Raw genomic sequence first — 243,793 nt, forward strand, 5'->3', positions numbered from 1 at the left:
TATATCATGCAATAGACTCGTTTACAAATTCTGATGGGTAAGAATTAGTTTTATTGCTATTTTCTTTCGAACGAGCTCACTTGGCATAATTAATTTGTAACTTACTGCAAATTACTTTTTATTATCTAGAAATTGTAAGATTAATTTCTTATTTAGTATTCTTTCTGTAAATTATTCTCATGAATTCGGACAGGAATTCAGGAATTTGCTTAAATTGTTTTTTCCATCCCTTCTTGGCCTCAGCTTCGATTTTTGGTTACGAACCTTTTGTAAAATGTGGTTGCATTTATCGAATGCCTTCTGGTTCGTTGGTTGAAACCTTCAAAAAGGCATATTATTACATGGTCGAGATGTTTTTATGGGGGAATTTCTTTCTAACTTTAGCTCAGACGATTCCAAATATCAGCAAATTTGCCCCTTGTATTGGATTTTATTATCTTTTTGGAAGTGACGTCATTTTTAATAAAATTACCTTAGCTCTTCTTAGTTTTGGTATAGCGCTTACTTTCAGTTGGATGCAAAGAAAGAAAATTTGCTCGTTCTTAAATGTACGCATTTTCAATGAATCAGAGAGAATAAAGATGCAACGATTCTTTCGCAATATTTGGATCACAGGCTTGATTCTTGCTTATGATTTTAATGTTGGATTTCAGTTCTTGAACTTGTTCATTTTCTATCCATTCTATGATAAAATTTGGCATTTCAAACACGAAAGATTATTCTGTAGTTTAAACTACGGTATCTGGATTTTCTTTATGAGTGGTATGTTATTTCACGGCTCTGTAATTGTTTTCTGCCTGTGTTATATGATACGGAAAGGATTCCTGAAGATTTCCGAACATCTTCGAGCGCTGAAATTCGATTGTTACAATTTACAAAATGAGTTAGAAACGATTATCATTCAACATGACCGTTTATGGTTATATTTGAGCAATGCTAACGAATCAGTAGATTATCTAGTGCTTATATTATATGCACTATTATTGTTAGAAACGAGCCTCATGTATGTCTCCATGTTGTCTTCGAATAATTTTCTGGAAGTAAAATTCATGAACTTTATCGGTTCATGCATGTATTCTGTCGGATGCATTATAGTCAGCTTCTTCATGGCGTCAGTTATATCGGCAGTAAGTACACGTTTATTAAATATTTTTTTGTTTTATAATTTAATAAAAACCAAAGCAATTTTCTGTGTAGATGCAGAATTCGTTTCAAGATATTAGAAAATTTTCTGCTTCGAATTTGGATGTAAAATACAAATTAAAAGTATGAATAATTTCCAATGTGATTGTTTATTTTATAAAACTAGGAATTGAAAATTCGATTTTCTATTGAACAGGTTGTAAACTTCATGAAAAGATTTGGAAAAGATTCTTTAACTATTTCTGTTTTGGGTTTCTTTTGCATCACAAAAAAGTTTCCTATTAAGGTAAATTTTTGCATCACACTAAAGACTAGCGCTATCAAATAATTTGTTTAAATTTTAAATGAATTAATGCCTGGGTTGTCAAAAATGCTGAGTTTAAAACTACTGCTGTAAACATTCAATAATCTTTCCAACCACCAATAAAACATTTTTTTTTATGTACTTGTAGATGGCGAGTTGTGTTCATTCCGTATTTGAAGGATTGCTGAATATTAGAAATGTCCGAAATTCAGAAGGAAAATGTAACAAAGCGTTCGGAAGCGATAATATCTTTAATAAATCGATTATTTTTAATGTTTTTCCGGGATTATTTACAAGAGGAAATTTAAATGACTATTTATCAAGTTAATAGCCATTAAATTCATTATAAAAACAATTAAAGAGAAAGACAATCAGGTTATTGATAATGAGCATTAAGAAACATGCACAAAACTACCTGAGAAAATATTTTGAAGTACTAGCTCGTTTCGGTTAATGTTACCTATGGTTCCAAAATGGCTGCTCGTCTCCGATTTCAGCAAATAAAAGAAAGGAAACAGTGGGAACGCACGTTCTAACCTAACCTAACCTATTTTAATAATTTTGTTGGTAATAATTATGGTAATTTATTAGAATAGGTTAGGTTAGGACGTGCGTTCCCACTGTTTCCTTTCTTTTATTTGCTGAAATCGGAGACGAGCAGCCATTTTGATACCATAGGTAACATTAACCCTAATTTCTTTAAAATTTAAGTTTTTCATTGGATTCATTTGCATAAAATACGAGTATTTTAAAGTAGTACAACATATGGCTAACAAGAAACGTTATAGGAATATGTAGGAGAAATACGTACAAAATGACAGGCAACATAATTCGAATTTGGCTGTCTCAAGCGCGCAACTGACCACGACACCGCGTTATCCGAGAGGATTTTACTAACCTGTCAAAACGTGAACGCACTCCTCTCATTCGCCCGGGTGTCATGGCCGACGACAAGCATTGATACGTTACGAGATTTTTCCTTGCAACAAGTTTTTTGTATAGATGGTAAGATTTTCACTATTTTATCTATTTGTGTAGCATTTATTTCAACCCTCAAGAAGTTGTTGTAGCACTTAAATAACTTTTTTCCATTAAAAATATCATCTTTGTATTTATTTTATAATTTTGTTTTTTTATACCGTTATATGGACAAAATGACATAGGCTACATAGGCAACGGACATAACGACATAGGTATGTCATTTAGTCCATAAGAGCTCAGTCAAGGAACTTACTTCTTAACGTCTTATTAATTATACAAAATGGCTTCCAAAAAATTTTTCATTATTATTTAAAAGAAACCATCTGTTTTATTTGAAAAAAAAGGTTTTTTTAATTTTTTCAATACGTCGAACTTGGTTCCTAAATTGCTTTTTTCTCTTTGGATAGCCAACTTTACAGGGGTCCCCTGCGATTCGGTTTCTCTGTATCATTCTTGTATGCTGCTACTAAAGAACATCCATCGTCCTCTACTCTTGTTGTGTCTATTAAGGAGATTTCTCCAGTCCCAAAAGAACGTTTTATAAGTGGTCAAGGAAAACGTAAGCCAAAGACTCGACAAACCAGTTTAGTTTTAACTTCTACTCCTAATATGAAGGCGATTAAATCAAAAAATGAGCTCAAAGCTCCGCCAGAGAAAAAGAGACGAAACGTTACTAAAACGTTACTTGAAGAAGACACTAAAGAAGAAAATTTTCCTGAAAACTCTCAAGATGATGAAGAGGATTGTCCATGCATACAGTATATTGCAATGATCTTTTTTCCCGATCTAAGCCTGGAGAAGACTGGTTACGGTGCTTAAATTGCCTGCGTTGGGCTCACGCTTCTTGCGCTGACGTTTCTGAAGGAACCAAGCGTTTCATTTGAACCAAAGATGATTGGTGTAGAATATGACAGTGCTGTGATTTACCAATAAAGAGTTATGAACCTAAAATAAAACCATATGTCATTTTGTACGTATTTCCCCTATATATACATATGTAATGAATAAAGTACTCTGATATTCGGAATGTTTATTGTCTTTTGTTGCTTTGAACTTTTTTTATAATCATTAGTCCATACAACCAATCAATACTCAACTTGTTAATCAATGTAAATAAATCTTACTCGTACATTCAAATATAGCGCCAGCCAGCAGCATGCCTCATCATGGCGGATTGGCGGAGCTTAAGTGTCTCGTGTGGTCACTGTCTCTGTTATAGTCATTGTACCATGGTATAATGGTTTACAAAATAAAATTACTTTGTAAGCCATTAATCAACTTACTGATCAGCTTGCTCATTTATGATGCTATACCAATGTCTTGAATTTGGTGATAGTTTAATAACAGGTTGGGTCCTAAAGTTTGTTTTTCAATTTGATTCAGAATTTAACAACTTTTTTGAAAACACTATTTAAGGGAATGGAAAGGGAAGGGAATCCATGCAGCCATTCCTGCATGGATTACAAGGGCGAATCCTAACTAAAATTTTTGGACAAGCTGAAAGTTTTAATAAGAATAATAGGTCTCTCTCTCTAGCATTAAACAATAGGCAGAAACGTTATTTGGTGTGAATAAAAAAGTATTGACTATTAAGAAATTGACTAAGAAGTAATATTAGAATTGTTTATTTGCTTGTGTTAAAGCTATTGCTTAATGATGGTGAGAATATGGATTTCAGTGTTAACAGGTGTAAAAATTTGTAGTACTTGACCATCATATGTACTAAAAATTCTGGTATCCAATAGACTTTATGACAAAGCATATGATAACTTTTATAAACATTAAGAAGTCATCTGCACACTATCTGTACTCAAATCCAATGTAAGACCTTTAGTGTCTCATGGCAACCAATATTTTTAGACCCAGCCGGGCTGGGTCTAAAAATATTTGACGTATTTATCACGAAAATGTTCCAATGTGTCAAGTGTAAATTAATCTGTTTTTTTTTTAGTTTTTGTACCGAGTAGGCGCTCAACTGCAGCAGACGTCTACAAAATAAATGTTATTTCAGGTGTTTAAAAAACTGTCTTGCTCTACCTGAATTGTTTAGCGCGTTTTCCAGTCATTAACAGAATGCCTTGTTAATATGCAAGGGATGTTTAAGGTACAAAAATTTCTCCTTCACACGATTCACAAACACATGCTCATGCTCTGAGTATTGAGAAACTAGTTATTAGGTGTATTGTCCTCCCATTGATCTGTGGCTGTTTGCACCATTGCGGCGATTAAGCATCCGACCAGACTCAAAGAGGCTATAGCAAAATGAGTCATTTTTCTCAATTACAATCATGATCGATTTCCAGATTGCTAGCAACGTGAGCGGCACCACCTTTTTCAGGGTTTCCACGTGCTCAAATTCCGATTCGTGGAATATTGGCATTTCGGATTATCAGCTAAATTTTAAAGGATGCTGCATTACTGAACATTTCGGGTACCGGTTTGGCGAATTTCTACTGTATTTTTATAAATATATTCTTTCTATATATTATTAACGGCTTCGATTTTAACAATTTCACGCTTACATAATTAGTTCCAGCTTCCACTACTACAGCATATTGGCGCTGTAAACATTTTCGTTAACAAAATCGAAACTTTGACATATTTATTTCCTTAATATTTTAGTAAGCACATTTCACATTTTACGTCATAATTATTAAATTTCAAAATTAATCACGAAAAAATATACACGAGTATCAATAAACGCCTTTATTTTAATAAAAAATACGTCACACATGTTTTAAAATATTAAAAACTTACCGGTTATAAGTATTAAATTAATATATATCTTAATCAAATAACAAATAAAATTTAATATTAACGTATTTAAACATAAAAAAGTAAAATAAAATAAACTTTTTAAATCCAAAAAATCACATGACATGGCGCTAATCTCGCTCCCGAAGTCTCCTTCGGTCAAAAATCACTCGCCGAGGGAAGGGAGTTAGGATTATTTTTTTTTTTTTAAACGTTTGTAACGAAAACAAACAACAAATGTGGTGGAATTTATGATCGGAAGCCCGTCAAGTGCATGAATGACAACTGCGAATGGCAATATTCGAATCGGTTGGTTGTAAATGTGATGAAAATAACCATCGCTATCCATCGGCAACCAACATGGCGACGCACCACCGTCAGACCAGTGGACATGGGACCAGAAAGAAAGTTCAGGTAATTCAATTGTTTACAAACATAACGAGTCGTAAACACGTTAAGATCCGTCTACTCTTACACGTCTTTAATTATTTCTTATATAATAACCCATATAACGCTTCCCCGTCGTATTTACCCAATGTGTATAAACGTAAGCGCGTTAATTGAATCAAGACATCAATTAAAAACTTCGATTTAATTGGTTATTAAGCTTCGTCACGTGGCCCACGCGCGCTTCACTTTCTCCTGACGTCATTTTTGTATTCAAACCATGCTTAGAAATAGATTAAATAAGTTATTTTCAATGAATTCATTTGTTTTAAACTTATAAACAATATAAACTAGGTTAATTTGCCATTCTTTTTTTTTCTAGACTAGTCATTTATTCTTATAACTTGAATGAAATGAAGTAAACAAATTGAATTTGACCCAGTTGTAAAGGGTACAGTTTTATTCACTCGTATTGTTGCCGCTTTTTATCTTCTTTTTTTGGTGTTTTTCTTATCGGGACAATATGATTTTTGTTATGTAGTAGTTACGCTTCCTGTAAAATGTTAATTGTTAGCAAAATATGTGTAAATTAGCCAAAAAGTGTTGATTTTTTAAAAAAATAGCTTGTTTCCGGAGTTTGTAAGCTTAATATTTTCGATCTGACAAAATCGTTTTGATTTCTTGACACTTTTCTTGAGTAATTGAATGCGTTACTTATTACACTTCAGCCATTCATATATTAACTCTTCATTCTATTACATAGAAGTGTAAATATGTAACTTTAAGTTTAAATTGGAAACGAGGAATATTGGTGAATAAAATATTCTATTTTATACATTTATAATATGTTTTTTTAAAGATCGGTGATGTAATTATATTAATCATCTTAATTTTATATTTTGAACTACTACTGAATACTTTGGATATGATTTTATTGAGATTAAGGCCTTAAAAAAGGGTGAATTTAGATATTAGGCACAAATTTTCAATTATTTCAATCTGTCACACACAGATTTCATGAATTTAATGTAATATATAAAGGTAAATATTTTAAATCTGCTTAATATTTGTTTACCTTACAACAATTGTAAATGTTTTGTCTACGGCATTCGTAAACACAAATCAGTTATTTAGACATAAAATTGTGTAGTTTATTCTTTTTATTATAGATGTAGAGTTGTAAATTTATTAAATTTCAGCAATACCTTATAATAAAACAAATTTAATAAATATTTGCAAAAGTGTCTGATAGATCGCTAGAAAATCAAATAGATTGAAAAGTATTGTTTAGCAAAATAGTAGAATTCGCTTCCTCACTAACTCGTTTCAATTTGTACGCAGTAAATTTACATATAATACTGCATGGTGGTAGTTTTAATTAATGGAATTTGTAAACTTCCTTGTTGCACTAGCACTTTTCATTTTATTCTACGTTATTTTTTACAGATTAATTTATCTTATTATCCTTGAGTAAATGTAATTTAAAAACTATATAATATATATTATCTTCTAGGAATAATCAAAATTTCTATTTCTTTCACTCCAAAACATAGCCAAATACCCTGTCACTGTATCAGATAATCAAGCTTGGTTGTTGTTTAGAGCTAATCTAATTAAAATTTGAAGATATTTATTTTTATATTTAAATTTAAGTCATAAAAGTTTTATTTTTATTGTAAAGTTTATATTAGAATAATTATCGTCGGCATGTTTGATGCGTCATACGTTCGTTAAAAGAGAATGTTTACTAGTTAAAGAAATTACTTTCATTTTATTGTTAGATTTCATAGAATTGCATCACTATCAGAACTAAATGGTTAATACAGTTGAAAATTATGTTTTAAAGTGGAAATATGCTTTTTTTTCCTGTAAATTCTTAGTATGGAGAATATATAAAACATGACTTTTGTGATGGGATGGATTAGTATTGACAATTTATAGTAGGAAAACAAGAAGTTACGTTAGCATTAAAAAAGTTAATGATCCGTAATGATGATTGTCTGAACACCCTAGCAACTATAATTTGTAAAACTTGTATGTATGAGAAAGTGAAAAATCAATAAGATAATTAGAAATGATTAGAAAGATACTAAATGATGTATTGTATATTTTGATATTCCTAAGTATATATATATAATTAGGCCTTAATAGTATAATTGAATTTAACAGATATAATAGAAAAAATTTGGTATATATGCTTTATCGTAGTTTATTAATTAAAAATTGGATAAGCATTAAATTCTTTTGAATGTACTTTTACCTTCGTTTATACGAACAGTATGACGTCATTAAATATTAAAGAGAAGTCTATAATTTTTTAGAATCAGGAAATAAATTTGTAATCAAAGAAGTGTAGAAATGTTACAATAACTGAAAACAAAAGTGTATTGTTGAAAAGTTTTTGAAAGATGAATATTTTATTTTTAAACAAAATTGCATAAGGTAATGAATGTGTCTAGTCATTACAAATAGTCACATAAGTAAAATAATTTATGTTATAAATAATACTAGGAAACTACATTTACAATGTATGTCTTTGTGTTTTTAAATAACAGATTCTTGATTTGGTTCATTTTCGGTTGTTTTGATTCGTTGGAGATTCGATTTTGTCAATAAACCATTTTCTGCTATCATTTTAACAGATCTCTTTACTTTTACTTTGTCCTGTTTTACTTCTGTATCTGTGTTAAGTGCTTCTTCTGTCAATTTTATGTCTTTATTTAATGTTATTGCTTGTTTATATTCTCATATGCACTTAGTTACCTTGCAGTTACTCTAATATTACTAAAATTGATATCTTATAAATACATTCTGGGAAAAAAATTGGTCTTTGTTATATCATTTCTAAGTTTTCTAATTACAGTTTGAATTTTTCATAACTACTATTTCATTCAGACACTTTTTAGGTTTCTCTAAAAATTTCCAGAAAAATTAAATTTTCTCCATGTGTTGTATTCTCTTCAGCAATCACTTTTGTGATTTAGAATTCCAACATATGTTATACTCCATAATTTAATTTTCTGCTGAAAAATATATATTTATTACTTTAGAATGAGAGACGGAAACTGATTCTTAGTAAAAGAGATCACGTAATGTAGAAATTAAAGTCGGAAGTGAATATTTTCTGTACAAATATCGTACATGAAAGGAGTTCAGTGGGTTTAGCTAGGTTATTAGTAGAACTTATTAATTGGTTTTTTCTGAGAATAATAAAGGTATGTTTTGATTAATAAAAAAGAAATAATTGTAACTATTCAAATACATAAGGAAAATAGCAGTTATTAGCTAAGTTCATGTGAATGAATGACAAGACATGAGTCAGGCGCAACTGTATCAATACATTAATTCAACATTATACAACCCTAAAACATGTTTGATAAGAGAAGAATTCTGTTACAAAAAAAAAAAAACCACAATATTAGAAAACTTACAGATGACAAAGACCAATCTTTTTAGAAGTGCATTTATAAAATATCAGTTTAAACAAAAAGATTGTTAGGAATAGCAATAATATTGAGATTTGACTATTATGTAACAGAGTACATAAAGATGCCATAATATTAAGTATAGATAACTCAATATTTATAAAGGAAACATTAATTTAAAAAAAAAAAAAAAGAAAGAAGGAAGTCTAAAGTCAGAAATTCAGGAAGTGTCTACTTCTACAGAAATGTATCAACAAAATTAGTTGTTTTTATCACATCACAATAGAATTATAATGAATGTTACTCAATAGAATTCTGGAGTCTAAATCTCTTTTGTTAGGAATTCTTAATATGTCATGCCCAAGTGAAATAGTCTGCTGTTAATATTTATAAAGACTGACTATATAGAGAATAATTATAATCTTTGTGGTTCCTTGTTAGAACAGATTGTATTTTGGAAAGTGTTTATTGTTTTCCAAAATACAGTTTATTATGAATTTATTTACTATTATAAATAAATGAAAAAAATTTGCATCTAAGACAAGAGTCAACTTAGTTTTTTATTTAAAATTTGATGAATTCAGATCTGGATATATAGGATCTTACATAACTAATATGTAAGATCCTGTATGTAATTTGTCTCCAAAATATTCATGATTCACCTATAACAAAAATAAAACATTCTTAATTAATTGCTAGAAAGTAAATTTTTATTTAATAAAAGAATTTGAATCAAATTGTATTATTTCTAATCTCTCAATATATAATTTTGGTTTTATTCAATATAGACGATAGCATTTATTTACAGAACACTTTTGCCTTCAATAAACGTCATTCATGTCGTTTAGATAATTAAGTTTGCTTTTCACAGATATAATTAAAAAATAAATCTGCATTCTAGTACACTTTAAATACACTTAATATTAGCATTCTAGCACTTTCAAGCAAGCAATGTAACATTCCTGAAGATAAATATTGGTTTCTTGAAAGCGCGTGATCATCAATATTAAATGTTTTTAAACTCCAAACAAGCAGTTTTATTCTTTCTGTAGATAATTGTTTCTTTATAACAGTAAAGTAAATTTAATTAATTAAATAGCAATTTTATCAATACTGATAGTTTGTCGGCTGAATGGCCAAGGCAGTTAAAACATTAGTCTCGGGTCGAGATGGAATTGATTGTTTGAAAAATCCCGGGAACTTTTGGGAGTAGTGTCCTGAATATGTCTGGCCACTCCATTTTGGGCCTGGTCAAACCCAAAGTATGTAAAGATCTTCTTAATGTTCACAGTAAAAAAATAATATATAAAAATATACTGATAGATCGATTACTTTTGATTTCTATCACATATTTTATTTAATGAATCTCTTTTAAGCATAATTTTGTGTTTTATATGCATTTAAATTATTGTTAAATTGTGAAAAATTTGAAAAACTTTCATCACATATAATATCATAATTTTAAAGCATTCATCAATAAAATGCAGTAATCTTTTAAATTTTACTTAATTAACTTAATAAACAAGGATTCAACCCAATTTATTTATGGAATATATAGCTATATTAATAAATGTCAAGTATAATTTTCAGTAAACTTTTAAATATTTAAAACCCAATTGTGTTTGCCTTTTTAATTAATCTCTTTATCGGTTTAATTACTTTTAAAAGAACAAATTAAAAATTAACATTCTATTCGCATCTTTAATGTTATATATATTTTTTTAAATGTTAAAGTTTAATGTTCTAAAAGTAATTAAATCCCTGAAGGTGAGCCAGAAAGACTCAAAACTATTCGGATTTTTAGATTAATCAGTTAATAAAAGTTTATTCCAGTAATTATAGTTTTCATATAATTTGAATTTGGATCGGAATTTTCTGAGATGTTTATCAATGATTAATTGCTTATATTATCGCTTCATTATTTCATTATTTTTTAAAAATATTATTGTCTTAGTAACATCACCTGTAAATAATAAATAAATATGTGCAATACTAATAATATTTAAGCTAACTTACATTTAAAAGCATCTACTGATTATGAGTTTAGTACTAAAGATGTAGATAAATTTATATAATAGAATATTTTTAGTCTGTAAATAGTACAATTCTGTTAAAGCATATTTCTAAAATAGATTTACAACTTATAATCAATACAAATGTACTTATAAATAATATACCGTATTTTACGGACTATAAGACACACTTTTTTCTTCGAAAAATTGCCTCCAAAATTCAAGTGCGTCTTATAGTCCGTAGCATCTTATAGGTATTTTTTTTTAAAAAATTGCTTAAAAATTAAGGTGCGTCTTATAGTCCATAAAATACGGTACCATATTTTTTCAAATTTAAGGTGTACCTTTTTTCACCTTTCTAAACTTAGCACATCTTAAATTTGAAATAATATATAGTATTTCACAGAATAAGAATGCAGTTATGTGCTAGATCAGTGGTTCCCAACCGGTGTTCCGTAAGCATCTCCCAAGTGTTCCGCAGATTTAGTCGCAAATCGGAAAGTGTACAATCGTATTCGAGCCGCCGAATATCAAAAAATTAAAATCATAAAATTTTCATAAACTTAAATATATATGTACGACTCGTACTTATGGAGTGTACTACTGTTTCGAATAAGATAAAGGCAATGATAAAAACTGAATGAAATATGTAAAAAACATCAGGCACAAGTTTCCCATTAAAGTTATTTAGGTATATTTTTTCCTGTCTTAGAATTGGCGTTAATAATATGAGTAGAGATTTTGAATTATAACTGCTCAATTCTAATAAAATAACTGATGACAAGCTTATGTATTTTATATTAACTTAAGTAAGTGTTCCGTTAAAGAAAATTGCTCACAAAAGTGTTCCGCATCCTAGAAAAGGTTGGGAACCACTGTGCTAGATCTTGAATGTATATCACTCTACTGTTGTAGCTAAGCAACAAAAATTCTTCAAAATGTAATGTTGGAATTTTTGAAAACACTGTGAAAATTCAAACATTACATCTTATGACAGTTTTAGATTTTATCAGTTTAAACATATCTGATAATTTTCTAATACCAGTTTTATTTGAATAATGACTGCCCCCAATACTACCCACATCTACTATTTGCAGATTTCTGAAAACAAGTCAATGATATATTATTAAATACTTATATATAATTATACAATATATAACAATATAAAATTATATAAACTGTGATTGGTAGCTACCATATTTATTAAACAAACAAACACTTTAATAGAAAATGTAAATGTACAGTAGGTGTATTTATTTTATCATTTTCTTATCACTACTGTGTTAAAAATGACAGTGATTGTAAAGAGAGATACCAAGTCCTCATTCCAAGTATATGTTTTAAAAATATAAATAAAAATATCTAAATAATTTATTAATAATGGACATCAAACAGTTATGTGCAAAGGAAATAATAACTGCAGAGAAAATATCAGTTTAAAATAGCAGCCACAGTTATTATTCAAATAATACCAGTATATATATTTTATATAGACCGTATTATGTTTTATTTTGTAATAAACACAAACTATTTCTCTTTGTTTATGTAGACCATTGACTCCAATATGACTAAAAATCATATTATTGTTTTAATTGTCTTTGATGATGATCTTAACAAGCTCAAAAGTACCCTGGGCTTTGACGTACGAGTGATTTCCTGTTAGTTTTTTTCTAATAAAGTAGTTTTGTGTCTTGAATATTTTATGGTGATTGAGTATTAGGTTATAATTTAATCCTGTTTAATGATTTTCTATTCTTAACTGGTTTTTCCCCCTTATACTTGTTATATTCTTTTGTAGCTGATGTCATTTTTAATATATTTTAATCAATTAAAATTTTATTTAAATCACTATTTCTTTTTAATTGATTTTATAAAAAAACACTGAGAAATTAGAACTTGTTTTAAAATAACAATAACCTTTTTCCTTTGTAACTAGTTATCATCATTTATAGGTTTAAAAAAAACATAAAAGTCTTGGTAAATGTATTTTTTATTTCTGCTTATATTTAAGAAAATAAACAGTAACTATTTTTCTTTCTGTGATAGGTACTATACATATAAAATTTTAATCTTCAAGTTAAGTGGAAACGTTTTAAACATTTAACAGACAATAATATTTAGCAAAATATTAAATATTTTTTACGTCTATTTAAAACTAAAGTAATACTTAAAAAATTTAACATAATCACTTCATTACAATTTTAGAAATATAACTTGTAATGCTATAAAAATTTCTGCTTGAGTATAAATTATATATTACCTCAATGATGTATATTTTGCATTGTTGTAAAAGTAAGTACTTTTATCTTCTCTTACATAAGATTTTATCAGATGTTATTAATAAATAGCTGTTCAAACTTTCAAGTTTTCATAGTATTTATGGTTGTTTTATAAGGTGAATATTTAATTTATATCAAGTAATAAGAATTACTACATTTTTTCACTTCACTATTCATATGGAAGTTCTGGCCTTTTCCTCCAACGTTGCTACCATTTCTGGTTATGAGAAGTAACCTGTTTGATAGAGAAAGATTTCTAATGATTCGATGCGATGGTTGGGAGATCAATTCTTCACTTCTAATATTATAACTTACACAACAACAACAACAGATATTGGTGTATTACATATCACATAATGCCGATTGTTATATTGGTCTGCCCTTCGACTTCAGTAAAATAGAAATGGACAGTAGAAAAGTCCGTATTAGAATTTGAGGAAATGTGGTATTTTAATTTAAAAACTCATTAATTTTGTAATGTCATTTTAGTGTGTCAAAATCACTGATTATATTTGTTTACATAAGAATTTGAGATGTTCTAATATTATCTTAACTTAAATATGTCTATAATTTATTTTGAAATGTTAAAACAAAACATTTTTAAGACAGTTAATTAAACTAATGAGGAATTCAAAATGACAAACCTATTATCTTTAGATGAAAGAATAAAATAATATGCATCGATAAGAACCGCGTTAAAAAGCATAGATTACATTGAATGCCTTATAAGAATTTGATTATTTAAAACAGATTGAAATAAAAATAAAAAAAATTAACTACAGAAACAAAATTAATATAGCCATAGAAATTAAATGTAAATTATTTAAATCAAATAAATGAATATATCTATACTTTTCTTGAAATGTTAAAATACACATCAAGAATTTTAATTTATAAATCATAAAAGTAATTAGGAACATTATTATATTAAAGTTATAGCAATCAATTGGTTATATTCTGTTGTTAACATTATTAATATTAATAGTTATGCAATGCATATTCGGTTACTATTCGGTGTTCGGCCTATTTTTGCTATTCGTTCGAATACCAAATACCCGAAAACAGGAGTAAGAAATAACAAAAACACAGTAAATTAATCATTTTGGTAACTTTTATTAATGCTGAACATACATTTCGAGTTCAAGAAAGCACAATTTTTTGTTTATTTATCTAAAAGATCAAAGGAAAAGTAATATAACTAAGTTATTTTTTTAAGAGATCAAAAAAGGTAACAAATCAAATGAAAACTACCTACTTATTATGTAGTTTAGTCATCTATATACTCGTAAAACTACTGGTGCTAGAAACTTAAAAATTTGAAGGTGTGTTCCTTTTGTAAAGTTTAGGTGTGCTAAGAAAATATTTCCCATTTTACGCCCGGTGATAACGGAGAAAAGAGACAGGTAAGACATCAGTATAAGTCACAGTTATGATTTCACAGATTCGAGACAGCTTGGTAGCCCGAACGGCCCCAGGCTTTCGCCCGTGCACATTAAGTGACTTTCATTACAAGCATTTAGCTTTCCGAAGTCTATGAGAACAATTATTTGGCATTGACAGCTGCAAATTTCATGCCAATAAGCTGCCTCGACTTGTTTGATTATGTTATCAACTCAAATTCATATTTATTTTCACATTTTCACTTTGCTGTCCTTCTCTGTTCTTTTTCTGTTATTTACATGTGTAGGTCATTTCATTGTTATCCACATTTGATATCATCACTTATCACATACTGTCATGACGCTCATGTCTGTCTGCTACAACTGTCAAGAATTAAGGCGATTGGCGAAGCATAGTGACAGTGGGCCAATAGAGAGCGGGGTGCGCGATCCTTGCCATAATGCAGTTTGCATGCCAATTTTTATGTGCGTTAATCAAGCCAAATAGTTTGGCTGAATATACTATTCGAAGCAACATTAATTATTAATATTGTTTGATTTGTTTTGTGTAATGTATTTTAAGTATATAAAGCAAAACAAAAAAACACCAGTTACTTAGAATTTAGTATATTTTTTTAAGCACCATTATTCATAGTGTATTTCTCTCTCAATCAATAAAGATTGGGACATTATTATAAAGAGAGTATTTATAAATCTGTATTGTTTTTATAGGATATTATAATAATCAAAATGAACTTTTTTTGATATTAAAATTTTTTTTTCCAATATCTTGCAATAAAGATTCTATTTATGTGTATTGATTGTAGACATTATTTGATGTATCTTGTATTTGCTAAGGAAGATAAATATCTTCCTTGGCAAATACAAGATACATTAATTAATATCTACAATCAACTTCAATTTAGCACCACTATTTGTTTCTTTCTGAAATCAACCATTAATTAAAGCAGCACTAAACTGAAGTATCTCAAATAAGAATTATATATACAGTCAAACCTGTTTTTATGCGGTGGATAGGGACCGCATTAAAAAAACGCATAAAAAAAATCGCGCGAAACTTCATGAATGGCTGTAAAAAATAGTTTTCGCAACACAATTAAAAAAAATATTTTTTTTATGCGGTCAACAGGGACCGCATAAAAAAAGTCTCACATAGAAAATAACTCAAAACCGTACAAAATAGAATTTATTAACAACAGATGTCAGCACTTGACTGCATCGTCTGGTCTATCGTCTGTTTTACATATTTTTGTCCAGGTGGTGTTTTGTTGACTTAAAAAGTAAATTATTTCATTTTTCGCATATTCATGCAATAATATTACTATAATAAGTGCATTTATGCTATAATAAGTTTATTTAGCTATAATAAGTCAACGTGAGACATGACGAATCGCACGAGACTAGTCGCCAACTATACCACACAAATAAAAAATCGCACAAAAAAAACCGCACAAATTAAAAATTCGTATTAAAAAAATCGCACAAATAAAAATCACACATAAAAAGAGCGCATAAAAATAGGTTTGACTGTATATTTGCAAGTATATGTGATATAACTCTCCATAAAAGGAGTAGAAGTGTATACTTGATTGCAGTGTTGATTTGACTAAAAGGAATGGTGAGGAAAGGTCTGCTGGCTTTTTATAGCCATATCTCATTCTTGTCAGCTGTGGCATGATTGGCGAAAGGAGAATTTCCTTCAAGAAGGTTTGCTTCTGGGCTATTGTTTGTGTAGATTTGTTGTTCACGATAGGCAAAGTTTTTCAAGCAAGGGAAGTAGAATCCAGTACATATGTAGATTGAGTATGATAGTTTTTGAAGTTATGTGATTTGATGATAACAATGTAAATTTGCCATGCAAAATCATATATTTAGTAATTCTCTTTATTTGATACTTATGGGAAAGGTTCATAAGTATTTATTGGCATTCTGATAGTCTCATTTAAAACTGTTTAGAACTAAACTGTAAGTACTGCTTTAATAGAGCCAATTTGAAAATATAAATATTTGAAATGTTTTTTTTGCACCTATAGAGCCATCTTCAGAGGAACAATCTACAAATATATATCATTTCAAGACCTTATATAAGTGTAGAGATATGTTATATTTGTAGAGGTGTGCCAGTTTACAATTGTAGATTATGTAGTTGGATCTGTAGAACAATATTATATAATATTGGCTCTATTAAAGTAGTATTTCTAGTTGTTAAATTTGAAAAAGAGTAAATTTTTTATTTTTGTGCTATCTAGAACTAGGTGTTAGTTGATTTATTTCTTCTAGGACAATTCTTTTTTAATTATCGAATATTTTATTGAAAAAGTGACTGATTCCAGATAGACATCCACAACTGCCATAAATAATCAAGCTATAATTTGAAAATAATTATTTTGAATTACAAATGAATTTGACACTAGAGCAGTGGTTCCCAACCTTTTCTAGGATGCGGAACACTTTTGTGAGCAATTTTCTTTAGCGGAACACTTACTTAAGTTAATATAAAATACATAAGCTTGTCATCAGTTATTTTATTAGAATTGAGCAGTTATAATTTAAAATTTCTACTCATATTATTAACGGCAATTCTAAGACAGGAAAAAATATACCTAAATAACTTTAATGGGAAACTTGTGCCTGATGTTTTTTACATATTTCATTCAGTTTTTATCATTGCCTTTATCTTATTCGAAACAGTAGTACACTCCATAAGTACGAGTCGTACATATATATTTAAGTTTATGAAAATTTTATGATTTTAATTTTTTGATATTCGGCGGCTCGAATACGATTGTACACTTTCTGATTTGCAACTAAATTTGCGGAACACTTTGGAAATACTTACGGAACACCGGTTGGGAACCACTGCACTACAGGGAAGCATTAGGTGCCATCTTGTTTTAATGTTGTGGGTGTCTGTTTGGTATACACAGAGCCGTAACTAGGGTATGACCAATGTGGCCCCCGCCATAGGTGCCAATTTAATAAAGGCGTCAACGAGAAAGTTTCAGAATAATACGTATTTGAAATTAATAACACAAAAAAAAATTCATATTTATATTTTTAATAATAAAAATTAAAAAGGTGCCATTTTTATTCTTGGCCGTAGGCATCCAAAATCCTAGTTACGGCTCTGGCTATACATCAGGTTTTTTGGACAGACCGTGTCTTCAATTGATTAACAGAAGATTACCATCCGACGAAATTATACAATGTTAACCCTTGTTTTAATATTTTGTGAATTTACTACACTATTAAATATTTAATTTATAAATAATAATCATTCTCATTTTTTAGAAAGTTAAATTAATATTAAATTATTTGTTCTTAATTTAGTAATTTGGAAGATTTTTTTATGATTTTAGTAGTAAGTTATGATTATTAAGTTATGAATTATGATTTTAGTAGTAAGTTTATAAATTTCTGTAGCACTTTAATGAAAAACTCATGAAAGTTATTAATTATGAATATTGTTTGTGGGCCATCACATACTTTATCGTTAATGAGTAATATTTTTCATCTAATAATAATTTAAAAATAACTTTTGTTTGAACAGTTTATTTTTATCAAAGATAATTTCCTAAGAAGATTTATTTTAAAATAAATATTATGTTTACCTGTTATCTTCACAGAATATTTATTTAAAATTAATAGATTAGCAAACGAAAGATATACATATATACAGTACAAATTTATGAATTTTTAAAAAACTTTTCTTTGGTTTTTTATTAAAAAAAGACAAATTTATCCTTCTCGGGATTGTGTGAGAAGTTGTTTTAAAAAAAAGACCTTTAAAGTTAAGTGCTAATTGTGCCAGTGATAACGAAAACGACGAAAGTCAAAACTGGGAAAACATTGAATTTATTTCACAAACTATTTATAAAATTTTACAATGACGTAAAAAAGAAACCTATTTTGCAAGGATAAATACATTTGTATTTTCCTTTTTGTGATCAAAAAAAATATTTTGACTTTTGAATTTGTAAAAATTAAAAAATATACAGGTATACCTTGACTTACGTCCCTCTCGAGTTACGTCATTCCTGATTTTACGTCGTTTGTCAAAAAAGTATATGGAAAAATAAAAATCAAGTTTAAGTCAGTTTATTCGACTTTAAATCCGTTTGCCATAAACATTGAAGTCGTAATATCACTAGAAAAGCATTGAAAGCACACAAAATCATATTAAAATATGTACATTTACATTAAATGTTAATACAATCATCATAAATCCTAGGGAACGAACCATGAAAACATCTGTGTTTCTGTGTTGTCGTCTTATTTAGCGGTCTTTAAGTGCTCATTATGGGCGTTTCCTCCATTATTGGCGTTTAGTTACGACGTAAGTCGAAACTACGACTTACGTCGTAACTACACAAGTAAATTCGACTTACATCATTTTTCGACTTACGTCGCCTCTCCTGGAACCAATTACCAACGTAAGTCGAGGTATACCTGTATACATGTAAACGAAAAATGATCTAGGATACTTTCATAATCACCGGCACAATTGTCTACAATAATAATATCTAAAATTGAAATCAGAATTCAAGCCATTTAAAACTGGAAAAATTTAAGATTTTGTTGTTGTATCTAAATAATATAAAAATCCAGTAGCGAGTTGCTTAACTTTCCTGGCAACATTTGGTTGCGCCATCTGTTATGATATTTTATTTTAAAAACTTTATATTGTTAATTATTATAACATGGCAAAAAGCCTAATTTTGAGGGTAGGGATGGGTTTTATAAAATAATGCTAATACTGAGGGATGCAAATATTACTCAACTTCAAAATTAATTAATGTGTTTAAGAACCCTTTTGTGAATTGTTTTGATCTGTTCAGTGGAAATTTGCTGTTTGGCAACAGGCCTACATTTCTGTTTCCACGAGTCAAACACTTGTTTACATTTTTTAGGTTATATTTGGTCATTCATTTTTAAGTACTTTCAAAGCCTATTCATAGTTGTGGCATATTGGTAGAAAAGTCATTGTTTAAGGAATCCAAAACTAAAGTTGTCTAAAGGGCTTATGTCCAGTGATTTAGTAGGAATATCCTCTTTTTTTTTTTTAATTTAATGTAAAAGCTTTAAGATGTTTGAGATAATCTTCAGTTTTCTTTGCAGTGTGAGAAGAGGCTTTGTCATGATGGAACACAACTTGTCCATCTCTCCTGAGTACATGCGAGCAACTTCTCTTTCTAAATATGGTTCAATACCTTACTGATATAATAGTCGACATTCACCTTAATTTTTATGGGACTTTTATAAGAAGAAGTGTTCCTCTTCGGATCATTCCACTGACGGTCATGAAATTTCTTGTAACACCTTGTCAACCAAGTTTCGGGAACATTTTGACCAGGAAAAAAGTAGCAGATTTTCCAAATTCCATTACAGTAGCTTAAGCAAAAATTTGCTACATCCAATATCATCATAAATTTTGATCTACCTGCCGCCAGATGTTGCTTGTACAATTTGCAAGCATTTGTCTTGCAATTTTGTTTGTGTTCTGCGAAAAGGTGTACTTTAGTCTTCTGTACTTTTGTTGCTTTTAAATCGTTATGAATTATGTTTTCTAGAGTCCTCTGGCAAGTTCCAACTTGTTTGGCATTGTTTTTGATATTTGAAGGGTTTGGGGTAGACAGTAATTTGTGGATCTTCTCAATATTAGCATTGCAATGTGCAGGCCCAGGTTTCAAACAAAGTTTTAAATGACTTCTATTTTCCATATTCTGTTGTTTTTTTGTATGAGAACTAATATTGCTTACCATCATCTGACTTAGCAATGGAACTACATTTTAGTGACTTTACAATCTCTCTGGAAATCAACCCAGAGAGCAGTTTCATGAGGGCATCAATATCCCGATTTTTGTGCAGCACCATTTTTTTACACAAACAATTACATCAAAATAATTATGGGTAACCACAAAAAGTCTCGTGAGTTTCAATGTTGCCAATTAAAAGATATAATACAGTAAAGTTGAGTAATTTTCAAGTATACATCCTCAGTAATGAGTAAAATCATCATTAAGTCTGACCCTACTGGAGTTATGCACAATCCCCTTTATTTCTCCACCCCTTGAACTTTAATCACCAAAATATAATAGCATCAATCCCCCTAATAAACAAACTTCCCTGCAAAATTTCAGAAATTTTCTACAAAATTCACAAGAGTTATTAAGCTTCAGAGAGTGAACAAAATTTTACCTCCCCACACGCACTAACATCCATACATACAGAAAAAAACCCCAAATTGTTTTGAATTTCTCAACGTTTCAAGGTCCTCAGAGTCCAAAAATGTAAAAATCTGGGGGGGGCATTTTTTGACCAATCGCCATACTTTCCCTCAGTTATATATAACAGTCGGTAAAGTAAAAATGCCAGAATTTATTCTAAATTCTCCTCTTAGGTCAAGAATATTCTTAATGTGAAAGTTCATGTTTTAAATTGAAAGAAAACTGTGTTAAAGGGAAATTTTAAAGCATAATAAACTCTCAATTTAACAGACTAATTAGGGAAAGGATTGCTAATTCCAAAAGTCTGTGCAAGATGTGTTAACATCTTACTGTAATGTTCGAGTATGAATAAAATAACAATATAATGTATGTTGAATAACTTTTATTGATTCTCTCATTGATTTAATTTTTTATTATGCTCTATTAACAAATTAGAAAGAAAGACTTCTGCTTGTTAAATCCAAAATACATTAAATTGACGGTTTACTGTTGTATTTAGCTCTGATAAAGCTTAATTTTGTCAAAATTTGAGTTTAGACATTCTGATTTCAATTCTTATATTCAATGTATATAAATATATTTACTTGTTTCAAAATAACAGCTTTTGTATCTGAAGAACATTCTAAATAAAGCAGTGTCCGTGTTGAGTCATAAAACTATAATTAATTATACTGTTTCGTAAGAACAATCTTAATGATAATATTATGTAAAAGAACAATGAAGAAAATCCTACGACAGAATGACAAATAAACATTTTTTTTAGAAGTGATTAGCATACATCAGATCTATAATAATCCTGTTTTCTTTTAGAAAAAGCAAAATAGAGGAATATTTTAAAGATTTCTAAATGCATTCCCTTAAAAAATGCAAAAATGTTCACAGTACTGATTTAATTAAAAATTTAAAAAATATTTTTTTTTTTTTTTTTACTATTCGACTGACAAGTTAAGTCGCGCGGCTGAATTGCAGTCATTCTTTATTATAGCTGACTAATAAATAAAAATAAATATTATTTATACAGCATTTATTCTGTTTAAGGAAAAACTGTAATAGCTTTATTGATTTTGCATTCCATGTTTGATTAAATTACAGTAACCCATTGTAATTTTGTATTTATTTTGTAAAATTTTCTAAGATAATTAGGAAAATTGAATGTTATTGTAACATTCAATTTTTCGACAAATTAATGGAACGAAGCTAAAGTACTTTATATGAATTAAAATAACAACACTTAGACATAAAAAATCGACTTTATTGGGGTCACAAACATAACAATTTCCATTCATAATAAGCTTACTAAGTATTTTTGGACTAATTAAGTTCATCCATGAAACATTAGTCAGTATAAAAGTATTTGAGAAGTTATGAATGAAAGTTATAAAATAAAACATATTATTCATTGGCGTGTTCTATAAGGCAATTACTGTTATCCTTAATATGCATATTTAATTTTATTTATTGCAGTAGGTGTTAAAATCATTGAAATTTCTTATATACAAGTTTTTAAGAAGAATTAACAATATCAAATATTATTTGGATAATGATGATGAATATAGGAAGCAAAAAATACCTTAATAAATTTTTATAGGTTTGCAGTTTAAATTTTTTTATCTTTTATATTATAAAATAATATATTCACCGCAGATTTGTTTCTGTTAAATATATGTGTGTACAGTTTTTAAGTAACTTATTTATTATTAATATATCACCTGTACTTTCAGCTAGTAGTGTGATTATGAAATGTTTGTATTTAAAACTTGATCAATACAGTTAACGTTTCGATTGCAGTTGTTTCTACATTGCTATAGGAATGAAAGCTATAATCACAAAAACGTCGTTATAAAGCATATTATACGTAATAATCTATATTTATTTTGAGTGTAGATTATATAGAATTTTAAGCTTTTATTTGACTAAGTTAAAAATTAATTAAGTATGTAGTTTTCAGTTCAATAAATATTTTTACTTTTTCAAGTAATTAGATGCTTTATAATCATTTTAATTCACTCTATAATAAAAGAGCTGGTTATGAAATAATCTCTGTATTAAACCAGAATTAAATTCAAGTGTGTTATGTCTCTATTCCATAAAATGTAAAAGGTTTCTACTCTTTAAATGATTATTTAAAAACTCGAGCTTTAAATTGTATCCTCGTAACACGAAGCTTAAAGTATAGTTCCTTCTCTTTCTTGCTCTACATTAAACTCGTGTATGAGCGATGAGATTAACTTATAAATTATTTAAAAAAAGACGAAAAGCTCTCTTTTATATATGGAACGTGAAAACTACGTTTAAACATCCAAACTGGCAGTTTTATTATTATAAATGTCGAATAAACAGGTCTGTGTTTTATTCAATACATACAAAAATCATTATGTTGATTATTCATTTGCCTGCTTTTATCACGTATCACACATCAGTTCCCGGCAGATCACTGCACTCTCTTCCTAAATTATTCATTTTCAATTGATTCTCTCTAACAGTTAAATCAATTAGTTTGACTGAAATATAAATGTAACAAAAATAGTTAACCAAATGAAATTATAATAAATAGATCCCTCTTGAGTAATTTAAATCTCTATCTCATAATGTTGTCTAAAGAAGCTTATACCCTTAACAACAATAAATATAAAATTAAATTAATATTGTAATAAAATAACTATCTAATTAGTACTTTGAAGTTAAATATATTAAAACTTAATTGTGAATTTCATATTATTTCCCATCTTCGGTATTTTATAATGCTTGAAAATAAATAATTTAAATTAAGAAGTTTGAACTGGATAAATACAACACTTAAGCAAAGGAATCTTTAAAATCCAGCATTATTTATTTATTTAAGAATGAATGTTTTGGCCATTTTCAATGACTATCATCATTCATGTTTTTATTTTTGAATTTGTTCTATTCTAAAACATTATAATGGCTAATGAAGATGGACAAATGCATTTGCTCTTAATAAATTTTCCTTTATTTTAAAGGTGCTTTGTAGTCATATGATGGATTTAAATACATATAACATTGTAAAGTTGAAGAATAACTTGTGAGAAATCTTATTTTATCAATTTACAGAAAACTCCATAAAGTTAAAATAAACATTATATTTGCTTAGATGGAATATTCCATTAATTAATATTCTATTAATGGAAAATCACAAAATACAAGATGCTGTCGGATTTGTAGCGGTAGATTGAGTACTGCATAATTCTCTATCGTATACAAGAAGTCACAATGAAGTTTTGGAAGTATTAAATAAAGTGCAGCCCTATTACCCTGTTGTAATGACTGTGACCTTCTCATGTGCTAATGTTTTTTGAAGCATACTATTCTCTGAGAATTAATGAATAACAGCCTGAAAGTTCCTCACATTTAAATTCTTAAAAAACAGAAAATTCAAATTAATTAAATAAAAAGATTGAATTTTGTGTTTTCTCCTGTTACATTATGTAAAAAGTTATTAAATGAATTATTATAATACAGTTCAAAAACAGACAATAACTTTGAGAGATCTAAACATTGTGCGATATGAAATTTTTATATAACTAAACACAAAAATAATCGATTCTAGACTAATTTGACTCGACATTTCCAAATCACGTATAATTTTTTGGGAATCATCCATATAAACTATATCATCATCCTACACACCGGGGTGTATAAAATATAAATCGAACTCACTTGTGCCTATTGACCGGTGTGAAATAAATAACTTCAATTCAACGAACGTTTTCTGGACGCCTTCCGTGTCCTTCTTCAGGTTAACTGCTGGATTCTATTATTTTTAAAAAACTGCGTTCCGATCTTTTAAGAACAAATTCAAATGAAGATAGTTCGAAAGCGCGATGACCATCGCGCATGCGCTATATCTGTCGTGCTCCTTGTCGTACTGTATCATATTCTTTTTAATCTTTTTATTCTTTTTTATCTTTGGGTCACATGATTTCATGTGTTATCGGACCCAAATAAATCTTTATGCATCCTCTTGTAATAAAGTTTGCCAAGCAAGCGAAAGAGTTATCTCGTCGCGTGAATTAATGCATGTTGTTTTAGTTTGCGCTTTATGTATCTCTATCGCTTCCAGCCATTTGAGATGTTCCATCCGAGTCGTTTTAGTTATTAGCGTGGCCCCCGCGAAGTCCACATTAATGCCCGGTTCAGAAGCGTACACTGCAAGCGACGTGGTAGCTCTGTTGTATCTTATATCCGCCTCATGTTCTTTAACCCTGACTTCCATAGAGCGTTTCGTTGATCCTATGTAGATCAGATCCCTATTAAATCTCTCGTCCTTTATCGGGATTCGGTATACGCCTGCCATTCTATTCGGGTCCGATGGGTCCTTTCCGTTACGTAACAAAGTGTAAATGGTTGGGCCTCTCCTATAAGCAACGGTGACCTTACGTCTCCTTGCGATAGACGCGTATACGGATTTCAAGGTCGGGTTATATGTGATGGGTATTCTCTCCACCTCCGTATTTTGGTTGTTAGTTTGTGCCACTGCAGGTGCGTTTTGGCTCATTCGTGCTCTTTGGCGTTCCGCCATTCTTGGAATAATGTTGCGGTAGCCGTGTATATCCGCAATCTTCTCAATATGTTTCAACTCTTTCTTAAGCGCTTGTTGAGTGGAAGAGTGCGTGTATGCCCGTCTGACCAATGATCTAAATGCTGCTATTTTGTATTGGATCGGGTCGCATGAGTCACTCGGGATGTATGTGGGGCTTGCACATTGTTTGCGATACACAGAGGTATGGATGTTGTGCGAGTCAATCCTGATATCCACATCCAAAAAATGCACATTGGTATCACTATGTTGCTCAACTTCGATTGACAGACCATACGTGTTATCATTCATCTTTTCTACGAATTGCGCCAAGTTCGGTGTTGTCTTCCATACGATGATGACGTCATCTATATAACGTCTGTATAGTAGGATATCGTTGGTGAATCCCGGGAGTGTTTTGGATTCGAGTTGTCTCACCACCAACTCACACAAGTCCCCTGACAGTGGACTTCCCATCGGGACACCCCGCGATTGTGTGTATGTTACATTTTTTAAATTGAAACACCGACCCGTAACACATGAGGTGCGCTAATTCCAACACATTCTGGTGGAGGGCTGTGTCATTTACTTTCGTAAACAGGAAGTCTCGAAGTGCGCAAAAGCACGGTGGTATCTTGATGGAAGGATACAACGATTTAAAATCCAGCACCGTTATGTAAGCTGGGGAGGTGATCTGTTTCAACTGAATGATTAATTCTTCCGGATTAGAGATGGTGAACTGATATCCGCTCATGTGTGGAACAATTATGTTGTGAATCGCTTTTTCCAACTTACGGGTGGGAGCCTTGGTTTTATCCACAACCGGACGAAACTGTTGGCCTTCTTTGTGCGTTTTCGCGAACGCAAATAATTTGGGTACGTCCGGGGTATCCATTGTGATGTTCTTTAGTTCTAGCTTCTTGGCCAATTTCGAGCACGACAATCTCTTAACTCGTGAATGTAGTTTTTCTACCCAGTTACTTCCAACCTGATTGCATTGAGTTGCGTCTATGTATTCCTTCAGCCCTTTCTCGTATGTTTCCCTTTTCATGATTACTATGTTCTTGGTTTTGTCTGCTCTGGTGATCGTGACCTTGTTCAGACGTGCCCATCTAACCGTGCGTTTGATATTTTCTCTCAGAACTAGAAGTTCCTTGGAACTCCTGTTGTTTTTAATTTTGAGTGTGGCTACCCATCTGTAGTATTCTTTCTGCGTGTCGGTGAGGCCTCTTATCAATAGCTCTAAATCCGGTATCGTGGATGTGAAAGTTTCTGCATTAGGACGTGTCGGTGCGAATGTTGGCCCAAACTTGAGAATATCCTTGACAAATCCGCGTATACGCGTCTATCGCAAGGAGACGTAAGGTCACCGTTGCTTATAGGAGAGGCCCAACCATTTACACTTTGTTACGTAACGGAAAGGACCCATCGGACCCGAATAGAATGGCAGGCGTATACCGAATCCCGATAAAGGACGAGAGATTTAATAGGGATCTGATCTACATAGGATCAACGAAACGCTCTATGGAAGTCAGGGTTAAAGAACATGAGGCGGATATAAGATACAACAGAGCTACCACGTCGCTTGCAGTGTACGCTTCTGAACCGGGCATTAATGTGGACTTCGCGGGGGCCACGCTAATAACTAAAACGACTCGGATGGAACATCTCAAATGGCTGGAAGCGATAGAGATACATAAAGCGCAAACTAAAACAACATGCATTAATTCACGCGACGAGATAACTCTTTCGCTTGCTTGGCAAACTTTATTACAAGAGGATGCATAAAGATTTATTTGGGTCCGATAACACATGAAATCATGTGACCCAAAGATAAAAAAGAATAAAAAGATTAAAAAGAATATGATACAGTACGACAAGGAGCACGACAGATATAGCGCATGCGCGATGGTCATCGCGCTTTCGAACTATCTTCATTTGAATTTGTTCTTAAAAGATCGGAACGCAGTTTTTTAAAAATAATAGAATCCAGCAGTTAACCTGAAGAAGGACACGGAAGGCGTCCAGAAAACGTTCGTTGAATTGAAGTTATTTATTTCACACCGGTCAATAGGCACAAGTGAGTTCGATTTATATTTTATACACCCCGGTGTGTAGGATGATGATATGTTAATCAGTGATGCCGACTAACGATTACCGGAAGATAGTAGTAGGCCTAACTAAGGCAAGAGAAAGGCTGGATTTCCTGAACACATGCAAGAGAAACGGAGTGTTCCCAATGACAATATTTCGCATCCACCTACCGCCAGGCAATGAGAGCATAAAGAAGAAAGTCAGATGGATGTGTTTGAACAGGGCCATAAAGACGACCAAAAAATTAGTATTTTCCAGTCTAGCGAAACTAATACAAGTTGAAAACATATTATTCCAACAGGACCCCCGCCTTTTGGAGATGGAAAATAATAGAATCATAAACATGGCCGATAGACTTCGAATGAATCTAAGAAAGCGGTACAGCAAGAAACTGAATTGGATTTTAAGGTTCCAAATCCCTAAAGACCAAAGACAACATCAATGCCCGTACGTTGTGTGGGATAATTTACAAATCCCTGGATTTGTCAAGGATATTCTCAAGTTTGGGCCAACATTCGCACCGACACGTCCTAATGCAGAAACTTTCACATCCACGATACCGGATTTAGAGCTATTGATAAGAGGCCTCACCGACACGCAGAAAGAATACTACAGATGGGTAGCCACACTCAAAATTAAAAACAACAGGAGTTCCAAGGAACTTCTAGTTCTGAGAGAAAATATCAAACGCACGGTTAGATGGGCACGTCTGAACAAGGTCACGATCACCAGAGCAGACAAAACCAAGAACATAGTAATCATGAAAAGGGAAACATACGAGAAAGGGCTGAAGGAATACATAGACGCAACTCAATGCAATCAGGTTGGAAGTAACTGGGTAGAAAAACTACATTCACGAGTTAAGAGATTGTCGTGCTCGAAATTGGCCAAGAAGCTAGAACTAAAGAACATCACAATGGATACCCCGGACGTACCCAAATTATTTGCGTTCGCGAAAACGCACAAAGAAGGCCAACAGTTTCGTCCGGTTGTGGATAAAACCAAGGCTCCCACCCGTAAGTTGGAAAAAGCGATTCACAACATAATTGTTCCACACATGAGCGGATATCAGTTCACCATCTCTAATCCGGAAGAATTAATCATTCAGTTGAAACAGATCACCTCCCCAGCTTACATAACGGTGCTGGATTTTAAATCGTTGTATCCTTCCATCAAGATACCACCGTGCTTTTGCGCACTTCGAGACTTCCTGTTTACGAAAGTAAATGACACAGCCCTCCACCAGAATGTGTTGGAATTAGCGCACCTCATGTGTTACGGGTCGGTGTTTCAATTTAAAAATGTAACATACACACAATCGCGGGGTGTCCCGATGGGAAGTCCACTGTCAGGGGACTTGTGTGAGTTGGTGGTGAGACAACTCGAATCCAAAACACTCCCGGGATTCACCAACGATATCCTACTATACAGACGTTATATAGATGACGTCATCATCGTATGGAAGACAACACCGAACTTGGCGCAATTCGTAGAAAAGATGAATGATAACACGTATGGTCTGTCAATCGAAGTTGAGCAACATAGTGATACCAATGTGCATTTTTTGGATGTGGATATCAGGATTGACTCGCACAACATCCATACCTCTGTGTATCGCAAACAATGTGCAAGCCCCACATACATCCCGAGTGACTCATGCGACCCGATCCAATACAAAATAGCAGCATTTAGATCATTGGTCAGACGGGCATACACGCACTCTTCCACTCAACAAGCGCTTAAGAAAGAGTTGAAACATATTGAGAAGATTGCGGATATACACGGCTACCGCAACATTATTCCAAGAATGGCGGAACGCCAAAGAGCACGAATGAGCCAAAACGCACCTGCAGTGGCACAAACTAACAACCAAAATACGGAGGTGGAGAGAATACCCATCACATATAACCCGACCTTGAAATCCGTATACGCGTCTATCGCAAGGAGACGTAAGGTCACCGTTGCTTATAGGAGAGGCCCAACCATTTACACTTTGTTACGTAACGGAAAGGACCCATCGGACCCGAATAGAATGGCAGGCGTATACCGAATCCCGATAAAGGACGAGAGATTTAATAGGGATCTGATCTACATAGGATCAACGAAACGCTCTATGGAAGTCAGGGTTAAAGAACATGAGGCGGATATAAGATACAACAGAGCTACCACGTCGCTTGCAGTGTACGCTTCTGAACCGGGCATTAATGTGGACTTCGCGGGGGCCACGCTAATAACTAAAACGACTCGGATGGAACATCTCAAATGGCTGGAAGCGATAGAGATACATAAAGCGCAAACTAAAACAACATGCATTAATTCACGCGACGAGATAACTCTTTCGCTTGCTTGGCAAACTTTATTACAAGAGGATGCATAAAGATTTATTTGGGTCCGATAACACATGAAATCATGTGACCCAAAGATAAAAAAGAATAAAAAGATTAAAAAGAATATGATACAGTACGACAAGGAGCACGACAGATATAGCGCATGCGCGATGGTCATCGCGCTTTCGAACTATCTTCATTTGAATTTGTTCTTAAAAGATCGGAACGCAGTTTTTTAAAAATAATAGAATCCAGCAGTTAACCTGAAGAAGGACACGGAAGGCGTCCAGAAAACGTTCGTTGAATTGAAGTTATTTATTTCACACCGGTCAATAGGCACAAGTGAGTTCGATTTATATCATATAAACTATGCTATAAACAAAAAAATTGTAGGAATACTTACCGATTGCACACTGTTCGAAGACGCCATTGCTTAAGCTTGTTTTCGTCGCGGAGCGGCTCGTCAAACGGCGGACGCGTTTCCCGATAAGTTATTCTTTCTGCGAAAAATTCACTGAACTTTGGAGATATCATTAATAGAAATATCATTTTTATGGCCGCTGAATAATAAATGTTTTTTAGTAGGTCCGCTGCTCGTTTAAACTCAACGGTTTGTGCAATGTCCGCTATTGGTCGAGATTCAACCAGTCCTGTCAGCCATGACAATCTGTCTCATTCTTTTACCGTGTTATAGGAACACGGTCACAATTTTTCCGCCGTGTTATACGAATCCGTCTTATGAACCCGTGTTATGGGGGGTCTACTGTATTTCACAGAATAGAATGTAGTAGGATATATAATTAAAATATAATAGAATTAGAAGCACTATTAAAACTTCTGGCCTACTGGCTTTTACCTTATTTAAGTTTATTATACTATTACAAAGATTTCTGGTTTTATTAAAAATTTTGTATCAGAGTTTAGCATCTGTTGTGTTGTTGTAATAAATTCAGTGATTTTTTTAAAACTTTAACAGTTTTAACTATAACTTAAGTGTATAAAGATTATATCTTTCTTAACAAAGGGCAATACATTTACCATTATAAGTAACTAATTTTTAAATCCTTATTGTATATAATAAAAAAATAATATTTTACTGACAGAGATTCACAGTAAGCTATATAAAGTTCAAATTCAGAATTATATAATAAATTGGATTGCCAATATTAATGTATTTTGTTAGTTTTTCTTTCAAACTGAATAAAAATAGTTTTTTTTTTTTTAGATTCTATTCAAATGAAAAAGAATCTATTTGTATAAAGGTAATACAATAAAAACAGACAATGGAAATTCAAAAAGATTTTACTTCTATAGAAACAAGCAAAAAAAAGTAAATATTAACTTGCATTATTTTTTAAAAGCTTTTAATTTCAACCTAAATTTAGAATATCTTTCTAGGTTGATAGATTGATATCATACTATAAAAATCAGAATTACATTCAGGTACCATTTGGAGACAAAAGTAATAGGTTTTAAAACTAGAACTGATACAGGTATGTGCTGCTTAACGACAGATAGTATTTACAACAGTGGTTCCATAAGATTTGTAGCCACCTGCACCTTTTCTATCTTTAGATACATAAGTATTTATCATTATATTACGTACAGCCTATATTCGTAGCAAACTATATCATGCAGATTTATCTAAACACACATTACAATATATGCTTAATGACATTTTCTCAACATATCGCCATTGTTAAGTAGCACATATCTATATTAGTACAGAAGATCAACATAATAAATCACCAGAAATAAATTTAAAACTTCATGCCGATACTATAGGACTGTTTTAGCCATTTTAAATATTTAGAGAAGAGCCTACAAAAGAAAGTTGATCCCACTGTGTGATTTTGTTTCTTTGGTGTAAAAAGAATAAAACTTTGTGTTTCTTCTATTTACAAATACGTAGTTATTGTTATGTGAATTTAAAATAGTTTGTACTTTAGATTTATTTATATCAGGTTTAATTTTATCCCAGTATTAATTATTTAAGTATAGAAATCATACAAAGTAAATTTCACCTAATAAAAGCTTGCTATTTGACCTTCCAGTTTTGCCAGTGGAATAAGTTTTACTGTCATAATCGTGTGTATATTTAAAAGCCATATCATTGTTGGCAATATTATACAATTCAAACAAATAGTATATTTCTTTGTATATAACTACTCTATGATAGTTTTCCAAAAAGAGGTCTACACTGTATGTATTAAATTAGATATCAATTAATATTAGTATTAAAAAATATATTAAGCAATGTAATTTTTCATTGTAGTATCTTTCTTACTAAATATTATACAGTGGGCATTAGACATATGTAAATAACAGGTCCAAATTATTATTGTTTTACCATATTAAAGTGAATTTTGCTGGATTTTAGTGATTTTTGTGTTGTTATTTTATATTATATCTGGTTCTAAGTTAATTGTGGTTGTTTCCACATTAAATTTTTTAAAAATTACTGTGATTAAATTTATAAAACTCCACTTACTGGGAATAAAAATATGCTAGTTTTAGAATAGCATTTTTTTTCTCCCCTAAAAATCAATGCTAAACATAATAAGTTTAAATGGTTATTATAACCAGTATATTATAATAGTAACTTCTTTTAAGAACTTTTGAGTTAATACAAAATGGAATCATCTTCCTCATCCTCATCCTCTTCTTCGAAAAATCTTCAAACAAACAAAAAAATATCATCATAATTAATTATTGATCGCATTATTCAGATTTTTAATGAAATTTACCAGTACACAAGGAATTAAAATTCCATAAACTAATAGTGTTTGCTAAACACTATTTGTGGAGTTTTCATTACTTTATTTAAGCATTTTTGATTCGAAATATTAGCACCAATGATGATCAGAATGCTTTGGCAATGAAGTTTGGTTGGCATGAAATGATCTTTTTTGCATTATGTCAAACTTATTCAGAAATATCATTCTATTTTATTTATCTTTGATAAATTTTAACATATTACTTTTCAAATAATCAATCGTGGAAGTGTATTGTGATACTTAATTTACCAAATTGTCTATATTAACTAATTAGTTCAAATCAATGCTTGCCTTGTCTAACATGGCAAGCATTGTTTCGGACTAATTAGTTCTTATAAGAAATTAGTAAATATTATTTTTCGATAACAATCTTATTATATTTAAACCCAGGTAATTGCTGCATATAATATAGGTTTTATAAGTTGTCGTAGATTGTTATTTAATTTTGGCTGTATTAATAATAATAATATATGTATATATCGAGAAAACAGTGCAACAAAGAAAGAGTAAGAGCATATCATATCAAAAGTGTCATTAGCAAACTTATTATTTTTCAAAATATCATTCTGTAGTGCTTATAAAATCATTATATATATTTCCATGTAGTACAAGTAGCATTAAAAAGCTTATATAATGCATGTTCTATAAGTAGGTCAGCCGGTCAATCAGTGAATAAAGTAATAAGTTATAAGCAGTTGATAAGTATTTTTTAATATGGTAACAATTATTGTATCAGCTTCTTTTATACGGATATTAAAGTATAGGTTTTTTTTTTATTAAGTAGATGTAGAATAATTTAAAAATTTTGTGCCAGTCATTAATGAACAGTTTGTATAATTTTTAATATAATTATTGATTTTGTTAATCTATTTTACGGTTTTATACAAAATCGATTATAAAAATATACTGACTTGTTATGCGTTTTTTGAAAATTAAAATAATAATATAATTTGAGTAATTTTATAATGCATTATTATTGATTTTGTGCATTTTTATATTTATTTAGGTGTCATTTATGATCCGTGACGAAGTTGAAAAATATCATAAATCTGGTATTAATTCCCTTCAGTTTGATACTTATTTAAACAGATTGTACTCTGCTGGCAGAGATTCAATTATTCGTATATGGAATGTTCGGAATAATAAGGTATTAATAATAGTAATTTATGTCTTTACTTTCATTTTTTTAAATATAATTCTTATAAAACACATTTTCTTTCCATCCACAATAACATTTATACCAAAGTTTTGTTAGATTCTATATTCCAATAACAATTTACATGATATAGACAATATTTAACAAGTTTATATACTATAATAAATTTAGATGATTTCTTTAAATTAAATTTTAAAATATAACTGTGTGTAGAAACTAAGTTTATTTACATCTTAAATGCTTTTAGATTTTTAAGAAGCTTAAAATGTCATTATTAAAGTTAATAAGTATTAGACTTTACGTGTGATTTATTAACTTGCTATTATTTTTCATTATGCAAGTTCCATCGCTTCTAAACATAATATTTAATTTTATGGCAAGAAATTCTATCTTTCTTCAGTTAAATATAGAATATTCAGTTGCCAGGAAAGTTCAAGCAGGTTTGTTGGCAGTTATATTGTTATAAATTTGTAAAAAATATGCTACAGTATATTGTAGAGAGAGAAGCAATTCTTGAGCAAATGAACTTAGTTTAAAGAAAGTCATGTTAATGAAAGTAAGGGAGTTTTGAGACTTACAATATTATATAAATTCTAGAAAGAAATAATGTAATCACTGTGGCAAAAAAAAAAAATTGTAATTAATAGAAAAGAGATTGTTTACAAAGAATTCATCGTAAATGGTTTTCAAGATTTTACAAAGACAATTTTAACATTAGTAATGTACTATGAGCATGAATACCAATGAAAGTTAATAGTGATTAAATCAAAAGACAAACATTTAGCAGTTTTAAGAATTGCAGCAGTGCTAAATAATTTGTAAAGTAGTTGCAAATTGTAAACTCCTGCAGAATGACAAAGACCCAGTGGATTTGTGAATTTTGAGTGTCTACATTGTACCCATCACGAATGACAGGGTATCGCAAGACTTGGTATATGTTGGAGCCACCGTGCAATCCTAAACAACTTTACTGTTAAAGGAACATAAGTATGCCATTAAGAAGTCAGTCCCCTCTTCATCCCTGGCTGCTTACATCTTGAATGATTTGGTCAAGGTTCATTAAGAAGCTAAAGTCACCAAGCTTGTCAGAAACAAGCACATCAAGGTCCTCGAAATCCATAAATCAATGCATAAGGGGAACTCCATCAATTATAATGACCTAAACATGCATTGGAATGCTTGGAAATCCTGGTTTGAGGTCTACACAACATAATGCAACTTACATTTTATTATTATTTTTTGTCTTTTGGTTTTTGTGCATGTCCTAGAATTTTTTATATGTGAACTGTGTTTATCATTCACGTATTCTTGTTCTGTTTTCATTAGTATATGAAAATGTTTGATTTTTGGGAACATTAACCCAATGAAGATTGTTAAATATTACTGAAAACATTAGTTTTTTTTAGTTTAATAAACCTTTTTTTGCTTTTTCACAGGATTGTGTGTTGTTGATTGAGTAATGCTAAATAAAAAGAGGAAAAAATACGGTTTGGAAACTCAGAGATTTGTGAACAAATGCAATTTGTAAATATCACACTTCTATCATACTGAAATATATTGAATCATTAATTAAGTACACTTCACTTTAGCCACATTAAAAAATAAAATGATTTTATACTGCTGATAACTGAAGACAAGAATTGGCTTATTTTCTAATGTTATAAGAAAAAGCTTTAATATACATCATGAAGAGATATCTTAGCAATACAAAAAGTTCAATTAATCCAAAAAAGATAATGTTATATGTTTAGTGCAGTCATAAAGGCATTCTTTATTATGAGCTGCTTTGACCCAATAAAGTCTTTCAAGATGGGCATTTTCCATAAATCTAATTGGTCAGGCTTGCGAGAGAATGTGCACGATATATTCTTAATTAATGATTCATTAAAGTAACAAATTTATTTAATATCCCAAAAACTTGGTTCAGATGTGGAGTCTGTACGAATACATTACAATAAAACATCGGTTTAAAGTTTTACTTTCACAGGAAATATGTATTAAATTTAGTTCCTTTCACATTTTAATTCTTCTATTTCACTTATTATTGGTGTGTATTTATTTAATACGTTGATAACATATTGATACAATCCTAATTAAAATTTAAAATAAATGACAATATTTTTCTGTTAGTATATGTTATAAGAAACTGAATTAAAAATTTAGTTTAATGAATCATATTATAATTTTTTTATTATACAACAATATTGTTTCTTAATTACAGAAAAATGGTAACAACTAGTATTCTTGTCATCAAAATTTAAAGAACTAAAATATGTTTTCCTTAGTTTAAAAGGTGTTTCCCTTGAATGTACCTAGTTTTAAACTGTTCTGTAAAACTTATTTGTTCGGATATGTGAGTAAAATGTGTCGGAGATTGTTTGTCAATACTCAAAGTTTAATGCGCGTACACTTGAAAGCTGCCGCTGCAACATGGTCTAAATTACAGGGTCTCGTTTCTTGTTCCACCAATTGTCTGACATCATTCCTTTGAATTTTTTCCTTTGTGGTGATGTCAAGGATCGTATGTATGCTACAAAAGTGTCAGACATAAGAGTCTTGCGTATAAGAATTGCAGATGCCATTAACAGTGTTAATCCTAATAGGCCGGCTTGGAGATCCGGATCACCACTATTCTGCCGCAGCAGCCCTTTCAAGCATGAACTTTCATGCACAACTTGGAGTATTTACCAACATTCTGTAACACATTCATTCATGTATTGAACAAATTGGTTTTACAGAATAGTTTAAAATTAGAGACATTTAAAGGGAGAACACCCAGTATATTATATGAATTTGTATGCATACAATATATTAAAACTAGCTCAGATAGTCATAGCTCTCATTTCTCTGGATATTATGTTTACTTTAGAATTATTTGTATAATTTTTGCTTATATATATCCGTATAAAGAATGAATTATTTTAAAGATATATTTTCCTATTGCTATGATTTAGTATTTTGTAATGCTTAAATATTTATTTTCTTACTATAGGAACCATATCTACAGTCTATGGAACACCATACTGATTGGGTAAATGATATTGTTCTTTGTTGTGGTGGAAAAAATTGTAAGTTTTATATATTTATATTTGTTCATTAAAATTTTCATACAAATGTAATAAGTTATATATTTTTTTAAAGTAATTTCAGCTTCTAGTGATACCACAGTCAAAGTATGGAATGCACATAAAGGATTTTGCATGTCAACATTAAGAACACACAAAGTAAGTTTCTAGAATATTTTTGTACATAATTTTACCATTAGGAAAATCTACTTAATTTTATTTTTCTTTACAAAGGATTATGTAAAAGCTTTAGCATATGCCAAAGATAGGGAACAAGTAGCATCTGCTGGTTTAGATCGTGCTATTTTTCTCTGGGATGTAAATACTTTGACAGCATTAACAGCTTCTAATAACACTGTAACAAGTAAGCATCTAAATTTTCTGATGATTGACTAATGTAAATTTTTATTATTAAAGAATATATGTATGTTAATATATTTGTAACAGCTTCCTCATTAATGGGTAATAAAGATAGCATATACAGTCTTGCTATGAATCCTTCTGGGTCTGTCATAGTTTCAGGTTCAACTGAAAAAGTTGTAAGAGTGTGGGATCCCCGAACGTGTCAAAAACTTATGAAACTAAAAGGTCATACTGATAATGTAAAGGCTCTTATTTTGAACAGGGATGGATCACAGGTTAGTTTTTGATAACAGACATTTAATTTAATTAGAATATTAATGAAATAAAAAAAGATGTAATTTCTTAAAGTATAATTATTTGTATAAATTGAGAAATAAAATGAAATTGGAAGAAATTTTCAGTCATTAAATAAATGAATTAAAATAATTAAAGCCATCATTTCTCTTACCTTGATGGAAATTTAAATAATTAAATTTCCATCAAGGTAAGAGAAATGACTGCTTTCTACTGGGTGGCAACACACCTATCTGTAGCCTAACCTTGCAAATTATTAATTAATGTAATTTATTTTAGCTCTATCTCAGAATTTTTGATATAATATTTAGTAAGCATTGATGTTTATCTAATTGTAACACTCTTTTAGTGATATAATTAATTGTTCTACATTAAACTAATATGAAAATAAAAACTAAAATTAGATTCATAAAATTCAATTCAATTTATTAAGTTTTATCTTAAAATATAACATACAAACAAAATTAAAAACATATTTCATTCAAAAAAAAATTTTTAATTACAAGGTTACAAGGGTGAATGCACTCATTTACTCTGGTTTAAGGTATATCTAATGAAAGACGAAGTTAACTTGAGAAACTACATCTTTAATATTCAGCATTTAATCTTAGCATGAACAAATGTTTTCAGATAATTTAATTAACTATTATCAAGGTTGGTAGTTAATATATGTATGACCTGATGATGGCTAATTAAATTAGCCGGAAAATGTGCTAAAATTAAATGCTGGATATTAATTAAATGGTCAGTTTATCAGGTTTACTCATATCTGCTGTTTGCTGTTTTCTCAGTGTAAGGTAACACTTTCTAATTTCTTATAAATATTTAAATTCATTGATGCAGGATGTTAATATTTTTAGTTTTACTCTTGCTCAATTATTAGTTTTTACGCTATACTATTCAACATTCGTATTGTTATGTTATTTCATATAATGTTCGTAAATAATATACGAATAAACAGTAATAATTAATTTTACCATATTTTTATTATATTCATTCAAATGTTATACTTTTGTTATATATTATATATTGTTACATGTTGATTATATTTAATGGCAAAATGTTAAATTTTAATGATAATAATTTAGAATTTTTATCTTTTAAGTGTCTTTCGGGGAGTTCTGATGGAACTATAAGGTTATGGTCCTTAGGACAGCAAAGATGTGTGGCTACCATAAGAGTACATGAAGAAGGAGTCTGGGCACTTCAAGTAAATATAGTTTGAATATTTGAAAACAGTAATCTCATATAAATGATAATTATATGCATTGAAAGGTGCATTATGAATTAACTTTATAACAGTAAAGTTAATTCATAATGCACCTTTTGAATATAATTCATATACAAAAAAAATTTTGTTTTTAAATTATATGAAACTAGAGAATTAAGGATTACTGTCAACAAATACTTGAACAAAACACCAATAAAAATAAATTTGAATCCTACAGTTACCTGCAATATTATGCCATACTGTTTCTGCTCAAATAAGAGCATGCTCTTGTGTTTGCCAGCTTGTTTTGGCTTATTAGAGCACTGTCCTACTGTGTCAATGTAGTAATGCCGTAATTATTCATTAACATTTCTGTAATAAACATTATTAAAAATAAAAAGACAAAATATTAAAAAAAAAATGGTTTTGATACTATAAATATTTTTTAAAATTAGCAACTTTGAGGAATGTACTGCCAAAATTTGAATTGCATCATTTGTTTACCTCTGAAATTGACAGTAAATGAATTGTAATGCTAACTGATGAACCTCAGAGAAAAGTAATTGTATGTAGTAATACAGTCTACACTTCATTTGAGAATTTGAATGTCATATGATTTGGTGATAACAGTGTCATTACAATGCAAAAACCACACATTCAGTATTTCACAAATACAATAAATGGTTCTAAATGCTAAAAGTCACACCTCACTTTTCAGCAATTCACTGATTAAAGACGAAATGAGATTAAAATTTAATCTCATTTCGTTTTAATCAGTGAATTGCTGGAATGGGAGAGGAAGGTGTGAATTTTAACATTTAGAACGGGGGCCAACAAGTCGATCGCGATCGATCGGTCGATCGCCAAGCCAATTTTGGTCGATCGCTAGCGATGTCTTGACTTAATGTATTATATTTGTAACCGAATGCAACTGTATGCATGCAGTTATGACTCGACTCATAAGCAGTGAGTGCACTTCGTACTGAAACAGTGTATAAACATAGTATGTATTTCACACTTCCCCCTCCCCACTTAGACTATGCCTATGACAACAAGTTGATCGCGACACATTTTTACGATAAAAAGTAGATCTTATGTGCACAAAAGTTGGCCACCCCTGATTTAGAAGATACTTCCAGCTTTAGAATTAACAAGATTAAATGGTTCTCTTTAATATAATGAGGAAGATCCATACACAGGTATTAATTAGTGCTATATAGGAAGGGTGTTATATCAACATTTTGACCATGTACACATGAAGTAATGGTGATTAATCTTAATTGTAAATTGTATTGTTTTGTTATAAAAACATTTTTATCTATTCTTTAACATTATAGATACCGTATTATTCTTTAGTGAGTTACAAAAACAATTAGTTTTAGAATAAAAATAATTTTGTTTGAGAAGAGGAGTTTCAAATTCCTTTAACTAGTAAACATTTTTCAAATTTGCATATAATTTATTTAGAAAATATTTTAAAATAAATTAAATTAATGTAAAATAAATAAGAGATTTTAATGTTTATTTTTATTTTTATTTTTTTCACATAAAGGCAAATGAGAATTTCACAACTGTTTTTTCTGGTGGAAGAGATAGGAAGATTTTCATGACAGATCTACGGAATTCTGAAAATAGAATTCTAATATGTGAAGAAACTGCACCAGTATTAAAGGTGGAAATATATTTTTTAATATTTCTATTATTGTATGTTAAAATTATATTATCATAAATATAACTTAATTGATTTTTATGAATAGTAATGATTTATTTAATTATTTTGCAGATGATTTTAACACCCGATCATTCTTCTCTGTGGGTTGCAACTACAGATTCTTGCATAAAAAATTGGGTATGTTATATAGTTTTAGGCTATAAATTTTATTAAATACAGATATTCTAAGGTAAAATTTCTTACAGCCAATTAATAATCGAAGCTCTCAATATGACGACTATGACACTGATGCTTTACCTCCTCTCATTCAGCATCCAGATGTAGTTATTAGAGGTAAATAAACACAAAAAATAATATATTATAGAAAATGATATGATGTAGTTCATAATGACGTTTGATTTTATATTTAAATGAAATAAAATATTTTATATTATCTTTATATGTTTGTTATTTAGAAACACTAAGAAATTTGTATTTTAAATAAAACCAGAAATATATTCAAAATTAACTCATCATATTATATAATAAGGACAATAAATTCTATGAGATTACTAGTATTTTCTTGAAATAATTCATAAAGAATATATATAAAACCAGATTTCAAGCACTTTAATTTTATTCTGATGAATGTTTTCTAGATTAAATCTGATTTCAGTTTGAATTTGAGTTAAATTCAAATTTTGTGTTTGTTCTTGAAGACACTTATCTGAATAAATGTTTGGAATTTGGTTTTATATATGCTATACAGGGATGTGGCACTGTTAATTAACAATGTTTAACAATGCAATGTTACTGTGAACAACTGAAATCTGGCGAATGTCGACTTTCTTCGGTGAATGTCAGCATTCACACAGTCGTTTTGTGTATGTATGAAATATTTGCTAAATATCATTATTTCTCATTTACACTGACATTCAGCATGCACTGATAGAATGTTGAATAAAAATATTGTTCCTAGCATTTAGTCATGGAACAATTTTTGTTGTAATTACAGCATGTATAGCCTTGCCTTCCACTTCTCGAATTAGTTGCATCTGCTTCTCTGAGGGACCTTTTTTACCTAATCTAACCTAACGTAACATTAACCCTAGATAACTAAACTTAATTCTCAGTTACATTATAACTACACATTTGTCAAGCGGACTTTGCATTAAAAAACGTTAATATCAAAAAAATTGTTCAATAAAAACAGTAATTTGTTACATGGCACAATAGTATGGGTAAGTAGGAACTAAATAAGAACAAAATATTTAGGAAATAAAATTACACACAGTTGCTACTTATGTCCACATTATGGGGGCCGCAAATTGCATTTTTGCATTTCACGCAACTGTGTTTTGTCATTCGTCAAGCTTTCGATGGACATAAATCACATATCTTACATGGATTCGACGCAGAATGAGTAGGAGCTTCTACACTGGGCACATCATCTAGAATATTTTGTATCGTGGTTCTGATATAATTCCTCAAATTTATCATCTATATACGCTGTCGTAGCCAGGGCTCCATGAGTTGGTCTCCCATCTTCATAAAGAAATCTTGCCGAGAAATTGGATTTTTTCCTTTCTAATGTTGTTCTAGGTTCTAACGACCTAGGTGTAGACAACCACTTATGTTTATTTTTTCCATACAGAAATCGGGTAGTTGGCTGGAGAACATGTGGACTGCTATTATGAGTATTTGAGTTTTGAATCTTATTTACGCCAATATCCTCACCTTGAGAGTCATCTGATTCTATTATTTGAGTTCTTTGCTTCTTACTAGGTCATATGCGATCATCGTCAGACTCTGAGGAACTACTCAGAGAATCAGATTCGCTGCTAGTGTGCCAGTGTATTTCCTCCTCTAAATTATCCTCAACTTCCGAAAATGAGTTGTCAGATTCCTCCCCATACTCGCCTTCTGTTTCTGAATTAATCCATTGCCTTATCTGCTCCTCTTGTCTCCTCAAATCCATCTAAAAATAAAAAATATAGGATATGAGAATAATAAAAATATATATGACAAAAACGAAAAAAAGACGATCATTGTATCAAAAGTACACATTATATCGCCAGTCTTCAATTATTTCATCAGACATATATTCAAATAGACATAATTTATCCTGAATATAAAAAAAACATTCTGTATTAATCTATAAAACAATCAAAATAAAAAGAAATGTAATGTACATACCTTTGCAACAAAGTTATGTAGTAACTAAACTTTCATCAAGCGGATAACAGGATGGCCGTAAGTCAATTTCTAATTGACATGTGAACACAATTGCATCACACACTGCACTGTTTATTCAAATTAATAAAGTAAAAAAAAGAATGACCGGCAAAGGGCATGGGGAAGTTTGTGAACTCACTTTTGAGCGGAGGTGTGTCTTCGTGTGGGCAAATGATTAGTTATCTAGGGTTAATAATATAACCAAATATTCAGTCTTTCACCAACGGTCTCTCGTATGTGTCGACATTCACTGGAGAATCTTGACATTCTCTATTTTCAGTCTTTCACAGTAACCCAAATACATCCTGAGAAATATAAGGATTGGACAAAATTATGTAAACACTTGCAACTCTAATATTTGGGCAGCAATATCTTTGCATTCACCGGGACCTAGTGTGACACAAGAAAAGATCATGGCACAAAATTATGTTGAATTTTTGAGTGATAAACTTCATTCCATGGTTTTCAACCAGAGATATAGTGTTCCAAGACAATAAATTACCATTTCATATATCCAGATGCGTCCAGTTACATTTGATGAACATAAGGATGAAGCTCAACACATTCCTTAACTTCCACAATCACTTTATCTTAACCTCATTGAACCATTGTGGAGAATCTTGGAGGCTGAGCTGCACAGCAGATTTCCTCCTCCACAGACATGTTTGAAATTTGAGTCCATTCTTCATAAAGATTGGGAACACATTTCTCTGGACACTATTCATAATATTTATTTATTCCATGTTTGACAACTTCTGTAATACAATTAAAAGGTGGTCCAATCTCATGTTAGTAAACATTCAGCTTAATATCACTGGTGTTTACATTATTTTGTCCAACTCATATATGTCATCAAGCAAACATAGATTGTACTTAGACAAACTTTACATGGTATTGTCCAGTGTTTTTCAACCATTAGTTCATGGATCAGTGACAGTCCATGAAAAAATTTCACCAGTCTGCAGAAAATGCTTCACCCTACTGATCCTGAAGCAGTTGATTAAGGTGACATTTAAATAGTAATCTAGAGTTATTGTACTTATTTTGTTACATACAGTAACTCTAGATAAGCATATTTACTCTTAATAAACAAGCATAATTCATAGTCACATATAATTACTCTGTCCACATAAAATTATCCATAATTTTACCAGTTTGTGATGAAAAAGGTTGAAAAACACTGGTGTAGTCAACTACTTATATAGGTTATACATGAAACAATGTAACACAATGGTAAGTCTTTACATATCTAAAGATACTGAGAGCTACCAGTTTATCAGCTTCATTATAATCTTACATGACCTCTGTCATAAATGCATTAAGTGGCACATGACTGTATATGAATCATTTTAAGAAAATATTGTTGGCTTGTTTTACTGGAACCATGCTATTTCTTCTTTTTTAAAAAATATAAATTCTAGATTAATTTAGTTTCTAGATTCAAGGATTCTAGATGAACTTTCTTATACGCTGCAAGACCATTGTAAGAATATCCATTTTGTATTCTGCTACTCTTCAGTTATTGCTTAAATTTTCAATTTATATTATTTACATAAAGTAGCAACATTCAATAATATAAATAATGACTGAAGAACACAATGAAACCAAAAAATCCAGCAAGAACAAACCTTAATAAATTAAATGAACGCTTTTGACAGATTTATTAACGTTACATTAATAAAATATGCCCGTCAAATTGACATTATAGATTATACACCCGTCTTGGACTAATAGAATATTAGTTCTTTCAAATTCAATATTTTGTTCTATATTTATGTTGACGGTATCACATTCAGTTCTTTGAGTGGTGTCATATTTAACAACCAAAGAAACGTGGTAGAAGCTTGAATTACATATTATTGCAATTATCTAATAGCTTGTAAGCTTTAATGAATAAAGATAGCATTTTACAAATCATGAATTGGTTTACAGTGAAAAGTTCATCTAGAATTTATAATTGAAAAAAATATTGCTGGCTTTATGGGGATTCATTGTTCTTAATTTAGACTTCATAGTTTCAATTCCTATTTGTTCCTTTAAAATATTAATTAATCATATTACTATTAACTTTTGTATCTTAAGTTAACTAAAAGAAAATTTAATAATTATTCAGGAAATCCTAGTATCAGGCATTATCACGTTCTAAATGACAAACGGCACATTCTAACAAAAGATACTGAGAATCATGTTGTTTTATGGGATGTTCTAAAGGTGTGGAAAAAATAATAATAATACATTTAAAAAAAATTTTTTTTTACTTTACATTTATCTGAGTTGTTAAAATATATTTATTTATTTTTTTATTAAACAGGCTTGTAAAGTTGAAGACTTAGGGCAAGTCGATTTTGAAGCAGAAATCAAAAAAAGGTTTAAAATGGTTTATGTTCCCAATTGGTTTACAGTAGACTTAAAAATGGGGGTAAGAATTTGATAATTTGAAAATAGATATTTAATTTAAACCTGATACGTGGGGATTATTTTAGAAAAAAATGAGCAAAAATTTTGCATTTGTTGCAGTTATGTAAAATATAATTGAACAAAACTTTATGAAATCATATAAACAAAATCTAACACCTTATCTTCGCTGAGAAAGTTTAATTTTAAACTAACGTTTTCGGCTTATTCAATAAGCCATCTTCAGGTTTTAACTTTCGAACAAGAAACTTATTGTTTCTTGTTCGAAAGTTAAAACCTGAAGATGGCTTATTGAATAAGCCGAAAACGTTAGTTTAAAATTAAACTTTCTCAGCGAAGATAAGGTGTTAGATTTTGTTTATATAATTTTTGCTGGGCACGTTTTATTTAATTTTATGAATCATTTAGCATAATGAAAATTAAACATTTTAATTAAAATCAATATTAAATTTAGTTTGATATTACGAAAATTGCAATTTTTTTTTCTTAAAATTATAATTCCACTGAATTTTAATCAATTGTTTGTAACATCCTAAGATGACTTGAATTGTACAGGGTGATTCAGAATGTATCAACAGGACTTAAGAAGCTGATTCTGTAATATATTTAGAGAAAAAATTCCCATATGTTCAATGGTATTTCAGTTTAAATGTAAGAACAACAGCATTTTATTAGAATAGATACATGATATCTCATTAGTAATTATAAAATTACACCTTTCTGCTATGTGTACAATACATACATGTGATGAAAAGTGCATTAAGGTTGAGGAGGATCTTGCAAATACAGTATTTTCTGTAAAACCAGTTTTACACTGCTGCTTTGTTTAGTAAACTTGTTTTGAAAAACATGTTGATATTTACAGCTTCTCAAAACACATACTAAATTATTTCTTTTTCTTTTTGAAAAGTTGTCTTAAAATACCAACATTAAGATCCATCTTCATATGATACATTTTCCTCCAAATATACCTTAGAAGCAGCTATTTAAGTCCTATTGATACATTCTAAATCACCCATATATTAAATACCACATGAAAATACAATAAATCCTTGCTAATAGGAAGTGAAAGTTGTCTTAGTTTATGAAAGCCTGAGTTAGTAGGATGTTTTCTCTGACAACGTTGAAAATGAGGAGGTGCATACACATAGAGTTGATTGTAATAAATTACTTATCATAGTGCAGTTATTTATTGTGATTGGCTCTGTACATAAGTTTTACCATGTTTTAATAGGTTTTTAATAAAATTAAAAGAAATTAATACATTCACAGTATTAAAGTTTATGAAAATGAGTTGGAAACAATTACTTTTGTTCTTTTAAGCAGAATTTTTTAAAGTTTTATAAAGGCTTAAAAATTTATATTTTCAATGATTGATTGATAGAAGAATGAAAATTTATATTTATGCTTTAAAAAATTGTTAACATTTATACGGAGGAGGAGGCGCACATTCACCGCAGCAGGGGGAGAAATAGCAGTATGTTCTTGGGGACCTTGCAATTGGGTCGTGACCTCTTGCATATATGATGGAGAACTATATATAGAACATCTTGACATATCTGGCATAAGAAGTATTCTGTATTATTGTTAACATTTTTTGACATTATTGTTCTGTATTGCTTCTAATCTTTATTTTGGTTTATTTTAATGTTGTGTATACATAAATGTCTTTAAATTTTATTATAATAATGTTTACACACCAATTTGAAAATAATTAAAACTATTACCGTAATTTTGTGCAGACAACATATACCCTATAGAAAATTGTAAGAACAAAAATAAAATTTTTGTATAACCCACCCTACCATGGGGTGGCTATTGAAAGTGAGATAATGACTAGTATGCAGTTTAAAAGTTGACATCTCACGTATTAAATATTGCTTTTACTGTTTCGTTTCTGTTAACAAATTATTGTAGATATACATAAATAACCAAGCCCATACATTCCATAATGATCATATTAATTTCTGGATTATTCAGACTATGGTTTGGCTAGTAATTAACATAAAATAATTTTTTCTGAAGATAGGCAGATTGCTATCTTATACTAATATTAACTAATAATTACAATAATTTTTGAATTAAATTTAATTGAAACTAAAGATGACATTACATTTTTGCTTTATTTTTTTAAACTAATGTAGAAATCCATTTTAAAGTTTAAAGTATTCAATAAATTTAAATTTAAGCACACATTAGCAAACTGTTCTCAATAACCACCTCCACAATTCAATTGAAGTGTTTATGAACTTGTCCCAATTATGTAAATTAAATGTAAAAATTAATAAATACAGTGGTGCCTCATACTTAAAATTTAATTCATTTCAGGAGGCTGTTTGAAATCCAAATTGTTCAAAGTCCGAATCAGTTTTTCTCATTAGAAATAACGGAAAGCAAGTTAATCCGTTCCTACACCCTAAACAATATCCATTTTGATAAACTTAGCAAGTACATGTAACTTAAGGCAGAGACAACACAGTTAAATGCACTAATAATAAATTAAACATGAAAACAATAAATACAATACGTTAATACTGTATAAAAAATGAAAATTGCATTTACTGATCACACACCATCAACTTTGGCATTGTAAACATGGATGCCAGGTTCACTTTCATGCTTGGCAATAACTTCCTTTTTCATTTCAACCATTGATATTACAACCTACCTCTTGTGCTTTGTTGCATCCACACAGTTATGAGATTGCATTTTAAGAGAAAGTTACATTGGGTTGAACAGAAAGGTTTTGCTAATTTTTAGCAGCTTTCTAAACGGATGGATAAATGTGAGATTTAATTATAACAGCTGTGAAATTTAAGACATTATTGCAAAAGCGAGATTGTATACTTTGTTTAGAGTCTTAATTTAAACCTTTTACTTCACATTTTGTTTGATTAAAATGCCTTCAAATAAAAAGCATTCTATGTTTTGAGTTTCAGAAAGGATATAATGTCAAACAAACAGTAAAAGTAAATTAGTAATGCGTATGGGGAAGATGCAGAGTTTAAAAAGTTTTATTTGGGAAATTTAGAAGTAAAGGATACAAAACATATGGAGATCCCAAAATCTGTCAATGAAGAAATTCTTAAAAGTTGATGACACACAGTATATGTATACATGACACATAATATGAGCATACAATATATATATATAAGCAAACACAACAAAAATAAAGCAATGAAAACACTGGAAACATAAAAGGGTAATGCAAGAACAAGAGTGTGAGACAACTTCAGCACACAGCAGATTGTGTTTATGCTTTGTGTGCATTTTTCACTTCATTCGAACTTTGAAGCATCATTCGAATGCTGAAGTGAATATTTGTTGAATTTAACAGTTGATTGAAGGGTTTTAAGTATGAGCTACCATTGTACAATTAATTAGTTTCATTTATGGCTAATTTTCTGCGTGTAGTAGTAGTAATAAAATAAAATTGGAATAACTAAACAAAAATAATTTTATTATATATACTAAAATTACAGACCTATACACTAAAATAATGCACATGTCTGTGTTTGACATTAAAATTAAAAAATTAATATTAGTAAAATAGAAGTCATCTTAGTTTGATGCAAAAACTGTAGAAAACATTTCTAATTATATTCCAATGGATTAACAAATTAATCTATTTTACAAATTATACTTTATTATTAGATGCTCTGCATCCATTTAGAAGAACCAGATTGTTTTGTAGCATGGGTCTCGGCTAAAGAATTTGGTTTAAGTCCAAATGACGGACTAGATCCCAAAAGTAAGTGTAGCAAAATAACTATCACCTGTAATGTCAACTTGGAAATTTTGTAATAACAAAATGTTTTTTTATTTTTTTTTAGTAAATTTGGGAGGGTTGTTACTTCAGGCATTGTTGGAACATTGGCCTGCATCATATGCAAATGAAGAAGAAAGTGAGAATGGTAAATTTACGTCTTTTAAATCAATTAAATAGTTTCTCTTAACAGTGTATAAATATTAATTAGTTTTTCCTAGGTGTTGCTGGGCCTAGTAGTGAAGAACCAATGGTAAATGGAGACAGACAACGTCCTGGAAATTCATATTTTAATGTTCCTGAACACATACCTGTTATTTTTGGGTAAATATTTTAATATTACTAATTATGTTAGTGTTATTGACAAGGAGTTAATCAAAATTTACTTTCCATCAATGCTATATAAATTTTAAAAAATTTGGACATTGCTTCTCATCTTTCATTGGTGCTGGTTCAACTTTTTTGTCCAGTCTTGATACTAGCGAGGTTGAGGCCGAACTTTTAAATGTGAAAACACGTACATCGGACGTTCAGCACCACCTTCCTGTAAACCTAGAAGTTTGACAATGGTGTTTGGAAAGTCAGTGGAATCACGCTCGACATTCCAAATGCCATTGTCAAACTTCTGGGCTTACAGGAAGGTGGTGATGAACGTCCGACGTACACGTTTAAAACTTCGGCCTCGACCTCGCTACTGTGTTAAAAGCTACATCAAGGAAACAATGGATTATTTTATCTTCTTTTATGTTAAATATTTTGATTATATAGATGTTTACTGTATAAGTCTTTTTCACTGTTAATTGATGGAATTGAATTCAATCCTAGACCAACATCTTAAACGTCTTTCCACTCCTTTGAAATGAAATGCATTCATAAGAGAACTTTCTTTGAAGTCTTCCAGCTGGAAACATATCTTTCTTCTAATAATTTCAAGTTCAATTCCAGATAATGTTATTTCTGGAGAACAGATATGATTTAAATGAACTTGAAGAAATGCCATCAAAAATAAAAATTAGTTAACTAAATGCAGACTATTTTGAACACTTAACATGAATTGAAACAAAAATTGAAGATTTATATTTATTTAAGGTGGAAAATGGTAGGAAACAATCTTTTATGAGGAACTAAAAATGAAATGTTCTGGATATATTGAATCTCATCCTTTGCCACCCAGCTGTTCTCTTTCTGGGTATGGCTTGAACCCACAATAGGTATGATTGGTGGTGATCGGTGAACCCTCAATGAAAGTCTTTAGTATTCACAGAGCAGAATCAAAACTGAAAAGAGGAGCTGTCTCAAGGAGAACCAGAGTCAAATTCTATTTAATTTGTTTATGAATGATTGATTTGTTGGTTTACCTCTGACAAAACTGAATTTTGGGAATTTCTTTGTTCTGAGAAGATTATGTAGATTGTTTTTTTTGTGTGTAAATGATATTCTGGTTCTAGCATATTCTTCAGAATGTCTTCAATCTAAACTAAATGTGTTCAGTTTTTACTATCAAAATAGTACACAAACCTCATAACTTTCAAAAGGAGTTTGGCTTAGACGTCAACTTGTACTGGACAGATATTGTAAATTATTTATGACTGATTCCTTTATGGCAATTTATTTTCCAGAAACTTTGCAAATGTTTTTGCTATGATGGCCACAATATTTTCTTTCCAGAAATCCCATAGCATTATATATTGCAAATGCATTTTATTTTTTCTCATTTTAATTATGTATTATTTTTAAACTAATTTAATTAATTACTCAAAAGTTGCCTTTTGCTGTACAATCTTATACACAAAATACTCTAAAAAAATAACCAATTTATCAGCAAATCCAAGCTCTCGCCATAATTAATCAGGTTATTATTATGCTAAAATTAATAATTAGAAAATAGGTAATTTGGTACTAGAGGTAGGTACATTAGGTACCATCTCTTATCCAAATTAATAATTATAATAATTTATTAAATAATTTGGAACATTCTTGAAGAAAAGAACTAGCCTGGAGCAGGACTTGAACCTGCAATCTCTGCTTAACCGTGCAGTGTGCTTGCCAGTAATGCTATCTGGATCCCGAGCAAGTCTTTGCTTCCAGATGTGGATGGTTATATCTAAATTAAAATATGTCTGGAAGTGAAGACTTGCTCAGGCCAGATGGCATTACTGGCAAGCACACTGCATGGTTAAGCAGAGATTGCAGGTTCAAGTCCTGCTCCAGGCTAGTTCTTTTCTTCAAGAATGTTCCAAATTATTTAATAAATTATTAAAATTATTAATTTGGATAAGAGACGGTGCCTAATGTACCTACCTCTAGTACCGAATTACCTGTTTTCTAATTATTAATTTTAGCATAATAACCTGATTAATTACAGTGAGAGTTTGGATTAGTATCAATACATCAAGCTTCAGGATGTTGATATATATACTTCAACAGCATTATGGTAATTTTAAATCTGATTGTAATTAACTTTCTGGATAATCCAATAATAATGAATACGTAAAGGCTAGTTTACACAATACAACTACCACCAGCATTTTGTCATTCAAAGCTGCAATGTGCATCGATTTACTTCTTTTTTTACAAATTTGCAACTTGGTAACCTTAGTCTTAACCGTTTCAGATTTTTCCTTCATTGTTGTATTGTCAAACTTATCAATAATGAGATAAGAATCATGTATTGGATTGCATTCTCACCACTCTTGAGAGAAGTGAAAGCTCTTGTACACGCTCAGAACAACTTGCAAGTCATATTTCAACATATCATATAAACATTGAGACGTTGGCAATCTTGTTGACAGACTTTTTGGATTCAACAAAGTGTTGGCTAAAATTATACTATGTAAACCAGCCTTACTATAATTTTCAATGTAAATATTTGAATTTCATGTAATACAAAGAAAATTTCATATTTTATTCGGTAATAAATAAATTGCAAATATATTAAGTGTTATTTGATAAGAAAAGAAGCCAAACGATTGCTGTAACGTGTCGGGCTATTTTAAGCTACTGTTAATAATTAAATTTTTTAAGTAATTTGTTACTAGAGGTAGGTGTTAGGCACCATCTCTTATTAAATTTAATAATCATCATTTATTATTTAATTTAGAATATTCTGGAAGAAAAGAATCAGCTAGGAGCACAATTTGAACCTGCAACTCCCGCTTACTGTGCGGATGTATTGCCAGTTACACTACCTGGACCTCTGAGCAATTTTCCATTTCCAGACATACAGGGTGTTGTAAATTAAACTTGACATTTCCCAGCTGGCTACAGTAAAAACTATTCATCAGAAAGTTGTGAAAGTTTGGGAATTTTTCTAGACCAAAAAATGTTAGTTTCAAAAACCACTGCTAAAAGGTGCTTTTCAAGCTGAAATAGTGGCATATTGGCCGTCAAGATCCCCAGACTTGAATCCATGTGATTTTTGGCTCTGGAGCTATCTAAAAATTTTGGTCTACCGTGATCCCATAACATCGCTGTCAGACCTTAAGGACAGCATAGCATGCCTGTGTGTAACATTTTAAGGCATACACTGCATGTAACCATTGAGCCTGCTATTTTATACTTGCAGATGTTAGCAGACAATGGTGGCCGCCATGTTTTGAACATATTTTGTTCACATTAGACAGATAACTTGTGTAGCTCATTGTTATGTTCTGTATAAAGTTGTAATGTCTTATCTATAGAATCAAAAGCCTGGATAATATTCTAACAGTGCATTACATAAACGAAGGGTTCAAAAGTGCTAGGCTGGACTTTTTCCTTTATTTTATTGCCCGTGCAAATTGTTATTAATGTCAAAACCCGAAATAATTACTATACATAATGCAAAAAATATCTCTTTATTAGTAAAAGCCCAAATATGTACAATCAAGAAATTATGTTGGAGAATAACTTGCAAATAAAGATAATTTATCAAAAAACAAAAACATATATACAAAACTTTCCCAATAATTGGGGACTTACAAATTAAGCTACAACTATCTCCACAAAACCGACAAGCAAAAAAAATATATATATAGAAAAAAAAAACAATGAATCTTACTAATTTGTCTAACCGTCACCAAAACTCTGTCACTGGAACTGGAAAGCCTTTCGTTTATTTCACTCGATCCTTAGCTCCACCTTGCTTGATTCTTTAATTCGTCTCATTCTTATGGTGTGGTTGGGGTGATGTTACAAGCATATGCTCACTCCACTCAACCCTATTTACATACTTACTCATTAATACTTCTGTCATTCTAGTAATCAGTCTTTTTAATTCATGTCATCTCCCTTACAAGCAGTTATATAATTTTTTTATTGCATTTCCGATGACAATTTGGGGTAAGAGATCATTTTTTTTAACTTCCTGTGGAAGTCTCCCCCAAGATGTCATTTCTGGATTTGATGACGTCATAAGTTGCTGCCAGCAGTCGTCATAGTAAGGTGAGTTAATTTTGAACTTTGCCTGGTGAGGTGCAGTAGTAATGAACTATAGCTTTAATGAAATAAAACACCCCAAAATAAATAGAATAAGGAACTAAAAATAATCCCCAAAAAAAATGGAATGGGTCAGAATCGACTCCTTACAAAGCTATAATATATAACCCTCTGGCAGTGGTTTTTGGAACTTTTGCTGAAGAAAAAATTCCCATCATCTCATTAAGACATTCCCAAAATTTCATGACTGATGAATAGTTTTTGCTGTAGCCAGCTGGGAAATGTCAAGTTTAATTTGAAACACCATGTATTTAAACTTAGATATAACTTTTCACAGTTACTCATAGCACCAACTCCTATGCCCTCGGCCTTATAATCACTATGGCATTCAGCCAGCTGTTGCCGAGTTCCATAATGGGTAGCCCAACAGCCCGATGCGTTGCGGCAATTGTTTGGCTTGTATTAATAACTTCAGGTTTGAGGGGTTTATATAAATGATAAGAAAACTTTTACATAACATAATTACATGTACTGTACATAATTGTATTTGAGTTAATATTTATAAACTAAAAATATTGTTATTATGTATATTATGTAAAAATATTGTTAAAAATATAGTTAAATGTATATTATTTATGATATAAATTATATTTCTTAGAGAGGTTGGAGGCCGAACATTATTACGGTTACTTGTGGGTGATGCCGGGAGAGAAACAGAAGAATTGTTGTTACACGAAACTGTACCAAGTTGGGTTACCGATGTCGTAGTAGCGGTAAGTGTTTATTATCATAAGACAATGAAAGATGAAATTTAAAGAAAATTGATGAATGCATTTTTTATATAGAAAAATATGCCAAGATTTAACAAGATTCCTTTCTATTTATTGCCACATTCATCTTCAGGAGTAAAACCTCTTCGCAAGTAAGTTGTTTTTCATAATCAAAGGAAAGAACATCAGTTAAAGTAAGCATAAATCATTACTATGAATGAACATTATTTTTAACTAAAGAAAAAGTAAACAGCTTCTGAATTTAAACATTAAAACGAATATAAAAAGACCTGTTTTTCACACATTTTTAATATATGTTCTGTATTTTAAAAGTTCTGTAGCTTTTATATCATTATCATCTGTTTATGTTAAGAAAGAAATTTAACTGTTGTCAGTTTCTAGTAAATACAGAGCAAAGAAAAATTACATCAAGAAATTGACTGCACTGGAAGATTAAGAATCATTTTTGGTCTTACTGTTAATACCTCCAAATGGTTAAAGTATCAATCTGCTACTATATGGAACCCATGAATTTTTCAGGTGGTCTGTACTGAATATGTTGGGTTCCATTCTTCATTGTGCAGCTGCCCCATTGTGGGCATGTAAAAGGCTCTCTGCACCCATAGAGCAGATCAGAAGTTAAAATACACTTACAAAAACATCACTTAACTTATTGTATGTAATCAGTATTTCAGTTATAGTTGTTATCTTTAGATAAATAGGCATTTTAGTCTTAACCAGTGCTTTAAACATTAATCCTTTTAATTATTATGTGCCTGTAGTAGGTAATTTAAATTGCTGAAATTTCTGCAATTGTACACTAGCTATTGTTAAAGATGGTATTGCAAAAAGCATCAGGCAAACAATACTAAATTAAAATAATAAGTCTTTGTTATACATTATTAATTGTTTTACATGTCCTTTTAGTTTCTCATCTCCTCAATCAATAAATTATTAATTATAGTTTTGAGTTGGTATCAACATTAGCAATTTTATTGCACCAAGCCACTGCTGGCCATTAAAGTTGCTACATCGTGAAGGTGGCATGCAATAAATGCGAAATTTGCACAAAAGGTACAATATGCTGGGTGCTCTGTATCTCAAGATTACCTGTCGATTTAATCACGTCTTCCTCCATTATACCATATGTGTACAATAAACATGATTCTGCTATTTGCTTTCCTTCCTGGCATAACTGTCATAATGGACACCACTTTCCACCCCTTGTCAAAAATTTTATGAAAATTGATAACTTTATCTATTAACTTCTGTTGTGGCATCAAACCATCTAATCATGATCACTCATTGCTGATTGGCTTGTCTGATCTACATGATAAAACAGTATCTCTGTCCTTAGTTTGAGTATCAAAATTGTACAGTTGTGCATGACTTAGATACACTTTTGCCAAGTGTTCAAATTGTGCAATGAAATCACTTGTGTGAATATCCAGCTTTATTTACTTATCCCACTCAATGTTATCAGTTTACTTAAAATAAAATTAAATTTGTGTGAATTTTAGGGAGAACTTAGTTTTTAAAATGCATTTTTAAAGTTGAACTTCAAGACAGTTGTAACAAAATTTCATATATAAAAACACTTAATATTTAGTGATAAGTGCAAACGAATAGCAGTGTATGGCAGTGCTTCTCAAACTAGTTGATATGACAGGCTGGAAAGATTTTTTCCTATTTGCTACAGTTTAGTACAGTATTTTTGCCACATTACTGTATTATAGTTATTGTATTAGTTTGCATCCTGATATTTGAATACCAGGGTGCTCACTAATAGTAACTTTGTACAGTGGAACCTCGCATAATGAGCAAAACAAATTGTTAAAAAATTACTCGCTTAACGAGCGATGTTTCGCATAACAAGTGACCAGGAAAGGGGAAGTCCTGGATTGTGCGCATGCCCCATCAGTCTGTGTTTAGCACTTGTTCCGCTAGCATCTTAGTGTTGCTAGTGATCACACATTTTTCCAAACTTGTGTTCACACTTATTACTTATAAACATCAACAACCATAGCCCGTTATATAATAAACACACCAAACGATATGCCAAATTCTTGGGCTATGCAAAAGCTATAATTAAATATTAGAAATTAATTAATTTGACTAGAGGTAGGCAGTTATGCTGCCATCTTGTATTAAATTTAATGACCAATTCCAAATTAAATTTTAGAAATGTCTAAATTAAAAATTATTTATTTATAATTATTACATTAAATATGAGATGGAAGCGTAACTGCCTACTTCTAGTCAAATTAATTAATTTCTAATGTTTAATTATAGCCTTTACATAGCCCAAGAATTTGGCATATCGTTTGTGTGTTTATCAGACATATTATTTGTGACTTTTTTCTTTTCTGCAAATCAAATTTGCATTCCAGGTTGGTTCATTTCGCACTAAAAGAAAAGACAATGATGATTCATGCTCCTTAACAATGTATATTGTATAATTTTCTTTGAATAAACATTATACATAAAATATTTGAGTATTTTTTTCGGCATGGAACGTATTATCATATTTTACATTAATTTATATGGGAAAAACTGTTTCACTTAACGAATGTTTCGTATTACAAGTACGATTCTGGAACGAATTACGCTCGTCAAGCGAGGTTCCACTGTATTTAGATGCATATATTTCAGCCATATAGCTGGCTGGATGGTCAAGTGCCTAAGATAGCAGCCTACTGCTCAGTTTCATATGGGCAGAAAAACTCCAGGAATATTTTGGAGGTCGTTCCATACTTTATCGTTGGCCACTTCATTGTGGGCCTGGTCAAATTCATAATGGGCTTGCTAAAAAGGCCTCTTAGTGCTCACAGAGCAGAGTTAAAAATAAATACTGTAGTCTTATGACAAAGTTATTATTTTCTTTTTCTTTTTTGGAATCATGATATCATTTCATGGCATGTTTCTTTTCCTGGAAATGTTATGCAGACTGAAAGCCAATGGTTTATGGGCTGATACTATTCCACAGACCACCGCTTTGAATAGCACTGGTCCATAGCAATGTGTGTTTTGACAATGATAACCATAATTTTCAGTTTAATCTATTAGTTTCTATTTAATTATTGAAAAGGGGGGGATCTCACACAAATCTTATGGGAAATAGGTCTTGGTGAATTTGGCTTACTCTTTGTGATTATAGTCAAAAGTTCCTACAGGCACAAAATTAAAAAATGGAGTTTTTGAGTTACTGAGAATCCATGATGCAAAAACAGCATAATTTGCACACATGCTGTGATGCCCTAAACCTTTTTTGTTTTAAAACCTAAGACATATTTTTAAGCATTATTAATGATTGACACATTATCTGAATTTTCTTTGGACAAACCATTATGCAATACAAGCGAGATTTGATTCTCATGCTGTTTGGGTTCTTACTGCATTAGTAGATAGTATACTCCTCAATGTGGCTCATAGGCACCCTCCTCTCTAGAGAACCAGTAACAGTTGAAAAGAACTCTGTTGGGACATGCCAGTTTACATTTTGAAACAAAAATTTAGGGTCTCACATGTGCATGAATCATGCTGTTTTTTGTATCTTGGCTCTAACTCAAAAACTGCCCATTTTTACTTTGTGCCTACAGAAACTTTTGATTAGAACTGCAAAGATTTGGCCCCCAAAACCCGTTTCCTATAAGGTTTCTATAGGGTGCAATGCACAGTTTTGTTTCAAATAGACAACACATCTGTTTGTCTTATATTTAGATATAATCGGTAATCGTCAAGAATAAACAATATGGTATTACATGTACAAAGGTGTGACAATTTAATTCCCAGAATGCACCTTTAAAAAAATACACATGCAGAACTGTATACTGGTGGCTACTGTCATCCTCAAAGTACTCTCCTTGTGCATCTATACATGGACTTAAATGGCATTCCCATTTCTGGAAGCAGGTCTGGAACTCGGCTGCTCAACAGTATTCCAGAAAATGTCTCACATTCTATCAGATATCAGTTATATTGGAAAATCTTTATCCTTTCAGCACATCTTTTAATTTTGGAAAGAGCCAGAAATTACAGGGAGCTAAGTTGGATGACTAATTGAATAATTGCTTTTTTGGCCAGAAAATATCTCACAGTAAGTGCATTGCTGTGATGGATGATCCACAGTTCAGGTCTTTTTCTCCAAACAGAATCTTGTAATCTCTGCAATACTTCTGTATAGCATTGTTGGTTGACGGTTTGTCCCTGTTCAATAAATTCTTGGATTATTCCCTTGTGATTGAAGAAACGAACACGTCAGCATGGTCTTAAACTAAGTACAACATGCATGCCTTTTTAGGATTTTATAGCATCTTCACCATATGCCACTTGCAACAGTTATAACGTTTCAATAGTGCATTTGCCAATTTTCACACACGATTTAATAATAATTTGGCATAAAAATAGGTGACCAAAATTTGGAGCAAAGTACCCAGAGATAACTATTACCTTCCCAATAGATCGGGGTCACCAAACTACGGCCTGAGACCAGCTCATCTGGCCCGCTGCCTCACTGTGCCACAAATGAGCTAAAGTATAATTATTTATATGGAAATATCATAGATTGTAGATACTATGTAGAAAAATTAAAATAAGTTTAACTAAAATTGGTTCAATCTAATTCTTGCATCCGACAGTAATATAACTTTTTGGAAAATCAGTGAAATAAAAAATTCGGCGACTTTACGCGACTAGATATCAGAGCACTTTTCGTGTACCTACAATGAAGTTTATAACAAAAGCAATTACCAGCTTGCTGCAGCGATTGTGTTTGTGTATTGGTAAATAAATATGTTGGTTGTCTTTACTTTTGTGTGTTCAGTGTACTGTATTGAACAAAATGGTTATGCAGCTGCGCTCGTCATTCTCTGTTATCTGGCCCATTTGATGACCCTTGCAATAGATAATTAACAACTAGCTCTATCAGCTGAAATTTACACATGTATTAGTTCAAACACGTTCGAACACAAATGCACATCGTTTTGATATAATTATGTCACAGGTGACGCTACATAGTCATTCCGGGAATTAAATTGTCACACATTGTATCAATAATGGACATTTTTGGTTATCCCATACAAAATTATGTTTGCATCATTAATTTGAATCCTTTTTAAGTATTGCAGAAGAGCATGGAAATAAATGGCTACAAATGCCATGAAGTAGGTAATATTTATTGTTTTTTTCTGCTATTATTACTTAACAAAATTGAGTTAAGTGGCCATATTTATGGAAGAAAAATAACAATTATCAGAGTTTCTATTTATTATGCTTTAAATAAATATATATTTTATTTTTTTCCTTATAGTTAATATTAACATTCATAAATAAAATAAAAATTTACAATATCACTACAACTTTTTTTTAAATATATAATTAAAATGAAAATAAAATACATATTTTGCAATATATTAAAAAAAAAATAAAATCTATCTTAGTTTTAAGTGAAGCTTATTCTAAATCTGTTAAATTTTGACAGATTTAGAATAAGCTTTAATTAGTTTTAACTTAAAACTAATGACAAAACACGCTCCTTTTATTAACAAAGATTAGCAAAGATTAAAAATTTGTATTCATGCAAATTTTTTACAAGAACGTAAAGAAATGATCCATTCACAGTGACAAAATGTGTACTAATTTTCCTTTGTAGATTTTTACCAACTTTTTTTATCGCAAAATGTCATTTCTTTACAATTCCAAGAATTTAACATATGATAAATAAAATATAAAATTATTTTCTCAAAGGGAAAGGCTGTCTGCCAGCGACATGCTGCAAGTCAGAAAGGTAATAGAACATGTTTATGAGAAAATCATGGGAGCGGGATCAGATACCGGTTCTCAGACGGCTAGTCAGTCGGGCGGTTCTGGAAACCAAGAGAAACAAGAACCGGAAAGAGACGACGAGAGAACGTCGATAGCAGAAGAGAAAGTGGAACTTCTATGTCAAGATCAGGTCTTTTTTTATTATTTAAAATCTTTAGATAGTCTTCTTTTGTAAAATATTAAAATTATATTTTATCTGACAGATATTAGATCCCAATATGGATTTGCGGACGGTTCGACACTTCATATGGAAAAGTGGTGGAGATCTAGTGTTAAATTATAGGCCGATTAAGTAAACTGCATAAACAGTTATTGAATGACCAACATTCTCATTTGATAAGTGTGCCAATTAGCCACCTACTCACTGTACATTTGCATTGTATATATTATAACATGTTATAGTTACAGAAACTTGTTTATATACAGTCTTATTTATTAGACAAAAATAAATGTTACTAAGAAAATGAGAAGTACATGTTACAAAGTTGCGAGTTTTCCACTAATTCTTTACGATGCTAGTAGTAACAATACTTAAAATCAAGTATCATTGATCGATAGAAAGAATTTTGTTAAAAACCAGTATGTATAGTTATCATAATCATAACCTTCATTGCTCAAGTCTTTCATGTACATTTTGTAAATAAATAATTTACATTTCAGAATGCTTTCTGGTCTCTTTCTTGTTTAAATTGGAGGGGATTTCGTCTGCGAATCTTTAACTCTCGCTTTTGCGTTTCGTTGATGTAGCCTGAAATTTCAAAATACTTTAGTAGAGTTTTTTCACACAAATTCAGCAGCAACAATAAACATTTACCTCTTTCCCTGCAAACTGCAGTATTGGGAAAATCAAGTTCCCAATAGTGTTCTGGTGTTAGGGGTGGATTATATAGTGCTCTATGTCTAGAACACTTCTTCAGTCTCTTGGCTTTCTCGCTGTCTGTCAATTCAAGCTGATCGTAATACTGTGACGTAGAAAGGAAAAATTAAGTATCGGAACAGAAATATTTAACATCATCTATCGTACCTGTTTGCATTGATTACAGTCATGTCCAGCCAACTTTCTTCGCTCGTCTTTCTTTCTAACACATTCTTCTTTATATTTATACTTCACTTCTTCTTTTGCAGGTAGTCTATAAAAGCAAATTTTAGCTAAAAGTTCATTTACATAAGGTATCCTACATTAATCTATCTTACTTGTCAAAACTGCATCCTCCAAAACTGTTTAACATAACATGAACTTTATCCTTGGGTTCATCTGAAAAGTGTTGATATCGTCATTCATTGATTTTAAAATATCTTCATTTTAAATGAAACAATTGACTTAAATTTATAAAAGCAGTGTTTTGACAAATACTGTATTTTCTTTAAGCATTTTAGTTGGTAACTGGTTCATTTTTTTATATTTCTGGCAGTATACAAAATGAAATCGGCAATTTTATTAGATGACACGAAGAACAAATTGTACATTCACCTAAACACTGGCCACAAACACTATGTATATGCTCCTCTCTACTCTCTGCAAATCTTAATTTTCCTCCTCCTCCTCCTGTAGGGTAAGGGTTGGCAATATCATGATATTTTGAATTGAAATTACATCAATCCTGAAGGCATTTTGACAGATAATTTTGTTAAAAGGTTCCCAATAGCTTCCTTTTGTCAACATATACTTACAACATTTCTAATATAAACGCTTTGTTTGTGATTAGATCAAGAACTTTGTACAGACAGTACTGAGTGATATGCATGTGGTAATATCGTGACTAAGTACAATTTCTACTTGTGCTTATAACTTTATTTGTAGTGTATTTGTACATTATTTAAACATGGATACAATAAAAATATAAACAAGTTATACAATTATAAAAATACAAGTATTGGACACATTACCTATTTAATTCAGACATTACCAATTGTGATCACAATTGAAAATCACTCATTTTTTTTTTTATCTGAGAACATCATAAAGAACATTCAGATCTTATACAAATGAACAGATGGCATTTTCCAATTTTCACACAAGATTCATTGTACTGCTGAAGGGCTTTGATCTTTAAAAAAACAAAAGAAGAAATCCTGAACATTCCCATCATTTTTAGTGAATGCACTGCATGTTACCAGCATCTTGGGAATCCTTAATTCTAACCCATAGCTGTCTCTAAAGCCCTACAACCAATATGATCCTGCCCTTTATTTATCATAATTGAATGGACAGATTAGTTTGTATGGCAAAATATTTGTTTGATCTAAGTTACTGTTAGCCCAATCCTAACTACTGCATATCAATTAGAAATTGTACAAACTCTACTTTGACTTCCTTGGGTAAAACAAATGTGTTGATATCATCATTCATCATCATCAGCCACTTTTCCTTTTCACCTTGCACGTGTGCATCTGCCTTTAGGCATGTACAGAATGAGCAAAATTCATGTTAAACAGAGTAGGAAACAAACTGCTAAGCTTAATAAAGCTTAGCAGTTTGTTTCCTACAATAAAAACTAAATTGAGAATTTTACACTCAAATATTATGTATTTTTATTAATGTCCTCAATTTGTAAGTTAGATGTTCTTACTTCAGGTTTTGCCATAAACTGATTTTAATTTAAACTCGTACATACTTAGCATAATCTAAGTTTTGTTTCCTATCAAAACTCTGTTTAACATGAACTTTGCTCATTCTGTACATGCCTAAAGGCAGATGCACACGTGCAATGTGAAAAGGAAAAGTGGCTGATGATGATGATTGATGATATCAACACATTTGTTTTACCCAAGGAAGTCAAAGTAGAGTTTGTAAAATTTCTAATTGATATGCAGTAGTTAGGATTAGGCTAACAGTAACTTAGATCAAACAAATATTTTGCCATACAAACTAATCTGTCCATTCAATTATGATAAACAAAGGGCAGGATCATATTGGTGGTAGTGCTTTAGAGACAGCTATGGGTTAGAATTAAGGATTCCCAAGATGCTGGTAACATGCAGTGCATTCACTAAAAATGATGGGAATGTTCAGGATTTCTTCTTTTTCTTTTTAAAGATCAAAGCCCTTCAGCAGTACAATGAATCTTGTGTGAAAATTGGAAAATGCCATCTGTTCATTTGTATGAGATCTGAATGTTCTTTATGATGTTCTCAGATAACAATTGAAAAATCACTCATTTTTTTTATCACAATTGAATTTTACCTTACAAATTTGGTACCATAAAATGGAGTTACTTTGATCCAATTAATGAAAAACATTTCATCTGCAGACACAACTTTCAGATGTGCAAGTAGAGAAATTGTTTTTGTGTCTATTGATAAATGAATCTGAAGGAACATTTTTCAGTGTTTGGTTCAAGCCAGCTGTGGTCAAGGTGAGATAATCGAGTCAACAATTGCACCTCCAAAAATCTTGGCAAAGCCACATTGGTAGAAGACATATCAAGGTAGCGTATGTTTCCTAGTATGACTAATGCCACTGTGAAGCTGTGAGAATTTTTGAGTTCACTTTTATTTCAATGAAGTTGTTTAAAACAATTTCTGAAAACAGGATGTTAAGCCATATTGTGGGGATACTTTGTCCCATCCCTAACATGAACCAAATTACCCCTGAAGTTAGTATTGTATCATTTTGCAAGTTATTCTGTTTTTTGGCAAATGCATATTTTGTTAAAGACATTTTGCTACATCTTTATGTGCAGATGTCAAGGTCTATAAACAGATAACTAGGAGCTTCAAAAATGCAGACTACACTGAGGAAAAGCTGTAGGAGCCTTAGAAGCTGTAAGAAATGGGAAGACCTACCAACATAAGGCTGAAAATCATTTTGAGATTCCAATAGGTACCCTGAAGAATAAACTAGCCAGTTGTATTGCTAATAAACCAGGCCATCCACAGATATTCACAGAAGATAGAAGAGAAAGCCTTTGTTGATTACACATATTCATTAGCTAAACATGGATTTCCATTGATTGAAATGTATTTACATCTAATCATCAAAGGCTATCTGGATCAGCAGGGAAGATGGATCTAGAATTTTGTAAATAATGTATCAGGCAACGCTTTCGTCAAATGACACCGCAGTATAACAGTAGCAACAGTATAACATCAAATGGCACAGAGCAGCAATCACCAAAGGTGTCCTAGTGAAATACTTCACAAATTTGGCCACACTTCTTGAGAATGCCTAATATGAGAGCATGGAATTATGATGAAACAAACCCTAATTGACAATCCTGGCCAAAAGAAAATTATAATAAAATCGAGCACAAATTATCTGGTGTGTTTAAACTCGTCAAAATCAGCCATATCCATTATGTTTGCTGCCAATGCTAGTGACAAACTTCTAGAACTGTTGTGATATCAAAATGTCTTTAGGACATGTGATGTAAAGGGCCAGAAAAATGTCATTACTCCAACACTACCGGTGATGGTTTGAGAGAGCATCATTTCAAGAATGGTTTAAGAAGGTAATTCTTCCCCAAGTTTTAAAAGATCCAAGCAAACATATCTATATTGGAGATAACCTGTCATCACATATTAATATGATTGTCTTCAAAATCTGCAGAGAACATAATATTCATATGGTGTGCCTCTCCTAACTCCACCCACATCACGCAACCACTCAGCATTCCTTTTTTTTTTTTTTTTTTTTTTGCCGATGAAATGACTGGGAGAAGGATACTTCAGCTTGCGTAAAAGAACAGGAATTGCCAAAGTCAGAATTTCAAAAATCGCTTAAGAAGTTTGCTGGCACCAACTAACTACAAGAGAGAACAAATCAGGATTTTGTAAGTAGTTCCTGTCAATATTGAGCACTTACTGTCTTGTCTTCCTGGAAATGAAAAGATAGATGGAGAAGTTGTTAGTGTTTTGCTCTTTCAACATTTGCAAATATACAGCAATAAGCAAGAGCTTCAAACTGCCAATTTCTCCTGGGAAAAGGATCTGAGTGCAGCCCAAAAGAGTCAGCAAATCCTATGAAGAAATGCCTGCAAGTTGTTGCTGAAGATATAGATGAGACTAGCAAAGTACAAAAGTCACTTTGTAATTCAACTGATACTGATGATATGTTGCTGGGATTGAATAATAATGATCTTGGTGATCCTGATGCTGGTTCCAGCAGTGCCGCGACAGTGGGAAGCAAAGACCGACGACATTTTCAACTGCCAGTTAAGCAGCCTGGAGAATATGTGGCCTTCATTTACGAAGTGGAAGGTTTGACACTTTCAAGACAGATCATAGAAGTGAAAAAATGAAGCCACAATTCAATCAATGATGTGTTCTTTGAAATCGTGGAAATGGCCAGCAAGACACGATGAATAGTTTGACTTGTGGATTGATGTGTTGGAGTGCACAGGTCAGGAATGGCCAACCCATGGCACGCGAAGACTTATTGAAAAATTTAAAAATTTGAAAAAATAATAACGTCGTCTTCAGGAACTTTATCAAAATCCATAAAAACCCTACTTAAAAATGCTACTGAATACAACAGCGCCGGAAAGCGGCACTGCTTGACACCAATACAACTATACGGCAAGACAGCGTGGTCATGGGATAAGCCCAATGGTTTGAGTTGCCTTGCTTTGGCACCGTTGTGTCTTGCTATGGTTGTCCATTCTCGAGTGAGAGCAAGTGCAACACTCTGGCTCAGTTGATTACTTGATTTTAAACTGCAAAGAAAGACATTAAGCTTTTTTAAAACTGTTTTTAGATTTTGGCGTCGAGTGTCGTCGTTTTAAAAATTTTATTTTCACTATGTCCATGAGAAAACCTTCGACATCGACAAGAAAATATGAAGAGGATATTGTAATTCGTGATTTTAAAACTGTCTGGGAATAACAATTTTTGTTTACGCATCAAAATATTTCCAAGCCTGTTTGTTTGATGTGGAATTTGTGTAGCAGTGCTGAAAAAATGTAACCTGGACCGACATTTCAAACAAGTGCATAGTGATTTCAACAGCAAGTATCCTGTCAAATTGTACTTGCAAACGGAATTTATCAATAAAAAAAGAAATCTTTAGCCGGCCAACAATCCTTGTTCCAGAAGTGAAATGATGAAATGGAAACTATGGTGAAGGCTTCTTATGAACTTTCTCTGTTGTTAGTCTGCAAGAAAAAACCCTATTCTGAAGGAGAAGAGATAATTAAAAATAGTCTTTTAATATTTGCCCAAAATTTCAGCAATATAAACGTCAAAAATATGGTTGATAAAATAGCTTTGTCTAGAAATACTGTCATTCGTCATGGGCCAGGATGGTGGCACACAAATTGTCTCTGGACTACAATTTGCCAAAAACTTTTCATTAACTTTTGTATGAAAGCTGTGACATCACAGACAATGCGCAGTTAAGCATATTTGTGCATTACACAAATGATAATTTTGATATTGTGGATGAACTTCTTGATTTGCGCCAACTAGTTTTCAATTACATTTTTAAAGAACTTCAATTAGTTTTAAGTTAACAAAGTAGTGGACAAAATTAGATAGTGTTTGCACAGATGGAGCACCTTGCAACAACAGTTAAAAATGGTCAAAGTAACCCCATTTTACAGTAATTAGTAATTCTTACTTTGAGCAAAATATGCAAAATTATATTACTTAAGCAGTCAGTCTCCAGAATTGTAATACAGATCTGACATAGGGAAAGCTTACCTAATTGTTTGTTTGTTTGTTAAGTTATGGCAACACAACACTTGGGCGAACTGCCTAGGATGCCTTCCGGGAGGTCTTTGTAAGGGAAACTGGTCCCTATTTAGACGTCACAGACATGGAGAAAACCCGGAAAAGTCCACGTGGCCAGCCCATCCGAGCGAGGCACAAACCCATGACCAAACTCCCAGTGTTTGGGGTACAAAGATCGCTTGGCCACTGGTGGGCCCTCTTACCTAATTACCTTCACAGTAGAATCCTTCAGTGAACAGCAAACACACACCTCATAAATCCTGCCATTGTTGGAAACACTGTTGGAAGGCTTTTTTTGAAATATTTGGGAGTACAGCCATTACATTCAATTTGACATCCTCCTTGGTTATGAAACAAGTCCTCATTGCAAGAGTTCTTGTCATCGCCCAACCACCATACTCTGTCTTACTCTGAGTGACTTGGCTGTTCCCCATGATGGAAAAGGGTTTCATGGGGATGCTTTTCACAACCATAAAGGATATCAAATCAAATGCAACAGCTGAACTACCAAATATTTCAAAAAAAGCCTTCCAATGGTGCTTCTTTCAGGATCAATGGGACAAATGTGTTTGTGCACTAAAGGGTCTTCCTTTGAAGGTGATTAGGACATGATAAACATTTCCATATGTCCTAACATTACAGTGCTCTACCACAATTTGAAAACATTTTGACTGCCTATAACACAGAACACATTCAGGAGAGAGGAAAAAATCAGAATTTGATCAATAGTTTTGCCGAAATACTTAGCAAATGTTTGATTTTTACATTCAGATAATTAAACGTAGTAATTTAACATAAAATTATAAAAATACTTACCTGTTTCAGATACTGTAATTTCTTCAATTATCGTAATATCATCATCTGCTTCTATAAAACACTGATCATTTTCTTTCTTGCTCGATACTAATGGTAAATAAGTTTCATCTACATCAGAAAAACTATCGTTTTCTTTGTTTACAGTTTTAATGGCATCTTCATCAGTTTTGAAGCCTGTTGTGCGTTTGTGGTCCAAGTTTCCCGTTTCGTTTGATATGTCGACAACCTCTTCAAAATGTGTATGTTCATTCTCCGACAAAGAATGCACATCCGAAGTAGAACTGCTGCTCAAATGGTTAATTACTAATGGTTTCGGATGAGATATGAGAGAAGGTGATGCAATGGTAAGACTCTCTGGAAGCAATTGTTGAAGTTTCGAAGTATCGACATCTAATGTTTCTGTTATGACAGCATTGGAAACATTAAGTAATTCATTTATGAAGTCTGTATCTGTTGTTCCCTGAACAAAAAGAGTATCGCTCGGTTTTACCGACTCCTCGCATCTCAAAAAGTTACATTGATTACATTCGAGTAACTTGATAGGTGCAGTGTTTAATGCTTTATCATTTTTTAACTTTTTAGGTGTATTAAATGATTTTTCTATGTCATTATTTCTTTTCAGAGGATATTCAGATTCTGATCTAGTACTAAAAATATAAAAAATTTTGAATGCTTTTAAGAAATGGTTGCATTAAATGCATCAAAACTATACTTACATAGATACGGAGGTGTCTTGTAATGATAATAACTGAATCTCTGAAATAAAAATTATTTAAAATATCAGTATTTAATTTAAGTTATGATTTAATGATTGTCCCACAGAAACATACCTAACAGCTGTATCCTCCTTTTTTGTTCTGCTAAAGCATTGGAATAATTCTTTCTACACTTCTTTAAAGAAGATTGTAGATTCTTGCATTGTGCACATTCATTGTTTCTGTTAATAAGAAGGAAAAAAAGATTTCTCTATATGACTGATAGATTCATGAAATTTTAGTAATGAATTATCCTATTATTTCTCTATAGTAAATGTTAATAAATTAACATTAAGAAAAGAATTTTGAGTACATTATGTGAGAATTTCCATTCACATATGCAATTTAACTTGTATATTACTTAAATTTACATACACGAGTGTAGAAGTATGAAAGAAAAATGCCATTGATTTCACTGAAGAAGAATCCTAATCTATGCTATGATCATACTTTTTAGAATTGCCCTTATGTCACTATAACAAATGAATTTTCATAATTCCTGTGTATAGCCTACAGGTCTTTCTGTTTTTTAAGTCAGCATGAAAGCAGGTACAGGTCATGTATTCTAGCAAATTTTGTGGATTTTACACAGAAAATTAAGATCTTTCTAATAAACTATATGCTGCTGAAGGCTAACAGCATAAAGCAATCCACACAGTTGCGGCAAAGAAGTAAAAGCTGAAACTGGCCTTATTTGTGCAGTACAACGATATTTGTGATGCTTCACCAAAATGCAATAGTTGTAGCTAAAATTATTTCATGAGGCAATCAAATGTACACCTTATACATCTTATAACAATTATATTTTAATACATTTTATCAGTTTTAATGGAGATTGTTGGTTTAGAGAAAAATTGCTATGATTTGTACGGTTTCTCTCGAACATAAAAGATACTTATTGGATCTAATTTTCAGATATGGCTGGCCAGACTGCCATGGTTAAGGAGTCAGCCTACCATTCTGGAAGACTCTGAATCAAATCCAGGCAATCGAAACACCACAGAAATTTTTTGGGGTGGTCTGTCCCGGATAAGTCAAGCCCAATTATGGGCTTAGCCAAACCTAGAATGGGCTTAAAAAAAATCCCTTCTTAGTACCCACAGGGTGGAAAGAATACAAAGAAATTTTCAGTTACATATTAGGTTAATTAATGATATTAACATAAAAAAAGTTAGCACTAACAATTCTATACATGACTTGTTTACTAAAACAATTTCGTGCGGTTAAAAAATGTGTTGAAAGTTACACTCTACTACAGAAATTTATTACCCTCATTTAAATATTTTCATGTATTTAGTCAAGGTGTCAGAATTTGTATTAGTAAATGCCAAGCATTTACATTTTGGTGTCAGTTTAGTTTTATAGGTCAAAGTCAATAGTAAGAACAGCAATGTCGATTGAAATAAATACTGATATTTATTTGTGAAGAATTTTAAATAAAACATACGAGAAGATATTTTTCGTAAAAATTAAATTTATTTAATGTCATACTTCTAGTATTAATGCTTCTCCCGAGATAGCAGAGTCTGTAAAGGAGAATCGATACTGTTAATTTAACGTCTATTTTTGAGGACGCGCGGTTTATAATTTTTGTATTTTTGAAAGTAATTTTATGCTAATGCATGTTTTAAATTTATTTTTTTCAAGTTTTGGTAATATTCCACCAAAATATCACCAAATTAGCAACATCAAGAACTCTAAATTATTATTAAACTTACTTGTTCTTCTCTTCAAGTAATTCTCCCTTTAGCTTTTGAATTTCAGCTTCAAGGGCTAGAGAGAAAAAATAAAAATTAAATATTTTATTAAAGTGTTATAATCAGATGACTAATGCATTTATTACAGGATTGCATTTAATAATTTATAAGATATTTTCGTTCCTAAAATTAAATTTTGACTCATGACAAATAAAAGATAAGTTATCTAATCTTCATTACTCAAGGATAGTAATGCAATTATAAATAATCTCACCTTTAACTTTTGTTTTGTGCGCCAAGTATACTTGTTTAAGCAAAAAGTCGACCGAGGGAGACCTCACGACGTCCTCGTTACACATATCCTTTGCCTCGGACATTACGGAATACCGTCGAGTTTCGAGAAGAAACGTTCTTCTATTTAAACTTCATAATACATAAAATTAAAGCTTAAGATTTCATAACAACATTATTAATAAATAAAACATCCGTACAGATTTGAATGTAATTTTAAATTAAATTTTATTTCATTTCTACAACGAACATCTTTTAAAATATCTGATTAATTTTTACGATTTTTTGTCGTGGCATTTCGCATGGCCTACTTAATACTGTTAACTCGTCCTTGCCGCTCCCTTTGTAAGAAAAAAAAAACAAGTCTTCTAATTTACAAATAAGTTCAATAACATGATGAATAAGTGGCTAGTTTTGTAAGAAACCATTCTAATCACAATTTATGACAATGCAATCAAATCAGAGTCGGCCTATTTTTTATGTTTACAATCAAGAAATGCCATTAAATCATTCGGATTATGTAATATCATTTTTAAATTCTAATTTCTTATTAATTTTTAAATAAATTTTACTTTATTAAGATCCATCTTTTTAGCTTTCTAATCTATCTAACACATTAAATATCAGATTAAATACCCTTATACTTAGGATAATTCTTAGAATAGTAATCATCCTATACAGAAAATTATATAATTTATTATTTTATAAAATGTAAATGTCTCATAGCTTTGTCCTTGTTATTTATCACAGTATTCTTCTGCATTTATCTCTGGCTATTTAGCATAATGTTACTAATATTTTTAAAATCTCTCGTAGATTAACATTCAAATCACGAGACATTAAGTCGTTTTGCACAAATAATATATCTACGAAACCTGTTAATGTGATAATCTCTAAAATTCTAAGGCTGTTTTTATTGTCTTTTTCAACAAAATTGTCTCCTCAGTACAAACATACGGGGTAGTTACTTTTAGATAATTGGTACATACATATATATGTGGGTTTCGGGGCCGTTAGATTTTCTCGGGATGATTTTAGAACATCCCACCCCTGCCACCAGTTGTGGGGTTTGGGGCCGTTATAATTTACATTATGCACATTTTGGGTAGAGTCCTGCCACCAGGTGTGTTTTACCGGACACACCACCGACTGAGATGAAGTAAACGACTAAGGCACGAGAGTAAGAGTTACTCTGAAGTCCAGGAATAAGCCTCTCAGGAGGAAGAATACAGAGTCAGATATAATCAATTAAAGGGAATTTATTAGCAAAAAAAAAACTGAAAGTTCAGAACAAAGTTATCAAATCCAATTTTTGGAAATTTGCCTATCTTTATCTATACAACGAAGGGGTACCTAACGGGGGTTTTTGAACTACGCGACTCACAACATACCAGGTAGACAAGATGTCTTCTCTCGTCTGTTTAGACAGTCGGTCAGTCTCTTGATCCTGTTTCACTCTCGCTCTTTCTTGCTCGTACTGCTCTGGTACTGTCTGGACTGGACTGCACTCTCTGGCTGCTTAGGTCCTGTGTCTATCTGACCGCCTCCAGTCTATTCTCTCTTGTCTGTTGTCTCGAGTCTGCTCGCACTCACTGCCTGTCTTGAGTCTTTTTCTCTCTGAGTATGAGAATGATAAATATTTTTGTTGGGCCGGAGCTCTCCTTTTAAATACGTCCAGCATGAAAAGGTTCATCATCGGGCGATGATTTATCGGCAGTGTCATCACCGTAGCTGAGATGATTGTTTTTTGTTGTTTGTTTATATGGTAATGACATCTAGCTTTTGTAGAGTCATCATTGAGTTGATGTGACTCATCTTGTTTTTGGAGCAGCTCTCATCATTACTCATTGATTGCTTTGTCCTCTTTCCCTTGGCATGTTGTGAGATTTGGATAATAAACCATTTTATTCTAATTCGTTTATTTAAATCATTTTAAGTTGGTATTAAAATTTGGAAAAGGGAGAGTCCCTAAATTGGTAAAATAGGCGAATTTCCTCTTACAACTTCAGTTGTTGTTTAAGATACAATTAAAGTTCACGCGAATACATAATTAGCAAAAAAAAAAAAGTAAAAATAAGTGATTAAGCAAAAATTATTATATTACAAATGTTGTAAACAGTAGTTCACAAATGCTAACATCGAGGTATTTTTGGAGGGGGGGAAATGGTGGTCCTCGCATATACCTAAACAATTAACTAAAAGTAACTTACACCGTAAAACTTATTTGAACATTGTGATGAAAGACAAATTTCCATTTTATAATTTCAACGTTAGTCTATTCCGATTTTTTCAATCATTTACGTCATGAATCGCTACAGATCTTGAGAAATTTTGTAAAATTTATCAAAAGAATCATGCCCTCAACCAAAGGCGTGGGTAGTAAATCTACTTATTAAGTTATAGCACGTCACAGTATGTCATGTAATGAATGAATGCGTGCTTCATATTTTGAACGTGATCGCTGTATATTTTTGTTTTTTTTTCTTTTAAGGCATTACACAATTGACATTATCAGTAAAACATGTGATCAGATAACCAATTTTATACATTTGTTCATACGATACCGCGCCCTGACACAATAACTTGAGCCTATATTTCATATTCTAAGAAATTTAGAGCGATAATCTATACAAAACATTGCATTGTAAGAGTATAAGAAATCAAATTCAAATACCTGAATATAACTTTTCCGCTTGTTTCAAATCGAATCAACCGCCATTCACGTGCTTACAACTACACGACACCATCTAGTGGACGTAAATGTCAAAAATATATTAATTTTTTTTTTAACTTCAATTATTCGTTATTTTGAAGAATTTCTTAATATATAAATTTAAATAATAATAAATATGTCGTACAATTTTGTATGTTCATACCATTTATGTCAAATTTATGCGTCAAAGTCGAACTCTTCAATTTATTATCGATGGTTTCGGTTGTAACCTATTTTATTGTAATTTTAAACATTAAAAAGTATGTCCCTGGCTTAAAATATTTTAAAATTCCAATATTCGATATTTTAATTTAGTTCTGATACCATAAATCTGCATTTAGTTACTTTTTTTTTAATGCTTAATCGATACAGTCGTGTTAGCGATATTAATGATTAGTAAATTTTAAAATAAATTAACCAATAACAGCGAATCTTACAAAATTCTAGAACAGCTTAATTTTAGTACGTTTTGATTGAATATTATTATTAATTTTAGTTTATTAATGCTCAAAATTCTACATATTAAATATTTTGTTTATTTATTACATTAATACACTTTCCCCTTGAAAATGCCTAGATTTCATATTCAAAAACTCTTAAGATTCTTTTTATTGGTCAATTTAAAAATTTAATTAACCAATAAAAGTAGATTTTTCAAAATTTTAAAGTAGTTTGGTTTCTAGTATAGTTTTATTAAGACTTTATTATTAATTATAATTTATTAATGCTTTCTTTTACATCTTAACTATTAGTTTACAATTACAGGTGTTACAGTACTTAAACTATTCTAGATTTTGTATTCTAGAATACTTAGATATCATTTATTGGTTGATTTAAATAATTGCTAACCAATAGAAGCGCGTTATCGAAATATTAAAGTTCTAGTGATATTAAGTGTGTGGCATAGTAAAGTGGCTTTAATACAGCTAAATAAGCAAACCAATGACATAATCCGTTTCAAATGAAACGGGCTAGGTCATTGGCTTGCTTATTCAAGTGTATTAAAGACGCTTTACCAGGCAACGCGCTCATTGGTACATTTGTAATTAATTAGTAAATTTCAATATTCTCGAACAATGAAAGGCGTATTCGCTTTTCTTAAATAATGTACGCTTTTACGTCAAGTTGACGTCTTAGCACACTTTCTGTTAAGAAAACTAACAAGAATGACGTCAAATTGATGTCATAGTGTACGTTAATCGAATAAAACGAATGCGCTTTTAATTTCTAGTACATTTTAATTGAGTTTTACTATTAATTATAGTTTTTTTTACGCTTACTTTTTTCTATATTAATTCATTTATAGATTTCAAAAGTTCTACATTGTTTTTACATTCATGAATTCTTAAACATTCTTATTGACTAATTTAAATAATAATTAACTAACAGAAGCATATAATCGAAAAATTAAATTATAATTATGATAAAACTCAAAAAATTTACCATTAATTTTATATTCTAGATTATTTAATTATCTAGAATGGCTTTGAAACCTTTTCATTAATTGATTTTAATTTAAACGAACAATTATTTATTGTTCGTTTTATTGTTCGTTAACAATTATTTATTGTGACATCGTCACAATGCCGGGCTGCAATTTTTAATCATATTTTTATTTAATTTAATTTAAAATATATGCTCTCCGCCTCAAATTAGTAGTGGCCTGCAACTGTTCATCATACTTTTCCTTTAACAATAGTGTCGTGCCCGTCATCTATTTTTTTTTTTTTTAACTCTTTCCGCCCTGTGGGCACTAAGAGGGCCTCTTTTAGTAGGCCCATTATGGGTTCGGCCAGGCCCACAATGGGGCGACCGGGTGGTGAGGGACGGGGCCCGACATATCCGAACGGACCACCCCCCGAAAAATTCCTGGGGATTTCTCGACCCGTTCGGATTCGATCCCGGGTCCCCCAGAGCGGTAGTCTGCCACCTTTACCGCTCGGCCATCCGGCCGCTGCCCGTCATCTATCTAACACCTTTCGGGAGAAACTTTTTAATTTGAAATAACACGACCTCCAGTTTGCATTAAATGTTCATTTATAGATAATCGGGGCCTCCTGCCCCTAAACTTTCCGTATCTCTCTTGGTTTTTGTCTACCTAACACTGTTCTCGAGATTAAGGAAGGACAGACAAACAGTGGGTATTTATAGGTCTACAATTTTTTCAAATTGTAGCCCAATTAGCCTTTATATAAAATTATCATTTCTCTTACTCTGAGGATTTAATATACAGTCAAATTTCTGAACAACGAGCACTGACGGGAGTATAAAGAGATGCCGTTGTTCGTAGGTGGCCATTATTAGAGGTTTTCAACTGTATTAATTATTTTTTTAAATAAATTTTATGAAAATAATGATTATAATTGTAGAAACTTCTCTAATACGTAAATCGTTCGAGTGAAAATAATGACGATGTACTGTATATTATTGTGCAATATATTATAATCTAGAGTTTATGCATCGTCGATCTCAACTACAATAGTGTATAGGGCATAGAAATTATGAATTTTCTCGATTGTTTCGACCGTGATTTATAAAGAAAATAGACCAAACACGTAATATAATTGCTCGCATAGTAATTTATTAATCATTAAAAATACTACACAATTAGCTATAACTTTATAAATTTTTATGCTGATTAAAGCATTTTACACAATTCTACAATATTGTTTACTTTAATCTAACGCAATTAAGTTTAAGTATGCTCAGTTTTTTACCGAGCGTATGTAATTAATGATAAATAAATTATCTCGGATTTAGCTTACTGAGTTTTATAGCTTTTAGATATAATTAAAATACCATAAAACAAGCTAAATTGTAATTAGTGCATCTGTGGTAGCGTGTTATCTATTGCTATCTGTAGTATACTTTATCACTTACGTTCGATATACGTGGCACACAGGAAAAATCTATAATGAGAAATTGAATGCTGGGGATCTAGATGACGTCAACGAGGATATAAGATTAATTACATTAATCAAATACTGAATTCCCTCATCATGCCATATTATGATAATGAGATGGATCATCATAGCATAAACCAGAAACGTAACGATAAAAATGACTGTTCTAGAATGATTGTAATGTTAAATATTCCATTTTCGTCATTTTCTTGCTTAATTTAGTCTTATTTAATCGCATTTAAGTTAAATATTGCATGTGAATTGAGGAATGTAGCAAAAATTTTGACGAAATAGTTACTTTACATGCTTAGAGTGGTCTAAAACTATTGTAAAGGCTTATTTTTTGCTTTATTTAGGTAATTTTCCGCCAGTTTTATACGTTTTACACTTTAAGATTTATATTCGCAAGTTTATCTGGTCAACTGACTTTTGCATCACCCTACGTATATTAATATATCTAACTAGTATTACTAGTTATTATTGAGATTATATAGAAATTAGTAATATATATATATATTTTAAAATTTGTCCCATTTTATGTAACAAAAATAATTTAAAATAGCCTAAATAAGTTTCTGTGTACAGTGTATATTTTTTAAGCATAGTAAAGTCGTAAAGTGTTATTATCTAGGCTAGAAAAATATGGGTAGGATGATTTTTTTATGACTAGGTGTCAACTTTTAAGTCTATTTGTAGTATATTCTTTCAGGTGAAAGGACACTCCTGTTTCTAAAATACATTTAAACAGTAAAATAACGTACAAAGTGTCCATTTAACAGTTTGTGAGAAGCTATTTTTGAGAAAACTAATAAAAATTCGTATAGAATTTTTAAAAAAGACATAATAAACAAACAGGAACAAAATACAAATTTGCAATTTTTGTAAAAAAGAAATTACAAAGGAGCCGCCCTTTAACTACGTATACAGTTTAAGAGGGTAGCGAAAAGTATACTGGATTATTGTACTATACGATGGGGTGAAAGGGGGTCGAAGCATTGTCTACGTGGACTTATTTTAACTGAGAGTGGCATACTAATTTGTTCTTATAAGCCTACTTGCTAGTCTTGTGAAGAAACTATCAGTTAGAAAATATTTGCAAAACACTGTCTTCATGATAGGAGGGTCAGTGAAATATTGTACACGTAATTAAAGGGGAGGGGATTTGTAGAATATACATAATTGTACATGACCCCTCTTGGTCCCCACGAGACAGTAAAAATAAATTTTCCTGTACAGTATTGATTTCCCTTCCTTCCCCGTCGTGTACTGTACACGTAATTAATGGATGGTTCCAAAGTTTTTGTATAAATTTACTAATAAAACCGATAAAAAAAATGAATTTATTATTCTCCTTAACTATAGAGACACACAGACTTTTATATATAAATTGCATAAAAACTTCTAAAACACACCAAAATAAATAGCAACACCCACAAAGTTCATCTTCTATGCTACAACAAAAATTAACAACAATACATTTTTATTCATGCACCATATCTCATCCCATTGAACTTTGTAGAATTTCGTAGCCACATCCTCTGTAAATGAAACGAACACATGCCAGCAGACGTGATAACATTTAATAAACATATTTTCACAGCCCCTCACAAAAAATTCATTTCGTATCCTTTCAATATAAAATAACAGCACTTCTTAGTATTTTCCGTCACTTTCTTACCAACTATATCCTGATTTTTTTATGCAATTTCGATATAAATTTCATTTGGTATGTTGAAAAAGAAAAAAAAAGCATTTTTCTAACATAATTCCTTACAAAATGAGATAATTGTACTCATGAAACACACCCAAAGTTTGCTTATCCTATTCAAAAACTATGGGGTCAATGAGCCATAAGCTGCAGTTAATGCAATTTTGTATCGAATTACGCACATTTTATCGTTGTTAAAGCTTAAAAATTCAAAATAAATAAATATATTAACCTATATTATCTTAATGATATAAATTTAACTGTTTTAACTGCAAAAAATGCGGCAATCCAAAATGGCGTGCGAACAAAAAAAATGTTTAAAAAATACATTAAATTGTTTTAAAATTTCACTTAACCCTCCAAAAATATATTTTTTTAATTTATAAACTTTATTTCCTGGTTGTTAAATAACTTAATTGTATTGCACTCTATTGCAATTTAAAGTAATTATTTTTAAAAGACGTCAAATGACGTCATTACTCTTTTGAAAATCCGTCACACTAGACATGATTTTCATTCAATATTATACAAAGTTGTGTTAGTATGAATGAGAATTACATCATTAAAATTAATTTTTACTATTATTATTTAAATTTTTTAACTGCTACCGTAAATACTTTCTCTTAAAAAAAAATTAAATTTAAATTTTAAAAAAGATTCATCCAATAGAATCGTCGAATAAATTCAAAATGGCGCAGGTAATCGAAATACGTTAAATTATTTTATAATTTATAAATTTAAAATAAAATAAATTTTAATTATTATAAAGTATTTTTTTTTCATTTTTAAATTTATTATTATTAATTTTATAACTAAAAATACACGAAATATATCACGTAAAACAAAAATTTTTACGTGATGAACATTTTTTTATATCAGAGTTATTTATAAAATTATAATTTAAAAATAACGGTAATAATATCTTACAACTTTTTAGAAAATAAATACGAACTCGTGAAAAAAAACCGGTCGTCTGCTTCCGTTATTGCGTAACTCTACATGATTTAGGTCGGCAGATGGCGTAGTGTCGCCATAACTTTATCGTTTGGTATCGCAACGTGACTTACAGTTTCGTCTGTCGCTTGGAGGAAGTTTAGTCATTAATTTGACACTTGAGAAGATGACGAGTATCATATTTGAAAGGTCTTATCCTGGTTATGATAACGATAGTTTAATATTTGATTTTGACGATCCCGATATATCAAACTCGAACAATCGCAATTCGTTAGGTAAGTAACGTTTCCATTGCTTTGTTTATAGCCTTATATTTCATTTATTTGACGTTATAAAGGCTTGACAGTTGCTATTTACTCGACTATAAAGATTTAAACCGCATTTTTTAAACTGTAAACTAGGTGGCGCGTCGTTCTATGGACAATATATGAGGGCAAATAATTTATTGGTTTCCTCCCTTATATATTACCCATAGGATAATGCGGTACCCCAAACCAATCTTTTTTAAGATTGGTTTGGGGCCTCCGTTTAGAGAAGACCCTATTTTCCCCAAAGAAAAATCTCTGATGTCAACACTTATGTGGGGGCCCTAATTCAAATTTACCAGGGTTATCTGAAGCTATAACATGCCACTGTGTAAAGAGTAAAATTGCAGTTCTGAATGAGAGGTTGGATTTGCCAAAAAGACTCAGACTGCCTCTGCCTCGTTCCTATACTATAAAGGCATTAAAACATAAAATGTGATGATTAATAAGTGTTAGTCATTGGTAAGGATATAAATATGCTGCGCGCAATCCCACATAAGTTTAAATGCTTAAAGAGAATTATATAACGTATTTGCAAACGTTATATTTGATTATTACCTTTTAAAAACTTTTTAATAACTTAAACGTGTATTCAAATGCATTGCAGAACTATTTTCTTGCATAAATCAGCACTTGTACTTGTTACAAAGTTCACAATAACATAAAATGTAGTCATTTATATTAAAAGTCAGAATTTTAATTTTACAATTGTTTTTTTCTCCTGTTTTAAACAATGAAAGTAAAATTCCATTCTTTAATGTATCTCTATTGCCAATTTATTCTGTCAAATGTATGGAATTGGTAATAATAAAACTGATTTAGAACTATTTTACACTATATAAGGTAATTCTCCTATTTGTTTAATACATTAAACAAATAAGAATTACTACATATTACATTTGGTTAGCTTTAAAATTAATGATACTTGGAAACAAGTTGATAAGTGTAGCTATGAGATAAGATTTGGAAAATTTATAATGATTATTTAAACAGTTTCCACAGATTAATTTAAAATAATCTAATTATCTAATTTTAAAACATTACAAATGTATTGATGATGCTTTTTCCCCTTTTTTCTTTTTTGTTTCTATTAATTTTGGTAATGAAATTTTATATTTAAGTTTTATTTAGAATCTTGGATACATGTACCATATACAGTTCTTATCACTAAAAGTTAAGAATGCTCAAGACAGATTTTTGTTTAGTCTATTCTAGCATTCATCTGTGTTGCCAAAACTATCGTCCAATAATCTTTTTCCCTGGTCAAAATGTGTTCTATTGCCAAAATCATCAAATTGGAATCAACTTATTTGCATCATTTTTAAGATTTAGTAATAGTTATTTCCTTCATTTTACTTCCGTAACATTTATACTCTATGCAGAAAACAAAATACCGATTAGTTTATCCTTAATATAAGTGGAAACAATGAGTGTCATCTGAATCATTTGTATGCTTCCAAAATTAGTATATGTAACAACAAAAATTGAAATAACATTGAAAGATTTATTTAAGTATTTTTGAAGAATGTTGAGTGATAAATTTGCTATACAAAACTGATAAATGATTATCTAGTAGTTGAATAATGGATATTGAAAATAATAGTTTTAATACAATAAGAGTACAGCACTGTTTGCACATAAGATATGGCTGAACTAGTTTCTTTATTGAGATTCAAGGGCATTTCCTGGTTGGCTGTCACAGAGATGCAAAGAATATTTTCAGAATATATTAAAAGAAGAGAAAAAGTTTTTAATTAATTTATTTAAAAATCTACAATAGTTGTCAGCAATGATTTTTTTTTTTAGCTTGATTTACTAGAGATTTTGTTTTAAACAATTAGTAATTTCTTTTTCTTACTTTAGCTTACTGTTTATACAAAAAAAAAACTACAGAAAATACATTTACTAAACACTGTGCATAGTTACTTTCACTTAATCTTATAGTTAGGGTGGAAAGGGAAGGATAACTTAATTCTGCTTATCTACTGTTACTGCCCTAGTTGAGTCAGTGCTTTCTAATGAAATTCTTTTTTCTAAACCACCCAGAAATGTCAAGAAAGTAGGAAAATGTTTTGATATTTCTCTAACGTTACTACTTCCTGGTCGAAAACGTTTCTAGATAAATAGGTCGGTGGTTTTGACATTTTAAAACGAAACATGGCCTCTTTGGCTAAATGGAAAGAAGAAAAAATTAACTTTTCTATCCTTCACTTTCCCGTCATTAATATCTGGTTTTTGCCATGGGTCAAACACCTTTTGACATTTTCCTTCCTGCCTTTTAAGGAAATTGTAATTTTAGTTAGGTAATGCTTGATCAATTATATACATTTTTAATACTTTTAGTTCTGTTCTGTTGTAGTTTGCATCCGTTTTAGTAGCGTAGCTTATTCTAAGCTTAAAATGTATCGTGTTGGGAAATATTAAAATATTCATTTTTAATAAGGTTACATAATAGTTTAATTATGTGGAATTTGAATGAAAAGATTTACTGAGTACATATAATTGAGAACTGCATTTTGTTAATGATATAATTATAATTATATACTTCTGTATAATAAATTTTCTGAAATTTAACTATTAAACTAGTTAAATTTTGCTTTTTTAAATCAAAATTTCAACCAAATTTTATATTTTGACGAAATTTAACTGAATCATTATTAAATTGGAAACCATCTGTAAGCTTTCGATTTTTTGATAAATTTGCAGTTCATCATTTTTTGATAAAGTAAATTTCCTTACAAGCATGATTGCTTAACCTTATCGCAAAGCTAGTAGATAAACTTTAATATTTATGATCATTAAAATAATTAAAAGCAATTTTTAGTCATTAAATACAGTGATTTTTGTAGTTGCAATTCTGGCATTATTTTTAATTAATCTGTGATTTTAAAAACAATTACTCAAACCCTAGGGGTCTAATATAATAATGTAATTGTAAACAATACATATTTCCCCCCCTATCTACAGGTGGTAAACATTATTATTCTAGCCAAATCTTTTGATCATTGTAGTAAACAATTCAAACCTCTCTCTACCTAGAATAGCGAAAGCTTAATTTAACTACAGATAAACAGGTCCTTTTTTCCTTACTCGAAAAACATTATCGCTCGACAGTTTTAATATCATTTGTGTATTCTTAGAAAAATAATATTCGTAGCAACGTGTGTAATAAGTAAACAAATTTTCACAACGTAGAAAAAAAACAGTTATAGATTGCTTCTGGGTACAAACACGTGTTTACGCGTTCTATAAATATGTACCGACTGGCTACTTATCGCTAGAGAACCTTAAAAATTATGGATTTTTTTTTTCTCTCTCGTGGAAATGCGAAAATTACAAATGTATATCTTTGCGTAATGATTACGGAATGTGTTACTTCACAATTTACGATCCGTTCTATTTTAAGATTATAAAGTTTCGACTAATGCACTGTAAACAATAAAATACGAAACCGTTCTCTAGAAATTTAACGATAAGGACAGATATCGAAATCTTTACGTACACGACTTTATCACATGAACTCAATTAACTGACCGTTCCCGAACTGGAACCGATATTATTTTACTGATGACCAATTCCTTAACTATACCGCCTCCAATACAGTGTTAAATGGAAATGTTTCTTGATTTGTAACGTCTGTTATATTTCCTGACACTTGACGTCACGTGTGGGTGTACATTCGTCCTTGACTGGGAACTAGTAAAGTACGGTCAAGGCGAAAATTTCAGGTGGTACAATTAATTTTTTTTTAATTAGTTATTCGGTGAGTCGATTCTTGTTTCGTCATGAGCTACAAATCCATCCTTGTTTTGGTTTTAACCTGACAGGATAAGTTGACAGCTGACATCCGACATAGTTAAGTAATGCGGACGTTACTACGTAACATTACGAAACTTTGAGTTGCAATATTTAAAAAAAAAACTTTCCATTATCGATAGTAGTGTTGTAATTTATAATTTGAGGTTTTTTTAGTTTCTTTTTATTCTGTTTTTTTAACGTAAATTACAGAAATATATATATATTATGTACTTATATATAAAACCGCGCCTTATGTAAATACTGTTGGGATTTCCCCGTTATCTTGAGAGGTCACGCCTAGTGTCTTCCCTTTCTTAGATTGAAGTATTTCATTCGGTTATTCTTAGATTTGCAATTAGATATTTTTCTACAATTGCGTCACGTTTCTGTGGGAATTTCAAACAAGTATACCTTTCTGCGGTCATACGTTGCGGTTTTTACGTAAAATTCCTTATTAACTGTTGTTATTTCCGTCTCGAAAACGAGATTTTTTTTTCGAAAGAATTCCTTTTAGCATTATCTCTCTGGAGATGATGATCTTCGAAATTTAACTGGAAATAGATTTCAAATATGTCATTCGTAGTGATTTGTTGGTTTTAGTTTGTTTTTCATAAATATCTCTGCTATGGTTACTAAATACTTAGCAATCATTTTCTGTTTTTTTTTTTACATTATATGAACTGGAGTGAAGTAATATTTCGTAGCATGTTCTATTTTTAAAACCTTTCTGAAATCGTTTGTTGATTAAAACATTTTTTTTTTTAAATTATCTGGTTTATTTTCAGTTTGATACTATTGTTCTTAATTACAAGTTCTTCCTGTCACTCATCAGTGTACTGTTTTTCCGTGTGTTTCCAATTATGTTGAGTGTTTTTAATGTTTTAACAGGTATAATCAATCATCTTTGAACCTGTCGCTTTGTGTTAGATCAGCATTAATTTTGTGTGCTTATTTATCCCTTATAAACTTACTTCAACCCTTTTGTTACTCTAATTTTTTTTTATTAGGTCCTTGATGATCCAGTTCTTCCTGTTAGACAATCTCGTGTTTATTACCTATCGCTTATACGAACAAAAATATAATATTTAATAAAATCACTAGTTACATTAAATAAAATAAATAAAGCTAGTTTGAGATTTAATCATATAGAATTACTTGGCTAATTTTCCAGTGTTTTTGATTACTGTTACACTAATTTTCCTCTGTTAAATATTTGTTATAATGGCCTGTTTACACTGATTATGAATATATATTATGCCCATGACTATCCAAACATACTCGTTTTCATCTAACTTCAGCTTATAAATAGTAAGTTAATTTATCATCTTCCTCGTCAGTCCATTCAAGTATTGTAATAAACACCCGAGATTGTTTCCTAATAACAATACTAATTTTCTCTTCAACTTTTTAAAATGTTAAGACAATAAGCTGAAGTAGAAAAAGGAAAACCATTAAAAGTTTTAGTGTAAATAATCATTATTATAAGCCCATTTTCGTCCCACGCGAAAAATAACATTACATTTCCTGATGCCTGCGTAGGCGACATTAACTGATTTTTCAAGGAATATCACGACATAATGCACGATTTGAACTTTATCACACATCTTAAATTTCTATAGGAAATTAGATTTTTAATAATATAAATCTAATTTTCGTTTAGAGATCTCAATCTCCTCTTTTCCATTCTCTTGTAACGGAGTTAAAAATAGTTTGGCATGACTAACTTTTCCGTCTATTCTTTAAATCTCCCATTTTAGAATTACTTAAATTATTTTTATAATGTCTTTCTCACTATATTTGCAGGTGATTTTTCTTAGAAGTATCCACTAAAATTAATTTCTTAAAGAACAAAAGCGACATTTTATATCGAAATCGTTTCAAGGTGTCGTTTCGAGTGGTTCCATCTAGCGAAGATTGCCATCATTAAACGTCGCTACAAAATAATAATAAAATGATTTTAAGCGGAAAAACAGGCTTTAATTACGTTTAAATTGATGATAATGTAGAAAAATTCTAGAAGCAGATGACGTGACAAGTAAAAAAACAAATCGTTTTCATTTTTCTAGAATCGGAACCGGTTTTCTAAGTCAATTTCTTCGCGAAATTGAATATTAATGAAATGAATAGCTTCTAGTGTTCGTATTCTAGAAATTAACATAATTTTTTCTTGACATTGTGAAATTAATTGTTGATGAAGAAAATATTAATTATTCTAGGAAAATCCATACTTCTACATCTAATATACACACAGGATATACCTTAACGATGGGATATTATTCCGTGTCGTCATTACGACGTCACAATATTAACGTCAATAAGTCATACGTCTTCTGAATGTGGAAACATCGATTGAAAAAAGATTACGCGAGGTCACAATCTTAAATTTTTTTTAAAAAACAGATCTTTGTACTTCTTCAAAGAGGATATTTAGTGTGTCCTCGTAATGACGTCTCTCTTCTCCCCATTTCCCCGTCTGTAGAGTCGTTTCCCACGTTAAAATTTTCATAACTTACAAGGTCAGAACTTTGTAGATTCATTATACCTAACGATTTTCAATATAAAAATGTTAATTAGATGGTCTGTTAATCTGGTGAATGGCTCGTCCTTGAAAAGCATCTTTTTGTTGAGTCACTGGATCATCCAGAATTCGATTGATAGATTAATTTTTAGGGGGAAAAATAAAGATTTTTTTAAAGGTTATTTTTCTGAAGTTTAATACGTCGTGGACTAGCTGCGACGTAACGTTATCATCACGTGTGTTTGTCGATAATAAAATGGTAGTTCATGGTGATGAAACTCACTTGTTTACTATGATTTAAAAAGGTGGCTAGCTGCGTAAGGTCCGAGTTCAATGCATTTTGTAACGTCTCTACAATGAAATAAATATTTGAAACTCGAAATTCTTTTTTTAATCTATAAATATTTAAAGAAATCCAATTGTTTCGAGTGATGTTTTCTCGAAGGTAGGACGATTCTGTTTCTGATGTAAGGAAATTTCTCAATCTTTACGGGATATTTTTATATTTTCTCGATTGTTTCGTAACCTAGAAAGAGTAATTATTAGGTAGTAAAGTGTGTTTCCTTTATACAAATGCTTTTTTAAAGTGAGTTATAAACATTAAATTGTTCTTAGACGAAAAAAGAGGAGGGGAAGAATTATTAATAGGTACAATTTTCGCGTATTTTTCTAAGAAAACGTGGCAGTAATCATGAGTTTTGTTTTATTTTAGAGTGGTGAAGTGGCAGATTTTTGTCTTGTTCTCAATAAAAATTGATCCGGATTCGTAAATTTACCTTTAAAAGAGGTTATAAAAATTTATTACCTTATCATTCGAATTTAAATGCTTGTAGATATATTCTATTTATAACAATACCCTTAGGAGATTTTTGTGAAATTTTGCTTGTTCTTTGAAGAAAAATCTGCTTAGTAAGAAGACCACACCAGAAAATTCCTCTTCACCGCAGGCGATCGGTTTATCACTCATATGAAGCATATCTAATAGAGTAATATTTCTTTGCCAGTGTTCTGTTCGTAGAATCTATGATCATAATTCAAAATCACCAAAGAAACAAAACATGTTTTCGCTAATACCAGACTTCTAAGTAGGAATAATTTCCATCTACGCCTCGTAGGTGAATGAACACTTTTTCTGGGAATCATTTTAATGGCCATTCTAAAATTAGAAATTAAGAAAGAAAAAGAAAGAAATGAGCTCATCAGCTGCTTATTGTAGCTACAAATCAAGTTTTCACTTGTGTACCGCGTATATATATCAGCCGTCTGCTTTTTTGAGTAAGGGAGTGTTAGTGACTTTTAAATGTTACAAGGATACTCGTCAATGATGAATTAAAAGGTGGTCGCCTCCTTTAAACTTTTCGAAGGGAAAAATATCTGCGTATTGGAATCGAAAAACTCGACCTATATTTTGTTTTGGTAACGTTTATTTACCGTCGGGAACACGTGACAAAGTGACATTTAGGTACCGAGATCTGCGACTGCGCCGGAAAACACCTACATATTCTTATTAAGCTTGAACTCGAATTACGTATTTTATCAGTCGAGTCAAGTTGCTCGTGCTGCTTGGGTAAGTCCGTATATCGACAATAACCGACCACTTATAGACTATACATATGCTCCCTTATAATGGCCAACAAGTACCGGCTTATTGATATTGTAAACAGGTGGAAACGTTTAAATATAAATTAAGTAAACGTTTATGCTTTTATTTTCCTTTTAAAAAGTTCTGTCGATTCATTATTTATAGCTTTCTTTTGTCTTTTAATTTTCCTTTATGAAATGTATACTTCTGGTTTTTTCCCCCTTTATTACTATTTCTATTTTTGGACCGTTTTCTTAGACGTGTATAGATATTGACAAGACTATGTCCGACGATACTTTAATTATATTATTTAGCCTATATATAAATTTATAGTTAAATATAGAAATCGTTTCTTTATCTGTTCTAGATCGTTGTATTTCTGGAATTGTAGGATGTGTCGTAGACAATAACATAACTGCGAATAATTGCTAGCTTCTAACATATGTGATCGGTTTTGCTTATATAAATTACAACAATATTATTATATACTCGTTTCAAGATAATTCTAGAATAATTCTTAACGCTATCGATTTGAATTTCTTTTCGTGTACGGCTGTCAGATGTAGCTTCTTAAGTAACAGGTTGGTCTCTAAATTCGAATACGCGTTTTTTTTTAATTATTCAAGTGTACAAATAGTGATGTACTCTTACAGTTTACATTGTTACCTGGCTTGTGTCCCATTGGCACGTTTCCACAATAAGTTTTTACTGTTTATACTCGTATACGTCGGTTTTGCTTTTCGAGTTTATATATAACGTACGCGTGTACGCATCTCTACTCTAATTAATCGCGATTATGATGCCCATTGTATAAGGTCTTGTACTTCGATACGAGTTGAATGAACAAGAACCTTGACTACTATTTGGCATCTACAGATTGACAAGGTTAAAAGTTCCTGTTGTGTCGCTATATCTAGGTCACGGTTATAGTACCGCGACTAAAAGTGGGACATTTCTGCTCCACTTAATTCTCTCTCTCTCTTTCTGGTTTCCCGGGATGGTTTCGGGTCTGTTCGTTCGAATTACGGACAGACAAACGTACGCTTTTGGTTTCTGATCTTAATCGTTATATTGTATATAAACAACGCGCCTTATACTCGTACACAAATCGATAACTCAAGGTTGTTGTTCCATTTAACGATGGAATTTTGCCAGAAAGTCAAGGCCTATCCGAATTGACAGCTGTGTGCGACATTAATAAACCACCACCCACATTACAGGTGTTGGTACTCTAAATTTATAACTTAATATATATTCTTAAACTCCTTCAAAAGACTCGAGACGGATTGTAAGTTGGTTAGAACAGTCGTAGGCGGTATTAGCCTGTCTTACATTTCGACTACGTTCGCACATACTGCCATTTTCCCCGGTTACAAATGGGTTTCTTCGTCGAGTCGCCTTTCTGGCTGAATGGAGGGAATTTTACGTCTCGGTGACGTCACGTTCAGCCGACGTCACACATCCGGGCTTTTCGGTATTGTAGTAGTAGCTGCGACTGTTGTCAGTTGAGTTCGGCAAACTGCAACATCACAAAATATGTCCAGAGGTAAGTGAAACGAAATTGATAAGTGGTGGTAACAGGTTTCGTTTCCGAATTGTTTCTAGAATCGTTAGACATCGCGATTATTGCGTGGTTGGGTTGTAGTGTTTTGGTTCTGTGTTTTCGTGTGTTGTTCGAGCGACTGACGACTGTCGTCTAGTTAGGATATTTTATTTGTCTACTTATTTAATGAATACACCCATCTTTAAAATGATTATAATTTAATATATTTATTTCTGTAGCGAACAAAGTCAGTTCGGCGCCATCATCTTTCTCATTGTCAATAAACCAGTTGGTGTCTTTTTTTTTTTTTTTTTTCTTTCTCTCGTCTGCGGGTCTTTGACCCAGACAGACAGGTTTATTTACTGGTCGTTGCTTTGGTTCCAAATAAACATCCCTTTACTTCGATGAATCAGACACTTTACGGTCTTTGTTAATCACTCTGCTCTCTGGGGTTCATTCACTCACGACGAATTTTTCTTTTCTTAGAATTACACATTCGTCAATCTAAATCTGATCCAATTTTGCTCTTGCCATCCACCGTCTGCCACCGTCAGAGCGGGCTCGATAACCAAAACCTACAACAGCAGTTGTCGTTGTCCCCTAGTTGGCACCAGCAGGTATCGCATAGTTGGGATCAAGAATTCTATCATAGTTTAGAAGATTTGAACAGACAGACTAACCTCGACACAAATATGCTCACCATTGAAGGCCTGAGGAGTCACTTTAACTCTTGTTTCAGGTAAATTAGTTTGCACGCTCTAGAAGTTAGCATTATTCCATTAAAAAATGCAGGGAATTTCCTCAATGATCATAATTATTTGTCTATTAATAAACTTTGTGTATTGTGTCATTTTTTTTCTTTTTTTCCTGAGATGTGTTGTAACCCAGGTTATTTTAAGAGTTGTAATTCTAATTATATATACATAAATGTTTTTTTAATGTGAAGATACTTATATTTTCCTCTTTTCTTATTTTAGTTGCGGTGTCAGCTGGTATGAGGATCATGTGTCTCTAGATTGTTTGGAGTGTGGAGGATATGCGATGCAGAGACCGTGCTTGAAATGTGACGGTCAGTGTGATAGTGTTTGGAGAAGAGACCTTGCAGCAGTAAGTGTATATAAGAAAGAAAAGTACATCAGGAAAAGTGTTAGTTACATAAATCAGTGCGGTTTGAAATTAATTGTAGAGTTAATTTTAAACTTCCTGGATCTTTAATAATCATTATCTTAAAAGGAAATGTTTTTAAATTCATTCCAGTAATTAAGAATATTATAAAATTAAATTTGATATTTAGAGGAAAGTTACTCTGATATTTTATGTAAGAGAAATTGTATTACAACATTTTTTTTTTCTATTTAGTCTCACGACACACACAAAGCGCAGTGGGAAGGAGAATGCAAATTGAACTCCAATGATAAACAGAAAGTGTTGAATGGTTTACGCCAGAACAACGCCCTGGACAGGAGGGAACACACATCGACAAATCTGAATAATTTATGAAAACGGTCTAATTAGTTTAGGTGAAAATAATTATAACAAAAGTAAAAAAATTGAAAAAAATTATTACAAAATCTCATTTCCTTTTGCATTTGTGCAATGAAAACATATCACTAAAAGTATTTCCAGTCTAATTATAATGGACAAAATTTGTGTATGATGATACGGTATATAATGTTTTGATATATCTGTATAATGTAAATCATGCAAGGATTTAAAAAGAAAAATGAAATAATTGGTCTTCCATTCCTAGAAGTTTTCATCACACAGACCAATTGTTGTTTTAAGTTATATATATTTTTTTGGTTTTTTGTGTTCATCCTTAAATTAGTGTGTGTAAATTTGGCACTGTGATAAATGCTAATTATTACCAAAAATATTATGATTTATTTTAGTGATTCATACGGTGAAATCTCAGTCAATATAATTGTTTTTTCATCATACATTTTTTTTGTGATTTCATAAGAAACTTCCATATTCCAGATATTTTTCATTTTTTTAAATGTTACCCAAATGGAATTTTACAAGAAACTTCAGCAGATAAGAAGGAAGAAATCTTTTTAAATGAAAAACAAAATCATTTTGATATCTAAAAATTGATGTGGAATTTTGAACTGTGTACATAAAGTCAAATTTTCTACAAAGATTGAGGCAATATTTCTAATTATATGCAAAAACAAAAAAAAAAATTTAAATTCTTGCCAAAATTTTCTATGAACAAAAAAAAGAAACTAAATGAATCATTAATGTTGATCATGTGAATTTATAATAGTTATATTTTTGTATTGGATAGGTATTTTTTACTTTAATCATCCAATTAAATTATTTGTCTCTATTGGATGTATAGAGAGTATCGTTCTCGTACCTGTTTGTTTTCCTAAGATCTAGTTTACTATTTATAAACATAGTGAGAGAAGTAAAGTAACTTATTATTGGTGAGTTTTAACCTAATGCTGAGGAGTGACTGTGTATACCTTTTTGCATGTTTGTACTAAATAGATTGTAACAGTGTCAAAGTGTGCCTATCTACTGTAAAATGCTGCTTAAATTCCTTAATTTTTTTTATGTAAAGGGTTGCTTTTATATCGTAAACCGGTGTACTTCTAGTTATTTAAAACCATTTTTTTATGCTTCAGAAAGCTCATAAATAGTTTAAAATGCCAGAAAATTACACTTTGTAAGTAGTTGTCTCTTGAAATTATCCAGATGTACAGTTAAAATAAATTTTTTTCTGCTTAAATATATAATCAATGCTTCCTGTTATAAGAATTAAAATTCCAAATGTATCCACAAACTTTAACACATTGAATTTAAAGTACGTTTTAAGTGATTTGTTCTTTATTTAAGTACTTTTTTATATGTAATGATGCTGAATTTATCAGATGAAAGTAATAATTTTTTTTTTGAAATTTCGGTTGAACTGGTTATACATGTTTTTCAGGATATTTCACGTTTGGTGCAGATTATAATGTCATTTTGCGAACACGTATGTGATCCATTTCTATTAATTGGGCAAGTCGGATGCATTTAATGTGTTTTGCCAAGTTTGCCATTTTATTTTTATTAAAAACAAACTTTAATTATAATTCGGATTTTATTTTCAAGCTTCCAACTTCCTTGTTAGAAGAATAATTTTGATTTTCTAAATTATCTATCAGAACTGGGCCTTTTTTTTTATCCTGTGGTTATGGGAATTCCCACTAATTAACATAAGTTAATTTGTGTAATATTAGCATACTTAGAGCCTAAACATATACTGTACAAACTAGAAAAATGTTAAATTTTAAGCAAAGATTGTATGCAGTGGGTTAAAGTGTTAAATATACAAAAAAAAATCAAGTTATTCTGTTGCCTTTGGCAAGCAAAGTTGAATGTAAGGAAGAGGAGCCTTGTGATTGCTGCTTGTTTTGATTTATATCCGAACTTCCCTTTAAAATTTTTAGGTTAGATTAAAATTATACGAAAGAATTTATATTTTAACTAAGGTTAGTCAATTTAACAGTTGACAACACTAGGATTTTTTCATTTCTAATTATTACTTTCCAAAATAAAAGTTTGATATTATCTGAAGGAAATTAAACATTTTTTCGAAAAGAAATTCCTAGAAAATTGAGTAATATTTTTGATATATTTTTTTTAAAGATGTTATCAATACATTACATTTTTAGTTGGATTTTTTAGCATTTGGAAGCATCAATGTCAATTAGTTGTTTCCTGGTAGAATTCCAACTGTCTGGGCTACACTTACTCATGTTTTAAATGAAAAAATGTTGGATTTTATCCAATATGAATTCTTGTCTTGCCAGTGTATTCTCAGAGCTAAACTTTGAAGCATACTTGAGTCAGTCAGAAACTTTAGTAATTCAGTCTGCTCAGTTATTAGTAAACATACTCAGAATAGATTTATGTACATGTTTCCTTTATGCCTTCTTTTTAAACTCGTTATGAAACAATTGCTTGAGAAGATATAAATTTCACTATAACAAATTTAATATTTAAATTACCAAGTTTCATACTTTGAATTTTAATCAGTTGTGCATGTCACGTGTATAGAAAATTGATTAATTCATGAGAATCTTAAAAATCGATTTCATCAGCTGATCATTTATAACTCGATTTTAAAAAAAAAATCCATTCCGCCCACGTGATTACTTAATTCAAAAATCGATTAGTTTGTTTATAAATCTGTAATCGATTCTTCAGTTAATTTGATCATTGTTGCAAGAATCGATTATTTTTTTAAATGTTAATCGATTCATCAGCCGATCAAACTTAATCGGTTTCATCTCGCGCGAGAAAGCAATCAGTTTCGGAATTTATTTGTGAAATCGATTTCGGCATTTAATCGATTTTTTTAAAATGAAATCAAATTGTTTTGCGGGGGAAAATTATTTTTAGTATCTCATTTCTTATTCCTAACACGAAATAGCGTAGGCTAAATATAAAAAAAAAACAATTACCTATTGCTTATTTGTTGTAAAATTTGGCTTATTCATCAAAGTATTGTTCAAATTGCATCGAGGAAACGAAATAAATTTCTTGCACAAGTTATGAAAGCAAATTTAGCAATATTTTCATGAATATAAACATAAACCCATGACATATAGTTCAAATTTCGTTTAAAAAAAGCTGATAAATCATCAGACCACCTACGAAATTTGTCAAGATCACGCTTTCGTGAACTCTGATAATGAAAATGTGTTAAAGTTTCGTATCCATGTACGTTTTAAAAGTTTATATACTTATTTTAGCGTCTTAATTCGGTACGAGCATTTATACCTTTTACTTTAAAACCAGTTTTAAATCATGTGTGACACCTTTTAGCTTGTTTTTAATCATATAAAAGATGCTTCACGCTGGTTTCTCGATGGTGCAATTGCATGATTTTCGTGCCCGTTTGATTTTTATCGCGAAGAAACTGGAGCGAATTATCATAATTTACTGGTTAACAGTTACATTTTTAACAAGCACCAACTTATTAATTACGAAAGGGAACTTTAAGAATTGGGTAATTAAACTTATTCATCCTCTACCAAGTAGTACAAGATGCACTTAATAAGCAACCAACCATTTCTTATAAGCTATTTTGTTTGCTTATTCATTCATGCTTGAAGATAGATCATTTTTTACGGAAATAATAACAATTTTCCTGTATATAAATATATATGTTAATAATCGAGTATTTCTTTTATAAATAATAATATAATTAAAGAAAATTGTGCGATGTTGACGATAACACCAAGTGAAAATATAAGAATCAATGCAAGTGAACGAATTTCATTCAAAATTGGTGGCACGAACTTGTTTAATACTACAAACATTGCTTATCTGTGTTTAAAAATATCGAAATTAATATAATTTTTAGTTTAATTTTATCTCATTTCTCCGTATTTCGGTGTTTAACCTGCACTTCTTTACATGAGCACGGTAAAATATATTGGTTTTAAGTCTAATTTATGAGTTCTTAAAATTCAAACACATTGACTTTCTCATTTTTATGAAAAAATAGATGATAAATTATAAATAAAATACTATATTATTGAAATAATTTGCTTAAAATTATCATTGCACCCCTCACGAAAACTCTTACAGTTGCAAGTTGTATTGTAAACAAGACAAAAATCCGAGTAAATACTTGTAAGCATATCTAACGTTTATCGAGAAAATATGCTTTCTAATTTTCTATTATCAGTATCAATACAATTATCATATACAATATCTCACAATACATTTAAATATACTTAAGTGCATGCTGAATCATCGCTTTGAATGCAAGAACTGGATATTTAGAAACAGAAATTAATTGTAAATTATAAAAAAATCCAGGATTTAAAACAAACAATCGAATAACCTTGAATGGTTTTTGTTTATTTTAATATACTATACTTAAGTTCTTATGCAATTGCTGGTGTAATTCAAATTGCATAAGAGATAAGCGCACAATTACTACCATTTATCGTAGTTTAGGGCATTCTACGCTTAGTTTTTTAAGCTGTATAAACTTATAACGGTAATTTTAGTACAAATTGCGGATCTTCTAGGTCAATACGTGTTCATTTTGATCAAAATTCTCGGTTTATAAACGGTTTCTGTTTTATCTCTTATGAACTACAAAGTGCAATACTTGGTTACAGGCTTGATACGTGATCTATCGTCAATCGAAAGGCTACTAGAGGACAAGGCCAATAAGAAAAGTCAATATAAACAAAGTTTTAAAACGATTTGACCTAAAGATTTGTTGAGTTTTATAAATCAAAACAGTAATATTCAGATTCTGTTGCAAACATTAGGCTTATTAATCACATGGACCACGCATACTTTAAAATGACGTTTCTTATCGATTTTCATGGCAAATTATATTGGCTTTAAGTGTAATTTTCTGTTCTAAACCTCCATGAACATCAAAAATGATAATTTCCTATTTTTTGTACGTTTTCCTTACTTAAAAATGGCGTGTCGTAACCGTTAATCGCTAATCATGGAATTAGCGATTACAACAAACATTTTTACTAAATTATCTGAAAATTTTTCAAATGCAATCTGCTAAATAGTAGGTAATTATGTTTAAAACATCAGCTTCTACAGTTTACAAACAATACTAAATGTCTTTCTCTATTTGCAATTCAGTTTTCAAAACCGGGACACAAACAAAAACCGGCTTGTAAAATGATTAAAACTTCAATCTTCTTGAACTTATTCGTGTGATTTAAGAAGCTGAAGTCTTTCTAAACTATAAATTTTCAATCCTAAATCATATTTATCCTCAGAAAACGAGATAAAATAAATTATTTGCCGAATCATAACCTAGCGGTCGTAGTAGGCGAACAGGAATTAAAAAAAAAATCAAAACAATGCATTTGTAACGATGCTAAACGGTTTAAATCCTTTAAAATATAATTAATTTTATTTATATTTTATCCGGTTATCCAAACGCGAAGGTTATCCAGCTGAAAATTCAAATTTAAACATAAAAGCATGCACATACTCCAACCTTGACACAGATCGAATTCGAATTCTATTTTTCGGGATATTACCTAATATTATTAGTCGCTTTTCCTGGCTTATAAATTATTATAGTAATATATTATTATTTATAAATACAATTTAAAAGTTATCTATAAATATTTTTCGTAAAACAATAAAAAATAATAAAAATATTTTTAAACCTAAATACAAATTTCCAGTCAGAGGGCGCTTTTGTTAAAAGGGAGTTCTGTTGTCGTTTGGTGTCAAGTGAAATTTCGTTTTAAAATGAATAAAACTGTTAAAGAAGGGAAGTAATTGTGTTATTAACAGCTTAGTTATGTCGTTAAGAAACGTAAATAGCCATTTTCCGGGGTCGAGCAATGCTAGAGATCAAGATTGGACTTGGTACGCACCTCCTCCTGGTAATCAAAGTATCAACAACACTTACAGTATTTGTACGAAGTAAGCTGATAATAAAATTCGTTCTACATTTACAAAACATTAGTAAATAATAAACATGTATTGATATGACGTAATATCTCATTACATAATTTGTGTATCAAAGTAAATATGCATTCATCATCATCATCATCATTAATTCTTGTTAATTAGGATATTAATTGAAATATGCCATGACAGAAGGATGTTATAGAACCACAGAGTGGCCACAAAGTCTCCATATATGAGATTGTGTCTTGGAAAGAATGATTATTGTCGTCTTTTTCCTTAATCCGGTGAAACCGTGTATCGGTGATTACTCCTCTGCAAATAATGCTGTTAGGGGGCAACTATGTGGATGCGAGAGAGCGAGAAGAGGTGACGATGTTTCAGACTCTTGTCTGTGTGGTCGTAATAAACGAGGGCGTGAAATGTTACCTTTTCTCTCTCGTTCGTGTCTGCATAGTCTCACACTTACACAAACATCTACGATGGATATGCTTGTCTTTAATGTGATGCAGCATCTTAACTCACAGTGTTTTACCTTAAAGCGAGGTTTGTGTTGGTGTATGAGCTGCTATAAAGTTAAGAATTGTGATTTTATCCCCTTTCGGCAACTGTGACCGGTTTGAGAAATATCTCTGCTTTTGCCAAACTCTGTTTGTGTTGTGTAGTATGAAAGAAACTGTTTGCTTTGATTAGCGTTCGTTCCATTTGCAGTGGTTAGTATGACAGTGTGAACTAGCTTCAGGTATTCTGAAAGAGAAAATTTCGTTAAAAGTTGGTCTGAACAGGGAGAATAAATTGAAATTTTTGAGGATAATGGAGGGAAGCATATAGATAACTTCTATATTTAGGAATTTTGTGACCACTCTATAATTTTTCTACTAAAATGTACAGAATATTAAACTCTAAAGATTTAATTAAGCAAAGGATTTGTGAGGTGGTGTCACAAATATTTTCCATTTTTATAAATACTAACTGTGTGATTTGGTAGTGTTTTCTGATGATTCAGACAAGATTGTAAAGAAATTTAATATGTTGGAGTTGACATTTGATGAAATATAGCAGTTTATTTTCATATCACAGAAAGAATGTAACTTTAGTTTTTATCATAATATTTATAAGAGTTTTATGTTTGAATTGCTAAATATAGTATTAATTAACACCCTATTATAACAAAAAAAGATGTATTAAATTACAGAACCATAATTAATAGATATGTTATAAACAAACATCTATATTTAGAAATTCGAATTGTGTAATTAAGAAATGTATTTGAATGATTCCAGCAAAATTCATAAAGAAATTTAATTTCAAGATTTGATGAAATATAGCATATGAAAGAATTCAACTTTAGTCTTAATCACAATATTTATATTATTACATAACTAGATGATAACAGACTTTAGTTAAATTGAATATTGAGTCATGTTCAATAATAATTTATGACACAAAGATGAAGTATTAAATTGTAGAATTATAATTTAACAGTGAATAGATGTATTTCAATTAAACGTCATTTTTTTTTTTACAAATTAACTGTACAATTAAGAAACAATATTTTGTAATGATTCACTCAATTTATAAAGAAATGTAATATATTAGTTTAAGAAATTGATGAGATGTAACAGCTTTTTTATATTGGAGAAAGGATCTGATTTTAATCATAATCATTATATAGGATATTCCAAAATTAATGATACCATTTTGAATTGCTATAATTATGTTAATTAATAACAGAAGTTTGTAATGTACCGGTACATTTACATTGACTGATAAAGTACTTGTTTGATTTTCATCTCCCATCTACGTTCAAACATCTTATACCTGTAGAAAGCAACAGAGATGATGTTTTGTGTTCTACAGTTTATAAAGATCTGCTTCACAAATAATTTGCAGGAGCCATAAAATTGTGGCTACTCTGGTAGGAGTGACAATGGATATGTTGTAGTTAGGAAGAATTTGAGATATCGGTTATGAGGTGCATGCATTCAGACACTGTAAAGAGCAAATATAAAACTTGGACAGTTTTCTAATGTTTTAATGTACTGTACATTATAACATTCTCAGATAATAATTAACATAACTACAATAATTTAAAATGATAGCATTCTTTTTAGAAGACCCTCTATTTACATCAATTATTATGTAACTTTTCACGATAACTATTTTAGCTGTGCCGAGCATTAGTCATGTAAAAATTTAACAATTAATTAAATTTGAAAAGTAAAGTATTAAGTTATGGAACTGATGACTAAGATTATCTGAAACTGAAAATTTCTAGTGTTAAGAGTATGTAAAATTGGAATATGCTGATTTGTATAACTAAAAAATACTAGTTTTTTAATGAGTCATCCATGATTTGTAAAGAAGATTTGTAAAATACATTAATTTGAGGATTAATTTCATAATTATATTATATAGAGAGTCCAATTTTAATTATAATTTCAATATTTGTATCAAATTTATTTAAGCCAGACACAATTTATCATTAAAGTAAAGAAATTTATTGCGAAAAGATGAAATATGTAATTATAGAACAATGTAATTTAAAGATAGATAGGAGTATTGCAACTAAACACTCAGAATTTATAAAAATGGAAAATGATTAACAGTTTGACTAAGAGTTACCAGTAATGCTTTCTAATGATATAAGCATAACTTATGAAGAAATTTAATAATAATTTTTTAATTTTGCAATTTTTAATTACAATAGAAAATATTAACTAATTAATGAAGTCAATACCAGAAATAATTACTTTAGCATTTAATTTCCTTACTGTCCTTGTAATTAAAAGAAAATAGTTAAAGTAAATAATCTGTGTATATTCTAATGATGATAATAGGTTTTATATGTATATTTTAATATAAATATATATTAAAATTCTAAATTCAGTTAATAGAAATTAGAAAAATAGACTATATATTAAGTCTCAAGAAGAAAATACTGCTGCTTTAAGAAAACCAAGTGTTAAGTAAAGAGGAAATCTTTTCAGACCTTCATTTGAACCAGCTTCAGCTTACAATACTGTTATACAATGTAAGCTAAAGTTTGTCTGAAAACATTTCCTTTTTACATAAACTCTTGATTTTCTTAAAGTATTTTCTAGTAAAAAATTATAAAACGATACCAAGTTGTATGGAAGTTCCTGAGAATATACATTCTGATTGTTTTGACATTTCAGCTGATCACACTAATTATGGATAAGATCAATGATAATAATTATAAACTAATAATAATTTCCAACTATATAAATATAACTTAAACCACAAATAAACCTGACAATCCAGCAGGAACTTTTAGAAACAAACGTTTACAATTATCTTAAATAATATTAGGAAGTTGTTTATTTTATTCTTAGCGTTATTGAAGTCAAAGTAGACTTCAATAAAGCTAAGAATGTCTAATTTTTCATACATGTCAATGTCAAATCCATTTTTGCATATTGCTTTTTTACTACTCCATAGAAAAATACCTTAGTTATTATTACATTATCTTAGCCGAAAGCTATATATTAAAATCAGATCAAAGAACAAAGAACATTTTTATTTTTACATTATTATATTCAGTTTAACTTGTTTTTGCTTTGCATTAATGAAATTTAATAAAAAATATAACTAATAATTTCAAATAGGTCTTAATTTTTTATACCAGTATTAAAGTATTATTTGTCAGTATTAAATTTATTATAAAATATTCTTTTCTTCAACATAGCATGTATTTACGATTCTTTCAATTCATGTTTGGTTCAGTTTTACCGAATTTTTATTATTATTCGTATTTAAAATGGAGCAAATAAAAAGTAATTTTTGACATTTGAATGCTTTAATGCTAAAATGATAAGAAACACCATTTTAAGTGAAGTTTCCACTTGGTTTATCTATTATTACATTTTCTTGTTTTAAATGAGGAAGATACTGAAACCTGTTTTAGAATGACATGAAATGAGTTTATTTTGCATATTTCAAAATGTTCTATATGTTATTTTTTCTTTTAATGTAAAGGATTAGATAATAAAAGAGCTATATAATAGAAATTTGATAGGAAAGCATGATCTGTGTTGCACTTTTAAATCCTGCTTTATGTTATCGTTACTATACATATCAGTAATTTACCTAACAAAGTTCAGTTTTAAAACTTATGTGAATAATAGTAGCATAAACAGAATTTATATTAGTTAAATAAATATAAACAAGTTTTAAAATTATCATGAAAGATTAAGTCAGTATGAAAGCGATTATCACAATAGTGAAGTATTTTATGTTTGATTGATGAAATGTAGGTATTATAATAATACCAGTATTAGTTAATCCTTTAGGATATGCCATTCCAAATTAAGTAACCAATGAATGGTAATTATTTTTCATTTTCCTGATAGCAACTTTTTGTCATGCTGTCATTCAGTAACTAAGGTTGATATTTTCTTGAAAGTTACTGCAGTAGTTCATTGCTTTATATGGTGTAAACTTAACAAATTCAAAGGGTCAAGCTTCTTACTAGCTGCTGTCAAAGCTGGAAAAAATCTGTCGGAAGAAAAAAACTATCAAAGTTTTCTGAATAATCGTCTTGTGAAAGTCTTCCTTTATGAGATTACTGACTAGACTGATGTTAATAAAGCCTGCAAATTTTTTGTTTTGTAATCATCTAGCTTTGGAGATATTTCAAGATTAATATGTTTCCAAAAAATGTGGTGGTTAATTTTTCTCATTTTATCCATAATCTTAAAAGAGATGCCTCAATTTTTTTTATTTGGCCACCATTTGAAAGAGCTCACTTTTTCTTTACAAGAGTATTGTTTTTGTATTCTGGAATCTTTTTAAAAACTTGAGACAAAAATTTTTTTTTAAAGTATATCTACATTTCTTATATTATATAATCTAATTAACTAAAGGCTAAAATATAAGTCAGTTTGATAGTACAGATAAACATGCAGAATTTTCAAGCCCAAGTTGTGTAATTTGTACTCAACTGCAATAGCTTGTTCTTTAATCTTTTCTTGGACTTTTTGTCATCTTTTACTTTTACTTTTTTGCTATTTTAATTGATTTATCTACATAAAACTTTTGTAAAACTGTAGTTCTTAGTTGAAGAATATTTTAATCTTATGCATGCCTAGTATTTTTCAAGGATATTGTGATTTGTCTTGTGTCTGTCATTTAAAAAATGCTTAATTTTTTTAATCACATAATTTATTATCATTGAGAAAACGGTCATTCAAAAGTATATCTTAACAAGAAAAGTATTTTCTTCAAAGATGTGTACATTTTTTAAAGTAAATCTATTAATAATTTCATTCATCTGACTTATTTTTATACCTCCAAACAATAATTAAAAACTGCTTTAAGAACTTTGCACTTTGTTTTATCATAAACCTTCATTTGCCTCTCTTTCTACAAAGATTGGATGATTTGAAACTGTTACCTCAGGGTCATAAACTAGTTTTGCTGCGTTAGACAATTCAGCAAGTGGTCTGAGGTGAAACTGTCTTCTGGCAAGAAAGCTGAACTTCAGGTTACTTATTATTATTATTATTTTAATTTTAATTTCTCCTGACATTTATAAACATTTTAGCTCCAATACTGAGAATTTGTCTCATTTATTTTGATTTTTAAGTGTTGTCCAAGAAACCTATTATTGCCAATCAACGAGGTTGACTTGCAAAAATATGTTTATTTCTTACTAATTAATTTTTAATTACTTTATGATGCAGCATGAAGTGTTAATGACTGGCTTCTTGGAATGAGGATACTGATTCTAAACAATTGGAATTAGCAAAAATGGCCATAGACCAACAAGAGTTTACTTTATTTCAGTAGCATAATGTTTCACACTCCAAATTTGACTAATTTCAAAGTATATGAACAAGTACTTACTTTTCACTTGTTATCAACTTTAGTTTAAAAGATCCCCAAAAATAAATACAATATTCTTGTAAAGAATAGTGTGCTCTTTCAAATGTTGACCAAAGCAAAAAATATTGGAGGTATTTCTCTTGAAATAATGGGCTTCAAAAATGAACAAAATTTACTACCAAGTTGTTTGGAAGCACATTGATCTTGATATACTTCCAAAACTAGATGGCTACAAAACAATTGAATGACCTGATGGTTGGAAATAAAACAACCATCTAGTCAGCAATCTTACAAAAGAAGACTTTCATGAGATGATTGATCAGAAAATATAGCATCAAAAGTTTGATATTTTTTTGTTGTGACAGATTTTTTCCAACTTTGACAGCAGCTAGTAAGAAGAGTAATCAAGCTTGATCTTTCGAATCTGTATAGTTTACACCATAGAAAGCAGTAAACTGCTGCAGCAATTTTCAAGAAAATATTAACAGTAGTTGCTGAACGACAGGATGTTTTGAATTGCTTTTATGACATTTTGACCACCTTCATTAAGGACTCTTACAGCCAAATTATTTGATAATGAGACCTAAGATTTTGTGCAATTTACTTTGGTTGGTTTAGGAAGCTACATACCGAATTTAAGCAAAATTTGAGTAGTCAGTTGGGAGTGACTTGATCATTTGACATAGTATTGGAGTAAATAAAAATTTAATGTTCTTTTATTTTAAAATCAATAATAATTATAAAATTAAATTAGCCACTATACTTAATTTAATGAATTAACCTATATACTTTTAACAGTGGACAACGTTAGAGAAATGCTAACATTTTTGACCCAGATAATAGGCTATCTTCAGACATAAACAGACATGGGATAAACTTGTTTACTCTATCCTATCTTTCCTATCTATCACCAGAATTTCTCTTATATCTACTCATGCCTGAAGATGGCCTGTTGTGAACAGATCAAAAATATTAGCATTTCTCCAAAATTACTCACTGTGAAAGGTGTATTGATTATTTTATTATCTTTAATAAGTTATTTTGATCATTTAATTTAAAGTAGAAAATGTTAGAGCTTGAAAAATCTGGTATAATTTGGTTTATTTTTAAGAAAATTGTACCATTATTTACTTAATAAACAGTTCAGATTTTCTAATTTTGGATGCTTGATATTAAAATATTCAAATAATTAAGCTGGATTAACTATTAGGCTAGAACTTGGCTAATTAATTGTAGAAATAATATGTAATTTGAACTAAAGATGGGAGATTATTCCTCCATCTTATATTAAAATTAATAATTAGAAGTTAATTACTGTATTTTTTTCCCTATAAGACACACTTTTCTTTGTACCCAAAATTTATCCGAAAATTAAGATGTGTGCTATTGGGTGTATAAATATAACTCTGCCCTTTTTTCAGTAAATATAAGACATTTGTCTGTTTTTAAAATTAAAGAAAAATTTAATCAAAGTATTATCCATCAGAAGTTACAATGTTCGCTCATCTGTCAGGCAACAAACTGATTCAATGAAGGAAGAAGTTGGTTGTTTTGAAGCAATCCAGTTATCAACCCAATTTTGAATACCCTCATAAGATCTGAACTGTTTTCCTGATAGGTCATTCTGCATGGATCGAAACAAATAGTAATCTGAAGGAGCAACATCTGGAGAATATGGTAGATGGGGCAATACATCCCAGCGATGCTGTTCTACAGTTTCCTTGACTGATCTTGCAACATATGAGGGAGCATTGTCATGTCGGAAGACAATCTTGTTGTGTCTTTTGGCATATTCTGGACATTTTTGCTTCAGTGCTTCATTCAATTTGATTAACTATTGTTTGTAACATTCAGCATTGATTGATTGATTGTCTGACTCGGTTGCAACAGCTTTTAGTACACGACACCCTTTTGGTCCCACCAGATACACAACATAACTTTACTTCCATGAATATTCTGTTTCAGCATTGATGGACCTGGGTCACCTGGACGCACCCATGCCTTTGGTCGTTTAGGATTGTCGAAGTGTATCCATTTTTCGTCTCCAGTAACAATTCAGTACAAAAAGCTTTTCTTTTTTGTCTTTGGAGCAATAATTCACATATGGTTTTTCGACGTTCAACGTCTCTTTCTTTCAGTTTACATGGCATCCAATTTCCTTGCTTTTGAATCATTCCCATTGCATGTAGATGTTAGGAAATACATGGTTGAGAAACATTTAAAGCAGCAGCCAGTTCCGATTGTGTTTGGCAAGAATCGTCAAGTAATGCTTCAAATTTTTCATCTTGGAATTTTTTTGGTGGTTTTCCATGCTCTTTTTCATGTGTATCAAAACCATTATTTTTAAACCGTTGAAACCATTTCTTGCATGTAGTATTGGATGGAGCATGTTCACCGTAAATTTCCAACAAATCATATGTTTCTGCTGCAGTTTTCTTTGAAATAAAATAATGAAGCAAGACTTCCTGCAAAGGCTGTTTTCTTGGCACAAAACTTGACATTTTGTGCTATTGCATTGATGCCCTTTGTATAGAAAATTTATTTAAAAGGTTTCCTTATATACCCATATATTACCAGTGGCTAAATTGTGGCTTTTCTAGACTGTACAAATCTGCATTTTATGATTGCTTAACATGCCATTTTAATTTTTCCAGGCTATTCCTACTCTTGATTGGCTTGAAACAAGAACACAGTATTCTTACTTTGGGTTTTGTACACTTTTATTGCATATAAATATAGATGTAGTCTAATTATCAAAGTACATGAATACAATAGTAATGTACTGTAGTTGTTTCTGTGATAAATATTTCTACTTTTCATATCAAACCCATGCACTAATGTCTTTTGTAAAATCTTTAGAAAAATCATGCACTAAGTGATTTTATCTAGCACAGCATCATGTCATCTTGGTATTTGTCATCTCTAATAGGAGAACCCACACCCTTTTCCAAGAACTGCATGCTTTTGAGCACTTTTACATGAAAATCTTAACTCCTGACTTACCCCAGTGCACCAATAACCCCCAAATGATGAGCTTGACATGCTGGCTTATCCAGTTTGCCAGCATACCAGATGTTGGGTTAATGGAATTTCATTGTGTATATATATATATATATATATATAACTTAAAATAGTTGAATGACTAAAATAACCAAGGTTGTTGGCTCTTGGGTACTACTTGTTCAAGTTAGTACCCAAGAGCCAACAACCTTTCAAGTTCAAGCTTGAAATCTTAGAAATTTTTGAATGGTTTGACCTTGATATAGGCCCTATGTCTCACAATCTGACCACTCTTATTGTAGGATTGGCAAAATCTATGATGGACATGAATAAGAAAAGTTTTTGATGCCTACAGGGGAAAAGAGTTAAAAAAAAGCAACACGGCTTTAATAAATCTGCAATATTTCTATTAATTTGCAGGGTTACTTGACTTGCATCATTTCCATATGTATTTCTAAATCATTAATTAATTAAAAGTTAAATTTTAGTTAGTTATGTTTCTAAAATGTTGCAATTCATTTTGTAAAATTTCAATAAGGTTACTTTATAAAGTAAATTATCTCGGAAGAATTTATTAGTGGCAATTTACAATTTTAAACAAATAATTTGATTTGGAAATTTAGAAAAATGAGACGTTACCTGGTTATTACAGTTGTGTAAATTACAATATAAACAAAGAAACATCTGGCCAAATATTGTCAAACACTTTTCAAAATTGTCATAACTGTTTATTGCATATTATGGTTAGAAAAATTAGTGTATAAAATGATATTCTAATGTATGTTTAATCAGTACTTTATAAACTAGCTGAAGTCCTTGAGTTATAATGTTGTAATAATCCTAATTATAGTAGTTACAGAAATATTTCTTCAATATTTTAAAATTGTATGCCTGTATTCAGTGGGTAGTTGACCTTGTCTTTTTTATTTTTTATATTAAATTGGCCACATATTTTGCTATGCTGGTACTGTCATTCTTTTTTGAAGTAATTTGAAGTTTTTGACCTCTATGACAGTTTGCATCCTTCAAATTGCTGGTGAACTTCCTATATAAGCAGAATAAATGTTTTTGAAAGTATTAAATTTATCAAATATAATAATATTGATTACTGTTATTTTGAGAAAAGTATGCTTTCAAGTATAATATTATTTAACCATTCCAAAACTCTTCTTGATTTAACCATATATACTGTATATTAACCTTGATGTAGGATTTTGTTTTTTATGCCACATGTTATAACATGACCTTACTGACCAATGGTTCATCAAGAAACCTAGGTTAACCTTGATTGTAGTTTAGTTATACATGGTGTCGCCAAAACATTGTCTTTGGTGCCAAATAGTCTATTAATCTACATGTATTAACCTTCATTGTTAAGGTCATATTTTAATTACACGTGGCATCAAAACACAACTAGAATAAGAATCAGTGTACACTCTCTGTTATTAATAGGTCAATAGAAAATTTCATTTTAGATGAGATGAATGGATATAAACATTCATTCTAAAGATAGAATGTGAAAAATTACTTGTTATAATTTCAAGTATTTGCAAAAACAATGTGTGTATATGCATAAAATTAAATTTAATAATAAATAAATTACTTTATAGTAATGTTTCAAAATTATGAATAGCATTATTTTATATTAATAATTATAAATCTTTGATTAAAATTGGATAATTAAATAAAATAATGATCATTAATTAATTTACTATTGTTATGTCGTTACATTTGTAATAAGTATAATGTAGTTTTTATAGATTTATAATGAACAGTCAAAAATTCTGGTTACTACAAGTTTTAATGGACATTAATTTGAATAATACATTTATCCATTTAAGTTTTTATTTAAAAGGTTATATTTCAATACAGTTTAAACACATCTGTATATAATTAAGTTTTAGTCTTTACATCATTAACTTGTTGGCATAAATACTTTTATTGCATTATTAAAATTAAATTGGTTGAAAGTTACAACTGTATTAATTAATATAAAATGATCATCATATTTAATTATAATTACGAGAAAAAAAGAACTTTAAACATTACTTTTGATGGTTGAATAATTTTGTTAATAAAATGTAATGGTTGCATTTGTCTTAAACAAAATGGAGAAATATTAATACTGAAATTCTAAAGGATATAATATGATATGAGGTAATTAATATTGTTATATTATTTGTTTGATAGAGTATATTGTTTGAACAAAATTCCTAATTACAATAATAATAATAATTATAAGTAGGACAGTGTATTTTATTATAACCTTGTAGAGATGCCAGAATTAGGAATCATGCTGTAATTAATATTTTGTTTTATTCAGATATTAACAAAAGAAAATTTATTATTATTTTAAGGTAAAACCTGACAAAACATAATGATGTAACTAACTAAAATAATCAGTTTTATCGTATTTTATTGTTTTAATTTTAGTTTGACTCATGTTTGTCTTCTGATTTAGTAATTTGAACAATTTCTGGTACAAAAAGTGTGACAGTTTGTTTAAGCTCATATTTGTTTTAATAATTGCCTAATTTGATATTTAACGTCTTATTTGTATACATTTATTTGCAAGACAATTACAGACAAAAATAAATATTGATATTGATAATGTGACTGCTTTATTGAAGTTATCAATAGGGGAAAAAATGAATATAGGTTAACATTTTCAAGTATAAGGTCTCAATTATTCACCAAACAGAATTGTCATTTCCACAGCTATGCTTTAATTTCATTTCTCATGCTTTAACACTTTGCTTCTCATTAGTAAATCTCTGTCAAATTAATAATAATAATTTAGAAAATGAAGAGAAATTACTAATTGTAAATATTTAAAATTTTTTTAATTCATAAATTACCAGTATCACTGCACTTTAACTCTCAACTGACTACCATCAAACAATACTGATTGCTTTATTTTGATGGTAATTAGTTGAAGCTTTGGGGTAGTAGGCTATAGCACCATTGGATCAAAAGATATATTATCCTGATTGATAAGTGCTTTAATAGATTTGTGGTTGTTTGTAACGAGAGATTTGTAAGTCCGCGAATAAACATTACAAATAGGAACACAGAAACAAATATGTGTAAGATTGAATATTCTTTTGATGCTCTCCGAACACGGTTCTTTTTTTTTGTTTGTTACAAAGATCCCAACTTGACAGATTTATACCCTAGTAGCCACACAGGGAAAGGGGTCGCCTCTTATTCTCATACAAGTATATAATACACACGTGCGTAACACAAAACCTTGATACTGACTTAAAAACTAATCTTATGGCTATCTTAAAACTAATATAACAGGGAAATGGATAGAATTAGGAAAGTATAGAGAAACAGATAGAAAATATCTGGGTCCACGTTGATGACCGATATCCTCGGGGAAGGGATCTTTTATTCTTCTTTACTGATTCAGCAGTTTGTTATAGAGGTTCTCTGACTCTCTCAGTGTTTTCTAGTTCCACATGCCTCTTATTCTCTGGCCTCGACAGTCCTCTCTTATACCTGCAGTCCCCTTCCTTTTTCTCTCTTCCGAGTCTGGATCACTGCCTTGTACGTCCGTTACTTTCGCGGTCCAGCCAAAAAGTAGTCACCTCTCGTCTTTCTTTTTGCCTCAGTCTCTTCTTTCTTTTGTCCATTCCCCCAAATTCAGGGAAGCCCTAATACCCTACTCCTTTGTTTTGCCCTTGGTTCTGAGAAGGGGTAATCCTCCCTCTCAAGTAGTAATGGTCGACATAGAAAGTTTTCAAAGACAATAGAAAGGAAGTAGAAAGATAGAAATGAAATAAAGGAATTATGAACTATATACAAACTATAATATGGCTGACGGCCACAGATTGGTCATAATCTTTCATGTGTACACTTCTTAGAGGGACAGGACCCAACATATCTGAGCAGACCACTCCCCTGAAAAATTCCTGGGGTTTTTGCCCATCCAGATTTGATCCTGGATTCCTCAAAGTAATAGATTGTTACCCTAATCACTCATCCATCTGGCCATTCAGATTATATCAGCTGTTAGGGCCAGTTTCAGGAAAGAAAATCTGGCTTAGAATGATATTTTTTGCTTATGACAATCCAAACACACAGACTTTTAGGAAATTTTGCCTGTTTGATAAACATAATACTATCTGTAGTTTATAAGAATCAGATGTGTAAAAAACATTATTAGCTGGTTGATAATCATTTTACATACAATGTAAACTAACTTTCATTATCTATAATGACATGTCTGTGCTTGTTTTTTGGAAGTATGTCCTGACTCAAATTTTTACCTTTACTTTTGGTTTTTCTTCTCATGGCATTGATTCAGGAGCTTCTTTCTTTTTCCCGCAAAGGTTGCTTAATGATTTTAATTTAGCATTGACAATCGCTCTTACTAATATTGAATTTTAAAGCCAACTTTCTGATAATTCCATCATAATCTCAGGCTGTTTTAAAACTTCATAATTAGATATTTCTGAATATTCTATCAAATAGTGAATCAAATTTTTCTGACATCAGATTGGCTTAAATCATTTATTTTATCAATTATTTCAGCTTAAAGTTTAATATTAACAATAATTATTCAAATTTCCATATAATTGGTTTAATTCAAATTATTGTCTGTTTCCATTGGCAGAAGTAACATATTTATGTATTAAGCCCGCAAAAGTCCATTTAATTTTGGAAGAAAGTACTTTCTTAGATTAAAGATGACATCTTTTTCTGGGTATAAACTTTATTGTAATTTGCTTTTTACATCATCTGGCAGCTGATCAGTTATCCAGTTTCTCATGAAATGTCTTTACAGTCTTAAAAATTGGTTATTGCAACCACATCAGAAATGAAATGCTATCAAGAACAGAACATATGAATATGTCTAGCTGGCTGTATTCTACCTCTACCAGACCACAGACATTCTAAGATTGCATTAAAATGAATACTTGTTGATGGAAAGAGAAAGAGAGGAATGCCAAGTAAACTTGGTGCAACACTTTTCAAGAGGATCAGAACATCAATATTCAATAAAAAATGCCTATTCTGTTGCAAAAGATTGCAAAAAGTGGAGAACCCTTGAGTCCAGTTGCATGGTCAAACCTAATTTTACAAATCTTGGCTGGCTATAAAAATGTGCAATAGCAGGGACTAGTCTTATTTACTTATTGAGGGGAAAAGATAGATAAATCTGTAACAAGTTCATTGTGCATTACCAAAAAGAGATTCTTGAACTTCCAGTGCCCCAAATGAGTACCACACATTGTCCTGTCACGATATATTTGAAATGATCTGTACTAAATTAGTAATTCAATAATCAAAGATTGTGAAATTGTTGTTGAGACTTTATCAATTTTCTTGTTATTGAATTTAAATAATGATAGATTAATTTTTTGTGTTATATATTTTAAAATAAATTAAGCTTTAATTAAATTTATTCAATTTATTATTCTTTTCTCTATAGCAAAACTCACGAATCGACTGCTGCTTGTCGTTATTACGAAGCCAGTGGAGAAGACAACAATACTTTGGCAACGTTCATGGAAACAAATCCATCCATTCCCAAAAAAGACAGATCGACAAAACAGTCACGACAGCTTCCTCATTGGTTATGGTTTGTTATAGCTAAATGTTTAGGGATACCGTTACATCCTAATGATAAACCTATCATCGGTTTGATATTGCACATGCTTACTTTTGCTTCGGCTCTCACTTTTGCTGTTTCTCACATGTGGTTTGTAATATTTGACATACTTTCTCCTAATACTCCCATTGATATCGCCAATGGCACAGTTAGTATCTTCCTGATTGTGTGCTGGGGTTCGTTTGGTTTCTATGCAAAAAACTTGAGTTCTCGACTATTCCGTCACACGCAGTTTCTTAGAGACATAAGAATGCACTCTCGTACTATATTCAAGATCAATGCTGCTGGTTTGTTTTTTCTATTGGGTGCTATTTTCATCAGTACTAATGATTACGATGGCTTTGACTCATATTTAAATGAAACTTGTGAAAAGGTGGAGTTATACGTCATTGTTTGCAAGTTGCAGTTTCTGTCAAGGGTGATATTTTCGGTCTTTGCACTCATATGGCACTCTTTAGTGTCTTTTGTTTTGATATCTGTCTGCAGGACGCATACTATAGGTAAGTTTATTTATTAAGAATAGCAATAACTAATTAAATATAATATAATCTTTTCTTTGTGTGTTAACTTGCAAGTTAATTACTAACTTGAAAATGAATCAATAAATTAGTTTTATAATGAAAGTAATTATGAGGTTTGTGCAAAGATAACTTTATTTATTAATAAAGAAAACTAATTACTGTTTGAATAGTTATATACTTATTTTGTAGCATAACTTGCTTTGTATTTAAATACACAATTGTTGCAATTGAAAGAAAAGATTCAAGGCTATACTGGACAGGTTATTGAATGTTTATTGTGAAAATAACAGTTATTTCTCAAAAAATTATGTTTTTTTAGTTTTTATAATGAGCATATATTCTTAATGCACAGATTAGAAAATTTTGAGCAATTTATTATCTTGTTGTGGTTGTGTATTGTCTATTTAATATGAAGAATGATGACTAGAGGAAGTGCTAAGAATAACTTGTTTACGTTTGATTTCGAAATCATCATTAATAATAATTGGTACAACTTTCTACCTTCATGATTCATTTGCAATAAAAACAAATTTAAGTATTGAAGCAAAATTATAGATTGAATACATAAAATGTAAATCAGATGTTAACTTTCAAAACTTGTTTAAGTTTTTCTAATAATAATTTTATTTATCAAACATGTGATTATGACTCAGCAAATTTATGACTACTTGCTCAATAAACATTATATAATTAAACAATAAATATATTGGCCTATAAGAATTGTTCTGCAGATATTATGCGAAAGTTCTTTTACATATGTTTTAATCGCTAAATTTATGATTGTACGTTTGTCGTTTGCTATTGTTTGATACCACAGATTGCAAGTGTCAATATTCATTAATAGAATAAGGATTATTAATTTAGGAGAATCCATAATTGAATCCAGTATTTCACAATGTGCAATTCATTATACATTTATTAAAAGCAAGCATAAACTTGACTTCATACAGGTTTTATAGCCTTGTTTAACTAGTTATATGAGTAAGAAAGCATTATAGATATTAATTAGGAGATATATTATATTTTACCTTGACAATTTAAGTATCAGCTTTTAGTTAATATGCTTATCATTGTAAATGTATCGATTTTAATTAAAATGTTGTTTACTTTCATATAAAATTTTAGATAGTGTTTTCTTAAGAATTCTTAAGTGTTCTGGCAGCATTTTAAAGCATTTCATTGAACTGAAAGCATTTTATTCATTGTTCCAATATATTTACATGTCTTAACCTCTTGGCAACACAACACTCGCCTGACACAAGCATCCTGTCACTAGTATTGTAGTATGTACAGTACCATTGGACATCTGACTGGCTACACCCGTCATTACATTCAATAGGCTTGTGCTGCAGATATTGACAAATTAAAGCATATTTAAAAATGTATTATTTATATGTTGGATACTTTTAAGGTTATTTTTTTTAATGATTTTCTAGCTTTAGATTAAGTTTTACCATTTTTATGATTTTCATTATCTTGTCAAACATTATATCATGATTTTGGTTCGTTGCATTACCAATAGATTGGTCTCCAATATTTATAAAGCTGTAACTCTAGCACATATATAGCATGTCACAAGAGGACTTGATTTAAGACTACAACAATTACACCTCATGTCCTAAATCTGCATTGGCACATTCATACATCACTAGACTCAATGGATTTTATTGTGTAACCCCAAATTTTATACCTTACTTTCTGAGCTATCCTCATATATTTTGAAATTTACATTTTGTATTCATAACAGATAGTTTATGCAATGACAGTTATGAACTTGATAAAATAAGTATTTGGTTTTTAAGATTGAAATTTATTTAATAATTATTTGAATTTTATTGTTTTCTTTGAAGGCATTCGACGTTTTATTCGTGAATTAGAATATGACGCAGCAATGTATGAACACTATTTTGCACAGACAAACATGGATGTTCCATTAAAATACGAAGATATTTGTCAAGGTTTGTTATGGCATGTTTATTTAAAATGTTTCAATTAATAATTAGACTTTGCATATAAGTTAGCAATACTGTTAAATAAAAATAATGTTTATTACTCTTGCTACTGTTTACAAAGCATTACATTAAACATTGCCATATTATATATAATGAAATGAGTTGTTGAATATATATTAAATTTAAAATGCAGTTAAATTTCAATTATATACATTAGGAATGATCAGATTACTTGTGAAATCAAATTTGTTTGATAGTACAAACAATTTTTATTATGTATATCTTAGATATACAGATATATTAGATATACATTAAAATGTATATCTAAGATATCAGTGGCGTGCTGTCATTTGAAGCAATGGAAGCGCTGCTTCCACCTTCCAATGACCTTCCCCTTGTATTTTATAAAATATAAATTTTCATATTTTAACGTACTTTTAATTAATTAAAATTAATATTTTATTATAACTGCATTATGTATCTTTTACAAATTTCTATACTACATGTGAAAAAAACGATAAGATTGCTATTGTCTATTTGAATAATTCGGTGGCAGAAGGAATATTGAAACCGGGTTAGTTTCCAATCAGCCAGATTATATAGGCATTGACGCATGTGGTTTACAGAGCACCAACCTCACCCAGTTTAGCTGGTAGAAGCGACACACGTGTAAAGCATCCAATTTTATATCCCGGAGCAGTTCTGGGCTTTTAGCCGCCTGCTAGATATTCGGCCACCCTTGCCTGATTATGTGAATCACGAGTAGACTAGATCAACGGTGGGCAACCCCCGGCCCGCGGGCCAGCTACGGCTCACGAAAAGTTTCTATCCGGCTCGCGAGATCTTTAATAGATTATTAAATTAGAAAAATAACTAATTAATAGTTATTTTTCCAATTCTTAGTAATTTTCGAAAACGATAAGAGAAATAAATGTAGTAATTAACTTTTTATTTATTTATTTCATATTTGCAGACTAATAAAATTACGAGTCACAAGAAGCGTCAATTAACTACTACGGCCCGTGGAAAACACGTAAAATTTATTCTGGCCCATGTTATAAAAAAGGTTGCCCACCCTAGACTAGATTTATAACTTAACCCAACCGATAGGAGTTTACTGGCATGTTTTATGATAGTTCTGTATAGTTGACAGGAGTTTAAAAAAAAATCCATTAAAATATTTGATATATTTATTAGAAACATAGCTTCCCTATCATCAAATGTCATGGCACGTGTGGGAAACGCCGGGAGGTAGGACGGTGTCATACCTCCTTCTCGTCGGCATTTGGGTCGGTAAGACCCACCCCACTGTCAAGAATGGCTAAATTTTTCACGGTATTCCGACTCATCGGGATAGGTTAATGAATTGTCAGGTCGAGTGGAGGAAGTGTGTGGGGTCGTTGATAAGGAAAGGCAATATCCGTGATAACAGGACAACACAGATAATGATTTATTTGAATATAGAACCTACTACAGAGAAGCTACGCATCCCGTCCCTAATCACGGGAGAGAGAGAGTTCACAATGGTTGGGGGAATCATACCTCGTCGATGTATCGATAGCGATCGCCGGTTGTTCTTCGGCGCTGGCGGTGGGCGGAGGGGTGGTCAGGCTCGTCTTCGGCAGCGTCGGCGTCTTCAAGTTGGCCCTCGCTTTCGACTCAGTTTCGTCGGGACGTTTGTCGTCGTCCTATGTTCAGCCACCCCATTCTCAGCTATCTCCCCCCCTTATATAATCCCGATCTCGTCCGCTGCGATCACCAATCGCAACGGAGGGTGATGAGTCGGGCTCCGTGACTCAGAAGTCGGATCCGGAGAGGAGGGAAGCAGGTTTGACTGCAGAAGGCTGTACATCCTTCGAAACTTTATCGCTATCTCTCGAGGGGGTTTGAACAATAAAATTTGAAAATCGGACTGGCCGGTTTAACCCGGTCGTCACACACGCCACTGTAAGATATACATTACATAATGTATATCTAAGATATGCCAAACATATAGACTTAGATTTATACATAAATATGATTTTGCTAATAATCTGTATTCTTGAATGTGATGGTAATTTATATTTTACAATGATTATTGTAATTATCTTTGAAAATTAAGTCCAAATACATAAGTTCATGAAAAAAAAAAAAAGAATAGAACTACTGCTACATACATTTAAGTTCTTGCTAAGATTCATTTGATGACAATCATTTTAAACAAGCACTTTAATGAAATTGATACTACTATTAATAACATTAATGTTTTCATAAGTCTTTAAAAATAAGAATATTAGAAGTAGATGTAAATGAAATTATGAAATTGAATATCTTAAAAATTTTTAAATTTTCAATATTTTATTGAATAAAATGTCTGGAATACTTATCTAAATACTTTCAAAAATGGAATGTTCATTGTTTATTGAAAAAAATAATATTGCAATATAAGAGATTAAGTTGCATTTTCTAAATATAAGTAATCAAGAGTTTTAAAACAACACAGGTATATTTATAGATTTTGAAATATCTAAAGATTAAAGTTATAATAATATAAAAAAAAGGGGTAGATTAATTTCACATGAAGTTATTGAATATATAATGTAATAAATATTTAAATTTAAAAATTTTTTGTTTTTTACCTGTCGATTTTATAGTTTGATATTTTGAAATACAAATTCTTGCAATACATTTATCAATTTTTAATGGAGTTGAATGCATTAAATTATTTGTATTGTCTATTTTTAGATTAATAGATTGACAGATACAGAAGAATTTCTGAAATTTTTGTTCAGTTTTGAAATTATACATTAATATGAACTTAACGTTAAAAATAATAACATCTTAAGCCCGATGAGTTTATAATATATCACCAAACGATCGCCTAAATATCGCCTGACAAAATACTTTGTGCTAATCATTTAACTAGCCATATTGTAGCCCGATATTTAGGCGATCATTTGGTGATATATTAACGTTAAAAAATTAATATTCAAGAAAGTATTGGAGTGAGTTACCTACTCCAATACTTTCTTAACATCAATAACTTAATATGAAATACATAATGAATAATTTCAAAACTGAACAAAAATTTTAGAAATTCTTTCAGTTATAATTTCTATCTTTAATTTGATCATTTAAATATGTAATGGTGATCTACATTACACAGTATTAATGTGCTGAAAAAGTTGATTTTCATATATTATGGTAGGAAACAGATTGCCATATGTGTTGTTATAATCTATTGCTTTTATGGGAACACTTACATTTACTAAAAAATATTAAACTGAGAAAATGCTCACATAAAATATAACGCAGCAATCAACAAGTAATACTGCAAGTAATACTTGAATTACAAAAGTTTGATTTAATTTTCTTAAAACATGATTTATCCTGATGCAGCTTTTTAATTTTTTATTGCTAAATCAATGTGCTTGTGCAATTTATTTAAATTGTGTGAACAGTATGAGTAATATATCTGGATTGTATTTTAAACACTTTCTGTCGTTTGTTTCTCTATTTTACTTTGATCTAAAAGTAATGAATGTAGTCAACATGAAACTATTTTGACTTGCATAATCTTTGTACAAACATCCATTGTATAAATTCGGCATAAAATTTGTGTTTTATAGATTTTAATCGTAGATTTGAATATCATTAACAATCAGAAGACAGTTAAACTGTCTTCTGAACATTATTAATGATATTCAACTTCTGCTATTGCTTTTAAAATATTAATTGAAGAAATATGCAAAAAAATTACATATTTTAGAAGATGACAGAAATGTTGACCAGACATTCTTTTAATTGTGAGGAACTGACTTAAGCTGTGTAAAAAATTTTAATACTTTATAGTATTCAATCATCTTCAGTCATATATACAGGTACTGTATATGACAGGGATACTTTTGAGAAATACATTTAGTGAACATCATAGAATGTACTTAGACAAATGTTAAATGGTACAGTCTGCTACTCATATAAGCTATATGTAACACAATGATAAATATTTATATATCTAAACATAGAAAATGTACAGTTGGGAACAAATTTTCCATCTCTGTTATAATCTTAAGGGATCTCTTTCCTATACATGGTCTGTCATTAAACAGAACATTATTAGATGGCACATACCTGTACTGTAAAATTGAAACAACACAGAAAAAAAATTAGAAGGTCTCTTGTATATGAAAATTGTGAAATTAATTTAGTGTGTTTTTATTTTATTTGCAGAAATAAATCATACTTACATTTTAAAATATTTTTATTGGCAGCTCCTCAGAAATAAAATCCTATCTAATGTTTTTTACAGGAAAATATTTTTAAAAAAGTAACTTGGATTAAAGTTTTTGATGGTTGCTCTGTCAGCAAACAAATTGTTCTTGAAACTTTAACAACTAAATGAAATTTACTGAAATACTTATAACTAGAAGCTTATTTTACTGAGGACAGGATTATTATTTTTTTTAGACAATACAAATTTCTTTTGTACAAACTTTCTTATGTTAGAATTAAGAAACTTAATCATTTGGCATGGTAACTTGTACATAAGGGGCATTGATTTTATTAAATTTTGGTGGTTGAAGGTTGAGAGGGGGTTGTGTTATATCTCAAGTGGAATCAGACAATGAAATTTTGATTGTTTATGGCATTTATAATAGTTTTAGAAACTTGTCTCTGCCCTCAAAATTAAGCCTGTTTTGTCTTTCTATAATAATTAATGATGTAAAAGTTACTTTTAATACATTATAACAGATGGCACCACACACAATTTTAACTTCTGCTAACATGTCTTAGTATTTCTTAACACATATTTTTTACTGGGAAAGTTACACAACTCATTGCTGAAATTTTCAATAAGCAATATTTATTTATATCTGTCATTGACTTCATGTTTCTGAACTGTGTTAATAAAAATATAGATGCTATTTTATTATTTTGGTCAAACATTAGTGTAATAGGTTTGAAAAATAATCTTCTTTAATAATTGTATTAAGTATTAAATTTTATGTATTTGTTCTTTGAAATAACTTTGTTTTATTAATACCGTTATTTATATTTACTATTTTGAAAATTAATGAAGTTTAGCATAATGTTAAGCTCGTGTAAAAATCAACTTTATAGATGTCATTAAAAACATAAATTATCTTTTACCTACTTTCTGGAATTTTAAAAATTTTAATTTAATTTGAAATTTCCTGACACTATATTTATTTATTTTTATTTTACACATAATAGAAAATGTCTTATGACAATGGATTTCCATCCCCTAACAACGATTAAACCACATTGTACTATAATACAACAAATCTAAATCACAACATATATATGTGCATAAAAAAATTATAAATTATAAAGTGTAGTTAAATATAATCAATAAATTAATAATAATATAATATTAAATGATTTGTTTAGAAAAGAGTATACTTTATAGAAAATCTTCTGAAATGAATGCCACCATTTTAACAGACTAGTCATGTGGAGATAAAAACTATATACAGTTAAGCTCAGGCTTAATTGTGTATAGAGTATGGCTGGCTCTAGTAATTTTTTCTACTTCCACTCACTCCTTTTACTTGTATACTTAATGAAACTTATTTAGTAGTTTTTTCAGAAGCCACCCTCAACAAGAGGTGCTCTTTTCATTTAGCAATATGCATTTCAGGCATTGTTTTTTTTTTTTGCCCCACTTCAGACCAATTTCTTAAGAAGAGGAGCAAAAAATGTCTGAATTGCATATCCCTATATGAAAGAGTACCTCTTATTGAGTGGCTTTTAGAAAAAACTACTACATAAGCTTCATTAAATATAAAATATGTAATAATTTTATTCTTTTATTTCTTGTTGGTTTGGTGTGTTGGTTGTTGGTTTTTTGGTGAGAAGTTACTGTTTATTTAACGCGGTGTGCGATTGATGAGTAAATCTTTTATTTCTGTAAGAGAATAGTGTAGAAATGGTTTTTAAATTTTTAAATAAATCTGTTCTCATGATAGTAAATTAGGGTTTGATTTTAACTTCAGAGAAATAAAATGTCAAAAATCAAGTATCAATTTTTAAATCCATTTATCTAATTATAGTGTCTTCTGTCTATATGGCTTAATTGAACTAACATAAAAAATGTTTTTAAACGACTATTTATAAGAATCTATTCACCGTAAAGAAAAATAAACGAAAATGTTACTATGCATAATGAAATATCAGGTGAATGGAAAGTAAGATAAATAGAAAATATGAAAATTACTCCTATTTCTTATTTCAAAATTCTGTAATACAAGCAACAAATTTATTAAAAATTTAAATGCCAGATATATTTGATTTTTTATTTCAAGTTAATCTTCTCAAGGTAAAGTTAGTATAGTTTATAAACATTTCAAATTTAATGAATTTGTTTTGATTTCCATTAGTTTAATATCAATTTAGAAAGCAGAATTTTGTTAAGAGTGTTACAATACAAACTTTATTATCGTACAAGTTTAAATCTTTGATTTTATTCATAATTTTATTATATTTATTAATTAACTACTTATTGAATCTGTCTAGAAGAAATATTTGGAAATTCTTTCCATTGTTTGACTGTTAATACTACAATGAACTTATTACTATTTTAAGTTTTGAATGAATTCAATTTGATAACTGGTTATTCATCGTTTAATTCTAGTTCTTATAAGTTTAGGAAGAGTGAGAGCTGTCCCAATTATTCAACTTCTCTGTGCTTATAAATTATAATTTATTACTTATTCTTGTTAAAATTATCATTCTTTTTAATAAATTTACCTGAAAATTGTTTAATATAACATCATCATAATTTTATTTTTATGTCTGATTTATAGCTGCTAAATAATTCTTGATACTTAATAACTAATTCAATATATAAATGATTCTAAGTTATCAATTGTTGCTTCTGATAATATCTCATACTTTATAGCTAAAGTCACATTTAAATATGTAACTCTCCTTTCATAAACACTTTATGTAATTTTTGATATTGAGATTATTTTTTATTTCAGGCAAAAAAAAACTAAGTTTGAAATTAACAGATTTTTCACCTTTTCTCTTGTAAATTTCTCATAAAATCAAATTTTTCTGAGAAATTTTATTAATGTTTTGTGCCTCTTTAAATTTCTGTGATTTTGTAGTTTTTTTTTATAATCATGTTAAGGATTTAAATCAGTGGTTCCCAAAGTGGGTGCTACTGCCCCCTGTGGGTGGTGAGTAAATTTAGGGACGCTGGAGGCAGGGTACCGAACGGTGACCAAAGGCAAAAGTTGGGGTCACTGACAGCCGTTCCTTTTCCTCTGTTAAATGGATAAGAGGAAACATTGCGTTTAATGGTTTGCAGATGTTGAGAACAGTGTACGGTTAGGGCACAAAGTGTGAGATTCATAGAAAAGTTTTCCTAAGAATATTTCCAATCCTTTCTCACACAAGAGAAAATGGGTTAGGGGGCGTTGGGTATAACTTTATGGAACAAAGGGGGTGGTGGATCGAAAAAGTTTGGGAATCACTGATTTAAATGTTTTACTGAGCATAAATCCCATTATCAAAATCCACAAAGCAAAAATGAAACAAATACAGTAGAGCATCGATTATCCGACTCAATTGGGGACTGGGTTGGTCAGATAACTGAAAAGTATCAAAACATACATTATTAGTATAGTATATTAGTATATCGCTATTAACCTACTTCGTGTTGCATTTTCATCAATGTTAAGCCTAACAAATTTTTTTTTTAAATAATGATCGTCACTAATGTATCATTAAAAATTATTTCTTTATTTTGCATAAAATAAATACAAAAATAAAGAAAAATAGAAAATTAAGCCTGGCTTAAATACTGGCCTCCCTTTCATGGTCAAGCCAACGTTGCCAGCTAAAACACACAAAAATTTAACAAAAATAATATTAAAGTAGCCAAGACATAGCCAAATATTGTAGTGCCACATCACTAGTGGACATTTGAATTTGCCAACTAGAACGTGGTCGGTTAACCGATGTGACGGTTGATCGGGGGTCGGATAATCGAAGCTCTACTGTATCAATAATGCATTCTAAAGCCTTTTGAACATTTAAAAATTTGAACATCCATAGACAATGTTCTAATGAATGTTGACTTAGAAAATTCAACTGTTCCTCAGATGCAACTAATTTGATAGTCATTCTTTGTCAGCTTTTAGCTAGGGATAAACAAATATGTAAAATAAATGATTGTGAATTGTTAGAAGAAATTGTAATGCTGGAACATGTAAGGAATCCCCTGTTTTATTCAGGATTTAAATATTTTTTGAGACGTAAATTCCATCATCAGAATCCATAACCATAAAATAGAACATAAACATTGATAACACGTTCTAAACCTTTTTGTGCACTTGAAACATCTACAGGCAGATGCAAAAAGCACTCATTAGAACAACATTATTAATAAATACATTATACTAACCTTATAATGCTTTGCAGTTATTTTGGAATGTAACACAAATGTTTTTGATCTGCCCTAGGACCTTCAGGTAACATAATTAATGTACCAATTCTTTCAAATGTTCTTTGGTTTCAAATGCTTGAAAAGCTTAGAACACATTATCAATGCTTATGATCCATTTTTTTGTTCGTGGATTTTGATGATGGTATTTGTCTGAAAAAACTTTTTAGTCCTGAATAAAAACATGGACTCATCTATTCTAGCATTATATTTTTTTCTAGTGATTCATGGGATTGTCTGTTTTATTTAAGTATTGTATTAATTAATATTATCATCGTTACACTATACTACTCATAATACACCATGTCAATCTGGAAAAAGTTACATATTGCTAAAATTTGGCCATTTTAAATGATCTTCGTCAGGCTGTGAGCAAATATAAATTAAATATATAAAATAATTACCAATATTTGAATCACTGAAAGTTGTGTTAAAAAATTTAATCAAATATTTGTAGAACAGAGTAGAATTAGAATTTAAAAACAAACAAAATAATTAAATAGAAGAAAAAGGGGATATCTGTCATACAAAATATAACACTTCTTATGGTTAGAGATGCATTGTATAGATGGGATAATGCAGTGCACTAAGCAATGATCTGCCATGGTGGATGCCGCGGGACTATTTATGGGAAAGCAATTCCTATCTAACTGTTAGATACGTGAAAAAAGCCCAAAATACTCCATATGGCTAGTCCAGGTGTGAACTCACGACCAACTACCAATATTCAGTAAATGTTTTCAGTCTTTCTAAGTGACTTATTAAATTTTATAACAGTTTGCTACATATTTGATTACAATTGTTAAAAGTCTATAGATTATAAATATCAAATAATTTTGGTATTGTAAAAATTTATTCAAACAAAATTGCAGTGAAATTACAGAAAAAGTGAACTAAAAATTACCCTTTATTTTCTATGATTAAAGTTATCCATAAATACAGGTATGCATAGCTTAATAATGTTCTGCTTAAAGTTGGAGGTTTCATAAAATTATAATGGTGCTGAAAAATTTTTAGCTGTGTACTTTTAGATAAATGCTTTATTATTATCTTATACATACTGTATAGCCTGTATGAATAGAAAACTATACCATATAGGTTTGTCTAAATATACTTTATGATTGCTTAATGATTTATTTCTTGGGATATAATCTCATCATTAAGTCGTACGTACCTGTAAAACTTTATGCCATTTTAATTATAAGGATTATACAAAATATTAATTCGGCACAATGTATAAAGTACATAACATCACATCATAACATCATTTATATAAATATAAATGATGCTATATGTTTATTTCCACATAGCATCATTTATTTTAACAAATTGGACTGTTTGTTTTCACAGTTCAATAATAGTGGAAAGTACATCTTCTTGTCATCAAGGATCGCTGCATTAGACTTTCAAGCATCAGTCTGCCAAGTGGTGGTGATGTTTTAAAACTGGAAAACTTGCTATTTTGTAACATTGTGTTAGTGTTGTGCTGTGATTTGAGAATGAACTAGAAAATTGAGCAATGAGAAAATGTTAAATTTTGCATTAAACTTTGGGAAATTTACTACAGAGAGTACTGAAATGTTTCAGTAGTTTATGATTAAGTGTGTGAGATCACAATCTTTGAGACCTAAGAATGCAAGACAAATTAGGAGTGTGACTAAAAACATGTTAATAATTTTTTTCATCATAAGGGGATTGTATACTGGAATTTGTTCCTCTTGATCAGTCAGAGAATTCAGGCTTTTACTGCAATGTTTTGAGGTGATTGCATAAGAATATGTTATTGCAAAAGACTAGAATCTTAACACAACTAAACCTGGCTCCTTTATCGTAAAAATGCTTTCATACACCCACAGCATTCAAAATGAAAACATGTTTGCCAAAAAAAAAAAAAAAACAGTATGGCAGTCTTCCTTCATCCTCCTTACTCGCCAGATTTAGCTCCTAGTGACTTTTTGTTCATTAGAATGAAATTGTAGCTCAAGGTATGGCATTTCGATACAGTTGTGAGGACATTCACTTCAAATCACAAAAGGTGATTCAGAATTTTCAAAAACAATGGCTTTCAAAGGAGTGTTTGAGGTTTGACAGAAGCAGTGTAAATGCATTGGGTAACTTATTACCTTGAAGGAGGCAGCAACTAAATATCAAAATCTTCATAGACCAAATTTGCTTTCTTTTCTATCCAGCTCATATTATAAAATAAATTTTTATAAAGTACTTTTAGTTAAAATATTAAATTTTATTCTATAATTTCCTATTTCAAATTAGGAATATTGCTGGTGATAAATGGCACTTTAAACTAAAATATTTGTGTGTCACTAATTACTTTAATTTTTTACAATTTCAGAAACATCATGGTTGGATGGTGATATGAATACTGATGACGAGATGTTGAGTACGGATGAACCATTTTCCATACTAAATCATCGCCGTTACACAAAATCCAAAAGAAGATACACTTGTCCGCCCACCTTTGATTCTGCTTCATTTTTAAATAACAGGCAGGAAGGTGATACAAATCGCATAGAAACAGTCGACGAAATTGGTATTTTAACTTCTCCCATTCAGAATCGTGAGGATGAATTTGCTCGTAATAATCATGCGGATCATGATCGACAGGATAATAGTAACACAAGAGCAGCACATCCAGTAAGTATGTTAAATATTTTATTTTGGCTATTATACATAAATATAAGAGTAAAACTGACTAATCTGAATAGAAGAACACTCATTAAATAAGAATTCATATAGAAATTGTATAAACAATGCCAAATTTTCATCATAAATATTAATAATAATAAAGAGTACAAATTAACAAAACTCACTCAGCAAATAATTAATAGACCAACCAACTACACCTTAAGTTGCTGAGATAATTTACATTTAAAGGTATAGTTGGGTGGTCTATTAAAGATTTCAAATTTGAAAATTTTTATTAGGTTTCATAATATTTTTTTAGAATTAATAATAAATTTTCACAAAGTAAATATTTATTAAATAAAATTTACAACAAATTTTTGAAAGATGCACACTTTTCATTCAGATTATTTAACAAAAGGTTATTTTTACATAATTTTAAAATGAAAATTTTGAAGAAACTGGCATAAGATGAGAAAATTATTCTATTTTTTTCCAAGAGAAATGCTCATTTTAACAAAGCTTTTATTTGCCAAAGCTGTTTAAATTAATGAAATGAATCAAAACTTGAAAATAAATGTAAATTATTCTGACCTTTATTACCAGCAGTTAAATACTGCAGCAAGAACTAATTGATTTCAGATCTGTGAGGGTAATCCCAAAAGTAATGTCTCCTATTTTTTAAAAATACAAAGAAACGTTTATTTTCAGTAATGTTCATATCATTTTAAAGCTTGAACATTTATCCATTTTTCTACATAATTGCCATTTTGGTCGATGCATTTTTGTAGGCACTGTGACAATTTTTGTATGCCCATGTCACACCAGCTTGCCACCATGTTGTGCGACCCACCTTGCGCACCCCTTTCAATATTGCAACTTTTCCATTAAAATTCTATGATTGGTGCATCGGGAAACCCCAAGAATTAAAATGCAGAGATCATCCAGAGTGATTCACTGATCTTCACACATGGTTTGCTCAACCTTTGCTATTGTCTCGTTGGAAATTGACAGTCTCCCGCTTCTTTCTTTGTCAAGAATTTCAGTACGATCAGCTGCAAGCTCCCTACACCACTTGAGGACATTTTTGACATCTATGCACGACTCGCCATACACTTCCACAATTGGCAATGAATTTCAATCAGTTTAACACAACACGGCGGCAAGCTGGCATACAAAAGTTGCCACAGTGCATACAAAAATGGCAATTATGTAGAAAAATAGACAAAAGTTTAAGTTTTAAAATGATATGAACATTATTGAAAATAAACACTTCTTTGTATTTTTTAAAAAGTAGGAGACCTTACTTTTGGGATTACCCTCATAATCTGTAAAGTTATGAGAAAATATGCAATTAAACCTTTATAATGTTTGAATTTTGAATGATATTTTAATATAAAATTTTTGATCATTATGTAATTTTCATTATTCAAATTAATGAAAGTTTGTAGGGGACAATAATTTTGTATATTACAGTATGAGTGAAACATTAAATTTGCCAAGATGCATCATGTTGCGATGTTTATTGCCAGTATTGAATTATACCAACATTTCTTACAACATTCTCCTGAAAAAGAGATTGTACGTTGACTCAAAATAGGAATAATAATCAACATAAAAGGATTAAAGTTGTTAATTCAATTTATTGAGTTAACAACTCTACTCCCATACTATTAAGCTATCTGGCATTTTAAAATAAAAAATGTTTCAAACAGTAGATTTTTTACAATAACAATCCTAAAGTAATATGAAATGTACTGCCCAAAAGTAAAAGGCTCTATCTCCAAACAAATTAAAAATCACACACTTCTCACAGTTTCCTTTATTGATGTCCTTCTGTATCTAGCATGAAAAAAATTCTGTAATAATTACAGAATATTGGGCAGTATTGATAAAGGATATTAATTAGACATGATGACAAGTGTGCAACTTTATTTTGAATTCTTAGGGGAAATATTTGAATAATTAATAAGTAAGACAAAGTGGGGCAAGAGCACACAGTTTTGCTACAATATATTATACAAAAATGGAAATTATTTTCAAAAACATTGTCAAAAAGGTACTTTAATCATTCTAGATTAAAAAGAAACTACACTCAAACCTGTTTTTGTGCGATTTTTTATTTGTGCGATTTGTTTTGTGTGATTTTTTTTGTGTGCGGTATATGAATTTCAATCAAATTGGTATACTGCAAAAAAATAATTGCACAAAACACATTGCACAAAAAAAGACCGCACAAAAACAGGTTTGAGTGTATATGAACAAAAGTAAATATAAAAGCAATTTTTGAAAGCCATATGCAGAAAATATAAGAGTGTATGATTGCACAGTGAAATTGTCTGTTCCTTCAAAAGAGGTGCATTCGTTCATGCCATCATAAAAAGGAATTTGAACATTGAATCCAAGTTCTGTTTCTTAATATTTAGTAAATTGTTTTATTTTATTAATTTATTAATATGTTGAAATAAATAAAAACCAGTTAAATAATAAATCTATATCTCTGAGAATGATCGTTGTTTTTTTTTGTTTGCTATAAACTCCTAGGTTATTTGACCAATTGCTACGAAATTCCACAGTTACATTAACATACATCTAACTTATAGATAAAATTCCACCCAAAAATATTGATTGGACTTCTATTTATCAATTAATTTCTGTTTACATTAGACTTTCTGCATTTACATGTAGTGTCATGTAGTGTCATTGGCAAAAAGATTTTTAAGTAATAAACTACCGTATTTACTCGCATATAGGACAAGGTGTGACTTTAAAGATCAAAATAAAGCAAATTAGATTTATTAATAGAATTCTGATTTTATTTTGTTTAATCACAAATGAAATATCAAATGCACATAAATGCACACATTGTCTCACAAAAATTACTGGCATTATAAACTTTAAAGAAAAATCTTGTAAAATGAACAGAACATCGTAATTTGTTCATGTAAAGCTGGACAATCTGGAACCTTTTTTGCCAATTCTTAACAGTTGAGTCCACTCTCTGTCGATCACACTTTTCCTATTGCCATTCATCTTTACTCCTGACAATACACAAGAACAATTCAAACAACTAGATAAAATATTTATGTTTTTAAATACAAAAGAGTAAGATCCAATAAAAATGCAAATACACAGTTCACAAAAATTATTTGCAAAAGCACAAAGAATCTTTTGCTTGCAAGTATAGGACGACCTAGGAATTTGGAGCTGTGATAAATGAATAAAAACCTTGTCTTATTTGCGAGTAAATATGGTAAGTATAATTTGTACAAAAAAGGATATAATCAAAAAAAAAAAAACCAAATATTACAGTATATTCATTTAATTACTGTGACAATGATATAGCACAAAGTAGACACACTATATTATTGCTTTTATGAGTAGCACATAGCACTCACCTGTGCAGAGATGAAAGTTACACTAGTAGTTGGTCATAGGTTCACACATTGCCAATGAGCTAGCCACGTGCGATTTTCTAGGTTTTTTTCAAGTTAGTAACATCTAAATAGGGGTCAGTTTTCCATAAAACTCCTCCTGGAAGGCATCTTTCTTGGCCAGTCGTCCACATGTTGCATTGCTGTAACCAAATAAATCAAACCAATTGTAATAATTTATCTATAAATTCACTATTTTCAAGGACATACTTCCCACATAGTTTATGGGCATTCTGATAATGTTCTTAAAATGAGTTTTACCACATAATTTTTGAAATTTACAATTAATAATGCCAGGTGTAACAATTAGGTCACTTTGAAGGGTGCTTTATAAACCCAGGCGAAGCTGGACATAACAGCTAATATTAAATAAATCTGTATATATTTAAGCAATATGTTCACTCCACTGAAACTGAAACCAACACTTTACAAAGAAGCAGTGTGTGAGTAGTTCACAATGGGTTGTAGGTGGGGTCTACAATTCATTTCTTGAAAGGACCACCCGTTAACTTCCTCTGTGAATTTGTGAAATAAGAAACACAAAAAGACTTCACTTTTGACTCAGACTTAGAGTTTAAGAGACAGCTGTTCATTCTCTCCCATAACAACTACAATGGGTGATCGGTTAACAAATTAATCCGTTCCAAGACTTCGTTTGCTATCCAAATTGGTCGTTAATTGATTATCGATTTACCATAGATTTTTATGGGAATTTGATTAATTTGTTCTGGAAACATCAAAAAATAGAAAATTATATACTCTTTTACTATGTTTATCTACATGTAATAAGAAACTAAAAGCAATCTCTCCATTTTTTCATAGATTGCACATTTTTGTTTCTCCTTTAGCTGCTCGAGTCTTCTTGATTATATCTTTCTTAGCTAAGACTGTGCCTACTGTAGACCTGTTCAAGCCATACTGCCTAACACCATCAGACATCTGCCCACTCTCTACCTTGGCTATTATCTCTTGCTTGGTTTCTAAGGTGAGCACGGTTCTTGACACTCCACTCATTTTACGCTTCATAATATTATCGATGTCTTTTTGAACTAAAAAGTTCAGAAAAGCACTCACAAAAATTCAGTGAACAAAAATCAACTAGCGCACAAAAGAATTATGTAAATGTGAGGCCCAAATGAAATTCAAAATTTTGGTGTTAAACTATTAACGAATATCCGATAGAACAGTCAAACACTTACCTTTAGAAAATAAAAACTGACGCAAAACTTAATGAGTGCCCGACAGTCTTGCAAAGACTATAAAAAATTATTTGTCCAAAAAGCTGGAATTACGAGAGTTTCAAAGTTCGGAAGAATAATATCTGATTGGTATTGGGTTGAGTGTCTCCCATGCTCTGAAAGGTTTCGAATTGTTACCTGGAGACAAGGGAAAACCAATCGGTATTTGTTATTTTATGTTGCTTCTTTTTGTGTTTGTTCTGTGAAGTGTTCATTGTCTGAACATAAAAATCTTTCGTGAAAGTGTCCGTTGTCCGATCTGTTCACTGTCTGAACTGTTCGTTAACCAATCACCCACTGTATTCTTTACGTTTGATTTTTGAATAACAACTTTTGGTTATATACACAATACAGATATAATATAAAAACTAAAACTGAATCTGTATTTTTAATAATTTTCATCTGTATATATTCAATATATTAAAAGCAAAATGTTCTGTCACCATCACACACAAATAATGTAAATTTAAAAATGAATTCAATTTACAATTCGAAAATTTCAAAACAACTTCCAAACGATTTTTGAAAACTTTTTTAATTTCAATTTAAAATTTTAATTTTTAGTGAGAACATTAATTGAACTATTGGGCTACCTAGTATTGACTAAATACATTGTATAAGGTAATTAAGTTCCCTATGTATTTGGGGTATTCGAGTATTTTAGGTATTCAAATATTTGAGATCTGATGGAAAAAGTGATATTTGCCTATTTCTACTTATCTTTTAAGGTAATAAAATTCTGTAAAATAATCGGAAATTTACATGAAATTACAAATAAAAACATACTGCAATTATTATATTAACCTAAAAAAATTAAAATAAAATTCAATATTTTTGTAACTAGCTCAAGAGTTTCAAATATTGCTATACTTATTTGTTTAGATGCTTTTCTGGACTTATGCCGTGATGGAAACTGACTTAACAGACCATTTTCCTACAGTGGCTACTTTTCAGCCATCACAATTGAACGATTCAAGACCTTTAAAAGCAAATAGAAACATGAATAGACCAAATGATGATTATCGTGCTTATAATTTCTATATTAAAAAAAAATTCAGACCTGATTTTTTAGATAAACAGTTTGAGTCGGATATTGATATTGATTAATATAGAACAAGTATTTAAAACATTTATAATAATGGGAAATAGCAGATTTCGAAGAAAAAACAGCAATGGTTCGATTTACAATGCTTTAACATGAAATAGAAAAGAATGTAGCTTTTTGTTAGTTTAAGAGATAATACCTCAGAAAATCTAATGGGAAAAGTTCACTCGACTGCCATCTAAAGTGGAAAAAAGTATTATATTTTAAAAGTTAAAAAGAGAAAATATTTACAAAAGCTGGATAATAAGTTATTAAGTTCATCATTATTTTGGAATATAGTTCATGCATTTGACCTAGAAAGATTGAGTGAGAGTGCCATATGTTTCTGTTGAGCATTCTCAGGAATTCTAAAGTAATTTTTTTTTATATGTTACACTGAAATATACTCAAATTATAACTCAATCCAGACAAACCTAGGCCTTTGTTACACAAATAACACATTAAACAAAAACGTGTATCTAGACAGTTGGAAAAAACATCATGAATTTTTCACGGGCGGTCTATTTGAGATGTGTCAGGACCTGGCCAAGCCTGTGATGGGCTTGAAAAGAGCCTCTTAGAGTGGGCAGAAGAATACAAAATTTGTCTCCTGACAACATTAAATATTTAAATTGGTAAAAATATTTTTAAAAAGAAATTATTTTAACAAAAACTTTTATATTTCTGGTTTTGAAATCTTTTTATATTTACACTTTTATTTTTAATGTAATTTTCTAATGAAAACTTTAAAAGAATGGCATTGAGTCAGTTGGCAAGCCAGTAGATCATAAGTCTGCTTCAAGGTCTTCGACCGTGTAAATGTGTGAATTTCCGTCTGTCCTCTGACCTCAAAACGATACAATGTAACAAATTAGAATAACAAACAGTTTATAGCAAACAGGTTAGAAAGTTCAGCTTATAAAAATCCCATGTCTGATTTCATCTCATTAAAATAATACATTGAGATACATTGTTACTTTACCTCTTACATTATTAATACCCTGTAATTTTTTCAAATAATATCAATTTTGCGACATTTTAATAACTGTTTTTTAATAATTAAATGTGATTAAAATTATTTGTTGGGTTAAGGTTAGATATATAAACTGTGCCAGTGGTTGGAGCTGTCTTACGCAACTTACTGGCACATATAACCCAATATTCTCTTTGGCAAAGTTCCTATGTTTATAACATAAAATTTAGGCCTTTGTTCTTAGTATTATTTATTACTCGACGTTGTTTAAAATGTTTCAATACTTAAAATCAGTGTCGTGGAGTCTGTCGGATATTTTACGGCAGAGTCGGTAAAATTCTTCCGACTCCGGTAACTCTGACCTTCAGTTTTACTATCGGTAGAATATGAAGTATGAAAAATATTTTTTAAATTAGTATGTAAGAAAATTCCTTGAAAACTGATACTTTGATAAATTTAGATGTCAAAAAGTCATTTCATACCAGAATTTTCTGCATATTGCACATGACATGCTCTATACTTTCAGAAAATCATTTTTATTAATTTAACCGAATATTATTCGTGCCAACCGTCTGTAGGAAATTAAGTGTTCTAGTAGCAGCCGGAGCAGGAGAAACTATTTTATAGACCAAAATAATGATTTGACAAGTGACATAATACATTGGTATTATGTCACTTGTCAAATTGTCATTTTTTGTATTTTATTGTATTTAATTTTTTCTTTGAAATGATTAAGTTAAATCAGTTTTCAATGATTGACTAATAACTGGAATTCATTTGGCCAATTAAGTCTTAGTATGTTTCTTTATGTACTTGAAAGATTTTTCAATGTAAATCGGTTATATACTTTTTTTGATTCTCACCGTAAATTATAGAATGACTTTTTATAGAAAAATTTTACATAAAAATATTCAGATACAAGTGATATCTTTCCTTTAAAAGGAATTGTAGTGTGACATTTTTAAAAAGGGAAAGGTCAGAGTTGCACATTTCAAATTTGTTGAAGTCTGACTATTTGTTTAACACCACCATGCTGCTTAAATTCATATTTTAAAAAAATAATTGGTAAATGACAGATTTAATAATAATCAAATGATAATCAAATTTATTTTATACATTAAGAACTAATTGATAATTAAACTTTTAAGAAGTTTAATGATAATTAAACTTCTTTAAAGTCTTGGTTCCACATTACCTGAAAATACAACTGAAAGTGAAAATGACACAACTTCTAGCTTTTTGCTTTTGATTCAACAGAATCCACCCAAAAGCAAAGCTGAAAATATCTTAACTTTCCATTTTTAATCTGCTTTTCGGTTTGATCTCACAAGTAAGAAAGCATTTTGTAAGCGATGTTGGGTATTCGGCAAACCATACTAATGCCATTATTTAACAAATAATTTAAATTGGTGGGATATAATATCTTATAATTATCATTTTATTTAAAGTATTTTTTACGAACCTTGCTTATTCAAAATGAAACTTCCAATCTCGCGGTCGCAATTTTCTTGGTATCCTTGTATTACAATTGTACTTCAGTTGGTTTTTGTAAATTTCTCTTATCTAAAGTTAATGTTTTCTTTTCCCCTTTAGTTTTTTTTAACAATTTATAGACTGCCTGCAAACAATACAAGTATCAAAGCCACCAAAGCATTCTCCATTTGAAAAATAAGTTTTGAAAAGCTCTGCAGGTTTCTGTAAATAAGACAAATTATTGGTAATTGGACATCCCTCGTATATTCTGTAGTATACGAGGGATGTTCAATTACTTTGTTTGCTTTTTTGTGGCATTAAATCACTTTGCATTGAGACATTAAATCAAAACTTGTATTTATAAATAGCGGAGTCTACAGAATTAAAGGCTTGTTAAGGACTATAAAATGAGTGTATGTGGCTGAACTATAAATATCATTTTCGTTTAAACATATGCCTAAAAAATGAATAAATTTTTTAAAGATAGAAAGAGAATATGATGGTAATTAAGCGGTACTTATATACTGTATATGAATATGATAATAAATTAATTAAAGTATGGAATTTGGCTTAAAAGTAAGCAATTAAGCTGCCATCTTGTGGTAATGTTAATAGTTAAAACATAGTTAAAACAAGTGGCAGGACGACCACTTACTTTCAGACAGGTTTTATACTTTAATCTTTTAATTAATTAATAATAGTTTATTTCTAACTAAACTAATTAATTGATGAAGGGTGAAAATACAGAATTTGCCTGAAAGTAAGTGGTTGAGCTGCCATCTTACACTAAACGAATTTTTAACTATTAATATTACCACAAGATGGCAGCTTAATCACTTACTTTTAGACCAAATTCTGCACTTTACTTTTGGGTTAGAATTACACTATTAATCAATCTTTTAGATATGCTTGACTGAAAATGTTTCTAGTAATAGAAATTACTGATTTACAAAGCTTCTTGCTTCATCAATTTTTAGTTTGAATAATTTATTCAAACGGAGAGCTATCATTTTAAAAGCAACTAATGATGAACTAAGATGGTTTGAATATTTCTGGTAATAAAAAGTATCGACTAAGCTTTTGATTCTATTTTTTGTTACAGTTGTATTATTATGGAGTTATTTCTCATTTTAAGCAATTTCAACATTAATATGATTTATTTGAAACTCAGTTATATGGCTTTACTTCAGATGTAGGAATTTTCCTCTTTAAATTTAATTTACTTATGTAAACTTTTCTTCATTTAGTTTCTTATTTATTCATTTGTTTAATGTAACTTATTATATTATATTATATTGATTGACATTTTTTTCGTTCTTTTCTTAAAGGAAAGACAGTTTATCCCCATTAGCGAAATGAATAAAGGTACCAGCATCATAGAAAATTCGGACGATTGCATGCTGACTCCTCACACCATGTCCGTGACGGAGATATTACATAATTACTGGAAGATATACGTGAGTAGTATTTAGATTAGTATATCGACGATTCGAAAATGACAATCGAGTAACACGTATGCGTCTGCTTTTGCAGTGTCGTCTTCGGCTGTCTTCCGCCGCTCTCCAGCGTTGGTTTGTCAGCTTTATCTCTCTGGTCATTCTGTGGTGCGCCACTTATTTGGTGTACTGGCTGAAGAATCCTGCCTCGGCCTTCGACATCATCCAGTTTGTGGTACCTCTGATAATACTGATATTGCTATCGTCTGCACTGGCCGAAGTTAACATGGAAGGACAACGGATGACGAGGGTAAAGTCACATAAAAAAACGTAATATTTATTATGTGTATGGACGTAACAAGAAATATTTATTAATGTATATTTCTTTATAGTGCATTTGTCCAACAGAAGAGAGGCTGAAATTATTGCAGTTTCTTTCTCAGAGCCCTCTGGTAATGCCGGTAAGTAATAATTTCTGATTATAATACACTAATTCATAAAATTACAAAATTTATTTGGTAGACATTGTTAAGTATTCATTGCGTATTGAAATGAAATAAATATGATTGCCAAGGACAAATGACAAATGTTTCTCACTTTGATGACATAATTCTATTTGATGACACATTCAATATGTTAGTTAAGAAAATATTGTATTCATTGTGAGGAGAGTTAAATTTTCAATAGAGTAATTCCAATTAAGGAAGCTTTTGTAATCTGCCGCTCCATTAAACATCATAACCGGACAAAACGTACGCAGCAAGGGCTTCGCAACCGGACAGATTCGGTTCCGTCACCAGTTTAACTTAACTTGTTTACCACATCTCTCATACTTAATATTGTTTTTGACAGATGTACGGTTTCCCGATGACTCACGGAACGATCATTACTGTGATATTTGCCATTTTGGTAGGATTCACCTCGAGGATAATAATCACCGAAATGACCAAATAAACTATCGATTGGCATATAATACTTTCTCCAATGTAAAATTCTCAATTTGTGATATTGAAATTTATGCTGAAATGCTTCCCAAATTATTATTAGATGATTATGTTTGAAGAGAGTAATTAAATATATAAATATAAGGAAGAAAGGAAAATTTAATTATGAATCATATTTAACGATAAAAATCAACTATAAAGATCAACTATGGCAAAAAATATAAACGGAAACATGAACCAAAGCAATTAAATATAGATTTTTCTGTCGTGGTGACTATGAAATATGAAACCACTTGTATATATATGTGTGTGTGTATATTTTTTATTACATTCAGCAGCTAGTAATATGGTTCACGGTCACTCAATTTAGCAAAAAAACACTTCCTGAATGGAATAATGTAAGCCAATCAAAATATTTTTAAAAAGTTTTTTTTTCTTAAAGTGCATTTTGTAAAATAATTAAATGTTATATTTAGGGAATGAAAACCAATTGTTTGCTATTTTAATTGTGCAATCTAATCAAATTAGAAATTAAAAGCGGAAAGAGGAAAATGTATATTGAAAAGAACAAGATCAAACACTCTGCAGTCTGTTACGTAGTATTTATCCACGGCAACGTAAATGTTTCGAGACGTTACGATTCGGACGACTAAATGTACCGTAAACATTACGAGCAATATAAATTTTCCAGGTGGAAGTATAAATTAATGAACGCGAAATATATTTGTGAATATTTAAACTTGTTCATGCCACCAGATCTATTTATCAAATTTACTAAAGAAATTTATTGTTATGTCACCATTGTGGGATTTGTTAACTTTTGACATTGTAAGTTTGGTTAATTGTGTCGAGAAAAACGTAACGTCGGACTTTGCCAACGTACGGCTTTGCCGAAGTTTGTAAAGCAATTTTGTTTGTTAAATGTCTTGCCACCTAGTACTTTCGACGGGACCAACCGATAGACGACAAGCTAAGACGTTTAATCCAAACGGACTATTTTGTATATTTCTTGTGATGTTTTAGCATTTTGATTATTCTATACACTGTTATTTGATACTGCAAAGCATAGATTAATATATTTTACATAATTGGAATCGACGGTCATTCTGTACACGGGAAAACTCGCATATTATTATTAAGGGTTACTTGTTTGCCATTTAAATAGCTATAAACAAGTACAATATTGCCTCACGATGGTGCAAGACATTCAAATTACATTTCTGTATCCATTGCAATATAAGTTATACATTTGACAGAATTTAATTTTTTGTATAATTCTATTTTTAAATCTTGTATTGTTAAATATTTTGTGTATATATACACATGTATACAAAATTTTTTATTAATGTTCTTTTATAAAGCTGACATGCTGAGATTATAATTAAATGATGGGAAAGTTTAATATCTTATATTTTTTAATTTTTTAAATCTGCATACAGGTATGCTGTTTTTCTACACAAACACTTAGATAGGGCATGTATGATTACATTAAATATGCTGCAACTAACAAAGTGTTTTTTAACTTTTGATGGAAATTTGTAATTCCATTTGACACTTCATATGCTATCAATAAACTCATTAGAATATCACAAATATATCGCTTTCTTGTGCAAGAGAAAAAAATCTCGTTTTCCCAATACAGATGGCAAATTCTTCTCCTTTGGTCTACCTACTTTCTAGAGTTTGAACAATTTGATATGCGAGAAGGACGAATAATAAAATGTGCTCGGCTTTATCCATAGCGACAATTTAAAGGGAGTAATTGGGAATAATCCAAATAGGAGATGCAAAAAGTTACGAAACGAATTTCTCTAGAAGCGACCAAAAGCAGTTACGGAAAGCAGAATACTTATAGCCGTATATGAGATTTTCATTCCTAGACAAAAATACTGAATACGTAAATCTAAATTCTAGATTTTGAATTGAAAGAGACCATTCCAAAAAGTTTATGAATGCTTTTAAACAAGTTAACTGAATTTAGCAGTGTGATGGTTGAATTTATACAATAAAATTATTTGTTAGCTAAATGCAAGTATATATCAATGCTACTAAGTTGTTGTCTATACAGGTTTGTAGAGATTAAAATAATTCAGAATTCTATTAATCTGATGTAATATATTTGGATATTTTTATTGATTTCTCATTTATAGGATACAGTATAATCCATAAATTCCTGCAGAATGGCCAAAATGATCATGACTTACTTGTATTTGCTTAAGGTATGTCCAACAAAAGGGAAAAAATGTCTCGTACAGAACGCGTCCACAACGTGCACCGTATCGATATCGCACGCCTTTATCTTCTAACAAGGATATATACATTTGCCACACGCCTCACCTTTTATTAAATTCCCACATCCGTCAATCGATACCGACGTATCTCGCTAACGTGTTTCAAACACGTGCTTGTTTACATTGCTTTTATCTCTCAAAATTACAAAATGTGATTTCTGATAAGATGTAACTTTTACATTTCCTAAATGTAATTTTGAAGTCCAATTCTGTGCGTCGGATAACCAGACAGAGACCAAGAACAGAGATTCTCATATTTCTGGAATTTTGAATGCAGATATATAATAAATTTAAACAAGATTCCTGTTTGTTGATTTATAATTTTGATTTTAATATTCCTAAGAATATTAAAAATAAACAATGTTAAAATGTTACCAGATATCAAACATCAAGAAGCGAAAAATTAAATGGAAGGTTTATAATAGATATCTTTCACTTTCCACACCTCAGTAGAGGCAAGAGAATAAAGTGGTGGTAAAGGAATTTTTTTTGAATGTGTAAATTATAAAAACGAGAACAGTATTAATTAAGTTGACTGGACAGTTCTGCATTTTCTCACTCCTTATGAAAAAAATAAGTAGTTCAAATGGAAGAACATTAATTTATTTATAAGAAAATATTGTAATCTTGAACTGTTTATAAAATAAATAATGACAAATATCAACAACTCCTAACTGTTGCTATCAATAATAATTAATACTTATATAGGATTTGTTGTTTAGAAATATATTCTTTTTGTTTTGAAAAATCCCTCTTTCACCTGTATTCATTGTTTCGTTTATGTGGTGAGCAAGTAGTAATAATAATTTGAAAGTTATTTTATAAAAAGTCTGCCCGGATTCGAGCCTTAAAGAATAAAATTAAGGGAATTTATTAATAAATTACAAAGAATGAAATTACTTTCTACTGTTAAGATTATCTAATCTTTTCCTTGATATATACATAAGAGAAGTTTGACGTCACTTGTGAATCTGACACTATCAATCCAACAAATTGCTGTTTATTCTGTTTCGAGTAATTCTTACGTAATTTATTTTAAAAAAAATAATTTTTCGAGGCACTGTATACCAATTACGATATTCCTCGCCTCTACAACTAATTGCAAATCTGTGGTTAAGAGAGCCGTCGTAAATCGAAGTTTAATTTTCTGTACACTATGTTACGTGCCTGGGACTCACATACCGAAGTGGCATTCCGTACAATAGTAATAGAAAATTTTTGGTGGAGGTAGGAGTGAAGCTTAGGGACCAATTCATTTATTTCTCAGTTTCCATAAGTCCGAACACGGCTAAAAGTTGCACCCCAAAGTTATAATTTCGTTAAGTGTTAAAAAGTTAAATTTTCTTACGCTAATTCGAGGAATATCAAATTTGTCAACATTCTCGTTAATGAATAGTAAATTACGTCATTCGTTATCAATTGTTACTTTGTAAATAAATTCATTTTTCTAAGTTACGATGACGGGTCGTCGCTCTTCCTACGAAACTCCTTCCATTGACGATTCGAATGTACGAAATTTAAAAAGCGTTTGTTTTTATTCTGTGACGAAATCTCATTAGAATCGAACATTAGATATTTTTTCGGATTAGTTTTTTAGTATCTTAAACGTTTGTCTGCGCCATTTTCCATTTGTCGGGTATAAAAACATTTCGTACAATCGTCAAAAATGGCGGATTACGTAACATTATGTATACATTCTCGTTTTTAAATCTTGCAAAATAGTCTGTCACAAACGCCCCGACACCTGTTGTACTGTTACGATTCACCCCGTTATAAAACTAAAAATTCCAGCAAATTTTTAACGATGAATTTCGTTACTAATTATTATTATTTGTGTAAAATTGGAATAATTTGTCAAAAATCTCAATTATGGGTTTTATTGAAATTCTAATGATGGAATATACAAAAAGAACACACAATAATTTACAAAGAATATATTAAACAACTTTCAAAATTTACAAGGTAAAATCGAAGCATTCATTCGCATCAACTAAATATAAAACCAGTCATACCCTTTCTCACCAATGCAAACACGAGATATATATAATACTATAAAACACAGGCCGGTATAACATCGAAGAGTCCACCTTCTTGCAGATTAGAAGTACATATTTCCAGTTTCACCACATTCAAATAGTGGATGTGCGGACGATGCTAATTTGGCGTCTCTACCACCGAAATGGAATATTTTATTCCCCCCTTCTCCACTTCAAACGATAATTTCCTGTCTGCTTCTAGCGTCATTAAGTCTTTCCTCGTCTCCTTTTCCGTCTTCTCCGTCGTGCCCACTGCCCACGATTCGAGATCCGAAGAACCCATAAACAGAAACGCCACTATTCCTATCAGGTAAAACCCGCTAGCGGTGTAGAATACTAAACTCCATTGCGCCATGCTGCCTTGCTGTAATCAAAGAGAGGAACCTTAAAATCAGTCGCGCTCTCGTCTACTGCAAATTAATTAAAGATTCGTCAACTTACCCCCTTCTCTAAAAACAGACCGGCTACCAAAGGGGCGAGGAATCCGGTGATGCAAGCAAATCCGTTACAGAATCCAAATAGAGTTCCTGAAAGGCGATTTGTGTTAGTAACGAAAGTAGAGTTATAACGGAGGAATGTTAAAATGTGTTGCGGGTGTTCGACCTACCTGCGTAATCGGGTGCGATGTCGACCACGATGGGCATGTCTCCCCCTCCTATGAAACCCAGAAAACCCAGTGACAGTATCAACAGAACAATAACCATCATGCCGTTGCATTTAACCAGTGGAATGATGATCAAGCACGCGGCCGGCCCCATAAGACCTAAACAATACGTTTTGTTAGAGTTTGTTGTGTGAAAATTATTATTTTCGTTGTACTTACCGATCAACTCGAATACTTTTCTTATCGTCGTGATTGGCAACACTTGTTTCTTTCTCAAGTAATCGGAGAGCCATCCGGACAGAGCCATAGTTAGACTTTCGGACGCGTAGACGATGGCGCTGATAAATCCGTTCTGTGGGTACACACCATTTTTATAAGAAAAAGGAATTTCGTGTAAATGAGAGGCGCACGAAATGTCAACGCACTTACTTTCTGTATTGGGAAGTGGAGAACAGATTCCAAATATGCCGGAAGTTTGGTGAGAAGGGTGTAAAATCCCCACGCCCAAGAAAATTTAGCTATGGCCACGGCCCACACTGCCGGAGAGGTCAGTATTTTAGCCCAAGGAATTGGTCTCTTCTAAATGGACAAAAATTTGAGTTTTGGTGTGCGCAATTCTTTTATAATTTTAAATGTGCTCCACAACTTACCTTCTTTTCCGGGGATATATTTGGGAGATTCTGTTGTATGTATACCAATTCCTTCATGGATATCTTAGGGTGATCTGCCGGACATTCGTACACGAATATGACGAGCAGTACGACGACGATACAGCCAGCTGCACCTGAACGTAAGAAACCGTTGTTACGAATGTCAAACGTGATAACGCAATATGCGATAACGGGAAACTTACCGAAAACGTAGAAGGCGGAAGGCCAACCTCCCGCGAAACCATACTCGCATAAATAACCCGTGACGACGGTGGACAACACTGTCCCGACTTGGTTACCGCTGATGCAGATGGAAACCAGGGTACCCCTCTCCTGAACCGGAGCCCATCGCGCGAATAGGGTATACATAGCCGTGTAACTGATACCCTAAAAGTCGAAATTTTTGCTTTTACCAGGGTTCGATTTTCAAAAACAATTTGGAAATTCAGTGTAAAACTTACCTGAGACAGACCGGTCATCACTCTCAACGAAGTAATGACGGGAATACCCATGTTGGCACCGAATGGTGTGGCCAAAACTGTTAGCGACGACAGCAGAAGCGAACCCGCGAAAATTCTCTTGGCCCCTATCATGTCGGTAAGCCACCCTCCCATCAGTTGCGTAGTAATGAAGCCGTAGTAATAAGCTCCCAAAATAATACCCTGAACGGAGGGACTCCACATGAAATATCCCTGAAAAATCAACAAAATATTGTAGCAAACCTTGGCAAACGAAATTTATAAAGGTCATCCCGCGATTGGCTTACCTCTCGATACCTATAGGTTGTATTTTCGTAAGCTAGCGTATCGGGACATTCGTCTGGTAGGGTAGTGTTAACTTCGTGAGATTCCAAAGCGGTTAAATTGACCATGGCTACAATGGCTAGGTTGAGAACGACTCTATGAGTGTAGAGCAGGCACAGACTCCAGAAGGTTAAAAACGTCAGCACGTATCTGGTGGGGATCCATTCTGAAAGTAGAAACGACTTAATGTGTACTCTAAGTTTTACAGGGGGTATTCACCTTTAACTGCTTCAAGATGATCCAAATTTCTGCCTTATTTTTTTAGATTACGAACAATTCGTACAATTTGTGGTGTTGGAGAGGGATTCTTCTACGTGTCTTGTTCTTGTAGTAGTCGAGAATCTAAACGTATCTCTCGTAATAAACGAGTCATAGGTAATCGATCTCCGCATTTCGAATAACACAATAAAAACAAACATGTCAAATTCGGTTTATAACATTATCTGTTGCCGAAGCGATCGTAGGATTCGACGTATGATTGGTCGGACGGGGATATAGACGACGACACGATTGGTAGATTATCGATGACGTTGGCGCTCCGTGTGAATCGACCTTGACTGTTTTTCACTTTCCCAGATCCCAACTTCGAAATTATTTAGTAAGAATTTAAAGATTTTTACTATTAAATAAAATTGTCGACACTCGATTAAAATATGACGAATTTTAAGGCTACTTATTCTAGTATCGCGGGACCTCTAGGTGGTCGAGAGGGGCCCAGACGCTTAATTTTCTGAGGCCTCCAGTATATCGAAAATACAGAGAAAGATTTAATTATCTAAGAATCAGAATACAAATTTTTAACCTAACAAGAAACGTGATTTTTCCTTGATACACAATGTTTTTTTTTTTTATCAGACAGTCCGCGATATCACGATTAATTTTCAAAAAAGCTCGACTTACCTGTAGGTTTTTCGGCCGCGGTGGACGACTTGGATTCCATCTTGTCTAGTGATGCCATTTTTTGGATATTCGTATGGTCCTAATTGTCACTGCAAAGAGAACAATACTTTATATAGTCATTTGTAACGCACTAACCGGCGTGATATTAGCTGATAAAGTGGAATATCCCTGATAAAGCATTCATTATCAATATCAGAATGACAAGTCGGATTAACAAATTTTAGGAGATATTCTCCTAGCCACCGTTTAGTCACATCGGGTCGTGTAATTCTCGTATTTCTATCGTGTGGGATCCTAATCACATTTTACTGGTGATTTATTGCACAGTTTCGCAAAAATATGTATCAAATATTGCAAAAATGTGCGCATAAATAATATATTTATTCGATTTGCATTCTTATGTAAAGTTGTTGTTGTTATAGCCGGGTGTTAGCGAGTCTAACGAAATTTCGCGTTGCGTGTTTTTCGACTTTACAAAGTCGAAATCGTTACGTTTGTCGACCCCCTATTGCTAAAATATCAGAGAAAAATTCCTTCGTGGGAAATACAATAGACCGTAGGAATTTTCCTGCAAATAACGGATTGATTTACAGATTCGTACATTAAGCATCGTAAGGAAAGAAACGAATCACTATTGATTCGCTTTAAAGGGGTATTAACGATTCGCCTCGAGCCGAGTCCATAAATTACGTAACGCAAATATGTGGATGGGTATTCGGGCGATCGTTACGAGAGGTGAGCGTGGGTACAAAAACGTTACTGGGTAGCAGAATGATTCAGTTTTGCTTCCGAAGAGTTACGTAGCGAACCGTACTGTTTTTTCGCGTTGTACGATAAAATAATGTAACGTTCGGTACCCCGTGCTGGGCATTATTCCTTAATACAATTAAGAGGATCGATCGAGGATACGATTACGTAATTTCCGGGTAGCTTTGTAGGGAATGGGATGGTGTTGAAAAGTATAAAAACAGCGTTACGTAATTTACGGATCACCCCAACATTAAACGGGAAATTCGAAATATTTATTATTGTAGCCGTCTTCTAATGTTACAATTATCTTTTTTAATCTGTTAACTGTATTCCTAAGATAGTACTTAACAGTAATAAGAGATGTTTATCTCGTGCACGTTTACTTTGTAGTAAGTGAGCGTGAAGACTACGTGCATCTTACATCGAATTTTCAGTTTTGCAATGTACAGGGTGCTTCAAGAAATGTTAACAATATGGAAGTAACTTGTCGGATTTGTAACGTAGTGTAGTTCTCAAAGTACGACCCTACTACCCTTCTCCATATAAGTGTATAAACACCCGGTATAAGCATGGATAGTACAAAATCAGGTGGTCAGTAGGAGCAATTGTTTAAAAAAAAAAACAAAGTATTGTTGATTTAGAAAGGGGTACGTGTAAATAATACTAGGACACGTTTAAACATTAACGTAGACGATTTGTGATAACAGCTGTTGTTTATTAAAGTATTATGATAACTATTCTATACACGCTTCTAATTAAATATATCCTAACACAATATTCTCTTATTACACATTACATTGCAGTGTTACAAAAAATACCAAGGCTATTATAGTAGCGAGTAAAAATGATATTTTATATGCAATGATTTTTACTCGTACACGAAAACGAATTAACGAAATTTGACAGAATTACTAAAGAAATTGTCATATTTATAGATTCGTTAAAGATAAAACGAATTTTTTTCCTGTTTGTTTTTGTATTTCCTTGCCGTTTAGATACCGAGTAAACGGAGATTAAGGTGTCATTTACCACGCAAGCAGTTAAATAGCTGGCAGTAATATCTACTTATTACATAATTTTCGTTTGTGTGAAGCAATTTATTGTTAATCCATATAAAATATCGAAGTAAATTTTAAAAGATGTGGTAAAGTTTATCTCGTATTTTTATACCGGCTGACAATTTGCTATTGCTAATATTTACTAACAGTTGTTCTAAACAATTTTTTATATACAGTTGCCATATACAGTACTTAATATTTTGGATAGATGATTAAAATTATCATTAAACTATTTTGTTTAATGCGTTAATGCCCCGAATATCAGTAAAGTTACGCAATTGTCGTGGTTTAAAATTAAACGCTCGTGTCGAGTTTTGGGTGCTAATTCAATTTTGAATTAGCGATTTCTCTCAGTTTTTAGCTCTTATGCAAATTACGTAGTCACACGAATAAATTAATGACGCGAAGTTGTTGTACTGACCAGCTATTTTATCTAAGCCGAGCAAAAGCTATTAACTGCAATTAAATAGGCGGAGTATAAACAAAACTGCTAATTTCGTGCGCTCCCAAGGAAACTTAGCTTAAGTTCCCGATCCTGTGTTACGTAAATACAAAGTGCGACAATACCAACGCAGAAGTGTAATCAGCGTATTTCACGACGAAACCACGAAAAACGCGACTGTCTACTAGCATTGGTTATCGTTTTACATCCGGAGGAATCGAATAGAAGCTAATTTTCAGAAGTGTCAATTCAGATTTTTTATGACCATTTTACTGTACGAAATAATCTATCTGGAGTTAAAATTACGGTGCGTTCGATAGAGCAGTTAATTGGTCTTCAATGGTGGCACCGGGTTAGGAAAATCAATCTCTCGGTATCTCAGAAAAGTAGCATGGAAGTTGTTTATCTTTTGGGTCGCGACTTATTTTTTCTTTTTTTTCTTTTATAAACAAGACTTTAGCTATATACTTAAGAAATTGTCCGGCACGGCACTAATTCTTTTTTGGTATTTTTCCACCGAGGTTTATTATCGGGATCCATTACGGTTGAAACGTCCTCGACGTGCAGTGGAGGAAGGGAGTGCCACAAAAAATTCACTCGTCCTTCCTGCTGTTTGAGTGTGGCTTGAGAATTTCTTTCTTTTTTCCTTTCCTTCGAACGGAATTCGTTTATCCAACGTAAAATGCGTGAGGTACAGGGAGGTCATATTACTTATCTGATCATTTTCATCACCGCTATTCGCCGTATTTATATATATATCGATCAAGCGATTACGTAGCAAACTCTTCTTTGTGCTCTTCTTTTCGAAAACTACATCCAACCTTTAAGCAAGGTTAAAGTCGAACGTTTCTCACACAATGTTTTTTTATTTTTATTTTTTGTTTATTGCTTGGAGAAAAAAGACAGGAAGGAATTACTTACTCGAAAATTATCCTCTTTGTATTCCAATTAACATAAATTTCTTTAGATTTATCCTCTTTATCGGAAGGTCATCTGCTGAATTTCTGTGCTTTTTCTTACTCGAGGTACCCGATTTTTGTCCATAAAATGGCTAACCGGATAAATTTCCGCACCGGTCGAGTGTGGTCCAGAACTTGCCCCTCCCGCTTTAAACGGATTTATAATTAAGATTTCGGTAGCTTTAAAGTTCCCTCCCGCGTTAAACCCGAAATCTCGAGAGAAATTAAAGAAGCAAACTTACTTCTTGGGGGTTCAGCAGTGGGAAAGAATGGCAAAATTTTTCGGCATCCGTAGCATGAAGCGGGTGAAAAGTGCAGCCAAATCTAACTAAGAAAGAGGGAAAACACTTACAACTAGTGGAAAGATGAAGGACAAACGAAGACTAATGTATCATCCGGTTTGAATGCGGGTGACGTCAACCGATTCAGGGCCGGACCGTCCAATTCGGTGATGCCATGGAGAGCACGGGTTCCCTTAACCGTTCCGGGCCACTCTACCTGAACTCAATGGCTGGGCAGGATGGAAAGAATCGTGTTGACGTCACGGGCTAGAGAGGACGAGTTCAGAGTGCACGAGGTCATTTTACCTCTATATCGCCTCTTATATAAATATAGATAGGATCGAATACATTGACACCGAAGATGTCCTGCCGACAGATGAAGCACGTCCATGAGTGAGAAAGGCTCCAACTGCAAGAATGCCCCGCTTTATAAAGGTAATCCGGAGTGTTTGTGGCGGCCATTACACGTTCTTCTTTGATGGCATTCGGTCAGGATAGAGACGTGGAGTGGGTCCATGTACTCTTCGAGTCCTTGGACCTGTTTGTGGTCGAGCCGGAGAAGGACGCTCTTATTTGCCATGTTAATTGAATCTAACAAGGCGTTTTTTGTGACTTTTGACAGATTATATCAAGTACTGTCCGATATTTTTTCTTCTTAATTTAATTCGATATAACCCTTGAAACGAACGAATAAAGAATTTTTGGTTCTGACTCTTGTGTGGAAACGGAAACGTTTTTTAAAGTTTTTTTCTAGATTTTTACGGTATATTTCCAGTTATTTTTGCTGAAATAAAACTAGATTTTTTTTTTTAAAGTCGGAAATGGTTAAGAATCCAACATTTATTAACGAAATTATGTTGTATTGTTTAACTCAATTTTCAAAGATATATTTCTAAGAAAGATTAAGTATATTTAATGCGATAAGAGCTCATAAAATTCACATTCTCTTAGTTTTTATCGCCTTTTGCATCAAACCAAACACTGAAACTTAAATTTAGTAGCAGTTTTTGTGGAAAAATAATAATAATTGAATAATTAAAAAACGAAACTATTGAAAATAGAGCTTGAAAATTTCAAAAATATTCAAAAAATAACTGTTTAACATCAAATTTGTATGTTTTAATTGAGTTAGGAGCTTGAAATTTCCCGCTTTTGTGCACGGTTTTTGACTTTATCAATACGAGAATACACCAGAAACATCTTAATTCAATCGTTAGAAAGCTTTAGAAAACAATTTTTGAACGTCTTTTGTGGAAAAGATCAGTGATAACTCTAACAATTAAATTAAAAAATAATTGCTAAAATGCATTTTCTAAGTAAATATAAAACCCATAAACAGAAAATTAAGTAACAATTGCATAAAGTTATTTAAAATTCGGCCTACTGCGTTATACAATACAAGAATTTTCCAGTCGAACAAATCGAAATTCAATTATGAAACAGGTGTACACAGCATTTGCTGCATTTCATAATTCTTAAAATTGCACATCAAAATATAAAGTAAAAAGGGGAAATAAAGCGTTGGAATGTCTGTCGGTTGCAAGAATATCTAATTTTATTTATTTTTTATTCAACAACATTTCTGGGATTTCTACAGAATTGTAATTTTTCCCCCTCTCCGTCGGAATGTCTGTTCGCCAGATTTAAATTAATTGAAATTATTGTTAGAGTAATTTCTATTGACAAAAGTAGTGTTTATCTCGGTTGTTACCAAGCTCTCATCAAGGTCGAGTATCGACTCTTACACAACCAAGAGGTTTTAAGATAGACATAATTTAAGAGAAAACGAGAGAACAACTGATTTACGGCTGTTGTAAAGTAAGATTTAAGAGAATCGACAACGACGGAGATAATACTATTTTCTTTTTCAGTTTAAACCCGTTTAAACTGGTATTTTTTAAAATATGTATATATTTTTTTCCCGAATAGTTATTCAATGGAGACTAGTCGAAAGGGTTTTTATTAATTGAGCGTTCAAATTTGTAAGTAGACTTGACATAAAGTACAGTGTTAACAAGAATAACGTATTTGTTTCCGATTCTTGTTAACCACAGGTGAATAAGAGAATTTTAAACTCCGATAGTTAGAATTTTCTGCAAGGTAAGTTTAAGCAAGATTTTGTAGGCGACAGAAGAAGAATATAAGAACATTCCATAAATATTTAGTTTTAAAAAGGAGGCAAAATTTGTTTGTTGAGGAAAATGTGGACCGTACTTAAGGTAAACGATTAGTTAAGTAACATTTTTCATTGCTTTGCACAGCATATTTCCAATAATGTGTGAAATATCACGTCATATGTGATACATAATTGGAATGGTTTCAAATTTGTGTATATATAATTCTTATTGTTTGATATACTTCAATTTAATGCCTACTTCTTAGGCAAACAAGGGTGGCATTAAACAGGTGTTCGATTGTATTTGGTTGGTTAGTACTTAACAATTCAGATAAATTAAAATATATTTTGAAAATTTATAGACTAGACGGTAAATTAAATGATGTCGGACTCATTCTGTGTTTAAAACAAACGTTGTTAATAGAAATAAATAAATAAATTTATTGAGTAGCATAAGGTACTAATTGCAAACCTTAGGAATTTCGGTAAAGAGGTAAGTTGGCGTAGTGTTATCAGTAGGAAAGTCAGGTAAGAAACAATACTTAGTTTATTCGTTTCCTAAAACGTCAGATTCGATAGTAAATCATCAATTATGTGAAGGCTAATTAAGATAATTAAAGTTTTCACAATAAATAACTTATTTAAAGAGATGGACCATCATTATGATCAACAATTAGTGAAGCCTACGTTCGATTTAAAAAAAAAGGCAATAGTTTGGCGTCAGAAATTTATCACAGAAATTTTGGCTGGTGTAAGTAAGAAAAGAGGAAAAAATCGTTAGAAAAATATTCAGTAACGATATTAGGAGAGCCCGAATTAGAACCTAAATTCACCCCTGTAACACTGGATGAAGTGTTAAACAAGTGTGCAAGTGATTTCGCCTCGTTCAAACCTTGTTCCCGTACTTATTTAATTTACAAAGGTAAGGAGGTCTTGATCCATCTCTAGTTACGCTAATGAGAATATTAAATAAATAATTGTAATATTTGTTGACTAACGCTAGTGTATTTAATACAAAGGCGAGTTGAGAACTGTTTATACTTATCTAAACTACTTTGGTAACAATAAAGTTTATTTTTACATACGTCCTATCAAATAGTGCCATTATTATTTACTTTTTTCGATGCAAAACTTTCACGAGAGGACAAGAAAGGGAGATTGAGGGAGGAGCACAAAGAATTTTAACTTATTAATAAAAATATATGCAATCAACGGTGGAACAGCCTAAACTTTCATTCATTCGATAACAAATATAATAAATAGGAAGCTGATACGGATAGAAATGTTATTGGCTAGTAAAGTATTTAAAAATAGAAAGGTATTGTTCGGTACCGGGAAAATGACGAAACGTTTTATTCGCTGGTTTGAAACTGAAACGAAGATTATTATTGGATGAGTCACTGCTTGTTTTTAGTTTTAAATCGATAATTTTTTGTAGTTATAAATAGAAATGTCTGTTTTTAGTCTATTTAGTCTATTTATACGTTATTTTTTGACATCGATTTAAGTTTCTGTTCAGAGTTGGATGCGAGTGTTTATGAAAGCGATAACGTGGGTGAAAATAAAAAGAATCCCGAGTGTCATCATTATTATTATTTATTTATATTTTTACTTTACGAGATTGCGTAAAAGATTAAAATATTTCTTATTTCGTGAATTTTACATTAATTCTAACTCATTCTGTTGGTAACTTAAAATTCGGAAAAATATTCATCGTCTTGTGCATCCATCAGCAAAAGACCTGAAAATCTAAGTATTTCGAATATCTTTTAATCAAAAATATTCATCGTCTTTCTCAAAGAAGCTCACGAAAAAGTAACTTCTATACAGTAAAACCTGTCCAAAACGGAACCTCAATAAAACGGAAACCTGCCTGAGCGGAAAGAAATTTTCGGAACGGATCGATTAAAAAGAAACCCGTTCGAAACGGACATTTGCCAAACTGGGGAAACCGCGCGGATTCCGTTTACACGTGTTTTTACTGTATTAGAAAAACAATGCGATTCGTTAATTTCACTCCACAATTCACGAATGAAAAAAATAATTAAATAAATGGATTTATAATCGGTGGGGAGATAAGTTCCGTCGATTAAGATTCATAATTCTAATTAAGCGAGGTTTCTAACTGCGATAAAGCTGTATTTCGAAAGGGGGAAAAATCAGCGTTAAGAATAAACACCGTTATCTACTTGAACTTGACTTGTCAGAAGGAGAATGATACAGATAGGAGATAATTTCTGCAATATAAATCATGAATCGAATCTAACCGCATTTATATTTGGTATTGTATATATTTATTTTGGAGCAAAGCCAAAAAAGTAAGATTTATGGAAGAGGAGTTAAAAATTCTGCCATAAAACTGGAGTATACAAGGGAAATTTTTATTGCGGATCGTCAAAACTGATGACGGCACCGAATTAATCGCAAATGGGTCAAAGTTAAAAAGTTGTAAAGTAAGCGCGCGATTTCGTGGGAATTTTGGCCACGGTCTCATTTCGGCTGACATAGCCAAAAAATTTAAAGCGTTTTTTTGTCGTCGTTTTTTTTTAAACTTTCGTGTTGTATGTCGAGGCCGTTTAAAGTTACTGGTCACTTTACTGTTATAAATAGAGAGTATAACTAAGATAACTCACCTATAGCAATAGGCGTGATGTATTGCAACAGACGAGTTAAAGGACACTTAAAACTGTTTACAGACGTCAAGCAAATGATGTGCAGACCTACCTGGTTACGGAGTAACGCATTGTGAACCAGTAAGGTTCGAATTAGTGTACCATTGGTTCGACCAAACTCAAAGCCTGACGGGGAAATTCTTATTTTTGAAGCAACGGTGACTGTTACCATAAAAAAAAAATTGCGAGAAAAATTAGAAAAAGAAATCTCAGAATGCACGAAATTAATAAGTAAGGTAAGAAAGCCATCGAACGGTATGTGCGGATTATACTCCGATTCGCATCTCGTACTGCAACATGACGTTCATTGAAGGAGCAACGGCTTAAGCTAGTTAGGAAAACTTTTTGTTGTTTTTTTTTTTAATAATAGATTTATTTTAAAATTTGAAAAATCACGTGCATAGCACGTTCTGGACCCCGTTGGCTTACTTTCAATAGTAGTACAGTGCCATCTGCGGGAAGAATTCTTTAATTGTTTCAATGTTGTCGGGATGGCCATCGACATCGTTCTTTTTTGGATTCGAGTATTTAATTTAGAATATGATTTATTCCTATTCGTGTGCTTGTAATTAATTATTAATTAAAATATATTAAAAGTAACGAAATATATATATAATATATCGCTAGTAAAACTATTAAAAACTATATTATATGAATATGTATACACTTACAGAATTTACACCCATGGCACGCAAGGGAATGAATTACGTAAAGATCCAAAATTTTGGGTCCACATATGAAGATATTGGTTTAAAAAACAAGAAAAATATTGCATAAACGGAAGAGAATATGATTTAAATCGCTCCGGTGGGGTGGACCAACGAATGATGTAGCAAATTTTTAGTACCGAAAATTTCGACACATGACTTCACGTGACATAATGTCAATTCGTATTACGACCCATTGGCAAGATTATTTTCTTGTTTCTTAATACATTTAATGCGGAGTAACGAAGATAAAAGCATATTAATAAAGGGAAAATAATTTCGACTCACCCTTCGCTTCTTTGTGTTTTGCTGTGCTGCGTATCGCTCATTAAAGTCGAAGAATCTTGCTAAATTCGCGTTAAGTGCTGAAAATGGAAAAGAAATAACTTTTAAATTGAAATTATTACGTTAATCTCGCATGCTTTAATTGAGTTTAAGTTTGAAATAAATTTAAATCTACGTTCAAAAATTATTTAAATGAAATTGAAACCGTTAAAATCGTATTTTTAAACATTACTTGAAAATAATATTTGAATAAAATATATTTTTAAAATATATTTTATGAGAGAATGCTGCCATCTAGTAATCGGGAACGTAATTATTTTTAGCACGTTTACTAAATAATGCCATGACAAACTCGTCGCTTATTAATTATCCGGAATCCCGGATAATCATATAAAATATTTAAAAATTAAAAAAAAATTATATATCAATAGCTTATATATTCTATTAGGGCCTTTCAGAGATCGGGAGAAGTCCGGTCACTTGGCTTTCTGAGGCCAGGCCCTAAGGTTCTGCTGGCCTCCATATAACAATGCTTGGTGTGTATAAGCCATATACTGTTACGTCCATTCTCGGCATCTCTTCATATTCCACATTATTTTGGGGCATTATCTTTTAATTAAGCGTCCCGGATAATCGAGAATATATTTTATTATTAATGTATGATATAGGAGTAGTTAATTACTTCCACCGTGTGATGGCAAAGAACGGAGCGAGAGTAAGCCCACTTGAATAGAATTAGATCATGTATAAATAAAAAGGGGTTAGCGCCATTGCTTAATGGATTTAACCTTTCGTGACGTCATAGCCTTGTTTAAGTGGATTAATGTTTACTGAATGGTAATAAACATTCATTAATTAGCATCGGGAAGCATTTCTGTAAACAAAGTTAAAACGGATTTTTAAAAAATGGTATTTTGGTCTAAATTAAATTGCCTTGATTACAATTAGACGTCAAGAAAACCCAAAAAACCCCACGTTGGTGAGGCGCGAACCCGCGACCGGCTAACAACGTTTAATGGCTTTATCCACCGGTCACTGATGGACTGATTTTTTAAATATAAGGGCAGCTGAAAACTTATAGGGTTCGAATATGGGCAGATGATCTGTCCAGAAATATTTTAGTTAGGTTTAAACACCACGTGGAAGCCAATTCAAACAATCATTTAGATTAATTAAAATAAACGAAATTTATCCAGAGACGCATTAATGCATGGGTACACCCGTTCTCGCCTTATCCTACTTCTTATTACTGTCTGTATCTATATAATGCTACTAAAGAAAATTGCGTGGGGGCATAAACGGTCCCGAATTTAGTACACGTTTTAGATTCTAACCGACAAAAATTAGTGATGTAAACAGTTACTTTGAGATGCAGTTCCCATCTGCTTCTATTAGATTTATCAGTAGTTATAATCTTAAAAAAATCGGTTGATCTTGACATAGTTACAAAGCTGAATATCGGCATTATGTTTCATAGTGTTTTGCTTGGATTGATTTTTTACAACGATAATTATTTGTCAATCATTGCCACTCCACATTAAACCTCAACCTGATGATAAAAGTAAATGTGAAGGATGCAGTTTATGAATAGTCTAAATGTTTTTGTTTTTTTTTCTAATTTATTATTATGGGAAAAGTAACGATTCTCGGAATCTAAATGATGATATTAAGTAACAAAACAAAGCAAGATCTTAGTATAAAAATGAATTATTTTCGATAGGTTTACTAATTCAGATTACTAGTAACAAATTAAAACGTAACGTTTGGTTTAATGGTACACGGCAACGCCAAACGGGTGCTCCCCAGGAAGCACCATTTGGAAGATTTTCTATGGACGATATGTCAGATCGCCAAAGGGATGATGATTTTCTTTGGGAAACTGGCCTCTATTTAGGTGTTAGACACGTGAAGATAACCCGGAAAATCTTCCTGGCCAGCCCGTTGATCAGGAGGGAACCATGACCTGTGTTTAATGGTTCTACCACTTATTCACTGTTGAGCAAAACTGACGTAATACTATACAAGGGCGGATTTGGGGTTACCTATACGAAGCTGCACCTAGGGTTTTTCCGAATGAAGCCGGATATGTCAGGTAGTAAAAAATTTTGTAAGGCATATTTTTTCTTTTCTGCGTCCGCCTCTAAAGACTTCTGGGTCTTTTAATGTGTGCGTGGACGGATTTTATCGACTAGCTATCAGGTATAGGGCCATTAATATTACGATAATTTCTAATATTTGTTTCGTAAAGTCCTCGAGAATCGAATAGAAGACAGTAGGGTATGTTTATCTCTATCAACTTGAATATTGTCCGTTCCTGTTTTATTAAATTATATCGTGATTGGTGCTCGAGGATTGATTTATAGAATCCTTCCTTCTCTAAATAATTTGCTCGGAAGGTATTGGTGAAGAAGAAATCCAAAAAATCAAAGAAATCTAATTAAAACGATCATAGCACGACAATAAAAATAATCCTTTTGAAATATCCAAAGTTATATAAAAAGATGTTTTGAAAGAGGGATAATTTAAAAATCATACCATTAACTCTTAGCAGTGTCAATCTGATACACGGCCCCGTAAATACAAACCGAGTTTTTATAACACACAGTGTGGCAACTACAATTATATTGAGTTATAAGTAAACGTAATACATAAATTACTTCATTTCCGGTAAAGAGAATGACAGCATAATATCAGAAACATTACACAATTATTTAATAACAAATTATCCGATTATATAATCGAAGAGAAAATGTAAAGTGAAACACTTTTTAAACGGAGTCTTGGCCATGTAACGAAGTTCCGACCCAATTTGTATCGAGTACATCGAAACTATAGAATTGAATTGTGATGCAAATTCGGTGTGTTCTATAAAACTAAAAGTAAAATGTCAATAGAGTAAAACCTGTCAAGTTAAACACTCCCTTATCCCGGACACCTCTCTAAATTGAACTGTTAAAAGATATGACAATACGTAATCAAGTGTGTATTTAAGGACACCTCTTTAAACTGGACGCAGTTTTTGTGTCTGGTTGTTTTCATTCCATTTAAAGAGTATTCGCCATTCCAAATAATGTCTGTGTAACAGTTTCACAAGAAAGAAAGAATTAAAAACGAGTAGATTTTTATGAAAATATTCGCAGTCCCGAGTGAATAACCTTACTTATTAAAACGGGCATCGTTAGCTATTCCAACACCAATGAATAGATTATAGGCGTAGATAAAACACTGTAGATTGTGGGATGAAATCCTTCTAGTTACTGATATATTCTAGATTTCAAAATGTGTTTACTTGTAAAATATAAAAATATTTACCTAATTTTGACACATCCTTACTGACTAATCGGGTAACAAAAGTTGAATGTTTTTTTTTAATTTGATATTTGACTTATAAATTGTGATGCGACATTTAATTTAATATTCAATGTAAAATTAAATATTCTTGCAATTCTTTTACTGATCGTTTCGTAAATTTCTCCGCTAGACCCGTTTCTCGTTTAACGCTACGTCTGTGACAGCATATTTTCAACTCGTTATACAGTATAATTATATTACATACTCGATATAATCAACTACCCCTCGTTATATCGCGCATATAGGGAGAGGAACCGATATATCAGATGGCGATACCGATGTATTGGTTCAAAGAAAAGCGCTTTAACCGATGTATTGGTTAAAGTGCTTTTATCTTTGAAAGCGATATAACGAGGGACTACTGCATCAACAAATAACACTATTGTAGAACCATAAGTTAAATATATTCTATTGCATCAGCGCAATTTTAGCTTCAGACAAAATTTGGTAGAAGTTACTTTTAAGTAAATGGTAATTAAATTAAATTTTTAAAAAAATTCGATTTTACTTACTATGTAATAAAACTTCATTTATATATAAAACCCATTAAATATTTATATGCATTAAAAAATTTCCGTTAGAGGTATAAACAGTAAACAGGTAGAGAATTTGTGATGAATAGGACTATTATTATTGAATATCGTTGCTGTTTTTATCATAAATTTCCAGTTAATCGATTTTAGTGCAAATAAATAAATAATAAATGATGTAAATAATTGAAATATTTGATAAGATTTTGTCAATTTTTATTATTATTTACGCCATTTTTTACGGCCAGACATTTTAGAGCCTAGATTGGGGATATTTTACAACATAGGTTTTGGACTTTTGGAGCTTGATATACTTAGATCCTAACAAAGAAAAAACCCTTAGGTTATTCAATATTTATTTATGTTTTATCTGTTTTAAAACTATATGCTAAATTTCATAATTTAATATATTATGGCACGAAAATCGACGATTTTTTTTCAATATAAATCGCATTATCAATAGTGAGTTTATAATTGATAAAATTAAGATAAAAATCAGGAAAAATTCATTTACATCTAACAACAAAATATTTAAAAGAAATCTCCTTTTAGTAACCTGATACTGTATTTTCCAAGTTGACTAAAACCGTTAGAAATTACTTCAGAAAATGCAACACGCTCACACTAAAATATAGCATATGCAGCAAATAGCATTATTTGTATCAAAATATAAAGTTATAAAATCAATTATAGTTATAAAATACAGTAGAGCGTCGAAAATTGGCGTCAATTGGGGACTGGGGTCGTTCCAATTAGTCATTTGTTCCAATTTCCGACTTTGTACGAAAAAATATATTAACCTGTCCGATGTTCAAATTTTTCTCCGTTGCGTATCGCTTCCTGTTGAATTTTTCTCCGTTGCGTGTCGCTTCGTGTTGAATTTTCGTCGATTTTAAGCCTAACGAAAATTTTTATAATAATAATCGAGGCTATCGTATCGTTAAAAATTATTCCTGCATTTTGTACAAACAAAATAAATATATTGAAGAATATAAAAAACATGAAAATTATGCTTTAGAAGTAAATCTAGTATCAAAAATGTTTGATTCGGCACGACACAGTCCGACTGAAAATCGTTCCAATTTCCGGCCATTTCAATTACCGACGTTCCAATTAACGACGCTCTACTGTATACACTAAATTTCAGTTGAATTTTTCTTATTGAATATACTCGAGCAATCTTGTATGACTGTTGTTTTTGATAAAAGAAAACATCAACTAGAAGATAAAAATCATTTTCTGTAGTCTTCTAAGCAAGTAATCGTTATTTATTAAAACATTTATAATTATACTGTACTACAAATCTTACACAGCAGAAATCTTAATATAACACAATAATTAATATAATTAATGAGGATGTTTTTGAATAATAATTGATTGGTGAATATTTCCTATGATAATATTATGTGGTTCCTGTGATAAATAGTTTAAACATTGAATTTTCAGATTTAAATGTCTTAAAAACATTTGTTAAAAAAAAAGCTTTTAAATGTTAGCAGATCATGTTTTTTTTAATGTGCATTAAGAAAGTTGAATACATTATCAAACAATAAACTGTCACCTTGTGACAAATATTTAAGGCATTATTTCTTCAATTATTTACGATAAAAATTTATTATTATTCAATTCTAATAAATCTGATTCCTCTGTATGTAATCATTAATAAACTATTACTTCCAACAACTCATAAATCATCATTCTCCTAGAACTGTCAGCGGAAAAATGGAACAATCTTACACCTTCGGCTGACGAATTTTTACAATTAGGTGCTGAATATCAAACCATTTAAAAAATAGATAACAAGAAATTCGACTGAGATCGAAAAAACTAATAACTAAATTCGCTCTAGAAACACTGTACACAGAACCTCAAAAGGACCCAATATGGCGACTGCCGCGATGCATTACAGTATCGTGTCCAGACCTTGTGTTTATAACACGTGCGTATTTTTTAAAGGACTTTTTGTATCGTGTTTATTCATTTCAGTTTTATTTTTCGAGGTTTTTTTTTTCTTTTTTTTTTGTAATACGCGATTGTCAATTCGGCTTCAGATTGTCGGTTTTTACGAAGAGGTACGTGAATTTAGAATCGGTGGATTTCTAACAAGTGGGGTGTGAAAATGTCAGGCACAGAGTTGCTATAACTGAAAAAGTTGTACACTTTTACATCACTTGCAGTCTGCAAGTGATATAAAAGTGTCCGTTAGCAATAGAGTCGTGCCGGTTATCTAACACCTTTCAGGTAAAAATTTTTGAATTGAAATAACGTGACTTTCGGTTCGCATCGGAAGTTCGTTTACAGTTAATTGGGACTTCTCGTTCTTAATCTTTCCATGTCTGGTCTCAGCTTTCATCTATCTATCTCCGTTCTCGAGATTAAGGAAAGACAGACAAGCGGACGGACAACGTGGAGAATTTATAGGTTATTTTTTCAAATTGCAGCCCAATAATGTTTATAAAACTCGGTTCACTATATGATTTCCTCCATATCATTATGATTAGGAAGTAACCAATATGTCTTTTAAATCTTTACTTTCTCAGCTATTGTATATAACAGAGGAAAAGTATAGCGATCGATCAGAAATAAAGTCTCCTCCCAAGATTTTAGCATGTTTGTACTCGGAGGACCTTGAAACGTCGAGAAGTGCAAAAAAGTTGGAGGTTTTTTTTGCATATACAGTGGAACCTCGGTATACGTGTGCTTTAGAATACGTCCAATTCGGAATACGTCCTGTTTGGACGAAACAAATTTTGCTCGGTATACGACTTAATTATACGCGTCATCTATGAACAAGTAGCACTATCGGTGTACTAGACCAGACTAGACGTTCGCGGTCCCACGGTTTATAACTTTGTTAAATTTCTTCTGATTTTAATTTGTAAGTAAAATTTTATTGTTTTTATTAATCATGAATTGCAAAAAGGCAAATGAAAAGCAACAGAAAACTTTTAAAAAAATGATTAGAATCACAATGGAATGAAAAAAGAGATTGTTGAGAAATATGAAGGTGGCATGGTGTTCGAGATTTAACTGTTGCATACCGTATTCCGAGAACGACGATATCGACAATCGTGGAAAATAAAGACATTATTAAATCAGCTAACGTTGCGAAAGGGGTTAAATCAATTTCTAAACAGAGATCGAAGACATTAGATCATGTTGAGAAATTGCTTTTTGGAGAGTTTGATTTGATTTTGATTTAATGATTTAAATAATATAATACAATATACTGTAATAACTTTAAAAATCTATAATAAAATTTATTTTTTTATTAATGTGCTCAAACAGTGTTTAAATTATTTTACAATCCCATTAGGATACCATATCAAGACGGGAATTTTTTACACGAGAACGGATTAATCATTTTTACATTACTTCTTATGGGAAAGGTTGGTTTGGTGTACGTCCTATTCGATATAAGTCCAAACATCAGGAACGGATTAAGTCGTATACCGAGGTTCCACTGTATTGATGTTAGTGTGTCTGTAGGAGAACACGATTTTTTTCACCCACTTTGAAGCTTAATAACTCTTGAAACTCTTATCGAAAATTTCTGAAATTTTTCAGGGCAGTTTTTGTATTTTCGAGAAAATCGGACCATTAGTTCGGGAGATATGGGCCCCATCCCCTTAACATCACTCGAACCAATCTGAAGACTCAAAGTTAATGTTAGCAATTAATAAAAATGGAAACAAATAAAATGCCGGAAAAGTCCAGCAACAACGTTTTTTGTTTATATGAGTCTTAAATGAGTAAAGAAAACGCAAGGTAAAGAAACATTCACCAATGAATAGAAGATAAATGTACGAAATGGGTAAAATTGAGATCAGTTCAAGCACCTTTAAGGAGCTGATGTCTTAATTTTTACTTTCAGAACGCTATTTAGCGATCTCATCAGATGACGTTTATTTAAAGGTTACTGATAGCGAGGAAAAAATGTAAGTTTATAAAATATTTATATATAAGAAAATTCTAGTTTCAAACATACTAAAACGATATTTTTGTAACTGTATATTTTTGTATACGTAAACAAACATATAATAAAATAAAATCCGGCGTTATTTGCACGATATGAAACATGAGGTAAGAAAATGCAATTTTTATCGATGTGATTAAGTTTCTAAAATCACCCATTAAAAATCCCTTATAGTTAATCTAATTATAAAGAAAAGAATCTACAAGCTGCAGTAGTAATGCCCGATTGACTTAATGGATTTAATTGGATTTATGGCAATGCAACATATGGGTGATCTGCATGCAAGAGGTGTCTCCGGAAGCACTTTTATACAAAACTGACCACTATTTAGATGTTAGAACGCGTGAAGAAAACCCGAAAATCTCCGCGTGGTCAACCTGTTGTTCAGATGCAAATCAGTATTCATAAATTTTAGCCACTCGGCAATTTTTAGGCCTTTTAAACTCAATGATAAATGACGGATTCCAACAACGTTTTTAGGTACTTTAAGAATCGAAACTTCTTGCAGGAAGAAGAGAGAAAAATTACTTACTTTCTGGCTGTAATTTCTCAGACTCACAATCAGCAGTCTTAAGATCAGATTTTTTATCTTCTCAATCAATTGTAGATCGTGCCTTTCGGAAGCCAACGAAAATGTAAGCTCTATTCTATGATGATCCACTCTTGAACATATGAACTTGGCATCATACAGACACACAGACACTCCTCCACAAAGAAACTATAGTCAAGCTCTGAAAAACGGCAAGCTTTTTAACACTGATAAAAGACTGAGACACTTAGGAACAAACAGGGAGGTACTTCTCCTATACAGTAAAGACAGCGAGAAAAGTTGCAATAAAGTGCGGCAGATATTATTTGAGATGGTCAAACCATCGCAGTTAGGTATTGGAATTGACAAAGTGAGAAACATTGGAGGTGGAGGAGTTGCTATAGAGATTGGGAACCCTGAAAACGCTCTTAAGCTTGAGCGGCACATAGCTACAGAAGTTCCCCAATTATTGATAAGGAAGCCTCGGAAATTGCTGCCACATGTGGCCATTTTTTCAGTTCCTACTGAGATTACTAGGGAAGAGCTACCATTGTACATTTACAGACAAAATGACCTTATCAGTGAAACATATAAGGAAGAGGAATTCAACGAGGCTTTCAGGGCGAAATTCAGAATGGGAAGGAAAAATAAATATTACAACAATTGGGTTATTCAGGTAACACCTAGTCTAAGAAATCAACTTTTAAAGATAGAAAAACTGTCAATTCAATGGTCAAAATGTAAAACAACAGATTTTTGCCCAGTGCTCCAATGCTTTCGGTGTTGTCGGTATGGCCATTCCACAGCAATGTGCAGCCAAGAGATGCCCACATGTAGCCACTGCTCTGGTCAACATACCTATAACGAATGCACAAATATAGACCAACCTCCGGTATGTTGTAACTGTAGACACGAACACACCATGGCTGGGCATAATGCCAGAGATAGTTCTTGTAGGGTATACACGAGAATCAAAACCAATCTAATAAATAGAACTGACTATGGAATTACAGCCTAAGACTAAATTAGCTTCCTGCAATACAATATAGGTAGAAGCATTGCTTCTACTTCTATCTTAACTTCTATCATCAATCAATTTGATCTCATTCTTTGCCAACAGCCATATTGTGTGTTCCTGGATTTCGTTAACTCTAGCTCACCGTGTATTCATCGTCTTCACATCTAAATACTTAGTAACTACTTTAAAAGAGCTACAAGAGTCCTACAAAAGTGCCAAGAAAGTGCTTCAAGAACGCTTCAAGAGTACTTCAAGAGTGCTTCAAGAGTGTGACAATCATTCACGTCAAATACGCATCGAAAACGATAGTGAGATGCGTGAATGAAATAGAATTGTAGAATTTGACGTCAATATTGAAGAGAAAGGTACGAATAGCTGCAAACATAACTGGACCAAATGGAACTGACGCTAAAGAAAGTCCATATGCAGCAAAGAGACGACGCAATTTTACAAACAATTATTGCAAGTTTACCGTCTCGGCGAAGACGCCTCTAGTTTATAAAATTGTTCGTGCTATGTTTGTTATTGTCTGTGCTCTGTGTTTTTTTTTTTTTTTTTTTTTTTTTTTTTTTTTTTTTGTCTACATGTCACTATATTTGTAGTTGATGTTATGCTTTATTCTGGTTAAATAATTTACATATCTGTAACTCATATATTTATTGTAACTCTGTTATATTTCATCCGGTTATGTATTACGGCACCGGTTATGTACCTTTGGTATCTTTTTAATTAAATAACTGAACTGAATAACTGATGATCCACTCTTTCCACAGATCACTCTTCTATATCCGCCAATCATTTTCCATAAAAGCCCTTTGGCCCATTAGGAAAAAAGGTTGGACAACCCTTGCTCTAGACGAGGGATAGAAAATAAAAAATAGCATTAACATTTTACAGAGTTAACATACGGCTTTGATAAAACTATCGAATTGTACATTTCATTTCGTATGATAAAGAAATATCTTTAAAATTTTCCTAAAGAATGCCACTTTCGTATTTTTTTCCGTTTCAGGATCCTGGAGCAAAACTAAACTTCAGTAGAACAAAAATATTACTATATTTTCAATTTCATAATGGGTTAAAGAACTTGGGCAAATGATACCATAGTTAGTGGAGATATTATAAATAAAAGTAAGAAGTTACAGAAAGTGATACTATGTAATATACATAGTTGCTTAAATAGTGAGTATCATAATACGATACAAATGGTAATCATTAATTTTCTAAAAGTGATAAGTATAGGAAATAATGGTTGAGTAATTAATCTGATTTCTTACCAAATATAAAATTCAATATCTGTAAAGTACACAGAAAATTTACAAAATAAGAAAACTATATCTTCGATTGATAAGGGTGCATTTTAAAAGCATTGTTTCCAGTGTGTTACAACAGGCAGTTCGCTTCTAAGACTTAAAAAAATGTAACATTTTGGAGGCAAAGGTCTGGCTCGAGAAACTCGAGGTCATCAGAGCGTTGAGGTCTCTAGAAACTTAGTGTTTCTGGAATAATTCCGTTAAGAAAACCACTATATTCCTCTTAGAATCAGTGTTAAAAATTCGAGTTATATTACTAGAAATACTGTTTGAATTATAACCTATGATACCATGCCATGTTGATATCAAGATTGGCCGAGGCGATAAAAATATCATCCAGACCATTCTGGAAGATACTCAGCAACTGTTCCTGGGCGGTCTATCCAGATATTGACCCCCTTTTAGCCCATCCTTCTGCTTTTATTGTGGGCGTGATCGAACCCAAGATTGGCAAGGAAAAATGCCTCTAAGTGTCGAAATGTCTAATGAAAATATACAGAATGCTGTTGAAAAAGCGGGAATATGCTGTTTCACAGAAAAAGAATTCAATTAATTGTTAACAATCATCATATTTTCATAACAGAAATTCAAAATAGTAATATTTCAATAATAGATTATAATTTTATTCTTTGTTTTATAGAAAAAAAATACCAAGTGATCTTAATTTAATACCCCCTATGCGATGCTGTCTTTAGAAATATTTGTAAGTTGAGATAGAAGAAAATGCAATTAAATCTGGAATGGCGAAATTTAAGAGCATGCGGAAGATATTTCCTAAAAATAAATAAAAAAAAATGGTACCTAAAATTTACCACTGTCGCACATTCGGGGCTACAAGCAACGGGGAAGTGGTTTCCTGTTCATAAACACTTGTTCTGGGTATAAAAGTGATCACAACTGTTATCAGGGACCGCCCATGGCCGAATGGAGAAAAACCACTGAACACCAGTGATTGAATAAGGCAACGCAATACAAGGGCGATCTGCCACAGAAAAGTCCTTTCGGAAGGACATTCTATGGAAAACTTGGCACTGAAATTTAATTATTTCGCCAAAATAACTATAGCAGTTACGGACTGGGCTTTAAATTGCCACTTGGAAAATCTTTCTACCACTGCGTAAGAAAGTTATCGAGGAGAGGCACCGACGGAGGGAGTGGTTACCTTCTCTCCTGAAAAAATTTTGAAACCTCTGAACTGAATTTGGAGCAATTTCTTGGCCGGAAATGAAGTAAACTTTTTATTATTTGAAAAATAAAAGTAATTTAGCCTGTTTAATTTAGCTTCTCTGTAGACTAAAAAAGCTTTTATGTAATAGCCGCTCTCTGTGCATGTCATGATGATATGCACAGGAGCGGTACGTTTTGATTGAAAAATTATATCTAATAATGTCATCATAGTACAGTAATTAGGTTGCCGATCTTAATTACTTTGCACTATTTGAACTAATTAGAAAGACGACGTAAATAAATATGATGCGATTGTCTTTTAGTTTTTTAATGGAAAGGCGGAAAAATTTAAATTTACTAAAATTTAGTTACACGGATTTAGTTATTCGGATGCATTCTGACCGACAGCGCATCGGGATTTTCCACAAACTCTTGAAAATGGCCATGCGTTATGTTATAACTTATAGGACATGTTCATTTCATGATTACCATTCCGATCTCGTTTGTCAGCTCCTCGCTAGATTCCATGAATGTGACAGCCCTGGATTTATATAACCGTTCGGTATTGTAGTAGTCGCTATATGCCATAATTTTATCAACAAAAGCAGAGTAATTGTACAGGGCCTAACTTTTCGGCAATTACCAGTGATTTAATAAAAAATATGATCGAAGAAACTATGTCACGAAGGTTAGTATTTGTAAAAAATCCAGCCGTGAGTTACTTAATTTTCCTGGCGACATTTAAAACTGCCTGTGTGGCGTCATCTGTTAAGATAGTTAAAAGTATAAAAATTTTTAAAATTAAACTATTATAAAATGGCAAAAAGCTTCATTTTGAAGGTAGGAATGTGTTTTATAAAAAAAAAATTGTAAATGCTAATAACGGGATAGAAGTCTGGCCCTGTAAGAGTCAGGTTAAAAATCTGTATAATAAAATCCTCGCTTATAAAGTCTAGAAAATTATTTATGTAATTTCAAGCAAATAAAGAGTAAGCTTAATAAATTTACAGCGTCGTGTGAAAAGAAAAGACAGAGAAATTTCGCAAATTCGTTCATAAAGTGGCTGAATGATATGAAGATGGAACAGACTCTACTTCCGGTGTTGTACGAAAAATATAGCTCGTCCTGTCTTTGCTTGATTTTCGTAAAAACAAATGGGATCATTGGGGATTTGTAAATTTTCAACACTGAGTAGGGTGATAGTGACTGATAAAAACCATTGTTATAACTTAGAGTATCCGGGAAATAGATGATTTCGGTCGTCACAGTTATCTTACAGAGCCATGCTGAAATGCGATTCATGAATATGTAGGGTATCATAGAAATGTATCGTGCAAGGCTTGTATATTTAGCCCTAATTGAAATAAAAATGTAAAACTTTCGGTGTAATTAATATAGTGTGTCGTTTTAATACTTTGATGATCAAAATGTTGTAACTAAAATTTCAAATAGCAGCCCGTAATTACTCTATAGATTACTTATTTTTCATTTCCAAATTTTATTCATTTAATTCTGTAAATCCGTTCATTCTCTAATTTCAAGCTAAAAGAGATTCGCTGCAGATTGCAATCAATTGAATTCTGCAATCCTTCAATTTTTCTTTTTAGGAAACAGATATAACACACAGAATCCTGTGTACTTTTCCTTAAAAGAGAAAAGTACACATGGTTTGTGTGTTGTATAATAACGAGAGCAAAGTTAAGAACTAAGGAGATTGGAGTGTACTTCGTTATACCCTTCTTACATATTCGTTAATTAAGAATGACTAATGAAAAACAATATTAATTAATTTAATATGTAAAAAAAAATAAGTGAAACCGCAAGTTGTTTATGGAATTACAAATAATAAATAAAAATATTTTAACACAAAATATTTACGAACCGGGTGGTCCAAGTAGTTAAGGACTTAGCGTGTCGCTCTTCTGCACCTTTACACATCAGGCTACGAAGCTTTCAGTGATGGATTCGAATATGTCACGATTCGTTCTTCGCCATCCAGCCACCTCAATTATGAACATTAAAAACGGTCTTATTCACTCCTGTAAGATGGAAAAAATTATTCAAAATGTTTACATTTATTTTTTAATTATTCAATTAGATTGGACTCGATCTGTCAAGAGTGCCTCCCAGAATATAGGAAACTGTCCCCTATTCAGGCGTAAAGAAAAGTCAGAAAACGCCACGTTACTAGCCCATTGGTCAGGGATGAACCCGCGACAACTACCAGTGTTCAGTGGTTTCGTCTAACGGCCATTAGTGGGCAGTAAAATGATAGTCTGTATTTACACCTTTTTCATAATTTATGAAAAATAAAATTACTGAGAATTTTTGTCTCCTCTTCTGCCCTGTAGACATTAAAATTTTTTTAATCCCTCAACTCACCCAAATGTAGTATATTATGGATATATTACAGCTTTTAATTAATGCGATTACAAAAAGTCTTTTTATGCTTATTAGCCAATCAAATTTAATTAAGAATACCCAGTTTAATACTGGTTTAATTTGAAATCGTGTTGAAAATAATTGAATCTCGTAAAACTGTTTTATACATAGTTACACACGTGTCTCTTTTCTAGCTAGTGGTGATAGCTAGAAAAAGCCTGCAACGACGTTGTGAATGTCGCATGGCAGTCGGAGGTGGACATATTTCATACAGACAGGTCTCTCTGCCTGGATATTGGTAAGCACTTCCCACCCATTTCCCACCAAAGATTTCTTTCTCACCAAAGACTTTTTTTTATTGCTTTGATTTGTAAAATCTACAACTTGTGTATTACCCCGTGTTAGACATCGAGTAATACAATTCTTGCCATATTTGTCTACAGTTCTCTTCAGGTAGACGGCCGGATGGCCGAGCGGTCAAGGTGGCAGCCTACCGCTCTGGGGGACCCGGGATCGAATCCGAACGGGTCGAATAATCCCCAGGAATTTTTCGGGGGTGGTCCGTTCGGATATGTCGGGCCCCGTCCCTCACCACCCGGTTGCCCCATTGTGGGCCTGGCCGAACCCATAATGGGCCTACTAATACCATTCCACATATTTGCGTTACGTAATTTATGGACTCGGCTCGAGGCGAATCGTTAATACCCCTTTAAAGCGAATCAATAGTGATTCGTTTCTTTCCTTACGATGCTTAATGTACGAATCTGTAAATCAATCCGTTATTTGCAGGAAAATTCCTACGGTCTATTGTATTTCCCACGAAGGAATTTTTCTCTGATATTTTAGCAATAGGGGTTCGACAAACGTAACGATTTCGACTTTGTAAAGTCGAAAAACACGCAACGCGAAATTTCGTTAGACTCGCTAACACCCGGCTATAACAACAACAACTTTACATAAGAATGCAAATCGAATAAATACATTATTTATGCGCACAGTTTTGCAATATTTGATACATATTTTTGCGAAACTGTGCAATAAATCACCAGTAAAATGTGATTAGGATCCCACACGATAGAAATACGAGAATTACACGACCCGATGTGACTAAACGGTGGCTAGGAGAATATCTCCTAAAATTTGTTAATCCGACTTGTCATTCTGATATTGATAATGAATGCTTTATCAGGGATATTCCACTTTATCAGCTAATATCACGCCGGTTAGTGCGTTACAAATGACTATATAAAGTATTGTGCTCTTTGCAGTGACAATTAGGACCATACGAATATCCAAAAAATGGCATCACTAGACAAGATGGAATCCAAGTCGTCCACCGCGGCCGAAAAACCTACAGGCAAGTCGAGCTTTTTTGAAAATCGTGATATCGCGGACTGTCTGATAAAAAAAACATTGTGTATCAAGGAAAATCACGTTTCTTGTTAGATTTAATTATCTAAGAATCAGAATACAAGTTTCTAATCTTTCTCTGTATTTTCGATATGCTGGAGGCTTCAGAAAATTAAGTGTCTGGGCCCCTCTCGACCTCCTAGAGGTTCCGCGATACTAGTCGTGTAAAGCAGGGGTCGGCAACCTTTTCTGGATGGCGGGCCATTTTCAAAAAAAAAAAAAAAAAATATATATTTTTAAGCGGGCCGCACAGTCAGATGTTTTGTAATGTACTATGAAGCTTAAATATGTTTTTTAAATCAAATATAAATATTATTTAAAAAAGTAAAATGAAAATTAGTAACAATTTTGTTTACATGCATAGTTGTTATGCATCAGAGAACAAACATATGACAATTCTTAAAAAGAAAATAATTTATTTTATTCAAACAAAAATAACATTAAAATTTAATGCGATTTTTGTTCTTTAATGTTTTTCGATAATTCATTTATGTCGGGATGGGTTTGAGAAACTGAAATCCTTAAAATGTTTTGCAAATTTTCATCGGTCTCTCTCGTTCTATATTTCGATCATATTATCAAATCAATATTTAATATTTAATCAAATATTATCAATAAAAAATTTTACTATTTTTTGTTACTTTTTATTTATAAAAAATAATATTAATAATACAATCAATATATTTCATAATATAACAAATAATAACAATATAATAAAATATAAGAAAACCTTCCTAATTTTTACTTTACCATATAAAAGTTATATTGCACAGTGAGCCGCACAAAAACTTGCAACGGACCGCGTGTTCCCGATCTCTGGTGTATACCATCAATAACCAAAAATATTTTTAAAAATCCAATTAGTCCCACTCAAAATATTTAAAATCAAATATTTTTGGTATTTTTGAATAGGGTCCAAAATTTGCACATATGCCATTAGGGTTCAAACGAATCTCTGCAAAGTTTTGTTGAATTTCGAGATGGGACATGAATTTTTAGTTTACCTGATAGAACTCCTTGCAAACTAATAAACTGCGATTAAAATCCTTTTCTGAGTTGTCTGGATTAAATAGCTAAATAGAAGTTTTTCATCATTTTATAAAAATTACTTTCCTTTATTTTTCATAACTGGCAAGATTCTAGGACCGAATGACGCAGTGGGGACGGGGGGCAAATTGTCGACCTCCCCTGGGGGAGCAAAAAAGTCAAAGGAACCATACCTGTATATGTGCGCGTTCGCGAGATATAGCCCTCGAAAGTTGCGCCTACGTTATGCGAGTTCGCGAGCAAAAAAGCCGGGTCACGTGACCCAATATTTTTTTTACGATTTTACGGGAGTCCCGTCGCTTGCCGTTAAAATTGCCTTTAGTAGACGTTTCCCCCGTTTTTTTACTTTGTTCAAGAACTACCGTGAATCGATCACTAGTTTAGCACATGGCGGCGTGTGGTGGCGCCCGTACGAGAGGTCAGTCGGGCCGCCATGTTCGCTGCCATATAGTCATTTTGGGGGGCCTATATCTCGCGAAGGCGCGCTCGTACACCCATGGTTCATTAGACTTTTTTTGTTCCTATCAGTATGTTCTACAGTTCTGTTAAAGTCCCAACCGCGTCATTCGGACCTAGAATTGTGCCTTTATGGCGATAATTCCTTTCCTCATATTTATTCGGTAAAAGACATGGTTCTGGATGATTCTTTCGCAACTTCAGTCTATTCCGTCGTAGAAACTTTTTTTTCCATTCTTAACACACGTCTACATTCTTTCCTCTTACGATTTTCGGATTTATTGGTACTTACTTTCGGGGCTAATAGTACAATATCTGTCACTTTCCAAACTAAAACACGTTCCGCTCCTAGATAAAACGTATTCGTATCCTACTGAACAAACAGGTCGAGCCGTCCTCCTAGATTTTTCCTTTTGCTCACAACAATCTCGTCGATTTTGACAACCTTTCCGGTTCCATCCAATTTTCACTCTTGTAAATTTAGGCTATGAAACAATCATAATGTGTCGTATGAAATTCGCCCAGTCAACAGCTGTTCCACTACTCACGCCCACAGCCAAACAGCTCAACGTTCATTCTATGCAAATTAGATGCCAAATAAACGAAAAAGTAATAGTTCCCTAAGAATGTTTCCCAAATTTAAATTTAGAAATTACTTCAAATGACGATCTGTTGCATTTATGATATCTAAAAGAAAAAGAATCACGATCCTTTCGATAATTTAATTTACGACGATCATCACACTTCGAACAAGCTGTACATGCAAGTTACATACCAAACTTTAAGGCAAAATACAAACTGATGAAATTCTCTTGTCAAAATGAAATTCAGGATATTCCGATACTAAAAAAATGAAAAAAAAAACCCTTGAAGTACACTGTTGCCAGAAAAATTGTTGATGTTTTCCAAACTCCGCCATTTCAACGATAAACGAGGAAACATTAATTACTTGTATGATTTAATTTGAATTTTCTAAACTAGGTAGTAATAATTATTAATTCCTTCGTGAATTGTTGTTTTATTTTGTTTAATAATTTCGGGGAAATTTTGTATACGTTCTGGGGAAATTCTGGGTCTTGAAAATATTCTGCACCCTTGATCTGCGTTACGTAATTTACGGCCAGCCCCTTTAATCACGCTTATCGATCATTTGTATCAGGCAAATGAGCATGCATTAGAAGCCGATGCATACGAGTATCATAATTAAGGCAACAACTTGTTCCACCAATCTTCTCTTTTGATATTAAAAATGAACAGATAGTCGACTAACTTTGTCGTTATAGTAATTACAACGACGGATTTAGAAATATGGCGCTCCTAGGCCCAAACTAACAATGCCAGTTTTGCACCGAATGATTGTATTTTATAATGTTAATTCTACAATAATTAAAATACAAACGTCTTAAAGCCAATAATTATATATTAAAAGCCAACGGAAATCCTACTACCACTACTATTATTAATTGTTTAGTAATTTGGCATTAGAGACAGGCATTAGGCGCCATCTCTTGATAAATTTACTAATTATAATTAATATTTTAATAATTAATTTAATTATAGCAATTATCGAACGAAGGTCCGGGTATCGTAACTGGCAACGTGACCACACGGTCATAATAATTAAATTTAGCAAGAGATGGCGCCTAACGCCTATCTCTAATGCCAAATTACTTAGCATTCAATAATAGTAGTAGTAATATAGCCCGATATAATCCGACAATCGTTTGGCTTCTGTAATAATTATATTTTTACAAACTTTTAAATATAGAAAGGGCAAAGGCACTGATATTGAAAGCCCGTCATTAGTATTACCACTCTGTTAAATTGATGTATTACTGTAATACTACTCGACTGGTAGGTTTTATTTTGCTCCTACTTAAGCTTTCAGTTTGCACTAATTTTTTATGAGTTGTTTCTACATAAAAATACTTTTATATTATTTTATTGTTATTATTATTATTATTATTTTGAATTTTTGCACCCCAAATTCTTGCTTCCCTAGGCCCGGCGTAGTGGACCTTAATGAGAAATCCACTACTGGTTATAGCACCAATCTTGACAATTCTATGAATGTTTACTACGAGAGTTTAAAGTATAATTCTCTGAGAAATGTTGGCACAGTTTGCTCCCCAACATAAAATTAGTTAAAATAAAAACATTTATGAAAACCGTACCATATTCTTCATACGATAACATTTTAATTATCTAAAAATTTAGATAATTCTAGTTCTTATAATCGATTTAATATTTTAATAATAAAATTTGATGGAAAATTAATTATAAATAAAATGCGCTTCTATGTGTCAAGCAGTTAAGTAAGCAAGCCAATGAGAGAGTTTGTTTTATATGAAACAGACTAACTAAGTCATTGGCTCACTTATTTAGCTGCTTGCCATTTAGGCACGAAGTGGTGGGAATTTGGCAACGTTAGATTCAAAAAACTTGGCATAAGGTGAGTCGTAACCATTAGTTTGTGTGCTTTTACTTTACTTAAAATGTTTATTTGATTCCAGTCTCATTTTGAAGGGTATAACAGCTAAAGAATAAACTCCTCATCCCTAATAAGAGATGATTTTCTTTTATTATTAATTTCTTTGCTTCTTTTATTTAGAATTTAAGATTGGTACTTTGTCATAAAACGAGAAAGTGCTCATTATCGATAAGGCAATGTAATTTTAACTTAAAACAAGCAAATATACTGGAAATTTTTATTGTAGTATTATCCTTTCGATTTTAAAAATAATTAATGTTTGTTTGTTTTTTTTTACTAATCAAAGGACTCGCACGAATAAACCAATCTTCGATGTTCCTCAATTTATTAATATCAAGATTCATTGATTTAAATTTAGTCAATCCAGATGAATTATGTTTACATGAAAATTAAAATTGTTTGAGGATAAATGAATGCTTTTGAAAATTTATAAAATCTTACTCAAAACTAGTCATTAATTTCTACTTGTTGAATTTCGAAAGAGAAAAAAATGCCCAAAAAGAACAAAAGCAAAATAGTATGACGTTATTATTGTAAATCTAGATTCGTGTTAGAGAAAGGTAGGTTGGAGTTAGTTCGCTTAGTCGGGAGAATATGCACTTTTATGGTAATATAAAGGCGTATTTTCATTTTATAGTAAAGTATGAAAGTGGCTTAATGTGAAAGTTTCGTCGTTTTAACTGTATATATTGCAATGTCGGCAAACTTCCTTCAGTGGCATATTAAGGTTGCTTGCTTTACTGTTGCTTAAACATGCGTTTTGCTTTCTCTTGATACCTTACTCAACGTGTGGTTTGCATCGTATTACTTCAGTCCGTTGATGCAGGTGTTCGGTTCGGGCACTTCCTTGTTTTTGTTTGTTTTTGCAAGAGTTTGTGATTCTTAGGGTGCATATACTTTTGGAATAAAACTGATCCAAGATCACTTCGATCGTTCAAATCATGTATACAAAGGAACTACTGCGATCCGATCAATCTCTGTTTGCGTATACAAACGCCATCTAGGATCAACTGGATCGCGATCAAACTAATCCGAGCGGAGGGTAGGATCGTTTGGATCGGATAAAATAGATTAAAAATGGCGGCTTCCGTGGTTGAAGTTAAGCTTACAGTAAATAACGAAGAAACACGTTTAATTGTTGACAAGGAAACTTATAAATGGAAAGTAAAAACATCATTATTAAAATATCCGATAAACTGAGATGAAAAAATAAGTATTTAGAGACAGTTTTGCGAGATTGTACAGCAAGAATGTATGACTTGCACTTTCATCTTTTCTGCAAGTTTTATTTTTTAATTTTGTGAAATTTTTATTTAAATTTTATTTTGTGAAAAACAATTTTATTCACAGAGTAATACGATTTAAAAATTCGTACGAATGAGCACAAACTATTTTGTCAGATAAACGATAATTCATAACATCGTATGTCGTTTAGTACTAACTACAGTTTTAATATCGAGGAATAAAATGAATTATTTTAATTTAATTAATTGATCCTTGTTAGTTCACATATACAGAGTTTCAAAGATATTATACGTATAATATTTTTAAAACTCAGTATATGTTAACTAACAAGGAGAAACTATTATTAACTAACAAATGTTTGCCGCCATCTTCGATCATACTTGTATACTTTCCGCCATGACAGAAGCTATCTGTATCAAGTGACGAGGACTGATCCGATTTTACAGATCAATCCATACAAAACGAAAAGTATATGCAGCCTTGGTGTCAGTACGTTTATGTTCTTGGGTGTGTTTGTTTGATTGTGGGAGACAAGCCAATCCAATACAAAGTAATACAGTTCATAGAATTTTATATAGAATTTCTGGTCTGCGTTAAAATTATTTTAAACAAATTTTAAAGTTTTGATGCAATTTAAGACAAAGTAATTCTAATGGCATGTGTCGTCTCTCCCAATCGTTATAACAATAGTTCTCTTAGCATAGACAATGATAGTTATAAAGAAATTATTCGTGAATAACACGATGCGTTAGACCTTAAAGCAGGGGTGTCCAACCCGCGGCCAGCGGGCCGCATGCGGCCCAATAAGCGTGTAAACAAAACCGACAAATTTTTTTATTTTTTATTTTTTTTATTTACTTATTTCAACGGCATAAAATTCAAACAAGTAATATAAAAAAAATTTTTTTAGTCAATTCCTACTAGGGAAATTTTTTCTCTAGATACTAGACGGCGACGGGGAAATTTATTAATTTGCATAATGCGACAGATAGTACGGGTACGCCCCCTAACGTTTAGATCACTCGGTATTCTACTTCGAGATTATCCATTGTTAATCTGCTACCAGATTATCACTCGATAATCTGATTCGAGATTACCGGAAACGCGGCCATCTCGAACGTAGGGGAAAAAAATTTCTCCGTCGCCGTCTAGTATCTAGGGAAAAAATTCCCCGTCGCCATCTTCGATACCACAGGTAATATTAACCAATAATTAAATTTAATTAATGAATTAATATTTGAAAAAACTGTATTAACATCAAATGTCATCCACTACAAGTTTTAAAAAATATATTTGAACTTGAGTGGATGAATAAAAAGTATTTTATTAACGATTGAAAATTTGAACAAGATATATATATGTTACAGTCAAAACCCGTTTTTAGTTATAACGCGTTTTAACTAGTTGAAACTAGTTTATACTGGTTGTCTTTGTTAAAACCCGTTTTGTCTAGTTAAAACTAGTTTTAACTCAAATTCATTTTTGACTAGCAGTAAATTCTAGTTTTAACTAGACAAAACGGGTTTTAACAAAGACATCCAGTATCAACTAGTTTCAACTAGTTAAAACGCGTTCTAACTAAAAACGTGTTTTGACTGTAACATATGTATAGGGAGAGTGTGAACTAATAGTAGGAATTTAAAAAGAAGTTTCACAAAGCTGTAAATCTTTATACATATTTTATTTTTGAGTGGAAAGGAAATATTTTCAAATACTTGGAAATGTGTGAGGAAGGAATACTATTAATAAATAAAGCTGGAGTTGTGACTCAAAGGATTATAGGCTCAAATTCGGGAAAAAGCAGAGAAAGGCCAAAAGATAAAAAGTTAGTGAGAAAGGTTAAATAGACCTTCTGTTATGCAAATATTGACCCTTAATTTTCCAACCTTCCTCACTACTATTTATCTTTTGGCCTTTCTCTCCTTTCCCTGCATTTGGGTCTATAATCCTTTGAGTCCCAACTCCAGCTTTATTTAATATTCCTTCCATCGTTGCAAGATTTGGCTACCTTTTTATTAGTTTGGCGTAAAAAATTTCATTTGGTGCATTGGCTACTTTTTGGGCTACATATTATTTATAAATATATTAGTTGAATAAAAATGCACTTTAAAATGGTTTTTCGTCGTTTTTTATTAATTAGCGACCCAAATAAAACAAATATTTGTGTTTTTCAAATAAATTTTTGTTTGTCACCCTCACAATAAATGAATTTATCTATTTCTAAGTAAAAATTGAAAGTTCTGTAGAAATAATTTAAAATATCCTTTTTCGTGTAGTTTTAATACTTATTACTATAATCTACACATATTAATCCTTAAATATACAAGTATATTTAAGGATTGGGCCACAATATACTTAGGACACAAGTATATTATATATACTTGTGGCCCAAAACTCCATGACTTTTTCCAGTTGAAAACAAAAACGTTGGATACCCCTGCCTTAAAACATTGAACTCAGATGGAGAGTACTGATTGTATTATAAAATAAATCCGAGAAAACGATATTCTCTGCTTGTTTTGAGCAGTGTGCTTTATAAATTGCAAACAAAAAATTAATTTAATTTGGACAAACTTTTTCTGAAATTTAAATAAGAATGTCAAAAGATACATATATAAAAATAACATGCACATTTTCTCATCCCTGACAGGCATTTCAATAACATTCATGCACACAATAGTCTTAAGAATATATAATACAATAATAGACAATAGGGTTTCTCATTTCCCGGTCTTTTGATTGTCCCGGGATTCCGGGATAAAACTGAACTGTTTCCCGGGATCCCAGGAAATCCCGGGGTAGAATTAATTATTTTTAAGATATGCAAAATATCTTGAAATCAAATGATATAATTATTTTTCATTTTTTAAAGTAATTTAATGCGTTCTACAACCTCCAAAATCATATTAATGATGCTGTGTAAGATATAGATTATATTAAAAATTACCATTGAATTTCCTAGAAATTTTCACAAATAAAAAAAATTTATTAAAGTTTGCTGGAAACTGCATACAACAACAACAACAAAATGCTTTCAATTGAGTTGAAAATTTAAAAAGAAAGAACTTAGATCAAACTTCTAACTTAAAAGGGAATTTTCGTTTTTTAAATAAAATATAATACAAAATATTATTGTAAATTTTTATAATAAGATTTTAAAAAGCAAAGATGGTCAATACTCCGATCACTCAATCTGGTTCTTATTTAACTAATGAAAAGTCCCGCTACCGAAAATGCCCTTTCCGATTCAATTGATGTCAGTGGAATCGGGTTTAATGCATTTAAGAGAAGACAGATACGTTTTTCATCTGTAGCCGGGAAGATTTCTAGTTCGTTTTCGAGATTGTAGTACTTCTTTTGCTCTCTAGTATTCTTGATTTGTTTACCTCTGCTGCTCTAATAGCGGCATCGAGCTTATGGCCCGATAATTCGGCAATTCGTTTGGCTTTAATAATTAGGTTTATGAAAAAACTTCATACTTGCAGTCTTCGTACTCGTTTGTATCCTTTCCCAATTTGCACAACCTGGCATTACGCAGTTATTCAAGCTACTGATGGTTAAAAATTAAGACACCATGAGCACAATTGTTCCAGATATTACAGGTTTTGACAAGTAAAGAATTTTCACAGTCCTACCACAAATTAGACACATTTTGATTATTGACCATTTGTGAAATGCCATAACAAAGAAAAATTAAAAAACTAATAAGTAGGTTTTAAATTAATAAATACTAATGTATTCTGACAGTTTATGAGTTAAGTATACTTTCTATTTGCAAAATTTCCCCAACCTTAACACAAAATAAGAAAAAAGTGCACTTTTAAAAAATTTGCGGATTTCCCGGGTTAAAAAAACAACCTGGATCCCGGGATCCCGTTCGAGAAACCTTAATTGACAATGTTTCTAATAATTCGAGTGTCATTTCTTTGCCTAACTATTTACAGATTTATTCAGAACTATTATTAAATTCTGAATAATTTAACACTTAGTTTTAAAGGTAAAGTGACCGTTTACTAATCACTGGTGTGAAGTAATTGTTTTCTACATGAACGTAGAAACTACTTCGTAATGAGTTTAACAGTAAAAACTACAGATGAATATAATGTATGCCGTAAGTCTACTAGTAAGTATACTAGGTCTACTCTAATATATAGGCCTTATGATGTATACAGTATTGATTATATAAATTGTATAAAACTTTTTAAAGTACCGTATTTGCTCACATATAGGACGAGGTGTGACTTTAAAGATAAAAATAAAGAAAATTAGATTTATAAATACAAATTCTAATTTTATTTCGTTTAATCACAAGTAAAATATCAAATGCACATAAATGCACACATTGTTCTGCAAAAATTACTGGCATTATAAACTTTAAGGAAAATCCTCTAAAATCGATAACATAATTTTTGTTCACGTGAAGCTGGACAATCGGGAACCTTTTTTGCCAATTCTTAATTAACAATCGAATCCACTCTCCGTCGATTACACTTATCAGTTTCTCCGAATTATGATTTCTGATTAATCATCCGTTTTCACGTGGGAATGGATAAAAACTTATATCGGGCTCCCGTGTGATTTTCGAATTTCAAATTGGAATTCAATTCAAAAGCTTTGCTTTTCCTATTGCTGTTCATCTTTACTCCTGACAATACACAAGAACGATCCAAATGACTCAGATAAAATACTTATGTTTTTAAACATCAGAGGGTGAGCATCCGGTAAAAAATGCGAACACACGGTTCACAAAAATTATTGTAAAAACGCGAAGAATTCTTCGCTCGCGCGTATAGGACGACCTAGGTTTTTGGAGCAATGAAAAATGAATAAAAACCTCGTCTTATATGCGAGTAAATACGGTACATACATTTTAACTTAAACCCTGAATTAAACTGTTAAATTTACAGATTTACAGTATTACTAACAAGTCATACATATCTATCTATATCTATATATATAAAAACGAATATATGTCTGTGTGTTTGTCCTTCATGCATTACCACACCATTTATCCGATTGCCATGAAAACTCCGGGAAGTTGTTTAATACATTCCCGCGAAGGTTTCTGGCATATGTGAAGACCACCATTTCCCCCTTTCAAAAATATATTTATATATGGATTAAGGCTTTTATGTCCAACAGATGGCGCTAACTTCCGACGACCTAAGTTTGCTTTTCTGTGAAGCATTATGCTTTTCTGTGAGAATGGACTAAAGCAGATCATTTTTCTATCTATATAAATAAAATATAACGTTCGTTTGTTCCTACCGATTCCCTTGAAATTTTGATACCACGTTGCCTTCGAATACGCACGTGTTTTTATATAATATACATGTCGAAATTCCCCCCACTGGGGGAAGATGGACAGGATTAAGGCTTACTGTGAAGAACTCTGCTTCTATTTATACCACTTTGCATGCGGTTTTTTGCGTTTTTAATTGCGTTTTAATAGGTTATGTCAACAGAATATACACTAAAAAGGGATTTTTCGATATTCCCCAGCGGGGAAAGGGACAGGATTAAGACTTACTGTGAAGAACTCGGCTTTTATTATACTATTTTAGATGCGTTTTAATAGGGTACGTCAAGAGAATGTACACTAAGAAGGGATTTTTTGAAATTCCCCCCACGAGGGAAGTGTTATACATTTATAATAGATACATTTTGAGCCACAACAACGCGTGGCCGGGTCAGCTAGTATATATATAAATGGACGTGTTTGTGCCTATATTTCCACTCTGCAGCCAAAACTACACATCGCACATGAATGGTGTTTGTGTGTGGTAGTAGCCCCAAGTCTCTCATCGTGCACTATGGTGGTTGCGTCTCGACAGCTATAAGGGTGTGAGAGATATGGGGGTTGAAAGTGGTTGACTTCGAAAATGTGTGACGCTTCAATGAGAATGTTCCAGTTTTTCCTAGAAAGTTCCAGAACCTAGAGGTGAAATTTGGTACACAGTTAGGGTACGTCATGAAAATGCACACTGAGAAGGGATTTTTCGAAATTCCTCCCGCGGGGGGAGAGGGAGAGCATTAAGTCTTAACCTGAAGAACGGCTTCTACTGTACTATTTTAGATGCGAATTTTTGTTTTTAATTATGTTTAGTCTTCATTGAGTACTTGGGCGTATTAAATTGATAACATTTCAGACATTGTTATAAATATATTTTATATATTTCGATTTTTTAACCAAATGTTCGAACCGTTTTAAATTCGAATTTCTTTTTGCATATTGGTTCGATTATAGAACGAAGCGGGTACTTGCAGCTAAAAGTCAAATTAAAAACAGTTCGTTTGATTCTCAGCAATTCTAATCATTCTCAGCGGTAGGTGTTAAATAACAATTACTATGGTTGTTGAAATATTGAATGTAAATTGGATTTGCTAGCAAAATCCGCGCGAGCGAAGCCGCGGGTAACAGCTTGTTATTACATAAAATCTTTCATGGATCATAGTTTAAATTATAACTGTAAGTTCGCCGAAATGGGGAGGGGGTTATTCCCAACCGTCGGGATGGCTAAGGGCTATACGCATGTGGGTGGCGGTTTTCAGGAGGCAGTAAAGACAAGTTTTTCACAAAGAAACCGTTTATTTTTGTCGAAAAATGCTTACACAATTAAGTCTATGTTCGCAAGTCCGAAGTTTGGTTTTCTAGTCTTCACGGGTTCTTTTTTCTTGTCCAACGCAGGCGGGGCCCCGGGGCGACGTCGAGTCAATGTTCGATATCGAGAAGAAGCACAGAAATTATCGAAGACAAACCACGATCACAACAGATGCATTCTACAGAGGGTTCTCTTTTTTGTCCTTGACATCGGAGGCTTTATAATTTTCTCTGGATCGAATCATCGCTAATTGGCTAACTCTTTTCCTCCTCGCTTCCCAATTGGTATCCTACCTGTCTCCAGGTGTAAATGGAGCTTCGTTAGGTCGCAGGAAAGGTCGGCAAGAGAAGGTTTACCCGACACCGTCTTTTAGACTATGATCGCGTTTAATCGTTGACTATGACACCTACGCTCACTTTGATATTTTTTTCTTCCTAGTTTCGTTTTGCTTTCTAAACTGCGTCTTAAATTTTTAATATTTTTCTTTCTAAATTTTCTTTACCTAAAATTTTGTTTTTCCCGTTACTCTTTATGAGCGTCGTCGACTCGACACTTATAAAAGTTATAATCTTGGGGTTTGACAAACTTGTACGTATCCCTTTTTTTGGGGGGGCTATTTCCGGGCTTCACATAACTAAATTATAACTCGTATTTTGTTATGGATCCAATATTTAATTTTGTAAATTATATTTTATCTAACTTGTTAGTTTATAAATATTATAAGCCATATAATTAAATTTCCAACATTTTCTGTTATAAAGTATGCATCGAGATTCTGAAATTTTATTTCACACATATCACAATAACACTGAAAAATATGTAATTTTTTAAATAAATATTGTATATGTAGTATGTTATAACTAAAAATAGTAACAATGTCTAAAATCTAAAACTTAATTAAAAAAATGAATAAAACTCACTATGGGATCTCCTACTGAGTGTATAGTTGTTACTTTAAGATATATCATATTGATATCGACTGTTATTTTTCTAGAAACGTATCTGATATATATCCAACATATTTATTATGTTTTAATAGTGGGATTATTAGCTTCTCAACGAAGGTAAGATGATAAGTTTTTAATTTAGTATTATTAAAATGAATTTTGCCCATTCTCGATTCTGCATTGAGATAATGATACGACTGTTTCTGGTTATCCTAGCCTAATTATAGGATAAACTATTAATAGGATATATTTTTGTATCTTATAATACAGTGTTTCTCAACTTGTAGTCCGCAGGCAGACTTAAAGTGGTTCAGAAACGCTGCAATAATAGAAACAAACTAAAAAAAATACACAGAAGAGTCTAAAATGTCTTCATTTTTACCATTTCTTAATGTGTAAATTCGTCAGCTATTTTTTTTAAAAAGAAAGAAACTAATTATATTTTGTTATCGTCTTTGCTATTTGTCAGTGTCAGTTAAATGTGATTTAGTCAGTCAAGCAGCTTCTATTAATCCCTGTCATTCTTGACAGCTCCCACATTCAGATCACATGTAAGATTTACAGTTTTAATTTTATCCCATAACTTCATTATTCTTATTTCATCTCGCTACTTCCATGACTTTTTTCTTATTCACTCCTTTCTCGTGGAACGATAATTAGCTTTTCTATTATTTTTCACGTCTAATTTTTTTGCAACCAATAATCTTCTTTACAATATGTTTATTATATTTTTACGCATTTCTATTTTGTAATATCCAACATTTAAAAAGCAAGATCGTGATATTGAAGTTACGCAGCGTTCTGTATATCAATAATTTTATTCGAGAATCTATAATGAATCATTTATAGGATTCATAATTTATTTAATTTGGATGTATGAATTTCTTGCTTTTCTTATGAAATTCTCTTTATAATGTTCCTTTCAGGGACCACGCAGCATATATTATTATTTAACTTTTAAGGGGAAAAAATCGAAGACATTTCTATCCGTTTTGGAAATTCTATAGGAAAATCTAGACTTATGGAAAGATCTTTGTATTTGAGGTGTTTCTAAATATCTATTATAACTTGTAAGGTTTGTTGCCTTTAATTTAAATAAAAAGAATTATGAAAGACGACTCGTGTTTCTGTGCATGGATCAGAAGTTTGTATTTTTTTTTTTTTTAATTGTAAATATTACATAATTTATTTTTACTGAAAAACTAATGTAAATAATTTAACATTCTCTCTTCCCCGCGAATAATCAACTCCGTATTCCATATTTTAAGAATATTTACAAGGCTATGTAATGTTGTGGTATCAAAATTTTATTTTTCTAAAATTTTCACTTAAAATTCTTTAAAAATATTATTTGCTATTACATTTAATCCAAACTTGAAATACAGTATATTAAATTTATATAACTTTTTAATATAGAAATCTTAAAATTACTTAACATATTACTAACTTTCTAAATAGCAAAGATTACTTTATTTATCCGTATTTTATTTATTTATTATTTTTTTTCGAAACATTTCATTCTCGACACTGCACTGATATAAGGATTTGACAAGCTAGCTCTTAAAGGTTAATTAATAACTCCTGTGCTTTTTGTCGAAAATTTCTGAAATTTTGCAGAGAGGTTTGTGTATTAGGGGATTGATGCTATTAAATTTTGATGGTTAAAGGTCGAGGGGGTGGGAAGATAATGGGGTTGTGTATATCTCTAGTAGGGTCGGACTTAATGACGATTTTACTCGTTATTGGCATTTACAAGTATTTTCTAAAATTCATCTCTACCCTAAAATTAAGCCTTTTGCCATTTTATAATAGATAAAAAATATAAAGTTTTTAAATAAAATATGATAACAGATGGCGCCACCAAAATTTTAAACATTGCCGGTTTATTTATTAAGATTATCATCTCAAAATGTTTTTATCAAACCAGATTATACGGAGACATTAGATTATTATTAATTTGAAATTAAAATTATTAAAGAAAATAACTTATTAATAGAGATTGCGATAATTTATGTCAGTAATTTTAACTAAATTTTTCTACAGCGTTACGTTTACTTATGATGTCAGATTGCAGAGACAATAGCGAGGTTGAGGCCGAAGTTTTAAACGCGAAAACGTGTACGTCGGACGTTCGGCGCCGCTTTACTGTAAGCCTAGAAGTTTGACAATGGTGTTTGGATAGTCAGTAGAATCATGCTCGACGTTCAAACGCCATTGTCAAACTTCTAGGCTTACAGGAAAGCGACGTACACGTTTTCGCGTTTTAAACTTCGGCTTCAACCTCACTAATAACGTAATTCACAGAGACTGATATTGTATTTCTTTATATCACTGTTAATTTTAAAACCTTCGATATAACGCATTAACCAGATGGAAGTGATGATCCAACGAGCAAATATTTATTGTGACATCGTCACAATGCCGGCTGCAATTTTAATCATATTTTTAATTTACTTAATTTAAAATATATTCTCTCTGTCTCAAATTAGAAGTGTTTTACCCTTATGCATCATACTTTTCCTGTTAGCAATAGAGTCGTGCCGGTCATCTATCTAACTCCTTTCAGGAAAAAATTTTTTGAATTGAAATACCGTGACTTCCGGTTTGCATCGGAACTTCATATATCAAGGCTTTCTTGCCCCTAAGCTTTCCATATTTGGTCTCGGCTTCCATCGATCTAACTCCGTTCTCGACATTAAGGACAGACAGACAGCCGACAGTTAGAATTTATAGGTCCTCCATTATCGAATTTCTGCCTTTTTTCTAAGTTCGATACTGGCGAGCATTGCTGTTGAATAATCTCGGGATCGTAAGTTTTTGAGACATTTTCAGTTATCCGCTACGATGTTGCAGTGCTTTTTACCGCTCTAGCGCACATTTTTCTTGTTTCGAATAAAATTCCATCAACCACAGAAAACTCCGTATAAAATATGACGTCATTCTACTGATTATTTTTCCATTATATCTTTTTGAAATGTGCACTTTTATTACAAACACCCTGTACAGTACATATAATCTACGTCTGTAGGAGCTATATATACTGTTAGTGCCATCTAGGTACGAATATATAAACTATTTCTTTTTTAAAAAAGAATAAAATATTTTCTTTTTGATTTCATTTTGCATCCAAATGAATTTTTGGATGCAAGATATGAATTTGCTTTGCTACATTAAATTTGCTTTTAATTGTAATTTGATTTTCCATTTCAAATTATTCCTTAAAAATAAACACCTTTCATAACAAATTAATTAACTTAGTTATAATGTCGGATAATCGTTAGTTATGCTACACGATATTAAGTGTAATTAAGTTAATTATTTTTGACATTTTTTAAATTAATTTGTATTCCGGTTATGGTAATACATAAAATGACAAATGTACAAGTGTTTAATGTGCACATGTATCAATTAAAATAATACGTTGACACTTTCTAAGGGGAAAAAATCTCTCTTATATCACGAGAAGCGTTAAATAGTCTATTAAAATTTAATTGAATTTTAAAAATAAAATTTCGCATATTAGCAAATGATTTCTTGTAACATAAATGTTACATAAAAAGTTGCGTTTCCAACGAAAATTTTAAGAAATTTATATCATACTTTCGTGTGTTTGAGATGGAAAAATTTGAACTTTCATTATATAAAATTTATGCAAGTAAATTTTTATATTTCTTCTGTAGCAAGCCACCAAACCTACTTAATAGTTTCATCCCGTTTTAAATCGAAATGGCGTCGTTTACAGAGAATGAAGAGCTGTAAGGTGATGTACACAAAATTAATTACGTTCGTGTTTCGTGTACGGAAAAAAGGGTATAATTTTTCGTATAAAATTGTTTTGTGGACTTTAGATTAATGACGAAAATCTTGATAATTTTATCAGGATAATTATAATTTTATGATTACAGAAAAATTACTTACATCTTTGTTAATCAGACAGAACGGTGGATACGCTAGATGTTTAATTCACAAACGAATTCTATAGAGGAGGAAAAATAGAAAATTAACTCAAAATGATAAAAAATTATAAAATTATTGTAAGTCTGGAGGCCATAGCAACAACCTAATGTAAATTTCTATAAAAATTTCTCAAGTATTGGCAACGATTTAAAGTCAATTTTCTAATCTAGTAATGTTACATTTAAACTAATTTATATTTCTAAAATATTTCTAAAATTATAAGATATATTTTATGCAAGAAGCTATTAAAGTAACGAATAATAAATTTAACCAGTTATATAATTTAAGTTTGTTTTTACTTTTTAAAATATGAATGATATATTAATTACAGCTTCGCGTATAGAAACCGAACACAAATAATTTCATAAAACTTAACTTAAACCTTTTATAATGATTTAAATTTTATATAAGTTATAAATAGCTAATTTCATTCCACATGTTCTTAATTAGCAGAATTTTCCAGATAATACTTAAACAAGAGAGGGGACATCAGTTCAAGTAACTCGATCCAAAATATAAAACAAACTGTCTACTCAGACTGACCACCAAAAAACTTCATCATTTAATAATAAGCCATTAATTAAGAAATTCCAAATATAAACGACACTCCTCCAATGTTAAATATCTATAACATATTAAAAAAAACGTATCTACATATACGTAAATGGTTTCGACGTAAGCAAATTAAGTTGCAATCCATTTTCTTTGGTAGTATCATTTAAACTTAAAACTGTCGAAACGGGATTTGGACCGTAGATATCGGGTTATATATCACTGATGCTGGATTATAATACAGTTGATAAAATTACAAAAGCCGAGTGACGTAAGCTTCTATACAAAAGTGACACCAGTCCATTCGAAAGCTTCATACTTCAAAATGAAGCAGGACGTACGTGAAGGAAAAGCCTTATACAGTAAGTAACCTATAAAACTTGATACATTTCTTATCTACGCTGTAAAATATTATTTCTTTTTTTTAAAAAAATTGGAGCGTAACATAATTTTCTCACTTTCTAAAATCGTCTTTCCTTTTTATCTTTGTTACAGAAATTTTACCTGCACGATATGTGTTGGTTTTCTTTATTTTTTTGGTATGTATGGAGATGTATGCTCATAGAGTCGTGCTGAACGTAGCTATTGTGGCCATGGTAAATAATTCGGCGGTCGAGATGAGCGAAACTGAAAATATCCTCCCTCACGAATGCCCCGATAGTGCTGAAAATCAAAATATCACGTATAATTACAGAGAAGTGAGTATCGTATCGTACATTACACATAACATAGTGCTCATCTTTGTATTTTCAATCGTTGTATTTTGTTTATTGTAGGGAAAATTCGTTTGGAGTCAACCCGAACAAGGAATTATTTTAGGAAGTTTCTATTATGGTTATGTCATTTTCCAGTTTTTGGGAGGTTCTGTAGTTCATCTTTTAGGTGCCAAGCGTACTTACGTCATTACTGTGTTTTTTTCGTCGGCGTTATTATCGATAACACCACTTCTAGCCGAACTTGGTGTAGCGGCCTTGACATGTCAGAGAGTTGTTTTAGGAGTGTTGCAGGTAAGTTACTTAAACTACATTTAAATTTTTAATATTTTCAAAGAAATTTATTATTATTATTTTTTTTAACTTTAGGGACTGACGTATCCATCAGGATTTACCATACTTTCAAGATGGTCTCCAGTTAACGAACGAAGTACATTAATGGCTATTTGCGTGAGTGGAAACTTAGTTGGTTCCATAATTTCCATGACACTGTCTGGTTACTTGTGTGAATATGGTTTCTCAGGTGGTTGGCCTTCAACATTCTACGTTATTGGTAATTATCTACTGTATTCTATAGAGTTATTATTCACCAATGTTAAACAATTACATTTATTATATTTCAGGTATTTATGGATGTGTTTTGTCCCTCGGTTTGTTATTTTTTGTATATGATTATCCGGAAGAATTTTCCGGCATTACTCAAAAAGAGATTCTTCATATACAACAAAACTCGAATAATAATACTAATAATATTAAGGTATATTGTGAATTGAGTTTTAATTAAATGTTTAGAGACAGCGCTTCCTTATTAAGATAATTTTACATATTTAACAGAACCAGAAAATTCCTTGGAGGAGTATTTTAACATCTGTACCAGTATGGGCGACGTGCATTGTAAAAATGTTGTTTGCTTGGGGTTTCTATACCTTTCTATCAAAATTACCATCGTATCTCGAGAATATCCTACATTTCCCAATACAGCAGGTAACGTCTGACAATTTTAATGAATAGTTTTAGAAGAAAATTCACATTAATAAATTTATTTCTTTACAGAATGGCTTAATAAACGCATTCATGTATTCAGCGAATACGTTTGGCCTCATTATATCTGGTTATTTATCAGATTTGTTTATTAAACGTAAATATTTCAGCCCAACAAACGTCAGAAAAGGCTTCGAGACTCTTTGTAAGTGTAAATATTCTAATTATACAATATAATGTTGCGATTATAATTAAGTTATTGTATTATTTAGCTATTATAGGAACCAGTGCATGCATGATATGCATTCCTCTGGTTGGATGTGATTCAACAAACGTCATAATAATACTCATCATGACAACTGGCTTTATGGGTCTTGTTGGTGGCGGTGACAACTCAATCATTCTGAACTTAGCACCTAAATATACAGGTAAACATTAACCACATTTACTTCATTACGTGTTAAGATTCCGCAACTCAAAACTTGTATGTAGTTTATTCAATTTGTTCAATTTTTCTTCCATGTTCTTCAGTGTTTTACTGTTTACATATTCCTCGATTATTTTGTTTTCTTCTATTCACGAATTTGTTTTCTTTAGACTTCTTTTTAGGAAGAAACTGAAAAACTTCAAAAAGACTTCAAGAAACTTCGATTTCGTTGGAATTTCCTTAACTCTTTTACTATTTTTCATGAAATTCGTAAAAATGTTCGTAGGTTTTTGAAGGCCTTACTTCACATATATAAAGTTATGTATGTGTACGTATGTCGGTCTGTGTCGCTCTATATCTCAAGACCCGTGGACCAAAAATTTTGAAATTTGGCACGACGAAATTTCTATGTAGAGCAGTAATAATATTACATTTTAGAAATAAGAGGAAAGTAAGGGTAGGGATCGTATCTCAAGTGGAGTCAGAGTTAATGAAATCTTACTCGTTATTGGCATTACCAACGTTTTTAAACACTTGCTCTTACCCCAAAAGATACAACCTTTTCAAAACTGATTGAAAAACATCGGACTTTTCTGGTTCCTTAACCTTCTATTCGAGTACTGGAAAAGTCGTGCAAGAGTCGTTGTTATTTTTTTCACTAAGATCCTCTTAATTCTTCCAGTATTTTTCTTTAATATTTCTCAAATATTTTACAAATTTATTCTTAAAATACGATGAAAATTGTTGTTTGTTTGTGTTTTCCCTTGCGGATAAAATTGCAATGTCGACTCAGAGAGTTAAATTAATGATATTAAATTTGACAAGGTTGTTGCATATGATAAAGACGTTTCGTATTAGCGATAATTCACCTTAAAAGAATCAGACAATAAATTTCAAGATTACTTAAAACAATGTTTGAAACGAACTTAAGATAACGATATACGTCTCGGTCAACAATATAAACGTGAAGTTTGTAATATGAATTGTAAAATAAGCATATTTCTCTTTATTCTTCAGTTTTTTAAACAATTGCAAATATAATACTTCTTACGTTTCAGGGCCGTTGTTCGGATTGACTAATGGAATGGCTGCAGTTCCTGGCTTCTTATCACCATATATAGCTGGGCTGTTCCTAGATAAAAACGTAAATAAATTTTATTGATAAAAAAAAAAGCTTATTTATCATAAAAACTTCATAAAAGTTTCATTTATTACGAAAGTTCTTAATGGATTCTTATTGTAATGAAATTTGATTGATGGTTTAATTCTGCTTACAGCAAGGAAGCATGGTGCAATGGAGTTACGTCTACTATCTCTCGGCGGGATTTTGTTTATTGGCGTTGATTATCTTCCTGATTTTTGGTTCAGCCGAATTGCAACCTTGGGCTGATAACGATTTGGACGAAGCAGAAGAAGAGAAAAAAGTTGTCTCCATATCAAAATAGTGCACTGCAATGACAAATTTATAAATTTTCATTTAATTACATTTAAAGTAATGAAATTAAACAATACTTTGTGAGAATATAATAACATTTTGTAAATAAAATTTAATATTTTTAACTATATATTCGAGTGTTTTTTCGTAACGGTTAATATTCATATTTGAAGAAGGAAAAACTATGGCTTCCTCTCTAAATATTAAAAATTTTTAATATTCCTTCGATCGAGAATTTTATAAATAATTGATTCATTTTTAACTTCTGTCAGCAAAATTTAAATAAAACTAATGGATGACAAAATTTCATAACAAAAAAAAAAAAACTAAACCTGGTAAATTCGTAAATTATTTATTTCACTACATTGTTCATTTTATTCACTTTGATTATTCACATTCAATTAGTAGGGATATTGTAACAATTGAATAATTTCTTTTTCCAGATTAATCCAATTTTTCTGTAAAGTTTGCATCATTATTCCTTTTTACTTTAACTCGTTTATGGGTGCTTGCCTCTACCATTTATCTAAATAATTATTCCGGCGTATAGTGAATATCTTACCGTAATTTATTTTTAATTACTTCACTGTTTTTTATATTTTTCTAACTGCTATACAATTTTTTTTCAACGATTCATTATTATTTTCACTGAAGTTAGTTATTTCAATATTTTATCACACATTTTCTTATTTTCATTATAATTCTGAATTTTTATCAATATGTTCATATTTCTGTAAAATAAATTTATTATTTTGCTTTTGAATTCACTTTGTACGTTTTTTAAAATTATGCTTGTATTTAGTTATTATCAGTAACCGAAGAATATATAAAGCGATAACTTCATATTGAATTCCACGAAAAATGTACTTGATATCAGAAATTTTACCAAAATATTCCTCCTAATTTCTGTGTCTAGCATTTTTCAATATTCTTCATCTCTTCGTATGGCTCCAATCTAGTAGAATTTTCTGTATGTCATTGTATTATTCATTCTTCCTAGATCCTCTTCTGTCTTCAAACTTGAAGTTCTTAAATGAGTAAAAGAGAAGAGCAACAGTCCAAGAAAGACTACTATAGTGATTCAAATATTTGTTCAATTTTATATATCCGAAATTGAGGAATACAATTCGGTTCCAAAATATATTCAAATGGTAGTGTACTGGATGAGTCACTGGGCCCTCCGATTTAGACTGTTCCAAAACAAAATGAAAAAAAGTAAACAGAATTAAAATAATAGCTTCGTGGTTCAACTATTAATTAAAAACATTGCAACGTTTTTGTAATTTATAACAATTCTTTGTGATCAACTTTATATAAAAGCGTTACACATGGGAAATCAATAAAATATATTTAAGTATCGATTATTTTTATTGTAATTTTGATATTAAGGTGAGGGAGAAAACTCGATTTCAAATAATTTCAGTAAATTGATATTAAAAATTTAACATTATCATCTGTCTACTTTTGAAAATGCTTCGTTCGCACCATTTTGTTTTATAGGCGTCCGATATTTAAATTTCACTCCTATGAAATATAACATTCAACGTTTTAAATATTTCTGATAACGTATTAAAGAGCCTTTTTCTACTGAATCATTTACGAGTACTTTTACAGTAAGAAGTCTGTGTTTACTCGTAGATTTCTTTGGTCTATCAGTGGTCGAGTAGATAAAGCCACTGATGGACCCAAGAGATTGCTCTTGGGTCCATCAGTAAAATAAAGGAAATTTTCCGGATTTACTACAAATAAGTAACACCTAAATAGCCAGTTTTCCGTAGAAGGTTCTCCCTGGAGGTACTACCTTGACAGAGCGCCCATGCTTTGCGTAACATATCCCATCGAACCAAACTAAACCATAGATTTCATAACAGTGAATCAATGAGTGAGATCAATGTAAATTTATTCACGCACAATAAAGGCGGCACGCAGTTGTTCTAATACATCGTGTGAATTTTGCATGTAACACTGCATGGAATAGGTAAAGAATAAGACTTTGATATTGTCAAAGCTTAGAAATTTCCTCTAAATGTTTGTTAATTTCTTTGCTTTTTTCACCTTTTCTTTATCGTAAATTTTCGCAAAATATTGCGTAAAATTATAATAAAAGATAAGATAAATCAAATTATTTAGAAAATTACTAATCCCCTTAATAAAAGAACAAATATATAAGTCCATTTTGCTACTTCTTAAAGATTAGACTAGATATTTTACAAATTTATTGCTAATAAAGACGAAGAAATTACACGATATGTTATATAAGTATACAAAACATCTTTTCTACTGTACAATATTTATTACAGGAGTTCAAAATAAGTAAATTTGAAATAAATTGTCATTATAAATTTACGAAAACATTAAAATAGCATGAAATTTGTAAGATTAAACGTCAGTACATTAGTTGTCAGTATCAACTAAGTAGTGAAAACGTCAAAAGTGTTAAATCTCAGGATTAAGATAGCGTGTGAAGTGTAGAAACGTGTTTAATTATTATTTTACGTAAACATGGGTCTGTTTTACTGAAGATTTGTTTGTAATTTTATCAAGTTATCAAATTATGTTCAAGCCAATTTACGCCTATAACTATTATGGGCACTCCTCAACTTAATTATTAGTGATGATTTTTTTGCAATAAAAAAATGTTTAATTTTACAACCTTATGCAATTTGTTTTTATTTTTTCGTGGAAATTCACAAATGGAATAATAATCTCAGCTAAACTTTGAAAAAAAAAATTAAAAAACGGAAAAATGTGTATAAATTTGTCTTATTCCATATTGTATTATTAGTCTTGTAAAGAATATATTTTAGAATAGATAAAAACTAGAATTTTTCACAATTATCTGAAGGATATAAAGAGTAGTTCAAAAGTCAGTTAACCATCGTAAAAACTAAACTACTGACTTATATTTCATTACTTACAATTTTCCAATATTTTATGTTTACATATAACAGTGTTATAGGGAAGAATTTGATTTATCTGTATCTATACGGCAACGTGATACGTGGGCGATCTGCCGAGGCGAGATGCTTCTCGGGAGGACTTTCTATGGGAAACTGGCCCCTATTTAGATGTCACAAACGTGAACAAAACCCGAAAACTCACGTTACTCTGCCTTTGGCAAGGAACGAACCCATGACCATTATTCAGTGGTTTTATCCACTCGGCCACGGAACAGTTTAGTTTGGTAACTTTTATAAGGAAGATTATGGGAGAGGAGGGTTTAGAAGGGGAATTACACGTACAGTACACTAAAATGCAACTCCTCGAGTCCAAACAGGTTGGCCTGACTGATCTAAACGATTGCTATAAAGAGAATACTGTATTATTCACTGGTAAGAATTACATTTATTCTTGATTTAGACATTATGTATAAATTAAAAGCATCATTTTGATTAGCCATCTTGAGTTTCATTCACGTAAATTCTATTAAATAAATGAATGAAACGTTATTAATAATGGTCTTATGTAAAGTCATTATTAATAAATTTCAGAATGACAGAACCAATGACAGAAAATTTCATTTATTTTCTCTATACAGATTTGTAATGTATGTATGAGAAACTAAATCCTACTTAGATATTACTCATGTGAAGAAATCCCGGAAAACTCCACTTGGCCAGCCCTTTGGTCTGGCATAGGGGTGCAAATGAATTGCAAGCAATATGGAGATGAATCACAAAATATGTGAGATAAAAAACTAAAGCACAGGGACATTTTTGCGAATAATTCAATAGCAAGGCAAAATGTGAAATATACAGAAAAAAATTACATGTTTTAATTATGTTTCAATGTATGAAAGGTGTTCCTCAAGATATTTTACCCATCTTGCACCAATTTTAGTATACCTGGTTTGCGAAACTCCGTTTTCTAAGGTATGCACGACTAATTTCGCTTTGTAATCCGATGTGAAGTGTTTCTGGCCCAGGAATTTTTCCACAGGACTAAAAAGAAGTGGCCAGGTCCGGACTATAGATTGGAATCTGGATCACTTCCCATCCAAATTGCACAATTTTGGAACGAACAACAGCCACAATATGGGGGGACCCTTGTCGCGTAGCAGTTTGACATTTGTGACGTCTCCGTTTGGCGTTTGTCACGAGAGAATGACAACTTTGTCTCGGTTTCAGTGTGCTTAAACGCCCAGAAAATGGAGTTATATGAACAAAATACTAAGATGAGAAAAATATGGTTAATGGTTTTGTACTTAGAATAAAATTAAGAATCCATTTTACTATATTTCACATCACAAACGTTATTATTTTTTCTTTTGGTTACCTATCATAAAGATAAATACTTTTTCATCACTAGTTGAATCGTTAAACAAAGCGTTTCAAGATGTAAACAATTACCACATAAGATTTATGCTTTGTTCAGAGATAACATACAAATGAACTTCATTTAAACTTCCGATCGAGTAATTAAGTGTGTCGTAACGCTTATACCACACAAGAATTACAATTATAAGTAGAAGTATGCATTAAGAAAGAAGTTTTAAATTTTATCCAATACAAATAATTCTTGAAATGCCAAATAAAGCCTATAATCTGAAAGTGATATTACTTAAAAATTGTCATATATCTTCATCATGCAAATGTTAGTAAAGATAAGATAAGCTAAACCACAAAAATCTATAAAAGTAATTCTAACTAATTGTTCTTTCTATTTTACAAAAACAATTCCATTTGTAAGATGGAAGTAAAGATGAGGAGGACCAATAAAGAACAACAAATATCAAGATTATTATTATTATATATCGGTATAACGAACATCAAGATTTTCGATATTGTTATATCGATATATAATAATAATAATATGTTTGTTAATTTTGGTATTTTTCCTGTTTTCATGCGAGTTTCAAATAACTATTTGATATATTTGACTTTGATATTGACGTATAAACTTTATCTAATAAGTCAATTTGGACTTTAGGAGCAAATTTTGAATCATTTATTGCGAGAATAATTTGGGAGTAAGACTTACGTTTGCTGTAAGGCCGGTTTTGAGTCTATAAACTTAAATATAAATTTGAACAGAGTTATGGGTAAGTGACAATTACAAATTTATATATGACAATCTTTTCCATTTGTAATATTTAACATAAAATTTAAACTTCCGATCGAGTATTTCTGTTGTAATGCATTTACCACATAAGAATTATTAATAGAATTACGTTAAAAAGTTTTACTAAAAATACTAATTTTATAAGTTTAAATTGACCCTAAAGTCAGTTCATTATAATTTTCGTGTATTCCAGGCACACTTATAAACGTAAATTACATTATTGTGACTCATTGTTCTTTTACAAAATTAGTGGAATTTAAAAATGTTCAATTCAGTATTTGAATGAGATAGTTAATGATTGCAAAGACTAAACTGTTAACTTTTCGGTCACACTATGCAACAAAGTATTTTTAAAAAAATAATAAATTTGGCTTTAAGTGATGATGATAAACTTTGCTGAAAAAGACTAAAAACATGATAAAAATATTTTGTATATTCAGATAAATATGTTATGAAGGATGAAATATTAAACCATAAATATTAAGTTTCATCAATAAACAGATTTGTCTCTATAAACAGTATTATTGTTTAATTGGGCATATTTTAAGATTGTTAAAGATTTGCAGACTGTAACCAGGGGCTACCTGTTTAAACAGGTAGCCCCTGGTTAAAATCTGCTTCGAAAAAAAAACAGTTTCAGTCAATTTTGGAAATCCGAGAGGCTGTACAGAGAAATAAACAACATTCTAAAAACATCCTTTCATAAACCACTAGAGCGTGAAAAAACTCGTATATATCACAGAGGAGTGCATTTTGAAAACTGATACAAAATTAAATCGTTTCTGCCAAAAACTATTTTAAGAAAAATTTAGTCCCCAAACTAGTAAATGAGTCTTGTAAATATTTAAGATTCCTTTGACTCTTATTATTTCTTCAACTCACAGTACGAGTCACGAGCCGTTTTGTGTTCCTATTTGGAAACACTAAACCAGGGGTGGCCAACCTTCTCAGAAGGCGGGCCAAATTTCAGAAATAATATTTCCTGCCGGGCCACGCACCTAATTTTTTTTTTCTTTTTGTTAATTAAAGTAAACAAGCAAGCGTGCTACAGCTTCAACCACATCGTCGCTTCCCGGTAGGTGAGATCGGGGTCAAACACTTGCCTGGTTTAATGTAAAAAAACACAAAAAATAGGTATACAGTGGACCCCCAATATAACACGCATGTCGGGCGGGAAACAACACCCGCGTTATAAGGTGAACCGCGTTATACCGAGCGACGCGGTGTAACGCAGTTCACCTCTTTACTTTAGCAATAACATCAAGCTTTTATTTCACACTGTAAGCTTTTCTTTTACTCATCATGCATACAATAATTAAACACTATTCAAAATACATGCAGGAACTCAATACATACACAATTACTCAATACGCAGTAACAATAAAATGCGCTACTCACTAATGCCGCACGGACCTGTGTACACGTGTTTGAGTTATCGCGTCGCGAACATCGCTCGCGCTATAACCGAGTGCGCGGTATAGTGACCAGCGCTATAACGAAGGCCACTGTACTTATAGAATCGATATGGTAGACAGGCTACTTGGTTAAAGTAGTTTGAACTGTTATTACAAATATGTTAAATATGTATTTTAACGTCGATCGCAAAATCTCTCCAGATGCAGTGGCGATAATAAAACGAAACTATAGAATAACACGAAACTTTGTCAAGCTAGACTGAAAGTAGTTATGAGTATGAGCCCGATAGCATTGCGAGCTTACTGAAAACGCAGAAGACCACAGAACATATATAGCTGAAGTTGAAATTAAAATTCAATTTTATCAACGCCAGCGTCGGACAAAAAACTAAGTAACCTTGAGTGTCAAATGGCGGAATATTTGAAATAGCTAAAATCTATGATCATATTTTTCCAAAAATGAGAGAGATTTCAAATTTCTCTTAGCTATAATTTAAAAATACATGATACGAATAACTCATGATAGTATGTTCTTTTGGTGTTATGTACAATAAAGTTAACATTTACGTTCATTTGACCTAGCTTCGCGGGCGAAAAACAAACATGACTCTCGGCGGGCCGCATGCGGCGCGCGGGCCTCTCGTGTTGCCACCCCTGCACTAAAACCTCGCCATCGACACGCATCGCGAGTTTGATATTGATAACGTTTTCACGAAAAGTTTAATCAATTAATAATTGTTATTACAAACGATCGAAGAGACTAAATGAACGCTAAGGCAATTCAAAGCCTAATTAAGGCAAACTGGTAAACTATGCGAGTGTGATTATATTCTCTCTATTGTTAGTCTTTATTTAAACTGCGTAATATCAAAACTGCCTTTATTTGATAACTTGCGTTAACTGAAAACAAAAACTAATTGAAGTTACATATTATTTTGTTAACTGATAATTGCAGTACTTGTGTAAACTTTTGTTATCAGCATCATAAATTTTATAAGAATTATATAATGTGATAATGTAGTAAGTAGAGATGAATTGAAGATGTAAAAACTACTTTTTGGATTAAACTGAAAAAATAACCTACAGTAGAAAACGGAACAAAAATGCGAATTAAAAACATAAATATCAAAATATACACAGTAAGACCCCGCTTAACGCTGCCTCGCTTAACGCAGATTCGATATAACGCGGTCTGCTCGAAGCCTAAAAAAAGCTCAAAATTTACGCCGATTTAAATTATCGCGGCATTTCATTGATTCGTACATAATACGGTTATTTACAAACACGATCCAATCAGAAAAAGGTGTACCGTATATCTCGGCAGATACGACGAATTATAAAAAAAGGCCCCCAAAATCCGGGGTCGTCTTATAGGACAGATACAAAAAAAAATTAGATTGAAATTTATATAAATTAAAACTGTTATAAAAAAACGGACAAACCGTAATTATTTACTAGTGGAGAGTAGGGTATGTGCACAAAATAGAATAGCCCATACGACGTTTTTGTGAATAGTCAAGGTCATTACCCGAATGCCGAATCAGTGCGAATGTTTGCAACAATCGCAAGGCAGTGCTGCCAGATGCAAGAAAATAAACTTTGTTCATTCGAAAAATTACAAATAGGACATAATTCGAATACGCTATACAGTATTATTATTCAGATGATGATCGCTGATCTAAACCAAATTCATAAGCCGTTGATAGTTTGGGGTCATCTTATAGGACAGATATATGCTAAAACTATAAAACTTCGACGAAAATTTATACCTCGTCTTATCTGCCGAGAAATACGGTACTGTACTCTCTTTAAATACATACTTTTTTGGTGCAATTTTGGAAAAAATACAACATCATGGATGTTATAGGCAATATCGGCTTCGTTTGGAAGAATTAACTGATAAATGCACGAACGAAGTGTGGAAGAAGTTATGACTGAAGGTATCCAAGAATTCTCAACGAGAAGAGCCTATCGATGTGTCGTCAGGTTGAGTAAAGTCAACCTAATCCATACAGCAGGACTAAGAGAGGATATTGTGGAGTTACTGCAAGTTACTGGTGAGAACCTTACCAACGACGACCTTCAAGAACTGGCAGAACAAGGAATTCGTGTAGAACTGGAAAATAGAGATTTTGAAAACGAAGAACCCATAAACTTTCTCTACAGATTTCCTTAGGAAAAGTTTGGTAACGATAACCGAAATTGTTGATCAAATTGTAGCGAATTATACAGATTTTGAAAGGAATGCAAAAGCAAAACGAGGCGTTTTGGATGCGATCTTCCGTTACCGACATTTGCTTAAGGAAAGAAAAAAAGCGACAAATGAAACTTCACGACTTTATTGCAAAAAAAAAGAAAGAAAAAATGCTCACCAGTGGCCAAGCGGTCTCGTACCATGAACACTGGGAGTTCGGTCGTGAGTTCAGCGCCTCGCTCGGACGGGCGGGCCACGTGGAGTTTTCCGGGTTTTCTCCACGTCTCCGCCTAAAATGGGGCCAGTTTCCCTTAAAAAGACCTACCGGAAGGCATCGCCCAAGTGTTGTGTTGCCATAACTTAACAAACAAACAACTTTATTGTAAAAAACAAGAATTTTAGAAAAGTCAGGGCCTACGTCACAAAAAATGAACTTTACATTTCTGTGTGCATATGTTTATGTGTTATTTAACATATATTATTATACAAATTAATATAAAAATAACTTTAAAGTAAAATTTGTCTATTTTTGGTCGCGTGTTCCCCTATTTCTATTTACTCTATGTTAAAATGACCTCGTTTAGCGCTTTGTCGTCTAGGAATTCATCCCCCGCGTTAAGCGGGGTCTTACCGTACTTAAAATTTGAAACTAGGGACTATGAAATAAAGATTGACAGAATCGTTGACGTATGATATCGTCCTATAATATCCAAGGGCCCATCGGCCCTTAGATATTATAGAACAATAGTTTTAATTTAATTCGGATTCGGTTTAGTCCTGAACAAAAGACACACCCAATAGGAACTTTACAAAGTTTAAATTCTCAACGACATTACGTCCAACGTTCGATGAAGTGGATAGAAAAAATAGATAATTGTTTATAAACGGAACTCCATATTATACACAATATATAGTTTGCTACGAAATGACGAGGAAAAAACTCAAAATAAACAAAACTGGAGTTTACAGGATACCTCCTAAATTGAAAACAATAGGATTAGGCACAGCATGCATAGGTACGCTAGTAGGAGGTACGCTAGTAGGAACTTGAAAAACACGTTTAATAAGTAAAGTATAGTGCGCGTAATAAGTTTAACAACACAGCATTAGCAAGCTTTTCCATCCAGAAAAATGCTGAAATTTTGTGGAATGAGACTACAGTATATTTGTGAAGGAGATCACTTCTCTATTACATGCACTTATTGCGGAACGCATGCAAAAATTTAAGCAAAAACTATGACAGAATGCTTAATGCTAGAGATGGGGATACTTTCTTCGGCATAGGAATTTACAGTATCTTGATTCGTGATTTATAAATATTATATATTTATTTCAATTTATTATATTTATAATATATATAAACGAGCATTTTAAAGTTATTTTGCACATTCGATTTCCAACACTTTACGCCTTCTATTTCAAATTTGTCCTGGAAATAAATCGTGAAGATGGTCTATATTCGACTGAAACATTTGTTCAAAGTCAAAGAAATGCTGGTGTTAGTAATTTAAATTATTTTATTATTTTTTAAAATATAAAAAAAATTGTAACATCAAAATATGTATCTTAATCTTTTTCTTTATTTATTCTTCTAAAGAAGACCAGTGCATGACCTGATGCAACAACTTTCATTTTTCCAATGATGATATGCATTTCGAATGTCTTGAACTCTCCTCTTACGGGTGAGTCTAGTGTATATAATTGCATATATCCAAAGGGGTATATGTAGTTACGTACATCCTCTTCAGTCCAGCATATGATTACATATTTCCCTTTGAATATATGTAACTATATACTGGGCTGAAGAGGAGAGTTAAAGACACTCAAAATGCATATTATCATTGAAAAAGTTCTTGCATCAGATAATGCGTTATTCTGTTTTCTTTAGAAGAAAAAATAGATTATTAATAGCAAGAATTTCTAAGCTTTATGCGTATCTTAATTTTACAGGACCGTTTAAAGAGCACAGGACTTATTAATTTATAATATCGTCTTAAAAATGTTACACCTGAATGGGTAAAGTTCTGTGATTCTTAAACATATCTTTATGTGTAAATGTAAAGACACAAGACTTGAGGTTAAGGATTTTCTAATTTTTATTAATATGTAATCTTTCAAGCATATATTTTGATTACTACATTGCTTTGCATTTAATAATTATTATTTTTTAATTAAACAACTTTAATTATCTAATAAATAAAATTAACATTTGCAGTTGGATTACCGGCACGCGTAATATTAACCATTTTGGGATTCTTCGCCGTAACTGCTATCTATTCACATCGTGTTGTACTCAATGTGGCGATAGTAGCCATGGTCAACAACTCGGCAGTGAAGTCTATGAACGAAAATAAGACTGCATATCAAGAATGTGTGGATGCCATCGTAAAAAATTCTACCCAAGAGGAGAAAGAGGTTTGATTTCTCAATTTTTGCATGTAAATCGACATCCGATTGCATTAATCATTTACAATAATAGGGAGAATTTGCTTGGAGCCAGACAATCCAAGGAATCGTTTTGGGAAGTTTTTATTATGGATATACCTTTGCTCAGTTCTTTGGTGGATGGATATCAGTTCTCGTTGGAGCCAAAAGAATACTGATTAGTACTCTTCTTGTTACTTCTATTTTAATTTTGTTAACTCCTTCAGCAGCACGCTTGAGTTTTGTGATGGTAATCTGTGTCAGATTCATAAGTGGATTATGTCAGGTATTCAAATGTTTAAGTCATTTACGGTATTAAACATAATTCTTACGGATAATTCATTATAGGGTTTGACATATCCCGCTATGTACACTCTCCTAGGAAGATGGACACCGACGCAAGAACGCAGCACACTAATCACTATCTGTACTTCTGGCAACCAGTTTGGAACAATTCTTGCCATGTCACTAACTGGATTTCTCTGTCAATATGGTTTTGCTGGAGGTTGGCCGAGTGCCTTTTATGTATTTGGTAAAGTATTTGGGGCAATATATATAAATTCAGTTCAGTAATAATCATGTTGAAATTTTGAACATTTTACATAACAGGGATTATGGGTTGCGTTTTGACATCATTTCTGATTTATTTTATATATGAAAGTCCTTCAGTGCATCCACGCATCTCTGCAAAAGAATTGATGTACATAAAAAAGAATATATGTTCTTCTTCTAATGTAACTGTACGTACTAGAAATCTTTATTTTTCATATTTTCTATTCTTAATAAATATATTCACTGTAACTTGAAAGGATTCATCTAAAATACCATGGAAAAGTATTTTAACTTCTCGGCCAGTTTGGGCCGTAGCCATTGCGAAGTTTTGTTGGTCATGGGGATTTTATACGTTGTTATCGAAGCTTCCATCTTACTTGGCCACTGTTCTTCATTTTCCTATTCAGCAGGTGAATATTATTATCATAATACACAATTCTTCCTATAAAGATAGTTTAAAAATACTGTGTTTTCCATAGACTAGTTTAATCAACGCTCTAGTTTATACAGCAAATTCAGCATCTCTAATTATATCTGGATACATATCAGATATAATGATAAAAAAGGCACTTCTCCAGGTTACGACAGTTCGAAAAGTCTGCGAAAGTATAGGTATGATTTAATTTAACATCGATTTATGTTACTTGATTGTGGTTATATATGTTATTTTTTTATTTTTATTTTTTAGGATTATTGGGTCCAGGAATTTGCATGGCGATCATACCACTTGTTGGATGCGATAGCTTAAAAGTTGTTATACTTTTAATAATCTCAATGGGCTTGTTTGGTTGTATCGGAGGTGGTGACATGGTCGCTGTCGTCGATTTAGCCCCGGATTATGCAGGTGTCATTTTTAAAGCTGTATTTATTTTTGGTTTTATAAAAAAAATCATTTATTTCACTTTCTTCGTATTTAAACATTTCCACAAAAATAATTCAAAATGTTCATTAAAATTATTTTCTAATTTCAATTTTCTTTGATAATTAAAAACAAATTCAAATTTTCTCTATCGTGTTCATTTTTGTTGTATCCTATTCCCACCGTCTCGTATTTCAGAAACTATTGGAATCAGCACTAAAATTTTAAAATAGACTATAGTTTGTAACTTACTTTGTTGAAAACATTTTTTATTAAACTACTTTTTTATGCTTTTTGCACTTTTACGCCAATTTATAGTTGACGCAGACAGAACACAACTTACGTCATAAATATGCAAATCTTTAAATTTTTTTAGCGGAAAACAGTAAAGAACTTTCTGATGTCGTATAAAAAGTTATAGTTTAATGAAAATTACGTTAGTCTTCATTCATTAAAAATAAAAAACGAATTTCTTTATTTGCAGTCCAACAGAAATCAATAATCAGTAGAAATTCTTCGTCCTCAATTTACATTCTGTTTTCTTCATTAAACTCGAAACAAAGACCGTATATCGAAATGCACAACCTCAAGCAATCCAACTATATATATATATATAATGAGCTACAACAATATTAATTTTAGCAACTTGTAACAAAATTTTTAAATTCGTGTATTCTATTGGTTAGCGGTCACTTCTTTCCAGACAATTCATCCCCTGGCAATTCTTCCCCGAGCAGTTCTTTTCCAGAAGAAATTTCCTCACATTTTAAAAAGTAATTTCCGCGATGATGCTTTGGTCAATTATTTCCATTATCCTACCGTAGTTATGTCTGCCTAATCAACATAATTCTTTCCGCTGGTAAGTTTAAATTAAAACAAATTAATGTTATGGGAATGAATTGTGTAGCCTACATAACTTATCCCACAGAATATGTTTGTAATATTATTTCTATATAGATTAAAAGATACTGCAAAACTGGATGAGATTACAATCAAACATCAACTGTCACCCATAATCCAGTTAAAACGAACAAATTTATTATATTAACAAACGTTTTCAACTGTTTTTATTTAAATTTACTTTTTCTGAATTTATTCTATGTAACATTCCATAACCGTAAGATTGCTGTTAAGAACAGTTGAAAACGTTTGTCCATATAATAAATTTGTTCGTTTTAACTGGATTACAGGTGACACTTGGTGCCTTTATTGTAATATCATTTCATTAAGTTTGTAAGTATTCCACAAATTTTCACGATCAATTTCCCGATCACTTCAGTGCTTCTACCGTCCTTTTATTTCAACTACTATTCTGATAAAATCACGAATAATCAACAATTAATCTTACAGGTACGATATTCGGAATAACAAACGGTTTATCTTGCATACCGGGATTTCTAGCACCTCATTTAGCAGGAATTTTGCTAGACAAAGACGTAAGTACACCAAAAAAGTAATAAAATGCTAAATTTATATGACACAAAGTAACAAAATGTTTTCTACTTACAGCCAGGCAGCATGACCCAATGGAGTTACATTTTTTACATATCGACAGGATTCTATGTGGTGGGTTTCTTGTCATTTTTAATTCTTTCGTCAGGAAAAATACAGCCCTGGGCAAAAAGAGAAGAGAAAAACGATAAAAATATTTATACGCTCGATGATCAACATAATAAATTTTGTATTCTTTCGGCAAATTTGCCTGAAGAACAATGTTCTAAATATTAATATTTAGCAATGTTATTATGCATACTATTTATAGCAATGTTCTAAATATTAATATTTAGAACATTGCTATAAATAGTATGGTTTGCTATGCAACTCTTCGGAAACGAATTAAATAACATTTTTATAAACACCCCATCCCTTATAAGGCGTTATAACGATTTATCTGCGTTACGTAACATATGAAGAGCCCTGTGTCTGTAAAACAAAGAATAATTTAAAATGAACTGCGTTCATTGGCTGTGCACGAGATGGATACCTAGGATAAAAAATTTACGTAATAAATGTAACAATTTTAAATAAAGTATTAAGAAAGTTTTAACAAGTAAAATAGGACGTTAAACATGCCGGATCTCCGCCACGTTTATCGTCCGGATAGGAATCGTTTCGTCTTAATTAATTACAAGATTGCAAGAAATAGGTGAGACTGAAATAGTCGAAAAAATAACTAAGTCAACGGGCACCTGCCCCTCCGTGGATCGAGTAAGAAATTCCGCAAATTATAATAGTCAAAGTAATTAAGATGTGTAATCTTACATCGACCTTGGAGCGCTTTGATGTGATGATAACTTATTCTATAATCTACTTGTAAAAAATTTGATACATTTAACTTATTTGTCTCCAAGCTTAGCATCGAAGAAAAATTTTCTTCAAACGCCAATTCATACGGTAAATCACTGGTATGTCCAGGGCACTCAGCAGCTACATAACAGTTGATATTAATATAGGATTATCTACAGCACAATTCAAGACTGTCCAACAATGATGTAATTGCTTTTGATAACCATTTTACACGTTATTCAGACTACATTTTTCAAGGCAATAATATACTATAAACATTCCACAACTGTTCAACTGTTACGTAGCTGTTTAGTGCGCTGAACGTGTCCTTTTTCAATCAACATAACCTAGGCTGTTCTAGACTGGATATTTCTATGTTGGGTAGTAATGTGTATGAAAAAAGAAAACAAACTCAAACAGATTTTAATATTTTTATTAGTTCTTATTTTTGTAAAATAAAATAGTGAGTTATTATTCCTTATAGTTGTCCCATTGATTATTATTTGTACATAATTTTACAAGACACTGTGTACAAAACTCGAAATATGTAAGTGAAAATAAAAATGAAACTAAACAAAGTAATATTCAAACTAACAACCAACTGAATGCTGATCAAAGACAAACCAAACAAGTCCAGATTGAGTAAGAAACCTGCATCAGAAAAAAGAAAAAAAGAAAAGATAGAACAAAGAAATCTAATGTCCACATATTTGTCCACATTTTTTCACTTTTCTTGAAGAAATATGTTTGATTCCCGTGGCAGTAGCAAAAATTTCATTTTATTTCAGTAACTTTATCATAATATATATTCATTATACATCAAAAGACACATCCAAATAGAAAATAGCTTGTTTCCAGAATTGGATATACCGGGTCGTCCTATTTTTTACCACACAAGAAGCACACGGAGATTGCTTACATAAAAAAAAGTAGTGTAAGGAAATATTAAGGAATTACAGAAATTTTAATACAAAATATTCTTTCATGCTTAATGAACAATACATAATAAACAGAAAGTGCAAAGAAGAAAAAAGTGCTTTCATCACAGATCATTGAAAAAGCGAATTAAGGAAAAACGTAACAGATACTAATTTACAAATAATTAATTCATCCTATAATCTTCGACTATATTAGAAATGAAAAAGAAAAACTACATCAAATAGAAAAAGCGGTTTTAACCACTGAACACTAGTAGTTGGTAGTGGGTTCGTGCCTGGCCACATGGGGTTTTGCAGGTTTTTATCACGTTAGTAAACACCTAAATAGGGGTCAGTTTCCCTTATAATATCATCCCGGGGGCATTTTCATCGACAGATCGCCTACGTATTCGCGTTCTCTTAAACAAGTAAAACAAAACCAAATCCCCTTGAATGACCAAAAAACAAAGTTAAAATGATATGTAAGTAGCACCTGCAGACAACTGACAGTAAATTAGAAAAACAGAAAAGCTATCTGCACAAGTTCTACTGCAATGACCTTGGTACAAGTTACAAGATATTTACATACATTGAAATTATGCACAACCACACCCAAATTGAAAATGGTACCACTGAGAATAATAGAATAATTAGTAACAGCCACACAAAAAGGTATGATGATCAACATCAAAAAAGAATGTAATAGCCTAAATCGATGGACATTGATGGCGTGCGGTATTCTGATAAAAATGACTCTCGGTCACATTGGCGTCGCTAGACCATTAGTTTCGGATGGTAGTATGACAAAAATAGCCTACTCAGTAACTGAAATTCCCGAATGATATTTGTATACTTTATTCTGTATTAAAAATAATAGTATCAAGGGAGTTTAGATTTAAAAAAAAAAATCAATGGATTCGTCAACGTCTATGATTCGGTTATTACGTTGTCATTCTTGTCTGCTTTGATGTCGTTGTATGAATCAAGATCTTGATTACCATCATCTGTTTCCAATTCAAGTTCTCCTAGTTAACCGTTAACCTTTAGCTGATAAGCTCTCGACTTAGGAATTCGATCGCGACTTTTACACGCTCAATATTCGACAATATTTGAGATAAATTGTCAAATATTGAGCATGAGAAAGTCTTTGGAAACATTTTTTTTTTTTTTTAATAAAGGAAATAATTTTTTGAAACTCCTTACCTCCCACTCTAGACTACATACAGTAGGGCTACAGTCCTTCAACATTATTTCTACGATATTTTCCCCCGAGGTTTATCTTTAACTTGTATCTTATTTTCCGTTTTTTTTTTTTTTTTAATTCTGGGGTTTAATCGAGGAAACACGGTAAATAATTTTATACCTTTGATTGGTCGAAAAAGTAGACAGCTTTTATTTTTAAAATAACTAAATTTTTCCAACCGATTGACTGGACGAACTGTAATGGTTCATGATGGTATCATTTGATCATTTCCTTACTGAGATATATTTTCCGACGGTCGAGAAAGCCCCAGGAATTATTCAGGTGGTGGTCTGTCCGGATATGTCGGGCCCGTCCCTCACCACCCGGCCGCCCCATTGTGTGTTTGGCCGAACCCATAATGGGCTTACTAAAAGAGGCCTCTTAGCGTCCACAGGACGGAAAGTTTACAAAAAAATGGGGTGTGGCTGTGTCGGGACACGGCCATGTGTTTTACGTGAATACGTGTACGTTAACGGGTAATATTGTCTTTGTGCGTATATGTATGACATAATCATTCCTTAACAGTAAGAAGTCCTTCAGATATCCATGTTTTATTTATGATGGCAACATTTTCCTTTCGTCGGGTTCAAGAAAAAAATCAAGTAAACAAATAATTAGTGTGTTATAATTTTATTAATGATAGATCTGTGATACGAAAAGTATGATACAAATGGCATACAGGATACATCGAGATTTCTGATGAACGTTAAATCAATACAGGTATTTCCTAGGGTTGTTAGAGGAGTTTCGATATAAGACAAATGAAATTCGCTGAGCATGAAGTCGAGCAACGAGCGGTCTTGCGAGACATTAACATTAAAGTCTCCAACGATCATGATTGGTGTAGTGAGATCTGGTTCGTATTCGGGTATAATCTTAATGATGTTTTTAGAATACTTTAGCAACGATCGTAACGTACAGAGCTTAATTTCTGCTAACGCTGTGCACGGATGGACACAGCCGAGTATTTTACATTCCCGGCACTGTTTCACTCTATCATATGGTGTTTTAAGGGTATCACTGGATTGCTCTTGAGAAACCCTTTCCAACTGTATACGATTTCTATATTTTGATTTGGTTTTTCAACGAATATAGGCCGACATTGTATTAAGGTTTCTTAATTTTTAACTGTAACACCATATATATTCACTATAACTATTCCACACTAACGTCTTGTGTACGCAATCGATAAATATTGACGAGAGCTGTAAATTGAAACTCAAACGAGCGTCGTAGCTTCTCCGAGCCAAAATGTATACTAAACGGAAAGTATGTGACGCGACGAAACGACCTCAAAATGGCGGCGTTTTTCTCCTCCGCCGCGAACGATGCGTCACAGTCCCCACTCAACGTAATGAATTCTTTGAACCTTTAACTATCGAGTGGTGTAATTAAATTTTGGATGTAGATGATAGATATGTAGCTGCAATGCCAAACTGTATCACCCGATTTTGTTATCATCAGTTTTCTGAATTGCCTCCCACTACGGAAGCAAATTTAAAGACGTATTTCACGTCAAAAAAAAAAAAAAAAAAAAAAAAAAAAGTGTTATACTTAGTATTTATTGTAAAATTTATGGAGCTGTCTTTATTCTCTGACTCTTCACTATCATCTAAATTAGAACATTGTTAGAGTTCATCTCTGTATACTACAGATATGGTCTCCCTTACTCGATGTCTCATGACACTTGCATTAGGAGAGAATTCAGTACAATAAAATCTTTTTTTTTTTTTTTTTAACATATCAGAATTTGTCACTTGAAATAATAAATAGAATTTTAATAGTTGTTCAATAAAAACCACAATGGGATCGGTAGTATTTTAAACTATTTGTAAATTCTAAAAACATACTATTTTTAGATTAAAAGACGAGTAAAAAGAAACACTCTTTTATAACCGACTTCGAGTGATTAGCGGACAATTTATTAACAGCAAATACTAATTTCTACTAGAACCAATTTTTGCTGTTTATTACTTTCAACATCTCCAAATGCATTTCGCTTTGTCTAAGCCTCTTCAGTGGAGAACCCAACAGCAAACTGTTTGTTTATTTTATACTGGTTACGCGTTCCCAATATGCATCAACGTTCATCCCGACATTTAGGTTTATCAAGTTTACATAATCCACAATACAAAAGTGTTCTATAATTCTTCTTTTAAACAGGTTTTCTACTTTGTACAATATTTTAACATTATTTCTATTAATGTTACAATGAAAATTACTGCAGTGTTGATACCAAGGTGACTCCTGTCTTTTAAGACGAATTGCAGCCTCGTGTTCGTTTAGGCGTAATATATTAGATTTTAATGATATAAGACAACCAAAATTAAATTTAAAAGACCCATAAACCAGGTAACACGTGCCGACCTTCAGTGGACTTTAAGAAAACAGTCTGATATAACCTAGAATGTTATCTAAAAAATTATGTACAGATAATTGATAAATCTGCACACAGTACAAAGAATACAGATGAACTAATTAACGGATTGCTGAAAGGAAAAATTAAAACAAAGTCACCGTCTTATGAGCCTTGATGTAAAGTCTATGTATCCATCCATAACATTGGAAATAATAAAAGAAACTATCACTGAATATACAATTCCAGAATATATATTGGCCTTTATAGATTTCATATTTAAAAACAATTATTTTACTATTTATACAGACTTCTTTAAACAAAAAAATGGAATCAGTCGTAGGACCCAAACTAGCCGAGATATGTATGAAACCGATTGATGAAAACATATCACAAGTTTCAGGTATAGCGTTTTATTCTCGCTATGTAGATGTTTTTTTTTAAACTCTTTCCACCTTGTGGGCACTAAGAGGGCCTTTTTTGCAAGCCATTATGGGTTCGGCCAGGTCCACAATGGGGCGACCGGGTGGTGAGGGACGGGGCCCGACATATCCGGACGAACCACCCCCCGAAAAATTCCTGGGGATTTTTCGACCCGTTGGATTCGAACCCGGATACTTCAGAGCGGTAGGCTACCACCTTGACCGCTCGGCCATCCGGCCACGTAGATGATGTATTGATGATTTTTGACTCACATACAGTTACACCCCTTGAAATTGAAGATTACGCAAATAAATTGAACCATAATTTAAAATTTACAAGTGAATTAGAACAGAATCAAGAAATAAACTACTTGGATGTCACTGTAAAATGTGAGAAAACACAGTTGGTGTTTCGTAAATATGAAAAAATATATAATACAGGAAAAACTGCTAATTATAAATCATATTGCCCTGCAGATACAAAGAAAAATATTTTCATCATGGAACTGCGAAAAATACTAAACCGAACATCTTTACAAGAAGACATTGATAAAGAAGTAAAACAACTATTTAAGAAGTACTTATTAAATGACTATCCAAAAAGTAAAATCTGCAAGTCGTACAATTCTTTTATAAATTATAGATACAATGTAAAAAATCAAGTAAATAGTAATGTTTATGTAAAAATTCCTTATATGTACAAACTTTATGAATGATATAAACCTATGTTTAAGAAATTTTCTATATGTGCAGTGGCCAAACAGGAAAATAAATTGTCTAATGTGATTAACGTTATCAACACCAAAAAAACAAAATAAGATTAAAGATCAACTCGATGTCGCAGGAGTAGTGTACAAACTGTCAATGTACTTGTTTACAAGCAAAATCATACATTGGACAGACGGGAAAAAACTCGGGACACGCCTAAACGAACACGAGGCTGCAATTCGTCTTAAAAGACGGAGTCACCTTGGTATCAACCTGCAGTAATTTTCATTGTAATATTAATAGAAATAATGTTAAAATATTGTACAAAGTAAAAAATCTGTTTAAAAGAAGAATTATAGAACACTTTTGTATTGTGGATTATGTAAACTTGATAAACCTAAATGTCGGGATGAACGTTGATGCATGCTGGGAACGCGTAACCAGTATAAAATAAACAGTTTGCTGTTGGGTTCCCCACTGAAGAGGCTTAGACAAAGCGAAATGCATTTGGAGATGTTGAAAGTAATAAACAGCAAAAATTGGTTCTAGTAGAAATTAGTATTTGTTGTTAATAATTTGTCCGCTAATCACTCGAAGTCGGTTATAAAAGAGTTTCTTTTTACTCGTCTTTTAATCTAAAAATAGTATATTTTTAGAATTTACAAATAGTTTAGAATTTTAATAATTGTTAGATTGAAATCATGAAACTAACAACTCACTGCAGAACTTATATAGTTCACACTTCTGGATAAACAACACAATAGAAATGCAACAAACGTTGCTGAATTAATGACATAAAGATAAATTTGCCCAATTCACTCGGACCACGCGAACCATAATGTTCTTCCTTTATTATCATTAATTCAGAAAACACACACTTAAGTAATCTGTGGTTCATATGGGCTACAATTTCTGTGGAATCATGGTATAACACCAAGGATAACTACGTATTCATAGCAATCTACAATTGGAAAATTCAACTATGAGATACAATACTGTGTTTCTGGACTCAAAACACAAATGGCACCTGTGAAAATGCGTGTGCTTTCAAGCGTAAAATCACTATAAATAATGAATTTTTTTAATGTTTTGTGTTTGTTGTTTTTCTTCTATTTCAACAACATCGCATATTTTAATCTATATTCTCATACTTTGTACGTGATTAATTGTTGAGAGACAAATAATAACAAAAAGTAGCGTAATATTGAAAACTAGAAATTTTTCCCGTTATACATGACGGAATACTTTTCATGAAAAAGTAGAGATTAAAGAATGAGAAGAGTAGAGACTTCAGGAAATTCAAGAAGAGTTGCTAATATTTCTACAAATTAAGTAGTTTATACTCGAGTTTGACGTTGTGATGCTTTTTCTGCAGCCTTTGGCAAAGCCACTCTTACTCGATGTTGCTCAAGTCTGATTTCAGGGCCTTCGGGGATCAAAATATTTAAAAACTGCAATCTAAGGGAAATTTCCTCGTCAAGCATGAACTAAATGAGGTCACTGACGTCACACAACGTAAGTGCGATCACCAATCCCAAATCGATAAAACGTTTATTCTATAGCTAATATTTCCGTAAAATAAGTAGCCTATACTTTCAGCCAGGACATAAAATGAATATAACCAAAATTTCATCTGGATTGGACAAAAATTGCAGGAGTTATAAGGAATTCATGCACACACAGAGAGAGAGAGAGACGACGGCTTTTATATTAGTAAGTAGCAAGTAGGCCCGGAGTTGCTCGGGCAAAAGTAACGGTAGCGAAGATTAAGATTATTACGTTATAGTTAACCTTACCCGTTTTCACAGAATGCAAGAATTGGGTCCCCCTGTTTCTAGACTAATTAGAGAATTGTTAGATGGGTCTAAAAAATATGTTCGATTTCCCGCAAAAACGAAAAAAACCGCATCTGCGTCTTGCACGTCGCTTTCTCTTAACAATTTCACTGTTACTTCACACTTCCATTCTTACTTCACACTTCCATTGTTAATGGAAGTGTTAAGATTTAATCCTGTTCCTCTCACCCGTGGAGAGGAATTTCGAAAAATCCCTTCTTAGTGTGCGTCCTCGTAACGTACCCTAACTGTGTACCAAATTTCAACTTTCAACTCCTTACCGTTTGGGCTCTGCGCTGATTATTATTATTATCACTCTCATTATTATTAACTCTTCTCGATTATATATATGTTACAGTCAAAACCCGTTTTTAGTTATAACGCGTTTTAATTAGTTGAAACTAGTTTATACTGGATGTCTTTGTTAAAACCCGTTTTGTCTAGTTAAAACTAGTTTTAACTCAAATTCATTTTTGACTAGAAGTAAATTCTAGTTTTAACTACACAAAACTAGTTTTAACAAAGACATCCAGTATAAACTAATTTCAACTAGTTAAAACTAACTAGTAGATAAGTCTAACTAAAAATTGGTTTTGACTGCAACGTACAGAGTGATTCGGAGTAAGATGGTAAACGGGGGAAGATGCCTACTTTTTGATATTTTCAAACGGTGACGACAGATATTGTCATGTGTTTGTATGATGAAACGTTGGGCCAATATTGAGTGCGGGAAGTTGTAGTTTGCTACCGTTATCTCATTTTCTACATCTGAGAAGAATAAAAGCAAGATAAGAACGAAGTTTTTGTTGCGAAATGTTTCTAGAATAATTTTAAAACTAAAAGTTAAAATAGAATTTATTAAAAATTGCGAAAAACAATTAATGTGTGATGTAGTTAAGGTTCTAAAGTTTCCATTGTGAGCTACCGCCGATCCCGATCAGACATGCTAGAACACGTACAACGCAGGCATGTTACCCCGACAAATGGGAAAGATGCCACATTTTTCTTGGGGTAACATGCCTATTTTTTGTTAATTGAATTCCAATATGCCTATTTTTAGTAGATTTTTGTTATCTCGTTTTATTGCAGGATATGCATAGAAATTATATAAGGACTTCTCAAAAAGGTTTTTGGACTGAAAAAAGCTTTCAGTTAGCTATAGAGCACGTTAGAACGGGCGGAAACTTAACAATACTTATACTGCGCTGTTATATTTACTATGAAGTACTTTGTACTACATATGCAATAAAGTAAATTTGGTTAAAATATTCGGATATAGGGTGAGATGCACCCTATATCCGGGCATCTCACCCTAAGTATCCGGGTGAGATGCCTAAAATGCCAGACAGTAAAAAAGTCGTCATTGCAAACACAATACACAATTATTTTTCATATACTCCAAAATTTTATTTGAAAAACATGCTCAAGAATATGATATTTTCGTTAGAGGCCTCCAAAACCCAAATTATCGCTATAATTTCCTTCATAAGCAAAATGTTAGGCATCTTCCCCCGAGTCACTACACACAACTTTATTTATTTTCCCCAAACATATTTATGTAGCTAAAATTAGTTTTAACTAATGTTAAAAGTTAAAACTAGTTTTATATAAAATCAAAACATGTACAGCAGTAAATTAACTAGACAAAACCTGTTTTGTCTAGTTAAAACTAGAATTTACTGCTAGTCAAAAATGAATTTGAGTTAAAACTAGTTTTAACTAGAAAAAACGGGTTTTAACAAGACGTCCAGTATAAACTAGTTTTAACTAGTTAAAATGCGTTCTAACTAAAAACGGGTTTTGACTGTAACATATATAGATAGAGAAGACAATGACTGGAAATAAAAAAAGTAACAAACAGTTGAAAAATGACCCATCTGAATTAACCCCGTACTTAGAAAAGTATTTAATAGATGCATAACTCTATAAAAAAAATATAGGCAGGTTACAACAATATTTAAATAAAAATGTGCTGTAATTATTCGAAACCGTCGATGAAATCTTCGAAGCACGAAATAAATAATGGCGGAGCTTTCGGTTTGCTGGAGTACGGAGTTATAATTCGCAGAATACATGGTTCATAGATAAAACCTTAATTCTGATTAGTTATGCGTAACATACACTGGTATGCAAATTGTTTTTATGGTATGCAAACTTAAGCAACAATTGTATTTTACTGTAACTCCGCAAGAAATCGCCTGGAAGACATGAAATTCAGAATACAGTGACAGTATTTTGTACTTAAAGGATGAAGAAAGCATACTAGCGCAAAAATGAATAGAACGAATACAATCTGGAATCAAAGCCTCCTTCTTATTGTAATCTTGCACTGCGCGCGCTTACTGCACACTTTCTACGTGGCCCTCATGTCACCTGTGATATCTTCTTCCTGAATACGAATCATCTTTCTACTGAGTTGGGTGTTTATTGTACTGATTGCAACAAGACCTTTTCTACAATTTCATGGCTGTCTGCTTAAAAATTACATTGTTGCTTAAGTTTTGCACACCGGTGTGTATATATATATATATATATATATATATATATATATATATATACAATATATTAATTGTAATTAATTAATATATAATTTGTAACTATTTGTTAAATTCTTTTGTATATATATATATTTATTCCTTTTATATATTCTTTGTACATATATACAAAGAATAAATAAAAGTATACAGATTTATACAGGTTGATAATTAATTAGATGTGAATAAGTAATGTAAATGTTAAATAATTCAGGTATGATCATAAGCTTGTAAAAATTTCATAAAAATGATAACGACGTTTCCATATTTATGTAAATTTATCGTTGTTCACGATAAATAATTGGATCTAGTTCAAATATTTATAAAAATAATACTTAACACGGTCATTTATATATTTTATTTACTGGATCATTCTGTTATTCAATAATGTTATAATATTAAAAATAATTTACTTCAATTAATGTGTAAATTTTATATGACAGGTATGTCATGTAAAATTGCCACAGGTATTTTTTCCTTACTATTTTAAAGATCAAATGTTTAAATTCACAGATAAAAGATAGTTTATAAAACAATTTTATTTTACGTAAATAGAGATAAACGTCACCTTCGACTACTTAATTGAAAAAACTAAATTTGAAACACCGGAAGAGCTCAAAACTGATTATTTTAGGTAAACTTAATGGTGTTACATTGGAAATTAGAATTAGAACTACACCTCAACGGATATATAACTTAATATAATGAAACTACTGATGTTTACTTCTACATAAATAACCAATTGTTTTAACTTTAAAAAGTAAGGAAATTCGTTTTTTTAATTAAACATTTCAAAAATGTAACGAAATTGTTTATGGAAAACTATAACATTTGTTTTATCTTTAAAAGACTCAGAATAATTTATTGTCACAACTGAAGTTTTCTCAGGATTAATTATCCTGATAAAAGTTCGGTTGTGATAATGATATTTAAGGAATTATGAAATACAAATCTCTGAATAGATTAATCATTTTTCAAAATTTAACACACCAGGAAGCTTCTACTAATTTTTGATGACACCTATCATAGGTATAAAATTATAGAAACTGTTGACAATATGATACTATATTGGTTTGCATTCCTAGTTACAGCACATATAAATTGAAAGCTATAGATGTAATTTTCATTCGTTTGATTATTATCAGAATCAATTGATATAACAGTATACATATAGACATGTAACAAGGAATGATTTAAAAGAAAGAATAGGTAAGTAACACATGCAACAATTTATAGAATACGTGTGTATTGATTTAATTCAATTATTCTTTTATTGTATTTTAAATTATCAATGAATCAATTAATGGATCAACACTATTACAATTAGTGACAATATTTCTAACTTACAAGAACGATATTTTGTCGAGACATGAGCTAAAATGATGATCTTTGTGTTATTATAATTATTATTTAATAATTTTATTGAAATAATGAAAAATTATTATGTAGGTCTATAGTAAGTGGGCATGAAATTGACCAGTCTCAGCAAAATCACTAATTGTTAAAAATCTGTAACAGAGAAAATTACTTTTTTATCGTACCAGTGATTCGCAAACACCTAAGTTTATTAGGAGTGACAATATTGATATTTCAAAATATATTGGCAAACAATACATTTCACTGAAAAATGGATCATACTCATTAAAATGGATCATACTCAATATGGGATGAAATGCTTTTCAATTATGATAATCAAACTAATTAAACACAAACACATTAAAGCAAACGGACTAAATTAAAATAATTTAAGACAGAAAATTCAAGAACAATTTTTACACGATAAGTATGGAATAAATGTCCTTTTAACGCTCGCAAAGCAGAGAGACAAACCTATTCCTAACCATTATTGTATAACTAAGCGATCCTAGGATTCTACTTATTCAAAAAATTTTGGGTCAGTTTAAAGTCTTTATCCTTTTTAAAGATTCCAACCAGATACAGATGGTTAACAACATGGAGATAACAACAGTTCTTCGATAGTTTGTATGATCATTATTTGAATGAGTAAATTAATCCTCGAGACTTTATAATTCATGTAAATATGTAAATTGCTATGAATTCCCGAATTTTCACCAGGAGTCTGCAGATGTGTATAAATACAATAGATAATGTGAGCGAATTAACTTTGGGTACATTCTATATTCTGTAGCAAAGGTGTTAAGTTACTTTCTTTCCCACCCTGTATAATCCTACTTATTAGTTATGCCAGCGATCAAAACGTATCGGGAATGTTTCAATAAAATTCAAGATTCGGCCATTTGAACACGTTGTTTTTGGTAAACGACGTGTTCAAATGGCCGAGTTTTCGGCACATTCAACGTTATCGGGACGATTCGAGAAGCGACGCGCCGCAAGCTCAAATGATCTTTTAAAATTACTTGACAAGATCCAAATGATACTGGATCATTTGGATCTTGTCCAATAATGTTCCTAACTGTTAAAGGATGAACATTGAGATCCAAATCTCTGACTCGGACGACGTGCTGTTCGTCAGTTAAAATGGATGGTTACCGACGCGTTGTCTGTCTTCCTCGAACATTTTGTATCACTCGAAAACTCTAGTTTCTGATAGACTAACGTCACCAAAGACTTTTTTTGCAACATTTCCAACATTTTTATAACAGTAATTCCGTTGAAAAAACGAACTTTCATTCATGTTCTTTGCTCAATTACACTCGACGTTTTGAAATATCGCTGGCACAAGAATTCGTCACGCACAAAACAAGCGTTTATTTTGCAAACGAAAATGGACGACGACATACGAATTGTTGCTAGATGTCGATGAAAGTCCTGCCAAACGACGAAAAAAACGACGACAGTACTCTCTTGCACTCGTTCAGTTTAAATAAACCATTTCCGATACTTTTTGTTCAGAGTACTGTAATATATTTTATTTGAACTTTCAAAATCAAGTTGACATCTGAAATTGCAATTTACAATGACACATTTTTTCCAAATTTTCAGTTCATTTTTGCATTCCGTGCTAGAAAACACTTTCTGGTTTTCTTAAATCTATTGACATCAGCTGAAACTTCTGCATTAGACATAAAAATCTTCATTCCTTCATTATTATTTGTTTTAAGTGTGAGAGTGATAAATCATTATTTAAAGCAGATAATAAAAATATATTAAAAAATTCTCTGTTTATATATAATGATAACACCACCTTGATTAAAGTTTAGCAACCCAGAAATAAAATACGTAAATTTAATGTTTTGTAATATCTTTAAATAGCTTATATAATGTCATATATCAAATGTACAGGTACGTAACGTCAATTTTTATGAAAAAAGTGTTGTTTCAAAGAATGAATGCCGTTTTTGAAAGACTCAAAAAACGTTGTTTTTGTTTTGGTACAACCATTAAGCTACTAAAGCATAATAGTTTTTTTTTTCGTACGTGACATAAACTCATAATTTTGACTTATCCCTATTCCTTGTATAAGCAAGCAATTTTACAGTATTTCACTGGTTGATAAAATAATTCAATCACAAACAGGATAATGCAAAATGATGTTGGGTTACACAATAATGCAAGAAATATGTGAATTGTAAATTTAACTCACTTGTATCTTCAATGCAATTTCAAAAACTTGGAAATTTCTGCTTTTTTGGAATGTTTAATATGGCTCAAAATCACCAAGGTGGAAAATTTGCTTCGCCAGCAAATTAATTACGTAAATCGTAACTTTATTAAGCAAATGAACATAATGAAACACTAAAATTACTTCATTTTAACCGTACACCATACAATATATTTTAAAAGTAAAATAACTTTTATATTATTTCACTGTATATATACGTAAAGTCATTTCGGGAACACGTCCTAAAGTACGATCTTCAAAAACAATCTCCAAGAAATCATATAAAACAAACGATATTTAACGGTTATCATTACTTATATCACGTATTTTTTTATGTAAAAGTGTTATTAAAAATAACTTCACTTTTAAATAGAAATATGCTAAAATATTTTGTCCGACAGCACATGTTCGGCCAATTACAGCTGCGTCATTTCAGTGAACGCAGCTGTAATTGGCCGAAAATAACTTAAAGTGAACGCAGCCAGCCATACAGTGCCAGACCTCAGTAGTGGGTAAAAGCGATAACATAGCCAACTGTCAGTGTGTTTCTCGCCAAATAAATTTTAATTAAGTGGTAAGTACCTTTCAATTCATTATTCACAGAGCGTACATCAATAGTTCATCAACCCGAGAATGCGTTTATTAGTTTTAAATATTGGTAAAATACTTTTTTGAGTACAATAATAACAAACTAACCTCAAACATTTTACATTAACTGGGTCAGACCGCGTCTAAGATGGCCGCCATAAAATCAAAGCGCACGTTAATTTGAAATCGTCATTTCGTAACCGTCATTTCTGCAACTTTCCCGGACACGATGACACGTTCTCGAAATGACGATGACGTTTTCAAAATAAGGATTTTGTTTTCGAAGTGGATTCTCTTACAATTTTTCATTAACTTACTTTGTGTTGTGTGTATGTCATTTCCAATAAGTTAACATACTTGTTGGTTTTTTCTTCGTAGCAATATGGATACTCCCGATGCAGAAAAAACAAAAAAAAGAACAAAAAAGAAACTTAAAAAAGATAGTGCGGCTTATTTGCGCCAAAGAGAAAAGGCTAATGCTAGAAAAAGAAAGTTTCTAGATGAGATGACCGATGAAGAGAGAGAAATTAAAAGGGCTAAGGACAGGGAATATTATAAAAAGAAAAAAGCAGAAAAGAAAGTGAAGAATATTGCTGATATGACCGAGCGAGAAAAGCGAAAGCAGAGAAAAGATTGGAAAAAAAGCATCGAAAAAATACAGAGAGAAGAAAAAGGTATTAGCAAATATAATAAGTAATATGCGCCACAATCAGATGACGAGTCAGCCGCAATCCCTTTAGTGAGAAGACAAGTAGGAAGAAAATAAGTTCGGAAAGATAGAGCAAAAGCATACCGAAAAATAAAAATCAGGAAGAAACTATACAGTCAAACCTGTTTTTATGCGGGGGATAGGGACCGCATAAAAGAAAATGCATACAAAAATCGCGCGAAACTTCACGAGTGGCTATAAAAAATAGTTTTCGCAATACAATTAAAAAAATATTTTTTATGCGGTGAATAGGGACCGCATAAAATAAGTCTCACGTAGAAAATAACTCAAAACCATACGAAATAACTAGGAATTGCTTTTTTAACTCCTTGGGCCTTTTTCTGCAACACCTAATGGGAAAAAAATCCTCTAAGAATTTTAATTTTTATATTAATTAATTATTTCCACTTAAATACGAATCTAACATTAAAAAGTTAAAAATAATCGTTAAATAATGATTTTATTTGATAAATATAGCTGCAGGAAGTGTTATTTCATTTAACAAGGCGTGAAATTTCACACCTGCAGTCTAAAGCTGGAGGGGAGCTAACTTACCGCATCTGTTCAAATATAACATAATATTTATGGTTTTTATGCTATTAAAATAAGAGGGAACCGAAATAAACGTATGAGAAAAAAATTTTACTGAATAAAAAATGAAAAAACCTGCTCATGTCATAGAAAACAACCAATAGAGTTTTTAAAAATTTTACAGGAGTCAATTATGTTCGAATTTGATTGAAATTTTCATATACCGCACAAAAAAAATCGCACAAAACAAATCGCACAAATAAAAATCGCACAGAAAAAGACCGCACAAAAACAGGTTTGACTGTAGTTCAAATGAAACGAAAATTGAGTCTTTAAAAAAAAACTTCAAAGAAGAGACGCAAAAAAGCAAGTTGTACCTACAACTCCTAACGGCAAAGTTGATGCTTTAATTAAAGACATTCATGTACCTCCTGAAGTGCGCAAAAGCCTTTTGTTTAGTGAAGTATTGAATACGCAATTGCAAGAAAAGGCTGACGCTTTGCCAAAAAATTCCAAAGAGAGAGAAGTCTTCCAAAAATGTATCAGTGGAAGTACTTTTTTTTTTTTTTTTTTTTTTTTTTTAACTCTTTCCGCCCTGTGGGCACTAAGAGGGCCTCTTTTAGTAGGCCCATTATGGGTTCGGCAGGGCCACAATGGGGCGACCGGGTGGTGAGGGACGGGGCCCGACATATCCGAACGGACCACCCCCCGAAAAATTCCTGGGGATTATTCGACCCGCTCGGATTCGATCCCGGGTCCCCCAGAGCGGTAGGCTGCCACCTTTACCGCTCGGCCATCCGGCCGCAGTGGAAGTACTTTGAGGAAATACAAATTGCTCCATATGGCTAAGAAGATTTTACCAAAGGAAAGAAACAATAAATCGATTCTAATGTCTGATGCCAAATTTCGCGAGATTGTCTTGAAACATACATCCAAATTTGATATGGCCTGGGACATTCTTGTTAATTAAAGTCCCTACTCAAAAGACAAATATCTATTATAGATATGTTGCTACCTGCCCAGCATATGTCGATGACGATGACAGAGAAATTTCAGTAAATTTCTTGAGATCTGCGCGTAAAAGTACCAGAAAATTCAAACTGGAATTAAATGATGCGTCTTATATTAAATGATATGTCTTTTATTATATATCTTTGAGCAAATAATTATTATTATTCCAACACCATTAATAAAAAAAGAACAGAATCGAGAATATTATTATTTCGATACTGATATTGATGTTTTCGAAAAATTTAAGAATTATTTCTTACTTTGTTTTGTAAATAAGTCTTTACAAAGTTAACAAGCTTTTGTTTCAGAATTTATTTTAGATTGTATTATATAACTTTTCTTAAACTACGTAAAGTTAATTTTATGTTAAGTACAAACGTTATGGCTTTATAAATAAACAGCTTTGATTTCTGAAACTGTCGTTCATAATTAAAATATACCCTTACTATACCCTATAATATCATTATCGTCATTCAGCAAACATTCTTATCATTCCGGGAACGCCTGATCATTTCCGAGAACGTTACTAAAATTGAATAAAACATTTACAATTTTAGTTATCGTCACAAAAAAAATTGTTTTTATATTAACAAACATTACTTCTATGCATGTAATGTGAATTTAATTATAAAAGTTACTGATATTTTTATATTTCTTAAATTGTATGCATGAAAATAGCAACTAATCTTCATTTTTGATGTATTTTGCTTTAAAAAGATTTTATGCGTATTATTGTTATTATTTTTTAGATAATATTGATGAATATATACCTACGCCATTGAATAAAGCAAAAAACACACTTTTGTATTTTTTGGACATTTCATTAACTTTACAAAAACGCTCCCGAATGACCGTTTTTAGCGAATGCTCCGTTGCAAAGCAATATTATACAAAAAAGTAACGGATTCTATGCGCTGCCCTATCAAGTATTGTTTAAACAGAAATTTAGTGACAATATAAAGTAATTGTCATCATTATAGCTTTTAATATTTTTCGTCATAAAACTAATCTGGAAATTTGCGACCTTGGTGATTTTAAGCCATATACACAAGGATTTTATTAAGAATAACTCGCAACTTAACCTCAAACAGGAAACTGAAAGTTTAGGGTGCATTCATAAAGTCGAAGGAGTTAAATGATTGTTTACCCAGTTAGTCATAAAATACCAGTAAACTAACAATAATAGTTTGTATAGAAGAGTGGTATCTATTGGTGTCAAAAAACCAAATATACAAAAGTAAATGTACAAAGCGACCTTTCAAAGTCAAAAGAACACGAAATTCTCTGAAAATAAAGACTGGTAAATCTATACAAAGCTCAAAATTTTGTACTTTTAACACAATTTTTTCTTTTGTAATTTTGTTAAACATTTTGATAACTGGAAGCAGTGCCAAATTTTCCACTAGGCACGTGAGGCACATCCCTAAGAACCCCGAAATCGGTAGAAATAAAGCAATAAAGCAATTTTACCGTTGCAATTGTGTATCAAAACTTATTAATAATTCTATAGCTACAATAAGACGTATAATAAACAAACAAATAATAATAGTAAATAAATAAGAATAATCTAAAACTACGTACATAAATCACATATTATAAATTTACAGAAGTTTACTAGAAAATGTTGATGAAAAATACAAAAATAGAACTAAAATAAGAATGTATGCATTACAAGAAACTCAAAGGCTGGTTCCAATAAAGAAAAATCTAAAAAATAAAATCTTCCATAAAGCGAATTATAACATTCATAAAACGTTCAGACATCTATATTGTTTTTATAAAAAAGCTTACAAGAATATGGGCCTATAAATAAAAAGAGAGAGTAAATTTTTGGACACACGTAAAGTTGAGCTCATATACGGTAGTCAAAAGTGAAAAAAAATTTATATATAAATCTAAATTAGAATTAAATTTATTAATGCTTGAAATTTTTAAAATTATAAGCATTATATTATAAAAATTTTAAACATCTGTGTATATTACATTACAGTTATATTTGTTATATAGTTGTTATTAAATTACAAATGTATATTTAAAACATATTTTAAACACATATTCACACAAATTTTATCAAATTAGATATAACAGGATAGGTGAAATAATTTTTTGAACATAATGTCTTTGAAAGTATTTAAGTCTCTAAATAAAAATTAGATTTATATATATAATTTAAGCAGATTCCATATTTGGAAGAACGTACACCCATAATTATTGAAAAATCACTTAAATTTAAATTTTTTCTCGTCCCTACTATTAAAAATAAAATTTAGATTTTCAGTTATTGAATTAATTCGAGAAGAAAAATTTCATATGCACCATTCTAAAAGAATAGGATTTAAATTTTCTCGAGGCAGAAAAATGTCGATTATTTCATAATTCATGTGACCATAAATGTGTTAAGTTACTTTTGTTTACTTTAATACATGACAGTATTATTGGTCTATTTTCTTTATTTATGCGATTATCAAAACTTCTAGTGTATCTAATAAGATTACATTTCATTTTATTGTAGAAGTAAAAATATAAACGACGAATGAAATAAAAATATGAGTTTTAAAAGAGGTGATGTAAAATTTATTTTTTTTTTTTAAATTTTAAAATGCCATTAAAGATCAATAATAATTTTTCTTCCTTTACGTAAAGTTCTACATTTCAAATTACAGTTCCATACCATCGTTTAGAATATTTAAGAGAGGAGGAGGAAGAGGAAGACGAGGAGGAGAAAGAGGAGGCGGAGTCAGGGTTTGTTTAGTGATGGTTTTTTAAAATATTTTAAGATAAAATTAATCATGCGTTAATCATGCATTTAACATGAGTGAGAGATCCGAAAAGAAAAAAAAAATTTTCATGCGTTAATATCTTTTAAATTTAATTTTAAGACATTTTCAATAAAATACATCCAGCAGAATGTATTAATAATTAGCTTACTAATTAAAATTATTAATGATTTTTTTAAATTATTCACGTAAGTTTATATTGTACAAGATTGCAAAATAGCATTACATAGAATAAACTCTGTTACTTTTATTTAGAGATTTCAAAAATACATTTCAGAATTAAAAGAAATTTATATGTTTAGAATTTTATTCTAAACATATAAATTTAAACATTCTGAACATATAAATTTCTTTTATGTAGGAAAATGGCACTATATTTGAATAAAACGTTATAAAATTTCATAAAAGTTGATAAACAAAGTATTAAATTGCATAATGTTATTTATGTCAGTAGGATAATTTATAGAGAATTGGCAAATTTATTTATATTAAAATAAAATTTAAAAATCATACAGTTTTTGCACTTCTTTGAAATAATATTTTTGAATGTAAAATACTGTTTAAAAGCCATATATCATATAAAATGTTCATCATTCTTAATGATGCTATAATTAAAAAAGTCTTTATTTTTGAATTACGATATAAACAACAACAATTTAAAAATAAAGTAACTTGCGAAAAAACCTTGATACCATTTTTATCAAAAAATTCTGTAATGTCAATGTATAAGATTTAAAGCTTTTCTGATAATAAAAGTATGATTTATATATTTCATTGAAATAATTGCATTTGTTATTTTCTAACTTAACTCTTAGTGATAGGATGGCATCAGAAAAAAAAGAAAAGAGTATGAAGTTATTGAGTGAGTACGAGAGGTTAATTTAAATGAATTAAATTATAAATTTAGTAATTTCAATGATTCTTAAATATCACAGATCGCATACCTGCAAGATACGTTGTAATTGCCCTAGGCTTTCTTACTTTTTGCATCTTCTATACGCATAGAGTTGTAATAAATGTGGCTATTGTTGCTATGGTTAATAACACAGCATATACGAAAGTTAAATCGAATCTGAGCAATGAACTAAATGAAATGTGCCCCGATACAAAAGACACCAATGTCACGTTCAACTATAAAAGTGTGAGCAAATTTTGAATTATTGATAAAATTTAATATTTTTCATTCTGAAACAACAATAGGTTGACTTTAGTTTAAAGATTAAATATAGATTTAAATAACAATGAAAATTAACAGAAAAAATTTTAAAAAATCTATCTTTCAGGGTGAATATCCTTGGCCTCCCTCATTGCAAGGTATCGTTTTAGGATCATATTTTTACGGATTTATATGCACCCAAATGGCAGGAGGTACGATAACTAAAAAACTTGGTCCTAAAAATGTGTTCTCTGGCACTTTACTAATTTCCTCGTTAGCTACTATGTTAATCCCATGCTTGTCTGAATATGGAGCCGCATTAGTTATTGTGCTACGATCTCTAACGGGATTAGCACAGGTAAATGTCAAAGTAAAATTCATTAAATTCCATAATATATTTTAATTTGTATGTCCTTACATGTATTGAAAAACGTCACAACCGGGAGCTGTTTAACCATTCTAAAAATCATATTGTAATTTCTTAATAAATTTAAATACACTTTTTGTTATGTTAAGGGTGTAGCGTATCCAGCCATGTACACATTGCTTTCTCGGTGGTCCCCTGTTGTAGAAAGAGGTACCCTTGCAGGATTTTGCTGGACTGGGAACAATATAGGAACAATCTTATCGATGACAGTTACTGGTTATTTATGTGAATATGGTTTTAGTGGCGGATGGCCATCGGCATTTTATCTTTTTGGTATATCTATACTATTTTTCTAATAAATTTTCTCGTAAAAAATTAAAATACAAAAACTTGCTACTTATATTTTAGGTGCATTAGGATGTTTGATGTTCCTAATTCTTTTGTTGTTTTTATACGAGAGTCCAGAAAGTCATCCGAGAATATCAAATAAAGAATTATTGTACATTCAACAAGATCAGACGAATATAACTGCTAAACAGGTAAATTAATTTTTTAACGAAAGCTGAATACTTTAATATAGAATTATAAACGTCTATTGCTATTTTCAGAAGAACAACACACCTTGGAAAGGTATACTCACTTCAGGAGCTGTTTGGTCTTTAGCAATTACTAGATTCTGTGCTGCTTGGGCATTTTTTACATTACTTACTAAATTGCCGGCTTATTTTGAATCTGTTCTGCATTCTCCCATTGAAGAGGTACGTACTGTACAGTATATATGGGTCAGGCTTAAAAAATAGATTTCAAAATTAATTCATTATATCAAATATTAAGTGATTTACTTTAACACACTATAGTAAAAGAAAGATTTAGGCTGTATTTACGTAAATATCGTAGCAATACCTAAACTATGTTGAAAACTTTATTACAAATGAATATAATTATATACAATTGAGAAAATTTATATAATTATATTAATTTTTTATATACAATTTTTTACAATTAATAAAATTTGTAAATAATTGATCCATTTATTAAATATTTCTCTTTAAAAGAATGGCGGATATCATTTTAAATACTGGGTCTATATATAGAAATAAATATAAAATTTATTCCAATAATGTTCATATTAGAGTATGTTTATTTATACATCGAATCAATTGGGGACTGGGGTTGTTCCGATTAGTCATTTGTTCCGATTACCGACTTTGTACGAAAAAATATACTAACCTGTCCGATGTTCAAACTTTTCTCCGTTGCGTGTCGCTTCGTGTTGAATTTTTCTCCGTTGCGTGTCGCTTCGTGTTGAATTTTCGTCGATTTTAAGCCTAACGAAAATTTTTATAATAATAATCGAGGCTATTGTATCGTTAAAAATTATTTCTGCATTTTGTACAAACAAAATAAATATATTGAAGAATATAAAAAACATAAAAATTATTCTTTAGAAGTAAATCTAGTATCAAAAATGTTCGATTCAGCACGACACAGTCCGACTGAAAATCGTTCCGATTACCGGCCATTCCGATTACCGGCGTTCCGATTAACGACGCTCTACTGTACCAATAATGTTCAAATTAGAGTATGTTTATTTATACATTAATAAATTTAGAAAGAAACACTAATGTATATTACTTTCAAACAAAAGATCATAAATTCGGATATCTTATAACAAATTAAACACTATCATATTAATAAAAACATTGCGTAATATTGAAAAATATATCTATCCATCGCATTATAATTTGAAAAAGCCTTAAGCATAAGACATCAACTAAAAGAATTATGAACTATAGGGCATCAAAATCACATTAATTATGAGAATGATGCCCTAAACTTGAAAGTTGCTTATTTATATATAGTATATAAGCAATTTCAAATTAAATATCAATAAAATAATGTTCACTTTTGACATAAAACATTCCTACTTAATTTGTTTAAATAGGAGTATTTATGCAAGATATTCTTATTTTAATTAATTTATTTTAAAATACCTTGTAACTTAAAAAACGATTTTACTTAGAAATCATCTATTCTTAGCTGAATTTTTTTTGCCACAGACATTTCATTGTCAGAAGAAAATATATTTTGAAATAAAAGATGAGGTTTACGGAAAAATTATTATTTTATTTTTAAAGCTATTTAAATGAGTTTTTAGTTTTTATTTTTTAAAATAATATTAAAACAGATTATTAAATATAAATTTGATTAAATAAATCCTTAAAAATTCAAATAAATGTAAATATTTTTCTGTTCAATAATTCAAATAATTATCAACGAACAGCTTATAGTTAAAACTATAAATATCTGAAATATCAAACACACACCACAATTATTTAATATATTATATTTCATATTTAGAAGTATAATTATTTCAAAATAATAAATTTTGAAATAATATAAACCAAAAATTTAAAATTGAAAACTTTTTAAAATATATTTTGTTCGTGAAGATAAAATATGTAAAACTGAACCTATTTAAATAATAACTTAAATTTTATTTTAATGTGAAAATTTGTTACTTGCACTCTAAACTGAACACAAACATCATATCAACAGAATATATTGATATATTTTCAAAACACTGCAACTAAAATCTTTAGACGTAGCCATATCCTTAATTCAAGTTCAAAATTACATGCTCCATAAATGTCTACTGATATATTTAGTGCTTGTTTGTATTAAGTAGCTAAGTAAGTAAGCAAACCAATTGCATAAGATGTTTCCTACGAAATAGACTACGCCATTGGTTTGCTTAGTTATAGGCTTGTCACTCAGGAGCACATCTTATTGTAGGAAGTAAATGCAGTAGACTCACGAGGAAATTTTGTATTTGAATTCATAAATTCTAGAATTAACCATTAAATTAACTCTACAGTTTATGTTTATTAATCTGTGGTGATATTTTTTATATCCGAACTTAAAGATATTATTATTATTATGTTGGGTTAAGTGAGATATACTCGATTAACACCGGTGGCTGTGTACTATGCCGGACCAAAGTCAAGGCATAGTAATCAAAACAGAAATTAAAGAAGTGTATCAGTGTGTGTGTCTGTATTCAGGAATTTTCTCACAATATGACATGTATTCAATATAGTGGCCTTCTGTAGTGTGATGTATGTGTTTGTATTCAATTGTAATGTGCCCAGGCTTTTGTGTAGTGTGTGTGGTATGACACCTGTAGAGGAGAGAACAACAGGTACAATAAGCACCCTATCCATCATCCACAGATGCCTTATTTCCTAGGCGAGTTCTGTGTACTTGCTAATTTTTTCAGTGCATGCGTTTTGTATATTGTGAGTGTTTGGAATGAATATGTCTATAATGTATGTGATTTTATTGTGTTTGTCAATGAGTGTGATGTCTGGTCTGTTGTGGTAAATTGTTTTATTTGTAATTATGGCTCTGTCGTAGTACATTTTGTGCGTGTTGTTTTCCAATACTGTCTGTGGAATGTATTTGTACTATGGTTCGTGGATGTCTACTAATTTGTGTTTCTTTGCAAGCTCTTGGTGTATTATATTTGCTACTTGATTATGTCTGTGTAAATAATCTGTCTGTGCCAAGAGCTTGCAACCAGAGGTGATGTGTTGTATAGTTTCTGGCATGATGTGACATTTTCTGCATGAGTCATTTGTGAGTGTTGCATCTTTGAGTATGTGTTTTCTGTAGTTTTTAGTATTTATGACCTGATCCTGTATGGCGATCATAAATCCTTCCGTCTCCCCAAAGAGGCATCCCCGAGCTAACCAGCTGTTTGACGCAGTTTTGTCAACAAAACCCTGGGCCAGATCATAAGGATGCCTGCCATGGAGTGCCTTTAGAGCCCACGATTGCTTAATGGTGTCTATGCTTTTTATATGTTGTGTTGTGTCCATATGATGTTAGCGTAAGTTTAATGGTGAGTTATTCGAGTCTGCTAGAGTTACTGCTTTATGTAATTGTGATGTTTCTTGTTTTTTATAGAAAAACTCTCGCAGTGACTGTATTTATTTGTAGTGAAGGTTAACTATGTCAATCAGGCCACGTCCGCCATCTTTACGTGGAAGGGTTAATCTTTCTGTGGCGGATTTAGGATGATGTTGTTTATGCTTAGTAAGTGTTGTTCTTGTTTTCCTTTGGAGTTGCTCAAGATCTGTGTGAGTCCAATGTATAACTCCAAAAGAATATGTGAGTACTGGGATGACATATGTGTTTATTGCTTTAACTGTGTGTTTTGCATTTAACTGTGTTCTGAGAATAGCATTTAACCTACTTTGGTATTCTTTAATTAATCTTTGCTTTATTTGTGTATGTTCTGTTAGTTTGGCCTGTTGGAATCCTAAATACTTGTAGAACTCGCCCTCTTCCATGGATTCAATAACGTCTCCATTTCCAAGTACAAAATCTTCTTTCTTCAGGATTCCTTTTTCTATGTGAAGTGTTTTGCATTTATCTAGGCCAAATTCCATTTGTATGTCCTTGGTGCTATGAATGTGTGATTTGTAGGAGTTGATGTTGTTTTTGTGTGGATGCATAAAGTTTTATGTCATCCATGTACATGAGATGTGACAGTGTAAACTGTGTTGTTTTTTCATGTCTGATATTGTAACCATATTGCGTGTTGTTTAACATGTTGGATAATGAATTCAGGGATAAGCAGAACCAGAGAGGACTCAAGGAATCTCCTTGAAAAATTCCTCGCGTAATAAAAATTTGGTTTGTTTGTATGGAAGTGTTACCAACCCTGAGATGTAGTGTTGTTCTCCAGTGCTGCATAGTGTTTTGAAAGAATGCAATGAGTGATGGATGTATTTTGTACATGTGTAGAATATGTAGCAGCCAACTGTGTGGAACACTGTTGAATGCTTTTCTGTAGTCTATATATGCCATGCGTATGTTTCTGTGTTGTTTGTGTGCTTGCCGTAGAATGACTGAATCTATGAGTAACTGTTCTTTGCATCCCCTGTGATTTCTACGGCAACCTTTTTGTTGTTCCGTAAGAATGTCGTGTTCTTCAACATGTTTGTATATTTTGTTTGTGATACAGGATGTCAATAATTTGTAGAGCGTTGGAAGACATGTAATTGGTCTGTATTGTGTGGGGTCTGTGGTATTGTTGTTTTTAGGTTTCATGTAGGTAATGCCCTGAGTAAGAAAATTTGGCATGTCTTGTGGATTGATGATGATGTGTGTTAGGTGTTTAGCTAGTTCCTGGTGCAGTGACGTAAACTTTTTGTACCAGAAATTGTGAATGTTGTCTACACCAGGTGTCTTCCAGTTGTGTGTTCTGTTAACAGTGTATTGGAAATCATGTATGTTTATTTCAGCACAGGGCATAGTTGGTATGTTGTGCAAGTTTCTGTTCTCCTCCTCGATCCAGCCTGCATCAGCATTGTGCGTGACAGCACTGGACCAAAGAGAAGACCAATATGTTGTAAGTTCTTCTTTTGTTGGTGTGCCACTGTGCTGTGTATCAGTGTTTGCATTGTTATTAATTTGTCTGTAAAAGAATTTTTCATTGTTTGTAAATAATTTATTTTGTTGTTTTCGTAGTGTACATGTTTTGTATCGTTTGAGTCTACGTGCTTTGGCAGCAAGTTTTTGTTTTAGTGTATCAATGTATTCTGTAACGCGTGTGTTGTGATGTTCATGTTTTGTGTGTGTTTTTATTTTCTTGAAAATGTTTTTGAGCTGTTTCCTTAATTTGGGTGTTATGTTGCTTTTAGTGTATTGTGTCAGTCTGCTTAATTGCTGTCTAATGTCATTTATTTGTGTTTCTATTCTTCTCTGCCAGGCAGGTTTGTGATAGAATTTTGTTTTCTGTGTATTTGTCTGTGATTGTACTTTCAGTCCATGGTGTGTCACTACTGTGACTGCTCCAGCATAAACTAATGTATGAATGTTTGCGAGTGTAGAAATTGAATGAATGTAGTGTGGTAGTAAATGAGTATTTACATAATTTAGTGTTTTTCCTACTTCCTTTGACGTGTTGATTTTTGGTATTCGTGGTCGTTGTGTGGGATCTGTACCTGTATATTTAGTGAGTGTTTCCTGAAATATAAGTGAGAGCGTATTAACTAAATCCATGTCTATGTTATCAGTGGTGGATGAGGAAGTGTCTGTAGTATCATTAGTGGTAATTGTTGTATGTGTGTTATTATCAATGCTTGTTGCTGGATTATCCTGACAGGTTACATGATCTTCATTAATGTTAGATGTTTCTGTCTGTTGATGTATTTGATCAGCAACCTGTTGTTTGATAAATTCAAGTGTTGTTTGTGGAATAAGGTTGTTGTGTATAATTGTTCTTTTTTGATCAACAACCCTTTGTTCGGTGACAGTGAGATGAGGATACTGTTGTGTGAATCTATGGTGTAGTTGTTGTCTGTATGCTGTCATGTTTGTTTCGAGTTTTGTGATGGTGTAGTAAGTACGCATAATAAACTCGTTCATTTCTACTGTCCATTTCATCCGTTGGCGTGGTTTTCCAGCCTTTGTGGTCTGTGGATGCATTGCCACAGAAACACCAAGGCTGGGTTGGTTCCTCACATCTGTTGAGGGCATTGCAGTAGCCACGCTTGGGCCGGTGCTGCTTTCGCCACCGGTAACCAAGGGAGACTGTGGCCTATTTTTCGAACGTGAGCCTCTGCCTAACCCACGAACGCGGACCTTGTTAACCCGGGCGACGTCCGAGCCGGTATCACACTTTGATCTGGTTATTACCATAATAAATATCTCCACAAAATGTGAGTGTGGTCACTCTTAGCTTCATTTCTCCCCATAGACCTTACTGGCATGGGCGTCCCTACCAGGAGCTTATGCTCCAGCCTGCATTGCCCTATGGATCAGTAAAATTACTGGGCTCTCCCACCACGACCAGGTAGTGACCACGGGAGAGTTATTATTGTTATTGTTATTATTATTATTATTATTATATTAAAATCTATTTAAAATGTAAATATCAAAAAAGTGATAAATTTAAATTAAAAACACGAGCAATAGTTCAGCTGTTAATTTGATATCATTATCAAAATATAATGGTTATAATTAAATAAAAATTTTATTATTTTATTGCAGAATGGATGGATAAACTCTGTTTTTCATTTTTTATTGGCTCTTTCGACTTTGTTTTGTGGTTACTTTTCAGATTTTCTTAGGAAGAAAAACATGTGTAGTTTAACGACTTTAAGAAAGTTCTTCGCATCGGGAGGTAATTAATCATATCGTCTAGTTTTTATCGCATCGAAGAAAATTAACATGAAATGTTTCCGTTTGTATAGGTCGGCTGTCAGTCAGCATCTGCTTGATGATCGTCACTCAGATCGGATGCGATAAAACTTTGGCCATCTCACTTCTGGCAATTTCGTTGACTACTTTCGGAATGAATGCCGGAGGAGATGTTCCGATTATCATGGATATAGCGAATAATTATGCGGGTTTATTATCAAAATTAAATGATAAGAATATGTACTTAACATCATTATTACAATGACAATATTTTACAGGAATAGTGTTTGGTTTAATCAACGGTTTTGCTTGCTTGGCAGGAGTGTTTTCCCCCCTTATAGCAGGAGTTATATTAGATAAAAATGTAAATACTGTTTTAAAATTGATACTATAGATATTATTAAAGTTGTTATACATATCAATAATTAACTAGTTTAGTATAATTAACCTGCTACCTATTTATATACAGAGCGAATCAAAAGTTCCTTGCACCCTTTTCATTCCAGAAGCATTGAAAATATATTAATTTTGTAGTTATATAGGAATTCATATATCGGATGGAACACTTTCTGTTGAACGTGAAAATGATTTTCAAGGTTATTTAAAACAAAACACTTTTACTCTTCGTGAATTTAAAGATCATTTTTGAAAGGAATTAATATCTTGAACATCTGTTTACACAATGCAAATTAAAAATCCAGAATGATTTCAGGCTAATTATATCGTGCTCTTTGTCACCTACGTTACCTCTGCTCATTAAAAGGTTACAACATAAGTGACCTTGAAAATTATTTTCAAGGTCAACAAAAAGGTTCCATCGGATTCTCCACGCCCGACTTCCATGTAATTACACTAACAAAATTAATGTATCTTCAGTACTTTTGGAATGAAAAGAGCGCAAGGGACTACTGACTCGCCATGTATACGTAATTGCATACATTATTTTTACAGGAGGGAAGCTTGACTCAGTGGAATATCGTCTTCTACTTATCAAGCGGATTATGCATATTTGGTACTTTAATATTTATTATTAAAGGCTCGGCTGAAATTCAACCTTGGGCTAACCAGCAGTCTGAAAGACAAAAGTCAGTTCAAAAAGTTAACGCCGGAGAATGCATCTCCACCTTATGACACGATCGTTTTATATAATTCCTGCTTTCTGGAGAAAAAGCAAAATTTTGGATCTATAAACTCTATGTAATATATTATTAAATTACTAAAACTATAACGTTGTATATTTATATTTAATAGCTATGTAATAAATATGAAAGTACAATTCGTTTCTGTTTCTAAAATAAAAATTTGTAGAAAGTATTGTTTTAATTCACGTTAAACTTTAAAATATATGTAATCATTTCATTATCACTTTGTACTGCTTGAATATTATTTTAAATATCTTTCCCTCTGAAATTTATGTGAAAATGTAGCGCTATACGTAAATTAATACACTTGGATTTTAGAAACAGGCGAATAATATCCGCGAATACTCGAATACCTGCAATGTTGCGCCATAAGTAAACAACAGCGATTCCAGAAGCACCCAAACTTAACTCAAAATTAAGAATATTTGAATAAGCTAAGTACCTTTTATTAACACGTGCAGGACGATGTATTGCGGATGATCCGATAAACCATATTTGCCATCATAATGTTTTCAAAAACAACACTTTAAAGTTTAAACAAATAACTTTTTCGTAACAAGCAAATAAGCAGACTGTGTGATTTTAATATTTGTCTTCATAAATAAAATTCTGCAGTAAGTGAGAATAAGAACAAATATTTATTAATCTATTATAGTTAAGATAATAGTACTTAAAAAAAAAGTTAATTTAAAACTCAAATTCAAAATTAAAAGTTTGAAGTTTCATTTCAAAACTTAGTAAATTGTTTTCCTTTTTACTTTACTTTACTAATAAATTGAAACAAATAAAACAAATTGAATAATAAATAAATTATAAAAGGTACTTCCGCGTATGGGCACCGAGAGAACCGTCACAAAGAATGCCCAAGTCGTGAGAACGGATCCGACATATTCAGACGGACCACTCCCGAAAAATTCTGGAATTTTTCGACCTGTCCGAAAGACAGAGCTGTAGGCTGCCACCTTAACCGCTCGGCTATTTCACCTATATGAAATAATAACTTCACTATCGAGATCTGGTTAACGTTCGAATTCAGGAAGTGTGTTCGTTGTCCGATCATAAAAATCTTTTGCGAAAATGTTCTTTATCCGATTTGTTCGTTAACCGATCACCCACTGTACTGTTTAAAAGTTATATTTCATATAAAATGTTCATCATTCTTAATGATGCTATAATTGGAAAAGTCTTTATTTTCGAATTACGATATAAACAACAACAATTTAAAAATAAAGTAACTTACGAAAAAACCTTGATACCATTTTTTATCAAAAAATTTTGTAATGTTAATGTATAAGATTTAAAGCTTTTCTGATAATAAAAGTATGATTTATATATTTCATTGAAATAATTGCATTTGTTATTTTCTAACTTAACTCTTAGTGATAGGATGGCATCAGAAAAAAAAGAAAAGAGTATGAAGTTATTGAGTGAGTACGAGAGGTTAATTTAAATGAATTAAATTATAAATTTAGTAATTTCAATGATTCTTAAATATCACAGATCGCATACCTGCAAGATACGTTGTAATTGCCCTAGGCTTTCTTACTTTTTGCATCTTCTATACGCATAGAATTGTAATAAATGTGGCTATTGTTGCTATGGTTAATAACACAGCATATACGAAAGTTAAATCGAATCTGAGCAATGAACTAAATGAAATGTGCCCCGATACAAAAGACACCAATGTCACGTTCAACTATAAAAGTGTGAGCAAATTTTGAATTATTGATAAAATTTAATATTTTTCATTCTGAAACAACAATAGGTTGACTTTAGTTTAAAGATTAAATATAGATTTAAATAACAATAAAATTAACAGAAAAAATTTTAAAAAATCTATCTTTCAGGGTGAATATCCTTGGCCTCCCTCATTGCAAGGTATCGTTTTAGGATCATATTTTTACGGATTTACATGTACTCAAATGGCAGGAGGTACGATAACTGAAAGACTTGGTCCTAAAAATGTGTTCACTGGCACTTTACTAATTTCCTCGTTAGCTACTATGTTAATCCCATGCTTGTCTGAATATGGAGCCGCATTAGTTATTGTGCTACGATCTCTAACGGGATTAGCACAGGTAAATTTCAAAGTAAAATTCATTAAATTCCATAATATATTTTAATTTGTATGTCCTTACATATATTGAAAAACGTCACAACCGGGAGCTGTTTAACCATTCTAAAAATCATATTGTAATTTCTTAATAAATTTAAATACGTTTTTTGTTATGTTAAGGGTGTAGCGTATCCAGCCATGTACACATTGCTTTCTCGATGGTCCCCTGTTGTAGAAAGAGGTACTCTTGTAGCATTTTGCTGGACTGGGAACAATATAGGAACAATCTTATCGATGACAGTTACTGGTTATTTATGTGAATATGGTTTTAGTGGCGGATGGCCATCGGCATTTTATCTTTTTGGTATATCTATACTATTTTTCTAATAAATTTTCTCGTAAAAAATTAAAATACAAAAACTTGCTACTTATATTTTAGGTGCATTAGGATGTTTGATGTTCCTAATTCTTTTGTTGTTTTTATACGAGAGTCCAGAAAGTCATCCGAGAATATCAAATAAAGAATTATTGTACATTCAACAAGATCAGACAAATATAACTGCTAAACAGGTAAATTAATTTTTTAACGAAAGCTGAATACTTTAATATAGAATTATAAACGTCTATTGCTATTTTCAGAAGAACAACACACCTTGGAAAGGTATACTCACTTCAGGAGCTGTTTGGTCTTTAGCAATTACTAGATTCTGTTCTGCTTGGGCATTTTTTACATTACTTACTAAATTGCCGGCTTATTTTGAATCTGTTCTGCATTCTCCCATTGACGAGGTACTGTACAGTATATATGGGTCAGACTTAAAAAATAGATTTCAAAATTAATTCATTATATCAAATATTAAGTGATTTACTTTAACACACTATAGTAAAAGAAAGATTTATGCTGTATTTACGTAAATATCGTAGCAATACCTAAACTATGTTGAAAAAATTTATTATTTTGTATTTTGTATTTTTGTATTTTTTAATAAATAATATATTTATTAAAAAATAAATATATTATTTATTAAAAATTTATTATTTATTATATTATTTAAATTTATTGTTCTTTATTACAAATGAATATAATTATATACAATTGAGAAAATTTATATAATTATATTAATTTTTTATATACAATTTTTTACAATTAATAAAATTTGTAAATAATTGATCCATTTATTAAATATTTCTCTTTAAAAGAATGGCGGATATCATTTTAAATACTGGGTCTATATATAGAAATAAATATAAAATTTATTCCAATAATGTTCATATTAGAGTATGTTTATTTATACATTAATAAATTTAGAAAGAAACACTAATGTATATTACTTTCAAACAAAAGATCATAAATTCGGATATCTTATAACAAATTAAACACTATCATATTAATAAAAACATTGCGTAATATTGAAAAATATATCTATCCATCGCATTATAATTTGAAAAAGCCTTAAGCATAAGACATCAACTAAAAGAATTATGAACTATAGGGCATCAAAATCACATTAATTATGAGAATGATGCCCTAAACTTGAAAGTTGCTTATTTATATATAGTATATAAGCAATTTCAAATTAAATATCAATAAAATAATGTTCACTTTTGACATAAAACATTCCTACTTAATTTGTTTAAATAGGAGTATTTATGCAAGATATTCTTATTTTAATTAATTTATTTTAAAATACCTTGTAACTTAAAAAACGATTTTACTTAGAAATCATCTATTCTTAGCTGAATTTTTTTTGCCACAGACATTTCATTGTCAGAAGAAAATATATTTTGAAATAAAAGATGAGGTTTACGGAAAAATTATTATTTTATTTTTAAAGCTATTTAAATGAGTTTTTAGTTTTTATTTTTTAAAATAATATTAAAACAGATTATTAAATATAAATTTGATTAAATAAATCCTTAAAAATTCAAATAAATGTAAATATTTTTCTGTTCAATAATTCAAATAATTATCAACGAACAGCTTATAGTTAAAACTATAAATATCTGAAATATCAAACACACACCACAATTATTTAATATATTATATTTCATATTTAGAAGTATAATTATTTCAAAATAATAAATTTTGAAATAATATAAACCAAAAATTTAAAATTGAAAACTTTTTAAAATATATTTTGTTCGTGAAGATAAAATATGTAAAACTGAACCTATTTAAATAATAACTTAAATTTTATTTTAATGTGAAAATTTGTTACTTGCACTCTAAACTGAACACAAACATCATATCAACAGAATATATTGATATATTTTCAAAACACTGCAACTAAAATCTTTAGACGTAGCCATATCCTTAATTCAAGTTCAAAATTACATGCTCCATAAATGTCTACTGATATATTTAGTGCTTGTTTGTATTAAGTAGCTAAGTAAGTAAACAAACCAATTGCATAAGATGTTTCCTACGAAATAGACTACGCCATTGGTTTGCTTAGTTATAGGCTTGTCACTCAGGAGCACATCTTATTGTAGGAAGTAAATGCAGTAGACTCACGAGGAAATTTTGTATTTAAATTCATAAATTCTAGAATTAACCATTAAATTAACTCTACAGTTTATGTTTATTAATCTGTGGTGATATTTTTTATATCCGAACTTAAAGATATTATTATTATTATATTGGGTTATTATATATATTAAAATCTATTTAAAATGTAAATATCAAAAAAGTGATAAATTTAAATTAAAAACACGAGCAATAGTTCAGCTGTTAATTTGATATCATTATCAAAATATAATGGTTATAATTAAATAAAAATTTTATTATTTTATTGCAGAATGGATGGATGAACTCTGTCTTTCATTTTTTATTGGCTCTTTCGACTTTGTTTTGTGGTTACTTTTCAGATTTTCTTAGGAAGAAAAACATGTGTAGTTTAACGACTTTAAGAAAGTTCTTCGCATCGGGAGGTAATTAATCATATCGTCTAGTTCTTATCGCATCGAAGAAAATTAATATGAAATGTTTCCGTTTGTATAGGTCGGCTGTTAGTCAGCATCTGCTTGATGATCGTCACTCAGATCGGATGCGATAAAACTTTGGCCATCTCACTTCTGGCAATTTCGTTGACTGCTTTCGGAGTGAATGCCGGAGGAGATGTTCCGATTATCATGGATATGGCGAATAATTATGCGGGTATATTATCAAAATTAGATGATAAGAATATGTATTTAACATCATTATTTACAATAACAATGTTTTACAGGAATATTGTTTGGTTTAACCAATGGTTTTGCTTGCTTGGCAGGAGTGTTTTCCCCCTTTATAGCAGGAGTTATATTAGATAAAAATGTAAATACTGTTTTAAAATTGATACTATAGATATTATTAAAGTTGTTATACATATCAATAATTAACTAGTTTAGTATAATTAACCTGCTACGTATTTATATACAGAGCGAATCAAAAGTTCCTTGCACCCTTTTCATTCCAGAAGCATTGAAAATATATTAATTTTGTAGTTATATAGGAATTCATATATCGGATGGAACACTTTCTGTTGAACGTGAAAATGATTTTCAAGGTTATTTAAAACAAAACACTTTTACTCTTCGTGAATTTAAAGATCATTTTTGAAAGGAATTAATATCTTGAACATCTGTTTACACAATGCAAATTAAAAATCCAGAATGATTTCAGGCTAATTATATCGTGCTCTTTGTCACCTACATTACCTCTGCTCATTAAAAGGTTATAACATAAGTGACCTTGAAAATTATTTTCAAGGTCAACAAAAAGGTTCGTTCGGATTCTCCACGCCCGACTTCCATGTAACTACACTAACAAAATTAATGTATCTTCAGTACTTTTGGAATGAAAAGAGTGCAAGGGACTATTGACTCGCCATGTATACGTAATTGCATACATTATTTTTACAGGAGGGAAGCTTGACTCAGTGGAATATCGTCTTCTACTTATCAAGCGGATTATGCATATTTGGTACTTTAATATTTATTATTAAAGGCTCGGCTGAAATTCAACCTTGGGCTAACCAGCAGTCTGAAAGACAAAAGTCAGTTCAAAAAGTTAACGCCGGAGAATGCATCTCCACCTTATGACACGATCGTTTTATATAATTCCTGCTTTCTGGAGAAAAAGCAAAATTTTGGATCTATAAACTCTATGTAATATATTATTAAATTACTAAAACTATAACGTTGTATATTTATATTTAATAGCTATGTAATAAATATGAAAGTACAATTCGTTTCTGTTTCTAAAATAAAAATTTGTAGAAAGTATTGTTTTAATTCACGTTAAACTTTAAAATATATGTAATCATTTCATTATCACTTTGTACTGCTTGAATATTATTTTAAATATCTTTCCCTCTGAAATTTATGTGAAAATGTAGCGCTATACGTAAATTAATACACTTGGATTTTAGAAACAGGCGAATAATATCCGCGAATACTCGAATACCTGCAATGTTGCGCCATAAGTAAACAACAGCGATTCCAGAAGCACCCAAACTTAACTCAAAATTAAGAATATTTGAATAAGCTAAGTACCTTTTATTAACACGTGCAGGACGATGTATTGCGGATGATCCGATAAACCATATTTGCCATCATAATGTTTTCAAAAAACAACACTTTAAAGTTTAAACAAATAACTTTTTCGTAACAAGCAAATAAGCAGACTGTGTGATTTTAATATTTGTTTTCATAAATAAAATTCTACAGTAAGTGAGAATAAGAACAATTATTTATTAATCTATTATAGTTAAGATAATAGTACTTAAAAAGAAAAGTTAATTTAAAACTCAAATTCAAAATTAAAAGTTTGAAGTTTCATTTCAAAACTTAGTAAATTGTTTTCCTTTTTACTTTACTAATAAATTGAAACAAATAAAACAAATTGAATAATAAATAAATTATAAAAGGTACTTCCGCGTATGGGCACCGAGAGAACCGTCACAAAGAATGCCCAAGTCGTGAGAACGGATCCGACATATTCGGACGGATCACTCCCGAAAAATTTTGGGATTTTTCGACCCGTCCGAAACACAGAGCTGTAGGCTGCCACCATTGGCGTAACCAGGGCTTTGTTATGGGGGGGGGCTAGTAGAAGCTGTAATTTTCTGGGGAGGGGCACCAGGTTAACTGGAGAGGGCCGTGCCCACCCATGCCCCTTCCTGGCTACGCCCATGGCTGCCACATTAACCGCTCGGCTATTTGACCTATATGAAGTAATAACTTCGCCAAGTATTCCTGTATTCGAGATCTGGTTAACATTCGAATTCAAGAAAAGTTATGTTCACCCATGTCTAGTGGACATGTGGTCATACGTACAGTACAATCTATACAATTCTCAGTTTTCTATCTTACTTATATTATTCGCTATTCACATTGAAACAATTTATATTTTCTTTTGACTTTACTTTCCTGGCTGCCATATATAATAGAAGAAAAGTGTGACGATCGGTCAAAAAATGATTTCCCCTAATTTTACATTTTTGAACTCAGGAGACCTTGAAACGTCGAAAAATGCAAAAAAATTCGGCGTAATTTCTGTATTTATGGATGTTAGTGTGTGTGTGTGTGTATGGGAGGCACGATTTTGTTCAGTGTTTGAAGCTTAATAATTCCCATGCTTTTTGTCAAAAATATCTGAAATTTTTCAGGGAGGTTTGTTTATTGGGTGAATTGACGCTATTAAATTTTGGTGGATAAAGGTCGACGGGGTGGGGAGATAATGAGGTCGTGTATATCTCGAGTAGAATCGAACTTAATGACGATTTTACAAGTTTTTATAAAACTCATCCCTACCCTTAAAATTAAGCTTTTTGCCATTTTATAATAATTAAAAATGTAAAAAGTTTTTTAAACAAAATATCATAACAGATGCCACCAAATGTTGCTGGGAAAGTTAAGCAACTCGTTGCCGGATTTTTTAACTTGTATATTTACTTCATTTATAACTTTTATAACTTTTATATTTACTTTATTTTATTCGTTTTTTAAATATCTATATTTACTTTTAGTCGTTCAATTCTTGTATTTATGTACTGCATCTATATTACATTCGTTTAAATCTACTTATCGGATTAATCTATTTTGTATCAAGATAATGCAATATACTCGTAATTACGATACGTGAAAAGGAATACAATTCTTTTTTTTAATATTAGAAATAAAAAAACAAAACTGTTTGGGAATTAATTATTTTACTTCAAAACTTAAAATTAGTTTTTAAAACTTCTGAAATTACAAATTCTTACCTAGCTTATTTATTTGACAGAAAACAAAAGGATACAAAATCGATTAATGTGGGATGTAATACAAGAAATCGTGGCAACTTATATGAAGAACGGAATTATGAAGATTTCTTAATTGTACAGTGTAAGAAAATTACAAATTCCTTAGAGAAATAACACGAAGAGTAGCCTATTGCACCTAATTTATTTTAAAAGAAGAAAAATTCGGGTATTATTAATTTTAAAGTAATAAAAAATACATTTTTTTATCTTCAAAAACACCATATATTTTTAAAACGAAATCAATACGAAAGAGTTTTTATACCAAATTTTACATGGTAGTCTGAAATGATGCATACCATGCATGGTTTCTGACTACGAGATAATCACTTTTTAAATTCCTTTTTATTAAAGAAAAGCTTTATAAACAAATTGAAATTTCCAAAAAATAAAAAAAAATTTCTTCATGCAAAGTCATATCAAATCGACATTCTTAACTGTGTTGATCAGACACATTAATATAGTATTTAATTATGCTAGTAGCAAAGACTACAAAGAATAGTGAGATGACAATGGTAGACGCCTTCATAAATCATTAATAATGCATAGATAATAAATAACAATCTAATGAAATAAGATGACAGTAATTTTCGCAATTTAGACGATAACACAATCAAAGGCTTTTTCCCTTTGAGTTAAAAGATATTAAAACATCTTCAGGTCTGAAAGAATAATATATAAACAATCCATCAATTTATCTTAAAAGATATAAAATCTGATTATACAACACGTGACGCTTAAAAAATTAAAACATTCGAGGAATAAATTTATTATTTATCAGATAATTTAATAACAATATCGTTTTTCAAAATGTATCATGAGTGTTATATAAAAGCCACAAAACTGTGACACAAATTACTGAGAAAAATGACACTGGAAGGTACTTTTATCATTTAACACTTTGTAAAATTAATATTTTTATTTATGTTTAATCTTAATATACTTTATATTTTCCAGATGTATTCCCAGCTAGATACATCCTTACGTTATTGGCATTCCTTACTATGTGTTTTCAATATGCTCAAAGGGTCATACTTAGTATAACTATGGTAACAATGGTCAACATCACAGACACAAATGGTCAAAACTTAACCGAGCGACTTGTTAAAGATAATAATGTTGAAATTATTCAGATTTACAAAGAAGTGAGTATCTGTTCAATATCCGAACTCTTGTTTTTATAAATTATCTAATGAATATTATATATTTTTATGTCTTTTGTTTAGAGTAAACAGTATGATTGGTCACCAACCACTCAGGGAATTATGCTTGCCGGATTCTTTTATGGTTTTTTGTTTGGACAATTAAATGCTGGATGGGTTATTAGCAGAATTGGAGCTAAATTAATTTTTGTGGGAGGCACGGCAGTTTGCTCATTATCGGTTTTTATCATTCCATTAATTACAGATTTCGGTTATGAAGTTGTTGTGATTGCCAGAATTTTTACTGGATTATCACAGGTATTTTTTACTCCATCTTCTTTATACAATTTATTAAACGTAATATTAATCTATGCTATTTATTGTATAAAAGGGATTATCTTTTCCTGCTATGTATAATCTCATCGCTAAATGGGCACCAATAAGAGAAAGAAGCGCATTACTTTCTATTTCTGTTTCCGGTAATAGCATAGGAACTGTATTGTCTATGATATTAGGTGGTTATTTATGTAAATATGGATTTTTTGGAGGATGGCCATCAGCATTTTATGTATTTGGTAAGCGATATTAATGATTTTGTACAAAATTACTATATGCTAGGAATTTCGACTTCAAAATTTAATTTTTACAGGTCTCTTAGGATTTGTGTTGACTATATTACTTGCGGTATTGATATATGAAAGTCCAGAAGTGCATCCAAGAATATCAAAACAGGAATTAATTTATATAATTGAAAACACTCCAAACGTTACAGATAAAGTGAGTAAAGGTTACTATTAAAACAATAAAACTGTGTTGAAACGGTATTTATTTATATATTTATTTCACTATGACAGAAACAACCTATTCCTTGGAAAAGTATCCTGACATCAAAACCAGTTTGGACTGTAGGGGTTACTAAATTTTGTTGGGGCTGGGGTTATTACACAATATTAACAAAATTACCTGTGTATATGGAAACTATTTTGCATTATTCAGTAGATAAGGTAATTGGTCTATTTTGCAATTTTTATTTTTGCTATTTAGAGTTGCGTAATTTATATTTATATACATCTTTTTTTTTAAATATAGAATGGCTTTCTTAATGCATTATTCCATACTGCAGAAGGATTGAGTTCGATAAGCTCAGGATTTTTATCCGATTACTTACGTAATCGTCAATGTTTAAAGATAACTGTGATAAGGAAGATATTTGAAGCTGGGGGTAAACTAATTTATTTCAAAATTACCTATATCACTCATAAACATGCAGTTAAAATTATTTTTAAATAATTAATTTTTGTTATAGGGATGTTAGGACCAGCAATATGTTTAATTGCCATACCGTTAATAGGCTACAATCCTTTAATGGTTATAATAATGTTAACATTATCACTAGGATTATTTGGAATGACTGGAGGAGGAGATTTTCCAACTGTTGTTGATATGGCACCTAGTTTTGCAGGTTATTTTCAATAGAAAACTATAAAATAATTAATTATTCTTTGGATATTAAATACTTTTATTATTTTTTAGGTGTTATATATAGTTTAGTAAATTCTGTTGGATGCTCATCAGCAGTTTTCTGTCCTTACGTAGCTGGTGTATTACTTGAAGAATCTGTAAGTGACTCTAATTATTACCGTTATATGAAATTTTTGTTTTTAAATAATAATAATCAATATTACAGCACGGAAGTATAGAAAAATGGAGCCTCGTGTTTTATATATCAGCAGGCTTTTTCGTTTTTGGAGGAATTTTGTTTTTGTTAACTGCATCTTCTGAAGTACAACCTTGGGCAACCATTACAAAAGATGATAAACCATTGTTTAGAGAAAAAACTGATAATTTTGTTGATAACAGTAAAGAAAGTGATGTAAATGTTAAAGTATAAATTAAAGGATTTAATTTATACTTTCAAACTTGTAAATGCATTTTATTTTGTTTTAAAGGTCTGTGAACGACTTCTTAAATATTCTCAGATAATAAATATTTTTTACGTTTTTACGCTGCTCTCATTTTTAAAAGTTTTTAAACGAAATATTTATACATCAGAAAAATACCTTTTATATATGAATATTTATTCATATTCATCACAATAATAAAAATTTTTAAAGTTTTGTCGATTTGTTACACATTGAAGATAAGATGGAAAACTACATTTACAGGGATCATTCTTTGTTTATTCTATTTTAAAATATGTGTATATGTATATAAAAAGACACAAATACAGTAATATGTAAAGCTTCTTAGACTACTTAAATATTCAATAAGTAAAGTATTTGATTTCTTAATTACACACTATAAAACATTTTATCTAAGTATTTATATACTGTATACAATAACCCGAATTAAGATCTGAAATAAAACTGAATAAAAACCTTTTACATAAAAATATAAATTAAATTGCAAAACTGAATTTACTGACATCATATAATATTCAATCAAATTTTTCGTGTTTCAAAAATATCTTTGTAAAAATTTTAAGGCGTTAAACTTATAGCATTAGAAAACTAAGTAATTTTCAGATATTGGGTAACTCGAATTACATTTTTTTTTCCTTCTAAACATTCTAAAATTCATGTCTAAGTAGCATCTAGTATGGTTTTAGTGTGTCATATATATTTGAATGTATTACGATGATCTAAAAAATTGTAAATATCACAGTGCTTGTAGTCGGAGAATACATTTAAAATGACATATCTTAAAGACGAAGGGTAAGCTCAAAGATTTGCCTGATTAATCTCTTCGTCACGTCACGAATGACGTCATTAACACATTTAATTTGTATTAAATATCTTATCCTGATTTTTCTACGTTTATTTTATTGAAAACTTTTAAAATTTAATTAAAACAATATAAATGTCCGTTTTTTCAATAAATTACGACATAAATTTATGATTTTGTAAGTTAATTCGACAATTCTAAACAGACGATCTCCGATCATTTCGACGGTTAAATCAACGGTTTCATTAGATTTTAGCGATAAAATCGGCAATCTTTGGCTTTATTGGATGTAAATCCATTCATTTTCAATAAATATTAAATACAATCCACCTTTCTAAGTTTTCAAATAACTTACCTTCGCATATTTCATTCAAAGTATGAACCAGACGCCATTATTGTTCGTCTGCTTTCTGTAGCCTCGTTGGTAAGGGGTCGAGATTATAGATATTAAAACTTAATTAAAATATCAAATTGTTTCGTATTAATATTGCAATAATTACATAATAAATTTAAATAAATGTTTTAATTCAAAATATAG

At 31.1% G+C, this 243,793-nt stretch overlaps 8 protein-coding genes and 1 long non-coding RNA gene across 15 annotated transcripts; 6 read left to right on the plus strand and 3 right to left on the minus strand.

The window, feature by feature from the left end:
* The first annotated feature begins 5,336 nt into the window (after positions 1-5,336).
* On the plus strand, positions 5,337-60,476 carry LOC136968705 (WD repeat-containing protein 48). The gene is made up of 19 exons (XM_067262714.1): positions 5,337-5,596; positions 33,654-33,794; positions 36,796-36,871; positions 36,945-37,027; positions 37,103-37,232; positions 37,316-37,506; positions 38,631-38,735; positions 40,288-40,407; positions 40,519-40,584; positions 40,653-40,740; positions 44,735-44,832; positions 44,933-45,040; positions 48,691-48,787; positions 48,870-48,950; positions 49,024-49,126; positions 53,877-53,991; positions 54,064-54,140; positions 59,734-59,941; positions 60,015-60,476. Exons 1-19 carry the CDS (start codon positions 5,474-5,476, stop codon positions 60,105-60,107), a joined length of 2,103 nt encoding a protein of 700 aa, XP_067118815.1. The 5' UTR covers positions 5,337-5,473; the 3' UTR covers positions 60,108-60,476.
* LOC136968710 (DNA endonuclease RBBP8-like) lies at positions 60,446-72,746 on the minus strand. Its single transcript, XM_067262723.1, has 10 exons — positions 72,714-72,746; positions 70,023-70,171; positions 69,770-69,824; positions 68,127-68,233; positions 68,013-68,052; positions 67,297-67,943; positions 61,006-61,066; positions 60,836-60,941; positions 60,626-60,773; positions 60,446-60,559 (listed from the first exon to the last, which is right to left on the minus strand). The coding sequence occupies exons 2-10, from the start codon at positions 70,123-70,125 to the stop codon at positions 60,468-60,470; spliced, it is 1,359 nt and encodes a 452-aa protein (XP_067118824.1). The 5' UTR covers positions 70,126-70,171; positions 72,714-72,746; the 3' UTR covers positions 60,446-60,467.
* Positions 72,747-78,337: 5,591 nt separating this feature from the next.
* On the plus strand, positions 78,338-90,807 carry Pino (Pinocchio). Of its 2 annotated transcripts, none has more exons than XM_067262712.1 (4): positions 78,338-78,592; positions 88,550-88,802; positions 89,041-89,170; positions 89,423-90,807. In XM_067262712.1, exons 1-4 carry the CDS (start codon positions 78,484-78,486, stop codon positions 89,561-89,563), a joined length of 633 nt encoding a protein of 210 aa, XP_067118813.1. In that variant the 5' UTR covers positions 78,338-78,483; the 3' UTR covers positions 89,564-90,807. The 2 variants fall into 2 exon arrangements, with proteins under 2 accessions (XP_067118813.1, XP_067118814.1); XM_067262713.1 differs by lacking the exon at positions 78,338-78,592 and adding an exon at positions 87,153-88,066.
* Positions 90,808-95,271: 4,464 nt separating this feature from the next.
* LOC136968706 (uncharacterized) lies at positions 95,272-135,496 on the plus strand. Of its 2 annotated transcripts, none has more exons than XM_067262715.1 (8): positions 95,272-95,488; positions 109,761-110,440; positions 112,312-112,419; positions 123,216-123,517; positions 133,036-133,164; positions 133,241-133,453; positions 133,536-133,604; positions 133,996-135,496. In XM_067262715.1, the coding sequence occupies exons 1-8, from the start codon at positions 95,364-95,366 to the stop codon at positions 134,095-134,097; spliced, it is 1,728 nt and encodes a 575-aa protein (XP_067118816.1). In that variant the 5' UTR covers positions 95,272-95,363; the 3' UTR covers positions 134,098-135,496. The 2 variants fall into 2 exon arrangements, with proteins under 2 accessions (XP_067118816.1, XP_067118817.1); XM_067262716.1 differs by lacking the exon at positions 95,272-95,488 and adding an exon at positions 102,252-102,325.
* A 2,743-nt stretch (positions 135,497-138,239) lies between these two features.
* Positions 138,240-159,049, minus strand: LOC136968707 (sialin-like). 4 transcript variants are annotated; one of them, XM_067262717.1, is made up of 12 exons: positions 159,031-159,049; positions 150,645-150,721; positions 141,372-141,460; positions 140,435-140,637; positions 140,130-140,360; positions 139,872-140,055; positions 139,669-139,802; positions 139,448-139,597; positions 139,238-139,370; positions 139,022-139,177; positions 138,856-138,941; positions 138,240-138,778 (listed from the first exon to the last, which is right to left on the minus strand). In XM_067262717.1, exons 3-12 carry the CDS (start codon positions 141,427-141,429, stop codon positions 138,533-138,535), a joined length of 1,581 nt encoding a protein of 526 aa, XP_067118818.1. In that variant the 5' UTR covers positions 141,430-141,460; positions 150,645-150,721; positions 159,031-159,049; the 3' UTR covers positions 138,240-138,532. The 4 variants fall into 4 exon arrangements, with proteins under 4 accessions (XP_067118818.1, XP_067118820.1, XP_067118819.1 ...); XM_067262719.1 differs by lacking the exons at positions 150,645-150,721; positions 159,031-159,049 and adding an exon at positions 144,933-145,370; XM_067262718.1 differs by lacking the exons at positions 150,645-150,721; positions 159,031-159,049 and adding an exon at positions 144,823-145,370.
* A 5,364-nt stretch (positions 159,050-164,413) lies between these two features.
* Positions 164,414-187,133, minus strand: LOC136968712 (uncharacterized). 2 transcript variants are annotated; one of them, XR_010879695.1, is made up of 4 exons: positions 187,011-187,133; positions 186,787-186,867; positions 183,024-183,081; positions 164,414-164,564 (listed from the first exon to the last, which is right to left on the minus strand). It is a non-coding gene; the product is annotated as an uncharacterized lncRNA (long non-coding RNA). The 2 variants fall into 2 exon arrangements; XR_010879694.1 differs by lacking the exon at positions 164,414-164,564 and adding an exon at positions 168,218-168,291.
* On the plus strand, positions 179,183-187,180 carry LOC136968711 (sialin-like). Its single transcript, XM_067262724.1, has 12 exons — positions 179,183-179,222; positions 182,786-182,865; positions 183,526-183,976; positions 184,110-184,312; positions 184,391-184,621; positions 184,697-184,880; positions 184,951-185,084; positions 185,162-185,311; positions 185,381-185,513; positions 185,581-185,736; positions 186,794-186,879; positions 187,013-187,180. The coding sequence occupies exons 3-12, from the start codon at positions 183,940-183,942 to the stop codon at positions 187,178-187,180; spliced, it is 1,482 nt and encodes a 493-aa protein (XP_067118825.1). The 5' UTR covers positions 179,183-179,222; positions 182,786-182,865; positions 183,526-183,939.
* An 8,369-nt stretch (positions 187,181-195,549) lies between these two features.
* On the plus strand, positions 195,550-231,111 carry LOC136968721 (uncharacterized). Its single transcript, XM_067262752.1, has 19 exons — positions 195,550-195,703; positions 198,056-198,255; positions 198,320-198,550; positions 198,613-198,796; positions 198,874-199,004; positions 199,074-199,226; positions 199,296-199,428; positions 199,505-199,660; positions 201,026-201,111; positions 201,185-201,389; positions 222,111-222,316; positions 222,459-222,689; positions 222,848-223,031; positions 223,107-223,237; positions 223,307-223,456; positions 229,761-229,893; positions 229,964-230,119; positions 230,189-230,274; positions 230,862-231,111. The coding sequence occupies exons 1-19, from the start codon at positions 195,550-195,552 to the stop codon at positions 231,039-231,041; spliced, it is 3,090 nt and encodes a 1,029-aa protein (XP_067118853.1). The 3' UTR covers positions 231,042-231,111.
* Positions 231,112-232,439: 1,328 nt separating this feature from the next.
* LOC136968722 (sialin-like) lies at positions 232,440-242,474 on the plus strand. The gene is made up of 16 exons (XM_067262753.1): positions 232,440-232,492; positions 232,872-233,130; positions 233,289-233,472; positions 233,548-233,678; positions 233,748-233,897; positions 235,907-236,039; positions 236,110-236,265; positions 240,347-240,534; positions 240,616-240,849; positions 240,923-241,106; positions 241,181-241,308; positions 241,386-241,535; positions 241,621-241,753; positions 241,838-241,993; positions 242,065-242,150; positions 242,219-242,474. The coding sequence occupies exons 1-16, from the start codon at positions 232,440-232,442 to the stop codon at positions 242,420-242,422; spliced, it is 2,529 nt and encodes an 842-aa protein (XP_067118854.1). The 3' UTR covers positions 242,423-242,474.
* The last annotated feature ends 1,319 nt before the right edge of the window (positions 242,475-243,793 follow it).

This window comes from Centruroides vittatus, unplaced genomic scaffold, assembly GCF_030686945.1.
Source record: "Centruroides vittatus isolate TY-2023 unplaced genomic scaffold, ASM3068694v2 contig_1507, whole genome shotgun sequence".
Classification (NCBI taxonomy): Eukaryota; Metazoa; Arthropoda; class Arachnida; order Scorpiones; family Buthidae; genus Centruroides; species Centruroides vittatus.

Bases quoted from the DNA above. Each gene is read 5' to 3' on its own strand.
- LOC136968706 (XM_067262715.1), top strand. From the start codon at position 95,364: ATGTCGTTAAGAAACGTAAATAGCCATTTTCCGGGGTCGAGCAATGCT. The intron at 110,441-112,311 runs GTAAGTTTATTT...TTTTCTTTGAAG, and splicing joins CTGCAGGACGCATACTATAG to GCATTCGACGTTTTATTCGT. The intron at 123,518-133,035 runs GTAAGTATGTTA...CTTTTCTTAAAG, and splicing joins ACACAAGAGCAGCACATCCA to GAAAGACAGTTTATCCCCAT.
- Pino (XM_067262712.1), top strand. From the start codon at position 78,484: ATGACGAGTATCATATTTGAAAGGTCTTATCCTGGTTATGATAACGAT. The intron at 88,803-89,040 runs GTAAATTAGTTT...TTCTTATTTTAG, and splicing joins CACTTTAACTCTTGTTTCAG to TTGCGGTGTCAGCTGGTATG. The intron at 89,171-89,422 runs GTAAGTGTATAT...TTTTCTATTTAG, and splicing joins GGAGAAGAGACCTTGCAGCA to TCTCACGACACACACAAAGC.
- LOC136968710 (XM_067262723.1), bottom strand. From the start codon at position 70,125: ATGTCCGAGGCAAAGGATATGTGTAACGAGGACGTCGTGAGGTCTCCC. The intron at 69,825-70,022 runs GTGAGATTATTT...TTTTCTCTCTAG, and splicing joins GCACAAAACAAAAGTTAAAG to CCCTTGAAGCTGAAATTCAA. The intron at 68,053-68,126 runs GTATGTTTCTGT...TTTTTATTTCAG, and splicing joins AAGGAGGATACAGCTGTTAG to AGATTCAGTTATTATCATTA.
- LOC136968707 (XM_067262717.1), bottom strand. From the start codon at position 141,429: ATGGCATCACTAGACAAGATGGAATCCAAGTCGTCCACCGCGGCCGAA. The intron at 139,371-139,447 runs GTAAGTGCGTTG...GTGTACCCACAG, and splicing joins TCCACTTCCCAATACAGAAA to AACGGATTTATCAGCGCCAT. The intron at 138,779-138,855 runs GTAAGTTGACGA...CTTTGATTACAG, and splicing joins GTCTGTTTTTAGAGAAGGGG to CAAGGCAGCATGGCGCAATG.
- LOC136968721 (XM_067262752.1), top strand. From the start codon at position 195,550: ATGCACGAACGAAGTGTGGAAGAAGTTATGACTGAAGGTATCCAAGAA. The intron at 198,256-198,319 runs GTTTGATTTCTC...TTACAATAATAG, and splicing joins CTACCCAAGAGGAGAAAGAG to GGAGAATTTGCTTGGAGCCA. The intron at 223,457-229,760 runs GTACGTACTGTA...ATTTTATTGCAG, and splicing joins TGCATTCTCCCATTGAAGAG to AATGGATGGATAAACTCTGT.
- LOC136968711 (XM_067262724.1), top strand. From the start codon at position 183,940: ATGAAGCAGGACGTACGTGAAGGAAAAGCCTTATACA. The intron at 184,313-184,390 runs GTGAGTATCGTA...TGTTTATTGTAG, and splicing joins TCACGTATAATTACAGAGAA to GGAAAATTCGTTTGGAGTCA. The intron at 185,514-185,580 runs GTAAGTGTAAAT...TGTATTATTTAG, and splicing joins AAAAGGCTTCGAGACTCTTT to CTATTATAGGAACCAGTGCA.
- LOC136968705 (XM_067262714.1), top strand. From the start codon at position 5,474: ATGGCAATATTCGAATCGGTTGGTTGTAAATGTGATGAAAATAACCAT. The intron at 36,872-36,944 runs GTAAGTTTTATA...ATTTTTTTAAAG, and splicing joins TTGTTGTGGTGGAAAAAATT to TAATTTCAGCTTCTAGTGAT. The intron at 37,233-37,315 runs GTAAGCATCTAA...TATTTGTAACAG, and splicing joins TTCTAATAACACTGTAACAA to CTTCCTCATTAATGGGTAAT.
- LOC136968722 (XM_067262753.1), top strand. From the start codon at position 232,440: ATGGCATCAGAAAAAAAAGAAAAGAGTATGAAGTTATTGAGTGAGTAC. The intron at 232,493-232,871 runs GTTAATTTAAAT...TAAAATTAACAG, and splicing joins TTATTGAGTGAGTACGAGAG to AAAAAATTTTAAAAAATCTA. The intron at 241,107-241,180 runs GTAAGCGATATT...TAATTTTTACAG, and splicing joins ATCAGCATTTTATGTATTTG to GTCTCTTAGGATTTGTGTTG.